This window comes from Mobula birostris, chromosome 21 (assembly GCF_030028105.1).
Source record: "Mobula birostris isolate sMobBir1 chromosome 21, sMobBir1.hap1, whole genome shotgun sequence".
Taxonomy (NCBI): Eukaryota; Metazoa; Chordata; class Chondrichthyes; order Myliobatiformes; family Myliobatidae; genus Mobula; species Mobula birostris.
Window position 1 is genome coordinate 6,471,262 of NC_092390.1, and position 288,358 is coordinate 6,759,619.

The 288,358-nt window shown below is 42.3% G+C and overlaps 2 protein-coding genes across 4 annotated transcripts; one reads left to right on the forward strand and one right to left on the reverse strand.

The window, feature by feature from the left end:
- Window positions 1-2,828: 2,828 nt before the first annotated feature.
- Window positions 2,829-111,413, reverse strand: sfxn3 (sideroflexin 3). Of its 3 annotated transcripts, none has more exons than XM_072238884.1 (12): window positions 111,305-111,413; window positions 84,703-84,810; window positions 82,551-82,720; window positions 75,410-75,580; window positions 57,121-57,219; window positions 51,168-51,243; window positions 37,260-37,345; window positions 30,082-30,209; window positions 25,270-25,319; window positions 21,456-21,505; window positions 14,344-14,391; window positions 2,829-7,553 (listed from the first exon to the last, which is right to left on the reverse strand). In XM_072238884.1, exons 3-12 carry the CDS (start codon window positions 82,712-82,714, stop codon window positions 7,457-7,459), a joined length of 969 nt encoding a protein of 322 aa, XP_072094985.1. In that variant the 5' UTR covers window positions 82,715-82,720; window positions 84,703-84,810; window positions 111,305-111,413; the 3' UTR covers window positions 2,829-7,456. The 3 variants fall into 3 exon arrangements, with proteins under 3 accessions (XP_072094985.1, XP_072094984.1, XP_072094983.1); XM_072238883.1 differs by having other exon boundaries at window positions 84,703-84,813; XM_072238882.1 differs by lacking the exon at window positions 84,703-84,810.
- Window positions 111,414-162,275: 50,862 nt separating this feature from the next.
- Window positions 162,276-278,589, forward strand: pdzd7a (PDZ domain containing 7a). Its single transcript, XM_072239683.1, has 16 exons — window positions 162,276-162,690; window positions 169,958-170,107; window positions 171,135-171,309; window positions 180,167-180,340; window positions 182,591-182,738; window positions 188,927-188,987; window positions 190,392-190,880; window positions 204,431-204,610; window positions 209,197-209,238; window positions 209,703-209,866; window positions 215,354-215,445; window positions 220,711-220,802; window positions 227,640-227,711; window positions 228,356-229,039; window positions 230,940-231,040; window positions 278,256-278,589. The coding sequence occupies exons 1-16, from the start codon at window positions 162,492-162,494 to the stop codon at window positions 278,397-278,399; spliced, it is 2,967 nt and encodes a 988-aa protein (XP_072095784.1). The 5' UTR covers window positions 162,276-162,491; the 3' UTR covers window positions 278,400-278,589.
- The last annotated feature ends 9,769 nt before the right edge of the window (window positions 278,590-288,358 follow it).

The window sequence follows — 288,358 nt, forward strand, 5'->3', positions numbered from 1 at the left end:
GGAAGGAGGGGGAGAGCGTCGAGGGAGAGAGGGGGAGAGCGTGTCGAGGGAAGGAGAGGGAGAGTATATCGAAGGAAGGAGGGGGAGAGCGTCGAGGGAAGGAGGGGGAGAGCGTGTCGAGGGAAGGAGGGGGAGAGTGTCAAGGGAAGGGGGGAGAGCGTGTCGGGGGAAGGAGGGGGAGAGCGTGTCGAGGGAAGGAGGGGGAGAGCGTGTCGAGGGAAGGAGGGGGAGAATGTGCGAGGGAAGGAGGGGGAGAATGTGCGAGGGAAGGAGGGGGAGAGTGTGCAAGGGAAGGAGGGGGAGAGTGTGTCGAGGGAAGGAGGGGGAGAGCGTGTCGGGGAAGGAGGGGGAGAGCGTGTCGAGGGAAGGAGGGGGAGAGCGTGTCGGGGAAGGAGGGGGAGAGCGTGTCGAGGGAAGGAGGGGGAGAGCGTGTCGGGGGAAGGAGGGGGAGAATGTGCGAGGGAAGGAGGGGAGAGCATCGAGGGAAGGAGGGGGAGAATGTGCAAGGGAAGGAGTGGGAGAGCGTGTCGAGGGAAGGATGGGGAGAATGTGCAAGGGAAGGAGGGGGAGAGCGTGTCGGGAGAAGGAGGGGGAGAGCATGTCGGGGGAAGGAGGGGGAGAGCATGTCGAGGGAAGGAGGGGGAGAATGTGCGAGGGAAGGAGGGGGAGAGCGTGTCGAGGGAAGGAGGGGGAGAGCATGTCGAGGGAAGGAGGGGGAGAGCATGTCGAGGGAAGGAGGGGAGAATGTGCGAGGGAAGGAAGGGAAGGGCGTGTCGAGGGAAGGAGGGGAAGAATGTGTGAGGGAAGGAGGGGGAGGGCGTGTCGAGGGAAGGAGGGGGAGAGCATGTCCACGGAAGGAGGGGGAGAATGTGCGAGGGAAGGAGGGGAGGGCGTGTCGACGGAAGGGGAGAATGTGCGAGGGAAGGAGGGGAGGGCGTGTCGAGGGAAGGAGGGGAGGGCGTGTCGAGGGAAGGAGGGGGAGGGCGTGTCGAGGGAAGGAGGGGAGGGGGTGTCGACGGAAGGGGAGAATGTGCGAGGGAAGGAGGGGGAGGGCGTGTCGAGGGAAGGAGGGGGAGGGCGTGTCGAGGGAAGGAGGGGGAGGGCGTGTCGAGGGAAGGAGGGGAGGGGGTGTCGACGGAAGGGGAGAATGTGCGAGGGAAGGAGGGGAGGGCGTGTCGAGGGAAGGAGGGGAGGGCGTGTCGAGGGAAGGAGGGGGAGGGCGTGTCGAGAGAAGGAGGGGGAGAATGTGCGAGGGAAGGAGGGGGAGGGTGTGTTGAGGGAAGGAGGGGGAGAGCGTGTCGAGGGAAGGAGGGGGAGAATGTGCGAGGGAAGGAGGGGAGGGTGTGTCAAGGGAAGGAGGGGGAGAGCGTGTCAAGGGAAGGAGGGGGAGGGCGTGTCGAGGGAAGGAGGGCGAGAATGTGCGAGGGAAGGAGGGGAGGGTGTGTCGAGGGAAGGAGGGGGAGGGCGTGTCGAGGGAAGGAGGGGGAGGGCGTGTCGAGGGAAGGAGGGGGAGGGCGTGTCGAGGGAAGGAGGGGGAGGGCGTGTCGAGGGAAGGAGGGGGAGGGCGTGTCGAGGGAAGGAGGGGAGGGTGTGTCCAGGGAAGGAGGGGGAGGGCGTGTCGAGGGAAGGAGGGGAGGGTGTGTCCAGGGAAGGAGGGGGAGGGTGTGTTCGAAACACTGACTGATCGTTTCCACAGATGCTGCCCGACCTGCTGAGTTCCTGAAGCGTGTTGTGAGCGAAAGAGTGAATCGAGAGAGAGAGAGAGAGAAAAAGAGAGAGTAAGTTGAGAGAGGCAGAAAAAGATAGTGGGTCAAGAGAGAGAGATTGGGTCAAAAGGGGGAGAGGGAGAGAGTGGGACAAGAAAGAGAGAGAGCGCGGAGAGAGAGAGAGTGGGTCAAGAGAGAGCGAGTGGGTTGAGAGAGCGAGAGAGAGAGGATTGAGAGAGAGTGGGTCGAGAGAGAGAGGGAGAGGGGGAGGGTCCAGAGAGAGAAAGAGAAAGAGAGAGAGAGAGAGAGAAAGCACGCATGAGCAGGAGGGTCCGTCGAGAAAGAGAGAGAGGATCAAGAGAGAGTGGGTCGAGGGGGAGAAGGAGAGAGTGGATCCAGAGAGAACGAGAGAGTGTGTTGACAGAGAGAGAGAGAGAGAGAGAGAGAGCGAGAGGGTGGGTCGACAGAGAGAGAGAGAGAGAGGGCGGGGGAGGGTCCAGAGAGAGACCGTGTCAAGCGAGAGCGAGAATGGGAGAAAGAGGGAGGGGGAGAGAAAGGAGAGCAAGGGGTGGGCGAGAGGGCACGCCTCGAGCGGGGGGGGTGGTGAGAGGGTGCGCGTCGAGCGAGAGAGGGAGGCCGGGGGTGAGAAGAAGAGAGGAACAGATGGTGTGAGAGAGGGGGTGAAGAGAGAGGATGTGGGAAGAAGGGTGTGGGAAGACAGGTAAGGGGGAAGGGGGAAGAGGGAGGGTAAAGAGTGGGGAAAGAGGGAGAGAGAGAGAGGAGAGAGCAAGGGGGGAGAGAGAGAGGAGAGCGAGAATGAGAGAGGGTGAGGGAGAGAGAGAGAGTGAGGATAGAACGAGGAGGGAGAGAGCGCGAGAGGAAGCGGGAGAGAGAAAAAGAGAGAGCGAGCGGGAGAGAGCAACAGAGGAGAGTGTGAGTGCCTGTCGAGATCATGAGCGAGTTAGAGAAATGTGCCAAATGAACTTTCTGACAACTTATTCAAATATCTTCAAGCCCGCAGCCTGGAGGTCCACTTAGCACAAGTTGTGGTGCTGCTGCATACAATTTGCAATTCATCATAAATTCAAAATTTCAAGGAATGAAAAGGGACATAACCAAGCACAAACCGGCTTTATTTCACCTCTTTTGGTAACAATATCTCCACACTATCACATACACCAACTGCACAAGTGCACCATAATAGTTGTTACAAATAAATCATGGGAATTCAACATATAAATTAAACACACACATTCAAAACTCATTGGGCAATACGCACATTGTCACTTCTACCTGCTAGTACGTGGCTTGATAAGCAGGAACACACATTTCTTGTTTGGTATTTCTGCCACAGTTCTCTCAAGTCATCTTGTTCTTGACCCAACGAAATTTGGAGTGGAGATCAAGCCCAATCTGGCCGGGAATGAAAAAGCCTGTGGGAGAACCATCCCTGAGACTCTGGCTATTCTGATAGATCGTATTGTGAACCACTCTAACACTGCTTTCAATAATAACCCCAGAGTTAACAGTGTTATTTCCCTTTCAGCCACTGTGCTTTGGTACAACAATTTAAGTAGGAAATGCTCTGCAAAGTGCACTAACAAGTATTGCTCAGTTGTGTTCTTTTTGGTGATCATTGTTGTAGATAATATAATATTTGTGTTTTTCCAATGACAGTTCTGATTGCATGATATGTAGTTCAATAAATATCACCATTGTTGATTAATGATTACCTCCCTTTTGTTGTCTAACTCAGGATAATTAGGGGATCTTGGCAGCAATACTCATAGTCAGATCATAAGTTTTCCAAAACACTATTGTTTCTAACAATTTCTACTTTGTTCCAATAGGGAAGGCATTGAATGTTCCTCCAATTATTGGTTTGTTAGCTTTCTCCAATGGAACATTTGTTTACATTTCACTTTAGGCTTACCAAATAATTAGGAATAAACAGCTTCCTGCCAAGTGTATAAATCAAGAAATCAGGAGAGCACTTGACTTACAGCTCATGATCTTCCTGGTGTGAAGAACTGGGACTTGCAGATGACTTCTGGACAGTTTTATAGAGGTTCATTTGCATTAGTCAGTAACTATATCCCCAACACTTTCAATGATATTTTCAGTATTGCATCCCACCACACATTTTTGATTTTACATCACACGTTGTTTATAGCAGTAGGAAATTTTTACATAGCATTAATATACATGCTAAATAGTTCTAGAAACGAGTTTCCTCTTGGACCCTGAGCTTCAGCAGGTTTGGTGGTTCCTGATCCTCTCTGGTAACCCTTTCCACTGAGTGCTGGGGCGAGGTAAGTGAGGAGGCCAACAGTGCCAAACCAGGAATGGTCAACAGTGGGTGATTCTGACTGGGGGTTGCCCCATAGATCCTACAGGCACGTGTTGTGTGGAGTCCGTAGATTGAAGAGAGGCACCTCTTTTCCAATGGCAATGGCCAAAGCTGGCAATGTCAACTTTGACAATTGTTATACATAGAAGCCCCTTGATCTTCAGTGTAGACCCAGCGTGCATTGGCCTAAACCCACAGGAACCAAGACAGATCCTACATTAGAGAACGCTTTGGTTGAAAATCAATTAACTTAATGATTCTTAATTTTTGTTCCCCTTAAAAGCTTGTAGAATGATGTCATGTTAGACGATTAGACTTCACTGAAAAAAGAAAAACTTTGGAAACACCCTGATACAGAATGTGGAAAGTGTGCAATTCTAGCAACCTAGGGCAAAGAATATATAAATAAGCCAAATCTTTGGATCTTTTCCACATGCTTAACTCTTATCTAGGTGCATTTGTGGAATATGGGCAGTGAGGAAGAGAGTGAAGTCAGGAGATCAGATCAGCCAACTGGCAGAGCAGGCTCAGGAGGCAAGATGGAACAGTCCTGCTTCCATTCCCTAGGCCCATTTGTTCAGAGGTTGGTGCTATATTAGATGCTGCTGTTTTCAGCTGTAGTACTGCTTATTTCATTCAAAGACTTCGAAGCCCAATTGGGGGGGGGGGGTGTTGGTTAACTAAGAAGCATGTGGTTTCAAAGTGACTGGTACCCTTATGATCATCAACTTTTTAATCCCCAAGGAAAATCTGCTTACAATACACCTGACAATTACTGTAAAAATAATAAACTGCTTTTTACTTTTAATTTTACAACTCCCTCACTCATTGACGTATGGAACACCAATAATCAACTACCTGTAATTCACTTATTACACAGTTTTAAACAAAAATATCACAACCTTTCTACTTCTGGCTTTCAAAAGTAGAATGTATTAAAATGTTTTGAGCTACCTCATATAATCTGGACTATGGCCAGGGATTTCAGCAAGAGTTCGAGTGCAGTCCACAAGGTCTTTGTGTACCCTTATTCAAATATGTATGAGGCCACACAGCACTATTATATAATCCGTATTTCAGCATGCTTGGACAGTTGAGATAGCCAGGAAGGACAGATGTCTCCCTCACTGTGACCTTGCAGCACTGTCATGCCAGGCATCTGAGAAACAACAGTAGTAAATTAACCAGCCATGGTGAAATGGTGGAGCAGACTCAATGGGCCAAATGGCCTAATTTGGTTCCCATGTTTTATTGTCCAAATTCCTCCTTGCATCAAGTAGAGTTGATTATCGCACAGATACTCTGTTTGTAATGGGAGAAATCAGTCAGTTTCTTTTTGATGCTTCACACTTGTTGCCACAAGATTTCCATGTACAAAACTTCCCAAGGGCCACTGTTGGATACATGAATCAGCATCACAATCACATGCTGATGTCTGTACCACTACCCATCTCGTCATAAGCATCTTGGAGAAGTTTAGAAAATTGTATGCGGGACACAAACAGGAAGAGACAAAGGATATGAAGGATAAAGTTGAACTGAAAGGTACAGTATATAAAATGTAAGGGCTGGTGGGAAGCCAGAGGAATGGGAAACTTTTAAGATTCATCAATATAAAACTTTATAAGGGACAAAACTGATTTCAAGAGAAAACTATGTATAATGGCAAAACAACAAGATGGACAACTATGGATGTATAAACAGGAAAACGGCAGCTAAGTGTGGGATCTGCAGACAATAAGGCAGGTGAGTTGATAATGACCAGTAAGGAAAAAGCAGATAATGTCCTTTTTTGCGCATTAGTCTTCACTGTGGAGACACTACAAATATCCCCAAGGTAATTTCAGCTAACAGGAAAGAACTGTGGAGATCTCAATGAGAAATGGGATGAGTGAGAATGGACAAAGTCACAGGCAGGCAAAAGGCCAGTTACTTGCTGTACCACTCTGATGGGCCTACCATTAGGCCATTCTGAACCCATACTCCGCTGGGCTGTCCTTGGTGATTTTGCCTTTGAGCAAATAAAATGTGCGTGTATTCTTCATCGGGACGGAGTATCACAAACAAAAGGAGACTAATTTCTTGGGTCTGCACTCCATGAAGTTTAGAAGTATGAGGAGTGAACCTACTTATAATCTTAAGAGAACTTGATGGGGTAGATGCCGAGATACTTTCACTGTTGGGAGAGTCACGAGCAAGGAGGTACATTAACGTAATAAAGAACTGGTCATTCAAAACTCAGATGTGTATAAATTCATTCTCTTGGAGAATCATAAATCTCCTGAATTTTCTGCGCCCAAGGGCAGATTGTAAGATATACTTAAGGAGGAGACAGATAAATACTTGAAGGATTGAGGAATTGAGAGCTGTAGGGATCTGGTTGACAAAGAGGCCATCTTCGATCAAGCATGATCATACTGAATGGTGGGGTAGCCTTAAGGTGCCCTAGTTCTGTTTTCTTCTGCTGTGTTCAACTACACTCTCTGAAGCATCTACTGTAGTAAATCAGAAAATGTAGAATCAATTAAGTTACTGCTTTGACGGAGCAGGAAAAGATCACAACGTCTTGGTTATTCCAAGATTTAAAATCATCAGTAGTGCTGGATGTGAATTTTCCGGTCAAAGTAGAATCTTGTGCAAGTGCAGAATGAAGACTCCTCCCAGAACAGACTGCAAAACTAATTAAATGTAAACGCAATGGGTGCTGTCTAAAATGGAAGCTAGTTCCCTGCTACCCATAGTAAGTAGTCTCAAAGTCTGAAAAGGTGAGAAAGTAAGAAGGGCTGTGAACCAAAGCAAACATACACAGTAATATTTTAAAATGATGAAATCAAACTGACTGCAAATCAGGGGGGTATGCAAGACAACAAAATCAGCAGAGTGCTGATGTATTTGTGATCCTTTTGTTGAATTTGCTGTGGAGAAAATGCATATGGAAGGTTCTAAGTTTAAACTGCACCAGCAGGAAATGGACTGGATGAATTATGGATTCCCTGAGCAGTTGGAGAGTTTGACAGAAGTGTGTTCATATTGTTAATTAGTGCTGTTGGGTACAACTTATTTACTCACACTCCCAGTAATTTAAAAACCTCAGCAATTCCATCTGAAAATTCAGTTTCCCATCAGGAATTCTCATCTCCTGGGAAGTACTAATTTTCAATGTTTAAACATCTACCAGGTCATATACAAAGAGAGTGAAATTTAGAGTAGTCAATGGTACAAGTCACTTGTTTTCCCTTTGTTTAGTATCTTTCTGTGTTGGGCAACGATACTTCCTCCTGTGGTGACTTAGGAGAAGGGCAGGTTGCAGGAAGATCATTTCAGACGTGGAAGGGAAGTTACTGCTGCTGGAAAAGTGAATTGTTGACCATTCTGGCCAGGCTGATAACGTGCCAACAGCCTATAAGCCCTTGTTGAAGTACACAACATTAATAGCAGAACTTCTCGCCTGAATCTGAGCTTGGAGCTCTGGTTCGAGTCTGGAAACCTTCATAGAACTGTGAAATGGAAAATAAAAGATGACACAAGTTAATAATAACAATAAACAATAACAATAATATAATAATAAAAGTTTTCTTTCCCTCTTTCTGTCTCAGATGGATCCTGTGACAAGTAACTAGCTTATCAGGTCGGCATTTAGCAAATTGCTCTGGCTTCAGCCTTGCATGAACAGCCTAAAGCAATTTCGCCAAGTGCCATAGTCATGCTGAGTGATCGCCCCTCTCAATTTCCTGATGTAATGGCAAAGATAAGATTGATGGAGAGATAGTCAGACAGACATTGGACAAAGCTACTGGAAGAGCTATTGAAAGCTAGTGATGACCAAAGCAGGTGTGGGTGGAGTTGGAAAATATCTCAATCAACTTACACAAAATGCCAGAGGAACTCAGCAGGCCAGGTAGTATCTACGGAAAAGAGTACAGTCAACGTTTCGGGCTGAGACCCTTCATCGGGACTGGAAAAAAAGATGAGAGGTTGGAGTAGGAAAGTGGGGGAAGGGGAGGAAGAACCACAAGCTGATAGGTGAAATCGGGGGTGGGGGGTAGTAAAGAGCTGGGAAGTTGATTGGTGAAAGAGATACAGGACTGGAGAAGGGGGAATCTGATAGGAGAGGACAAAAGGCCAAGGGGAAGGAGCACCAGAGGGAAATGATGGGAGACCGCTTTGCCAAACACCTACACTATCCGTCAGAAAAAGCGGGATCTCCCAGTGGCCACCCACTTTAATTCCGCTTCCCCTTCCCATTCTGACATGTCAGTCCACGGCCTCCTCTACTGTCACGATGAGGCCACACTCAGGGTGGAGGAGCAACACCTTATATTCTGTCTGGGTAGCCTCCTACCTAATGGCATGAACATAGGTTTCTCGAACTTCTTGTAATTCTCCCTCCCCCCTTCACCATTCCCCATTCCCATTTCCCTCTCTCACCTTATCTCCTTAACTGCCCATCGCTTCCCTCTGGTGCTCCTTCCCCTTGGCCTTCTGCCCTCTCCCATCAGATTCCCCCTTCTCCAGTCCTGTATCTCTTTCATCAATCAACTTCCCAGCCCTTTACTTCATCCCTCCCCCTCCTGTTTTCACCTCTCACCTTGTGTTTCTTCCTCCCCCGCCCCCCACTCCCCACACTTTCTTACTCTGACTCTTCATTTTTTTTCCTAGTCCTGATGAAGGGTCTCGGTCTGAAACGCTAACTGTATTCTTTTCTGTAGATGCTACCTGGCTTGCTGAGTTCCTTCAGCATTTTGTGCCTGTTGCTTAGATTTCCAGCATCTGCAGAATTTCTTTTGTTTGAAATATCCAAATGAACAAGATTCAGCTCACTAACAAAAATGGCTCATTGATGAGGCTCAAGTCTGAATTTGTTTTTTGGCTCATGTATCCCTGAGGACAAGTTACCTCAGGGTAACTCAGGGAATGGTACTCAGCCAGGAATACAAAAAAGCCATTCGTGCTAATAAAGTCATCACCAATCTGTGAAGTAACTCCTTATATCCACCATTGCACAAATACTTAATATCTTTAGTTGAAAAGCTGTCAAATTTAAGTTAGCAAGTGATCTGGCATCAATTATGCTGACATTCTGAGTTCAACATTGTATGGGAACATAGGTTTAAGTAAGAGAAGAAAATCTAAAAGGGATCAAAGAGGCAACATTTCCACCCAGGAAAAGGTTCTGAACTTAAAGAGGGGTAACTTTGAAGGTATGAGACGAGAATTAGCTAAGATAGACTGGCAAATGACACTTAAAGGATTGATGGTGGATATGCAATGGCAAGCATTTAAAGGTTGCATGGATGAACTACAACAATTGTTCATCCCAGTTTGGCAAAAGAATAAATCAAGGAAGGTAGTGCACCCGTGGCTGAAGAGAAATTAGGGATAGTATCAATTCCAAAGAAGAAGCATACAAATTAGCCAGAGAAAGTGGCTCACCTGACGACTGGGAGAAATTCAGAGTTCAGCAGAGGAGGACAAAGGGCTTAATTAGGAAGGGGAAAAAAGATTATGAGAGAAAACTGGCAGGGAACATAAAAACGGACTGTAAAAGCTTTTATAAATATGTAAAAAGGAAAAGACTGGTAAAGACAAATGTAGGTCCCCTGCAGACAGAAACAGGTGAATTGATTATGGGGAGCAAGGACATGGCAGACCAATTGAATAATTACTTTGGTTCTGTCTTCACTAAGGAGGACATAAATAATCTTCCAGAAATAGTAGGGGACAGAGGGTCCAGTGAGATGGAGGAACTGAGCGAAATACATGTTAGTAGGGAAGTGGTGTTAGGTAAATTGAAGGGATTGAAGGCAGATAAATCCCCAGGGCCAGATGGTCTGCATCCTAGAGTGCTTAAGGAAGCAGCCCAAGAAATAGTGGATGCATTAGTGATAATTTTTCAAAACTCGTTAGATTCTGGACTAGTTCCTGAGGATTGGAGGGTGGCTAATGTAACCCCACTTTTTATAAAAGGAGGGAGAGAGAAACCGGGGAATTATAGACCGGTTAGCCTAACGTCGGTGGTGGGGAAACTGCTGGAGTCAGTTATCAAGGATGTGATAACAGCACATTTGGAAAGCGGTGAAATGATCGGACAAAGTCAGCATGGATTTGTGAAAGGAAAATCATGTCTGACGAATCTCATAGAATTTTTTGAGGATGTAACTAGTAGAGTGGATAGGGGAGAACCAGTGGATGTGGTATATTTGGATTTTCAAAAGGCTTTTGACAAGGTCCCACACAGGAGATTAGTGTGCAAACTTAAAGCACACGATATTGGGGGTAAGGTATTGGTGTGGGTGGAGAATTGGTTAGCAGACAGGAAGCAAAGAGTGGGAATAAACGGGACCTTTTCAGAATGGCAGGCGGTGACTAGCTGTGAGGAGGATGCTAAGAGGATGCAGGGTGACTTGGATAGGTTGGGTGAGTGGGCAAATTCATGGCAGATGCAATTTAATGTGGATAAATGTGAAGTTATCCACTTTGGTGGCAAAAACAGGAAAACAGATTATTATCTGAATGGTGGCCGATTAGGAAAAGGGGAGGTGCAATGAGACCTGGGTGTCATTATACACCAGTCATTGAAAGTGGGCATGCAGGTACAGCAGGCGGTGAAAAAGGCGAATGGTATGCTGGCATTTATAGCGAGAGGATTCGAGTACAGGAGCAGGGAGGTACTACTGCAGTTGTACAAGGCCTTGGTGAGACCACACCTGGAGTATTGTGTGCAGTTTTGGTCCCCTAATCTGAGGAATGACATCCTTGCCATAGAGGGAGTACAGAGAAGGTTCACCAGATTGATTCCTGGGATGGCAGGACTTTCATATGAAGAAAGACTGGATGAACTGGGCTTGTACTCGTTGGAATTTAGAAGATTGAGGGGGGATCTGATTGAAACGTATAAAATCCTAAAGGGATTGGACAGGCTAGATGCAGGAAGATTGTTCCTGATGTTGGGGAAGTCCAGAACGAGGGGTCACAGTTTGAGGATAAAGGGGAAGCCTTTTAGGACCGAGATTAGGAAAAACTTCTTCACACAGAGAGTGGTGAATCTGTGGAATTCTCTGCCACAGGAAACAGTTGAGGCCAGTTCATTGGCTATATTTAAGAGGGAGTTAGATATGGACCTTGTGGCTACGGGGATCGGGGGTATGGAGGGAAGGCTGGGGCGGGGTTCTGAGTTGGATGATCAGCCATGATCATAATAAATGGCGGTGCAGGCTCGAAGGGCCAAATGGCCTAGTCCTGCACCTATTTTCTATGTTTCTATTATTCCTGCCCCCCAGAAGGTGAGGGGAGGGGAGGGAAAGAAGGAGTTGGTAGGGATGGGTACATTTACTAAAAAGACATTTACACAAGCACATGGATAGGAAAGGTTTGGAGGAATTATGAGACAATCATAAGCAAATAGGACTAGCTTGGATAGACAACTTGTTTGGCATGGGTGAGTTGGGGCAAAGGGCTAAACTTTATTTTTGAAATTTATATAAATAAAAAATAAACAGCAATATAACACAAGCAGCTAAAATACCTGGCTAATAAACAGCACCACCTGGTGGCTATGTTGATTGACTGCAGGAAGACCCACTTAGTCATACAGTATGTTCTGTATTGGATAGATCTGTTGCAAAATCAGATCTTGGTTCCAAAAGATCACTCCTACTTTAACCCCTCTGCATGGGAGCTGGCGTGCAGTATTTCTACCATCTTTGTTTAACATCACATTTCTTCAGCATTTTGCTCTCTGGTTTTCTGCTAGTACAGTACTGGCTCTCTGCTAGCGGGAAGCACAGTAGGGTAGCAGTTACAGCTCCAGGAACCCAGGTTCAATTCCCACCACGGTTGGTAAGGAGTTTGTATGTTCTCCCTATGACCATGTGGATTTCAACTGGACGCTCTGCTTTCCTCCCATATTCCAAAGACATACAGGCAAGGGTTGGTATGTTGTAGACGTGCTACACTGGTATTGGTAGCATAGCGGTACTTGCTGGCTTCCCCCAGCACATCCTCAGACTGTCACTGACACAAATTATGCATTTCATTTATGTTTTGATATTTTGATGCACATGTTACAAATAAAGCTAATTGTTAATATTTTTAGCAGGATTGTAACATTTAGAAGGTAATTAGTCCTTTTCTTCACCCCTGGGAGAGATGTTTCGTGATGAGGGCAGAGCTTAGGAGGACAACGGCGCCTAATGGCGACTCCTTTACTTACATCTTCGGGAACAGCTCTATTTCCTTAATATCTTTACTTTTCCCTTTCAGGGTTCTTTTAAAGACCCTGACCTGGAGTTACACGCAGACTTCAGATCTTTGCGGAAACGGGATCTGCTCTCGAGGTCTCACGGTACGCCAAGGACGCGGCCTAGAAGACTAGCATGCCTTCAGGGTTCTGGGATTTCGTGGCTCTGGAGGCGGGCGGACTTGAGGTCAGTGCCGCTACAGAAAACTGGTGCATCACGGGAGACAGAAGATCATAAGCAGCGAGCTGGCTGCGTGCCCAGAGACCCGAGTTCTTTGGGCACAGAGCTCGAAAGGAGCGATGTAACAGACTTTTAACATCATAAATCAGCGAGTTGTCTGTTACGTCTCCCCTCTTGCTGTGAAATGGAGACTTCCCTTTTTCCCTCATTAAGGAGAGACAGCAAGCCTGTGGTATGTTGAATTACTGGGTGAACGAGTAGTCCTTGGGCTACTGCAAGTCTGTGTCTTTATTGATGCTTTGCTGCACGCTTGAGTGCTCGGTAGGGGGGTGCCATTGCTTTTTTTGCTGGTGGGGAGGGGGGGTTCATTGATTTACTGCTGCTTGTGCGTGGGAGGGGGGAGCTGGCGGGGGGTGTTGGGGTTCTAACTTTTAATTGTCATTCATTCTTTGGGGCACTCCTCTATTTTCATGGATGTTTGCGAAGAAGAAGAATTTCAGGATGTACATTGTATACATTTCTCTGACATTAAATGTACCTATTGAAGCCTATTGAATTGAAACCCTTTCCAGACAGAAATTGTTCTACAGGACTCTTCACGCTCAATATTCAGACCCTGACTACAAGAGTTCCCAACAGATGTTACAATGGAATACTACATTTTTGCTCATCACTGTTAATGGTCCAAGGTAAAAAGGTTCATTTATTATCAAAATATACAACTTGAAATTCTTCTTCTCTGGGTAGCCATGAAACCAAAAGAAAGAAAGAAAGGCAGCACAGTCATCAACTCCCCAATCCCTCCTCCCACACAAAAAAACAATGAAACAGAACAGGCACATCAACCCCCGAATCTCCCTCCCCACACAAAAAAACAAATGGAACATGCACATCGAACCCCAAACCCTCCCTGAACAAAAAAAAAACAAACAAAATGGAACAAGCACATCAGCCGAATCATCCTCTGATGTATAAAGGGTAGGGATACTTTGTACTCGAATGGCAAGAAAGTACAATTAGTGAATTTTAAAATGCCTAGGGGAGGGGTGATGAATCCAAGAGAGCATTACGAAAACTTTGTTGGCATGCAGCACCTCCACTCGATTCTTTAAATCCCATCCATAGTAAAAAGATATATAATGATTATCTTTACTGCCAATTGAAGCAGTGATTTTTTTTAACAACCCAAGAGCAGTGAGATATTGGCACAGGAAACGTCTCACACAGGCTTGGCACCAGTTAGATGGTTAGAATATGTGACATTGGATAAGTTTTGAAATATTCACAGAACTAGTGAATCTATCAGTATAATTACAATAATACTATTTAGAAATATTATTGATCAATTGTCTTTATAAAAGATTAATGTTAATTTCAACAAGCTTTCTAGAATGTTTCATTTATTTCAATGTCTCTTATACTTTTATTAATAGTAAACAATGAATATACATCAATAAGCAATAGAACCTAACCTTTTTCCTTTAAAAGTGCATAATTATTGTTACTAATCATTAACCGATGAAATCACTGCTTAAATATGCCATGGCATGTGAGAAAATTTTGTTTGGAAGATCATCACTAGTTTGGGCATACGCTCTGAAAAATATTTGCTTGGGGGCTTGTCTTTATGACCACTTCCCAGGGAGGTACCACACTGCCCGGTGGGGTTGACTAAGACAAAGCCTGGTGTATCTCAGCCAACGTCGAAATGAGCAGTGACACTGGACAACAGTAATGTGACAAACAAGCACAAAAAGAATCAACGCCTATCACAACACAGCAAGTAGAGTCTATATTTAGATTAAACTATAGTTGATGACTACTTACAAATGGAAATGTGATGGGAAACAATGAAAAGGTTACGTACCTTTTTTGTGGAAAAAGTGCACAGCATAGAGGAGTGGCAAAGACCAAGCTAAGGGGTGGGAGAAAGAACACTAGTCAGTAATGTTGTTCTGAATCTACAGTACATGTAAGCCTATCAAAAACAAACAATGGTGAAAATACTCAGAGAAAAGACACAAGAGACGGCAGACGCTGGCAGCTCAGGCACCATCTGTGGAGGGAAATGGACAGTAAATGTTTTGGGTCGACAATTTTCACCTGGATTGGCTGCAAATAAGGGACGGGGACATCAGCTCTCTTTTTCCCTCTACAGATATTGCCCAACTTCCTGAAGATTTCCAGCATTTTCTGGTTTTACATCAGATTTTCATCACCTTCAGTTTAGCTTGTTTTTTTTCATTTTTGTTAACTACTGTATTAATTGATTGATAGTCCACTGAAAATGGGTAGGTTATAGCAATATGACTAAAACAATGGAGAACTAAATTTACTGTGTTATTTACATGGCCTACTATGTAATGCCTATACTTGATTGATCAGAATTTCAGAACGTAAGACAAGGATTCACAAATTCAGCCAACCCACCATCAAGCACATATACAGAGAAAGGTGCTGGGAAAGGACATGATGGGAGGAGGCTATGTAACATCCACGCCAGAACCACCAGACTCAAAAACAGTAGCTTTCACCAAGCAGTAAAGCTGATCAACACCTCCACCCGCTAATCCACCCCTACACAACCCCCAACCACCACTGATTTGTTTCTTGTCAGTCACCTTATATACAGACACTCCTGTGCCTAGTGTCATTTTATAGACGTACAATCAATGTAAGCTATCTTACGTATTTATATTTATTGTGTTTTATTATTATTGTATTTGTTATCTTTCGTGTTTTTTATGCTGCATCGGATCCATAGTACCAATTATTTCGTTCTCCTTTACACTCGTGTACTGGAAATGACATTAAACAATCATAAATCTTGAAGAGTACATAAGCAAAAACAAATGTGTATAATATTTAAGTATAGATTATGATCAGTATTACCTCACTAACTCAATAATTCAATCTCCTCACGCCTGCACCTTATGCAAGTCGTTTGCAGGACAGGTTATTAAGTGAACAGTTAATGTTATGATCACAGGATGCTGTTAATTATAATTATTATTGCTACTGGCTTAGTGCAGTCACTAACTGTTCCTCGAAGCGGCTACAACCATGAAGCACACAAATTCCTTCTCCCTCTGGCCATGTAAGAAATACAGATCTATGCTGCATACAGAGAACTGAAGTGGATAATACCGACAATTCCTGGTGCCTTGATTCAGGATTATTTCTACCAGCTAATATGACGCATGAGCAAACTTTCACAGAATTTATCCAGGAAAAACCAGCACAAGATCTAAAAAGATTATGTTTTTTTTTAAGACTATTAACTTATTTCTGAGTTTTTATTTGCAAATGTTGCCTAAACACTACTGTTAATTGTTAAGTGAATGAAAACAACACTCTAAAGCTCTTTGGCTAATTAGCATATTAATTTGGTACCGCTAAATGCACCCAAGAATTTCTAAGACTGACAACATAGGTTTGCTGGGTACTTGGATAGTAGGGGTATGGTCCAGGTGCAGGTCATTTGGACTAGGTAGAATAATAGTTTGGCATGGACTAGATGGGCCAAAGAGCTTGTTTCTGTGCTTTAATGTTCTGTGACTCTACCTAATAACCATTAAATAGTATAAAAGGCAAATGATGGATTATTGGCAACAAGCCACTTATGATAACTACAGTCTAAATAGCCTTGCAAGTGGAAACAGAGGTCAGCACGAGATCAGTGAGTAGTGGAAACAGAACACTTGCATGTTTTGAAAAGGGACTTGGGAAAAGCAATAATTTGAATGGCGTAAAGGACAAGCAAGTGGAACTAAATGGATACACGAGGAATTCTGCAGATGCTGGAAATTCAAGCAACACACATCAAAGTTGCTGGTGAACACAGCAGGCCAGGCAGCATCTCTAGGAAGAGGTACAGTCAATGTTTCAGGCCAAGACCCATTGTCAGTCCTGATGAAGGGTCTCAGCCTGAAACATCGACTGTACCTCTTCCTAGAGATGTTGCCTGGCCTGCTGCGTTCACCAGCAACTTTGATGTGGAACTAAATGGATAGTTGTTTCAAAGAGCCGAGACAGACATGATCATTGAATAGAAACATAGAACATAGGTGCAGAAGTAGGCCATTTGGCCCTTCGAGCTTGAACCGCCATTTAGTATGATCATGGCTGATCATCCAGTTCAGAACCCTGTACCAGCCTTCCCTCCATACCCCCTGATCCCTTTAGCCACAAGGGCCATATCTAACTCCCTCTTAAATATAGCCAATGAACTGGCCTCAACTGTTTCCTGTGGCAGAGAATTCCACAGATTCACCACTCTCTGTGTGAAGAAGTTTTTCCTAATCTCGGTCCTAAGAGGCTTCCCCTTTATCCTCAAACTGTGACCCCTCGTTCTGGACTTCCCCAGCATCGGGAACAATCTTCCTGCATCTAGCCTGTCCAATCCCTTTAGGATTTTATACGTTTCAGTAAAATCCCCCCTCAATCTTCTAAATTCCAACGAGTATAAGCCTAGTTGATCCAGTCGTTCATCATATGAAAGTCCTGCCATCCCAGGAATCAAACTGGTGAACCTTCTTTGTACTCCCTCAATGGCAAGAATGTCTTTCCTCAGATTAGGGGACCAAAACTGCACACAATAATCCAGGTGTGGTCTCACCAAGGACTTGTACAACTGCAGTAGTACCTCCCTGCTCCTGTACTCGAATCCTCTCGCTATAAATGCCAGCATACCATTCGCCTTTTTCACCGCCTGCTGTACCTGCATGCCCACTTTCAATGACTGGTGTATAATGACACCCAGGTCTCATTGCACCTCCCCTTTTCCTAATCGGCCACCATTCAGATAATAATCTGTTTTCCTATTTTTGCCACCAAAGTGGATAACTTCACATTTATCCACATTAAATTGCATCTGCCATGAATTTGCCCACTCACCCAACCTATCCAAGTCACCCTGCATCCTCTTAGCATCCTCCTCACAGCAAACACTGCCACCCAGCTTCATGTCATCTGCAAACTTGGAGATGCTGCATTTAATTCCCTCATCTAAGTCATTAATATATATTGTAAACAACTGGGGTCCCAGCACTGAGCCTTGCGGTACCCCACTAGTCACTGCCTGCCATTCTGAAAAGGTCCCGTTTATTCCCACTCTTTGCTTCCTGTCTGCTAACCAATTCTCTATCCACATCAATACCTTACCCCCAATACCGTGCGCTTTAAGCTTGCACACTAATCTCCTGTGTGGGACCTTGTCAAAAGCCTTTTGAAAATCCAAATATACCACATCCACTGGTTCTCCCCTATCCACGCTACTAGTTACAACACGAAAAAATTCTATGAGATTCGTCAGACATGATTTTCCTTTCACAAATCCATGCTGCCTTTGTCCGATGATTTCACCGCTTTCCAAACGTGCTGTTATCACATCTTTGATAACTGACTCTAGCATTTTCCCCACCACCAATGTTAGGCTAACCGGTCTATAATTCCCCGGTTTCTCTCTGCCTCCTTTTTTAAAAAGTGGGGTTACATTACCCACCCTCCAATCCTCAGGAACTAGTCCAGAATCTAAAGAGTTTTGAGAAATTATCACTAATGCATCCACTATTTCTTGGGCTACTTCCTTAAGCACTCTGGGGTGCAGACCATCTGGCCCTGGGGATTTATCTGCCTTTAATCCCTTCAATTTACCTAACACCACTTCCCTACTAACATGTATTTCCCTCAGTTCCTCCATCTCACTGGACCCTCTGTCCCCTACTATTTCCGGAAGATTATTTATGTCCGCCTTAGTGAAGACAGAACCAAAGTAGTTATTCAATTAGTCTGCCATGTCCTTGCTCCCCTAATCAATTCACCTGTTTCTGTCTGTAGTGGACCTACATTTGTCTTAACCAATCTTTTTCTTTTCACATATCTATAAAAAATTTTACAGTCAGTTTTTATGTTCCCTGCCAGTTTTCTCTCATAATCTTTTTTTCCCTTCCTAATTAAGCCCTTTGTCCTCCTCTGCTGAACTCTGAATTTCTCCCAGTCCTCAGGTGAGCCACTTTTTCTGGCTAATTTGTATGCTTCTTCTTTGGAATTGATACTATCCCTAATTTCCCTTGTCAGCCACGGGTGCACTACCTTCCTTGATTTATTCTTTTGCCAAACTGGGATGAACAATTGTTGTAGTTCATCCATGCGATCTTTAGATGCTTGCCATTGCATATCCACTGTCAGCCCTTTAAGTGTCATTTGCCAGTCTATCAGCTAATTCACGTCTCATACCTTCAAAGTTACCCCTCTTTAAGTTCAGAACCTTTGTTTCTGAATTAACTATGTCACTCTCCATCTTAATGAAGAATTCCACCATATTATGGTCACTCTTACCCAAGGGGCTTCTCACGACAAGATTGCTAATTAACCCTTCCTCATTGCTCAATACCCAGTCCAGAATAGCCTGCTCTCTAGTTGGTTCCTTGACATGTTGGATCAAAAAACCATCCCTCATACATTCCAAGAAATCCTCTTCCTCAGCACCCTTACCAATTTGGTTCACCCAATCTATATGTAGATTGAAGTCACCCATTATAACTGCTGTTCCTTTATTGCACACATCTCTAATTTCCTGTTTAGTACCATCCCCAACCTCACTACTACCGTTAGGTGGCCTGTACACAACTCCCACCAGTGTTTTCCGCCTCTGATTGTTATGCAGCTCTACCCATATCGATTCCACATCCTCCCGGCTAATGTCCTTCCTTTCTATTGCGTTAATCTCCTCTCTAACCAGCAATGCTACCCTACCTCCTTTTCTTTCATGTCTATCCCTCCTGAATATTGAATATCCCTGAATGTTGAGCTCCCATCCTTGGTCACCCTGGAGCCATGTCTCTGTGATCCCAACTATATCACATTCATTAATAACAATCTGCACTTTTAATTCATCCACCTTGTTACAAATGCTCCTTGCATTGACACACAAAGCCTTCAGGCTCGCTTTTACAACACTCATAGCCCTGATACAATTATGTTGAAAAGTGGCCCTTTTTGATTTTTGCCCTGGATTTGCCGGCCTGCCACTTTTACTTTTCACCTTACTACTTTTTGCTTCTACCCTCATTTTACACCCCTCTGTTTCTCTGCACTGGTTCCCATCCCCCTTTTGTAAACTAACCTCCTCTCTCCTAGACTCTTTAATTTGATTCCCACCCCCCAACCATTCTAGTTTAAAGTCACCTCAGTAGCCCTCGCAAATCTCCCCGCCAGGATATTGGTCCCCCTAGGATTCAAGTGTAACCCGTCCTTTATGTACAAGTCACGCCTGCGCCAAAAGAGGTCCCAATGATCCAAAAACTTGAATCCCTGCCCCCTGCTCCAATCCCCCAGCCACGCATTTATCCTCCACCTCATTGCATTCCTACTCTCACTGTCGCGTGGCACAGGCAGTAATCCCGAGATTACTACCTTTGCGGTCCTTTTTCTCAACTCCCTTCCTAACTCCCTATATTCTCCTTTCAGGACCTCTTCCCTTTTCCTACCTATGTCACTGGTACCTATATGTACCACGACTTCTGGCTCCTCATCCTCCCACTTCAGGATATCTTGGACACGATCAGAAATATCCCGGACCCTGGCACCAGGGAGGCAAACTACCATCTGGGTCTCTGGACTGCATCCACAGATTCGGCTACCTGACCCCCTTACTATCGAGTCCCCTATCACAACTGCCCTCCTCTTCCTTTCCCTACCCTTCTGAGCTACAGGGCCGGACTCTGTGCCGGAGGCACGGCCACTGTTGCTTCCCCCAGGTAAGCTGTCCACCCCAACAGTACTCAAACAGGAGTACCTATTGTCAAGGGGCACAGCCACTGAGGTACTCTCTATTACCTGACTCTACCCCTTCCCCCTCCTAACCGTGACCCACTTGTCTGCCTCCTGTGGCCCCTGTGTGACCACTTGCCTGTAACTCCTCTCTATCAACTCCTCACTCTCCCTGACCAGACGAAGGTCATCGAGCTGCAGCTCCAGTTCCCTAACGCGATCTCTTAGGAGCTGCATCTCGGCGCACCTGGCACAGATGTGGACATCCGGGAGGCTTGGAGACTCCAGGACCTCCCACATCCGGCACCGAGAACAACAAACTGCCCTCACACTCATACTGCCCCTCTCCTCAAATAACAACAAAAAATGAATACCAAACCTTCCTCGACTCGCCCATCTCCACCTAAGCCCGTTGAGCCGAAGCCCTTAAGCCTTCACTCTGCTCCCGGCTCACTCCGCAGCCCGCAAACTACGCTGCCCGCTGTATGAGGCTCTGTTCCTTTTAAATCTTCCACGCTTCACTGCTCGAATGTACGGTAAAAGTCCCTCATTTGCTGTGACTGAGATTTTTCTCTGTCTCTTGCATACACTCAAAAACTGTGCACTGCCTCACTCATTAAATTTCCTTTTGAGATAATCACTGGTTTAATGCAGTGATACATTTCCATGTAATTTATCAGCTTCTTCAGTATCTGATGGGTCACTAACATCCCTTCTTGCATATTCATATGTTATCCAGGCAAATCCCTTGACTGTTTAATCTACTGCTAATGGTAACACTGTTAAATAAATATATGAAGAATACTGTCTGCTTTCTCAAGCAACACTATTAACATTGTTGAACGGTGCTCCAAGCACTCTACCATTCTCTCTTATAATCCTGCGACTATCCTTTCAGCATGGCAGACTTCAAGTTACTACTCGGACAGCATGTCTTTGCTAGATTGAAAATAGAATATAACAACAAAAGTAATCTTCTGGGGTAAAGCATACAGGCTTACCCGTGATTAACTGTATGGCAAACACTGCAGAGTAACAACCCAACAAAGAATTGCATCCAGTAATAGATGCAATAAGCGCAACCTTGGATATTAGGATTCAAGTATCAGATAAAGCAATAAAGTGTTTATGAAATTAGTGGGGCATGTTATTTAAGAGGAATAATCAAGTTTATACCTGGAAATATTAAACAGAAATGTGACTCACCAAAGGCCCACTAGCCCAACCTGAATCGGGGCACTGAACACTGGGAAACGCTGGAACAAAATAAAATAAAGTTAATATGAACGTTCCCTATTATAGTATTTATAAAATGAATATGCATAATATATTCCAGTGATCACAGCGCAGTGGAAAGAATGCTCCATTGATCTTAGTGCTGTTATAGTTATTTAAATACAAGAGGTTCTACAGATGCTGGAAGTCTTGAGCAACATGCAAAACTTGGGCTCCATAAACTCCTTGCTTGGTCCATGGCATGAAAAAGGTTGGGAACCCCTGAGCTACAGGAACTCAGCATCTAGAAAGGTGAATAAACCTTTATTGCAGGCCAACAGCTTTCATCAGGACTGGAAAAAAAAGAGGGCAGAAACCAAGAAAAGAAGTTAGACGGAGGGGAAGGAATAAAGGACAAGAAGTTAGACGGAGGGGAAGGAATAAAGGACAAGAAGTTAGATGGAGGGGAAGGAATAAAGGACAAGAAGTTAGAGGGAGGGGAAGGAATAAAGGACGAGAAGTCAGAGGGAGGGGAAGGAATAAAGGACAAGAAGTTAGAGGGAGGGGAAGGACTAAAGGACGAGAAGTTAGACGGAGGGGAAGGAATAAAGGACGAGAAGTTAGACGGAGGGGAAGGAATTTCCATAGATGCTGCTAAACCTGCTGAGTTCCTCCAGCATTTTGTGTTTGTCACTTCAAAACATGCTTGCCAGCACTTCACAACAAAACAGTGATGGTTTGTTTACTTCATACAACATTTCATTGCTAAATCTGTAAAGCACCATACAATTGGAGAAGAACTGATTCTGCCAGAAGTAAGGGAGGTTCTGAGTATGGTCTTGCATAAGTGACCAGACCAAATAGAGCAATGTTGCTCAGCAACAAATCCGTTGCGTTGTCTGAGAACGTGCAAGATGCATTGTGCAACATAGGACAAAAGAATTTGCTCTGCAGTTGGATGAGTCAACTTTACCAGACTTTGCTCCTTGGTTATGCTTAATAAAAGATGAAAGCATTGTTCAAGAGGTGTTACTTGCAAGGGGACTAGAAACAGATATGAAGGGGAAAATCAATATTTCAGGCCGTTGAGCATTTTTTCCAAATGAGAAGGACATTCCACTCACTAACATTCTTAATTGTGCAACAGATAGGGCACCATCAATGACAGGACACCGCCGTGGGGTTATTACTCTACAAAAATGCTACATCTAATGTCTTTACCATTCACTGTATAATTCACAGACAATATCTTGTGACAAAAAACCTCACAAATCATTAAATACTGTTATCACAGCGGTAAATAAAACCAAGTCCCATGCTACAAATTTTCAACTATTTCTGGAGCTTTGTATTGCAACATACAAAATTCAGAAGGTTCTCTAAAGGAAACTGCCTGAGATGCTTTTATGCACTCTTTGCAACTGTGATAAAATTTGCTGAAGACTCAAATGCTTCATTCAGTAATTAACTCAGAATATTGTAGGCATATAATATTCCTATAATTTTTAGGCATATTACTTATTTGTCAGAATTACTCAGCAACTTTAATGAAATCAATCTTCAACTGAAAGGAAATTATGTGAATCTCATCAAAGTCAAATCAGCCATCTCCACATTTCTGTCCAAGTTAACCCTATTTACGTGCAACTTTGGCAGTCACAACCTTTTCCATTTTTGGAGCCTCTGAGTTGGAAGAGAAAGGAAGAATACCAGGCGATCTTCAAGTATACTGTGCCCACCTGGGTGAGCTGCATAAAGACATGTCAGAGAGATTTCAGGATCTTCTCTCGATCCAAATTCCAGATTGGGTAATAATTTTCTTCTTGAACACTTGTAATGAAAAGTTAACAGGAAGGATGCTGGAAGAACTGATCTCACTACAAAGTGACTTTGAGCTGAAGCCCAGGTTCAGAAAAAAAATCATACAGAAGACTTCTGGCTGCAGAAATAAATCTTTGAACACTATCCTGCAGTGTGAAAAAGGTCAAAATGTTCTTAACTGCCTTTCTAACATCATATATAGTGGAGGGCAGTTTGAGTGCTGTCCCCCAATTTCTTTCAAAGCAACAAAACAGACTGCAAGTTACTGAATGTGGGGATCTGGGACTCCTTCTGACTGACAGTCAGCCTGATGTTGAGAAGCTGGTATCACTGTACCAAGCCCATCCATCTCATTGAAAGGTGAAAAAGCAATTAAGTCGTGAATAGTTGGAATCCTAATATACACCCTAAAATAGTGACAAAATTTGTTTTTACTCTAATTAAATAAAGACATAATTTTATTTGTGGTTTTAAATAGATTTGAATAATTTTTGCAACTATGTCACTGCTTTGAATTTACAATTCCTATTTTCTTTCATAGTGTTTCGTGAATCAAAACTCTTTATAGTTTTAATGTAGTGGTCAGAAAAGGAGGGGGGACACTGGGGGTATGGTCTGAGAGCCAAGGGGGTGGTAACATGAAACAGTTTGGGAACCACTGTTCTAAATAAATAAGACCAAATAAATGAATAGATCTCCTCTGCAGCCTCTCCAAAGCATTCACATTCTTCCTATAATGAATCCGTAACAAAACTATAAGCTATATTCTACCAGTGAGTGAGACAGCATCTGTGGAGGAAATTGGACAATGCTTCAGGCTGAGATCTTTCATCTGGACTGAAAGAGAACGGAGATAAGCATCGAGGGGCACGATCTCGCAAATGATATGTGGATCCAGGGTAAGAGAAGGATTGGCAGATGGAGTCCGGTAGGGGAGAGGAGAGGAGATTGGAGATTGGAGATTGGAGATGGGTGCAGGCAGCAAACGGCTGCAGATTATGGAATCTGATTAGGTAGGAAGGTAATGAGTGGACTGGATGGGAGAGGGGAGCAAGAACCCAGTGAAAGGAGTGTGCAGTTGATGAGCAGAGGGAGTAGGTGGGAATGCAGAAGGAACCTGGGTCCTATCAGACTATTTCTACAGAAAAGATATTTGTGTCCATGGAGAGTTAAAAAAAATTCAACCATGTCATTTTAAACCAGGGCTTTCCAACCCTATTTATGCTATCGACCCCTTCCATTAACTGAGGAATTCGTGGAACTTCTGCCTTAAATACAGAGCAAAACAGAGGCCAGGATTTATGGTCCTTCCGCATGTTGTGCTTTAGACCAATCTTTGTGATGCTGCAGGGTCACAAGAAGATAAATAAATCTGTAAGGAATACTGCAGGTGAAGTGTCTACTGCATATACTGAGAGCAGATGTCCCCAGAGCAAAACATTCTGTCGGTACACTATAAAACCTTCTCACTTTGAAGCAAAAGCTCAAAGTAAATTTATTATCAAAGCACATATATATCACCACACACAATACTGAGATGCATTTTCTTGCAGGCATACTCAATAAATCCATAATAGAATAATAACTATAATAGAACCAGTGAAAGACCATAGACCATAAAGACCAACTCCCCAGATATTGACCTTCATATGAGTTGCCCTTGCATTCTCGGCTAATCCATGGGAAAGGAACCTGAACAATGTTTTGAGATACTATTGCAAATTTTTAGATTGCCAGAACTTCAACTATAAGCGAGTGAAACAGCAGGAATTAAACCTGACAAAAGCCTTTAAGAACAATGTGGACTGGCAACTTCTTTCACAACCGATGTCAGGATCTCGGGTATATCCCTGCAGTCATAGGACAATAGGACTATGGGACGTTCCCCCCCCCCCTCCACCATAGGGCAATTTCTAAATCAGCCCTTTCTTCAAAACAATATTCGATTCAGCACTTACACCTGCATACATAAGAAATAAATTACCTTTAAAAATGCCTTCTTTTCCAAAGCATTCATGATAATGGGGGGTATTGCTGGAGATGAGAAATAAAAAGATCAGTTATTAGTGACTCGGGAAAAACTGAAAGTTCATTTTAAACAAATGTCAATGTAATTATTAATAAGCTATAGCTTTTTTTCTGGGGCAGTTAACATTTAGAACCAACGTCATTAATCCAAATAAGCGGAGGCTGATTTGGAAGCAGGAACTTCAAAGCAGCCACTTTCATTTTCTTCAAGTAAAAACATAATGTCGGAATCCCAAGACAAAAGGCAAAATGATCACAACACTGCAGCGGGTCACCCAGTGGTAGCAGGAACTGGGAATCTTGTAATGTAATTTTGGTCCATTAATGGGACTTTCAACCCATCACCCTTTGAGACTTCCACACTGCAGTCCATTCTCTTGTCCCCAGAGTTACTCAGGCTTCACATAAAAGAAAAGGTGGCCAAAAGAAATTTACTACTTGCCCAATTGTTCCAATTATTTATTTTTTTTATTTATTGAGATACAGTGTGAGATAGACCCTTCCGGCCCTTTGAGCCGCGCCACCCAGCATTCCCCCAATTTAATCCTAGCCTAATCACAGGACAACTTACAGTGACCAAATAACCTGCTAACTGGGGAAGGACACAAGAGCACCCAGAGGAAATCTATGTGGTCATGGGGAGAAAGTACAAACTCCTTACAGACGCAGGCAGGAATTGGAACCTGGGTTGCTGGTACTATAAGGCACTGTGCTAACCATTACGCTACCGTACTGTCCCAATTTAGTATCAGTAAAATGCAGCAAAACATGTTTAAAATCTTTGTCTTTTTCATAAAATAGAGCAGTAGAACATAGAGCAGTACAGCACAGGACAGGCGCTTCAGCCCACAATGTTGTGCCAAACCAATCAAATAGCTGACTAAAATAATCCCCTCTGCCTACACAAAGTCCATATCCTTCTATTCGCCTCACACCCATGTGACCATCCAAACACCTCTTAAAGGTCTCTAATGTACGTGCCTCTACCACCACTCCAGGAAGTGCATTTCACGCACCCACTCCTCTGTGTAAAAAAACCTGGACCTAACATCTCCTTTGAACTTACACCCTCTAACCTCAAGTGCATGGTTTTGGAACGTCTGAAGTAAAACACTGTCTGTCTACTCTATCATTGCCACTCGGTCTTAAATCTCTCTCAGATCTCCCCCTCAGGTTGTTCTCTCTGGTGGCAGAAGCTAAGTTTGTCCAATCTCTCCTAATGGTATCTGCCCTCTATTCCAGGAAGCACCCGAGTAAATCTCTTCTGCACCCTCTCCAAAGCTTTGCCATCCTTCCTATAATGCAATTCTCCAGAAGCAGCTAACTAGAGTTCTATAAAGCTGTAACATAATTTCCTAACTTTTGAACTCATACCTTGACTAATAAAGACAAGATTGCCATATACCTTCTTGAACTTGAACACCAAGATCCCTCTGCTCATTAACACTATTAAGGATCTTGCCTCTACACTTCATGTTTGGCTAGGTTACATCCATCTCCCATTTCTCTGTTGATATCTGTAACTGATCTCTATCTCACTGTATTCTTTGCCAATCTTCTCTGCTATCCACAACACCAATCTTCAAAATTCAAAGTTCAAAATTCAAAGTAAAATTTATTGTCAGAGTACATACATGCTACCACACACAACTCTGAGATTCTTTTTCTGTAGGCATACTGAGCAAATCTATAGAACAGTAACTGTAAACAGGATCAATGAACAACAAACTGTGCAAATGCAGATATAACAGCAATAAAGAGCATGAAATATTCAGATAGAGTCCCTAAAGTGAGACCATTGGTTATGGGAATTCCATAAGTAGAAAGAGTGCCCCCCCCCCCAAGAGCCTGATGGTTGAGGGGTAGTAATTGTTCTTGAACCTGGTAGTGCAAGTCCTGAGGCACTTGTACTTTCTACTTGATGACAGAAGTGAGAAAAAAAAAGCGTGGCCTGGATGGTGAGGATCTTTGATGATGGATGCAACTTTTCTACGGCAATGTTTCATGTAGATGTGTTCAATGGTTGGGAGGGTTCTACCCATGATGTACCGGGCCGAATCCATTACCTTTTGTAGGATTTTCCACTCAAAAAAGGTATTGGTGTTCCCATACCAGGCCATAATGCAGCCAGTCAGCAACCTTTATATCAGATATAAGCTTATTAACCCATCTATCTACATTTTCATTTAGATCATTTATTACAAACAGCAGAGATCCCAGTACAGGTCACTGCAGAACCCCAGTGATCAGCCAGAATAAGTCCCTTTGGCCACTACCCTCTGTCACGATTGGGCAAGCCAGTTCGGAACCCAAACAGCCAATTCTCAATGGTTCCCATCATCTTAATCTTCTGGATGATCCTCCCACGAGTGTTCCTTGTCAAACACCAGACAACATCCACAACTCGGCCTTTATCAATTACCCTCATCCCCTTGTCAAAAATTCAATCAAGTTAGTAAGACATCACTTGTCCCACAGAAAGCTAAGTTGGCTCTCCCTAACCGGGGTATGGTTTTCCAAATGCTCATAAACCCTATCCCTCAAAATTCTCTCCAGTAACTTCCCTACCACATAGGTGAGACTTAGTGGTCAATAATTTCCAGAATTATTCCAGGTTCCCTTCTTAAATAATGGAACAACATTAGCTACTCAACTGCGCCTAGAAAGTGCACAAAGATATTGATCAAGGCCCAGACAATCTTATCTCTTGCCCCTCTCAGTAACCTGGAGTATATCTGATCAGGCTTCAGGAACTTAACCACCTTAATGTTCTTTAAAAGACCCAACACTCCCTCCTCCTTTACCATAAAATGCTCTAGGATATTAAAACCTTTGCCACTAATCTCCCTTTCCACCACATCCTTCTTCTTGGTAAATAGTGATGTAAAGTACTCATTAAGGACCTCAACCACATCCAAGCATATATTTCCCCCTTCACCCTTGAGTGGTCCTACCCTCTCCCAAGTTATCTTCGTGCTCTTGAATGCTTTGGGATTCTCTTTAGTCCTATTTGCCAAGAACTTTTCATGAGCGTTTCTGACTTTCCCAATTCCCTTTGAGTTCTCTTCTGGCTTCTTTATAATCCTGTTTGATTCTAGCTTTCTTTTTCCTTGACTGAATTCATCACTTGCCTTTGACATCCAAGGTTCTCTTACCTTAACACCCTTGTCCTTCCTTCTGACTGGAACATACCTGCCCTTTATGCTGTTCAGTTGTCTTTAAAAACCCTCCACATATCAATTATTGACTTGCACAGAAACAGCAGCTCCCAATTAACTCTCCTTAATTCCTGACTAATACTCTCGCAGTTTGCCCTGTCCCAATTTAATACTCTTCTGCAAGATCCATATTTATCCTTATCTATAGCTTAAGAAGCTGTGGGCACTGCTCACCCACTGAATGGTTAGTCCGCTGGCCAGGCTCATTACCCAACACCAGGTCCGGTACGGCCCCTCCTCTTGTTGAACTATCTACAGATTGATTTAGGAAACCCACTTGGACGCACCTATCAAATTCTGCCCTAGCTAAAGCTCTTACATTAATAAGGTCCCAGTTTATATTAGAGAAGTTGAAGCCCTCAACGACTACAACCTTGTTTTTACACCTTTCCTTAATCCGCCTGCTATCTGTTCCTCAATGTCCCGGTGGCTTTCTGTAGAACAATCCCATCAGAGTGATTGTACCTTTCCTATTTTTCAGTTCTACCCACATAGACTCAATGCACGAGCCCTCCATAATGTATCCTATGAGTACAGCTGTGATATTGTCCCTGATTAGTAGTCAATTCCCCTCTTCCCTTTTATATCCCTATCTTTTTTAAAACATCAACACCCTGGAACAGTAAACACCCATTCTTGTCCCTCTCTCAGTCATGCCTTTGTAACGGCCACAACACTATCAAAATTCCACGCTTCAAAAGTCAAAAACAACTGATTGGCAAATGTTAACCAAGTCAAAGGGAAACAACAGTGTTCATGGAAGAATGGAGAAGAAGAAAGGCTCAGCACCATCTAAGTTCTTCACCTCCATTTTAAGGATAAAGCACAAGCACTGACAGATGAAATATAGTATATAACTTGCTTAGGTCTACTCCATTTCCAAAAGAACTCGGTGTGCCAAAGTAATGAGGATACCCAGAGTTTAAGCAAGGAAGGCTTGAGACGAATAGTAATCCCATCTCCAACGCAAGGACTGAGACAAATACTACTTTAAAGTCACTATCCTAACTGACTGCAACTAATCATTGTGTGTGACATACACACTGTGATCCATTTTCTAGGCTAGAAAAAAACCCTCCTGACACCTCAACAAACAAAACACCTTTGTTCCCAATATTGTCCTCCTTCTTCAGGTGCCCAAACTTCACCAGAGGTCAGACACACAGTTGGTAACTGGTTTATTATTGTCACATGTACCAATGCACAGTTAAAAGCTTTTGTTTGCATGCCATCCAGGTAGATCATTCCAAACACAAGTTGTTCGAGGTAGCATAAAAGGAAAACAATAACAGAACGTGGACTATAATGTCACAGCTACAGAGGAAGCTCAGTGCACATAGACGAACACATGGCAAGGTAAGCAGAGAGATCAAAGTTCACCTTCATTGCCCTTTCCAAAGGCTTATAACAGCAGATAGAAGCTGTCCTAACCCTGTTCCTGTGTGTTCTCAAGATTTTGTACCTTCTGCCTGATGGAAGTACAGGAACAAGAGAACGACTATTGGCTAAACAACTAAAGCAACCTTCCATGTAACCAAGTCCTGACTTACCCATGGCAGGTACCGCCATACCAATCCGAGACACTATAACCTGGACAATGGCTTGCTGGGCTGCCTTGACTGACTCCCCAAGTCGATTTCCGTTGGCGTCTGTGACTGGTATCCCATACTTAAGTTCTCTGCAAAACAAAATGGACTTATTGAGAGCTAACGGTTTACTTATGGTTTTACAAGCCAGTGATAAGGCCACATATGAAGCACTGTGCACTGTTCTGGTTACAGTGCTTTTGGAAACACGTCAATAAACAATACAGTACAGGGTGCAAAAAGAAATATTTAAGAAAATGTTCCTTGGACTGGAGAGTTTGAGTTACCAGGAGAGACTGCTTAGGCTCGGATGGTTTTCACTGGAACTTAGGAGGCTGATAAACATTTATAAAATTATACTGACAACAAAATTTACTTCCTGAATACTTTCGGGTGCATTTTATGAATTTTGGGGTGCTGATCATGAAAATCATGTAATTTCATGCAATTTCCCAATCATGCAACTTTTTTTGAAATCACCTACATTTGTTATTTCAATTCATGATTCAAGTCAATTAATATGTTGCGCATACTGTAAGCTGGAAAGTTTTCTATCTTGTCCAGCCATGTTGGGCATGCTTAGGTAAGGCGAATGCTACATGGAAGGACCAGTTTTAGAGAGACTATAAATTTCCATAATGAAGGGTTTTGATATTTGAGATGGATGGTTCCTAGAATAACTAATGTCAAGCTTAAGGAAGGAAATTTTGTTGGTCCACAAATCAATGACAGGCAATTCAAAGAACGTCCAGTGGGACCGGAGAAAATTGCATGGAAGGCATTCAAGGTTGCTGCTGAACGTTTTCTTGGCAACTACTGAGCACCAAACTACGTGCAGCTGCTTGAAAACACGCTTCAAGCACACAATACCATGAAATGCAACTTGTCACTAAACAGTCACTGTCTACACTTCCATTTGGACTTCTACCCTCTAATCTTGGCACTGTCAGTGATGAGCATGGTGAAAGGTTTCACGAGGACATTGTGGTCATGGAGAAACAGTATCAGGGCAACTGGAATTCACCAATGGTGACTTATGGTGGACATGGTGGAAATCTGCAGATGCTGGAAATTCAAGCAACACACACAAAATGCTGGAGGAACGCAGCAGGCTAGGCAGCATCTATAGGACGTTTCGGGCCGAGACCCTTCATCAGGACTAACTGAAAGAAGAGATAGTAAGAGATTTGAAAGTGGGAGAGGGAGGGGGAGATCCGAGATGATAGGAGAAGATGGGGGGGGGGGGTGGGATGAAGCTGAGAGCTGGGAAGTTGATTGGCAAAAGGGATACAAGGTCGGAGAAGGGAGAGGATCATGGGATGGGAGGCCTAGGGAGAAAGAAAGTGGGAGGAGAGCACCAGAGGAAGATGGAGAGCTGGCAAGGAGTTATTGTGTGAGGGATGGGAGGGGGGGGGGGGGGGGCGCGCGCGCGCGCGCAATAATAAATAAATAAATAAAGGATGGGGTAAGAATATGACCCTTGTGGCTAAGGGGCTCAGGGGTATGGAGGGAAGGCAGGTACAGGGTTCTGAGTTGGATGATCAACTATGATCATACTGAATGGCGATGCAAGTTCGAAGGGCTGAATGGCTTACTCCTGCACCTATTTCCTATGTTTCTAAGAAGGGGAGGAGGGGTATTAATGGAAGTTAGAGGTTAATGTTCATGCCATCAGGTTGGAGGCTACCCAGGCAGAATATAAGGTGTTGTTCCTCTAACCTGAGTGTGGCTTCATCTCGACAGTAGAGGAGGCCATGAATAGACATGTCATAGACATGGAATTAAAATGTGTGGCCACTGGGAGATCCTGCTTTCTCTGGCGGACAGAGCGTAGGTGTTCAATGAAGCGGTCTCCCAGTCTGCGTCATGTCTCACTGGTACTTCCTCCCTCACCATCATTCAGGGCCCCAGACAGTCCTTCCAGGTGAGGCAACACCACCTGTGAGTCGGCTGGGGTGATATACTGCGTCCGGTGCTCCTGATGTGGCCTTCTATATATTGGCGAGACCCAACGCGGACTGGGAGAACATTTCGCTGAACACCTGCGCTCTGTCCACCAGAGAAGGACCTCCCAGGGGCCACATATTTTAATTCCACATCCCATTCCCATTCCGATATGTCCATCCATGGCCTCCTCTATGAAGCCACACTCAAATTGGAGGAACAACACCTTATATTCCGTCTGGGTAGCCTCCAACCTGATGGCATGAACATTGACTTCTCTAACTTCCATTAATGCCTCTTCTCCCCTTCTTACTCCATCCCTTATTTATTTATTATTCTCTCCCTCTCCCCCGCTTCTCTCTGTTCCTCTCACAATAACTCCTTGCCTGCTCTCCATCTTCCTCTGGTGCTCACCTCCCCTTTTCTTTCTCCCTAGGCCTCCCGTCCCATGATCCTCTCCCTTCTCCAGTCTTGTATCCCTTTTGCCAATCATCTTTCCAGCTCTTAGCTTCACCCCTCCCCCTCCTGTCTTCTCCTATCATTTCATGTCTCCCCCTCCCACTTCCACTTTCAAATCTCTTACTATCTCTTCTTTCAGTTAGTCCTGACGAAGGGTCTCAGCCCGAAACATCGACTGTGCATCTTCCTATAAATGCTACCTGACCTGCTGCATTCCACCAGCATTTTGTGTGTGTTGCTTGCAATTATACAGTTCCTTTGCAACTACAGGACATTCCAGACAAGGACTTCCCTTTAGAACAGAGATGAGGAGGAATTTTATTTTTAGTCAAAGAGTGGTGAATCTGTGGCATTCATTGTCACAGATGGCTGTGGAGACCAAGACATTGGGTATATTTAAAGCAGAAGTTGAAAGTTTCTTGATTAGTAAGGGTGTCAAAGGTTATGGGGAGAAAGCAGGAGTTCGGAGTTGAAAGGGTTAATATATCAGCCACGCTGGAATAGCAGGGCAGACTCGATGGGCGGGGTAACCTAATTCTGCTCCAGTCTTATGGTATTTACAAGCCAAAGATGTGTATTTGAAGTGTTGCCATTTATGCAAGGGCAGTTAAACAATAGAAACATATGTAAGGGGGTTTCGATTTTTATGTTACTGCGGAGGCTAATTAAAATGGCGTCTTTGTTATGTTAATCTGGGGAATGCGGCTTTGTTGTGCTTTAACGCTGAGAAAGTTTGCGCTAGCAGCTTATTGTGGTTTAGAGGGTGATAAGAGGGTGCTATTAACCAATTGGGATAGTTGTTATGGTTTTGGTGTATTTGAAGATACTGTATGCGCGGGGTTTTGGGGCAGAAGGCGGGAGAGCGAGACAGAGGATGGACCAGGTGCTGTGAGTCCGCTAACGGGGTCGGACCCCGAGCGGGACGTTCGGCGAGGAGACGGAGACGGACTTATGTGGAGCGTCTGGTCGACCACCGTTGTTGGTCCCAGGCGGCCGGTCGAGGTGGTCCGAGGGGTCGCAGGGTGAAGAAGGAGGGTCCTGAGCTCCAACTGTTTGTGCACGAAGAGATTGAACTTTGATAAGTGTGGCGCCTTTTATATTTTATTCTTTTTTAATTATATAGTTCCAGTAATATCTATAAACTGTAAATCATTTAATTGCATCTGCTGTAATGTCTGTTATTTGGGCGGGGTGGGGTACCTCACACAGCATCCACACAAACGAATTACCCAGTTTGGCGGGGCCGAGGCTGTTTCCCTAGACGACAGCGAGCCGAGCGACCCTGAGGGTGGCCAGGGGGGCTGCACATAGAAAACCTACAGCACAATACAGGCCCTTCGGCCCACAAAGCTGTACCAAACACATCCTTACATTAGAACTACCTAGGCTTACCCATAGCCCTCTATTTTTCTAAACTCCATGTACCTATCCAGGAGTCTCTTAAAAGACCTTATCGTTTCCACCTCCATCGCCGGCAGCCCATTCCACGCACTCACCATTCTCTGCATAAAAAACTTACCCCTGACATCTCCTCTGTACCTACTTCCAAGCACCTTAAAACTATGCCCTCTCATGCTAGCCATTTCAGCCCTGGGGAAAAGCCTCAGACTATCCACACGATCAATGCCTCTCATTATCTTGTACACCTCTATCAAGTCACCTCTCATCCTCCGTCGCTCCAAGGAGAAAAGGCCGAGTTCACTCAACCTATTCTCATAAGGCATGCTCCCCAATCCAAGCAACATCCTTGTAAATCTCATCTGCACCCTTTCTATGGTTTCCATGTCTTTCCTGTAGTGAGGTGACCAGAATTGAGCACAGTACTCCAAGTGGGGTCTGACCAGGTTACTATATAGCTACTATATAATCAGCTCTTAAACTCAATCCCATGATTAATGAAGGCCAATGCACCGAATGCTTTCTTTACTACAGAGTCAACCTGCACAGCAGCTTTGGGTATCCTATGGACTCAGACCCCAAGACCCCTCTGATGCTCCACACTGCCAAGAGTCTTGCCATTAATGCTATATTCTGCCATTATATTGGACCTACCAAAATGAACCACTTCACACTTATTTCAATTAACTAATAGAAATAAAAAAGACCAATAAATTATCCATTTAGCTGTGGAATAAAGTGACACACTAGCCAGCAGAGCTAAAATTTACTTAGGTTCTCTTAACAGAGATTGTTACTAAACTTTTACTCAGTTATAGCTGATTTTGAAAAATAATTTAATTCCTTTTCTTAGCATTGATAAAATATGTCAGGAAACAACTGCAAGCCAGTTAGTCCTCTTAAGGTGTGACTAGCAGATTCACTTGCCATAATTTCAAAAGTCAAAGTTCTTTAAGGAAAGACACAAATAGATGTTCCACTGAGCTTTAGAGAAGAAGGCTGGATACCCTCATCAAACTCTAGCCCTTAATTTGAGTTTGGAACAAGGGATCCCAAAATGCTCCCGAATGTTTTACAAATTGATCAAATCTTTTAAGTGTAAACTTCTGCACAAGTTGTTAAAAACAACTTAACGTCTACACCGAAAACTGTGGGATCATATCCCACTTCATGAATTCTGTGTTAACTGCAATTAATTGACAGTCCAGGTCCAGATCAATGTCATTAAGCTAATAAGAACATCTGACAAGTCTTGCAGAAATAAATTAATGGATCACCCTTTTCTTTGCTGCCACTGAGATCCTGCACCTGTGTAAAATGTCTGCACCAACTATTTGTGCTTCAAGGTTGTAAAAATTTTGAGAGATATAACACATAGAATATTATAGCACAGTACAGGCCCTCCAGCCCATGATGGTAACCTTACCTCCCACAGTTTCTATCATTCGTGTGCTTATTGAAGAGCTTCTTAAATGCCTCTAATGTATCTGCCATGACCACTAGCCATGGCAGGGCATTCCACATACCCACTTGTCTTTATGTAAAGAATTTACCTCTGACATCCCTTATACTTCCCTCCAAATTATGCCCCTTGCATTTGCCATTTCCACATTGTGAAAAAATTTATGGCTATCCATTCAATGCATCATATCTTGTAAACTTCTGTCTCCTTTCAATCTCTTTCACTTCTCAGAGAAAAGCCTTAGATTGCTCAGCCCAACTACACAAGATATGCCCTCAAATCCAGGTGGATTGATGGTAAATCTGATCTGCATATGAATAGTATACTGATAAGATAATGTAATGTCCTGGTTAGGATTTCTATTACTATGCTGAGAGGTATTTTATTTTAGCATTTTTCTGTAAAAGCAGTGTGTCCTGCTGGTAGGAGTGTTTTGGCTTCGGCTAAAGATAAGGAGCCATGTTCAATTTAGAAATATTGTGTCAGCCAATTGTAATTTTCTTCCCAGTGGAAGATTCAGGACAGCTGGGTGGGATTTCTGAAGGACATCAGTCTGTTTTGGGGTCTTTTAGCGAGAGCTGCTGAGCGGGCCACAAGGAAAGATTCTGCAGAATGCCATTTGAAGGCTGTTGTAAGAAATGCTTTGCGCAGATGAATAGCTCCAAGGAAAAAGGGGCAATATTCCTGAGAGAGCCAGTACACTTAAAGATGATCTTCCCCCCCGTGAAGTTCAAACTGTGGCTGGTACCCTTTGAGCAGAATGTGAATTCAATGTGTGAGTAAAGCACTACACCCAGCTACTACAGAAATGAGCACATTGGGCCGGTTTAACTGCAATTAGCCCTTTTCTTTTTCTGTAACTGTTAAAGTTGAAAATTTGGTGAACATATTTCCTTTGTAATTTTATGCCGGTGTATGATCTGTTAATTCTCTGGCGAACTCTGCATGGAGCAGTGTTTACACAGCATCCGCTGTAATCAATGTTTCTTGATGGGAACATCCCAACGTTCCTGTTCGGTTGAACCCCAAATCATACCGACCCTAGACATATATTGTTAATGAAAGGTGCCTTCTCACTAGTCTTCATATTAATGTCAGACATCAAAAACAATGTTCGTTTTTAACATCCAAAACAGCATTAGTTTTTGACTTCAGAAATTACTTATCTCGCAATCCTTCAACTACATAAATATCATAGTCATTGCTCTCCATTTTTAACCAAATAATTAACTATTAAACCACATGATTGTGAACAGCTGCTGGCATTTTGGAACCCCAATTTATGCCCTTCTCTTTACTGCCTTTCAATAGTACAGGCTGTCTTTTTCTTAAGCACCATCTAATTTTTCTGGAGATACTGACAGACCATTGGGAAGGTCTCAGGTCCCACACCAACAGGTTCAGGAACAGTAATTACCCTGCAACCAGCATCACTTGCCTCAACACTGAACAGATCCTATAACCTACAGACTCACTTTCAAAGACTCTTAACAACTCATGTTCTTAGTATTATTTTAGTATTTTTTAAAATTTGAACAATTTGTTCTCTTTTGCACATTGGTTGTTAGTCTTAGCTTACGTACAGCTTTTCATAAATATTATTGCATTTCTTTATTTTCCTGTAAACACCTGCAAGAAAATAAAAGGGTTCAATTGACCTTAGAGAGGGTTAAAAGGTTGCCATGAAGGGCTTGTACTGTGCGAATTGTTTTGTGTTCTTTGTCGTAACAATTAATCTCAAGGTAGTATATGGTAACATGCATGTGCATTAATAATAAATTTTACTTTGACTAGTTCCAACCATTTTTGTAACAGATAGGCAACATTTGCTGCCCACCACTCTTCCTCAACAACTAGGTCCACTTTGCAGTAATCTTACCTCTGTCGCATGAAAGGGATATTGATGCAGTTGGCAGCAGCTACGGCAGCAAAGGGCACAAAACGAGAAAGCAGGGAAGGCAAATGCTTCAGGAAAGAAAGAGAAAAGCATATGATTAACCTTCAATGGTTATGAATAAAATTAATCTCTCTACTGAACAGCCAGTTACCCAAAACAATAGATACATCTTATACAAATACTTTCAAACCTGCTGAGTATTTCTTGCTTTTAGGTATCCCATAGTTTCCTTTGGTATAAACCATAAGACCATGAGGCATAAGGGCAGAATCAGGCCACTCTTCCCATTGAATCTGTGCTGCTATTTTATTATGGCTGATTTATTATCCCTCTCAACCCCATTGTCCTGTCTTCTCTTCGTAACCTTTGACGCCCTGATTAACCAAGAACCTCAACCCCTGATTTAAATATACTCAATCATTTGGCCTGCACAGCCATCTGTAGCAATGGATTCCACAGATTCATCACCCTCTAACTCAAGAAATTCTTTCTCATCACTGTTCTAAATAGACGTCTCTCTATTCTGAGGCTATGCCCTCTGGTCCTAGACTTCCCACTATAGGAAATAGTTTCTCCACATCCAGTCTATCTAAGGCTTTCAATATTCAATAGGTTTCAATGAGATCCCCCACTATTCAGTGAGTACAGGTCCGGAGCCATCAAACGCTTCTCAAGCATTAACCTTTTTATTTTCTGAAACATGCTTGTGAACCTCTTCCAGACCCTCTCCAATGCCAGTACGTCTCTTCTTAGATAAAGGAGCAAAACTGCTCAAAATACTCCAAGTGCAGTCTGGCCAATGCCTGGTACAGCCTCAGCATTACATTCTTGCTCTTATATTCCAGTCCACTTGAAATGAACGCTAACATTGCATTTGCCTTCCTTACCACTGACTTAACCTGAAGTTAATCTTTAGGGAATATGCAGAAAGAATCTCAAGTCCCTCTGAACCTCTGAGTTCTGAATTTTCTCCCTGTTTAGAAAATAGTCTAAGCCTTTACTCCTTCTACCAAAGTGCATGATCATACACTTCCTTACACTATATTCCACCTGCCTCTTCTTTGTCCATTCTACCAATCTGTCCAAGTCCTACTGCAGACTCGCTGGTTCCTCAGCACTACCTGCTTCTCTGCCTACCTTTAAGTTGTCTGCAGATGGCCACAAATCCATCAATTCTGTCATCCAAATCATTGATATTTAACATGAAAAGAAACGGTCCCAACAGTAACCGCTGCAGAACACCACTAGTCACCAGCAGCCAACCACAATAGGTCCCTTTTATCCCCAGTCTTTATCTCCTGCCAATCAGCCAAACTTCTATCCATGCGCACATCTTTCCTGTAATACCATGAGCTCTTATCTTAAGCAGCCTCCTGGGCTGCACCTTATCAAAGGCCTTCTGAAAATCCAAGTACACACATCCACTGACCGTTTGTCTATCCTGCCTGTTATTTCCTCAAAGAATTGCAACAGATTTGTCAGGGAAGATTTCCCTTTAAGGAAACCATACAGATTTTGACCAACTGTATCATGTGCCTTGAAGTACCCTGAAACCTCATCCTTAGCTAATGGACTCCAGCAATTTACCAACCACAGAAGTCACACTAACTGGCCTATAATTTCCTTTCTTCTGCCTCCCTCCCTTCTTAAAGAATGGAGTGACATCTGCAATTTACCAGTTCTCCAGAACTATTCCAGCATCTATTGATTCTTGAAAGATCGCTACCAGTAACTTTTTCAGAACCCTACAGTGTAGTCCATCTGATCAGTGACTTATCTACCTTCAGACCTTTCAGCTTCCAAAGCACCATTCCTTAGTCACAGCAACTACACTCACTTCTGCCCCCCTCACCGACACTCTCAAATTTGTGGCTTACTGCTAGTGTCTTCCACAGTGATGACTGGTGCAAAAAAGTTTGTCTGCCTTTTTATTGTTCCCAATGACTTTCTCTCCAGCATCATTTTCTAGTAGTCTGATATCCACTCTTGCATCTCTTTCACTCTTTATATACCGTAAATTCCGGTGTATAAGCCGAGAATTTGGCCCTAAATTTTGGTCCTAAAATTAGGGGGCTGGCTTATACAGAGGGTGCCAACTTTGGAAAAAGAAATACAGTGTATTTATTGGCTGTTTTTGAGTCAAATACAAAAGAAAATACAAACGCTTATGAAATCAACACAAAAGATCTACAAAACACATTCTGTTTCTCAGTTTACTTGTACACACTGTTGCCATCAAACGTTCAGAGCTTGAAACTCTCACACTCTTCAATGTCTGACCCTCCAAAAATTGCGTCCCATTCTTTGGCAGCCATGAGGCACGGACGTCAAACCACTGGGGATGGCTGATATGTCCGTATTTTCAGCTTTCAGTGCTGCTTTTCTCACTTGACAAGGGCGCTTCAAACATGTCCCAGACAAGTAGCAACTTTTCCTTCCTGAAACCTTCGGGACGTCGACGCCACACCTCTTTAACACACTTCAAGCAACCCGCTTCACCCATCCAGCCGCGTTCTTGAACGTAAACAATAACACCCCATGGGAATTTTTCTTTCTTTGGGAATGTTTTCCTCTTAAAAATCACCATCGGTGGTAGCTTGGTCCCATCAGCCATACACGTTAACATGACAGTAAAATGTTGCTTCTCGTGTCCAGTTGTTTTGACAAGGACCGTTTTCTCCCCCTTCTGATTGACAGTATGGTTGCAGCAAAGTCAAAGAACGTGGGTGTCTCGTCCATGTTACCAATCAGTGAGAGCAGGTAAAAATGTGCCTTTCGGTGCTTGATTACAAACGATTGGAAGGTTGTAATCTTATTCTCAAGGTCGCTTGGCAACTTCTGAGCAATCTTTGTTTTTTTGTCTCAAGACAAGATCACATCTATTCATAAATCGGGTGCACCAACTTCGCTTACCTTTGAAACTTTCGCTGACCTCATTGTGTTTTTCAGCCCATTTCAATGCTTGAACTCGAATCATTTCTCTGGTAACAATGTATCCAGACGATCGCTGGTGATTCACCCACTCTAAAACTTTTTCTTCCAGTTCTGGCCACTGGCATGTTCTCCTGCGGTTTGCACATTTCATCTTTGGCATTTCCCTCAGCGTGTCCTCTGCCTTTCTCCACTCTCTCACTTGTTTCTCGTTTACACTAAACTTCTTAGTAGCTGCGGAATTATTCGTTCCTTTAGCAAAATCAACAACCTTCAGCTTGAAGCCAGCATCATATCGCATTCGTTTTAATCTTTTGTACATGGTGGTCGCAAACTCAATACTGAGTACACGTACTGATCCCGCCACCCCATGTTATGTTTTAACGAGATTACGATGGGCGCTAAATAGTTTCACGGGGGTTACATTTCAGAGGATTCTTTACCATTGGGAACCTAATCCAGAACTTCCCTCCCTGATTTATTTATTAAGAATTCGCTTATAACACTCTATAATGTGTAGGCCTATTCTCTTAGCGGGTACTGGTTCACAAAATTTCCAGGTTCCGGATCTGGCAAAGCTGAGTATGGGCATGTGAGATCTTGTGATCTTTTCTGGTTAAATCAAAAACCTCTACAAAAGGGGTCGGCTTATACAATTGTAACATGAAAAAGTCACTTTTTTAACCTTGAAAATGGAGGGGGGGGTGTCAGCTTATATATCGGAATTTACGGTATCTGAAAAAAACTTTTGCTATCCTCTTTGCTATTACTGGCTAGCTGACCTTCATATATAATTTTTTTAGTTGCCTTATGATGGTATTTGAAAGCTTCCCAATCCTCTAACTTCCCACTATTTTTTGCTATATTATATGCTCTCTCTTTTGCTTTTTTGCTGTCTTTGACTCCCTTGTCAGCCACAGTTACCTCATCCTCCCTATAGAATACTTCCTCTTGGGATGTATCTATACCGTGCTTTCCGAATTGCCACCAGAAACTCCACCATTGCTGTTTTACCATTATCCCTGCTACTGTCCCCTTCCAATCAATGTTAGCCGGCTCCTCTCTCATGCCTCTGTAGTTCCCTTTACTCCACTGTAATACTGATACATCAGCTTTTTCTTCTCCCTCTCAAACTGCAGGATGATTTCTAACATATTATGATCATTGTCTCCTAAGGGTTCCTCTACCTTAAGCTCTCCAGTCAAATCTGATACATTACACAACTATCCAATCTAAAATAGCTGATCACCTAGATGGCTCAACCACAAGCTGCTCTAATATACCACCTTGTAGGCATTCTACAAATTCTCTCTCTTGAGATCTAGCACCAACCTGATTTTCCAAATCTACCTGTATAATGAAATCTCTCATGACTATCATAACACTGCTCTTATTATATTTTCTCTATCTATTTCCTGTTGAAATTTATTTCCCACATCCTGGTTACTCCTTGATAACTCCCATCAGGGTCTTTTTACCTTTGCAGTTTCTTAACTGTACCCACAAGGAATCTACACCTTCTGACCCTGTGATCAGAATAGGCCCCTTTTACACCAACTCCTTGTCTCCTGCCAATTTTCTGTACACAGTAGTTTATTTCCTATGATCCTCTTTCTGAGGATTTGATTTCATTTTTTCTTTATCAACAGAGCCACCCCACCCCCTCTGCCTACCCACCTGTCGTTTTGATACAAGGCAAATCCTTGGATGTTAAGCTCCCAACTATGATCTTCTTTCAGCCATGTCTGAGTGATGCCCACAACACTGTACCTGCCAATCTCTAACTATGCTATAAGATAATCTACCTTATTCTATATACTGTGTACATTCAAATATAACACATTCAGTCCTGTATTCGTTACCCTTTTTGATTTTGCCCCCACGTTACACTTCAGCTCATCCCACTGATTGCAATTTTGCCCGATCATCTGCCTATCCTTCCTGACCGTCTCACTACACACCGCATCTACCTGTAGAACAACTGCCCCATCACTCTGGTTCCCATCCCCTGTCAAATTAGTTTAAATCATTCCCAACAACTCTAGCAAATTTGCTCATAAGGATTTTAATTTCCCCCTCCCCTAAACACAGTTCAAGTATAACCCATCCTTTTTGTACAGATCATACCTTCCCCATAAGAAATCCCAGCGATCCAGAAATCTGAAACCCTGCCCTGCACCAGTTCCTCAGCCTCTCGTTCATCTGTACTATCATCCTGTTCCTGCCCTGACCAGCACGTGGGACTGTGTGTAATGAAGTAAACCTGAACAAATCCTACATGATCTGGGTCAAGACAGACACTTCTCTTCAGTTCTTGAACCCACCTGCAGAACGCTAATCACCATCTCATAACAGGGCAGTGAAGGTGGAGAAAGGTTGTAGCAGTGAAGGGTCTTGCACTCCAGGCCACTGGACCTTGACCCCGACCTGTCAGCGACAGTGTTGTGGCTGTCCGTGCATCAGCCTCCCCATGTTAAACAAAGTCACGCACACGCGTTCTCCATTCAGGGAATCCACCCTAACATCCCGCAGACAACTTCTTAGGAGAGCATTACACTCCACTCAAGTACTTCTACTACTACCACGATCATCTCAGTACAGTAACACTATAACTACTTTGCACTACAGCGGACTTTGATTAGTTTGTTCTAAGTGTGTCCATTCTTGCACAAGCTATAGTTTTCTTGCCAGTGCGTTGTCACTAATGCGATGTGTCTGTAATGCTGCTGGATGCAAGCTTTTCATTGCACCTGCGCGCACAGGTACTTGTGCATGTGACAATAAATTTGACTTGAAGTCTCAGATGTTACATGGTGTCAACTCTTTGAATGAACAACCAGTTCGGGTTGAGTTGAGAACACCCTCAAACTTAAAACACACTCAACTTTCTCAACAAACTCTGTTTCCTTCTCAAATGGCAAGATGCTGAGTGATTCTGCCCTTACTACGATTTCATAATTTTCAACATCTTCCTGTTCCTTTATTTTGTTTCAATCTTCCTGCTTCGTAAGCAAGGGCTGAGCTTCAACTCAATAATTTTCAATTGACCCATGCAGATACAACCGAGATGAATTTCCTCTGAACAGTTCTGTGTTTACTGTTCCATGAACCAACCACATCATTACACAACATAACTAAAATGTCTTTGAGTAATCTCAGGAAATGGAATGTCAGTTTTCTACTCTATTCAGCAACTACAAAATCAAATCTATTCAGGCTGTAAAGCTTCATGGAAGCTCACTGTGGTTTAGATCACTAATTTTAGATAAAAATCATTAGAAGGAGCAAATTTTAGTTTCATGCAGCATAAATAGCAAATGGAAGTACCTAACCCATTTTACTGGAATATTAAGTAACAATATCAAGTGGATATAAAACAAAAATCAATTCATCCTGACCATAAAGGGATTTATTTAAAGATGAAAGCTATGACTGAGCGAATATTTGGTTGGAGGCTGTTATGAGGAAAGATCGAGTAAACTAATTGATCTTGCTGAAGCCTTTCAGATGGATACTGCAGACCCCAAAATGTTATTCTGTCTACCTAGGGAATCTAAAAAATAGGGTCATAGTCTCAGGAAGAGCACTGGGTCATCTAATTTACAGATGAGGATAAATTTCTCAGTGCAGAATGTTGTAAGTTTCCAACTCCTGCAATCTCTTTAGAAGGCACATGAACGGACAGAGATGGAGGGATCAGAACCACGTGCATGCAGAAGGGTTTGGATGGGCAGCAAGATCAGCTCAAACCCGGTGGACGAGGGCTGTACGGTTTTATTATCTGCTCTTATGCACTCACAAGGAAATGGAAATGCAAAATACATTTACAGATTGGCATGTGTGACGTTGTGGGCATCACTGAATCATGGTTGAATAGGTGGGAGCTTAACATCCGAGGATACACACTGTATTGAAAGGACAGGCTGGAAGGCAAAGGGCGTGGCATGGCTCTGTGGGTAAAAAATGAAGTCAACTCATTAGGAAGAGGTGACATAGGGTCGGAAAGTGTTGAACCATTGTCGATAAAGCTAAGGAACTGCAGGGGTAAAAAAGACCCTGATGGGAGTTACGTATAGACCCCAAACACTAGTAAGGATATGGCCTACAAATTACAATGGGAGGTAGAAAATGCATACCAAAAGGGCAATGTTACAATAGTCCTGGAGGATTTCAATATGCAGGTAGATTGGGAAAATCAGCTTGGTGCTGGATCCCCAGAGGAGGAACTTCTAGAATCGCTTTTTAGAGCAGTTCGTGATTGAGCCCACTGAAGGATCAGTTATTCTGGATTGGGTATTCTGCAATGAACTGGAGTTGATCAGAGAGTTTAAGATTTAAAATAAACCCTTTGGGGCAAGTGATCGTAATATGATCAAATTCTCCCTCCTATTTGAGAAGGAGAAGCTAAAGTCAGATGTATCAGTATTAGTGGAGTGAAGTGCTTTACAGAGGCATGAAAAGAGTTGGAAAAAATTGACTGGAAAAGAACACTGGCAGGGATGAGAGCAGAGGAATAACGGTTGGAATTTCTGGAAGCAATTCGGAAAGCACAGGATATATACATCCCAAAGAGGAAGTAGTATTCTAAAAGCAAAATGACACAACCGTGGCTGACAAGTGAAATCAAAGCCAACATAAAAGCCAAAGAGAGGGCACATAATAGAGCAAAAATTAGTGGGAAGTTAGAGGATTGGGAAGCTTTTAAAAACCAATAGAAGGGAACTAAAAATGTCATTAAGGAAAAGATGGCTTATGAAAATAAGCTAGCCAGTAATATTAAAGAGGCTATCAAAAGTTTCTTTGGATACATAAAATGTTAAGGAGAGGCAAGAATGGATATCAGACTGCTGCAAAATTATACCTGAAAGGTAGTAATGGGGGACAAGGAAAAGGTGGATGAACTGAATAAGTTCTTTTCAGCAGTCTTCATTGTGGAAAGACACGAGCCATATGTTGAAAGTTCTAGAATGTCTGGGGTCAGAAATGTGTGAAGTTGCCATTACTAGGAAGAATGTTCTTGGAAAACTGAAAAGACTGAAAGTAGGGAAGTCACCTGGATCAGATGGTGTGCACCTCAGGCTTCTGAAAGAGGTGGCTAAAGAGATTTGAGGCATTAGCAATGATTTTTCAAGAATCACGATCATTCTGGAGTAGTTCCTGAAGACTGGAAAATTGCAAATGTCACTCCACTCCAAGAAGGAAGAGAGGCAGAAGAGAGGAAATTACAGGCAAGTTAGCCTGAACTCACCGCTTGGGAAGATGTTGGAGTCGATTGTGAAGTATGTAGTTTCAGGGCACTTGGGGACATATGCTATAGTCAGCATGGTTTCCTCAAAAGAAAATCTTGTCAGACAAATCTACTTGAATTCTTTGAGGAAAACAAGCAGGATAGGCAAAGGTGAATAGGTTGATGTTGAGTACCTGGATTTTCAGAAGGCCTTTGACAACGAGGATGCTTAACAAAATAAGAGCCCATGGTAGTACAGGAAAGATACTTGCATGGATAAAGCAGTGGCTGATTGGCAGGAGACAAAGAGTGGGAATAAAGAGAGCCTTTTCTGGTTAGCTTCTAGTGACTAACCATGTTCCACAGGGGTCTGTGTTGGGACCGATTATTTTTACGTTGTACGTCAAAGATTTGGATGGTGGAATTGATGGCTTTGTTGCAAAGTTTGCAGGTGATAAAAAGATAGGTGGAGGGGTAGATAGTTTTGAGAAAGTAGAGGCTATGGAAGGGCTTCGACAGATTAGGAGATTGGGCAAAGGAGTGGCAGATGGAATACAATGGTCAGAAAGTGTATGGTCATGCACTTAGGTAAAATAAATAAAAGGGTTGACTACTTTCTAAATGGAGAGAAAATCCAAAAATCTGAGGCACAAAGGGACTGGGAAGTCTTTGTATAGGATTCCCTAAAAGTTAATTTGCAGGCTGAGTCTATGATGCGGAATGCAAATGCGATGTTAACATTCATTTCAAGAGGACTGGAATATAAAAGCAAGGATGTAATGTAGAGGATTTATAAAGCATTGTTGAGGCCTCACATGGAGTATTGTGAGCAGTTTTGGGCCGCTTATCTTGGAAAGAATATACTGACACTAGAAAGGGTTCAAAAGAGCTTCACAAAAATGATTCCGGGATTGAACGGCTTGTCACATGAAGAGTGTTTGAAGGCTCTGGGCCTGTATTCACCAGAATTCAGAAAAATGAATCTGACCGAATTGAAACCTATGGAATGGTGAAAGGCCTCGATAGAGTGGATGTGGCAAGATAATTCCTCAGAAAAGAGGGGTGTCCTTTTAGAAAGGAAATGAGGAGGAATGTCTTTAGCCAGAGAGTAGTGAATCTGTGGAATTTGTTGCCACAGGTGGCTGTGGAGGCCAAGTCTTCACATATATTTAAGGCAGAGGTTGATAGATTCTTGATTGATCAGGACATGAAGGGATACGGGGAGAAGGCAGGAGATTGGGGCTGAGGGGAAGAATGGATCAGCCATGATCAAATGGTGGCAGAGACACGATGGGCCAAATGGCCTAATTCTGCTCCTATATCTTATGGTCTAAGACAGCAACCAAGAACATTGATCAACAAGAACATTTAAATAAATATTCAGAAAATGCTGGAAGTATAGAACAGGTCAGGTCACACCTGTGGGAAGAAAAACAGGAGTTAACATTTCAGACTGAAGACATTTCGTCAAAATGAGAAGGAGATCAGCCCTGATGAAAGAGATTGTACCTGATAGCTTCATTTTTAGGTTTCCAGCTCGTGTTGATTAGATTTTCAAAAAGAATCACTTGTTACTTTTACACAAGTGGTTTTATGAAACAATCATACATGCAAATCCAAAATAAAATCCTCTTGATCACCAATAATAGATCCTACTAAATCAATTTATGAACTTCTAAACATTAAATTCTCTTATCGCTACCAAATAAACTTGCAGCAAATTAACATCTATCATAATTATTGTCTTGTTGCTTTCAAAGTTCATAAGAGCAGTATTAACTTGCAGGATCTGTGCAATGTTTGCCAACATTAACCATCCTCAGTAAACCCAGTTGTGATGCCATTTAACTCAAAGATCAAGAACGCCGACAATAAGTAATAAACGTAAAAGTAATAATTTTGACTGTGTGGCTGTTTTGCAAACTTTCTCCAAAGATGAAAATAATTTTGTTTTTTGGCTGAATCTGTTAATACTAAGGTAAGCAAATAACATTTACTAATATTAAACTCTAATGAACTTCCACAGTGGAAAGCACTGATCGGTTGCATCACAGTCTGGTATGGGAACGTCAATGGCCAGGGGGCTGCAGCCAGTTCCATCAAAACGACAGCCACCTTCAAGAGCATCAGGCAAAAGTGATGTCTCGGTAAGGTGACATCCATCATTAAGGGCCCCCATTATCCAGGCCATGCCCATTTCTCAATGCTGCCACCAGGCAGAAGGCATAGGAGCCCGCAGACACACACCTCAAGATCCAACAACAGTTTCTTCCCCACTGCTATCCAGTTCTTGAACTGACTTGAAAAACCCCAACACTATTATTTCCTCTTTTTCCCTCTCTCTCTCTTTCAATTTGCACTAATGTTATGTTTATTTTATTCATTTCTGTGGTGCAATTTATGTAAATTTCAGTTTGTGTGAACTTACATTTGTAATATACTGGGCTGCTGCTGCAAAAAGCTTATTTTCATGGCATTTACACCCTGGGTGTAAAAGGGCGGTGTGGTAGCATAGCAGTAATTGCAATCCCATAGCATTTGTAACAAGGTGGATGAATTGAAAGTGCAGATTGTTATTAATGATTATGATATAGTTGGGATCACAGAGACATGGCTCCAGGGTGACCAAGGATGGGAGCTCAACGTTCAGGGATATTCAATATTCAGGAGGGATAGACATGAAGGAAGGGGAGGTGGGGTGGCGTTGCTGGTTAAAGATGAGATTAACACAATAGAAAGGAAGGACATAAGCCGGGAAGATGTGGAATCGATATGGGTAGAGCTGCGTAACACTAAGGGGCAGAAGACACTGGTGGGAGTTGTGTACAGGCCACCTAACAGTAGTAGTGAGGTCGGAGATGGTATTAAACAGGAAATTAGAAATGTGTGCAATAAAGGAACAGCGGTTATAATGGGTGACTTCAATCTACATGTAGATTGGGTGAACCAAATTGGTAAAGGTGCTGAGGAAGAGGATTTCTTGGAATGTATGCGGGATGGTTTTTTGAACCAACATGTCGAGAAGCCAACTAGAGAGCAGGCTATTCTAGACTGGGTTTTGAGCAATGAGGAAGGGTTAATTAGCAATCTTGTCGTGAGAGGCCCCTTGGGTAAGAGTGACCATAATATGGTGGAATTCTTCATTAAAATGGAGAGTGACATAGTTAATTCAGAAACAAAGGTTCTGAACTTAAAGAGGGGTAACTTTGAAGGTATGAGACGTGAATTAGCTAAGATAGACTGGCAAATGACACTTAAAGGGTTGACGGTGGATATGCAATGGCAAGCATTTAAGGATTGCATGGATGAACTACAACAATTGTTCATCCCAGTTTGGCAAAAGAATAAATCAAGGAAGGTAGTGCACCTGTGGCTGACAAGAGAAATTAGGGATAGTATCAATTCCAAAGAAGAAGCATACAAATTAGCCAGAAAAAGTGGCTCACCTGAGGACTGGGAGAAATTCAGAGTTCAGCAGAGGAGGGCAAAGGGCTTAATTAGGAAGGGGAAAAAAAGATTATGAGAGAAAACTGGCAGGGAACATAAAAACTGACTGTAAAAGCTTTTATAGATATGTAAAAAGGAAAAGACTGGTAAAGACAAATGTAGGTCCCCTACAGACAGAAACAGGTGAATTGATTATGGGGAGCAAGGACATGGCAGACCAATTGAATAATTACTTTGGTTCTGTCTTCACTAAGGAGGACATAAATAATCCTCCAGAAATAGTAGGGGACAGAGGGTCCAGTGAGATGGAGGAACTGAGCGAAATACATGTTAGTAGGGAAGTGGTGTTGGGTAAATTGAAGGGATTAAAGGCAGATAAATCCCCAGGGCCAGATGGTCTGCATCCCAGAGTGCTTAAGGAAGTAGCCCAAGAAATAGTGGATGCATTAGTGATAATTTTTCAAAACTCGTTAGATTCTGGACTAGTTCCTGAGGATTGGAGGGTGGCTAATGTAACCCCACTTTTTAAAGGAGGAGGGAGAGAGAAATCGGGGAATTATAGACCGGTTAGCCTAATGTCGGTGATGGGGAAACTGCTGAAGTCAGTTATCAAAGATGTGATAACAGCACATTTGGAAAGTAGTGAAATCATTGGACAAAGTCAGCATGGATTTGTGAAAGGAAAATCATGTCTGATGAATCTCATTGAATTTTTTGAGGATGTAACTAGTAGAGTGGATAGGGGAGAACCAGTGGATGTGGTATATTTGGATTTTCAAAAGGCTTTTGACAAGGTCCCACACAGGAGATTAGTGTGCAAACTTAAAGCACACGGTATTGGGGGTAAGGTATTGATGTGGATAGAGAATTGGTTAGCAGACAGGAAGCAAAGAGTGGGAATAAACGGGACCTTTTCAGAATGGCAGGCAGTGACTAGTGGGGTACCGCAAGGCTCAGTGCTGGGACCCCAGTTGTTTACAATATATATTAATGACTTGGATGAGGGAATTAAATGCAGCATCTCCAAGTTTGCGGATGACACGAAGCTGGGCGGCAGTGTTAGCTGTGAGGAGGATGCTAAGAGGATGCAGGGTGACTTGGATAGGTTGGGTGAGTGGGCAAATTCATGGCAGATGCAATTTAATGTGGATAAATGTGAAGTTATCCACTTTGGTGGCAAAAACAGGAAAACAGATTATTATCTGAATGGTGGCCAATTAGGAAAAGGGGAGGTGCAACGAGACCTGGGTGTCATTATACACCAGTCATTGAAAGTGGGCATGCAGGTACAGCAGGTGGTGAAAAAGGCGAATGGTATGCTGGCACTCATAGCAAGAGGATTCGAGTACAGGAGCAGGGAGGTACTACTGCAGTTGTACAAAGCCTTGGTGAGACCACACCCAGAGTATTGTGTGCAGTTTTGGTTCCCTAATCTGAGGAAGGACATCCTTGCCATAGAGGGAGTACAAAGAAGGTTCACCAGATTGATTCCTGGGATGGCAGGACTTTCATATGAAGAAAGACTGGATGAACTGGGCTTGTACTCGTTGGAATTTAGAAGATTGAGGGGGGATCTGATTGAAACGTATAAGATCCCAAAGGGATTGGACAGGCTAGATGCAGGAAGATTGTTCCCGATGTTGGGGAAGTCCAGAACGAGGGGTCACAGTTTGAGGATAAAGGGGAAGCCTTTTAGGACCGAGATTAGGAAAAACTTCTTCACACAGAGAGTAGTGAATCTGTGGAATTCTCTGCCACAGGAAACAGTTGAGGCCAGTTCATTGGCTACATTTAAGAGGGAGTTAGATATGGCCCTTGTGGCTACGGGGGTCAGGGGGTATGGAGGGAAGGCTGGTGCAGGGTTCTGAGTTGGATGATCAGCCATGATCATAATAAATGGCGGTGCAGGCTCGAAGGGCCGAATGGCCTACTCCTGCACCTATTTTCTATGTTTCTAACTGTGCCAGCTATAAGTTCAGAGTTCAATTCCAGCCCCTGCCTGTAAGGATTCTGATGTTCTAACCATGAACATGTGAGGTGCTCTAGTTTCATTCCACATTTCTAAAACGTACGGGTAAGGGTTACTGAGTTGTGGGCATGTTCTGCTGGCACCAGAAGCATGGCGACACTTACAGACTGCCTCCAGCACATCCTCGCACTGTGCTGGTTGTTGATGCATGTCACTATACGTTCTGACGTACCTGTGACAAATAAAGGTAATCTTTCTTTTTTCTTTCTAACTTTTCTATGGATGCCTATGACAAAAGACATGAACTTAATGTTACCTTCATAAGAGACTTCAGTCCAAGAGCTGTGACCACTGCCCCTGTAGTTGCACTGACGTATGCAGTGCCCAGTTGGCTATATCAGATAAAAAAAAAGACATTTAGTGTGAACACAAGCATCATGTTTTTTAAAGTAATAAGCTCCCTAGCCAAGATTTATCTCAAATTAGGCTTCCAAATCTTAGAACCTGGGTTTTAATTTACATCAAAATAAGACAGTTGTTAGGCTTTTCTTTCTTGTTTCTTTATATAAAAGGAGCCAACATAAAATGAATATGGAAGTTCTAAATCCAGTCCAGAAAGGGTTCACAATCAGCACTAGCTGGCCCTTTCAGAATGAGTGTAATGCACTGAACTGTACTTTGGAGACAAGTGCATTGTATTTAACTCTATATAATCACGTAATGAACCAATGAACCACATATTGACTCAAGCCCACGATGACCACATGCTTCTTTCCAAATGCAGTACATCCTCTTTTCTGGCCTAAAGTTGCGTGGCTTAAAAAGCAAAAGTGCATCCAACACCACACTGAAGGAGCCCAAACCTCCAGAAAGCTTTAATAGCCAGCAAACACCTGACCAGGAAAACTGTAAAGACTCAGAAGAATTTTAAAGTGTTTTTTTAATGTTACTAGCATTCAGAGACATTTAAAAACTATTGATAGTGCAATAATCTTTAAATTTTTTTGAATAATTGAGTACATATCAATAAATTATTAACAGCAGAAAAATTTATCTTCCGCTTCAGTTCACTCTGCCACGAAGACTATTGAGATCAATGGGGGTTACAGGCCCTGCACAGAGTCCAACCCAGCACAGGATCGCAGAGGACATTCCCCTGTGCAAACACCCAGCATGTCCATTAAACTCTTACGCAGAGTCCAGGCCAGGGATGGAGCACACTGATAGACATTGCAGTGCTGTTCAGCAAGTATAAGTTTTACACATTTAGAACTACTAGCATCTGCCAGTGAGATCAGTTAGTAGCAAACAATACTCACTATGAGTCACAAAAAAACGTAACCTTTCCTTCTGTGGAAGTCTCAATAGCAGCATATAATAGACAAGTCATCCACTCAGACACTTCTGAACTCAAATGCTGTAGCTCTCTAAAACTCTGGTTAGAGCACACTTGGAGCATTATGTTATGCTCGGATTGCATAATAGGAAGGATGTGGAAACTTTAGAGAGGGTCCAGCAAAGATTTACCAGAGTGCTGCTGGACTGAAGAACATGTCTTAGGAGGAAAGGTTGAGCAATCTAAAGCTTTTCTCTTTGGAGTGAAGGATTGTGAGAGCTGACTTGATAGAGGTGTACAAGACGATAAGAGGCAGAGAGAGAGTGACACACACAAAATGCTGGAGGAACTAAGCAGGCCAGGCAGCATCTGTGGAAAAGAGTGAACAGTCGGCAATTTGGGCTGAGACCCTTCATCCGGACTGAAAGAGAGAGGTTAGAGGGTCAGAGTTAGAAGGTGGGGGGGGGGGGGGCAGGAGAGAAAGAAGTACAAGATTGTAGGTGACAGTATCAAGCAGCAAGGGTCTCGGCCTGAAACGTTGACTGCACTTCCTAGAGATGCTGCCTGGCCTGCTGCATTCACCAGCAACTTTTATGTGTGTTGCTTGAATTTCCAGCATCTGCAGAATTCCTGTTGTTTGCGTAAATCAAGGCTTGCTGTGTTGTCTAGAAGGCATTTCACCACGCATCGCCGAGGCTTCCTCAGTTCTGATCCATGGTGGGTAGTTTTCCAGCTTATAAACTCTGAAGGCTGCATCCACACTAGACTGGATAATTCCGTAACCGAAGCTTTTTCTCTTCGTTTTGATCCTCCGTCCACACTAAAACGGCGTTTTCCTCCCCCAAAAACGGAGATTTTTAGAAACGCTCTCCAGAGTGTTTAAATCTGAAAACGCCGGTTGGGCGTTGTAGTGTGTGTGGGGTAACCGGCTAATTTTAAAACCGCTGTCATGACGTGCCGGAACAAATGGTGGCGGCAGCGCGGCCTTTCATTGTTTTCTTGAACGCAAACTCCAACACCACAACAACAATATCTGACAATAGATGTGTCACAGCCTAATGTAACATTGTATGGAAATACAAGATAACACTGATGCAGACATGTTTTATACATTTAACAAGGTGCTTTATTAATGTATTGCTTGTGCAAACATTCAATAGATGCAATTGTCACTTTTGCCCAGTAACTCGTTTTATTGCAGATGTTAAATACAGCAAAATAATACACAAAGACATGGCAAAAGTAAAGGCAAACAAACGAGGTAACAGCAAATTTCACTTTTGCCCAGTAACAAGCCTTATTGCATTTAGTTGTAGCTGTTGTCCCTTTCATCGGTGAAGAGACTATGGCTGTAGGAAATGTTCCTGGACAAACGTGCACCAAGTCTTTCATTTGGCAATTTCCTTTTAAGTTCTTCTAGTCTGTAAATGGACAAATGCGCTACAAGTATACCATTTCCTCTTTGCTTGTTTTCTGTGTGTCCTGCGCACGCCCAGTAGGAGGAGATTCGCCAAGTACCCCTTTTAGTGTGGACGGAAGTATTTTCAAAAACGCCTGCTGTGGACGCCTATCGTTTTTACGCAAGACCGGCGTTTTCAAAGTTATCCGGTCTAGTGTGGACGTAGCCTGAGTTGTTTAAAGGTATAGAAATCATGCGAATGTCTTTAACAGTCATAGTGGTAAAGAGAGGGACATTAATCTCATTTTTGCATGAATGGAGGCGTGAACTATTGTGGAGACGCTGGGGTAGAGATGTTAGGACTGCACTGTAGGTACCTGATAAATGGTGTCGTACCCCACCAGCTCTGTTCAGGGATGGGTTTTCCAGTCTGACAAAGATAGTTAACCCCTTGTTCAAACCACCTGTCCTCCCTGTCCAAAATGTGCACATTGTTATCAAAGGAGTGTCCCTTGTCCTCTAGGTGTAGATATACAGCCGAGTCCTGGCCTGAGGTGTTAGCCCTCCTATGTTGGGCCATCTGTTTATGAAGTGGTTGTTTTGTCTCACTGATATACAGATCTGTGTTGTTCTCATTGCACTGGTTAGCATATACAATATTGCTCCGGTAGTTTCTGTCTGAGTGTGTTTGTAGGTTTGAAAAACACAAGGATTTGGTGTTTGTTGAAAATAGTTCTCAATTTCTCTGAAACTTCAGCTGCATATGGGATGACTATGTTTCTCCGTCTGCTTTGCCCCTGACCTCTGTCAACTGGGCTGATGTGCTTGCTGGTACGACACCGCCTATCAGCTACCTACAACGCAGTCCTAACATCTCCACCCCCGTGTCTCCACAACAATTCACACCTCCATTCATACAAAGATAAGACCAACAAACCTCTCATTACCTCTACGACTCTTAGGCTATGTCCACACTACGCCAGATAATTTTGAAAACACCGGTTTCGAGTAAAAATGACAGGCGTCCACACTAAGCGTTTTCCAAATATCTCTGTCCACATTAGACGAATATTTGGGCGAATCTCCTCCTACTGGGCACGCGCAGAACACACAGAAAACAAGCGAAGAGGAAACGATATATTTGGTGCGTATTTGTCCAGTTACAGAGTAGAAAAACTTAAAAGGAATTGCTCTTGGCTCTCGCGCAGGAGGGCTTAAAACAAAAAAAAACAAATACTGGAGCGTGTGGAGGCAACCGACGGGAGTTCACGAGCAGTATGACCCGGCTGACGACGAACATTGAAAAACTGACCAACTCTGTTGCATTAATAAAGCACCTTGTTAAATGTATAAAACATATCTGCATCAGTGTTATCTTGTATTTCCATACAATGTTACGTTAGGCTGTTACACATCTATTGTCAGAGAAGTACTTGCATAAAGAGGTAAACCACCTTCATACAAGCAAGGACAGAAAACAGGGCAAAGTGAGTATACTTATTTATCCAGTAAGCTATGGGTCAAAGTATTTCCAACTCTCCTGGCTTCAGTCTCGTTGCCATCTATTCTGAAATTGTTAGGTTCTGCGAAGCGCAGAATCAAATATCGCTGTGATGATTGTACGCTCTAGTATCAATTCTTTGGCGACAATAAAGTAGTAATAATAATAATAAGAAGAAGAAAACACTGAAATGCCGGGCTGTTGCCATCTGTTGCGGCACGTCATGACAGCGGTTTTAAAAAGCTCCGGTTGCCCCGTACACACTGCAACGGATATTAGGCGTTTTCAGATTTATTCACTCTGGAGACTGTTTCTGAAAATTTCTGTTTTCGGGGGCTGAAAACGCCGTTTCAGTGTGGACGGAAGGTCAAAACGAAGAGAAAAGGTTTTGTTTTCAAAATTATCCAGCGTAGTGTGGACGTAGCCTTAATGACCCTCACATGATTGCTATACCTTTAAACAACTCAGAGTTTATAAGCTGGAAAACTACCCAGCATGGATCTGAACTGAAGAAGCCTCTATGAGTGGCTTCTAGACAACACAGTAGTCCAGATGCCTTGATTTACAACTGCTTGATATATAATGAGCTGGATGACTGGGAACCTTCATAGACATAGTAGGTTGTGGGGAAACCAAGAGGGGGAAAGGGTGAAGTAAGGAGCTGGGAAGTTGATTGGGGAAAGAGATAAAGGGCTAGAGAAGGACAGGACAGGACAGAAGGCCATGGAAGAAAGGGAAGGGAGAGGTGCACCAGAGGGAAGTGATGGGCGGGGAAGGAGATAAGGTGAGAGAGGGAAATGGGAATGGTGAAGGAGAAGGGGTGAGGTGGGAAAGAGGCAATTACCAGAAGTTTGAGAAATCGATGTTCAAATCAGCTAGTGCCTTTCTTCCCCCAACACAACAATGACTAACACCAAATGACGTCCTTTTAAGGTGAATGGAGGAAACTTTACGGGAGACATCAGAGGTCGGATTGTTATTTACACAGAGTGTGGCAAGTGCCCTGCCAGAGGGTGGTGGTAGAGGCAGCTACTTTGGGACATTTAAGAAACTACTAAACAGGCACATGGATGAAAGAAAACATGGAGGGTTATGTTCTGTGTAGATTGAGCATGGAGTGGGTTTGTACAAGTTGCCACAACATTGTGGGCTGAACAGCCTGAACTGTACTGCAGTGTTCTATGTTCAAACTGATTATGCATTATTTTAGAAGTCATTTCCACTGACTCTTAATTCCTGGTGTTTTACGTAGGACTGAATGACTTTTGAGGTGTGGATTATAAATGACCCCAAGCAGCACATGATCACCAGTGTCATTTCTGGCATGCATCTAAATTGCATGCCATCTTGGTCAATGTCTCCCATCCACTACATAATGTACTGGGTGGGCACAGGAGTACATTCAGCCAGAGACTCATTCCTCTGAGATGCAACACAGAGCGTCATAGGAAGTCATTCCTGCCTGTGGACATCAAACTTTACAACTCCTCCCTTGGAGGGTCAGACACCCTGAGCCGATAGGCTGGTCCTGGACTTATTTCATAATTTACTGGCATAATTTGCATATTACTATTTAACTATTTATCGTTCTATTACTATTTATTATTTATGGTGCAACTGTAACGAAAACCAGTTTCCCCCGGGATCAATAAAGTATGACTATGACTATGTATTTGCCATTCTGTTTGCAATATCATTGAATCTAAAGAACCACATAGTTTTGTTCCCTATTATAGCAACCCACAAGTATTTACAAAACAAAGAAAAGCTTCAATTTATTACTGAAACAGAATAGCAAGAATGCAGATGGAAATAACACAAATGAATTATGAGCTTTTCCTTTCGAGGTAAAATTGACTCACATGTGCAACTTTAACTTCTTCAGTCCATCAGTTAATTTCAATGTACTAAATATTCCATTAAGTTATTATGCAAAAGATATTTATACAAAACATGCACATTGGCACAGAGATTATATTATTTCATGAAAATATTTCAAGTACTTTCACTGGAGTTATTCCAGAGTTGCTTACCCCACTGTCAGTGGTGCGTCTCCACTCCTGTTGGTGTAGTTAACGATTGCATTGAAGGACTGGTTAGCCCATTGCCAAAAGACTACTGCCGGTGTTGTCCTGGAAACGATGATTACAAGAATTACACCCTGAGCACAATAGTTTGTCGTCATTTATAAATATGTTCAGAAAGCCAGTATTATCAGCTCCATGAACTACGTTCAGATTGCTGCAATAAGTTTTTACTTCTATTACCTTAATAAAGTTCAAAGTAGATTTAATATCAAAGTACATACAGTGGCGTGCATAAGTTTGGGCATCCCTGGTCAAAATTTCTGTTACTGTGAATAGCTAAGTGAGTAAAAGGTGACCTGATTTCTTTCTTTTAAATCTTTTTATTGAACAAGTATAACAAAAAGGTAAGCCATATAGGCACTAATACACTGCTAGAATATAATAAAATTACAGGAGATATTAATACAGAAAAAAAAAAGTGATACAAACAATGTAATTTAAACATAACATACTAAGGTAACATAATAGTATACTAATTTTTATATATATATATCAATAGAGAAAAGGAAAAAAAACCCCAAAACCCACCGTGCAACTAACTAAAGGCAAAGCAAAGCAATGGGCTAACTTGGAACCAAGTAGAGTTAAAGAACTTAAAATCACGTCCTCAAACCTGACCTCCATTAAAAACAGTAAAAAAAAACAAGAAGGGTATATAAATATGGAGTAAAAAAGAGAAGAAAAAAAAATTACATTAAATGAAAATATTGAATAAAAGATCTCCAGGTCTGTTCAAATTTAAGTGAGGAATCATAAAGATTGCTTCTAATTTTCTCCAAATTCAAGCATAATATCGTCTGAGAAAACCAAAAAAAGGTGGTTGGAGCATTAAGCTCTTTCCAATGTTGTAAGATACATCTTTTCGCCATTAAAGTAAGAAATGCAATCATTCTACGGGCTGAAGGAGAAAGATTACTGGAAATTTTAGGTAGTCCAAAGATAGCAGTAATAGGATGAGGAGAGATATCTATATTCAATACCTTTGAGATAATATTAAAAATGTCTCTCCAAAAAGTTTCCAGAGTAGGACAAGACCAAAACATACGAGTTAAAGAGGCTATCTGCCCCGGACATCTATCACAAGAAGGATTAATATGAGAATAAAAGCGAGCTACTTTATCTTTGGACATATGTGCTCTAGGAACAACTTTAAATTGAATTAGGGAATGTTTAGCACAGATAGAGGAAGTATTGACTAATTGTAAAATCTGCCCCCAATCATCCACGGAAATGATAGACCCCAATTCCTGTTCCCAATCTACCCTAATCTTATCAAATGGAGCTTTCCTAAGTTTCATAATAATATTATAAATCATAGCCGATGCACCTTTCTGACATGGATTAAGGTTAATTATAGTATCTAAAATGTATGTAGGAGGAAGCATTGGAAAAGAAGAAAGTATAGTACTTAGGAAATTTCTAACTTGTGGATATCTAAAAAAATGTATTCTTGATAAATTATATTTATTAGATAATTGCTCAAAAGACATAAGGGAACCATCTAAAAAAAATCCAAAAACCGTGAAATACGCTTAGTCTTCCAAATTTGAAAAGCACGATCTGTAAGAGAGGGACGAAAAAAATATGTTACCTAAAATAGGAATCTCTAGCCCAAATTGGTTTAGATCAAAAAATTTTCTGAATTGAAACCAAATACGTAAGGTATATTTAACTATTGGGTTAGATACCTGTTTGAGGCGTTTCAAATCAAAAGGAAGAGAGGAACCTAAAATAGAGCCAAGTGTATAGCCCTGAACAGATTGTAATTCCAATGCTACCCATTTAGGAATGGATAGTATACCCTGGTCAAGTAACCACAATTTCATATGTCGAATATTAATTGCCCAATAATAGAATCTAAAGTTAGGTAATGCTAAACCTCCATCTCTCTTCGCTTTCTGTAAATGCATTTTACCCAGTCTCGGGTTTTTATTTTGCCAAATAAATGAAGAAATTTTTGAGTCAACTTTATCAAAAAAAGATTTTGGAACAAAAATCGGTAATGCCTGAAATATATAAAGAAATTTTGGCAGAAAAAACATCTTAACTGCATTAATACGACCAATCAAAGTTAAATATAAAGGAAACCATTTAGATGAAAGTTGAATAATATGGTCAATTAAAGGTAAAAAGTTAATCTTAAATAAATCTTTGTATTTACAAGTAATTTTAATCCCAAGATATAAAAAATAATTATTAATCAATTTAAACGGAAAGTTATGATATAAGGGAAGTTGTTTATTAATCGGGAAAAGTTCACTCTTACTAAGATTTAATTTATAACCTGAAAAGAGACTAAATTGTGCTAATAACTCTAAAACAGCAGGGATGGATTTTTGAGGATTAGACATATATAAAAGTAAGTCATCAGCATAGAGTGAAATTTTATGGGACTTTAAGCCCCGAGTTATCCCAGTAATATTTGGAGATTCTCGAATGGCAATTGCAAGAGGTTCTAATGCAATATCAAATAATAAAGGACTAAGAGGACAACCTTGTCGAGTACCTCGAAAAAGAGGAAAAAAAGGTGAGCTTAGAGAGTTAGTACGGACCGAGGCCACAGGAGAATGATATAACAGTTTAATCCAGGATATAAATTTCAAGCTAAAATTAAACATTTCAAGCACCTTAAATAAGTAAGGCCATTCTACTCTATCAAAAGCTTTCTCAGCATCTAAAGAGATAACACACTCAGGAACATTTTGTGAGGGGGTATAAACAATATTTAACAGTGTGCAAATGTTATAAAAAGAGTAATGACCTTTAATAAAACCCGTTTGGTCTTCCAAAATAATAAAAGGAAGTACTTTTTCTAATCTGTTTGCTAATAACTTAGAAAAAATTTTAGAATCAACATTTAATAAAGATATTGGTCTATAAGATGCACATTGAGCAGGATCTTTATCCTTCTTTAATATTAGAGAGATTGACGCTCTATTGAAAGATTCGGGAAGCTTACCAAGTTTTAATGAAGCCTCGAAAACCCTACAGAACCAAGGGATTAATGAAGGTGCAAAACATTTATAAAATTCTACGGTAAACCCATCAGGGCCAGGAGCTTTCCCCGAGTTCATAGAGGAAATAACATTCTTAATCTCATCAGTGGTAATGGGAGTATCTAGCATAGAAGACATATCCTGTGAAATCACAGGGAAGTCTAGGTTATCTAAAAAATCATTCATATACTTAAGAGTCTCGAGGAGACTCTGATTGATATAAGGAAGAATAAAAATCAAAGAAGGTTTGATTAATCCCGGCATGATCAAGTATCAGTCGGTCATTTTGATTATAAATCTGATTAATTTGAGATTTAGCATAATTAGACTTCAATTGGTTAGCCAAAAGTTTGCCAATTTTGTCACTGTGACCTGATTTCTAAAAGGCATAAAGTTAAAGATGACACATTTCTTTAATGTTTTAAGCAAGATTACTTTTTTTATTTCCATCTTTTACAGTTTCAAAATAACAAAAAAAGGAAAAGGGCCCGAAGCAAAAGTTTGGGCACCCTGCATGGCAGTACTTAGTAACACCCTCTTTGGCAAGTATCACGGGCTGTAAACGCTTTTTGTAGCCAGCTAAGAGTCTTTCAATTCTTGTTTGGAGGATTTTCGCCCATTCTTCCTTGCAAAAGGCTTCTAGTTCTGTGAGATTCTTGGGCCGTCTTGCATGCACTGCTCTTTTGAGGTCTATCCACAGATTTCTGATGATGTTTAGGTCGAGGGACTGTGAGGGCCATGGCAAAACCTTCAGCTTGTGCCTCCTGAGGTAGTCCATTGTGGATTTTGAAGTGTGTTTAGGATCATTATCCTGTTGTAGAAGCCATCCTCTTTTCAACTTCAGCTTTTTTACAGACGGTGTGAAGTTTGCTTCCAGAATTTGCTGGTATTTAATTGAATTCATTCTTCCCTCGACCAGTGAAATGTTCCCCGTGCCACTGGCTGCAGCACAAGCCCAAAGCATGATCGATCCACCCCCCGTGCTTAACAGTTGGAGAGGGGTTCTTTTCATGAAATTCTGCACCCTTTTTTTCTCCAAACATACCTTTGGTCATTGCGGCCAAAATTCAGCGTCAGAAGTTTGCAAAGGAACATATAAACAAGCCTGATGCATTTTGGAAACAAATCCTGTGGATTAATGAAGTTAAAGTAGAACTTTTTGGCCACAATGAGCAAAGGTATGTTTGGAGAAAAAAAGGTGCAGAATTTCATTGAGGGACTCTTAGCTGGCTACAAAAAGAGTTTACAAGCTGTGATACTTGCCAAAGGGGGTGTTACTAAGTACTGACCATGCAGGGTGCCCAAACTTTTGCTTCGGGCCCTTTTCCTTTTTTGTTATTTTGAAACTGTAAAAGATGGAAATAAAAAAGTAAGCTTGCTTAAAACATTAAATAAATTTGTCATCTTTAACTTTATGCCTTTTGGAAATCAGGTCATCTTTTACTCATTTAGCTATTCACAGTAACAGAAATTTTGACCGGGGTGCCCAAACTTTTGTATGCCACTGTATATGTTGCTATATACTACCTTAAGATTCATTTCCTTGCAGGCATTTGCAGGAAACAAAAGAATACAATAGAATTGTGTGAAAAATATACAATAACGGACAAAGACTGACAAACAACCAATGTGAAAAATAAGTCAAACTGTGCAAATAAAAACAATAGACGAATTGTAGAAAGTCTGAGCGTAAGCTTGTTGGTTATGGAATCAGTTCAGAGTTACGGTGAGTGAAGTTATCCCCACCAGTTCAGGAGTCTGATGGTTGTACTGTACTGAACTAGGTGGCGTGGGATACGGGCTCCTGTGCCTCCTGTCAATAGACAATAGGTGCAGGAGTAGGCCATTCAGCCCTTCGAGCCAGCACCGCCATTCACTATGATCATGGCTGATCATCCACAATCAGTACCCTGTTCCTGCCTTCTCCCCCTATCCCTTGACTCCACTATTTTTAAGAGCTCTATCTAACTCTTTCTTGAAAGAATCCGGAGAATTGGCCTCCACTGCCTTCTGAGGCAGAGCATTCCACAGAACCACAACCCTCTGTGTGAAAAAGTTTTTCCTCAACTCTGTTCTGAATGGTCTACCTCTACTGTCCAATGGTAGTAACAAGAAGAGGGCACAGCCTGGATGGTGGGTTTGTTTGTTGTGATCTGAAATGCACTAAAAATTATCTTGTTTAAGAGATCACAGCAGGGTACTACAAAATACCCAAAAGCTGTGAGACTGTCCAATTTGATGCTGATGACAAAATCAGAGCATTTTGTTAAGTATTGCTGGTCGAAGAGATTCAAGTGATTCATAATTCTTAAGGGCTTGACAGACTGGATGCTGGGAAGGTGCTTCCCTCGTGGAGAAACCCAGGATCAGGAGGCACAACTTCATTATCAGGATGGACTATTTAGATCAGAGATGAGGAGAAATTTCCACATTCAGAGTTGTCTACCTAAATAAAGGGATATGGAACCTCAGTCATTGGGTAGATTCACTGATGAAAGGTCTTGGCCCAAAACGTTGAAACGTAGATGCTGCCTTGCCTGCTGACTGATTCCAGCACTTTGTGTGTCGAGAGGTTCAGTTGTTGTCAGACCAAACATTAGAATGGGGAAGAAATATTATCTAAATGACTTTGACCATGATATGACTGTTGGTGCCAGGCAGGGTGGTTTGAGTATCTCAGAGCATCCTGGGATTTTCACACACAACAGCCTCCAGCGTTTACAGTGAATGATGCGAGAAACAAAAAGCATCTAGTGGATGGCAGTTGTGTGGGTGAAAATGTCTTGTTAATGAGGTCAGAAGGGAACAGCCAGATTGCTTCAGGCTGCCAGGAAGGTGACAGTAAACCTAATAACCACGCATCGCAATAGTGGTTTACAGAAGAGCCATTTCTGAACACACAACACAGCACAGCTTGAAATGGATGAACAACAACAGCAGACGACCACAAACGTACACACTTAGTGCAACACACATAAAAGTTGCTGGTGAACGCAGCAGGCCAGGCAGCATCTCTAGGAAGAGGTACAGTCGACGTTTCAAGCTGAGACCCTTCGTCAGGACTAACTGAAGGAAGAGTTAGTAAGAGATTTGAAAGTGGGAGGTGGAGGGGGAGGGGGAGATCCAAAATGATAGGAGAAGATAGGAGGGGGAGGGATGGAGCCAAGAGCTGGATAGGTCATTGGCAAAAGGGATATGAGAGGATCATGGGACAGGAGGCCCAGGAAGAAGGAAAAGTGGTGGGGGGGGGGAACCCAGAGGATGGGCAAGGGGTATAGTCAAAGGGACAGAGGGAGAAAAAGCAGAGTGAGAGGAAGAATGTGTGTATATAAATAAATAACGGACGGGATACGAGGGGGAGGTGGGGCATTAGCCGAAGTTAGAGAAATCAATGCCATCAGGTTGGAGGCTACCCAGACGGGATATAAGGTGTTGTTCCTCCAACCTGAGTGTGGTTTCATCTTTACAGTAGAGGAGGTCGTGGATAGACATGTCAGAATGGGAATGGGATGTGGATTTAAAATGTGTGGCCACTGGGAGATCCCGCTTTCTCTGTCCTCTGTCCTCCCACTCCCCCTCCCCCTCCCACTTTCAAATCTCTTACTAACTCTTCCTTCAGTTAGTCCTGACGAAGGGTCTTGGCCTGAAACGTCGACTGTACCTCTTCCTAGAGATGCTGCCTGGTCTGCTGTGTTCACCAGCAACTTTGATGTGTGTTGCTTGAATTTCCAGCATCTGCAGAATTCCTTGTGTTTGCGTACACAGTTAATGGCCAGTTTATTAAGTTACCCCTATACCTACGAGTGTCATTCAATGGATTTCTGGTCAGTGGGGAAATCAGCAGTTAGGGATTGTGCTGGAAAATAGCCCTGAGGATGACGATCAGTCCCGATTTTGATGATTTGTGCACCAGACGACAGGTTGCATAGCTTACTCCTGATCATTCCCAAAAAGTCCACTGTTTATTTCCCTCCATGGATTGTCTGGTCTGATGAGATCCCTCAGTATTTTGTGTGTGTGTGTGTGTTGCAACGCCGGATCATTTTCCTCCTGAAAGTATCCTTCCTGACTTTTCACATCAAGGATAAAGGATGAACATAGCTCTGAATGCTTGCCCAGCGGAACTGAGCAATCACCAGCTTATAATGCATCATGCACCTTGTTCTACCTGTCCAAACACAGTCCAACTTTTTACTAGATAATAATAGGTTGACTTTTAACCATAAGGAAAATAACTCTGTTCCATCAAGGTATGACACAAGCAGCAACTTTTAATTAACGTGATACAAGCTTCATCTATCTACATCAGTGGGATACATAAGGGAAAATACATTTTCCCTTCCTATTCCGAGCAGTAATGAGGAATGCTGTATACTGAGGCTATCATCTTTGAAAGAACACATTAAACTGAGATACTAGCAGCCTTTATACTTCATGGTATTTGCATATTTTCTTCTGACATTCTACGTGCCACAGTCCCCGAGGAGATGTCGGATTGAGCAGCAGGAGAGACAGATTAAAAGCAGCAAACAAGGCCAGCTGGGATATTTGCTGCACCACAGTTCCCAAGGAGGTGGATTGTGCACAATTAACAGTTGGCAAAAGCCAATAAATAGAAGTTAGGTTTAAGTGGAGCAACCATTGTGGAACTGGGCCAGTGTTAGATTGGGGAGTTCAGGCTTTGGTTCACAGAGGATTCAACAAGGAGAAACATAGGTTGTAGGCTATGTTCCCTCTAAGCTGTGCACGTGCACACACATTTTTCAACCAGCGCACAAAGGAAATTAATGTGCGCACAAAAGGTTAGTTACCTAAAATAAATAATGTAGTAATTAATAATTATACTTATTGAAAATAATCTTTTAGCTTAATGTTTCTGTTAACCAGTTAGTCCGTTTTTCAAATACCGCAATGTACGTCACCAATTTACGTCACCTCACCTTTGTTATTCCAGTTTGTACAGCTGCATCACGGCGGCAGCCACCTATGGCGGACAGTGTTCATATCGTAAAGTTTACAGAGATCTGTTTCAAATCCTGTAGATAGCTTACTAAGTTTTTACTTAAAAAAATATTGATTCGCTATGTCGAATTCAAAAGAAGCGAAGGGAGTGAAGCGCAAAAGAACTGCAAATTTTTTAAAAGTTGAATGGCTTAACAAAATAGTAGAAACTCCAACACAAAAAGCTCATGAGGTCATGAACGTTCAGCTACGAGAAATATTTATGTATGATTCGGAAACTGGAGTTACCTGTTTGTATTGTCGTGATGCGAAAGTTGCTGGGGAATTTGCTGGTGGAAAAAAGTGGGATGATATTTGGAAACCTGACTTTTTGAAGTGTTATTTGGCAAGTAAATCGCATTTGGATGGTGTACAAAAGCTCAGGCAACAGAACCCATCATTACCCGTTACAGGTTTCCTGAAGACGAGGTACAAGAATGGTCAGCTTTTGATTTCTCCGCGATTACAGATTGTGACTTCACATTTGGCGATGAAAAAGTTAATGCCTTATGTCTAAAATATCATGATTTTCTAGCTGAAAATACTGTAATAGTTAGACAGTTTAATGATTTTCCGTGCAAGAAAAAATTAAATCCAAACTGATTTCAAACTTTGTTCAAATGGTGGCATTTGTACTTCAAAATGAACAGTTTTGTGACCTTGCACAGTTGATGGACACTGGGGGAACCTTTCCCACGTCTAGTGCGGACTGTGAGCGAGGTTTTAGCCTAATGAATCAACTCAAAAGCAAGCTGAGAAGCCGTTTAGGTGAATGTCATTTGGATACATTAATGAGAATCAAAAGCTTTCAATTGGATGGAAGTTCTATTAGTCTAGAAAGAGTATACAAAGAATGGGTAAATGCCAAAGAAAGGAGAGAGAAAAAATAACTGAGTGACTTAAGTGTGTATGTTATTTTGTTGTTATTCCGTGCAGTTTTATGTCAAATATTTTGTAAACCTACATAAACTGTGCCATGTGTGCATTCAGTGCGCACATACTTTTGTCACAGGAAAAAAAAATGCACAACGTAAGATTTTTGCACCCACTGACTACTAAAAATTAGAGGGAACATTGGTTGTAGGTACATTCTTTTTGTTTAATTTTTCTTTCTTTCTTTCTCATTGCACAGCTAGAGCAGTCGGGATGTTGGGCAGGATAGTGGAATGCTCCTCTTGCAGGATGTGGGAGGGCAGGGAGACCACCTGTGTCCCTCACTACTACTCCTGCAAGAAGTGCACCTAGCTGCATCTTCTAACACTCCGTGTTGAGGAGTTGGGGCTGGAACAGGACAAACTCTGGATCGTTCAGGGAGGCAGAGGGGATCACAGACAGGACATACGGTGGTGGTGGGGGGGGGGGTAGTTACACCCAAGGTGCTGGACACAAGTGTCTGAGTGAAGTTCAGGAGGGGGAAAAGGGATACTCCTGTGGCCATTCCCCTCAGTAACAGGTATATCACTTGGATAGTATTGGGGAGGGGGAGTATGACATAACAGAGGAAGGCCATGGCAGTCAATGTTCTGGCACTGAGTGTGACTCTGTGGCTCAGAAGGGAAGGAGGGAGAACAGGCAAGCTGTGGTGATAGGGGATTCATTGGTTAGGAGAACAGACAGGAGGTTCCTGGATGGTATGTTGGCTCCTAGTGTCAGGGCCAGGGACATCTCAGATGGAGTCCACAGCAACCTTAAGTGAGAGGGTGAGCAGTCACAGGCCATGGTCCACGTCAGTACCAGTGACATGGGCAGGAAGGGGGACAAGGTCCTAAGTGAGTTTAGGGAGTTAGACGCTTGTCCTGTGGGGATGTGCCTTTTTCTGATTGTCGAAAGTCACTTCCATTGTGATTGGTTAGTTTAGAAGCTGCAGCTGCTTTTCGCATTGGATCGATGCCTGGTGTCCAGCATCAAATATCCTTTGTATATAAAATAGCACGTGGAAGGGGCTTGCTCTCTTCTTCCTTTAAGGCAAGGATGCAAATGATAATTGCAGAGACGTGTTCTGTGCACACTTTTAACCATGTTTATTGAATGGACGTATGTTTGTTAAATATTCAGTTTTGTAGTATCTATAACCTGGGGAATATGAATGTTTGGTTGAATTTTTACTGTTTTAAATAAATTATTAATATACCCATTTGAAGTCAGTGCATTTTCTGTCTCACTTGCTAGACCAGCGAACCTGATTCAACATTACATTTGGCGCTGCTTTGAGCAGGGTCTGGCTTTTTGAGCAGAAATGCATTTCTTTAAGAGGTTATTTAAAAGAGAGGACCCTCAGTATGAGCAATGCAGAGTCCCAGGATGGACAGATAATACTGCAGGTTTTGGAAGTTTCACTAACTTACCGATGGATTACGGGATGCCGGTGAATTGGTCAGACCCGTTAGATTTCACCGGGGTTGAAATGGGACATCACATTGCTTATATACTTAAATCATTGGGTTTTCCCAGAAGAAAGGATAGCTGGCAGGATGCTTTCTGGCTTTTTGCAGCAATTGTAAGACATCATTAAAAAAGATAGCGAGTCATTGAATGAATTGGAAGATCTCAGTCAGCACTGTATTATTCTGAGGGAATCACCATTGACAGCTCAGAGTAGAGCTATAAAGCTAGAAGATATGAAGTTACATATTGCCTGTCGGCTAATGAAAGTACAGAACTTAGAGACGGCTAAAGGGGCTAGTTGGGAACCTGATCCCATTAAGGTTCGAGCCATGTTGAGACGGGGCTTTGATCCTACTGTGGGGCTGGGAGATGGGGATATCTGGCTGGATGATGAAAATGAGGGATAGAGAGTAGAGTGGACCCCTCAGTTTAATCCTCGAAATGATCGCTGTCTCCCTTGTATGTCCAAAACCGTACGGTCCAAGCTAGTGATGATCTGTTCCCACACACGCCATGGGGGGGGGGGGGGGCATCGGTCTGCAGCTTCTTCCTCTCAAGAGGAAGAGGGGACGAGGCTCAGGAATGTGTGGGGTATGGTGTAATGGACACCTTCAACACAACAGAGCTCAGAGAATTCTCCGATAAGGAGTGAGCAAGTTCAGGGGATAGGTACAGACAAGGCTGGGGAGTCTTTGGCCGGATGGTTATTGAGGATATGGTATTGGGGGGGGGGGGGGTACTGGAGTGACCCTATCTAACAGAGAGGTGGATGCTTTAGTGAGCCTGTCATCCCAACACGTGATCAATAACGCCCTGAGATCACTTCTTGCTTCCCCTGAGCTTAATGCATCACTATAGATTCGGGTAATGGCAGCAGTTAAATTTGGGTATACCACTTTTGTTGAATGTAATTTAAAACCCCAAGTGGAATGGAGCAGAGTAGAGGAGGGTACTAAAGTTCTTCGCCACTGGGCTCTTATCAATATCATGATAGTGATATCCCACCAGAGGATATTGAATTAACTTCTGGAATAGTGGGACACGTGGTTACGGAAGCAGTTTTCCCAATAAAGGAGGTAGTGCTGTCTTTAAATCCACCACTGAGAGGAACGGAGTCGTCAACACTAAGGTTTTCTTTTCTTCCATTTTTACGTTATTAAAATTGCCCAAGTCTTTTTAGTTTAGTTGACTAATTCTGTTTAGATTAGTTTTTTTTGGGGTGGGGTTTGTTTTTTTTAAATTTTTTTTCTTTTTCATGATTTTTCTCCTTTTTTTTTTGTCCTGTATTATTCATTGCTATCCTACATGATTGGGAGTTTTGTCAATTTATACCATTTGGTTTTATAATTACTCATCTTAAGTATAACAATGTATTTCCAACAATTTTGTATTATTGCTATGTTATGTTTATATTTTATGAAACTAAGAAAAAGAAAGAAAGTAAATCCACCACTGCTGGTCATCCTACAAGTACAGCGATTTCAGTTATGACAAAGTTTAGAGTATGTAGAAGAGGATGTGTGCAGCCAGATAAGGAAGTTGGATAGGCAGATGGAAGGTGTGGGATCCTGAAAATCCCATAACAAAATGCTTTTGAAGCTGCTTAAAGCTGAGATTCTGAAGGAGCAGGTAAATGGGGTTCCTACCCCACCCTCGATGCAATGTAGAAATACTGTCAGAGGGGCAAAAACAGGAGACTGTTGAGGAGGAAAGGTCGTTCTTCAAGTCCTCTGGAGATAAGGATTCCTTTTGTCCTCTGCCAGAGTCCTTGCATTTCATTCAGGGCTCCCTGCAAAGGACACCGGCCAGCAATGGGAATCGGAGGGTGGTTAGTGCCTCATTGTTGTAGTGAGTGGGACATTCAACCTGCATCCCTCTTCCTATAAATAGTGTGAATGATTTGAATGTGGAGAAACGAGGTGTGTGTGTGTGTGTGTGTGTGTGTGTGTGTGTGTGTGTGTGTGTGTGTCCTTTAAGAGACTGTGAACGCACTGGGCTCCACCCAGTTGCTTTTTCCTTCTCAGTTGTTCTCTGATAATTTCTCACAGAGAAACAGCACTCAACCATCTGTTTTAAGTTTTTGCAGTTCCATCGGAAGTTTTAATGAAGAGGAGTACAGTCCAGGCTTTGTGATTTGTGTTTAATCTGTAACTTTGTTTCTTGTTTTCTAAGTATGTGTTTATTGTGTCTTAATGTGTTACTTTGTTACTGCTTCCCCATATAATTGTTTTAGGGATGACTTATTTCATACCGTCTATATGAAATTTGAAAAAAATTGGGCAGTTTTATTCTGGATATGAGATGCCCACATCTCAGAGGGTATTGAGCATTTGGGGAGCAATTCTGGTAGTTCTATTATTTTTGTGTTTTCTAAATATCCAGTGACTAATCAGGAAGAGTGGTGGATGCTAATTTGTGGTGAGAGATCCTGTGATACATTCCTGGAGATGGTGTTCAAATCTGCACACTGGGCCAACGGATCAGATCATTGAATTTGTATGAAGACTCCTTACTGCATCACAGAAGGGATGCCACTGATATTGATCCCTTTCACAAGGAAAAGACTGGGGGGAGGGGGGAATTATCTGGCCTTTTATGTTTTGGCTTTCTGTTTTGGGGGAGTTGGGAGAAGATAGTCTTCCAGCCAAAACCTGACCCAGAGTAAGGTAACAGCCTTAAGGGACTTGAGCCTTAATATCCCTGGTGGAGTGGAGTGAGTGCTGTAAGGACCGCTATTTCCCTGCATACCATTTGTATAATTGGAAAGTCCTGACTCTTAGTGTTGGTGTAGGTGGCATGTTGAGTACAGGTACAAGACGCAAGGTCGATGGGGAGTATGAGCAGGAACAGCATGCTGGGACAGCTGTGTCTATGCCAAATGGTGTTGTGAAGCTGGGCACTTGTTGGCTGCTGAAAGGCACTTAATGGATATGGAATTCCTAGCCTACCCGTGATTCCCACAGGGTGGTGTGGTTGATACGTGGTGACGTATGTACGCCACCCCAGTGCCCTGGATGAGCATCGTGCCCATGCTGGTTGGTAAGAGGACTATTACAGAGGAAGGATGTTTTGAATTACAGCCTTTCTCAGCATGGTATGACCAGACTGTCCTGGGAACTGACTTCGATGGCCTTGGATTGCCTGCTCACAAAGGAAGGTGATGCTTTGTACAGTTATCGGTGAAGAATGCTGCACCTACATTCCTGACGGGTCGGGTAACATCACTCACCTGGTTGATCATACCTCAGAGTCAGTGTGTAAGATCATGTGGGGGACCAGCTCATTGGCTGGGTGGGGCTGGTGGCCTTTTGGGGCGAAGGGAAGCTGGTGGATTACTGTAGTATAGTGGGAGGTGACTACAGTCAGCCCTCCTTATCCGCGGGTTCCGCATGCGCGGATTCAACCAACTACGGATCGGGAAAACCCCGAAGTTCTCTCTCCATCACTCGTTGTTTGAGCATGTACAGACTTCTTCTTCTTCTTCTCATTATTCCCTAAACAATACAGTATAACAACTATTTACATAGTATTTACACTGTATTAGGTGCTATAAGTAATCTAGAGATGATTTAAAGTACAGGCAGTCTTTAAGTCGGATTTGCACGTAAGTCGGAACAGGTACATCTGGTATTATTTAGCGTCAGTTAGTCAAACGTTTGTCTTTGTATATAGTATATATTTTACCTTTCTATGCATATAAAACACTTAAGAAACGTATGTAATTCAATAATTAAACCACTGCGTTGCTTAGTAATAATTGTAGCTTTCATCGGGGCAGGGCCTTTCACATGCTCCAATATTCTCACTTTATCCTTTAAAATTGTTCCGATCGTTGACTGACTGTAGCCTAACACTTTTCCAAAGACCGATGGCGTTTCACCTCTTTCCAATCACTTTATTATTTCCACTTTACTTACAATCGTGATTGTTTTCTGTCAACGGAACAGAAACACTGCGGATTCAGCAGCAGCCACGGGCAGCAGGTCTGGAGCTCCCCCAGGTCCTAAAGTCCACCCACACTGATACAGGTTAAATAAGGGACTTGAGCATCTGCGTTTTTTGGTATCCGCTGGGGGTCCCAGAACCAATCTCCCACGGTTAAGGAGGGCCGACTGTATTGGGTTTACAGTACTCGGTATTTTACTCTTGTGTTTTATGTGCTACTTAGTTGGAAGTTCGCGAGAGTCACACTAGTCTAAGGGTTCAATGATCACATTTGCAACTTTGGAGGGGTGGGGTGTCATGTGGGGGCGCAGCTTATTCTGATTGTCGAAAGTCGCTTCCGTTGTGATTGGTTAGTTTAGAAGCTGCAGCTGCTTTTCCCATTGGATCGATGCCTGGTGTCCAGCATCAAATATCCTTTGTATATAAAATAGCACGTGAAAGGGGCTTGCTCTCTTCTTCCTTTTTTTTAAGGCAAGGATGCAAATGATGATTGAGAAGGTATTCTCTATGTAAACTTTTAACATTTAACTTTTAACATTTAAGCCAACAGCATTGTGAAGGATCCCACACACCCCTCACACAAACTCTTCTCCCTCCTGCCATCTGGCAAAAGGCACCGAAGCATTCGGGCTCTCACGACCAGACTGTGTAACAGTTTCTTCCCCCAGGCCGTCAGACTCCTTAATACCCAGAGTCTAGACTGACATCTACGTCATTTATTATTATATTGTAATTTGTCCTCTACTGTGCCTATTGTCTTGTTAATTATTTATTGTACTGCCCTGCACTGTTTTGTGCACTTTATGTAGTCCTGTGTAGGTCTGTAGTCTAGTGTAGTTTTAGTGTTGTTTTACATAGTCTAGTGTAGCCTTGTGTTGTCTCACTTAGTCTAGTGTAGTTTTGTGCTGTTTCATGTAGCACCTGGAGGAACGTTGTTTTGTTTTTACTGTGTACTGTACCAGCAGTTTATGGTCAAAAGGTGACTTGACTTGAAACTATGTTTGTTAAACGTACGTATGTTTGTTAAGTATTCAGCTTTGTAGATCTGTAACAGGGAACATTAATGTTTGGTCAAACTTTTACTGTTTATAAATAAATCAATAAGATACCCATTTGAAGTCAGTGCATTTCCTGTCTCCCATGCCAGACTCACAAACCAGATTCAACATTACAGTACTGAGTGAAAGGACAGGACTTCCAGGGTTATGACCTCAAGACTGCTACCTGTGAGGGCAGAAATAGGAAGATCATAGAGTTTAATACGTAGCTAAGGAAATAATACAAGAGGGAGGGCTTCAGGTTCTTGGATCATTGGGCTGTCTTCCAGGGAAGGTGGGACCTGTACAGAAGGAGTTATTTGCACCTGAACTGGAGGGAGTCTAATACCTTAGCAGGAAGGTTTGCTAGTGCTCCTGGGGAGTTGGCAGGTTTAAACTAGAGTTGCGGGGCGGGGGGGTAGGAACCAGAGCTGCAAACAGACAGTGGAGAGGTTGTAGGGGAAGATGTTGTTAAGCATGCATACAAAGTCAGGAACTGAAAGGTTGAACATGGTGGGAATAATGTTCTGAGTTGTGCATATTTCATTGCAAGAAGTATTGTAGGAAAGGCAGTTAAGCTTAGAGCATGCATCAGCATGTGGCATTATGAGATATTTGGTTGCAGAAGGACCAGGACTGGCAGCTCAATGTTCCAGGGTTCATTGCTTTAGATATGATAGATTTGATAACTAGTCAGGGAAAATGTCACAGCAGTGCTCAGCCAGGACAGACTGGAGAGCTCATCGAGTGAGGCTATACAGGTGAAACTGAGGAATAACAAAAGGGATGACCACGTTAGTGGGATTATATTGTAGATCATCCAACTGTCTGTGGGATTCAGTGGAGCAAATTTGTAGAGAGATCACACACTGTTGCAAGAAACACAAAGTTGTGATGGTAGGTGATTTTAACTTTCCACATATTGACTGGGACTCCCAGAGTGTAAAAGGGCTGGATGGGATAGAGTTTGTTAATCATTAAATGGAGGTCCCAACAAGATAAGAGTGCAATACTAGAACTCCTATTAAGGAATGGGGCAGGGCAGGAGACAGAATAGGGAGCACTTTTCATCTAGTGTCATTAATTTCAGGATAATTATGGAAAATTATTGCATTTATGGACTGTAGAACTTTTCCAGACATATGTTTTTTTTGTGTTTTTTTTAAATCGCCCATTCTTTTTCCATTTTCATGTTTGATGGTTGAAGTTTTGTGGTGTTCAGTTAATTTTATTTATGCAGAAGAGGGTTTTTTTTTCGGTGGCTGATGTTCTTGTTCTGTTTTTGGGGGGGGAGAGAGTGGGGTGGGGGGGTTGATGATCGGGATACCATTCTTTTTTGTGTGGGAGGGGGCAGGTTTGATGATTCTCTCTGAACAACTTTCATGTTCTTTCACTGTTTTGTGTCTATCTGGAGAAGGCAAATTTCAGAGTTGCATAATTCATGTTTTGATAATAAACGAACCTTTGAACTTTTGAGAAGGACAGGCCTAGTCCTTGGGGTGAGATTTTAAATTAGAGAAGGACCAATTTTGATGGTATCAGAAAGGATCTGGCAAGTGTGGATTGGAACATGCTATTTTCTGGCAAAGACGTACTTGGTAAATGGGAGGCTTTCGAAAGTGAAATTTTAAGAGAATAGAGTTTGTATGTTCCTGTCAGAATAAAAGGCAAAAATAACAGGTTTAGGGAACCTTGGTTTGAGGGATATTCAGATCCTGGTTAAGAAAAAAAAAGAAGAGGGGCATAGCAGGAATAGGCAGGCCTTTCATGGTCAGGGAGAAGGAAACTCCATCCTTATAAACAAGGTCTTTCAAGACCACAGAGGTAGTTCAGCAGTAACTATCTTAGCAGTGGTTGAAAACATTGTTGTAAATCCTTCAAAAAACTCCACAATGTTTTTGCAGTGAGAATAGTGTACAACAATTAAGTTCAGATCACTGATTATGTGTGAATCAGCTTTGTGAAGACTATAACTGTGCACTCTGTGGAGAACCATTGTTACCGATTGGTTTCTACGTTTAGCAATGCATGTGCTGAAGCTCCTATTAACCTTACAGCAATCATGAGTATCGATGTGTTGCAGTCATTACATCAGCAAATGTCAAATTACTTCAAATCAGATTTACACAACAAGGAACAGAGGACCTTCAGCTCACTCTACTGTGCCAGCCAAGTTGCCTGCATTTGGCCCACATCTCTCTCTTAGCCTTTCTTGTCCAAGTAGCTGAATAAATGTCTTTTAAACATAATTGTCCTCTCTCTTCCACTTCCTCAGGCAACTCATCCCACATACCCAACACTCTCCATGTCAAAAGCTTCACCCTCAGTTCTTCTTTAAATTCTTCCCATCACACCTTAAATCTATGGTCTCTTTGTCTTAGATTCACTTCTGTGTGGACTAAGACTGCGAATGTTCACCCCACCTCTGTACCTAACAGACCAGTGAAAGTACAAAGGTATAACAAGTCATTTGTGACTTATTTGTCCGAACAAGCTGGATCATAAAGCAGTCCAATTGGCAGAACAGTTTGATGTCCCCAAGGTGCACATTGTAGCAATAAGGTCAGAGTGGAAATAAATTCCCCATTCTCCAATATTAAGTTTGAAGTCAATTTATTATTAAAATACATATGTAACCATATACAGCCCTGAGATTCATTTACTTGTGGGTATACTCATTAAATAAATCCATTGTTTCTAGTGCTAAGTCTTCAATGAATGGACACCCAGCTCTAGCACTGAAATCAAAGAATAACATCCTACAAATCAGAGAAGGCAATATCTGCAGAATGAGAGGCAAAGTTACAGCTTCAGTTCAAAGGCCCTTCATCAGAACTGGCAAGGAGCGAAATCGTTACTTTTGAAATTTACCTGTAAAAGGTCAGCATGCAACCAGTTATGGACATATTCATTGGAACCTGCGCAGACATCCGTCCAATCAGAATCATCTTCTCCCCCGTGTCTGGGTGGAAGGCGGAGTCATAGAGGTACTTAGCTTGCCAGAGCTTATCTTCTGTCAGTTCTGGTCGGCTCTTGCCATGCCTAAGAAAAATAAAAAGAAAAGCTAGAACTGTATGCATGGAGTACTGAAAAACAGGCACAGATATTATATCAAAGATGATTTTCTTCATGATTAAATGTTAGTGAAGTAATTGTAAACAATTTAATTTTAGTGTTAGCCTCAATGTCTAAATAAATCACTTTCTGACAACTAATACCACTTCGACATTTTGGTTAGATTTCAAAAGCTCTGAACAGGAGCAAAAGGATGGTAGTTCTGAGAGTGATGGGTGTGGGCAATTGTCTTTTATCATGGGGCAAGGAGGAGCAATAGAGCCTTTACTATGATCATTTTGCACTACAGTAGACTTCTCTGTGATATGTTTATGTCCTTCTTGTGAATGCTGCTAATCTGATGCTACGAGCCTGTAATGCTGCTGTCAGCAGTTTTCCATTGTGCCTGTGCTTACACGTACTTGTGCATTGACGGTAAATTCAACTTTGAACTTCACAGCTCAAAATTCCATGCTCAGCATGGAGATGTGAGACTACAGATGCTGGAACCTGGAACAACAAGCAATCGGCTGGAGGAACACGGAGTCAAGCAGCATCTGTGGGGTGGGGGGTGAGTGAAAGGAACTGTCAATGTTTTGTGTACACCTAATGCAGGGTTTCTAACCAAAACATCACAAATTCTTTTCCTCCCACAGAAGCTGCTTGGCCCATAGAGATCTCTCAGTTGGCCGTTGCTCCATGTTGATTCAATCTACAGCATTCCCTTTCTAGATCATCCGCAGGCTTGTTTACCTGGACCCTGATACTTGTCGGCTGGCCATGGACCCTGTAGCATCTTGCATTCAAGCCACTTGTTGTGTAGCAAACAATGCAATATCTATAATTGAGGTGGACTCTGGATCCAGATCAGGAGAAAGACCAAATGGTGGTCAAGGCACTTCTGGCTTGAAATAACGTGGGCTCTGCATCCACCATATTGGAAGAAGGTGCCTCTTTTGTACCTGAAAACCAGGCACTGAGATTTTAAACACAAGGGATTCTGCAGATACTGTAAAACCAGAGTAACACACACAGAAGACAATGGGACTCAACATGTCTGTATGGAGAGGAATAAACAGTCAACATTGTGGGCCAAGATCCTTCATCAGAATTTGATGAAGGGTTCCATCAAGTCCTGATGAAGGGTCTTGGCCTGAAACATTGACTGTTTATTCCTCTCCATTGATGCTACCTGATCTACTGAGTTCCTCCAGCATTTTGTGTGAGGAACTGAGATTTCAAATTTTTGCATCCATATCTTCAAATAGATGCCCTAGTCCTTCGATATATGGGCTGAGCCAAGCTCAGAAGTTGTGAAAGGTTAACCATGTTTAGAAATTCACAGGAGACACATCCTGGACAAATGCACCCCCATTTCATGCCTGGGATGTAAAGAGCGGCAGATGCCAGAAAACCTGTAGCACCACTCCAAAAGGAGTCCAAGTGCTGGAATTCCCCAGGATTACGTTGGCAAATCTGCCTGTGCAAATTTGTACCGACCAAATCTGACAAAGTAGTGACTATTCTTTCAATTTGACTGGGGGTTCTGGGTAGGGTTGACTAGAAGCAAAAAAAAAGGAAGCAAGTTGCTATAGCAACAAACAATCTGCTGATTTGTTCTACAGACAAGCAACATCTGTAGAGGAAAAGGATTTGTCCAGAAATTGCATCAGGACTAGGACTGCCAGTATAAAGAAGAGGGTGGGGTGCTAACAGAGGGGCCAGGGGTGTATCTTTCCCATTATCTAATGTACTATATGTTCATGTTTTTTTTTTGTAATTCGTGTTTTAGTGCACTTTAATTACTTTCATTTTCTTAAACCATTGAAAGCAACTTTAACAGTTGAGGAGATCTCTGAATGACTGGCTCCATCCTCAATAACCACAAAAGGCTATCACAGCAGAGTCCAGACCCTATACTATGAAACCCGAGGACCGTTCATTATCAAGGCCTGAGGCCCACTGGACTCCATAGTAGGGACACAAATCTGAGAAAATCTGTAGATGCTGGAAATACAAAGCAACACACATAGAATACTGGAGGAACTGGCAGCATCTATGGAATAGAGTAAACAGTCGACGTTTCAGGCAGAGACCCTTCCTCAGGACAGAGGAAACGGAGGAGATACCTGAATAAAAGGTGGAGAGGGGCATTGGGGAAAGGTCATGGGCTGGAGAAGGCAGAATCTGACAGGAGAGGAGAGTGGGCAATAGGAGAAATGGAAGGATTAAGGGACCTATGGGAAGGGAAAGACAGGTGAGAAGTAGTAAAAAGTCAGAGTGGAAAGATTGGGGGGTGGAAAATTTTGTTCACCGGAAAGAGAAATCAATATTCATAACATCAGTTTGGAGGGTACCCAGGCAGAATACAAGGTGCTGCTCTTCCACCCTGAGGGTGGCCTATTAGTACGGAACCTGAAGGCCACTCATTACCAGAGCCTCAAATTAAACAGCTGAGAAGATTGTCTCTGAATGTCCAACCTTAGCCTTATTCTTCAGCAAAGGCCATCATGGCAAAGACGTGGAATGAATGAAACCTCAAATGAAATGCAAAGCTCACTCCCAAGCTCTCAGCTGTTGTTTAGCCTGCTCTCTCCTTCAGGATGCAAGATGATGAGGATATACTATTGCAAGTGGAATAAACAAAGACAGTGATTGCTTCTCTTACAACAAAACAAAATAATTATCCCTTAATATTATAATCACATTACACGATTAGGTGGTACTTTTATTTTTTCATTTGGCAGCATGATTGAGTGCAGAGAGAAAGTGCCTGTATGTTTTATAGTAACTACAATTTCAAACCACCTATCACACCACGCCAAAATTAAATCTATCAAAGAATCTGATTACTGAAACTGAGCCAAGTGACAATTATTGTTTAAAAACTACATGGCTTATGACTACTGCTGCTACAACATACACCACTATACGCAGGCTTTCAGATCATGAGAAATTTGTGGCAAATGTTTTAAATTTCCCCTGAAAATAATAAATGTCAAACCATGGCTTCCATGAAGAATGGAAAGTTTCCAGAAACTTCATTTATTTATACTGCTCTATCACAAGAAAAAATATGACTAACAGATAGGTTCAAAATTTTTAATCCATTTGATTGCTTTAAAAAGTAACAAAGGATAAAATTCCTCTTAAACTAATGGGCAGATGTTAAAATTTTTAGCTACAGAAAGGGGGCAATTAACAAACTGATGAATAGTCACTGTCAAATTTCCTGCTGTGAGCCAACCAACACTAAATAATGGAACGTCAATGTACAATCAAATATATGGGTCTATATTTTCCAAGAAACATTCAAGTCATCTGATATTATAGTAACATTAGACCAGGGGGCATATTGCATCATTTTACCAGAGAAAAATTATCAGCTTTCAGTGAACCTGTTTCAAAACCTGTGTTAGCAAGTACATCTTCAGGACAACAGATAGTCATATCCACAAGAAACATTAATGAGTATTAGTTGCCCTTTGACTCTAAACCAAAGTATATATACAAGTCTACATCTTGCTGGCAATCACTTTGGATATGGGAAATAAAAGCTCTGAATTCAATTATTCAGTACAAATCTTTAAACAACCAACAGAAAGAGGAACTCTGCTTTTTTTTTTCCTAAATGGATAATGGAGAACGACGGTCATTTAGGCCATGTCCATAAGAGATGGAAGCAGAATTAGGCCATTTGGCCCATTGAGCCTGCTCTGCTGTTTCATCATGGCTGATCCATTTTTTTCTCTCAGCCCCAATATCCTACCTTCTCCCCGTACTCCTTCATGCCCTGACCAATCAAGAATCTATCAACCTTTGCCTTAAATACAAGTAAAGACTTGGACTCCACAACCACCTGTGGCAACAAATCCCACAGATTCACCACTCTCTGGCTAAAGAAATCCCTCCTCATCTCCGTTCTAATAGGATGCCCCTCTATTCTGAGGCTGTATCCTCTGGTTCTATGCTCTCCCACCACAGGAAACATGTTTTCCAAATCCACTACCAAGGCCTTTAACCATTCGATTGGTTTCAATGAGGTCACCCCTCATTCTTTTGAATTCCAGTGAATACAGGCCCAGAGACATCATGCTCTTCATTTAACAAGCCATTCAATCTTGGAATCATTTTCGTGAACCTGCTTCGAACCCTCTCCAGTGTCAGCATATCGTTTCTAAGACAAAGGGCCCAAAACTCCTCACAATACTTGAAGCAAGGCCTTGTCAGTGCTTTACAAAGCCTGGACATCACAACTTTGCATTTATATTTGAGTTCTCTTCAAATGACTGTTAATATCGTATTTGCTTTCCTCACCACTGACTCAACCTGTAAATTAACCTTTAAGGAATCTTGCACAAGGACTCCTGAGTCCCTTTGCACCTCCAATTTTCGGATTTTCCCTCCATTTAGAAAGTAGTCAACACTTTCATTTCTTCTTTGGTAGAAGAAATAAAAGGCTAGACTATTTTCTAAATGGAGGGAAAATCCAAAAATCGGCGGTGTAAAGTGAATGACCATACACTTCCTGATGCTGTATTCCATCTGCCACTTCTTTGCCCAATCTTCTACTCAGTCTAAGTCCCTCTGTAGCCTCTCTACTTTCTCAAACTTCCTGCTCCACCATCTATCTTCATATAGTCTGTGAACTTTTCTCAGAAATCCCATTATAATAGTGACCCCCCTGCTTGCCGGAGAAATTGTGGAAATCAAAATGCAAACCATTATCATATTTTCTGGGAATCCTGTATGCAACTCCCAGCATGGTCCTTTTACCCTTGCAGTTCCTTAGCTCTACCCACAACGATTCAACACTTTCTAACCCTATGTCACCTCTTTCCAATGATTTGATTTAATTTCTTACCGCAGAGCCACCCAGCCTGGGTACCTGCCTGCCCTTTCAAAACAATGCGTATCCTTGAATGTTAAGCTCCCTCCCAGCTACAATCATCTTTCAGCCATGATTCAGTGATGCCTACAATATCATACATGCCCAACAAATACAACACCTTCAGTCCTGTATACACCCTTTTTGATTTTGACCACCTTTTACACTGCAGCTCATCCTGTTGACTGCAATTTTGCCCTATCACCAGCCTCTCCTTGCCAGGAGTCTCACTACACATTGCTTTTGATTGTAAACCAACTAACTCATCCTCAGCACCTTCACTCTGGTTCCCATTCCTCTGCCAATTAGTTTAAACCCTCCCGAAAAACTCTAGCAAACCTTAAGACGTAGGAACAGAATTAGGTCATTTGGCCCATCTAGTCTGCTCTGCTATTTCATAATGGCTGATCCATTTCCCTCAACTCCATTTCCTGCTTCCTCCCCATAACCATTCACACCCTGACACATCAAGAACCTATCAAATCACCACCTTAAAATGCACCTAGTGACCTGGCCTCCACAGCCACCTGTGGCAACAAATTCTACAGATTCACCACCTTCCAACTCAAGAAATTCATCCCTTTCTCTGCCCACTGTTTGAAACAATGACCTCTGGTCCTAGACTCCAAAAGAAACATCCTCTTCACATCCTTAAGGAAACCATGCTGACTTGGGCATACTTTGTCACGTGCCTGCAAGTATCCAGAAACCACATCCTTAATAATCCACTCGAACATCTTCCCAACCACTGGGGTCAGGCTAACTGGCCTATAATTTCCTTTCTTCTGCCTCTCTCCATCTTGAAGAGTGGAGTGACATTTGCAAATTTGCAGTCTTCTGGAACCATGCCAGACTCCATTCTCTTGAAAGATCATTACTAATGATTCCACAATCCCTTGAGCTACCTCGTTAAGAACTCTGGGGTGTAGTCCATTAGGTCCAGGAGACTTATCTACCTTCAGACCTTTCAGCTTCTCAAGCACCTTCTCCTTAGTAATAGCAACTGCACTCACTTCTGCCCCCTGACACTCCTGAACATCTGGCATACTGCTAGTGTCTTTCACAGTAGAGACTGATGCAAAATACTTTTTCATTTCATCCACCCTTTCCTTGTCTCCCATTACTATCTCTCCAGTGTCATTTTCCAATGGTCCAAGCTAGAAAGTGATCGGTGAAGTCAGATGGGGGGGTGGGGGGGGGGAAATGGGGAGAGAGGGGGATTAGGTAAAAAGCAGGGAGGTGATAGGTGGAGGGCTAGACAAGGAATCCAACAAGAGCAGACAGTGGATCATGGGAGAACGGGGAGGAGGAGGGACATCTTGAGGAGGTTATAGACTGGGGAAGAGGGGACAAAAAAAATACCAGAAGCTGGAGTAATTAATGTTTGTGCCATCAGGTTGGAGGCTACCTAGACAGAGTATGAGGTGTTGTGCCTCCAGCCTGAGAATGCCCTTATCAGGAAGAAGAGCAAGCCATCGACTGACATGCAAGTATGGGAATTGGGTTTGGAATTACAATGGTTGGCCACTGGGAAATCCTGACTTTTTGCAGATGGAGCGAAGGTGCTCAACAAAGCGATTCCTTCAATCTACGTCGGGTTTCTCCAATGTAGAGGAGGCCTCATTGGGAGTGATGGATACAGTGGAGGACCCTAACAGGACACAGGCAAATTGTTGTCTCACCTGGAAAGACTGTTTGGGGTCCTGAATGGAGATGAGGGAGGAGATGAACAGGGTGAATGGACAGATGTAGCACTTCTTCTGCTTCCAGGGATAAGAGCTAGGAGGGACGAACTGACAAGGGAATCACAGAGAGGGCAATCCTTGCAAAAAGCGGAGAGTGAGGGAAGGCAAAGATGTGTTTGGTGGTAGTATCCTGCTGAAGAGGACAGAAGTTATGGAGAACGATGTGTTGGATGTAGAGTCTCATGGGGTGGTAGGTGAGGAGAAGAGGAATTCTATTACTGTTAGGGCAGCAGGAAGACAGGATGAATGCGGATGCTCGGGAAGTGGAGGAGATGGGGGTAAAGGCAGCATCAAGTTATTACGTTTACATTGGCAGCAAGCTTACCTGTAGTCCTCAATAATATTCTTTGCTGTCTCCAGTTCTGCACTTGAGGCCAGAACGTTGCGAGGGTCAGTCACCATGAAGAAGTGCTTGGCTCTTCCTATGAAGGTCCCCTGGTCCCATCGCGGCTCTTTTAAATTGATGTCAGATCTCAACAGTCCAGACATTTTACACTAAAGAAAGGAAATAGATTTTAAAACAGGACTAATGGTGAATTGCCCCAAGAACAAAGAATGTAAAATTGCCTTCTCGCAAGATGCTTAGAAATTTGAATGGTTTTGCTCTTGTGTATTTATTGTTTATTATTATTCTGTATTTATTATTTATTACATAATAAATGAATTAATTTAAAAGTATTTAAATTTTGGTCATATTTTCAAACAGGACAATTATTAATTAGAAATGAAAGATTAAGTCTTTTTACACCCAGATCGTGCCTTTTCCCATTGCTCCCATCAGGGAGGAGGCATTCACTCAACAATTCAGGAACAGCTTCTTCCCCTCCGCCACAAAGTTAAATTTCACAACATATGCCAGTATATTAAACTTGATTCTATTAATAAACTCGCGTTTTCAAAAATATTATGCAATCTGTGTATCCACCCATCAATCTCTCGCCTTCCCTCTCCCATTGAGTAGGAGAGCACAAACTGCCAGTCTCAAAGGCAACTGTAATTGTGCTGTAACCAGACACCTCACACCTTAAGAGATGAACTTCAGATCTCCCAGTCTACCTTGTAATGGCTCCTGCACTTTACTTGTCTCCCTGCGCTGCACTTTCTCTGGAACTGCAATACTATCTAAGGCTTCTCTTTATACAGGTTTCCCCCGCCCTCTGAAGGTAAAGCGTTCCTATGAAATGGTTCGTAAGCCGAAATGTCGTAAAACGAAGAAGCAATTACCATTTATTTATATGGGAAAACTTTGTGAGCGTTCGCAGACCCAAAAAATAACACATAAAACCTAAAATAACAGTAACATATAGTAAAAGCAGGACTGATATGATAAATATGCAGCCTATATAAAGTAGAAATACTTCTCTACAACGATTGCCTGCACAGATCTCCGTAGCGAAAATCTCACACAAGCGCTCTCGGCAGAAAATCTCACGCAAGCGCTGTTGGCTCTCCAGTAACCTTTAAACTCTGAAGCTGCCAAATCTACCAAATAACACGTAAAAATACACAGCCGATATAAAGTAGAAATAATGTATGTACAGTGTAGTATCACTTACTGGAATTGGGAAAACGCAGAGCACACTGATGATGGTGTGTTAGACTGAGTCGTCGCAGTCTGGGCGGTGCAGTAGCCCCCACCCTCTGGGCCGCCGACCCGATTCATTGCCGCGAAGAACGCAGCGGTAGCCGGGACGTATCCAGCACATCTTTAAGAAAAATGCCGAAATAAACATGCTAATTAATTAGGTGCTGCCCAGCACGTAAATGTCGGCGCAGATCATAGGCGATTGCCGATTGCATTGCCTTTGATCTGGGCCGACAATTACGTGCTAGGCGGCGCCTAATTAATTAGCATGTTTATTTTGGCTTTTTTTCTTAAAGATGTGCTGTGTGCCTCCCAGCTCCGCTGCATTCTCTGCGAATCGGTTCAGTATCTGTCCAGGGCCCAGGTGTTGGGGTGGTGGGACACGAGGGTGTCATCTCATCATCAATCAGGGCAGGCAGCTCATCTTCTCCTATGACTGCCCACCTCGATGTCGAAGGTCGAGGTTCGTCGTCTGCTGTGGAAGGCTTGAAAAATGACAGTATGCTTGACTGCTGAGCCTCGCGCATTTTTCTATCATACAGTTGTTTGTAAGGACTCAAACCATCTTGCAAATATGCTCTAAACCGACGTATCCTTTCAAAATTAAAGTCGTACTTTATCATTACAGCGAAAATTTCACACAGTTGCTTCACGTTCTGCATTCGGTTTCGATTGTTATCCTTTCCTCTTCCAATTGCATCAGCTCTTCATCTGTCAGTTCTTGGTGATGGGATGCCAAAATCTCTTCAACATCATCTTTGTCAGCTTCCACAAGCCAAACTCATTTTGTCCTTGCTTCATTCACCACGATCAAAACGCTTAATTATGTATAGTTTTACGCTAAGTGTAACACCCTTACTCTTTCAGGCTTTTCCAACACCTTAGAACTCACCTTGCTAATGGCTGCTCAATGCAACGTGTTAAAGCAATGCCGTTCCGAATCTGGGGCAGAGCGGCTGCTCGGGGCGTGCGCTGCCTTTCTTCGTAACAGTGAAAACACCTTCTGAAAGCGAAAACAGGGTACTAATGTAGGTCTTTCGTAACAGTGAGGTTTCGTAAAGCAAATGTTCGAAAAGCGGGGGACACCTGTATTACATAGATGCAATTATGGATGGCATGATCTGTCAGGACGGCACACTAGCAAAAGTCTTTCACTATATCTTGATACATGTGACAATAATAAACAAATAGCAATAAACTTGTCAAAAATGCAATCATCATATGCCTTCTGTGTTCAGCATTTCAACGTCTGTCTTTATCATCTGAACGATAGAGCAAGGTCAAAGACTCAACAGAAAAGGCATTTTACTAGTTAAAACATACATTGTTTACTTTATTAGATACCTCCAGTACCTAATAAAGGGCCAGTGGGTGCATGTTTGTGATCTTCTGTTGCTGTAGCCCATCCATCTCAAGGTTCGAAGTGCTGTGCGTTCAGAGATGCCCTTCTGACCACCACTGTTGTAACGTGTGGTTATTTCAGTTACTGGCCACTCTCCTCTGACCTCTCTCATTAACAAGGCATTTTCGCCCACAGAATTGCTGCTCACCAGATTTTTTTTCTCTTCTTTTTCACACAATTCTCTGCAGACTGTTATGCATGAAAACCCCAGGAGATCAGCAGCAGTTTCTGAGCTACTCAAACCACCCTGTCTGGCACCAAACAAACATTCCAGTCAAAGTCACTTAGATCACATTTCTTCTCCATTCTGATGTTTGGTCTGAATAACAACTGAACCTCTTGACCATGCCTGCAGGTTTTTACGCATTGAGTTGCTGCCATATGGTTGGGTGATTAGATATTTGAATTAACAAGGTGTACAGGTATACCTAATAAAGTGGCCACCCTGTATATCTTTTCTTCTTCTTAGACAATAGACAATAGGTGCAGGAGTAGGCCATTCGGCCCTTCGAGCCAGCACCACCATTCACTGTGATCATGGCTGATCATCCACAATCAGTATCCAGTTCCTGCCTTATCCCCATAACCTTTGATTCTGCTATCTTTAAGAGCTCTATCCATCTCTTTCTTGAAAGCATCCAGAGACTTGGCCTCCACAGCCTTCTGGGGCAGAGCATTCCATATTATCCACCACTCTCTGGGTGAAAAAGTTTTTCCTCAACTCCGTTCTAAATGGCCTACCCCTTAAACTGTGGCCTCTGGTTCTGGACTCACCCATCAGCGGGAACATGCTTCCTGCCTCCAGAGTGTCCAATCCCTTAATAATCTTATATGTTTCAATAAGATCCCCTCTCAGCCTTCTAAATTCCAGAGTATACAAGCCCAGTCGCTCCAATCTTTCGACATATGACAGTCCCGTCATCCTGGGAATTAACCTTGTGAACTTACGCTGCACTCCCTCAATAGCAAGAACATCTTTCCTCAAATTTGGAGACCAAAACGACACACAGTACTCCAGGTGTGGTCTCACCAGGGCCCTGTACAGCTGCAGAAGGACCTCTTTGCTCTTATACTCAATTCCCCTTGCTATGAAGGCCAGCATGCCATTAGCTTTACCATTCCAGTTCTATGGGTCGGAGGAGTTAAGCTCAGATGGCTATAGATCAAGAGGTGTGACCCATGGACCAATACTGCTGGGACACACTGATGTGTCTCAGCACATCCTAGGATGTATCTCAATATCAGTTACTGTCATCTTCATGTCAGCTTGGACCAGTCTGACCATCCTCCTCTGACCTCTCTCATTAACGAGGCATTTTTACCCTCAAAACTGCTACTCACTGGTTGTTTGTCGCATCGTTCTCTGTAAACTCTAGAGACTGTTATGCATGAAAATCCCAGGAGATCAGCCGTTTCTGAGATATCAAACCACCCTGTCTTGCACCAACAATCATTTCACAGTCAGTCACAGTTCTTCCCCATTCTGATGTTTGGTCTGAACAACTGAACCTCTTGACCATGTCTGCATGCTCTTACGCATTGATTTGCTACCACATGATTGGCCGAATCTATATTTGCATTAATGAGCAGGTGTATAAGCGTACCTAATAAAGTGGCCACTGAGTGCTTCCTCACGTGGAGTTTCCAATACTTTTGAAAGCAATAAGACAAATATCATCAAATCAGGAAGTGGACTATGTTCTATGGTGCAGGTTATTACGAAAAACAAGTAGCAACAAAACCAAAGTAGATCTACAGTAGCATATCTAATGTAAATATTGCCTCTCCAATACAGAGATTAATAGATAGTACTATCCAAACACGGAAATGCAATCAAGATACAATTTGATAATAACAGCTGCGAGTGCTCAGAGATATGGCCTTAGAATTTTGATCAGGAAATCAAAAACACTGCTCTGAAAACCTGATACAACAGACAAATAGAAAGAAAGATTAGCTTTATTTGTCACATGTGCATCAGAGTGTACAGAAAAATGCATTATTTGTGTCAGTGACCAACACAGTATGAGGATTGTGCTGGGGGCAGCCCACCAGAGTCACCACGCTTCCAGTTCCATCATAGCGTGCCTCCAATTTACTAATCCTAATGCACGTCTGTGGAATATGGGAGCACCTGCAGGGAGCCCCCGCAGTCACAAGAACATACGACCTCCTTACAGACACCTGGAGGGAGCCCCCACAGTCACAAGAACATACGACCTCCTTACAGACACCTGGAGGGAGCCCCTGCAGTCACAAGAACATACAGACAGAACCTCCTTACAGACAGCTGCGGAAATTGAACCCCGATTGCTGCCACTGTAAACCATAACACTAACCACGACACCTCCAGGAAAAAGTATTTTAATATGTGAAATAGCTCTAGCACATTACATATGTTATCAGAGACAGCATGTCAGGATATATCCAGGTTTGTGAAGAGCATTTTAAATGGCTCGATTAACTTCCATTCATATATTGCCTTTCAATGTATCAAAAAAAAACTGTTACTACAAATATTAATTGATATCAAATGACATAACCAGGCAAAGGACTAGGCAAGCAGTTAAATATTTAAAGAAGTGGGTGGTAGAATGGACACTGTCAAAAATTCCACTGTTTTGGGGCGAGGAAACTGAAGGCGTAACTCCCAAAGGAGGAGCGATTAAATTCTAAGATGCTTAAGAGATCACAGCTAGGGAACTACAGAGAACTAAGATGATTACAGAGCTTGAGAAGATTAGCAAAAAAGGGAGGACGTGAACAAGCAGTTACTACATTTGCAAGATGAATTGCTAAGCTGAGCCAGTGACCAAAATTTTAAGTGACAATCTGATGGCTAGATATCAAATTAAACAAAATTAAAATACAACATGGCTGACAGAGTCTGAAAAAGAAAAAAAAAATCTAATAAATCAGACATTTATTTATTGCTAATGTAGCGGAGCGGCTAATGTAGATGAACTGAACACACTGATGAGGGAGAGGGAGAAGTAGAGAGTCCGTCATCGTGCCCGACGCCGGCCCCCTAAGCCTGAGTTGACATAGTAGTAGTAGAATTTATTGCCTACATATCAAAACAAACGGTGAAATGGGTCATTTGTACGAACAACCAACAAACCCAAGGACGTGCTGGGATCAGCCAGCAAGTCTCACACATTCCAGTATGCCCATAATGTTCAGCAGAACAACAGCTATGCAAGACAAGAACAACAAACGGAGCCTCTTTCCTACCCCTCACACAGACCATCTTCCAATCCCAGGACAGGCCGCCTCTGGGCCTCTCCTTTCGGATTTTAGGATTAACCGTTGTAAGTCAAAATACATCGATTTAGGATCAAAACTACTTCTTAATGAAGTGCAGAAGCACAGTGCTTATTTTACTGGATTAGCAATCCACTGACATGGATCAATAATCTGAAAGACAAAATCAGCAGCTACAGTATTTAAAATGAATTAAGTAAATATGAATAAAAAAGTGAACACCATTAATGGTGGCCCTGATGCAACTGGATTATTTGTTTTACATCTGTTTCACTCATGTCGTTCAGGAAAGGAATTCTGGTGACTTCCTGGTCTGATTGTCCATCTCGCTTCGGAGTATGGTTCAAAGATGATCAGAATCAGAATCGAGTTTATTATCACTGACATACGCATGTTATTAAACTTGTTAGATTGCAGCAGCAGTACTGTGTATGGTGGTTGTCCATCATGTCTGACAATGACAGGAAACCCGTGTGGGAGAGTCTTTATAGTGGAAAAGCTGTTGCACTCGGGCAGTTCCATTTTCTTGACCTCAGAAGTCCAAGTCCAGAGGTACAAGAGTGTCACAAACTGGGCTCTTCTTTGTTTGCAGTGGCTGACCATGACGTCTTCTGTGTCTTGTCATGCCCCTCGCTCTCCATAGAGTGTTACAGGCTTGCCTAGCCGTTGGATATCACTGCAGATCTCATCCACTGGGACAGGCATGTACCTAACCCACTAGGGATTTTGATTGTGGTTTCCCTTCTGCCGTCATCAACGATGCCCTCACCCGCATCTCCTCCATTTCCCGCACTTTGGCCCTCACCCCATCCTCCCGCCACGACAACAGGGACAGAGTTCCCCTTGTCCTCACCTACCATCCCACCAGCCTCCAGATCCAACACATTATCCTCCGCAACTTCCGCTACCTTCAACAGGACCCCACCACTAAGCACATCTTTCCCTCTCCACCCCTCTCCGCAGGGATCGGTCCCTCCACGACTCCCTGATCCACACGTCCCTCCCCACGGATCTCCCACCAGGCACTTATCCCTGTAAGCGTAAGTGCTACACCTGTCCCTACACCTCCTCTCTTGCCTACATTCAGGGCCCCAAACAGTCCTTCCAGGTGAGGCAACACTTCACTTGTGAGTCTGTTGGGGTCATCTGTTGCAGGGGTTCCCAACCTTTTTTGCAACACGGACCAGTTTACTATTGATAATACTCTTGCGGACCGGCCGACCCGGGGGGGGGGGGGGGGGTGGTAGGGTTGCCAACGGACAAGAGTAGCAGTCAAATACATTGTGTTTACCCTGAGAAAGACTACAATGACCATGAAGCCTGTGTGGGCACCAGTGAGCATGCATGACCTGCGTATGCGTGTATGTAAACATAGGAACATAGAAAGTAGGTGCAGGGGTAGGTCATTCGGCCCTTCGAGCCTGCACCGCCATTCAGTATGATCATGGCTGATCATCCAACTCAGAACCCTGTACCAGCCTTCCCTCCATACCCCCTGATCCCTTTAGCCACAAGGGCCATATCTAACTCCCTCGTGTCGATTTTTTTCTACAAATCGTTTTTGGCGATTCTGTTCGGGGGTGGGGAGGTGTTAATCATGACTGGAATATAGGTGATAAGTGGCTAATACACTCAATTTTGTTTCTAAAAGGGTTTATCTAACAAATTTAATATTAAACACACAGCGATAGGGGAGCTTGAAGTAAGTGTTGAATGAACTTCCAGTAGAAGTGGTAGAGGCAGGTTCAATATTATCATTTAAAGAAAAATTGGATAGCTATATGGACAGGAAAGGAATGGAGGGTTATGGGCTGAGAGTAGGTCAGTGGGACTAGGTGAGAGTAGCGTTCGGCACGGATTAGAAGGGCCGAGATTGCTTGTTTCCGTGCTGTAATTGTTATATGGTTATATAAGTCACTTATAAGTCAATAGCATCATAACATTTTAAGTAACGTTTGGATATTAAACACACAGCACATACTTTCCCTGTATGAACATATAAAACCATTGCAACACACCAATATCGCTGAACCAGTGGGAGCCCTGGGCTTGTTTCCCTGCAACAAGACGGTGCCAGCAAGGGGTGATGGGAGACAGCGATACTCGAAGGGGGTTCCTTATATCCAGTTTATTCTGCAATTTAATTTTCGTTGCATTCATTGCAGAGATATGTTGGAAGGAAGCAACGCTTTCAGTGCTTTCGTGGCTACCTCAGGATATTTAGCCTTGACTTTGAACCAGAATGCCGGCAGAGCTGTTATGTCAAACATACTTTTCAGCCCGTTGTCATTTGCAAGCTCGAGGATTTTATCTCCTTCCCGCGCTGACATGGATGACCCGTGCGTAATGACCTTATGTGCATTCAAGCTCAACGGTGCGTGACACGCAGCTGACTCATATCGCCAAATCATATAGTTTCCTTGTGGCCCGGTAGCACATGCTTTGCAGCCCGGTACTGGTCCGCAGCCCGGTGGTTGGGGACCGTTGATCTATTGCATTCGGTGCTCCCGATGCGGCCTCCTCTACATCGGTGAAACCCGACGCAGATTGGGGGACCGCTTCATCGAGCACCTCCGCTCCATCCGCCACAACAGACAGGATCTCCCGGTAGCCACCCACTTCAACTCTGCTTCACATTCCCATTCAGATATGTCCATACATGGCCTCCTCTACTGACATGATGAGGCTAAACTCAGGTTGGAGGAGCAACACTTCATATACCGTCTAGGTAGTCTCCAGCCCCTTGGTATGAACATTGAATTCTCCAACTTCCGGTAATTCCCTCCCCCTCCCTTCCCCTATCCCTATGTCACTCTGCCCCCTACCCCAGCTGCCTATCACCTCCTTCATGGTTCCTCCTCCTTCTACTACCCATTGTGTTTTCCTCTATTCTTTCTTCACCTTTACTGCCTATCCCCTCCCTGCTTCTGCTCCCCCACCCCTTTATCTTTCCCCTTACTGGTTTTTCACCTGGAACCTACCAGACTTCTCCTTCCCACCCTCTTTATAGGGCCTCTGCCCCTTCCCTCTTCAGCCCTGACGAAGGGTTCCGGCCCGAAACGTTGACTGATCGTTTCCACGGATGCTGAGTTCCCCCAGCGTGTTGTGAGTGCTGCTTTGACCCCAGCATCTGCAGAGCATTTTGTGTTTACCACTAGGGGTTAAGGCCCGCCAGCTACCCTCACCTGGTTTAGACTACTTGTTGAAGTGTCGTACCAGGTGTGGCCACTGTCACATGTAAACAGCTACTTACAGCCACAGGCAAGAGCTGAGTGTCCGGTGGAGACCAAAGGTGAGTGAGCTGCCCCAGGATGGACGTGATAAGCCTCTTCAGGGTTCTAAACCTCCCTGACACCCCCTACACCACAGTACACTGCAGACGTACAAAGTATTATTAGAGAAAGAAATATTAAAATAAATCGGCAAAAAAGTGAGTTCGTTTGTCGGCTCATGGACTAGTCAGAATTCTGAGGTGAGAGGTAAGAAACTGTTCTTAAAATACAGAGTGTTGCAAAAACATTAAAGATGGACTGTGAATTCTGGCCTTGCCTTCAGAGACCAACTCTTAAGAAAGGATAATAAAAAAAAGTCACACCAGCATTCATTAATGCAATACCTTAAATTTATGATCACTAAAGTAGAGAATTTTTTAACATCTTTCAAAACGTTTTTTTTTTAAAAAGTATTGTCCACTTTTCACTCCCTGCAAAGTTCCCTTGCAAGTTCCCAATCCTCTCCACCAGTTTCACAGAGTACCTTCCTTTATGGTCATGCATTCTGATCAGCCAATTTGAACCTTGAACAACAACAACACTCTTCAGCATCAGCTCGTCTGACATCATTTAACATTGTGTCACCTCTAGTCTGTTACAAGAGAGGATCACAATAACACAAACGCCACACCTCAGTGTCATTAACACCAAGGTCTTGTCCATTAGGTCAATAAAGCTAGATTAACTGAAATCTGAAATACTGGCTGACTGCTGCATCTGCAGTATTACAAGTATACACATAGGACAGAAAAGACTGTAATCTTCATGTACAGTGAAAATAAGAGACCTGAAGTCTTGGACTGAAGGAGGCAATGTGTCCAGACCAACAGCAATGAAAATACGAAAGCTGACGGACAGGTGCTGACTCATGGTGGCAATTTCATGTCAGATATATACTGTTGTGCTTTCATTTGTCCTACTCTTCTATTGGGAGGCTCCAATGCACAGGTTCGACAGAGGCTGGTAAACTTGGCCAGCTCCATCACAGGCACAACCATCCCCTCCATCGAGGACATCTTGAAAAGGTGGTGCCTCAAGAAAGTGGCATTCACCATTAATGCCCCCCACCATCTGAGAGATGCCCTTTTCTCATTGCTACCATCAGAAAGGAGGTACGAGAGCCTGAAGACTCACACTCAGCATTTTAGAAACAGCTTTTCCCCCTCTGTGCACGACACGTCAGTAATTACAATCTGATTCACTCTTTAATTGTAAATGCTGGTGATGAATCAGCATACTGAAAATCTGGCTGAGTGGTGTCATAGCAACAACCTCTTACTCAATGTCAGCAAGACCAAGGAGCTGATTGTAGATTTCAGGAGAGGGAAATCAGACGTCCACGAGCCAGTCCTCACTGGAAGATCAGAGGTGGAGAGGGTTAGCAACTTTAAATTCTTAAGTGTTATTATTTTGGAGGACTTGTCCTAGGCCCATTATGCAAATGCAAGTACAAAGAAAGCATGGCAGTGCCTCTACTTCCTTAGGAACTTACAGATATCTAAAACCTTGACAAACATCTATAGATATGTAGTGGAGAGTATATCGACTGGCTGAATCAGCCTGGAATGGAAACACCAATGTCCTCAACGGAAAATCCTACAAAAAGTAGTGAATACAGCCCAGTCCATCATGGGTAAAGTTCTCCTAACCATTCCGTATATCTACATGAAATGCTGTTGCAGGAAAGAAGCATCTATCATCAGGGACCCCCACCACCTCGGACAAGATCTCTTCTCGCTGCTACCATCAGGTTTCAATTCCTGCCGCCGTCTGTAAGGAACTTGTATGCTCTCCCCGTGAGCACACGAGTTTCCTGTGGGTGCTCCAGCTTCCTCCTATATTCCAGAGACATGCGGTCAGGGCAGGATGTGGGCACACTGTGTTGGCACCAGAAGTGTGGTGACACCTGCAAGCTGTCCAGCACCACTGTTACTAATTTGAAGGTAAAGGAGCCTCAGAACTCACGTCACCAGCTTCAGGAGCAGGTACTAATCCTCAACTATCAGGCTCTTGAACTAAAGGGGATAACTTCACTCGCCCCATCACTGAAATACTCCCATAATTGAAGGACGCACTTTTAATGATTCTTCATCTCTTGTTTAATACTTAATATAATTATTCCTTCTTTTTGTATTTGCACAGTTTGCCATCATCTGCACTACGGTTGAACGACCTGATTGGATGGTCTTTCACTTATTCTGTTATAGTTATTATTCTATAGATTTATTGAGAATGCCTGCAAGAAAATAATCTCAGGACTGTATATGGTGATATATACTGGATGTATTTGGATAATAAAATTGACTTTAAACTTAGAATTAAGCAAATGCTAGCATGGCATATGTAATTATTTATAGGAACATCCTCCTAATTCTTCCACGTTAAGAAGTGACATCTTTGCTTCTCCTATTAATGTCCTGAATCAAATTAAATTTTTATGTCTTAAGGTTTCATTACACAATGACAGCTAATTATAATGTTACTATTCTTAATCCCAATGAACTTTCAACTTGTTTAAAGATGTGTCTACTGAGACCTCTTCCCAAAGCAAACTCTGGGACATTACCAGAGAAATGCTGCATGAATTCTCCTTTGAACATCCTCAGCATGTCCAGAGGGAACTTATCGTGTTGATAGCAGAAGAGAGTGAGCAATTTAATTGACCACACTTTAAAGGAACTTATGATGTTCTGTGAGACCAGGGCTTCAATTTTAACACCCTTTTAGAAGCAGAAAAGGACCGTCTTACTCCTATCCACTGGCAGAAGTTCTGTAGTATGGACTTGAGCCAAATGAGATAAAATGCCAGTAAGTGGAACCAGGACCAGAAAAGGAATGGAACAGCATCACTAGGGACCAATACGATGCTGTACTCACTCCAAAGTAATATGATATGAGGCAACGCGGTTGGCATGACACTATTACAGTGCCAGCAAGAAGATCAGGTTTCAATTCCTGCCACCGTCTGTAAGGAACTTGTATGCTCTTCCCGTGACCACACGAGTTTCCTGAGGGTGCTCCAGCTTCCTCCTATATTCCAGAGACATGTGGTTAGGGCAGGATGTGGACATCTTATGTTGTAGACATCCCACCTCTCCCGGAAGTTCCGGGAGTCTCCCGCATATTGATAGCGGCTCCCTGATGCCCGGAAATTATATACAATATTCCAGAAATCGATCTTTTTGAGAGGGAGAGTGAGAGCGTGCATCCTCATAGGTCTCTCTTCCTGCTAAGTAGACCTATCAGTTTTCTCTGTGGGCGGGCTTTACAGTCGACCTCAAAAATAATGACAGTGTTGACTTCTCTATTTCCCATGGTGGGTTAAAATGTAAACAACATGTTGAGGTGAGTTTAACAGGTGTCATTCGTTCATTAGCATAGCTAACGTGGCTGGCCAGCTGCTAAGGAGCTATTCTATTGATGTCCTACGTGATGAGGCCAAACTCCCTGTAGACTTGCTTAAAGTTGTAATAGAATAAACATGATAATATAAGTACATATTTTCGCATCACATTTTCTGCATATACCCAACTTGGTTTACAGATTAGACAAAAATCACTAAACAAAGTATTACATACACCCTTGGAGGTCGACCGGGGCGGGGGTGGGGGGAGATAAGGGGTTGCGGGGGGCAGGGCTGCTACCTCCCTGAAATGAGTTTTTGCAGGGTGGCATGTCTGGTGTTGGTACCAGAAGTGTGGTGACATTTGCAGGCTGCCCAGCACGGTTGTTGCTAATCTGATTTGACACGAACAATACATTTCACTGTATGTTTCGATGGTATACGTAACAAACAAAGCTTACACTGATCTTTGATATTCAATGCTAAAAAGTGAATGATACCCAGAAAGGATCAGACTATGACTCTGAATAAAAAGAGTATTACATCCTTACTGTTGCATTTCAAACAGCTTGATAAATGCTAAAATACTTTACTTGATCATGCACCAATTTTAAATGTCTTTATAGCTACTGGAATCCATCTCAACCAAACTGACTGAGATCATACTTGCATCTAAACTCCATCTGCAGGTCCAGGCCTCCTTCTGAACACCCCCATCACCAAGAATTTGCTGTTTACCATTCGGAACACTATTTGAGGGTAGCAAATGTAACATTGTCCTCTGGCAGACTTCAAATCTCTGCAAGTGCAAGATATGATCACGAACGAGGTCAACAAACTCGACTTGACGCAGAAGTTAAGAGTAGTAAATGCATAGGTAATATTATCGAGATGAACTTTATTTCTCAATGCAGTATTGAGCTGAGAACACAAATGTCAACATCAAGATGAAATGAGCAAGTGTTGGGTGGAACTGGCCACAACTGCTTCTCCCCGGGACCAATGAAGGTTTAGGCCAATGCTACATCAACCAGTAACAGGTTGCTCTTTTGTTCTCAACTAACAAGTTTGATATCTTTACAGTAAATATGTATTTTAAACATTATTTATTTAAAGATAGAGCACGGTAACAGGTCCTTGTGGCCCAACAAACCCATGCCACCCAACTACACCCATGTGATCAATTAATCTATTAACCCATACATCTTTGGAAGGTGGGAGGAAACCAGAGCACCCAGAGGAAATACATGCGATCACTGAAGAGAACTTACACAGTGCCGCAATTGTACCCAGGATGCTGACACTGTATTACTGTTATGGTAACCACAATGCTGACCAAGGAAAGAAGAGCTGATATTCGAGCTAGATTGTAATCAACGAACTAAGAGTGACCACATTTCCCCTACGGTCCTCCACTCTGCCAAGTCTTTGTTCTAAACTCTCACTGCAAAATAGATACACAAGTTGAAAAGTTAGCTCCTCTAAGCTAGCGGTCCCCAACCACCAGGCCGCAAGGCAAGCGCTACCGGGTCGCGAGGAAACGATATAATTTGGCGATATGAGTCAGCTGCACCCTTCCTCATTCCCTGTCACGCCCACTGCTGAGCCTGAACGCACGCAAGATCATTACACGCGCGTCATCCATGTCAGCGTGGGAAGGAGATCAACTCCTCAAGCTTGCAAATGACGGCAGGCTGAAAAGTATGTTTGACATAACATCTCTGCCAGCATTCTGGATCAAAGTCAAGGGTGAATATCCTGAGATAGCCACAGAAGCACTGAAAACGTTGCTTCCATTTCCAACATATCTCTGCGATGAATGCAATGAAAACTAAATTGCGGAATAGACTGGACATAAGGAACCCCCTTCGGGTATCGCTGTCTCCAATCACCCCTCGATGAGACCGTCTTGTTGCAGGGAAACAAGCCCAGGGCTCCCACTGATTCAGCGATATTGGTGTGTTGCAATGATTTTATATGTTCATACGGGGAAAATATGTGCTGTGTGTTTAATATCCAAACGTTACTTAAAATGTTATGATGCTATTGACTTACTTATATAAGCATATAACAATTACAGCACAGAAACAGGCGATCTCGGCCCTTCTAGTCCGTGCTGAACGCTACTCTCACCTACTCCCACCGACCTGCACTCAGCCCATACCCCTCTATTCCTTTCCTGTCCATATACCTATTCAATTTAACTTTAAATGATAATATCGAACCTGCTTCTGCCACTTCTACTGGAAGTTCATTCAACACTTACTTCAAGCTCTCCTGTCCTCCCCTGATAACTGACTTATCACTATATTCATGCGAGGAAAATATGCGCTGTGTGTTTAATATTAAATTCGTTAGATAAACCCTTTTAGAAACAAAATTGAGTGTAGTAGCCACTTATCACCGATATTCCAGTCATGATTAACTACCCCACCCTGCACGAACAGAATCGCCAAAAACAATTTGTAAAAAAAATCATCACGTGCAAGTCACGCATGCGCACTAGTGCCCGCGCAAGGCTTCATGGTCATTATAGTCTTTTTGGGGTAAACGCAATGTATTTGACTGCTACTCTTGTCCACTGGCACCACCCCTCCCACCCACCCCACCCCCCCTCACCCCAGTCGGCCGGTCCGCCCGCAAGAATATTGTCAATATGAAACCAATCCGCAATGCAAACAAGGTTGGGGATCCCTGCTCTAAGCCAACAGATACTCCTGACAGCAGGACAAAAAGGGAGAAGCAGTAGTAGTGGGAAGCAAAAGGCATATAGTTTAATCACCTCAGCGGCCAACGAGCACAACACTGCAGGAGTAAGAAAGGAGTTTTGTTATCCTGTGCATCTAACGCAGATATTAGATTAGGTTTACAAAGCTGGCTATTGACTAAAGCTCCTTGTAGAATGTTCAAGTGATTTGAGTTCATCTGGCAACGAAGGATGAATGTTATCAACCTGAAATTGCATCAGTCGACTCTTTATTCCTCCCCATAGATGCTGTCTGACCTGCTGAATTCCTCAGGCATTTTGTGTGCGATTTTGAAAATGGTTGTTACTATGTTTTATTGTCAAAAAAAAAAAAAAAAATTGTATTATGCAGTTTCTAGACACAGGACATACATCACTAAACCACATGGGTGCCACATTAGATTTTCATTTATTCTCGCTAATCTACTGTCATGTGTACACTTGTATATGATACATGCTCAAAGGATCAACCAGCATAGAATCCTGTTAGTGGCTAAAGTTCATTTTTCACAATTCAATGCTGACTCTATGACCTACAGACACATTTTCAAAGACTCCACAGCTGATGTTCTCAGCATTATTTATTGACTTTATTATTTGCATGTTGTATGTTTGTAGTCTTTGCTATGTATAGTTTTTCATAAATTTATTTATTAAGATCATCATCATCATGGGCCATGCCCAGTTTGCGCTTTGACTGCCATGGCCCACACACTCCTGTTTCGGGTCAAGTGGATCAATTCATTGGTATTCATTTCCAGTTCTCTGGCTGCTGTCTCCATCATCATTTGTCTTTGTATTCCTCTTGCTTTCTTCCCTTCAATCTACAGCATAGAATAGGCTGTTCCAGCTCTTAAACCATGCCGCCTAGCAAACCCCTGATTTAATCTAAGCCAAATCACATGCCAATTTAGAATCAGAATCACCAGCATGTGTTGCGAAATTTGTTAACTTAGCAGCAGTAGTTCAATGCAATACATAATACAGAAGAAGTAAAAAAGAACTTATAAGTAAATCAATTACAGCATACATATATTGAACAGATTAAAAATCGTGCAAAAAACAGAAATAATATATATTAAAAAGTGAGGTAGTGTTCACGGGTTCAATGTCTTTTCAATGAATCAGATGGCAGAGAGGAAGAAGCTGTTCCTGAATCAGACTTCTGTACCTCCTTCCTGATGACCAATGACCAGTTAGTCATAGTCATACTTTATTGATCCCGGGGGAAATTGGTTTTCGTTACAGTTGCACCATAAATAATAAATAGTAATAGAACCATAAATAGTTAGATAGTAATATGTAAATTATGCCAGTAAATTATGAAATATCCAGGACCAGCCTATTGGCTCAGGGTGTCTGACCCTCCAAGGGAGGAGTTGTAAAGTTTGATGGCCGCAGGCAGGAATGACTTCCTATGACGCTCTGTGCTGCATCTCGGTGGAATGAGTCTCTGGCTGAATGTACTCCTGTGCCCACCCAGTACATTATGTAGTGGATGGGAGACATTGACCAAGATGGCATGAAACTTAGACAGCATCCTCTTTTCAGACACCACCATGAGAGAGTCCATTTCCATCTCCACAACATCATTGGCCTTACGAATGAGTTTGTTGATTCTGTTGGTGTCTGCTACCCTCAGCCTGCTGCCCCAGCACACAACAGCAAACATGATCGCACTGGCCATCACAATTAACCAGTACACCTTTGGAAATCGGAACATCCGGAGGAATTCCACCGATCATGGGAAGAACGTACAGACTCCTTGCAAAATAGAACCTGGGTTGCTGTACCGTAAAGCGTTCTGCTTTATTTCCCTGTAACTGCCTGCAAAGATAGGAATCTCACGGGAGTATATGGTGACACAGTATACGTACTTCAATAGTAAATTTACTGTGAACTTTGAAGCTTGTGGCAGGACACTTCTTGTGGCATGGCCCAGGGCACTTCTCGTTCCTCTTTCATCACTCCGCTGAATGGCCAGAGCTCATTGCAGGAGGGTAGAAGTAAATCCAAACTGCATCCAAGGTCAGTGAGGCTACAGTGTGGACAGGACTGCATACATGTATGTCAGCCGACTGATAGATAATAAATTGATCCCAATATAGGGTCTCAACCCAAAACACCGACAGTCCATTTCCTCCACAAAAGCAATTCTCCAGCACCTTTTTTGTGTTGCTGCAGATATTCATCATTGGAAATCCCTTGGTCTTCAAGACTGTAAATAATTCTCATAATCCATCGTATTGGATCAATATTCATCAAATCCTGCCACGGCCCATCGGGCCTGGGAGATAATCAAGCAATTAACAGGAAGAGGTGTCTTTCAATATCTACATCCTCCACTGCAGCTGAGGCCAGGAGGTTGAAAAACAGCAGGACTGAGTGGTTTTCAGTCATCTTATTCCAGAAATGTTCCACTTAAGCAGTTATTAGAGGTCACCAGTACAGATGCTGACCTTCACCCACATTGATTCAGTCCACACGACATCATCAAGCCCAAGTACACCAGGCAAAACAAAACTTAACTGCCCAGCTACGTGATGACATTATTCGCTGGCAGCCTCTTGCTCGCTGCCGCTGGAGAAACGTCTGCATACAGTGGTCTCTCGCTCTCTGCTCCTACAGGAAGGTCCTTGCGTTCCAGTGATCTCTCTCACCTTCCACACCGTCGACAGATTGGGGCCAAAGTGAGATCTAATCGATGTGGATTGCAGATTTGGACTCCCGGGTTTATGGTGTGTTCCAGTTCCGGGAGGTCTTTTTTGTGACTGCTTTTGGGCTAGTTTTGAATTGGGGCATCCTGCAGATAATAAACACTGAGCTGAAATATGTCCTTTGATTCTGTGCTTTTTTTATTCCATGTTTCACTCATTTTTTTTTTGTTGCCATTTTTACAAGGGGGCTGTGAGGTTTGAATTTTTTCTTTGAACGGGTTGCTTTGTTTTGTGACTGCCTGTGGGGAAGGCGAAGCTCAGGGTTGTATACTGCACACATACGGTGATAATAAATGTACTATGAATCTTTGAACTGGCCCATTCTCCATCCAAACTGCATCAAATATGCTGTAACAATTGTTTATATGCAGACTCAAAATAATGTGGTGGTAAGATTCTGCTCACGAAAATGAAGATAAATCCACCCAACAACATAAAATGCTGGAGGAACTCAGCAGGCCAGGCAGCATCTATGGAAAAGAATAAACTGTCCATGTTTCGGGCCAAGACCCTTCGTCACGGCCTGAAACATCGACTGTTTACTCTTTTCCATAGATGCTGCCTGGCCTGCTGAGTTCCTCCAGCATTTTGTGTGTGTTGCTCTGGATTTCCAGCATCTGCAGATTTTCTCATTTTTGAAAAATATACTTGGCTGGGTACCACTCTTTGGACACAAATCTCCGCAAAGTAATGGAAGGTAAGGTTAGCAGAGCCGCTGAGCTCTTGTAAAAACTATTCACACCAATGGGTACAGGAACAGCTATTACCATCATGTTCCTGAACCGGTGTGGATAACTTCAGTCACCTCAACACTGAACTGATTCCACAACCTACAGGCTCGCTTCCAAGTACAGAGGATTCCATTTAATTAGGACACATCATGTTGGTCCAATTAAGCAGCTGCCCCACTTAACCAAAGTTTCATGGAAATAGTTAAAATTGTATCAAAAAAAGATAAATTACCATTTAAGTGAATAACAAATTATGTATTAAATGAAATACAGGAACAAAACACTACCAATACTATAATACTGGACTGGTCAAAGAACACTGAGGCTGTCTACAAGAAGGGTCAGAGCCGTCTCTATTTCCTGAGGAGACTGAGGTCCTTTAACATCTGCCGGACGATGCTGAGGATGTTCTACGAGTCTGTGGTGGCCAGTGCTATCATGTTTGCTGTTGTGTGCTGGGGCAGCAGGCTGAGGGTAGCAGACACCAACAGAATCAACAAACTCATTCATAAGGCCAGTGATGTTGTGGGGATGGAAATGGACTCTCTCACGGTGGTGTCTGAAAAGAGGATGCTGTCCAAGTTGCATGCCATCTTGGTCAATGTCTCCCATCCACTACATAATGTACTGGGTGGGCGCCAGAGTACATTCAGCCAGAGACTCATTCCACCGAGATGCAACACAGAGAGTCATAGGAAGTCATTCCTGCCTGTGGCCATCAAATTTTACAACTCCTCCCTTGGAGGGCCAGACACCCTGAGCCAATAGGCTGGTCCTGGACTTATTTCCTGGCATAATTTACATATTACTATTTAACTATTTATGGTTTTATTACTATTTGTTATTTATGGTGCAACTGTAACGAAAACCAATTTCCCCCAGGATCAATAAGGTATGACTATGACTATGACTATTATGACAAAAGAACCAGTTATCAGAAGATTGATGCCGATAAGGGGACAATGGGGGAACATTCAAAGTGCTAATAAGAGAGAGACGAGAGAGATTACCGAAAGGAGACACAGTTCCGAGTATTGTCAGAGACCGGTTGCTTTGAACTGTTTGAAGTTTGATGGACAGGCAATACCCCAGCAGGGGGATAAGGAACAGGTTCGTTAAGGCAACAGACACCACAACAGCACGAGGTAACGAGACCCTGGAAGCGGTGTGCCCCCACAAGTTGGTGGGAGTTTTGGAGGTCTGGTCGTGGGACCAGCCATAGACGCACAGGGTGGAAAGATACGATCGGGCGGGAACCCGGTGTGTGTGTCCGCCCTTGCCTGGGTGCCAGGTTCACCGCAGAAGAATGATCGTATCTGGAACGGAGGGGTCACAGTTTAGTGACCTCAGAAGACATTACAAAGGGCTCGCCCGAAAGCTAACTGCGAGGAATATCAAAGGTCTGTTTGGAATCTGATTTGCATATTCATTCATTCTCTCTCTCTCTCCAACGGCACGACGGCGATTACTGCGAACTGAACTAAACTGAACTCTTTGTCACTTGTGACTGATCATTTTACCCCTAGTCTGCGATAGAGTTTGATTGATCCTATTATCCTAGTTCCATGTACATGCGTGTTTATTCATTGCTAACCTGTTGCATTTATATCCTTACTATTAGAGTACTGTGTTGCTTATTTTTTTAATAAAACTTTCTTAGTTCCAGTAATCCAGACTCCAACTAAGTGGTCCATTTCTGCTGGTTTGGCAACCCAGTTACAGGGTACGTAATACTATGAATACTGTGGATTAGTTCCTAATAGTTATCGGAGGAAATTATCCAGTGTATGCTGTCATGTTCTTTTGATTTTTGACTCTAAATAAACAAAATCAGTGTAGACAGCTATATAGATATATTATGTTAAATTAAATAGTGCAAAAAAAATAAGAAATTTAAAAAAAAGTAGTGAGGTAGTGTTCGTGGGTTCAATGTCCATTCAGAAATCAGATGTCAGAGGGGAAGAAGCTGTTCCTGAATCATTGAGTGTGTACCTCCTTCCCAATTGTAGCAGTGAGAAGAGCATATTATCCCAAATAAACAAAGGGAATCCTATTTGTTGATTAGATTTTGTACTTAAATAGTTGCCCAAACTAAACAGCAACTCTAATTCACTGATAGCCCAATTAACTGGATTCTACTGCACTCTACAACTCATGTCTCAGTATTACTTAGCTATTTGTACAATCTTTTTTCTTTTACACATTGGCTATTTGTCAGTCTTCGTGCATGTATAGTTTTCTTTTTGTAAATTCTATTGCATTTCTTTATTTTCCTGTAAAAGCCTACAAGTAAATGAATCTCAGGGTAGTAAATAATAAATAAAGGCATCTGTTAGTCTTGCGAGACCATGGATCTGCGCCTGGAAAGTCTTCACTCTCCAGGGCGCAGGCCTGGGCAAGGTTGTATGGAAGGCCAGCAGTTGCCCATGCTGCAAGTCTCCCCTCTCCACGACATCAACGTTGTCCAAGGGAAGGGCATTAGGACCCATACAGCTTGGCACCAGTGTTGTCGCAGAGCAATGTGTGATTAAGTGCCTTGCTCAAGGACACAACACGTTGCCTCGGCTGGGGCTCGAACTCACGACCTTCAGGTCGCTAGTCCAATGCCTTAACCACTTGGCCACGTGCCCACACACAGGGTAGTAATGGTAACATATAGTTGAGTTAAGCTGAGGCCTCTGCTGGTCAGAGTTGACGGTGTCCAGCTGTCTAGATACACAAGCCTGGGCAGTACGAAATGGAGAGCAAACTGTTGTGATGTAGGAAGCTCCCCCTCCTCATGCATCTGATGAACCCAAAGGAACAGCAGAAACCAATACAGGTTGGCACCAGTAGCATGGCAGGAACTGCCAGTCAAAATTGAACTCAACATAAGACTGTCTTAGCGATTCCAGCTTCAGATTTTTCACTTGGGGTTTATTCCCAAAGCCTTCCCCATGAGTGGGTATAGCCGCAAGCCAGCAGAGGTTTGAGACTAGAGCTTTCTTTCTCCTAGATGAGCTGCCAACCGTGGCTGACAAGCCCCATCTGTCCAAAGCGACTGGTATTAAGGCGCCAGTAACCCGCCTTTGCCCCTTCTCCTGTCAGTAGAAACAGTTCCGCCGGGCTTACTAGCTAAGCCACATGTGAAGGCCAGGAGCTGGACTTGGTTGTCAGAGGCTATTTGGCGCACGACATTGGGAGCATTTAATAGGTAGTGGGAGCTTGTCCCCATTACCACCCTCGGCTGTAACAAACTTAAGGAGCGTATCATCATCATCAGGTGCCGTGCCCAGTTTGAGCTTTGACTGCCATGGCCCACACACTCCTGTTTCGGGTCAAGTGGATCAATTCATTGGTGTTCATTTCCAATTCTCTGGCTGCTGTCTCCATCATCATTTGTCTTTGTCTTCCTCTTGCTTTCTTCCCTTCAATCTTTCCCATAATTACCATGCATTCTAACTCCTCTTTCCCAATCACATGTCCAATAAAGTTACGTTGCCTTTTCGTGATCTCATACATTATTTCTCTTGTGTTTTCTGTTCATGACATCCTCGTTAGATATTCGTTTCATCCTTGATATTCTTTGCATCCTCCTCAAAATCCACATTTCTGCTGCTACAATTCGTTTCCTCATGTTACTAGATATTGTCCAACGTTCTGAGCCATATAACATAACTGGATAAACTTAACATTTCAGTACTCTGAGGCGGGTTGTCATGCCTAGTTTAGTATTGGTCAGTATAGACCTCATTCTCGTAAAGGTGTCTTTTGCTATCCCTATTCTTCTTTTGATGTCCAAGTCGCACCTGCCACCTGATGTCACCCAGCTTCCTAAGTAGCAAAAGTTCTTTACTTGTTTAATGTCTTCCCCATTTATTCTCAGCCTGCAGATAGGATTCTCCTTCTTTTTGGATATCACCATACATTCTGTCTTTTTGAAATTGATAGATAGACCCATTTTTGCACTTTCTTCAACAATTATATCAATTAAATTTTGTAGTTCTTCCTCCGTACTTGCAATTAACACAGTGTCATCTGCATATCTGAAATTATTGATGTTTTCACTGCCAACTTTGATTCCCAAGATGTCTCTTATTTTTTGTAATATTGTTTCACTGTACACATTAAATAAATCAGGGGAGAAAACGCACCCTTGTCTAACGCCTCTCTTGATTTTCATAAACTGACTCACTTCTCCATCTATTCTTACAGCGGCAGTTTGTTCCCAGTACAGATTTCTGATTAGGCGGAGGTCTTTCGAATCTAGATCTAGAGTTTCCTCTAATATTTCAAATAGCTTATTGTGCTTCACTTTATCAAATGCTTTTGTGTAGTCGATAAAACAAACAAATCTTTTTGCACTTGAATAGCTCGTTCTGTTAGTATCCTTAACATCAATTTCACATTTCTTGTACCTTTGTCTTTCACAAAACCACATTGTTCTTTGCCTATTTCAGCTTGTATCTTACTTTTAGCTCCTGTCATCAAAATTCTTAGAAGTATCTTGGTGATATGACTCATTAAACTTATGGTTCTATGTAATTCACATTCTATTGCTCCAGGTTTCTTAGGAAGAGTGATAAATACTGATTTTTTCCACCTCTTCTGGTATTATTGCAGTCTCATAAATGTCATTGATTAAATCAGTAAGTTTTTCAATTCCATAATCTTCAAGGACAATAATTTGTTCTATTACGAATTCATCAGGACCTGCTAATTTTCCTTTCTTCATCTTATTTATTGCATTACGAACTTCAGATTTTAAAATACTTGGACCTTCAATGTTTTTCTTAAATTCAGGTTTCTCGCCTCGATCGTCTTCAAACAATTCCTGAATATACTCAGTACATCCGTACAGAGTTTGTAAAATGTGCGCAGGGTAGTTTTTTTGCAGCAATACATAGAGGTACCAACTAGAGAAGGGGCAGTGTTGGATCTCCTGTCAGGGAATGAGATAGGTCAGGTGACGGAGGTTTGTGTGGGGGAGCACTTTGGGTCCAGTGATCACAATGCCATTAGTTTCAATATAATTATGGAGAGTGATAGGTCTGGACCCCGGTTGAGATTTTTGATTGGAGAAAGGCTAACTTTGAGGAGATGCGAAAGGACTTAGAAGGAGTGGATTGGGACAATTTGTTTTATGGGAAGAATATAATAGAGAAATTGAGGTCATTTAAAGGTGAAATGTTGAGAGTACAGAATCTTTATGTTCCTGTTAGGTTGAAAGGAAAGGTTAAAAGTTTGAGAGAGCCATGGTTTTCAAGGGATATTGGAAACTTGGTTCGGAAAAAGAGAGCTATCTACAATAAATATAGGCAGCATGGAGTAAATAAGGTGCTTGAGGAATGTAAAGAATGTAAAAAGAATCTTAAGAAAGAAATTAGAAAAGCTAAAAAAAAGATACGAGGTTGCTTTGGCAAGTAAGGTGAAAATAAATCCCAAGGGTTTCTACCATTATATTAATAGCAAAAGGATATAACCATATAACAATTACAGCACGGAAACACGCCATCTCGGCCCTTCTAGTCCATGCCGAATGCTTACACTCACCTAGTCCCACCGGCCTGCACTCATCCCATAACCCTCCATTCCTTTCCTGTCCATATAGCTATCCAATTTAACTTTAAATGACAACATAGAACCTGCCTCAACCACTTCTACTGGAAGCTCATTCCACACAGCTACAACTCTCTGAGTAAAGAAGTTCTCCCTCATGTTACCCCTAAACTTTTGTCCTCTAATTCTCAACCCATGTCCTCTTGTTTGAATCTTCCCCACTCTCAATGGAAAAAGTCTAACCACGTCAACTCTATCAATCCCCCTCATAATTTTAAACACCTCTAACAAGTCCCCACTCAACCTACTATGCTCCAAAGAATAAAGACCTAATCGATTCAACCTTTCTCTGTAACTTAGCAGATGAAACCCGGGCAACATTTTAGTAAACCTCCTCTGTACTCTCTCAATTTTATTGACATCTTTAGTGAGGGAGGGATTTTAGATATTTTAGATAGTGAGGGATAAAATTGGTCCCTTAGAAAATCAGAGTGGATAGCTATGTGTGGAGCCAAAAGAGGTGGGGGAGATTCTGAACAATTTCTTTTCTTCAGTATTCACTAAGGAGAAGGATATTGAATTGTGTAAGATAAGGGAAACAGGCAGGGAAGTTATGGAAACTATGACGATTAAAGAGGAAGTACTAGAGCTCTTAAGGAAGGAATATAAAGGTGGATAAGTCTCCGGGTCCTGACAGGATATTCCCCAGGACATTGAGGGAAGTTAGTGTGGAAATAGCAGGGGTTCTGACAGAAATATTTCAAATGTCATTAGGAACGGGGATGGTGCCAGAGGATTGGCATATTGCTCATGTTGTTCCATTGTTTAAAAAGGATTCTAAGAGTATACCTAACAATTATCGACCTGTGAGTTTGACGTCAGTGATGGGTAAATTGATGGAAAGTATTCTTAGAGATGGTAAATATAATTATCTGGATAGACAGGGTCTGATTAGGAACAATCAACATGGATTTGTGTGTGGAAGGTCATGTTTGACAAACCTTATTGAATTCTTTTAAGAGGTTACCAGGAAAGTTGACGAGGGTAAAGCGGTGGATGTTGTCTATATGGACTTCAGTAAGGCCTTTGACAAGGTCCCACATGGAAGGTTGGTTAGGAAGGTTCAATTGTTAGGTATTAATATTGAAGTAGTAAAATGGATTCAGCAGTGGCTGGATGGGAGATGCCAGAGAGTGGTGATGGATAACTGTTTGTCAAATTGGAGGCCGGTGACTAGTGGCGTGGCTCAGGGATCTGTATTGGGTCCAATGTTATTTGTCATATACCTTAATGATCTGGATGATGGGGTGGTAAATTGGATGAGTAAGTATGCAGATGATACTAAGATAGGTGGAGTTGTGGATAATGAAGTAAGTTTTCAAAGCTTGCAGAGAGATTTAGGCCAGTTGGAAGAGTGGGCTGAAAGATGGCAGATGGAGTTTAATGCTGATAAATGTGAGGTGCTACATTTTGGTAGGGCTAATCAAAATAGGACATACATGGTAAATGGTAGGGCATTGAAGAATGCAGTAGAACAGAGAGATCTATGAATAATGGTGCATAGTTCCCTGAAGGTGGAATCTCATGTGGATAGGGTGGTGAAGAAAGCTTTTGGTATGCTGGCCTTTATAAATCAGAGCATTGAGTATAGGAGTTGGGATGTAATGTTGAAATTGTACAAGGCATTGGTGAGGCCAGATTTGGAGTATTGTGCACAGTTTTGGTCACCGAATTATAGGAAAGATGTCAACAAATTAGAGACAGTACAGAGAAGATTTACTAGAATGTTACTTGGGTTTCATCACCTAAGTTACAGAGAAAGATTGAACAAGTTGGGTCTTTATTCTTTGCAGAGTAGAAGGTTGAGGGGGAACTTGATAGAGGTATTTAAAATTATGAGGGGGATAGATAGAGTTGACATGGTTAGGCTTTTTCCATTGACAGTGGGGGAGGTTAAATCAAGAGGACATGAGTTGAGAGTTAGAGGTCAAAAGTTTAGGGGTAACATGAGGGGGAACTTCTCTACTCAGAGAGTTGTAGCTGTGTGGAACGAGCTTCCAGCAGAAGTGGTTGAGGCAGGTTCGATGTTGTCATTTAAAGTTAAATTGGATAGATATATGGACAGGAAAGGAATGGAGGGTTATGGGCTGGGTGCAGGTCGGTGGGACTAGGTGAGAGTAAGAGTTCGGCACGGACTAGAAGAGCCGAGATGGCCTGTTTCCGTGCTGTAATTGTTATATGTTTATATGGTTATTTATCCGTTCATAATCTCATCTTTTTTCATGATAATGGTACCATCCTTTCCTTTCAAACATCCATGAACGAAGGAGCTTTTCACTAGTGATAAGAGTGTATACATACATTAATAATAAACGTACTTTGACTTTGCGCTGCCCTTTTTCATCAGTAAGATGCTCACCACCATTCATGAGCCCCGATGACAATCTTGGCTCGAAACGTGGACTGTTTATTCCCATCCATAGATGCCTCCTGACCTGCCTCACCACCATTTAATAGTCTTGATAGCAATGGTCTTATTGCTGATACAACTATTTAGCTCCAAAAATAGGCAGAAGAAGAGCGCTAAATTACCAAGAGAAGAATGACTGTCTTCATCTTCATGAGGCACCAAGTTTCCCCCCCAACCCCAAAAAAAATTCAATTAGTATCAGTGTCAAAAGTGGCTAAAGTCAAACCTGGCAAAAAAAAAAAGATTGTAAGTGTTGAAACAAGTCAGCATTGTGGAAGTTGCCAAGTACAATACGAAGGCCCTTTCTGAATGCCTTTTCCTCGAACTGACCAGTGAGCAGCTTTATGTTCCTGAGCATCAACATCTCAGAAGACCTATCCTGGGTCGAACACATCGAGGCATCTCCAGCGGCTCTACCTCGTTAGGAGGCTCTGGAGATTTGGTCTGTCACTAAAGACACTTGCAAGGTTCTACAGGAGTACAGTGGAGAACATTCAGACTGGTGGCATCACATGATATGGAGGCTCCATAGCACAGGATCAAAAGAGAATGACAGATTCAGCCAGTTCCATCACGGGCACAGCTCCTCCCCACCATCCAGGACGTCCTCAAGAGATGTTGCCTCAAGAAAGTGGCATCCATCATTAAGGACCCTCACCATCTGGGCCGTGCCCTTTTTGCATTACTACCATTGGGTCAGAGGTAACGAAAACCTGAAGACCCACACTTAACATTTTAGTTACCTCCGCCATCAGATCTCCAAAGGTTCTGTGAACCCAGAAACACCGTGTTGTTATTCGTCTTTTGTACATTTACTTATTTTTGTAACATTATTTCTTGTAATTATTTACAAAGTAATTATTATTTCCTGCACTGTACTGCTGCCACAAAATAACGAACTTCATGACACGACAGATGATAATAAACCTGTTTCTGATTCATCTAAGAACAGAAGTTTTTCTGTTGACAGCTGTAGTGTTTACCTGCACCATTAATTCTTCAGACAATAAGGAAGCATGCATGATCATGCAACAAGACCTGGAATGCAGATTTAGGAAGAACCGCAAGCATCATCTGCTTCTGGTAAAAGCCATTCAGTACCCATTCCCCACAAAGGTGGCCATGGATCTTTCCTAACTTGCATTCATATTCAGAATCAGATTTCCCAGCACCAGTATAATGCCATACATTGAAACCACCAAGTTACAACAGGAAATATAAAACATAAATACACACACATACACACACACACACACAGTGCTGGAGGGACTCAGCAGGTCAGGCAGCATCTACGTAGAGGAATAAACAGTCGACGTTTCAGGCTGAGACCCTTCATCAGTGAGGTAGTGTTCGTAGGTTCATCGACGATTCAGACATCTGATGGCGGAGAGGAAGAAGCTGTCCCTAAGAGGTTGACTGTACCTCTTCCCTGATGGAAGATGTCCACCAACGAAAAAAATCCAAGTGTGCAAGCTTCAAGAAACACCAACGAGCTAAGCTAGAACCAACATCAGACAGGTGCTAGCCCATGAACGATGGCTGTGGTGGGAGATGGTTGTTTCTTAATTTTATTGACACCACTATTTAGTGATGCTCCTTTTTAAATAGACACATAAGAAACCCAACATTCCATAATTAAATACGCTTTGAAATGTTAAATAAGATAATCAGACAAAAAGCAATTAGGGGCATGGATACATTGTCCATTGCCGAGGCTCACTTGCCTCCAGCAATGCGTGAGCCGTTGTGACAATATATATGACCTTGAACTTCCAGAGAGAAGCAAGCCGGATTTACGTTCCGCTTGTAACAAAACCATTCAATGAAAAGAAAAAGTTGCGAGCGGACCGTAGCCGAGATCATGCTAGTTCGAAAGTTTGGGGTGGATGCACATTTCCTGATAGTGCAATCAAAAGACGGCATGAGCTCAGCACAACCCCACACGGTTAAAGGGACTCCTGTTGTAGTTCTACTGCGGAGCACCCCGGTGCCGGGGTAATTTATGACTTACCTGAGCTGCCTATTGAACACTCTGATGATGGACACGCCGCTGAGCCTCCGGCTTCACCCGCACCAGAACCGAAACCCCGGTTCCTCCAGACCCGGCAACTATCTGACTGGCAGGCCGCTGCACTACTTGGCGTGCGGAGGGCGTGGCAGAACTAGCCAATCGGCGTGCGGTGAGAGGGCGGGTCCAGAGCGCACCCATTCAGGCAGGGCGGCTGAGCCGAGAGCCGGGAGGCGTCGCCCAGGGTAACGAAGAGCCTGCGCATTGGTTGGCTGCCGGTTCATGACCTAGGAGGTGGGGAAGATCAAAGAAGTTAATTTGGATCCGTAGCGGTGTGGGCTGCTGGAGAGAGTTAGGTTTTACTGGCAGCAGCATTCACAAAAAAACATTAACTTATACAAAGTTTTACATAATTAGAACCTTGGTGTCCAGAAAGTGCTTCGGAAGTGTTTCAGCGTTGTGAGCATGGCATAGACTACCTCACTGAAGCACCTTCAATTACTCCAAAAGACTGAGGTTTGGTAAAATACTGAAAGGCTTTTATTCACTGTACGATACGACCTCCACAGTGAGTGTCTGCCCCCGAACTGAGGGGGAGGGGCAAGGTGAACACCTTCATACAGGACTCTGTGGGAGGAGCCACAGGGGCAGTCAGCAGAGGGGTGTGTCCAGACAGGTAACCCAGTTACAACATACATACATGGTTTACCACACTGACAAACTACCCGACAGAGGGTGATGGTACTTTTTGTTGACTGAATACCTGTGATTGGTGGTTTATATGAATGATTTGTATGTAGTTGCGGGAGATATTATCGGTAAATTTGTAGAAACAAAATTTTACAGATGTGCTTCCTGGCTGGATTATGGCAATTTAAATGTAGGAAGCTGCAGAGAGTAGTGCACTCCGCCAGATACAACAGCGGTACACCCCTATCATCAGAGATCACTACCGTCTGAGCAATGCTGTCTTCTCGCAGGAGGTGTAGAAGCCTGAAGTCCAAGCAGGCTCAAGAACAGCTGGGCCCGATGAAGGATCTCCGTCTGAAACATCAACTGTTTGTTCCGCTCTATAGATGTTGCCTGACTTGCTAAGTTCCCGCAGTACTTTGCGTGTGTTGCTCAAGAATAGCTACTTCCCTTCAATCATTTGATTCCTGAGCCAACTGGCAAAGGCCAGATCACTACGCTTTAACAACATTGTGACCACTTTGACCATCTTGCACTAAAATGAACTTTGTCTTCTTCATTTTCTTGTAAAGATGTGCATAAATTATGATTAGTTAATGGTTTTCATGTGAATGTTGCTTTTTCACGTCTGTGTCCGTGATGTTGATCGTTTTTAATTGCACATTATGTTTATTTACTGACATCCGGCACGGAACAGGCCCTTCTGACCCTTCGAGCCACACCACCCAGCAACCCCCGATTTAACCCTCGCCTAATCATGGGACAACTTACAATCACCAATTAACCTATCAACAGGTACGTCTTTGGACTGCAGGAGGAAACCGGGGCACCCGGAGTAGACCCGCACAGTCACAGGGAGAACATAAATACTCCTGAGTCCAGGTCAGCTGTATCATAAAATGTTGTGCTGACCACTGCGCTACCATGCCATGCCAATGTGCATATAACAATAACTTGACTTAGACTTTCACACAAGGACTAGTGGAGTTATTGACAGTGTGCAGAGTAATGTTAGGATGCAGGGTGAAACCTAGTGAGAAATAAAAGCTGGAGTTTTATTCTGGAAAACTTTTGGAGTACAGACAAGGCTGGGACATACATCATGAATGGTAGGGTCTTAGAAAGTATTAACAATAGAGGTACCATACATCCTTGAAGGTAGCAGCACAGGGGTTGGCAATGGTAAGAAGGTATTTTGGATACTAGTCAGGGCACTGAGTACAAGAGCTTCATTGTTATAGCACACAGGTTGGGCTTTAACTGTTCAAGTCTCCACACAAAAGGAGGGTGTGATAGCGTTGGATAGAGCACAGAGGAGATCCACTAGGCTGTTGCTTGGGCAGAGTGTTTCAGTTACAAGGAGAATTGGAAGAGGCTGGATCTGTTTTTTTCTGGCATGAGGGAGGTTAGGAGGGGGCATGACTGAACTACATAAACGAATAAGGGGTATAGATAGCTTAGATTACAGAGAAGATTCCCCTATATCAGAGGTAGATAAAGCTAGAGAGCATAGATTTAGGTCAGGAGGCAAGAGATTATGAGGGAATCTAAGGGAATGGACATTTTCACCTCGAGTGGCGAGTACACTGCCTGAGAGACTGGTGGAAGCAGAGCTGCTGACAGCACTTAAGCAGGGTCTAGATGAGTACTCAAATCACTAAGGTATACAGTTCAAAGTAAATTATAATCATAGGAGGCTACCGGCAGGAAGGTGTGATTAATACGGATGGGTGCCTAGGTATGCCATGGACGTAGTGGGCCCAAATGGCCTGTTTCTATGCCACATGACTCCATGAGTATAGTGAATCCAGAGTTTGAGTCTCATCATCTATACCAAAGATCAAAGCACAAAGTCTTGGAATTGAAGCTCAATGACCGAAGGCCCTGGATCTGTGAAACTGCAATCCATTGGGAAGTTGGAGGCCCATTATCCATGAGACAACTGGAGGCCCAAAGGCCTGTACTGGGTTCAAGGAGTGTGTGTGTGTGTGTGTGTATAAAAGGGCTTGTTTTGCTGGTGTTTTGTTGCTTGTTGTGTTGTGTGTTGTTCTGCCAAGCATTGTGGGCATGTTATGTTTGCACCGGAATATGTGGCAACACTTCAATGTCACAAAGTCCTTAAGAAGTACTGATTGTTAAAGCAATGATGCATTTCACTGTATGTTTCAATAAACATTCCCCAACAACCTCTCCCTGGAACAGGCTGTGCTTCCCAGATCAGCCGCCTCAGAACACACAGAAGCAGGGTAATCCCCAGCATCTGAGTAAAAAGAAGAAAAGCTTGAAAGTTCTAGAGTTCAGAATTAATTTATTATCAAAGCATGTATTTGTCACCATATAGTATCCTGAGAATCATTTTGTTGAAGGTGTTCATCATATCTACAAAGGAATACAATGGAATTAATGAAAAACAACACACACAGACAGACAAACAACCAAAGAATGCAAACTCTGCAATTACAAAAATAAATAAATAAATATTACAAACGTGCATTGCAGAGTCCTTAAAGTGAGTCCATATGTAGTAGAATCAGTTCAGTGTTGAGATGAGTGAAGTTATCCGTAGTGGTTCAGTACCCTGATGGTTGAAGGGTAATAACTGTTCCTAATGGTAAGGCTCCTCTGCTTCCTTGATGACAGCAGTGAGGAGAAAGCATGCCTTGATAGTGGATGCCGCTTTCCTGTGGGACTGCTCCTTGTAAATGTTTTCAACGGTGGTGGGGGCTTTTCCCGTGATGGACAGGTCTGTATTCACTACTCTTTTGTTGGCTCTTCCATTCATGGACACTGGTGTTTCCATACCAGGTCCTGAGCAAAGCTCATTTGGACTGGTTTGGTTGGAGTATTTAAACTTCTAAACAAACTGTATTCTTTTCTACCTATTACATTGAGCAAAACTGGCACTCATTTCGCATCAGCTATTCCATTTGCTTTAAAATACTGCTCAATGTGTTCTCCACACATGATCCAGTTATCTATTGTGCAAACAAACACATCTATCTTTTCAATATAGCCAGCCATTTTTGCTTTTTTAATTTACTAACATCATCATCACCTGGTACTCACTGTTTATGAACCCGTGAATTTCAGCCATCTTCTGTCTTTTTTTAACTCAACCATCTTTCTCCCCTTGCAAAGAAAAAAAACATGCAGCACTTTTGTTTAACTCGAACATCTTGTTGCACTTCAACAGGAAGGTAGATGTCCGGATTTGTCTTCAAACCTCCTCGTCACGACTGTTATGATTTGTAACTCCAAAAACTAATCAAAAGAAAAACACGGGAGCCCGGAAGAATATGAACACTTAGTTTTTATTTTAGTGAGTCGCCTTCATGTCAGAATCAGAATCAGGTTTATTATCACCTGTGAAATTCGTTAACTTAGCAGTTCAATGCAATACATAATATAGAAGAACAAGGGGAAAAAAAGTAAATCAATTACAGTATATGTATATTGAACAGATTAAGAATCGCGCAAAAACAGAAATATATTAAAAAAAAGTAAGGTAGTATTCAACGGTTCAATGTACATTTAGGAATCAGATGGCAGAAGGGAAGAAGCTGTTCCTGAATCACTGAGTGTGTGCCTTCAGGCTTCTGTACCTCCTACCTGATGGCAACAGTGAGAAAAGGGCATGCCCTGGGTGCCGGAGGTCCTTAATAATGGACACTGCCTTTCTGAGACACTGCTCCTTGAAGATGTCCTGGGTATTTTGTAGGCTAGTACCCAAGATGGAGCCAACTAAATTTACAACCCTCTGCAGCTTCTTTTGGTCCTGTGCAGTAGCCCTCCTATACTAGACAGTGATGCAGCCTGTCAGAATGCTCTCCACGGTACATCTATAGAAGTTTTTGAGTGTTTTTCTTGACATACCAAATCCCTTCAAACTCCTAATACAGTCTCTGTCTTGCCTTCTTTCTGACTACATCGATATGTTGGGACCAGCTTAGATCCTCAAAGATCTTGACACCCAGGAACTTGAAACTGCTCACTCTCTCCACTTCTGGCCCCTCTATGAGGATTGGTATGTGTTCCTTCATCTTACCCTTCCTGAAGTCCACAATCAGCTCTTTCATCTTACTGACATTGAGTGCAAGGGTTTTGCTGCGACACCACTCCACTAGTTGGCATATCTCGATCCTGTACGCCCTCTCATCACCACCTGAGATTCTACCAACAATGGTTGTATCATCAGCAAATTTATAGATGGTATTTAAGCTATGCCTAGCCACACAGTCATGAGTATATAGAGAGTAAAGCAGTGGGCTAAGCGCACATGCCTGAGATGCACCAGTGTTGAGCGTCAGCAAGGAGGATATGTTATCACCAATCCGCACAGATTGTGGTCTTCCAGTTAAGAAGTCGAGGATCCAATTGCAGATGGAGACACGGAGGCCCAGGTTCTGTAACTTCTCAATCAGGATTGTGGGAATGACGGTGTTAAATGCTGAGCTATAGTCGATGAACAGCAACCTGACATAAGTGTTTGCATTGTCCAGGTAGTCAAAGGCTGTGTGAAGAGCCATCGAGATCACATCTGCCGTTGACCTATTGTGGCAACAGGCAAATTGCAGTGGGTCCAGGTCCTTGCTGAGGCAGGAGTTCAGTCTAATCATGACCAACCTCTCAAAGCATTTCATCACTGTCAATATGAGTGCTACCGGGTGACAATCATTAAGGCAGCTCACTTTATTCTCCTTAGGCACTGGTATAATTGTTGCCTTTTTGAAGCAAGTGGGACCTTCCATCCATAGCAGTCAGAGATCGAAAATATCCTTGAATACTCCTACAACAGGAATTCTGCAGATGTGTTGTTGCAGATTTGTGTTGCTTGAATTCTCCTGCTAGTTGGTTGGCACAAGTCTTGAAAGCCTTACCAGGTACTCCATCAGGACCTGCCACCTTGCGAGGGTTCACCCTCTTTAAAGACAGCCTAACATCAGCCTCCGAGACAGAGATCACAGGGTCACTGGGTGCAGAAGGGATTTTCATAGCTGTAGTTATATGCTGTCTTTCAAAGCGGGCACTGAATTCATCTGGTAGTGAAGCATTGCTGCCATTCATGCTATTGGGTTTTGCTTTGTAGGAAGTAATGTCTTGCAAACCTTGCCAGAGTTGTCGTACATCCAGTGTTGCCTCCAACCTGGCTTTCAAAATTGTCTCTTCACCCTTTAAATAGCCCTCCACAAGTCATACCTGGCTTTCTGGTACAGAACTGGGTCGCCAGCCTTGAATGCCACAGATCTAGCCTTCAGCACATGACGTACCTCCTGGTTCATCCTTGGCTTTTAGTTTGAGAATGTACGGCAAGTCTTTGCAGGCACACACTCATCTATACAACTCGGTAATAACTGCAGCATCCTCATCCAGATGCGAAGATGAATCCCTGAATACAGTCCATTCCACCGATTCAAAGCAGTCCTGTAAGCGCTCCTGTGCTTCCCTTGTGTCCTCACGACTGGTGCTGCAGTCTTCAGTCTCTGCCTATACATGGAGTAGAAGTACAGACAGGTGATCGGACTTCCCAAAGTGAGGGCGTGGAATAGCACGGTAGGCATTCTTGATGGTAGTGTAACAATGGTCCAGTGTGTTGTTTTCTCTGCTATTGCAAGTAATCTGTTGATGGTAATTGCTTAGTGATTTTTTTTCAGACTGGCCAGGTTAAAATCTCCCAAAACGATGGTGAAAGTGTGGTGGCGTAATGATGTATACTATTCAAGTACTTTTACATATAATTCATTGTGGGTTATGTAAACAACAAAGAATGCTTAAACAAAATGTATTTACAATATTACTCCAATATTACAGAAATACTAAATACACTACATCCACAACTGTGAATTATGGTGTGTGTGTGGAGTTAGGTCACTCGCCTGAGTGCTACTGGTACCATGTAACCCAGTACTACCTGTCACATGTTTGGGTGGTTGGCGACTAAACCAGCTCCCCCACCAGGCTTGCCTGGTGAGGAGGGTGGCTAGACACCCTGCAGGATGAAAAACAAGACCTGTCAAAGGGCGGATGAACCCTCTTGTAGGGTCAACGGCCATCTAGCAAATACGTGCCATGAAGCGCGGAAAGGGCATCCCTTGCATTGAAGCTTGGTCTGGCCATTCACTGCAACAGAACTTCCCCCAGCCGTCTTGGACCCCACCATGCCGCTGGATCCGGGAGGGGATGTCGAGAGGGTGGATCTGGACCTGTGCAACCCCCTACTCACCTAAAACCCACTCACGCACACGCTGTTCCTTTCTAAGGAGTGGGGTACCACCCCACTGACTGACTGAAAGGAACTATCATCATCCTGTGTGTGTGTGTGTGTGTATATATGTATATACATGTACAGTGTATGTATAGAAGAGGGCATGTCCTCAGTGGTGGGGCTCCTTATTGATGGATGCCGCCTTTTTGTGATGCCGCTCATTGAAGGTATCTTGGATTCCACTACCCATAGCCCCCTGACACTGATACTGCTCCCTGTATCAGCTTCCCTCAACACTCAGTTTCTCTTCTCTAAATGCCACCTAAAGCCATCCTTACTCTCAACCATCTCCTGTCCCTCTCAGCCCCACCCCCTCGAGCTGAACCTATTCTTTGTTTGACTGGAAGTCCCTTTCCATTATAACTATATAACCATATAACAATTACAGCACGGAAACAGACCATCTCAGCCTTTCTAGTCAGTGCCGAACTCTTACCCTCACCTAGTCCCACCGACCTGCACTCAGCCCATTGCTGTCCATTCCTTTCCTGTCCATATAGCTGTGCAGTTTAACTTTAACTGACATCGAACCTGCCTCAACCACTTCTGCTGGAAGCTCGTTCCACACAGCCACCAATCTCTGAGTAAAGAAGTTCCCCCTCATGTTACCCCTAAACTTTTGCCCCTTAACTCTCAACTCATGTCCTCTTGTTTGAATCTCCCCCACTGTCAATGGAAAAAGCCTATCCACGTTAACTCTATCTATCCCTCTCATAATTTAAAATACCTCTACCAAGACCCCCCTCAACCTTCTACGTTCCAAAGAATAAAGACCTAACTTGTTCAACCTTTCTCTGTAACTTAGGTGATGAAATCCTGGTAACATTCTAGTAAACGTTCTCTGTACTCTCTCTATTTTGTTGACATCTTTCCTATAATTTGGTGACCAAAACTGTACACAATACTCCAAATTTGGCCTCACTAATGCCTTGTACAATTTCAACATTACATCCCAACTCCTATACTCAATGCTCTGATTTATAAAGGCCAGCACACCAAAAGCTTTCTTCACCACCCTATCCACATGAGATTCCACCTTCAGGGAACTATGCACCATTATTCCTAGATCCCTCTGTTCTATTGCATTCTTCAATGCCCTACCATTTACCATGTATGTCCTATTTTGATTAGTCCTACCAAAGTGTAGCACCTCACATTTATCAGCATTAAACTCCATCTGCCATCTTTCAGCCCACTCTTCTAAAGGGCCTAAATCTCTCTGCAGGCTTTGAAAACCTACTTCATTATCCACAACTCCACCTATCTTAGTATCATCTGCATATATACTCATCCAATTTACCACCCCATCATCCAGATCATTAATGTATATGACAAATAACATTGGACCCAGTACAGATCCCTGAGGTACACCACTAGTCACTGGCCTCCAATCTGACAAACAGTTATCCATCACCACTCTCTGGCGTCTCCCAACCAGCCACTGCTGAATCCATTTTACTACTTCAATATTAATACCTAACGATTGATCCTTCCTAATCAACCTTCCATGTGGGACCTTGTCAAAGGCCTTACTGAAGTCCATACAGACAACATCCACCGCTTTACCTTCATCAACATCTAGTAACCTCTCCAAAAAATTCAATAAGATTTGTCAAACATGACCTTCCACGCACAAATCCATGTTGACTGTTCCTAATCAGACCCTGTCTATCCAGATAATTATATATACCATCTCTAAGAATACTTTCCATCAATTTACCCACCACTGACATCAAACTCACAGGCCGATAATTGCTAGGTATTCTCTTAGAACCCTTTTTAAACAATGGAACAACATGAGCAATATGCCAATCCTCCGGCACCATCCCTGTTTCTAATGACATTTGAAATATTTCTGTCAGAGCCCCTGCTATTTCCACATTAACTTCCGTCAATGTCCTAGGGAATATCCTGTCAGGACTCAGAGACTTATCCACTTTTATATTCCTTAAAAGCTCCAGTACTACTATGTTTTTAATCATCATAGTTTCCATAACTTTCCTACCCATTTCCCTTATCTTACACAATTCAATATCCTTCTCCTTAGTGAATACTGAAGAAAAGAAATTGTTAAGAATCTCCCCCATCTCTTTTGGCTCCACACATAGCCATCCACTCTAATTTTCTAAGGGACCAATTTTATCCCTCACTATCCTTTTGCTATTTATATAACGGTAGAAACTCTTGGGATTTATTTTCACCTTACTTGCCAAAGCAACCTCATATCTCCTTTCAGCTTTTCTAATTTCTTTCTTAAGATTCTTTTTACATTCTTTATATTCCTCGAGCACCTCATTCACTCCATGCTGTCTACATTTATTGTAGATCTCTCTTTTTTTCAGAACCAAGTTTCCAATATCCCTTGAAAACCATGGCTCTCTCAAACTTTTAACCTTTCCTTTCAACCTAACAGGAACATAAAGATTCTGTACTCTCAAAATTTCACCTTTAAATGACCTCCATTTCTCTATTACATCCTTCCCATGAAACAAATTGAATGTGTTGAGGGTACAGGAAAAGCATAGTCATCCAGCCCTCATCAAGTTTAACGGGTTCTGCATAAACAAAAACAAATGAATATTGACACGCTCTCATCATTGTCCCAGGTAGACCAATGGGCTCCTTCAACAATTCGGGTATCGTGGTGGTGTAGCTGTTAGAGTAACGCTATTACAGCAACAGGGACCCAGGTTCAATTTCCACCACAGAGTTTGTGCATTTGCCCCGTGACCACATGGGTTTCCTCTGGGTGCTCAGATTTCCTCCACATTCCAAGGATTTACCGTTTAGTTAGTTAATTGGTTATATGCGTATAATTGGGTGTTGCAGGCTCATTTGGCTGCAAAAGTCTAGTACTATCTAAATTTTTTAAAAATTTCCTGCTGCTGAGATGCTGATTACTGCAGACTGCTGGTTGGGAAAGACTTAGATATCCAAATTTTTACTGTACATCATTCCAGAGTTCTTGGGTCTGCTTCTGTGAGGCAGCAAACTTAAAAAAAAATCTTGACATACATATCTCCTGTTGGTATTTAATTTTCCCTTCACTAAAAGGTGATCTTCCTTTGTAACAAACCTTGGATATGCTCATTGATTAAGAAGAGCTTGATATTTGATGGAAGTAAGTGGAATCTGGTTGTTTAATGGCACCCTTACTTTGTTTTAATGAACATCTTGGAGTTAGACCTGTTGTTCAACGATTACTTGAAAAGTTCACCATATGCACAAAGGCTTAGTGAAGTTTATCCTTGTGACACAGCTCTTGAAATACATGATGGAAAATTGAGAGGCTCCAAGATAGCTCACTATGGCACAAATCAGATGACATGTGTCCAAAAGTTCAAAATAAATTTATTATCAAAGCACATGTATATCACCATCTACAACCCTGAGATTCATTTTCTTGTAGATATATACAGTAAGTCCAAGAAACATAATAGAATCAATCAAAGACCACACCCAACAGGATGGAGACACGACCAAAGTGCAAACACAAATAAATAAATAAATAAATGCATACATACATACATACATAATGGAGAACACGAGATGAAGAGTCCTTGAAAATGAGTCTATAGGCTCTGGGAACAGTTCAGTGATAGGGTGAGTGAAGTTATCCCCTTTGGTTCAAGAGTCTATTGGTTGAGGGGTAATAACTGTTCCTAAACCTGGCACTGTGGGTTCTGAGGCTCCTGTACCTGCTCCCTGATGTCTGCAGCAAGAAGAGACCATAACCTGTGTGTGGGGATCCTTGATGATGGAGCTCCTTTCCAATGACAGCGCTCCACGTAGATGTACGCAATGCGATTCGCATTCACTATGACAGGGTTAGAAACACATGAAGCTGTTTTTGGAAAGAAGTTGGCCATAAACGAGGTTAAGTACAATACAGTGCCTGTGTTTTTAAAAATATTCCCCAGACTTTCCTTAAGAGGCATAAATTTAACCAGAGAAAGTAGGAGACTGGTAAATCATACTACACTTGGAGTAGCATTCCAAGAGAGTGTGACTTTCATTTAATTATGCTGAAGGAAATACTTAAAGGTAGACTTGTGTTTGGAATTTCCATTGTTTCAAGGACTTTGTTTTATTGTAACACACAATCTTCCATCAGGAAACTTCAAAGCTAAAAACCTATGACCTAAGATGTCAGCAATACTTTTCTACCCACAGGTGCTTCTCCACTCACTGAGTTTCTCAAGCAGCACAGTGGTGTGACGCTTTGGTGCTGTAAATTGCTGACACCGCCTGTAAGGAATTTGTGTGTTCCCCCCCACGATCACGCAGGTTTCCTATGGATGCTCCGGTTTCCACCTGCATTCCAAAGACATGCGGGTTTGGGTTAGTAAATTGTGGGCATGCTACGTTGGCACCAGAAGTGTGGTGGCACTTGGGGCGCTGCCTAGCACATCATTGGACTGTGTTGGTCATTGACCCAAATGATGCATTTCACTGTTTGTTTCAATGTACCCGTGACAAATAAAGCTAATCTTTCTTTTAGTTTGGTTATTGATCCAGGTTTTAGCATCTGCAGTCTTTTATTCAAAGTTCAAAGTACATTTATTATCAAAGTATGTATATATTATACAACCTTGAGATTCAACTCCTTACAGGCAGCCACAAAAGCAGAAACCCAAAAGAATCCAATAAAAAAGGAGCAACAAACACCTAGTTTGGAGGAAGAGAGAGAGTGAGAAAAACACCAATCATGCAAGCAACAAAAGCAAGAAACAGCCTTCAGAAATGGTGTCTTCTTTCATTTATAGTGCTTGTTCCAATTGTGCACTTTAATTAAAAAGTGATTTTTATTTAAAAGGGGAAGATATAACAGAATGGCTGACATCACTGAAGTAGTGGTCTTTGTGATAATTGTCCAGTTGTGGCGGACAGACTGTTCCAAATTATGCCAAGTCATGTTCTCCTGAGGCAACAAACAGGCGTATAATCAAAGCTGTGTGCCTTCTGAGTGTCATGGTCCGCTGCTGTCGTAATGGACCTTGTTAAAATGCAGTAATTAGAGGTAGTTCTATACACCCTCCTTCCTTGTCGGCCCGCCCCTCTCTGTTTACAACAGCAGTACATTGACAGCTGATTATGCCACATGTCCAAATGGGATACCTTTTCTTTCCCAACATGGGATTCTCTTTTGTCTATTCTGCCTGTTATTCCTCAAAGAGGAAAAAGTACCACATACCAACCTTGTACATGAAGTAACGTAAAGGATTTACAAGTAACTCCACATGCTTGCATTACAACCAGTTTATAGACAGCTAGAATGACCATTTTTCCATTGTCTTATGCGAGACATTGACTTGTCATATCGAGGAGTTATACTGCAACTGAAAACCCAATCGTACCTCCAACAACAGTGAAATAGATACAAAGCACAGTATTGAAACAGAGAAGGTACAAATACCTAAAAGCACATACCATCAGGCTCAAGGACATCTTCTATTCCATATGAGATCATTAAAAGGACCTCCTGTATGATAAGATGGACTTGTGGTGTCAAGGAAAAAACCTCTCCCTCAATGTCGCAAAAACAAAGGAACTGGTTGTGGACTGCAGGAGGAATGGAGACAGGCTAACCCCTATTGACATCAATGGATCTGGGGTTGAGAGGGCAAACAGCTTCAAGTTCCTCGGCATCCACATCAGCGAAGACCTCACGTGGTCTGTACACATCCAGCCGTATGGTGAAAAAGGCACAACAGCGGCTCTTTCACCTCAGATAGTTGAGGAAGTTTGGTATGAGCCCCCAGATCCTAAGAACTTTCTACAGGGGCACAACTGAGAGCATCTTGACTGGCTGCATCACTGCCTGGTATGGGAACTGTACTTCCCTTAATCGTAGGACTCTGCAGAGAGTGGTACGGACAGCCCAGCACATCTGTAGTTATGAACTTCCCATGATTCAGGACATTTACAAAGATGGGTGTGATAAAAGAGCCCGTAGGATCATTGGGGACCCAAGTCATCCCAACCACAATCTATTTCATCTGCTACCATCCGGAAAGTGGTACCGCAACATAAAAGCCAGGACCAACAGGCTCTGGGGCAGCTTCTTCCACCAGGCCATCAGACTGATGAACTCACGTTGACTTGAGTGTACTCTATATTACATTGACTGTTCTATTTATTATAAATTATTATTATTGCACATTTAGATGGAGACGTAACGTAAAGATTTCTACTCCCTATGTATGTGAAGGACGTAAGAAATGAAGTCAATTCAGTTTTGTCACCACCAACCTCCTGACCCTTGCACATTATTTTGTGCCTGCAGTACACTTTCTTTGTAATTGTAACATTGCTCTCAGGGCCACTTTATTGGGTACTTCCTGTGCCTCATCAAGTGGCCACTGGGTGTACGTTTGTGATCTTCTACTGCTGTGGCCCATTCACATCAAGGTTCAATGTTCCTCTGCACACCACTGTTGTAACATGTGGTTATTTGAGTTACTGTCACCTTCCTATCAGGTTGAACCAGCCTTGCCATTCTCCTCTGACCTCTCTCATTAACAAGGTGTTTTCACCCACAGAACTGCTGCTCACTGGATGTGTGTGTTTTTTTTATTTTATGCACCATTCTCTGAAATTCCAGAGACTGTTGTGCATGAAAAGCTCAGGAGATCATCAGTTTCTGATATACTCTTAGATTTTTTTTTAGATTATGAGGACATTCAGTCCTCGTTTATTGTCATTTAGAAATGCATGCATTAAAAATGATGCAATGTTCCTCCAGAAAGATATCACAGAAACACAGGACAAACCAAGACTGAAACTGACAAAACCACATAATTATAACATACTAGACAACGGGGTAACCCATTGGGGCACCCTCTGAGAGAAAGGTAGAGCAGTCTGATGTGACCAGAATGAACATTAAATTTTCCTGAATGCTATTGCTATCTCTTTTATTTGGAAATTAAAGAAGAAAACCTCAGCTTATTAAAGAAGAAAGACACATAGCAAGACAAATATGTGACCAGAATGAACATTAAGTATCCATGAAGTAAATTTGAAGGAATAGGGCTTGCTGGGTCGGGTCTGGAATTAAATGTCCGATGTAATGATGCATTTGGCCTTGAACAATCACAGAAGGATTCCATCGATTCCTAGTTGGAATGACTTTTTTGGCACCAAAGGATGTCATTTGGAAGAGGCAATTGTATTGTCTGATGTTCTTCCTGAACTCGTTTGCAATAGGTTCATCATTGCTGTATAAATTGAGGGGTTCATTAGGTAGAGGCTGCAAATTGCCTATCCTGACCTTTCCCTTCATACAGCAGAAATGTGCGGTTTCTCCAGTGAATAGGAAGACACGACAGTGAGGGCATACTCTGGTCATCGAACCAACATCAGCAGAAATGTGACGGCATGCGAGTCGTGCATTTTGCCTTGCTCTTTCTCTGTCAAGGTATTGTCGTCGAAAACGGCCATTGTCGTCTTCAGCAACTCTCGCAATAATTACTCTGTGCCGCATATTCTCGAGTTGACCTTTCCTTTTCTCCTCTGTCTCTTCCTCTCTCCTCCTTCTCTGCCTGTTTTTGTCATTCTGGAGACACGCAGCCCTTTCATCCTTCGTCTCTTCATCTCTTCTACCATTTGTTCTTTCTTTCTGATCCTGTAGTCGTGTGGCCCTGGCCTGATTGGATTCTTGTTCTCTCCTCCGTCTGTGCCTATTGTTGTCATTTTGGAGACGTGCTTGCCTGTCCTCCTCTGTCTTGTCTTCTCTCATCTTTTTTGTCCTGACTCTTTGATCCTGGAGTCGTGCGGCCCTGGCCTAATCCGTTTGTTGTTCTCTCCTTCTCCTCACCGCTTCCCGACGACGTTTGGCGTCATTTCTTGACCATAGTGAACCCCTTCTCTTTCCACGTGGCATAATTAGGCTATCCATATATTTTTACCCTAATGCTTGATAGAAGATAGGAAGCGGTAACACCAAAGCCTCCAAGCTGCTGAGGCTGGCCATGCGCATGCATCGGGCTGTGGCGTCGCAGTCTCCATGGAAGGTGGAGCCCGCTCTGTGAGCATCGTGAGGTGCTGCTGAGGCTGGCCATGCGTATGCGTCGGGCTGTGGCATCCCGATTTCCATGATGGCCGATCGGGTCTCACGTGAAAGGCAGCCTGTTGATCTTTGGTGAATGAGCAATTTTATACGAATATATAACACTGAACTTTGCCTGCATTCTGTAAGTTGGCGCATTTTAATTCGATTTAGCCAAAAGAAGTGCCGCTCTAATGCACTGTTTGCACTAATTGGAGGTCACAAACATACAAACAGACAGATAGAGCATGAGAGTTTTACAGTATATAGTTACAACAGTGCAAAGCAATACCGTAATTTGATAAAGAGCAGGCCATGGGCACGGTAAAAAAAAAGTCTCAAGTCCCGATAGCCCCATCATCTCACACAGACGGTAGAAGGGAGAAACTCTCCCTGCCATGAACCCCCAAGTACCGCAAACTTGCCGATGCATTGGAAGCACCCGACTGCAGTCGACTCTGAGTCCGTCCGAAAACTTCGAGCCTCCGACACCGAGCATCGAGCACCATCTCTGCCGAGCGCTTCAACCCTGCCCCGGCCGCCGAGCAACAAGCAAAGCCGAGGACTCGGGGCCTTCCCTCTGGAGATTCTGGATCATACAGTAGCAGCGGCAGCGAAACAGGCGTTTCAGAAGTTTCACCAGATGTTCCTCCGTGCTCTCATGTCTGTCTCCATCAAATCGGTATTGTGCACGGCACCCTACTTGACAGATAACAGATATCATTCACCAGAGTGGCCGCTGCAAGCTGCGTCATGCCACCATCTTCTCCTCCTCAACTTAAACCACCCCTATGGCATTGACAATCACTCCATGGTCAAAATCACTTAGATGACATTTCTTCCCCATTCTGGTGTTTGGTCTGAACAACAACTGAACCTCTTGACCACGACAGCATGCTTGCATGCATTGACTTGCTGCCACATGATTGACTAATATTTGCATTAATGAGCAGATATACAGGTGCACTTAATAAAGTGACCACTAAGTGTATATACTGTATGACATAGAACATGGAACAGTACAGCATACGTATTTTCGGGCTTTTTGGCCTGTCCATATCCCTCCATCATCCTTGCGTTCATGTGCCATCTCTTAAGCGCCTCTAATGTATTTGCCTTTACCACCAAACCAGGCAGCACATTCCAGGCATCTACCACTCTCTGAGTAAATAATTTGCCCCTCACATTCCCCTTCAATGTATACCCTCTGGTATTAGATATTTCAACCCTGGGAAACAGATACCCCCCCCCCATTCACTCTATCTATGCCCCTCATAATCTTATAAACCTCTATCAGCTCTCACCTCAGCCTCCACTGCTCCAAAGAAAACAACTCAAGTTTAAGTTATTGTTTTTCCCTCGTATGACCTCAATATTCTGATTCTGTGAAATGATCTGCATAAATGACAGACAAAGCAAAGTTTCTCGTTGTACTACGGTATATGTGACAATTATAAACCAATCACTGATTACCAAACCCTCCATGTAACCTTTCCTTTCTTCTTGTTACACTCTTCCCCAAAGTAGATGTGTTTTTGATGTTGACGTAGAGAGCTTGTTAACAAGTAAGAGAATGAAATGTTACTCTGGGTGGACAGGAATGCACAGATGAGGTTACTTTCAGGCTCAGTAGTGTGGGGAGGGGGTGCTGAGTTACCTACTTTTGCTCCTAATTCATATGTTTGCACGTTGTTCAATATCATCAAAACAAAAAAAAAACACTACAACTTATTACAAAATTAACAACAAGTAAAATAGACAGAGCAATACTGACAATTAAGCAGCTATTTTGCTTTGGAAGGGCTTATCTTCTCATTGACATGATATCTGCACCGCAGCTTCCAGTATGTAATGTCCATTTGTGTGTCAATAGTTTATTATAGAAGGCCACGGGGGGGGGGGGGGGGGGGCAGCGGTAGCATGAAAGCATGGCAATTAACGTAACACTTTACAGTGCCACTGATTGAAAGATTAGAGTTCAATTTTCCCCCTGCTGTCTGTAAGAAGTTTGTAGTTGTCTCTGTGGGCATACCGGTTTCCTCTGGGTGCTCTAGTTTCCTCCCACATTCTAAAGATGCACGGGTTAGGGTTAGTAAATTGTGGGCATGCTATGTTGGCGCCAGAAGCCTGGCAATGCTCTGGGGCTGTCCCTAACACATCATCGAACTGTGTCGGCTGTTGATGCAAATAATGCATTTCACTGTCTGTTTTGATGTACATGTGATCAATAAATTTAATTTTCAATAAAGCTAATCTTTAGAATGCTGTGAAGTCAAGGTCACAAACTGAATAGCTTTCATTACCAAGACACACATATGACTTTTCGTGTTATTCTGATGTATGTGCTGCCAAGTGATCACAATATGAACTTAATGGCTTTTGCCAAATCTGATACTGTAATACTCCATGCTTCTACCCATCTGAAAAATACTGCGCCACCTTCTGGAAAGCTTCTGTGCATTCTAATTGGATCTCATTCAGGACATTATTGGTTATGTAGCTACTCGTTCATCAAAAAGACAATACTCACCTGTTAATAGTCATACTTTATTGATCCCAGGGGAAATTGTTTTTTGTTACAGTTGCACCATAAATAATAAATAGTAATAGAACCATAAATAGTTAAATAGTAATATGTAAATTATGCCAGTAAATTATGAAATATCCAGGACCAGCCTATCGGCTCAGGGTGTCTGACCCTCCAAGGAAGGAGTTGTAAAGTTTGACGGCCACAGGCAGGAATGACTTCCTATGACACTCTGTGTTGCATCTCGGTGGAATGAGTCTCTGGCTGAATGTACTCCTGTGCCCAACCAGTCCATTATGTAGTGGATGGGAGACATTGACCAAGATGGCATGCAACTTAGACAGCATCCTCTTTTCAGACACCACCACGAGAGAGTCCAGTTCCATCCCCACAACATCACTGGCCTTACGAATGAGTTTGTTGATTCTGTTGGTGTCTGCTACCCTCAGCCTACTGCCCCAGCACACAGCAGCAAACACGATAGCACTGGCCACCACAGACTTGTAGAACATCCTCAGCATCGTCCGGCAGATGTTAAAGGACCTCAGTCTCCTCAGGAGATAGAGACGTCTCTGACCCTTCTTGTAGACAGCCTCAGTGTTCTTTGACCAGTCCAGTTTATTGTCAATTCGTATCCCTAGGTATCTGTAATCCTCCACCATGTCTACACTGGTGTGGTTAACATTAGTCTGGTTATTTTTGTTAGCAAGTGGAAGCCTGTGTTGTACAAAATGTTTCTCAGCAAGGCCCACAAGCTGTTCTGAGCACTCAAAGGCCAGTTGTGGAGCACTTTAGTGGCATCGCAGTTGATCTGAATCATCTGGGCAGAAGGGTCTGTTTCTGCACTTCACAGCTCCACATCCCTATGACTTGGTTGAGAAAATAAATTCTCGATTATATTATAGAATTTACTTATTTCCTCCTCTTCAAACAAATACTGTGAACATATACTCAGTGGCCACTGCATTAAGTACCTCGTGTTCCTAGTAGTGTCCACTGAGTGTACATTTGTGATCTTCTGCTGCTGTAGCCCATCCACTTCAAGGTTCTGCACACCACTACTGTAACACATGGTTATTTAAGTTACGGTCGCTTTCCTGTCAGCTTCAACCAGTCTGGCCATTCTTCTCTGAACTCCTTCATTAATAAGGCTTGTTTGTGTATTATCTTTTTCTTTGCACTTTTCTCTGTGAACTCTGGAAAGTTATGCATGAAAATCCCGGATCAGCAGTTTCTGAGATACTCAAACGACCCTGCCTCACACCAACAATCATTCCATGGTCGAAGTCATCTAGTCCACATTCCTTCCCAACTCTTCTGCTTGGTCTGAACAACAACTGAACCTTTTGACCATGTCTGCATGCTTTCAAGAACTGACTTGCTGCCACATATTTGGGTGATTAAATACTTGCATTAATGAGCAGGTGCATAGGTGTTCCTAATAAAGTGGCCATAGAGTGTATATTTTAACATTTAGATCACATTTCAGGGTTCATAATGAGAGAAGACTTAATAGAGGTGTATAAGATAAGAGGCACAGATAGAGTGGAGAGCCAGCACCATTTTTCCAGGGCAGGAATAGCTAATACTTTCACAGAGAGTGGTGAGTGTGTGGAACATACTGCTGGGGGTGGTCGTAGAGGCAGATACATTAGGGACATTTAAGAGACTCAGGTAGGCACATGGATGGTTATGGGCTATGTAGGAAGGATTGATCATTGGGCAGATTTATATAGGTTGGTACAACATTGTGGGCTAAGGGACCCGTACTGTGCTCTACTGTTCTAAAACTATCCCTTATTTATGTTCTTTCAGCCTGTTTTCATCTTTCTTCATCATGTGTCAGATTCTTCTTGACAGTATTTTGTTCCATCTTGCCTGGAAAACTTTGATGATTAATGTTTGACTCCAACTTCAAATAGCAAAATTTGGTTGACTTCCCGTATAAATTAAAACTGTGGAGGGAAGTCTTGTAGTCTGCTAGCTGACTGAACCAGCTCACTCCCATAATGCTAGTTGAGGGAAGTAATACATTGTACTCTTATCTTTATTAAAAATTCCATTATGTTCTGGAGATTAATGATTATGGATGCTGCAAATTAATTGCTTCTACTTGCCAAATTGCGCAATGTGTGAACAATGTTTTTTAGGGTAGGAAATAGAGCATAAATGTATATTCTAATGTGCAAGATGTTGCATTCTGCTTCCAAAAATTGACTTGATTATAAATTTTAGAAGCAGGATAAATATTCAGTCATTGATATATATTCTACACATAGTACAATGAAAGTCAAAGATGATTTATCTTCTCCCTCATAACCTTCATAAGACTATTTGCTTTAAGAATGTTTACATCGAAAAATTATTAAAATATATTCAAGGATCTGCTATTACTGTTTTGTGATATGTACAGTGGATTCCAGTTAATTGGGCTATCAGCCCCTGATTTGGGACAACTCTTAAAGAACAAAAACCAATCAAGAAAATAGAAGGGATTTCCTTTGTTTATTTGGACACTATACCACTTAATTGGAACAGAAGACTGTTGCCGAAGTTTCTAATTAGCATAATTCATGTGAACTTGTGTGGCTGTTAAGACACTACACTGTGCTTAGAGCAAACAGTTTTTTAATTGCGTTGTTTGTGCTCATAAAGCAGTGATTTTTTATCACAGATAGTTGGTAAGAAATAGCAGTAAGACCAGTTAGAACTGTTTTGTTCTCTGCAGTTTCAACTATTTAGGTTTGGAGATGCCAGAAATAGCCAGAAGTGGAAATGAAATGGTTTTACTACTTCAGTAACTGTGACTGTATCACAGTTTAGTTTCCTGCCATGTCCTCTCTCTCCAAGTCTAGGTTGCAGTTAGTAGTCCACTCAGTGGAGAAGGTTATTGGCTGTCAGCTACTCTCATTAAAAAAAACCTGCTCATAGCCAGAAAGTGCTGAAAAAATTACTGCGGACTCCTCCCACCCCAGCAGTCACCTATTCACCAAATTGCCATTAGGGAGATACTACAAGTCCATCACCACCAGGACCACACGTCATCTCTGAAGCTATCCAGCTTTTCAACAAGACTCACTCAGGTGTAATACCCTAACTGTTCCTGCACAACATCTGTTAAATGGTCTTTCCTACTCTCCTTGTTCACATTCATCAAAGTTTGATTACTGACATGTGTGCATATGGCCATTCTGCTAATTGTTGATTGCTCATGGCTATTTGCACTATTGTCTTGTAAATTGTTGATTGCTATTGTGTTATCTGTTATGGTATTGTGCTGTGTTTTATGCTTGGCACCAAACCACAGTTAATTCTGGTATGTTTCACACACTGGCAATAAAGTGATTCCGGTTCTAATTCTGATGAAGACCGTCCATTATCTGCATTAGGTGTCTGTGCTGATTTTGTTAATTTACTGTCAGTCACAGGAGTGTACACTGGATGAATTCCTCCGACAATAACTATGAGGAACTAATACACAGTTTTATAGGACTATTTCATTGAAATGCATAATTTGCTAACTCAGTTAAATGGTAGTTTGTCTTTTTTATACATTTTTAACTGTTTCCATGAAACTTTGGTTAATTGGGGCAGCTGGTTAATTGGGCCAAAATATACTTGTCCTGGTGTGTCCCAATTAACTGAAATCCACTGTGTGTGTGTGTGTGTACATAATTCCATTTTACTATATCAATATTCAAATATTTGTAATTAATAGAATCAGAATCAGATTTATTATCACTGATATACGTCAGGAAATCTGTAGTTTTACAGCAGCATAGTGCAATACCTAAAACAATTGCTATGTTACAATAAGGACTATTTTAAATAAATAAGTGTAAAAAGAGAATAATTTATAATATTAAATACTGTCTCAATTTCCATTCCTTAAGTATATAGCTGCATTCATTCACAGCACAAGTCTAGCTCCTCCCACAGTAACTCAACAGATCATGTGTCACCCAGGGGCTTAAAATAATTTCCAGATTTATATTACAAAAGAACCGATTATACAGCTGTCTGGATCAATGTCACAAAGCTGAACAATTCTGAACTATTCAAGGCTATACTGGAGGATCTGCTTCTGTGAGCTCTTTTGCTGGAAATGATCAAGGACTGTACAATGTCTGACCATGGAGACATTGGGAACTGGAGAAACAAACAGACTGTTGCAGGAAATCAGAAGTTTGAGCAGCATCTGTGGGAATTTTGATGGAAGGTTTCGAAAAATATTTCCAATTCCTTCCCTCTGGCAGATGCTGCTGGACCTGCTGATATATTGTTTGTTTTCATGACTGACCATACTGTCATACTAAAACTCCACTGGAGCACAAAGTCTCCTCAAATTACCACTTACACGTTCTTCCTTCCTATCCACCACTATTCAATGCTATATCTACACTTCTCAAAATTCAATGTCCAACGGGTTCTTCCTCCCAACCTCTCACTATTCAATGATTTTGGTCTTTATTGTCCCAGACGGCTGTGGAGGACAAGTCGATTAAAGTGGAGATTGATAGTTCTTGATTAGTAAGGATGTCAAGGGTTCTGGGCAGAAGGCAGGAGAATGGGGTTGAGAGGGATAATAAATCAGCCATGATGGAATGGCAGAGCAGACTTGATGGGCTGAATGGCCTAATTCTGCTCCTACATCTTATGGATAAATGGTTATTGGGCACTTGCTGTGCCTTCTGCTCTGCATGTAGAAGGCAGTTTAATCACCAGGCCTCCCTTTAAAACAAGAAGGGATTTCATAGGCAGTAATTGGAAGGATCTAAAGGGATTTCAGTAAGTATGACCTTCATTTTATCGATCACAAGGTGCAGATTAGCAAAGAATTTCCATGTCCATGAAAATACTGGAATATCATACAGTACAGGTGTATTCAAAGGCATTTTCAACCTCTCACTGCTACAGTCGGAAGTTCCCATCTGCTTCAAAAGGGCAACAATACTAGTGCCCAAGAAGAGTAGTGTGAGCTGCCTTAACGACTATCATCCAGTAGCACTCACATCTATGGTGATGAAATGCTTTGAGAGGTTGGTCATGGATAGAATCATCTCCTACTTCAGTAAGGACCTGCACCCACTGCAATTTGCCTATCACCACAATAGGTCTACGGTGGATGCAATCTCAATGGCTGTTCACACGGCCTTACATCTCCTGGACAATACAGACTATAGCTCAGCGTTTAACACCATCATTCCCACACTCCTGATCAAAAAGTTCTAGAACCTGGGCCTCTGTACTTCCCTCTGTAATTGGATACTCAACTTCCTAATTGGAAGACCACAATCGGTGCAAGTTGGTAATAACATCTCCTTGCTGATTATCAACAGGCGCTCTCAGGGTGTGTGCTTAGCCCATTGCTCTACTCTCTCTACACCCGTGACTGTGTGGCTATGTTTAGCTCAAGTGCCATCTATAAATTTGCTGATGATACAACCATTGTTGGCAGAATCTCAGAGGGAAGTGAGAAGGCATACAGGAGTGAGACATACAGTGGCATGCAAAAGTTTGGGCACCCCTGGTCAAAATTTCTGTTACTGTGAATAGCTAAGCGAGTAAAAGACGACCTGATTTCTAAAAGGCATAAAGTTAAAGATGACACATTTCTTTAATGTTTTAAGCAAGATTACTTTTTTATTTCCATCTTTTACAGCAGTGGTCCCCAACCTCCAGGCCGCAAAGCATGCAGCGGTGCAGCAGTAGCAGGGATGCACCCAGCACATCTTTAAGAAAAAAGCCGAAATGAACAAGCTAATTAATTAGGTGTCGCCCAGCACGTAAGTGTCAGCTCAGATCAGAGGTGACGCAACCTCAGACACTGAGTACAAATGAAAATTATCAACAATACAATTTTATAGTTAAACTATTGTAAAGCATTAGCATCATTATGCGATTAAATACATTATATTCAATAAAAGTTAATTTCTTGTTATTCCAAATTCCTACGTGATACAAGTAGTCTGAAATTATACTGGTATTCAACTCCAAGTGATCTATATAACCACAAAAGATTCCTGAGGAAACAAAGCTTGCAAAAAAGTTGGTGTCCAGTAGAATAGTATACTATTTCTACTGATGTTGGAGATATCTTGTATTTTCCTCAAGTGGCTTCGTAATATCTGAAATTTTGGTAGATTGGTTTATTATTGTCACATATACCGAGGTACAGTGACAAAACTTTGTTTGCATATCATCCATACTTTTCCTTTTTTCCTTGATTTCCCTTTTTCATATTTCATATGCTTTGAAAGATTAAATTTCCAAACTTTCTCTTAGCGTTAGCAAGACATAGCAAAGGACTACAGACACTGGAAATGTGAAAAAAACTAATACTGTATTCAATCAGCTGGTCAGGCAGTAGCTGTGGAAAGGAAATTAGAGTTAACCTCTCAAATCAGTTATCATTTAGCAGAACTTCCGGTATTATTGAAGGGAAAGTGGCAAAGAAAATTGAAGCCGGTAGAGAATAAAAGGGAATGTTGTTGATGGAGTGGAGGTCCGGAGTGTTTGATGATGTATAAATCTAAAAGGAGTGACTCTAGGAAACAAAAGATGAGTTTAGCTGAGATGTAGGGAGACCACACTCAGTGCAGATCAGAAATAACATCTCCTCCTCACTGAGAACCAACACTGGTGCACCTCAGGGATGTGTGCTTAGCCTACTGTTCTGCTCTCTCTACACCCACGACTATGTGGCTAGGCACAGTTCAAATGCCATTATTAATTTGCTGATGATACAACTATTGTTGGCAGAATTTCAGATGGTGATGAGGAGGCGTATGGAAGTGCAATAGATCACCTGGTTGAGCGGTGGAAAAACAACAACCTTGTACTCAAGGAACACACACAAAATGCTGCAGGAACTCAGCAGACTAGGCAGTATCTATGGAAAAGAGTAAACAGTCGCCCTTTTGGGCTGAGACCCTTCATCGGGATGTCAGTAAGACCAAAGGATTGATCATGAAGGGGAACTCAAGGGAACACACACCAATCCTTATCAAGGGATCAGCAGTACAAAAGATGATCAGTTTCAAGTTCCTGGGTCTCAACGTTCTTGAGGATCTATACAGGGTCTGACGTATTGATGCAATTACAAAGAAGGCATAACAGCAGCTACAGCTCATTAGGAGTTTGAGGAGATTTGGTATGTCATCAAAGACTCCAGCAAATTTCTACAGCTGTACAGTGAAGAGCATTCTAACGGTTGCATCACCGTCTGGTATGGAGCCACCTCTGCACAGAATTAGGAAAAGCCGCAGAAGGTTGTAAACTCAGTCAGCTCTATCATGAGCACTAGTCTCCCCAGCATCAAGGACGTCTTCAAAAAGACAATGCCTCAAAAAGGTGGCGTCCGTCATTAAAGACCCCCATCACCCAGGACATGCCCTCTTCATATCGCTCCATCAAGGAGAAAGTACAGGAGCCTGAAGACACACAATCAACGTTTTAGCAACAGCTTCTTCCCCACCACCATCAGATTTCTGTATGGACAATGAATCCATGTACACTATCTCACTAATTATTTTTCTTTTATTTTGGTCTCATTTTGCACTACTAATTTAATTCAAATTATGTATTTAATTATCTATTAAAAAGGTATATAAAAGACAAACTACCATTTAACTGAATCAAAATTCTGAATTTAAATGCAATAAAGAACAAACTAGAATATTATTACTACTACTACAGGATGGAAAATCTGTTTATTAGTCCCTAATAATTACTGACGTTTGAATTAATCTAGTATATGCTGCTGTGTTCCTTTGACTGATTGTAAATGAACAAAATCAGCTCATTCACCTAGTGCAGATAATGCATTGCCTTCATACAATCCTTTTGATCAATGCATCCTCCAAATCTTCATTTCTATTGTAACATTCAAGGTGATTGTTGATACCTTCAAATCTTTGTATTGCCTAACTTGTTGAAGTAGTGAAATCATTTCATTTTCACTCCCAGCTGTTTCTGGCATCTCTGAGCCTGAATGCTTAAAAACACAGTGAGCAAAACAGTTCAGAATTGTCTTAATGCTTATTTCTCATCAAGCATCAGTGACAAAAATCACTGCTTTTTGATTAGAAAATATATGCAACAGACACTATTTAAAACTCTGTTTTCTCTAAGCACAGTGTAGTGTCTAACTGCCAAACAAGTGCACATGACTGACGCTAGTTAGTAACTGTTTGGCAACAGTCTCTTGCTCCAATTAAGCAGCATATTTTCGCAAATAAACAAAGGGGATCTCGGCTATTTTCTCAATTTGTTTTTGTTCTTTAAGAGTTGGCCAAAATAAGCGGCTGCTCCAACTAGCCAATGGCCCAATTACCAGGGATCCATTGTGTGTGTGTGTGTGTGTGTCTGTCTGTCTGTCTGTACAGTGTACACAGTGTATGTAAGTACTGTGTTGAGTTTGTAAATCAAGTGGGAACAAAAGATGTTGGGAATGGTGAGGATGGAATGCCACGGGAGGCATATGGGACAGGTGACGGAGAAAGAGTGCCAGGGGCGGGGGGTGGTGCAGGTCCAGACACACCCATCCGTGAGACACCAAGCGAGGTCATTTATCCAAACAATTGGTTTATTGATCATTATAGAATGTCTCTCTGATGCTTCCCACTCCCTCCCCTCTTCTTTCCCCTTTTCCCAGCTATGATTCCCCTCTTCCTGCATTCTTCCCACTCTCAGTCCACATAGACACCCATATCAAAATCAGGTTTATCATCATTCACATAAGTCATGATTTTTTTTGGTGGCAACAGTACAGTGCAATCCATAAAATTACAACAGTACTGTGCAAAAGTCTTAGGCACCCTAGCTCTATAGATGTGCCTAGGACTTCAGCACAGTACTGTATGTGTATTTATTATTGTAATTTTTATTTTTTAAAATTATGAATTGCAATGTACTGCTGCCGCATAACAACAAATTTCACAACATATGCCAGTGATACTAAGCCTGATTCTGAAAGGTTAACATGTGGAAAAGCATTTTGGGAGGAAAGCAGTAAAAATCTAGTAGCGAGGATGAAATTCCTATGAGTCTGCTAACATAGATTGAGAAATTGAATTCAGCAGGTCTGTTTCTAATTAGCAATACATGTCATAAATGAGTCAGAATTTCAGTTGCAAATGGGATTACAGCATTATACCCTGCGTGCATTTTAGAATCTCGTAGTTCTAAATAACTTGCGTAGCTAGTGACACCCTTCCTCATTCAATTGTGTTCTGAAGGCAGCTCAGGTAAATGTACTACATATACACTACCAAAGCACAAGAGTTCACATCTGATCAGATAAATGGACCACTCCAATTTACCCTTACACATAGGGTCATGAGTACAGATATCCTAAGAAATGACGACCAATTCATATTTCACAGAACAGCTGCCATTCCATAAGGCTGGCATCCGCAACTCCAGTCTATGTTGAAAATAGATTGACGGATACCAGGACACACTTTGAACACTAGAAAGCAAAGGCAGAAACCTAAGCTTTCATTCATGCCTTTGATAGATTCTGCCCATGTTGAAATGATGGCAGAGACCTCCACCATGGCAGGATTACCACCATGTGAGGTGATGGAGCTGGCCGTCACTTCAGTTCTCGGAAGGATGGTTTCCAACTTCCACTTACAGCACTGTGCAGGGTTGCAGTCCTCGTTCATATCTAATCCAGGCTTTCAGGCAACCTGGAAATACCTAGGTATCACAATGCTCATACATTTCTGCTTTCTCCTGTAGAACTCCCCATCAGAACATATCACACAGGAGCAGGAGGAGGTTGGCTAGCCCCTCGAGCCTGATTAGCTGATTGGCCTTGGACTCAGCTCAACATCGCCCAAGGCTGCCTTATGCAAAAATGTATCTAATTGTGTCTTAAATACATTTAATGAGGTAGCTTCTATTGCTTCCCTGGACAGAGAATTCCATAGATTTTGCACTGTCTGTGAAATGCAATTTTTCTTCATCTCTGTCCTAAATCTATTCCCCCAAATTTTGTGGCCATGACCTTTAGCTTTAGTCTCACTTACTTCCTGCCTCTCTGTTACATATGACTTTAATAATTTTATATGGTTCTTTAAGATCCCTTGTCATTCTAATGAATTCCAGTGAGTATGGTCGCAAGCAACTCAGTCTCTTCTCATAGGTTAATCCCCTCACCTCCGGAATCTGGTGAACAACTTCTGTACCGCCTCCACAGCCTATATATTTTACCTTCACGTCCCATTACAGACCCTCAATGCATCCTGTGCAGCAGAAATCAAATGTAAATTTCTCATGGGGAGCTAGAAAACAAATTACACTTTTTCCTAACTCACCAAATTCAGAACACTTCTCTTAATGACCTTCCATTAAGTGTACCAACTTCACAGGGCTCCGGGAGGTTTGTCTTTGCGATCTGGTTGACAACTTCAGAGTTCCAATCAGTTTGGAGACCTTAGGACCCAGCAGACTTGAGGGGTGTTAAGGGGGGTCCTGCCAAAATAAAGTCCGAGTATATTACTGAATTAGCTAGGAACTGTTATGCACATCAATGAAATTAAATTAATAAATGGTTTATAATTGTCACATTTATGTGTGTGTTTGTTTATTTATTGGGATACAGCACAGAATAGGCCCTTTGAGCTGCACCGCTCAGCGATCCCTAATTTAATCATCGCCTAATCACAGGACAATTTACAATGGCCAATTAACCCACCAATTGGCATGCCTTTGGACTGTGGGAGGAAACCAGAGCACCTGGAGGAAACCCATGCGGTCACAGGGAGAACATACAAACTCGATACAGGCAGTGGTGGGAATTGAACCTGGGTCACCTGCACTGTAAAGGGCTGTGCTAACCACTGCGCTACCATGCTGCCCCTGTACTAAGGTACTGTGAAGAACCTGACTTGCAAAAACGGTCCAAGCAAATCATTTCACTAAAACTGTGCACTGAGGTTGTACAAAGTAAAACAATAACAAAATAAGGTTTCACACCCTACTGATATCATCGATAAAATTTTAGGTTTAAATCCCTTTCAGAAGGGATTAATAGCAACTATTTATGATATAATTATGAAATTACAGCCAGGTATATCTGATAAAATTAAAAATGAATGGGAAAGGGAACTTCAACTTTGCCTACCTATAGAGAAGTGGGATAAAAATTTTCAATTAGTTAGTTCTTCCTCTATATGTGCCAAACATACGTTAATACAATTTAAAGTAGTGCATAGGGCCCATATGTCTAAAGATAAACTAGCTTGTTTTTATTCCCATATAAACCCTATCTGTGACAGATGTCACTCTGAGGTGGCTTCCTTGACTCATATATTTTGGTCCTGCCCTCTCTTGGAAAAATTCTGGAAAGATATTTTTGATATTATTTCAACGGTTTTGCGTTTTGACTTACAACCCCATCCTATTACGGCAATTTTTGGTTTGCCAATGATGGAACATAGATTTTTATCCTCGTCAGGATGATCGCATTTGTTACTTTAATGGCCAGAAGATCTATTTTATTGAACTGGAAGGAGACCAACCCTCCTACCACATTTCAATGGTTTTCCCAAACTATATCATGTTTCAATTTAGAAAAAATTAGAAGTGACATTTTTGATCCTTCGATTAAATTTGAAGAGACTTGGAAACCATTTATTCAACATTTTCATATGATGTAATTTGACCTTTTCCAAATCCTTCTTATTAACTTAAAATATATGAATAGAGGAGCGGAGTTGACGACATTATTGAATGTATTCGATTTAAGATATTGGTCTAGCCTTGTTTTGTTCCGTTTGCTTTCTTTTTGGGTTTAGTATTCAGTTTTTTTTGTTTTTTTTGGGGTTTCTTTGTATTTTTTTTTCTTTTTATTTCTTTTTTCTCTATGATTAATTATATTAAGAGTTTGGAAGTCTATTACACCTGTTCTATTTGAAGTCTTTTTTGTACATGTTTATCAACAATAAGATTATTCCAATCTCTCTCTATCAATACTGTTATTCTGTTTATAATTTTGGAAAATTAATAAAGAGATTTAAAAAGAAAAAGAAAATAAGGTGTTATAGTTACAGAAAAAATGCAGTGGAGGTGGACAATAAGGTGCGAGATCGTAACGAGATAAATTGTGTAGTCAAGAGTCCACCTTACTATACTAGAGGATTGTTCAATAGTCTTAAGGTAGGATAGAAGCTGTTAAAGCCTGGTGGTATGGGCTTCCAGGCTTTTGTATCTTCAGAACGATGGGAGCAAGGAGGAGAGAATGTCTGGGGTGAATGGAGCTTTTGATAATGGCTGCTTTATTGAGGCAGTGAGAAATGTGCCCAGAGTTCATGGGGAGGAGGCTCACTTCTGTGATGTGCTCAGCTGTGTCCACAATGTCACATTTCACTAACAACAAAGATGTTATGAAGTCACTTTTCTACATGAGTGGCTAGGGCATTCTGTTTCAATGAATAAAAATCACAGAAGCAGCATTGAGCGTCCTGTGCCCAACTCCACTAAGGTGCCCAGGCACATCTGTGCAACAGAACATGATATAAGGCATGCAGGGAAGAGAAAAAACAATCCCAGACTTTGCAATCCATAAGGCAAGGCTTGATTTTCTTTTTTAAAAATATCAATGAAAATTCAGTCATGTATTTCACATTAACATTATGCTTCCGGGTAAAATTTCTGGGGATGAGTTTTATTGAGCAAATTTCTCTGGGTAGAAATAAATGGCAGAACTGAAACCATATTCATTTGACCAAGCTCCAATTTTAATGGCCAGAATATAAACAAAAGGCAGAATATTTCATAACTAGAATAGAAAAATAACAGATTTTTAAACAGTTCATTAGCTTCAAAGCTGATCAGAAAGCTAAAGTCAAAGTGCTTCTTGGGAAGAAACTTTGGAATAGTTGTTTACGTAAAGAGATTTACTTTAGAAACTGTGGAACAGGCTATCACATTAAATCGTACTTGTGATAAATGGCAGCAAATGATTGTATGTAAAGTAGCATTTGTCAGAGAAAGCTGCACTCTGCATGGAACGAGAATCAGAATGATCAGCAAACTGGATGTCAGAAGAATCTGGCCATTTACATCACCAGTGAGTACACTGTGTTTCCCTGAGGCACACCCTTGTGCATCTCTCTTCCCCCTCACTCCCCCACCCACCCACCTACCTTCCCTCTCACCTAGCTTCACCTAACACGTGGTACACACACAAAATGCTGGAGGAACTCAGCAGACCAGGCAGCCTCAACAAAAGAGAGAAAACAGCTGATGTTTCAGGCTGCGACACTTCATGAGGACTGGAAAAGAAGGGGAGAAGTTGAAGTAAGAAGGTGGGGGGAGGGCAAGGAGAAGTACAAGGCAGCAGGTGAGAGGTGAAACGATGAGGCCACACTCAGGTTATATTCCGTCTGGGTAGCCTCCATGCTGAAGGCATGAACATCGATTTCTCAGATTCTGGTAATTGCCCCGCTTGACTATTCCCCATTCTTGTTTCCCTCTCAGATCTTCTCTTCTTAACTGCCCATCACCTCCCTCTGGTGCTCCTCTCCCTTTCCTCTCTTCCATGGTCCTCTATTCTCTCCTATCAGATCCCCCTTTTCCAGCCCTTTATCTCCTTCACCCCTTGCCTCTCCCAGTTTCACCTCTCACCTGCCACTTTTTACTTCCTACTCCCCTCCCCCACCTTCTTATTCTGACTCCTCCCCCTTCCCTTCCAGTCCTCATAAAGGGTCTTGGCCCAAACTGTCGACTGATTCCTCTTTTCCATAGATGCTGCATGGCTTTCAGAGTTCCCCCACCGTTTTAGATAGATAAACACTTTATTGATCCCAAAGGAAATTACAGTAGCATTACAAGTACACAGGTATAAATATTAGAAGTAGAAAGAATAAAGAATAAATTACCCCAAGCAGTCTAACAGGAGGGGGTCATCATTTCCCCAGCTATCAGTTGATCCATAATAGAGCCTAATGGCTGAGGGTAAGAATGAACTCCTATAGCGCTCTTTGGAGCAGTGCAGTTGTCATAGTCTATCACTAAAGGTGCTCCTCTGTTCAGCCAAGTTGGCACGTAGAGGGTGAGAAACATTGTCCAGGATTGCCAGGATTTTCTGTAGGATCCTTTGTTCTACCACAGCCTCCAGTGTGTCCAGTTAAACTCTTATAACAGAGCCAGCCTTTCCAGTCAGTTTATTGGCCCATGTTGATGCCATTGCCCCAGCACACCACCACATAGAGGATTGTACTGGTGACAACAGACTGATAGAACATGTGAAGGAGAAGCCTGCATACTCCAAATGACCTCAGTCTCCTCAGGAAGTAGAGGCGACTACGTGTGTTGCTTGAGTTTCCAGCATCTGCAGATTTTCTCATCTTCACCTGTCACCTTCTCCTCCCCCCACCTTCTTACTCTGGATTCTTCCCCCTTCCTTTCCAGTTCCGACACTGGGTCTCAGTCTGAAACATTGACTCTTTATTCCTACCCATAGATGCTGCCCGACCTGCTGAGTTTCTCCAGCATTTTGTGTGTGTAACACCTTTTTGAACCATTGAAGGAACAAGGTGAAATGTCAACAAGCTAGCTGGCTGCAGTTCAGATAAAAATTTTCATGATTCACTCATTGTTGCTAAGAAATCTGAGTTGGAAATAATCAAAAGACGATAATAAAACAACAAGGAGACACTGGAGGTCAGCACAGAATTCCACGAAGGACTTGAACATTTACATCAACTGAAATCAAGGAGAATCATCAAGTTACAGCAATATCCAAATTAACCAGTGACGAGATTGATTTTCATTACACAGTATATTCCCAGTAATACTTTGACTTAAGCTACATTTTTATTCAAAGGCTAAGGAACAAACAGCCAGACTAATTTTCAGTGAAAATATATCTTATTTTCTATGATACCAAGAAAGGTGAAGATATTTTATGTTTGTTGATAGACACTGGTGTGTCTTTCACTCAAACGTTCTGGTAAGTTCATGTAACCGCACAAGGTATTCTGACTGCATGTGTTTGATGGCTGGAAAAACTAACTTAAAGGAAATCTATAAAAACAAATGAATAGGCCTAATCAAGACTTTCTATTTTAACTAAGTAAATATGTTTTCATCCTCCAAGAGGACCACAACAAGAGGGCAGAAATTTAAGTAGATTAGAGGAAAGTAGCCTCCAAGAAGACCCAATCTTGTCATAGAGTTTGGAGACTTGTGTGCCTCAATGACCAGGAGAGATATGTTGGCTGGAGTCAACGCCTTATGCTTTCACTCTTGGTAGGCTCACCCATACCAAACAGGTCAATGGGTAGAGGCCAGACTAAGGTCCACTCGTCCTCCAGGTTCATGAATTCAGCTCAGGGCTAACAACCCTGACAGTTCAAAAAAAATTGTTATGGAAAGAACAATAAAGAATACTTCTAAACCTGAGTGCAACGGTATTCCTGAGTCTCCACCCGGAATTTGCATGGTTTGTAGTAGTGAAAACCAAGAGGAAGCTACTGGCATAATAAATGAAGCCCTGAACACTACCAAGACCAAGACCAACTTGGTTTCAGCAGAGATGGAGGACCTTCATTGCTACCCTAAACACCAGTGATGTAACGGGCAGTCAGTAAGTAAATATGTTTTCATGGATTCAAAACTTCCTCACTTTGAGCAATTATTTTTCCACTTTGGAAAGCCTTCATTTATTTGGCAATGTCATTCCAGGGTTCTAAGTTTCCAAACTATTCCATGCACTAATTCATCAAGAACTTGTATTTTCACTCTGTAGCAGTAAAAGCTCTCCCAGTACTTCATAGTAACTATTAAACTGACTGAGGATAACTTTCCTTACCTTTGTCAAGGTTTTACATTTTGGCGCACATTGTAAGTGCTATTGCTGTTGCAACTGGGCAGCTCAGTAGCACAACAGTTGGTGCTATTGCAGCTCCAGTGACCTGCGTTCAATTCTGTCGCTGTCTGTAAGGAGTTCAAACCTTCTCTAGGTGACCAGGTGGTTTCCACCAGGGCTCCAGTTTCCTCCCACATTCCAAGGATGTATAGGTCAGTGTGTTAATTGGTCATATGGTGTATTGGGCAGCACAGACTCACTGGGCTAGAAAGACCCGTTACCATGCTGTATCTCTAAATAAGATACTGGGACCCTCTTGTAGTGTAACATCTCTCCAATCCCAGGCAGATATAATGAGAATTAGGCGGCTACTGGGAGGGAGGTGGGGGAGAAGGAAGAAATTACTTGTGGCAGACCTGTTCTGTCAGATCAACAATCGGAACCTCCCACAATTCATGTACCTCAAATTACACCTGGGCTGGGTTACCAAAGTTTTGACGGCCTGGAACTAGCTGAATCAAAATCAGATTTATTGTTACTGATGGAAAGCATGAATGTTGTTGTTTTGTGGCAGCAGTAGTGCAGGCATATCAAATTACTTAGAGTTATGATAAAAACAAAACAAATAGGATAGTACAAAAGATGAACTTTAAAATAAATAAAATAGTGTCGAAAGATAAATAGCAAGGCAGTGTTCATGGACCATTCAGAAGCGTGATGGCAGAGGTCTCTCCGCACATTTGCTATACTTGTTGTAAACAAAGTAACCACTGTCACTAGAAATGAGTAAGAATTGATCATTTATGCCATACATCATTAAATTTATTATATTAAAAGTAACTGCTGTCACTTGAAATAAGTGAGAACTGCTCGGTCTGAAGTTACAGATATAAAAAAAACATACATCAGACATCAGATCTGGGCTTCTAAATGAGGTTCACTCGGGATCTGTCCACTCAGGTACCTGTTATCCTTTGAAATGAGGCTTGAAATGGCTCAGTGCTATTGCCACACATCATCTTGTGTCTGTGACAGCAGCTCATGGTAGAACGGTTGCAAGCTGCGTGAAGGCTGACACATCAGTGCACTCAGTCTTGACAAGAGGACTGAAGGTGTTCGTTGATGAGGAATTGGCGCACCTTTTTGATATTGTGGATTTTGCAGCTAATGGTATATTTTTTTCTGTCTCTACAATGATGAGAAGTGACTATTCGTGCAAAATATTCATCTTAAATAAATCTTAAACATGCCAACATACCCTGGCATTGATTGGGGTACATGGATATTTCAGGTGACATTGAGACAACTAATTATTACCAGTTGTACTGAGCCCAAAGCAGGTACAAACTACAATTTATATAGACTGATGAAGGGTCTTGACTTGAAACATTGGCTAGTAATTCCTCTCCATAGATGCTGCCTGACCTACTGAGTTCCTCTAACATTTTGTGTGTGTTGCTTTAGATTTCCAGCATCTGCATTATCCCATGTGGTTAAGACTATATCTTATATACAGTAGGTATAGGCATTAACTGCACTGGTGCATTTATTTTGAAGGAATTCCACATCTTTCAGTTTTTTTAAAAGAGTATATCATGTAATTTTCCCTGTAATTCTGGTAAAAATTAAAGACTGGCTCTATTTGTCATGTGTAGATCAAAACATTGTAACACACAGTGAAAAGCGTAATATGCGTCAACAACCAACACAATCCGAATATGTGCTGGGTGGCAGCCCACAAGTAGCACCAGTATAGCATACCCACAATCTACTAACCCTAACTCGTACATCTTTAGAATACGTGAGGAAACTAAAGCATCCAGAGAAATCCCACATGGTCACAGGGAGAATGAACAATCTTCTTTCAGATGCCAGCAGGAATTGAACCCTGATCAGTGATCACTGTTGCTGTAACAGCATTACGCCAACCACTACCATACCATGTTATGTTATGGCGCGCGCACGCGCGCACACACACACACACACACACACACACACACACACACACACACACACAAACTATATCACAGATGTAAGAAGGTGAAAATTGAGGCCAATCCCATGCTGAACCAACTGGCAGGTCAGAGAGGTGATAATACCACACTGGTCTAATCTATCATTTTACATTCTTTAAAGTTAACAGATAAAAGTATTTGGATGGGAATATGTACATTTTAATCCATGTTTTTTTACTTCTCAAAGTTCAAAGTAACTTTATATGTTACAATAGACTACGCTGAGATTCATTTTCTTGCAGGCATTCACAGTAGAACAAAGAAGTATAATTGAATCATTGCAAAACCACACACCCTCTCTCAGGGGTTCTTAACCTGAGGATTCCAGGGTGTCTGTGAACTTGGGTGGGAATATTTACATCTTTATTTTTTACTGTCGGTTCCTTAAGGTTGTTATAGCCGGGGGGGGGGGCGGGGGGGGGGGGGAGGTAAAACTCCCACTACCTATTAAATGCTCCCAATGGCATGTGCCTCAAATAGCCTCTGACAACCAAGTCCAGCTCCTGGCCTTCACTGGTGGCTTGGGTAAGAAGCCCAACAGGAAAGGCGGGTTAATGGTGCCTTAAAACAAGTCGCTTTAGGCAGATGGGGCTCGTCAGCCATGGTTGGCAGCTCATCTAGGAGAAGGAAAACTCTTATCTCAAACCTCAGCTACCATGCAGCTATACCCACTCATGAGGAAGGCTTCAGGAGTAAACTCAGAGGGAAAATCCAGAGCTGGAGTCCCGAAGGCAGTCTTACGTTGAGTTCGACGCTGACTGGTAACTCCTGCAACACTGCTGGTGCCAAACTGTATCGGTCTCTGCCGTTCCTTTGGGTTCTCCAGATGCGTGGAGAGGGGGAGCTTGCTACATGGGCAACCACTTGCTCTCCATATCATAGTGACCAGGCTTGCGTTTCTAGACAGTAGGACACAACATCCATGGTTGACCCTAATTGACAATATGGGACAATATACAATAAACAATTAACCTACCAAGTGGTACATTTTGGACTGTGGAAGGAAGTGGACCACCCAGAGGAAATCCATGCGGTCACGGAGAGAATGTACAAACTCCTTACAGGCAGCAACAGGAATTGAACCTGGGTCGCTGGTACTGTAAAGCGTTGTGCTTATCACTACACTACCAGACCATGATTTGAAAGAGAGTTTATTTTCCCTGTAGCAAACATGGGATGTTAGAGTGTTGGAGTCTATTATTAAGGATGAGGTTTCAAGGTACTTTGAGACTAATGATAAAATAAGTTAAAGTCAGCATGGTTTCTGTAAAGGGAAAACTTGCCTGACAAATCTGTTAGAGTTGTTTCAGGAAGTAACAAGCAGGGTGGACAAAGGTGAAGCAGCGGATGCCAGTTACTTGGATTTTCAGAAGGCATTTGATAAGGTGCCACACATGAGGCTGCTTAACAAGATGAAATCCTATGATGTTTCAGGGAAGGTACTGGCATGGATAGTGGAATGGCTGACAGATAGGAGGCAGCAAGTGGGAATAAAAAGGGTTCTAGGGTTCTGCCCTTTCTGGTTGGCTGCCGGTGACCAGTGGTATTCCTCAGGGTCAGTATTGGGACTGTTACTTTTCACATTGTCAGTGATTTAGATAACGGAATTGATGGCTTTATGGCAAAGTTTGCAGATGATACGAAGATAGGTGGAGGGGTAGACACTGCTGAGGAAGCAATGCAATTGCATATCTCAGAAAGGATGTGTTGTCATTGGCAAAGGTCCAGAGGAAGCTCACGAGAATGATTCTGGGAACGAAGGGGTTAACATATGAGGGGTGTTTGGCAGCTTTGAGCCCGTGCTCATTGGAATTTAGAAGAATGCGGGGGTGGGGGGGGGTTCTCATTGAAACCTACCAAATGTTGAAAGGACTAGATAGGATGGATGTGAGAGGATGGTTCCTGTGATGGGGGTATCCAGAACTAGAGGGCACAGCCTCAAAATTGGAGGATGACCCTTTAGAACTGAGGTAGGAAGTAATTTTTTTTAGTCAGAGAGGAGTAAATTTGTGGAGTGCTCTGCCACAGACTGTGGTGGAGACCAGGTCCGTGTGTATATTTAAGGTGGAAGTTGACTGTTTCCTGATTGATCAGGGCATCAAAAGATATGGCGAGAAGGCAGGTGTATGAGATTGAGTGGGATCCGGGATCAGCCATGATGAAATTGCAGAGCAGACTCGATGGGCTGAATGGCCTAATTCTGCTCCTATGTCTTATGATCTTAAATAGTGATAAAATTTAATCAGTCGAGAGCTTTCCAACAGCAATGTGGAAAGCTACTGTATTAATGTGCCTGAACTCAGGAAAAAGGGTGGTCAAATGTAGCAAGTTGTATCAATCACTTAGTTGGTGACTGAAACGATACCACTATACCACTTCTATTTGTGACAAGCTGTCCACAGTTCTTTAACTAGCAGAATCATCCATCACAAGCAGTAAATTTCCTCCTTAAACAACAATTTAACTCTGAAGGTTTTTCCGGTCTATCTTTATCTCAGCTTGACACAATAACCAAATAGTAGAAAATAGCCACTATAATTCAGCCTACATTGTAAATTGACTAATTTAATATGTCTTCAGGCATATTTGAACAGTTACACAAAATAATCAATACTTAACCTATAAAACAGTGAGAAAATGCATCACTATATAAGCAATGATAGGCAATGGCTTTGTGAAAATGTGTTACTAGTATTGAAATTCACATCTTTTTAATTCCGAAGCATATCCGCTTGCATGAGCCCTCAAAAGTGGTCAGCATGGTGAGGGGAAAGGTCACTTTAAATGCAACGTTTTTGACAAGAACTGTATTCTTTGCCACTTAACTTATTTCTCAAGTCCAGAGGAAATGAAAATCTCTTATCTACCTTCAAAAGAATTACTCTTAATTTCAATTCAAAATGGTTACTGCAAAAGTAATTTTATCTAGAAACTATTCATTCATGGATTATTTTGAACTCTTTCTCACAAAATTGTATTGTACAATTTTATAGGATCCCTTGCGGTCCAAGGCTTTTTCAGCTGCGGTAATAATTAATCTATCATACAAATGCAGATTAAGTGTATTGTGTATTGAAATCACTATAACCTGCACTGCTTCTACATTGTGATGACTATCGGTTGATTAGTTCTGCAAATTAATACAAGTAGTGCATCTAAAATGATTTTCATACTTTGTTATTTTTACTTTCACACAGTATGCAGCTAAATCTCAAGGACCCTTAAATTCAAAGTTTTATTAAGATAATAGGGCATATAAAGTTATAAACTCAGCTCCATCATAGGCACTAGCCTCCCCAGCATCCAGGACACCTTCAAAAGGCAATGTCTCAAAAAAAGGAGGCATCCATCATTAAGAGCAGCCGTTACCCAGTGCATGGTGTCTTCTCATTGCTACCGTTAAAGAGGAGGTGCAAGAGCCTGAAGACACACACCCAATGTTTCAGGAACAACTTCTTCCCCTCCGCCATCTGATTTTCGAATGGACAATAAAAGCATATACAGTACCTCTGTCACGAGTGCAGAGCATGGGTGGACCCAAATGCAGGACACAAACATGTTTTGTGGCATTAACAAAAATAGAGTTTATTAATAGTTACTAGGAAAGCAGGGAAGCAAGGATTGTACAGAGAGACATCAAGGAGTGAATGAAGTGGAAGCAGGAATATGCGTGGCTGAAGTTGGGCTCGGACCCTGGATTTAGACTGGGACTCAGGGTCTGGGCTTGGCCTGGGAACTTGGGACCCAGACATGGACTTGGGCTTGGCCTGGGAACTTGGGAGCCAGACTTGGACTTGGGCTTGGCCCAGGACCTAGACTTGGACTTGGATTGGGACTTGGAACTCGGAACATCGGAGCCTGGTCTTGGAACATCGGAGCCTGGTCTTGGAACATCGGAGTCTGGACTTGGAACTCGAAACATTGGAGCGGGGACTCTGCCCTGGACGCAGGGCACAGAGCCGGGGACTCTGCCCTGGACGCAGGGCACAGGACACAGAACCGGGACTCTTCCTTGGACACAGGACACAGAGCCGGGACTCTTCCTTGGACACAGGACACAGAGCCAGGACTCTTCTTCACAGGATACAGAACACAGAACATGAAAGACAGTTCCCCACTCCAGGTAGCGGCAAACGGCCGGACCTACCCAGCGGAGAAGGCACGGAGAGACAAAACCACACAACGATAGACAGTTCTTTATCTTGACACGAAATGGCTCCAAGTAGCGGCAAGTCCTTGACGCGGCCCACGAACTACAGACAGCGGCTCTAGCCTCACTCCAGCGGGTTAACTTGACAGACCCACTCTGGTGAGGTAACTTAGCACAGGGGTCCCCAACCTTTTTTGCACCGCGGACCTGTTTAATATTAACAATATTCTTGCGGACCGGCCAACCTGTGGGGGGGGGGGGTGTGGGAGGGAGGGGAGGGTTGCTAACAGAGAAGAGTAGCTGTCAAATACGTGAGTTTACCCCAAGAAAGACTACGATGACCATGAAGCCTTGCATGGGCACCTATATGCGCATGTGTGTACATGCCAATTTTTTTCTACAAATCGTTTTTCGCGATTCTGTTCAGCGAAACTACACTGTACATACATTATTTCTACTTTATATAGGCTGTGTATTTATCAGATCATTCCTGTTTTTACTATATGTTAGTGTTATTTTAGGTTTCATGTAACACAGCACATTAATATAGTCAATTATGAGTCACTTATAAGTCAATAGCATCATAACATTTTAAGTAACGTTTGGATATTAAACACAGAGCACATATTCGTATGAACATATAAAATCATTGCAACACACCAATATTGCTGAATCAGTGTGAGCCCTGGGCTTGTTTTCGGGCAACAAAACAGTCCCATCGAGGGGTGATACTCGAAGGGGGTTCCTTATGTCCAGTCTGTTCTGCAATTTAGTCTTCGTTGCATTCATTGCAGAAAAGCCTGCTTTGCAGATATGTTGGAAATGGAAGCAATGTTTTTAGTGCTTTCGTGGCTACCTCAGGATATTTAGCCTTGATTTTGATCCAGAATGCCAGCAGAGATGTTATGTCAAACATACTCCTCAGCCCGCCGTCAGTTGCAAGCTCGAGGAGTTGATCTTCTTCCCGCGCTGACACAGATGACGCGTGCGTTCAAGTTCAACAGTGCGTGACAAGGAATGAGGAAAGGTATATTGGACTCATATCGCCAAATCATATCATTTCCTCGTGGCCCGGTAGCACATGCTTTGTGGCCCGGTGGTTGGGGACCACTGGCTTAACGGCTCGCTCAGGCGAGGTAACTTAACAGGCTGGCTCCGGTGAGGAGAGGTGACTTACTGGCACTCACTTCAGGGAGAAGACTTGACTTGCTCCGGTGATGTGACTTGGCCCACTCCAGCAAGGTGGCTTGCTTGCACTTGCTTCGGTGACGTAAAGTGACGTCCGGTAACGGTCTAGCCCCGAGCAGCTGTAAGCCCGACACTATATACTGACCATTTAGCTGAGAATCAAGTGCCTTTAATTACAGAGCCCAAGAAACCTGGGAAAACAATGAATTAAAGGAAAACAAGGAGTCAACGGTCCTGATCGTGACACAAAGGAAATTTAAAGGGAACCAGGGAATAACCGATCAGGACTGTGACAACCTCATTAATTTTAAAATGTTTTGTATACTCTATATTTGTTATTGTAATTAATAGTTTTTAATTATTTATTGCACACAAAATAACAAATTTCAGGACATATGCCAATGATATTAAACTTGCTTCTGATTCTGAACAGTACAGCACAGTACAGGCCCTTCAGCCCATGATGTTGTGCCGACCTTTTAACCTACCCAAAGATCAGTCTAATCCTTTCAACCAACATAGCCCTCCATTTTTCTATCATCAATGTGCTCATCTAGGAGTTTCTTAAATACCCCTATGTGCCTCCACATACCCACCACTGCCTGTGTAAAGAACTTACCTCTAACGTCCCCCTGTATTTTCCTCCAGTCATCATAAAATTATGTCCCCTCATATTAGCTATTTCTGCTCTGGGAAACAGACTCTGGTTATCCACTCGATATCTGCTTATCCATATGGTGTTCATCACCATGTACACTTCTATCAAGTCACCTCTCCTCCTCAATCACTCCAAAGGGAAAAGGGTGGTAATGAAGGCATATGGCACGCTAGTCGTCATTATACAGCCATATAAGACTTTGGTTAGGCCGCACTTGGAGAATTATATGCAGTTCTGGTCACCTCATTATAGGAAGGATGTGGAGGCATTGAGGAGAACACCAAAGAGGCTTACCAGGATGATACCTGGATTAGAGGATATGAACTATAAGTGAAGCCTGCCAAATAGGGGAGAAGCACAGACGAGTTTGTCTCAAGTCAAGTCACTTTTATTGTCATTTCAACCATAACTGCTGGTACAGTACACAGTAAAAACAAGACAACGTTTTTCAGGACCATGCTGCTACATGAAACAATACAAAAACTACACTGAACTGTGTAAAACAACACAAGACTACACTAGACTACAGATCTGCAAGTTGTGTCTGAAACAACTGCAACTAAATGGGTATCTATTTAGATGTATGACAAGTACCTATCTCAACCTTTTAAAAATACAATTGATACTCCCAGGGAAATGGAACTAGGTCAAGCAGACAACTAGGCTGCCATGGACAGGTTGGGCCAAAGGGGCTGTTTTGTGAGCTTTATAACTCTGCATGCAAGGAGCAGTAAAACCTCTGGTGAAGGGGCTTGCCATGTCCGTTCTGGAACTGCTCACTCACCTTTAGTCCCCAGTGGACACTCAGCTCTCACCTGTGGCTCCAGGTAGCTGTTTGCATGTGACAGCAGCCACACCCTGGTACCTGTTTTGACTGCCAGGCCAAACCAGATGACGGTAGCCAGTGGGCCTCAAACTCTAGTGAGATAGGGACATGCCTTTCCTAGTAAGTGAAGTCAGCTGCAGCGGACTGGGTGAGTGAGATCTACAGTGAAATCTAACAGCCAGGAAGGTGGTTCTGTACCACACCATTGAGAGCAAAAGGCATGATGAAGCACAGAAGGAGTGATAAAGCTGATGCACGAAGAAGTCGTGGTCAATCACTGCAACTGAACAAGACCTCAGTTGTGCAACCAGTTGCACCACTGGACCCAGACTTCTGAGATGGAGAGACTGGAACTGCCTCAGTGCAACAACTTTTCCACTTGTAGTAGTTCTCCCATGTTAACTGCTAAGGTTAATAGAATGGCTTCTCTGTAATGTAAAGTAACATGGGGTCTCTGCTGTTCTCGCCAGCAGCTTGTTTTGGTTATAATTACTGATAACAGGTTTACTGTCCAATGGGAGAAGTGTTGTTCTTTCTTATGTCTGGGACCCTGAGTTTTGGGGGTTTTTCAGGGAGGCGAGTGAAAAGGACAGACGTGGCGGGAGCGGACGGCGTCCCAGGACAGCGGATACCGGAGATCGGCAGTTCGGAGGTCGTCGGAGGCCCGGAGGTCATTGTGGAGGGATCTGGAGGCGTGAGCTCCAACACATTTAAAATTTCTTGTGCACAGAACTGATAAATTTACTGATTTGGCGCCTTTATTTTATTTGTTTCTACTAACCCATCATTAAGAAATACTTATAAAGTGTAATCATTTACTTGCATATCATGTACTGTCTGATATTTTAAGTCATTGGCTTGTACCGGGGTGCAATCACACAGTATCCACCACAAATATGATTACAGAGTTGGCGGGGTCAATGCCAGCTTACCCTAGACAAATGGGAGTCGCTACACACTTTATAAAATCTCCTGCACAGGTTTCCTGTCATCATTGGATATGATGGACAACCAGCACCATAACTCTATACTCCTAAAAGGGTCAAAATGTGATAAATAACCTTTGTGCTGCTCCAGTGCTGGGTAATAACCATCGACATCAAGAGCCTTACTACCCCTCTTGACTTTCAATTACTTTATCTACCACTATCAATGTAGGCTACAAATTTAACTGGGCACATCACATAAACACTGAGGCTACCAAGCAATTGGATACCAGTCATTCAATTCAGATATACTGCCTGATTCCTCAAAACAATTGCACTAAATATAATGTAACCACCAGGAATGCAATGTTGAGACTAGCACAGCTTTAGCAACATAAGAAGCTCAATGCCACCTGTTAAGATCCCATCCAGCCACCTTAAAACTTCACTGCATCACTTGAACTATGTGGCTGCTTTGTATATCCAAAACCAGGAACTTCTAGCATGTAAAAAAAAATGAAGAAAGCACTTGGAAAGACCACCGTTTTCAAATTTCTCCCGAAGACATTCATAGTCTTTCCATCATTGCCAAGTCAAAAATGCATAACTGACACACTTGTGCATGCTATACCTTCACCATATGGACTGCAGGTGTTCAAGAGAGAGTGCCACCAAATGTAACGAGGAATGGGCAATAACCATGTCATTCAAACCCACTGTCGGTGAATCAATAAAATAAATACACTCCTGTTTCAAGAAGAGATCAGAACAATACATTCCAATAACGACATTTGGTTATCCACTCTTTGCATATATGATCCCCAAGTGTCAATTCATTTTCGAGTCAATTTTGCGCCCTCTGTTTGGTCAGGGTCGACCATGGTGGATGTTGTGTGCCAACAGTCTCTACGTGATATGCAAGCCAGCGCAGTAGGATATGGAGAGCAAGCTGTTGCCTGTGCAGCAGGCTTCCTCTCTGCACGCAGGTGATTAGTCCAAAGGACCGGCAAAGACATACAGTTTGGCACCAGCGGCACCGCAGGATTTGCCAGTCATCGTTGAACGCAACTTGAATGCAGTTCGGAGTTTACTCTTGAAGCCTTCCCCATGAGTGGGCATAGCAGCAAGGCAGCGGAGGTTTGAGATCAGAGATTTCCTTCTCCTGGAGGAGCTGCCAACAACGGCTGACTGGCCCCATCTGCCCGAAGCGACCGATTTTAAGGCGCCAGCAATTCGTCTTTACCCGTTCTCCTATCAGTAGAGACGGTTCCGCTGGGCCTCGTAGCGAAGCCACACGTGAAGGCCAGGAGTTAGACTTGTTGTCAGAGGCTATTTGAGGCGCACGCCATTGGAAGCATTTAATGGATAATGTGGGACTTATCCTCACTACCTCCCCGGCTATGAGAATTTAAGGAATCTGGGTCAATCTATGTCACCAATTTTCAATGCATTTTTTCTTGCAACTTATAATCACGTTTATTTTCTCTCCTGATAATTTCTCCAATATTCTTGCATAGAATAACTGAGTTCTGCTAACTTCCCCTTCTATCATGACATACCCAAAACATCTTCCGAGCGCTGGGGAATTTGATCTGGGTTTCCTCCTCCTACGCGCGGCCAAAGCAATCCGAATGCCTGGCCTCTCGCAATGACGCATTAAGTTCTCATATGACTCGTTGCACATTTCTATTTTTGTAAAGTGACGCATCTAGACACTGATTTATTCGCAGGAACTTGGCTCAATGCTCACAGTTCACAATGAGATATGTCAGGGTGCACTAAACTAATTTTCATGCTGTCTTATTTATTGGTCGCTGTCCCGTTTATTTTCTCTTACAAAATCCGTCGCAGTCCTGCGATCGCCGAGCTTGAAAGCTGTCCATGGTGCTGATCTCGCTTTATTTTAAAGTGCCCAGTTCGCGCATTTCACTGATCGCATATCACCGAGCACAGCATTTACTTTGGAGCGCGGCTCGCATTTGTAGAATCATAACACGACAGGAGCTGGCCTTCGGCCGACTGGGTCAATGTCAGCACTCTGAAGAGAACTCCTGGCAGTCCCATTCGTAGTGCTCTTTTCCTGTACAAAAAGTCAGAGTCAGAGTTATACAGCAGGGAAAAAAGGCCGTTCTGCCCAATTGGTCTATACTAATCGAGATGCCTTCCCAAGCTTGTATTCCTTCCCCTCCCCACCTTCCTATTCTTGCTTCTTCCCCATTTTCTCCCACTCCTGATGAAGGTTCTCAGCTCGAAATTGCTATTCATTTCTCTCCGTAGATGCTGCCTAACTTGCTGAGTTCCTCCGGCATTTTGTGCTTGTTGCCTTTACAGCTGGCAAATGAGCCCAAATTCGGCCCAGATTCCTCTGAGTACTTCCTATCAATGCATTTATCCAAATGTCCTGAACATTGTAAACACAGTGGCCTGTACTGTGCTGCACTGTAATTGTACCTACCTCAACAACTTACTCCGGTAACTTATTCCACTTACCCATCAGCGTCTGTGTGAAAAGGATGTTTTCAGGTCCCTGTACGGTCTTTTCTTCTAACCTGAAACCATTGTCTACTAGTTTCAGACTCTCCTAACCCGGGGAATACACTGTGACCATCCACCTTATCAACGATCTTTATTCTTTTATAGGCTTGTACAAGGTCCTCCTTTCCAGCCTATCCAGTTTCTCCCTATAACTCAAACAGCCCAGTTCCAGCAACAGGTACCTGCCCAATTTCCAGTGGAAATCCCTGACGACTCCCCTTCCACCACCTTCCCAGACAGCAAATTCCATGTCACCAACTTAAGCACTTCCTTTCTTTAGACAGAAACCAAGGATTATCACTCTCTTTAATGTGGCTCATATCAGAGCCACGCGGTTTGTACAAACCATCTTGAGTGAGCATTGACAAGAACTCATTTGGTCACCCAAAGGCTCTACAATAATATGCAGAGTTTACTCACATGTTGCGAAGTCTAGGTGCCTTATCCCCCAAAGGAACCAAACTCATGTAAGAAAGTCAACAGTTTCTATGAATTTTAAACAAAATCTACCCAAGTTGTACTTACAACTCTAGTGCAATTTTGCATTATAACAATAGTTCGATAAAGAATAGCTTTAAGATACAGATGCACGTTATGTGCACAATAGCTTCAATAATTGCAATTCTATATCCCCAGTTACCAAATAAACAGATTTATCAAATGAAAAAAAATGCAATTAGTCATTAGCATTAGATTACCAATCATTATTGATTGTGCCTCAGAATCAAAAGAGACTTCAGATACTGGAATCTGGAGTTTCTCCAGCAGATTGTTTACCAACAATACAGTTGGTATTATTATTATATTATTATACAGCGCCTTTTCAAATGAAAGAAATATAGTTTCCTGAGGAATAACCACTACTGGGGTATATTATGCGCATTTAATGTCGCCCTTCATTAGAATGCGTAAAATCTTTTCCCTTCGCAGTAAAATAGACTTTGTTACTTTGCTCTAATTGTGTTTTATTAATCTGGGTGGGTTTAATTTATATTTTGTTTGTGAATGCTACATATATGATACTATGCCTGTGATATTGTTGCAAGTATGTTCTTCATTGCATCTGTGTTCGCAGTACTTGTGTATGTACAAACTGGGCTTTGACCTTTTTTCACGTGTTTAGTGTGACGGCCACCAAGTTACTATGCCACATTATTTTTTAGAAGAGACTTCATCGCTAGGACCTAGCGCGAATCAACTTAAATACTCGGACGGAAATGCTCAACTCCAGCTGGTACTTACCCGGGTGAAAGAGGTGGGAGGAGTTGTGTGATTGGCGGGTGGTTGACCAATAGTCAGTAGCCGTCGGTCGGCGATACGCTCCAATGAAGAGAGGAGGGCGGGCTCGGCTGAGGCCGCCGACGGCAGCGTTTGAGGTTGAGCAACCGGTCTCTTCCCTTCAACAGGTAGGTAAAGGTCTGAAAGTGCTTGGCAGCGGCTGGTGAGTTGACAGGCGCGGTGCGAGTCGGAAAATTGTTTGAAACCCCCCCCCACCACGAATTTGGCGGATGGGGGTGGGGGGAATCGCCTGGATCCTTTTAGGGCCCAGTGAGCTGTCCGAGGTGGCGAAGAGAAGACTCCAGAAAATGGTCTGGCGAGGGATGCATTTTACCTCGTTGTTGACGAATTCCGACGAGCTCCAGAAGTTGTCGTACTTAGCCCCGGTGTGTGTATTGGGGGGTATTTATCCTCTAACATCCCTCCGCCTGCAACTACCGGCAGCTGCAGGCTGTCGCCGTCTGCCCCGCGACGCATGCGCAGTGGTGGTGTCCTGGTGGGATGCCAGAACGGTTACCCTATCGTGGAATGGGATGGACGCGCATTGCATTGGCACTGAAACGATGGAATGCCACAGATTTGCCATTTGAGGAGGGATGAAGATGAATCATTGTTAAAGGTGAAGTTAAGGGAGTAGTTAGTGACACAGGACAAGATAGGACAAAGTCAGCATGGTTTCCTTAAGGAAAAATCTTGTCTAATGAACTTATTGGAATTCTTTGAGGAGATTACAAGTAGGATAGATAAAGGGGATGCAGTGGATGTTGTATATTTGGACTTTCAGATGGCCTTTCACAAGGTGCCACACATGAGACTGCTTACCAAGTAAAGACCCCATGGTATTACAGAAAAGTTGCTGGTATGGTTAGCACATTGGCTGATTGGTAGGAGGCAGTGAGTGGGAATGAAAGGATACTTTTCCAGTTGGCTGCCAGTGACTAGTGTTCCGCAGGTGCTGGGTCTGCTTTTTATGCTGTGTATCAAATGATTTTGATGATAGAATAGGTGGTTTTGTAGCCAAGTTTGCAGATGATGCGGAGATTGGTGGTGGGGCAGGTAGTGTTGAGGAAACAGGTTGGCTACCGAAGGCCTTAGACAGATTAGGAAATTGGGCAAGAAGATGGCAAATGAATACAATGTTAGAAAATGCATAGTCAAGCATTTTGGTAGAAGAAATAAACATGCAAACTATTTTCTAAATGGGCAGAAAATCCAAAAATCTGTGATGCAAAAGGACTTGGGAGTCCTTGAGCAGAACACCCTAAAGGTTAACTTGCAGGTTGAGTCAGTGGTGAGGAAGGGAAATGCAATGTTAGCATTAATTTCAAGAGGTCTAGAATACGAGAGCAGGGATGTGATACTGAAGCTTTATAAGGCACTGTTGAGGCCTCACCTTGAATATTGTGAACAGTTTTAGGCTCCTCATCTAAGAAAAGATGTGCTGGCATTGGAGAAGATTCAGAGGTGGTTCACAAGGATGATTCCGGGAATGAAAAGGTTATCGTAGGAGGAACATTTGATGGCTCTGGGCCTGTACTCACTGGAATTTAGAAGGATGAGGGCGGATCTCATTGAAAGCTTTTGAATGTTGAAAGACCTAGACAGAGTAGATGTGGAAAGGATGTTTCCTATGAAGGGGGCAAGAGGGCCCAGTCTCAGGATAGATGGGCGTCAATTTAAAACAGCGATGTGGTGACATTTCTTAAGCCAGAGAGTGGTGAATTTGTGGAATTTATTACCACAGGCAGCTGTGGAGGCCAGGTCATTGGGTGTATTTAAGGCACAGCTCGATATGTTCTTGATTGGACACAACATCAAAGGTCATGGGGAAAAGGCCGGGGAGTGAGGCTGAGGAGAGAATAGAAAGGATCAGCCATGATTGAATGGCAGAGCAGACTTGATGGATCAAATGGCCTAATTCTACTCCTATGTCTTAAGGTCTATATTGGTGCCACACTGATGGGATACCATAGACGGGTTGCTAGCACTAGGATGGGGTAAAGAAGAATCACATTAGTGCTGCAATGATGGGATGTCAAGCAGGTTTGCCCAGCACTCAGAAAGGGTAAAGGTGAATAGACCTCTCAAATGCTGAAGATGGACTCTTGATCTCCAATTCCATCTCATTGTGGCTCTCACACTTTCTTTGTTTACCTGATCTGGACTTTCTCCATAGCTGCAACACTATACTCTGCATTCTCTTTTCTTTGTACCTCGATGTATTTGTGTATGGATAATCTGCCTGGACAGCATACAAACAAAATCTTTTCAGTGTATCTTGGTACACCTGAAAACAATTAACTAATGCCAGTGGGGTATCACAGAAGGGTTACCAGCACTAGAAGGATGAAGATGAATATTGGAGGTTCTGAAAATCTTAGACCCACCCCTTGTGACCTGATTCCAGTATGCAACTGTCTTGAACTTAGTAATGGAGGCAAAAACCTTTCACCACATTCATTCACTTAAGAGGTGCAGGAATGTCAGCCACTGGTCAGCTCACTGGTACACAGTTAGTTCCACTGAGTTCAAACTATTATCCATTCTAAGTACTACCTTCTGGGGAGGCGGGGAGGAACAAATGTTTGGGCTGGTTGTATGACTTTATGCCTGCAAATGATCAAATCCAGACAGTTGCCAGGTATGGTCCTGATTTTAACGCTATTCTCCCACCAACTCCTCCCCTACTCCCAGGATGAGCAATCCTAGTAGGAAAACCTACCTGGTAAACAATAAGTTATTAATATGATGAAGGGTACAAAAGTTAAACATGAATGTCAGTTCTTTCCCAAATTTAATTTCAGATTATTTTACACTATATAAAGTTGCAGTTACAATCCACAGTATAATTTTAAAAAACTACTAGAGGATCTCAGGTAAATGCACAGTCAATATTTTGGGTTGAGACTGGGTCTTAAACCAAAACAATTACTGTCCATTTCTATCCACAGCTGCTGCCTGACTAGTGGTAGTGTTTTTGTTGCTGCAGATTCTAGTATCTGCAGTAGCTTGTGTCTCCTCAGTGTAATCTCATGTCTATCACAGAGCAGTCTGTGCCTGAGCTTTCCAATATTTCTCCATTTATTAAACAAGTTTGTAGTCAATGTTATCCCATTAGAACCTCTGCTTCCACTTCAGGTAGATTTTTTTTCATTGGAGAAGACATTTCCCATTTAGGTACAGCATCAAATATTGTTTTTTTCAAAAAAAAATTAGCTTCAGTGTGTGAAATCTGAAATTACGTACATAATAAATGCATAAACTCTTTGGGCTTCCAGCTGGGAACAGGTGTTGATTTTAACTAACATTTTGATGACAAACTCTGCTGTCTTCATTAGGAATGATGCCTAGGCACATCTAGTCCAGTGGTATATATACTCAACTCCTGTCGTCCATCCCTCATGATTGGTTAGTCCTCAACCAATCAGGTTTCAGTGGTCCACCTTGTTTAAAATCATTTAAAACTTGGAGCAAGACCTTCTTCTTTGTTAATATCCTTATTCTCTTGGTAAAAACTGGGACATGATTTTAAACACAGTATAACAGCAGAAACCTGATCAGTTGAGGACTAACCAATCAGGAGGGATGGACAACAGGAGCTGAGTATATATACCACCAAACTAGACATGCCTAGGCGTCATCGCTGATGAAGATGGTGGAATTCCTTGTTGAAACAGTGGTTAAAATCGACACTTGTACCCAGCTGGAGGTCCAAGAGGAGTTTATAGGTCATATACGCCGGAAAAGCACGAGATCCTTTTTAACATAATAAATGTTAACTTTACCCTTTTGAGTATTGTCAGAATCAGATCAGGCTTATTATCACAAGCATGTGTCATAAAATTGTCATTTTGCAGCAGCATATAGTGTAATACATAAAAAAACTATAACCTACAGTGAGAAATATTTTTAAGATGTGCACTGCACGTAACACCTTTGCCCTTCTTTTATCTAGGCTGGTATCATTAATACATTGTTTAACTTGATTTACAGGAATTCTTGAATTTATTTCCAAATATTTTTCTACTGATCATTGATCATTGAAATGGCAGACAGTTTGGCAAGTCTTTGTCATGAGAATGCACCAGTTTCTGACTTCTATATTTTACATGGAGCTAATACCAGTTCCTTGGGGGAAAAGGATGTAAGGTAAAGATTCCTTTGTACTGTTTCAAACATCAGAATGAAAGAAGTTGCCTGAGAGCATAACATGAATTTGTCCAGCCCTGATTATTGATGAATTGTTGGTGGACTACATCAGCATGGCACATTCATTTGACTCAGCAAGAAGAGAGATGACAAATACAATACACCCCAGCAGTCATGCTGGCAGTGCAAACACAGCAGCAAAGCACCTGCTGAAGAAACAGTACAAGCAAATGAATGGACAGCCTAGAGCAACCCGATCTAGTTCACCCATGGGCAGAGTGATCCTTATCACTGGTACTTCTCCAATTGAAGGTAAGAGTCTATGTGAATAATAACATTACAGTCATGTTCACTTTACATTATGTTTTAACTTGGATCTGGTTACACTGTTAATTAGTATCTTAGCTGGTGTAACCCCTTTTAACACCAACCCAATGGATTGGAACTATCTTTTGAAATTGAAGTACATTTCAGTACAGGAGAGGATTCAGAACTTCTTTCCATGTCCTGCGAAAAAGAGCTTTTGAAACTATTTTCTTTTCCTCATTCTCAGCCTGTGTCCTTTATTTATAGCTACATGATGAATTGAGCTGAAAATACTGATGTGGAGAGGTATTCCTCCTTGAAGGGTGAGTCTCATTTCTTAGTGGAGAAAATTATAAGGTTATCTGACATCTGAATCAGAATCAGGTTTAATATCACTGCCATATTGTTGTAACATGAACAAAGTTACTGGAGAGACACTGAAGCTAGTGGATACAGAAGTGTTTTATCCAGCAAAATCAGACATTCTCAGAGGCCTGTTCGAACACCAGTAAGTTTGTAGAGTACTGTGCTGCTACAAAAATAAATTTAATAGCATTTATATCCTGTGTATGTATGCCTATGGTAATAAACAAACTTAGAACTTAGTCCACACATGTAAACCTGAGCTTCCATTTGTCTGCCACATTAATTCATTATCCTACACCAATTTTGACCCATCAGTGGTCCCCTGCATTGTTACACAAGGGTCTATATATGCTTGAGGAACAACCCTTCATTTTCTGTACGTACACGTTGAAGCTTTCTGAACTTGCTATCAAACTCCCAACATTAGGTTACTCATTTTGTATCAGAGCTTGGTATTCCCACTTATCATCGTTTTGGCTCAGTTTTCTTTTTTGATTGGTATAGTTTGGCTGAAAGACGTACCCCACAGTCTCTTTTAACAACACATTACACAAAAAAGCTGAAAGTTCTTGTAATTGGACCCTATTAACCCATTTTGTCTCACTCCATTTGAGATAATTCCTTTTGTTCTACTCCCCCTTGCCCACCTCCGCAACTGAACCTAGATTTTCCTTCTCTACAGTTCTGATAACAGTTCTTACACCTTAAACCTTTCCTATTTATCCTCTTGCAGGTGCTGCCTGACCTGCTGAGTATTTGTGTTTATTATTTTCATTTTAGGGTTTCAGCATCTGCAATTTTTGCTCATCTTTCATTTTTCTTATGAGAATGAGAATGGAAGCAGGAGCAACACAGGTACAGTTAGGAGGGCAAGTACCTCACATGTGTGTTTGATCCTGATCATTCTGCTGTCTCTGTGGAGGACGTGCCTTCTCCCCATCATTAGAGAAACCTTCAAAAGCTGATGCCTTAGAAGCTCAGCATCCATTATTAAGGACCCCCACCACACAGGACATGTGCTGTTCTCATTAACACCATCAGGGAGGAGGAATAGGAGCTTGAAGATGCACACGCAATATTTTAGGAACATCTTCCTGCCCACAATAAATTTCTGAATGAGCCGTGAACCCATGAGCATTAACTCTACTAGTTTTTGCTCTCTTTGTACTACTAATTTATTTTTATAGATTTCTTATTATAACAGAATAATTTTATGCATTACACTGTACTGTGCTACAAAACAACAAATTTCATAACATACGTCAGTGATAATAAACCAGATTCTGATTCTGGTTCGTGGTGTAGGTTTTCCCTGGAGCTCCAGTTTCTTCCCACATTCCAAATTTATACAGATTGGTAGGTTAAATTAGATTAGATTATTTAGATTAGATTATGAGGACACTCAGTCCTCGTTTATTGTCATTTAGAAATGCATGCATGCATGCATGCATGCATTAAGAAATGATACAATGTTCCTCCAGAGTGAAATCACAAAAAAAAGGACAACCCAAAGACTAACACTGACAAGACCACATAATTATAACATATAGTTACAGCAGTGCAAAGCAATACCATAATTTGACAAAGAGCAGACCATGGGAACGGTAAAAAAAAGAGTCGCAAAGTTCCAATCGACTCCCGATAGTCCCCGATAGCAGGCGGCAGAAGGGAGAAACTCTCTCTGCCATAAACCTCCAGGCACTGACAACTGTTGATGCATTGGAAGCACCCGACCACAGCCGACCCTGAGTCCGTCCGAAAACTTCGAGCCTCCGACCAGCCCTTCGACATCGAGCACCGAGCTCTATCTCTACCAAGCGTCTCGACCCCGTCCCGGCCGCCAAGCAACAAGCAAAGCTTCCCCTCCGGAGATTCTGGATCACACAGTAACAGCGGCAGCGAAAACGGCATTTCAGAAGTTTCTCCAGATGTTCCTCTGTTCCCTCATGTCTGTCTCCATCAAATCAGGATTGTGCATGGCACCCTACTTGACAGATTACAGGTATCATTCACCAGGGTGGCCGTGCAAGATGCGTCGCGCCGCCATCTTCTCCTCCTCCTATAATTACCACTATAAATTGCCCCTAATAAATAGACAAGTGGATGAACTTGGGGGCAGTTGATGGGACGATGAGGAGGATAAATAAGGAATTATTATAGGCTTAATGTAAGTGGGTGCTTGATGGTTGGTGCAGACACTGGGGCTGAAGGTCCTGTTGCAATGCTGTATGAGACCATGACTTGGAAAGCAGCAAAACCATCTCTAAGCTCTCTCACTCTTATTTTTGAGCTAATAGAAAATGAAGAAGATCACCCTGCATTCATACTGGAAATATTTGCAATGACATTAGCAGTGATGAATAATAGTAGACTGCTCCAATTGACAAAACCGTTATGCACGTGTCATATGATGTGGGCGATCATGGTCTAATCCATGACCATGATTGCTCTTCACAAATTTTTCTACAGAAGTGATTTGCCATTGCCTTCTTCTGGACAGTGACTTTTACAAGATGGGTGACTGCAGCCATTTTCAATACTCTGCAGAGATTGCCTGGCGTCAGTGGTCACATAACCAGGAATTGTGATATGCACCGGCTGCTCATACGGCCATCCACCACCTGCTCCCACGGCTTCATGTGACCCTGAATGGGGGAGGAAATGGGGTGGTGGTGGTGGTGGTGCAGCTAAGCAGGTGCTACACCTTTCCCAAGGGTGACCTGCAGGCTAACAGAGGGCAGCGGCACCTTAGACCTCCATTGGTAAAGATGTATCTCCATCCTGCCACCCAGATTGACAAAAGCCACTATAAAATATATGCATAATTTATCCACATGCGCTTTTAAGTTAAGGCTCAGATAATACACTGTATTAATTGAGGCTTAGGTGCTCAGTGTGTCCACGGATGATGATAATCCTTTCTTGACATCAATCATAATATGAATCAGACAAAGAACGTTATACATTCACACCAGCTATGGGCATTACCAACAACATTAAAAAAAAATACTGGTTCATTCTGGCTACTGTGCATGTCTTACAGGATACAAGCACTGTAGCATGCAGAGCTGATTAGTACGCATTCCATGAACAAGTTCTGCAGCGTCACTAGATATAGGCAAAACAGTTGAAGATTAAACCATATTTAAGACTGATATTTAATGCAGGGAAAGGCCTCATTAGGAGCCCAGGTTTCTGTGCTCTGAGCATAGTCTTGTAAAAGTTATTTCCGGGGTAGGAAGAAGAGTAACTAGTAGTTTATATTTAAAATAAGAACTTGGACCTGAAATAGTCATAGCTTTCCAGATTATCCTTTTGTTTTTGCATTTTCTTACAAAATAGAAGACCATTAGTCCCTTTCAGTCGATGCTAGCTCTTAGAGCATTCCTATTAATCCAATTGCCTCAACATCTTTCCCTTTAAACTAGTCTCGTCTATATGCTGACCATCAACACCCTTTAATAAGCCCACATTTTATTCTCCTTCTACCCACTAACATTTGGGTTACTTTTTGAAGTGTCCAGAACATTTGTAAATGTGGCTAAAGACAGGAAATTGCATACATATGTACTCTCATTACAAGCCTTAAAGTACACTTCTCATGCTTTTTCTCTGTACTTTTCAATATAAATAAGAACTTTAAGCATGGTTTCCCATGTATCACAGGCTTTCATCAAGTTAATAATATTTTATTGCATCTCTCTCGAAATGATTGGAATGCATTTTATGAAACTACAAAACCCTCTGGCAAATACTCATTGTAAGGTTAGTGTGCCTGTGGCAGAGTTTTCACTGTTGTGTGAAACAGTTCTCTGAGTAGTCCACTGACTTATTATGATGTGGCTCTGAATGCTCCATTGCTTTGAAACTTCCTGACATTGCTCTAGTCTGGAGTCCTGAGCCAATGCAGCTTGAAGTTTAGACTTATATGTGCAAAGCACTGCATATGTGCAAAATACAACTAATGCTTCTTCCAGAAACCAGGGACATTAGAATTCTGTAGTACCCTAATACATATTACAAATCCCCATATCATGAGAAATTGTAGGAAAGCCCTTACTGGAGCTTCTTTCCAAAGTTCAAACATTTATTATTGGATTATGTACGTGTCACCACATACAACCGTGAGATGATTTTTTTTTGTGTGGGCATACTTAGTAAATCTATAGAACAGTAACTGTAAATGCAAATATAAATAAAAAGCAATAAATAAAGAAAAGAGACCTTAAAGTGAGACCATTGATTGTGGGAACATCAGAAGTAGAGTGAGTATAGTTATTCCCCTTTAGTTCAGCAGTCTGATGGTTGAGGGATGGTCGTGGTTCCTTTGTAACAAAACATTCCTATTCTACCCGCAATTTCCTTCTGCAATGGAATTTTATATCAAGGAATTGACTGGATTGTCTTTCCATTTCTGTATTCACAGAATAGTTCTAGATTCTTAAGTTACTTCTACAAAATATCAGTTTTCTTTAATATAATGACCATTTTGTATTTTTATAAAGTTCAAAGTAACATTTATTATCAGAGTACATACAAGTCACCATATACAACCCCAACTTTTCTCTTTCTGTAAATCCCTAGAACAGTAACTGTAAACAGGATCTGTAAACTGTAAACATCAGGAACTGTAAATTGTCAACAAACTGTGCATATACAGATAATAAATAATAATAAATAACGAGCATGAAATAACATAAGAGTCCTTAAATTAGTGTAGTTATCCCTTTTTGTTCAAGAGCCTGATGGTTGAGAGGTAATAACTGTTCTTGAACCTGGTGGTGCAAGTCCTGAGAAATCTGTACGTTCTACCTGATGGCAGCAGCGAGAAAAGAACATGACCTGGGTGGTGGGGATCTTTGATGTTGGATGCTGCTTTTCTACGGCAACATTTCATGGAGATGTGCTCAATGGTTGGGAGGGTTTTACCTGTGATGTACTGGGCCAAATCCACTACCTTTTATAGGATTTTCCATTCAAAGGCATTGGTGTTCCCATACCAGACTATAATGTAGCCAGTTAGTACACTTTCCACCGCACAGCTATAGAAGTTTGCCAAGGTTTTTGATGATGTGCCGAATCTCTACAGGTTCCTGAAGAGGTAAATGTGCTGTAGTGCTTTCTTCACAATTATAATTATATGATGGGTCCAGGACAGGTCCTCAGAGATAGTGACACCCAGGAATTTAAACTTAATGAACCTCACCTCTGATCATTACTAGCTCATGGACCTCTGGTTCCCCCTCCTGTCGTCCACTACCAGTTTCTTGGTCTTATTGATATTGAGTGAGAGGTTGTTGTTTTTATACCACTCAGCCAAATTTTCAATCTTCTTCCTCTATGCTGATTCACTTTATGCCACATTTTCACCCAGACTTTTATGCTTCATCTCCTCTTGGGCATCATGACTGACTGGAACATCCCAGAATCAATGGGCTTGGTTGGTCTACATGCAGTACATACAATCTGCATTTTTAACTTGTGCATGTGGAACATATGAAACAAAAAATTAAAATGTAATTTCTGCATGACTTTGCTGTTGTTCCTGGCATGAAGATGTTGCACACAGTGGATATGTACTGTCCTCCCTCAATGCCACAGAACCAAGGTGGTAATTAAGTCCCAACCACATTGCCAGACCAGCTCGAGTAGTTTAATCCATACACAATTCAAACATAATACTTTATTATTGAATTAAAACAGTACTACTAATCCTGGGAATTCACCTTAGAGCCAGTAAATGCTCAGGTGGAGTGCTGCGGGAAGGGTGTGGGACAGGTGGCAACGAAGGAGTGCCGGGTTGGGTGGCACGTGTGCAGGGATACCCAGCCCTGAGACTCGGGCAAGGTAATCTGATTCCAAACAAATGGTTTCGTAATTATTACAGAATGTCTCACTGGTGCTTCCCAATCTGACCCCTCGCCCTTCCCCTTTTCCCAAACATGATTCCCTCTCCCTGCCCCTTCCCACTCTCAGTCTGCAATTCACAAATGCACACGTTTCAATGTTATTTGTTCTATGAATTAACCTCAATCGTGAAATCAAAGTAAAAGTAATAGATGTAGGTTTATTTAGATCACTGAGCTACTGTACATGTGGAAATCCACAACAAATTTTGATGAGTGAATTGCATTGCCCAGTGTATCAATGGACAGACTCAGCCTTGATTAAACAACATGTTGCTCTCACAATCATCTCAGAAATTTACTTCTCCTCTATGATACCATTTGAATAATATTACTGGTTTATTGCTAATCAATATCAAATATCTTTGTTACCATCAGAAAGGAGGTACAGAAATCTGAAGAGAGACACTCAGTGATTCAGGAACTGTCTCTTCCCCTGTGCCATCAGATTTCTGAATGGACATTTAATCCAGAAACATTACCACACTACTTATTTTTCCTCTTTTTTTAAATTTAAAATAACTATAATAAATATACACTTACTGTAATTTACAGTTATCGTAAATTTACTGTAATTTACATTTGTTAGGGTGTATTCTGGATTTAGAATACATAACGAATATTAAGTTTAACAACAGCCATTCTTCAGACATGAGCATGGATTGTAGATTAAATTTTAAATGCAGCCCTGAACAATAGTTTTCCTGGAGCTGTGGACGCCAGTTGATTGAAAACATTTATTTTGGGTGTTCGGAGTATGGGTGCAAAGAGGAGGTATGTGAAAATTATAATATTTCAAAGTAAGCATTGTCGATACATTGTCCTGCTGTTACCTTTGCTCTTTAGCATATAAAATATTATGTGACATTGGATCAAACAGGCTGCACAGTGATATCCTCACCTACGTTCAGTAAGGAGGTATTAGTCCTTCACCTGTTTTTTGGGATCCAGGCCAAGTTCAGGTTTTTGCAGTGAAGTCAATATGGCTATTTTTTCTACAGCTGGTACTGAAGACTGTGATTCAGCTGAGGCAATCCACAACATCACCGTGGAGAAAAACATTGATGGGAAGCTGGGATTCAGTGTCCGCGGAGGCTCTGAGCATGGTCTTGGAATATTTGTCAGCAAAGTAGAAAATGGAAGTGCAGCTGGTAGGTTATGACTTAGTAAATTATATCTTAATGTTAATAATTTACTTGCGTGAATTTATATGTACTGATTGATTTTGGCTTGGGCTGAAGTTGTCCTTACTAGGAATTGTGTTATCTTGTACCTTAAAAACTCAGAACAATTTCTTTCCCCTCCCGCTTCTCTCTTTTCCCATCCCCAATTCTGATTCCCCTCTCACCCCTCCTTCTCATCTGCCCATCACCTCTCTCTGGTGGATATCCTTCTTCCCTTTGTTCCATGGTCCACCGTCTTTTCCTATCAGATTCATTCTTCTTCAGCCCTTTTACCTCTTCCACTTATCCCCCCCCCCCCAGTTTCTTACTTCATCCCATCACCTGGTCTTACCAATCAGCTGCCAGCTTGTACTACTCTTCCCCCCCCCCCCCACCCTGCCACCTTCTTATTCTGGCTTCTGTCCCTTTCTTTTACATTCATGGCCCAAGATTTCGACTGTTTATTCTCCCTCTGTAGATGCTGCCTGACTGGCTGAGTTCCTCCAGTATTTTGTGTGCATTCCTTAAAAATTGTATTTGTTACTACCCTCGTCCCACTCCATGATATTGGCTGCAAGAGATAAGGGAATGAATAAGGGGTTTGTGACCACATAGATTTCTACAAGGTACTTCAGCTTCCCCCACAGTCCAAAGACATACCATTTAGATGGTGATTGGTCATTGTAAATCATCCTGTGATTAGGCTAGTGTTAGGTTGCTTGTTTGATGGTGCGGCTCATAGGGCCAGAGGGGGCCGTTCCGCACTGTATCTCTAAATAAGACCATACGATATAGGAGCAGAATTGGGCCATTTGGCCCATTGAGTCTACTCCACCATTTCACCATAGCTGAGCCATTTTCCAGCTCAGCCCCGATCTCCTGCCTCCTCCCCTTGAAACTGAAAATAAAGATACCAGGCTTGCATGTTCAGGAGTGAACCTATTACTAAGAGGCAACAATCTAATATAAATGTAGAACTACGAGACATTCATTTTTGCTTTGTTGTTCTGCTTAGATCATAGTGGCATCTGCTTAGGTGATAAAATTATGGAGGTTAACGGGATCAGCTTCGAGAACATCACTATGGGAAGTGCTGTCACTGTACTCACTGGGAGTCACCGCTTACGTTTGGTAGTCAGACGCTTGGGAAAAGTGCCAGGAATCAAATATTCCAAAGAGCTTACCACATGGTAAGTCAGCAGTATATTTTAACAACTGGAAACAGTGTAATTTGTTATGCTTTTGACTTGACACAGGCAAGTTTTTGAGTAAAAGCTTTAAGTAACTTAACTGGAAATTCTAGATTGCACAGGGGATTTATGTTATTAAATTGTTAAACATCCTGTGTTTAAACATCATGGTTGTTATGCAATATTCATCAAGAGATCAAACATGATGTTATATTCTGCAATGGTTTGGTCTCAAAGTTGTGAATGGAAGGAATGTCATGCACCAGGAGTGACTTGGAAAGGCTCTGAGCAGTTCAACATCATTTTTCATATGGTATCTCATTTCTGTGGATTATTTCAACATCCTTTCAAAATGCAAAGGAGACCATTTCTTTCTTTCATTTCATTTCCAAATGATATTTCCTCTTCCTATTACTACCATCGGGGAGGAGGAACAGGAGCCTGACAATACACACTAAACATTTTAGGAACAGCTTCTTCCCCTCTGCCATCAAATTTCTGAACAATCCATGAACGCTATTCATTGTATTTACTATGTTCTCTTTTTGCACTACTTACTTATCTGCTTTATATTCCTTATTGTAACCTATAGTCATTTTTCATGTATTGCACTGACACAAAACAACAAGTTTCACAACACATGGAACTGATCATTAACCTGATCCTGATAACCTAATCAGAAGGATTCCCTCTGCCAAAAGCTAAATACTGCAGAAGCTGGGATTCTGAGAGGAAAACAGAAGATGTTGCAAATACTCTGCAGGCAGGCAGCATCCATGGAGAGAGGAAATGAGTTAGTGTTTTGGACTGCTATAATTTTGTTAGATCTTTTCATTTGGTAACCATCTGAAGCACAAATTTAACCTACTTCTGAATATGTTATTAACACCAGTTCTGACAGGTGCTACCAGAGTTTTTGTGTGGAACTCCATGCAATGTTGTCTATTTAACAGTAAAGCATAAAATGCATCACCCTTTCAGTATATTCAAAGGTAGTTTTTTATGCATGGTGGTGAAGAATGAACAGAAGGGCTGTACAGACATTAGACATTTGACATTTGATGAAGGTTTTCATGACATTCTTAAGGTTTCCAAGATTGATCTCAGGAATGAATGGGTTAACAAATGAGGAGCATTGATGACTCTGTGCTTGTACTTGCTGTGGTATAGAATGAGGGGGAACCTCACTGAAACTTAATATTGAAAGCCCTATATTGACTGGACATGGAGAGGATGTTTCCTTTGTGGGAGAGTCTAAGACCTGAGGGCACAGCCTCAGACCAGAAGGATCTCCCTTTAGAACGGAGATGAGGAGGAATTTCTTTTGCCAGAGGGTAACGAATTTGCGGAAATCACCAAACAACTTTGGAGACCAAGTCACTGAGTATACTTAAAGTGGAGGTTGATAGATTAGTAAAGGTATCAAAGGATTTGAGAAAAAGGCAGGAGAGTGGGGTTGAGGGGGTGGTATGGTAACGCAGTGGTTAGCATAATGCTTTACAGTACCAGTGACCTGGGTTCAATTCCCACTGCTGCCTGTAAGGAGTATGTATGTTCTCCCCATGATGGTGTGGGTTGCTTCCAGATCCTCCAGTTTCCTCCCACAGTCCAAAGACGTACTGGTTGGTAGGTTAATTGGTCATTGTACATTGTCCTGTGATTAGGCTAGGATTAAATCAGGGGATCGCTGGGCGCACAGCTATAAGAACCGAAAGGGCCTATTCTGCACTGCATCTCAATAAAAATAAATAAGCCGTGATTGAATGGCAGAGAAAACCCAATGGGCCGAATGGCCTAAGTTTGCTCCCATATCTTATTGCCTTATTATAAAGTTGTTCTGAATCTCTCACATAGCAAAGGGAAAAGCATATGTGGAGGCAAATTTAATATTGGTGACAATGAGTGGAAGGTGTGGTTAAATTAAGAGAAATTTAACATATGTTGGGAGTTACAAACTAATTAACTTAATGGGATTTTCCAAAAGTAGGGCAATAATGCACAGCCAGTCTGCTTCTGGGAGTCAGATTGTCATTTTAAAAATGTTAGTGACTGGATGCATCTCATTTACAAGCTTTACTATGGCCAGTCAGGTTTCCCAGGCCTTGGGGAAACCTAGCAGCTGAAGGGGGATGAGAAAAGGATCAGGGAGAAACCAGACAAGTGAAAGTAGCATCTGTCCTAGTCCTGGAGGAGCAGGAATGCTCCTTCCTGAGTTCCTGAGCTTCTTGTCAGAGCCCCCTGTGTCCTACAAAACACTGCCAGTTAAGAAGTGGAACTCAATTGAGATTAAAATAGGATTCCCTATATAGCTGGAAGACAGGCCTGTCAGTTAGCAATCACAGGAGACTGCAGATGCTGTAATCTGGAGCAACACCTACTGTTAAATATTAGAAGAACTCTGTGGGTCAGGCAGCATCTATGGAGAGAAATGATCTTTTGGAATCCTTCATTTTGACCCAAAGTGTCAGCTGTCCATTTTCCTTCACAGATACTGCCTGACCCACTGAACTTAACCACCATTTTGTGGATTTTAGGACACTGCCAAGGTGAAAGGGCGCATATTACAGAGATAAATTTAGACTCCCAAGTTTCCCCTTCTGCTCTTTAGGAATGAGACTGACTGCTGGTAGACACCTTTTTCCTCTGGTTTCTACCTTAAACTGTGGTATGGTGGTGCAATAGTTAATGCTGCTGCCTCACAGTTGCAGAAAACTGGGTTTCATCCTGCCTTGGGCTACTGTCTCCATGCTGGTTGCATGTCTCTCTGCGACCATGTGAATTTCTGTCAGGTAATTCAGATTCCTGCCACGTTCCATAAGATGGGAAACACTCTACCTTTTACAGACTCGTTGTGTCTCATTGAGTGCAGTGCCTGCAGTTCTCAAGATTCTTAAAAACAAAACAGTTCAGGCCCTTCAGCCCACAAGTTTGTGCCAACCGTTTACCCTACTCCAAGATCAATCTAACCCTACGCGCCCACATAGTCCTCCATTTTCTATCATTGATGTGTCTGTCTAATAATCTCTTAAGTGTTTCAAATGTGTTTCCCTCCATCACCACCCTGACACCACGTTCCACCCACCTATCACTTCACTGTGTTTTTTTTTAGATGTCTCTGACACCCCCTATACTTCTCTCCAAACACCTTAAACTATGCCCTTTTGTACTAGCCATTTCCACCCTGGGAAAAAGTCTCCAGCTGTTCACACATCTATGCCTCTTAACATCTGATACAAGTCACTTCTCGTCCCCCTTTTCTACAAAGAGGAAAGCCTAACTCTCTTAACCTATCCTAACGTACATCACCTAATAGATTAGTTTGGAACAACTTGCCAGCATTCCAACACGATGGGTAACCACCAGTCACTCTGAGCATTCGTGCTGTCTGCTTTGGCATACAGTTGCTTTAGTGTGTACCATTTACAAAATGCACTGCGGTTTGTTGTTCCATCTATTCAGACACCACCTCCAATGCTGTGACCTCTCCCTCCAGGAGGGGCAAGGTAGCATGTTCAGAAGAGCAGAATTGCAATCTGACCATTGTGTGCTGCAGATTCCTCTTCAAGCTGTGCACCATTCTGACATGGACATAAAGTATACATTGCTTGTCCTTCATTATTACTGGGTCTAGGCTCATTGAACATTAAATGAAAAATGGTGTGCATGTAGAAATTCTTTGCTCTGAGCTTAACTAATTGGCTTTCTCTGGGCACTTAACTCAGCCTCCACCTCTCTGTCCCTCTAGGAATCTAAGTTACCTGACAGAAATTCACATGTCACAGAGGGAACATACAACTAGCATAGAGACAGCAGCTGAGTGGATGTTATGCGCTCTCTCTCACAGGGAGATATCACTGTTGGATTTTGTTGAATAGCTACCAGAGTTGATATCAGTGCTTATCAATTAATATCATTTTAAGCAGGAGCTGGAGGGATGTCCACCATGCAGTTAATCTGTTCAGCAAAGAATAGAAGGGGAGAAAATTAGAGAAAGAGAATCAATTAGGAAATAATAAGAAATGAGCAAATGGGTGCATCCTTTTGTTGTCATGGAGAGGAATCTTGTGTGCTTTATCACTTCTCAGTTGATTCTTTCCTCTGGGTTTATTATTTTCCCTCAAGATGGAACCAATTGTTTAGTGTATTTCCATTGCTAATGGTTTTAAAAGTTACTCCACACAAATAAAATCTTCACATAAGATTTTATGTGAGAAGTGGGGGTCTGCTTGGTTACAAACTTATCTGCAGAATTTGGCCAATCTCACTGTCTGCAATTTCTTTATGATGACTTCCCAGTTTCAACGTAGACTTCTGCATAGGGTGCAGAAGATAACAGAGAGAGAAATTTATATCAATTTTATGACCAAAAGTGAAAATTGACCAGTTTGGAACATTAGTTGGCTGCTCTAAGGTTTGATGGGAACAGAAAATTAGACTTAACCCCTTTATCTGAAAAAGTTGGAGATCATTGAATAAGAAAATTATTTTCAGAATCACACTGCCGTAGAAGTGATATCATCATGAATATTCAATAAGGAGAATTAATTTTCTAGTGATTCATATTAAGATTATTTGCATGAGTTAATATCATGTAATGTATCATTTTGAAACCACATGCCAGTAATTCAGTCCATAAATTACTTGATGCCAGGTTGATATGTTTTCATCACAACCTATTAACCGTAAAATAATTTTGGAAAGTTGACATTTTTGTTTATACCTGGATTAATGATTTTATCTGAATTCTATAAGCAACAAATTTTCATCCTTTTAGAATCAAATGCAAATGAAACAATTAACTTAAATATGTTTACCCAATTTTCTGCTTCATTGCATAATTCTGTAATTAAATTCAATTTATATATGCTAATTATTTTTTTTAACCAAGCTGAGCATTTGCATTAATAGCACTTTTGCCATAGTAAAGCAAACTTCACAAGAACTAATACTTTAGTTCTTAATCCTTGGGTGTAAAAGATGAAATTATTTTACTGATACTCCACCGAAACCTCTTGGGTCCTTGGAGCCTCCATTTTCTTTCCACCCCACATTTACTGAACACTCTAAGCTTCCCCTCTCCTCTGGTGCCACCAACTCTCTACTTCCTCTCTCATCCCGGCTCTAATCCTTGTTATGTCTTCATCATTCCCTCTGACCTTACCTTCTCTGAGGCACGTTGTTCTGTCCTCAGCAAAGGCCTTGCCTTTGACTTGCTTCACCGGCACCTCTGCGTTCTGCACCCACCAGGACGTTGAGCTCTTCTACCATATCCTCTGTCTCCAAGCCCACTTCTTTGGCTAGAATTCCATACGTGCACTGATGATTCTTTCTCCTATCTTCAGCCCTCCTCCCCTTGTACAATCCACTCTGGTTCTCTGCGAGCTCTGGATCTTTTCATCGTGAATTACCCATGAGACATCAACCGACTCGACTTCTCTTTCGCTCCTCTTCGAACCTCACCCCCTCTGGATGCACTCTCCTCCACACTCTCTGCACTAATCCCAAACTCACCTTCAAACCCGCAGACAAAAGGGGTGCTGTTGTAGTGTGGACTGACCTCTATCTTGCTGAGGCCAGCAGCAACTCTGTGATATATCATCATATCTACTCCTTGAAGAGTATCCAGCTCTGGACCATCAAAAAACTGTCTCCGTCCCCATCACTGACCTCATCAACTCCGGAGAACTCCCATCCATTGCCACCAATCTTATAGTTCCCTTACCCTACACAGCTCCTTCTACCTGCTATCCAAGATCCACAAATCTGACTGTCCGGGTAGGTCTATTGTCTTTGTTTCCTCCTGCCCCACTGAACTCATGTACTTGTACCTCAACTCCATTCTATCCCCCTTGGTTCAGTCCCTTCCCACTTACATCTGCGACTCTTCTCATGCTCTCGATCTCCTCAATAATTTTCAGTTCCCTGGCACTGACCACCTCATTTTCACCATGGATGTTTATTCCCTGTACATTTTTATCTCCCATCAGGAAAGCCTCAAAGCTCTCCACTTTTTTCTCAATAAAAGAACCAATCAGTTCCCCTCCACCACCACCCTCCTTTGTCTGGCAGAAATGGTCCTCATCCTCAACAATTTTTTCTTCATCTCTGACTTTCTCCAAACACGAAGGATAGACATGGGCACCAGCTATACCTGCCTTTTTGTTGGCTACGTAGAACAGTCCATGTTTTAAGCATTCCCTGGTAATGCTCCCCAACTCTTCCTGCGCTATAGTGATAACTGTGTTGGTGCTACTTCATGCACCATGCTGAGCTTGTCAATTTTATCAACTTTGTCTGTAACTTCCACCCTGCCCTTAAATTTACTTGGTCCATTTCTGACATCTCCCACCCTTTGCTCCTGCCTCTATCTCTGGAGACAAACTGTCAACTGACATATTTATAAACCTACTAATTACCGCAGTTACAGTATCTTGACTATACCTCTTCCCAACCTGTTTTCTATAAAAAATGTTATTCCCTTTTCTCAGTTCCTTTGTCTCTGATGCATCTGTTTCCAGAATTTGGCTGTCCTTTCCAAGACATCAGTTATGTCCTCCTTTTTCTTCCTCTATTGATGCTGCCCTCACCCGCATCTCCTTCATTTCCAGAACATCTGCGGTCATCCCATCTTCCTGCTGCCTTAACAGTGACAGAGTTCCTCTTGACCTTACCTCTCCCCATGAGCCTCTGCATCCAACACATCATCCTCCGCAACACCACCATCTCCAAAGGGATTCTACCGCTAAACACAACTTTACCTCAATTCCCCCTCCCCCCACTTTCCACAGAGATTGCTCTGTCTGTAATTCCAATTGTCCCTCCCTACTAATCTCCCTCCTAGCCAAAGTGCTACCTAGACCTGTCCATTCACCTCCTCCCTCTTCTCCATTCAGGGCCCCAAACAGTTCTTCCAGGTGAGGCAACACTTAACCTGCATATCTGCTGAGGTATTCTGTTGTGACCGGTTCTCCCCAAGTGACCTCCTGTACATTGAAGAGACCCATCCTAAGTTGAGGGACCACTTTGCTGAGCACCTCCACTCCATTCACCGATTCTGATTCCCATTCCCATTCCAACATGTTGGCTTATGGTCCCCTCTTTTGACAAGATGAGGCCACCCTTGGAGTGGAGGATCAACACCTATATTCCATCTGAGTAGCCTCCAACCCGATGGCATGGGTATCGATTTCCCCTCCCAGTAACAAAAAATTGTCCCTTCCTCTCCACTCTTCTTCTATTCCCCACTCTTGCCTTTTACCTCTTCTCACCTGCCTACCATCTCCCCTGGGTTCCCTCCTCCCCTTTCTCCCATGCTGTACTCTCCTCTCCAGTCAGATTCCTTCTTCTCCAGCCCTTTACCTTTCCCATCAACCTGGCTTCACCTATCACCTATATGGTCCTCCTCCTCCCTCTCCCTCCCCCCACCTTTTTATTCTGATGCCTTCCCCTTCCTTCTCAAACCTGAGGAAAGCTCTTGGCCTGAAATGTCGACTGTTTGTTCATATCCATAGATTCTGCCTAACCTGCTGAGTTCTTCCAGCATTTTGTGTGTGTTGAAATGGGTTTCTAGTATTTGCAGATATTCTTGTGTTTATGGCTCACTGATACTCTTATGATGTTTTCATTCTGAAGTCTAATTCTTTCTGAACGTTTTTCTGTTGGCATAAAAATGAAACCAAAGTAGTAAAAACTAGGAACATTTGTATTTCTGCCAAAACACATTAAGTTTGGCTCTATTTTAACTTATTCAAAATTTCTGTACTGTGAGGGAAACAATTCAGATTTTAAAAAATCACATAAATAAATTGAACCATCACAGATGTTCTTGAGAGCTGTACAAACACTTAAAAATTGCAGCTTGTTAGCTGGTTGACCAAGTTGGGTCATTTACTGTAAGGAATATAGCCCAGAATGGGTGTGGGTGTGTGAAAGACTTTAGTAAGGACTTAACCATATGGAGCAGGGCTTTTTTTAAGACCTGTGATGACAGGAGGAGGAGAGACTGGAAGTAGCAAAACTGATTTTCAGGTTATTTATAAATGTTGCTTGATTGTCCATATCAACTTTGTTATGTCACACATTTACATCTTTTAGAAACAGTAGCACAATCTCAGGATTGCAAGTGTTCATTCAGTTACACAGTAGTCCCTGACATCTCTGTGGTACTGCAATCCTGCTCTGAGGTCTTCAGTTTTATTTTCCAGAGACTGCACATTCATTAGAAGAATAGTAGAGAGTGGGGCCTCAGGGCCCCGCATTTCAATCTAATTTGCAGACCAACATGCTTTCCGTGTTTCCTTTTTCATAAAGGGAAACTGCAGTCGTGATCTGATTCTGCAGTCTAGCTGATTTTGAGGAACGATAGATTTTTTAATAAAACAATGTTGCTTACTGAAATAACCATGGCTCAACTAGGATTTCAGCTGCAGTAGTTGTAAACAGGAATACTTGATGATCCCATTTGCAGCTGCCAACACCTACTTGGGAAAAAAAAACAATGAATTTCACAACATATCTCAGTAAAATTAAACATGATTCTGAATTTTTAATAAGGGTTAGAAGCTGCATGTTAAAGATTGATTTGAGGCAATAAGGCATGATGCTTGAAATAAGATGAGTGTTCGTGAAGACATTAGGTAAAGGTTTTGAGAATATTCCTACGATAGGAAAGCAGCTGGTATGGCAGATAATTGTCATCAAGAAATACTTAGACAGGAATGTGTGTTCCTTTGTAATTTCCAAGTGATTTCTGTTAGAGTTATGATGCTTATTACCACAAGTTGGTTCATCTCACATACTGCTTATAAGGTGTTGTCAGTTGTTCATTGAGAAATCCTTCTGTGCTTTAAACCATTAGGGTTGATACAGCAACAAGGAGGATAATAGCAGAGAAAAGTCAAAGTTCTTCAGACACTGTATCTGAGGATGGAGCCAGAAGGATTATCCATCTTTACACCAGTTCAGATGATGAGTGCCTTGGTTTTAATATTAGAGGTGGAAAGGAATTTGGCTTGGGAATATACGTATCCAGGTAAGGTACAGCTTCTTTCCAAGTTGTATATAAAGTTAATTGCCATGCTAATTTTGCTGGGTATGTATGTTTAAAAAAAAAATTACCTGATCCCTTTCTTTTAGTTGAATAACATCAAGCAAAATATTGATAAATACTAGGTTGACAAGGTTACAGTCTATCTTTATTTAATTACCAAAAAATTCTATTGATACACAGTGATTTCAACAGATGATTCTGGTGCCTCAAAGCTCAGGTGACTGGGATTCTATCCCAACCTTGCAAAGAACCTGCACATTCTTCCTGTGAATACCTGAGTTTTCCCCTACATCAGGGGTTCACAACCTGGTGTCCATGGACCCCTGGATTAATGGTAGAGGTCCATGACGTTAAGAGATTGGGAACCCCTGCCCCAGATACTGGAGTCTCCTCGTGTGTTCCAAAGTTGTGCCAGTTTGTTGATCAGCTGTTTACTGTACATTACCTGCAGCACAGGTAGGTGGCAGCAAAATTAGGGATGAGAGAGCAGAGATTACAGAGAAATAATTGGGGAATGGAACTTTTGGGAATACTGTGACAGTTTCTATGGGTTGAATGGCCTTTTATGTCTTAAACATTTGTTAAAAAAATTAGTATTGTATTAATGCTGATAACTAGGAAAAGTTAACGTAACATAAATTCATTCCGGAATGTTGAATTGGGGTTGCTGGGCGGCACAGTTTGAAGAGGCAGAAGGGCCAATCTGCACTGTATCTCAATAAATTTTAAAAAAACGTAAAATGTTGACTTCCTCAAAAAAAATACTTTAAATATATTTAATCAGCCTTAAAATCCTTTAGAATAATGTCCTTTTGAAAAATACCATGGCCATGAAAGGTGTTGAATAAGTGCATCTTTTTAAAACTATACTGTTTTCAGACAGTATTCATACAGAGACACAAGCAATTGTATTTTGAATAGAATCATTTTCATTCATGTTACCTGAAATACCTGATTTTTTTTTTGTACCTAGTCATGTTAAAATTATAATTTAAGAGATGCACATGAAATTCTTGTTTCGAGTGGATGATGTAAATATGATCATTCGCTTGGCTGTTCAAAAGAAGAGAGATTTGTGCCTGGTTTTGTACATACTGTTTACAGTGAAGCTTGCTTGTCAAAAAAATGGTGTTACTTTATGCTTCTAGGCAGATTTTATCACTATATTCATAACAAAATTCTTTCAGTTTCAATGTTCTGTAGATGCTATTGGGATTAAGTTGGCCCTGAGCCATGGTGCAAAGTGGGCTACACAAATTCATTTCATTTGTACTCATTGGGAAACAAATCATGTGGGAGTTGTCCTCACTCTATGTTGGTTGCCAGTTTCAACCCTGTCCTATATTTTTTTTCTTCGTTATGACTTTAAAAAGTCAAGAGATGTTTACACTTTTAAAGCATCACTTTTTTTTTAACAAAAGCACATAATTTTATTTAGCACTAATTTTAGTCTATTCCTTTCCTTGGATAATAACTTCTTAATAGAGCGTGTTACGTGAGAACCAGGTGGCTTTTCAGTAGCTTGGCCAAGGAGTCATTTATGCATGAGCTGAGCAAGCAAGGAGTATAGTAGTAGTAGTATAATCACTCGAGATGCGTACGATGTTCTTCCAAGGGTAATTCCCTAATGGAGAACACCTGTGTGTGACTTTGTTTAATACGGGGAGTCCAATGCGCAGACAGCCTCCACATGGTCCTTGCTAGATCGGGGTCAGGCATGGCATGCAAGACAACTGGGGATCCTTCATTGCTGCAGCCTTCCTCCCTCACTGCCATTGTGATTAACAGCTCCACTGTTGAGATCTTGGTTGGATCGCTCTTTGTCTGAACCCTCCCCATTAATCTTAGTGCTTTGGGTGAACCTGCCAGGAGCTAAGTTTTAGACAGCATTGCTCTCAGGAGCTGTGGAACTTGCAAACCTCTCCACCACAACAAGGTGATGATCTACAGAGAAGTGCAAGGAAAATAGATCATGGAGTACAGAACTAAAGTTGTTGGTCCACACCTGATGCCCCTTGTATGTGGAAACAACTAAAGGATCACTGTCACAATCCTGACATTTTGCTTGATGATACTTGATGATGATTCATTACTGCTTTCCTGACACAGATTTCATACAGCCACCCTACCTCATCAGGAGTTTGGGAAACAAAACTAGCATCAGAGTTGTTCTAATTGCTTGTGTTTGTTTCACTGAAACCCTTTTGATTAAATATAATTATTTAATGGCAGAATTGATCCTGATGGACTAGCCGAGCAGAATGGCATTAAAGTTGGAGACCAAATCCTAGCAGCCAATGGAATAAGCTTTGAGAGAATCACCCATAGCAAAGCAGTAGAGATCCTGAAGAGTTACACACACATTATGTTAACAATAAAGGTAAGTAAAATCTTTCACTATAATATCTTCAGGTAAAATTGGATTTTACCTTTCTAAAATATATACTTTATAGTAATCTTCATCTTAGGTTTACTATTACTGTTTTAAAAAATATATTGTAAGTAGATTCACATGAAAAATAATCCATTGTCATAAAATTATTGGAATCTGGCAAATGGCAAACACATTGGCTAAATGCCAGTATTTAGCAGATAATGAGGCATTAAACTGATTTGTTTGTACACAAGTTGATAATTAGCTGTTTTTAAAAAAGATATTGATAATCTCCTGTTTAAGGGCATGATTTGTACTGAAATGATAATTGTTATATGTATTGCACTGTGAATGCCTTGACATTATATGCCAAATAACTAAATGAATACATTCTTTCACGAATCAAAACAGCTATATCATTTTGCTGTTACTGTATTGCTGAAGGTAATTATACCCTTGAAAACAGAGCAATTGACAGTACTTTCATCTGATGATGTTTCAGTGAGAATAACAGATGGTAAATTAAATACAAAAAGTCTGGAAACTGTTGAAAGTCTGTATTGAATTTCTTCCAAATGGAATGATAATGTTGGCCCTCACATTCACAGGAAGTTGGATCGAGAGAGAATGAGGACTTCTGAACAGGGAACAAGGAAGTTTGGGTTTTTTGAATGTCTTATGGAACTTAACAACAGGATGCTTTTTAATTTCTTTTAAATTTTCCGTCTGGCACTTGTTGAACAAACTACTGACAAATTGGATAGCCAACTGAGACAAGACAGGGATACAGTAAAGAAAAAGAAATCTGAGGGAGGTATAATTGTGATGGATGAAGATCTTTTACTTAGGAGAAGACAATTGTTAAGCTTGTGGTTGGGGGAGGAAGGGAATATCATTTTAGGAGAGAAATCGTCCCCACCAGATGGAGGAGAGGAGGGACTAAGGATCAAGTTCTAGGTTGATACCCAGGTCAGAGGATGATAAGCTTATAGCAAGGGAGCAGTCATCAAGATAGTGATTATGGTGGGGAGGATTAAGATTAGAGCACATATGGAAGTAGTTGGAAATCATATTTGGAGGTGATCACATAGCCAGAGGTTAGAGGTTTTACTCAAAACAATTGTGATCAGAGAGGTTCGAGGGAAACTTGAGGTCGGAATCAGAGTAAAATTAAATAAGTAGTGCAAAAAGAGAGCAAAAAATAATGAGGTAGGGTTCATGGTTGGTACATTCAGGATCCCATTCGAAGACAACATGCTCTCTTCTCATTGCCACTATCAAGAGGAAGTACAAGAAGATGATGACACACACTAAATGTTTCAGGAACAGCTTTTTCCCCTCTGCTGTCAGATTTCTGAATGAACAATGAACCCATGTACACTACCTACATATTTTTCTTTTTTAACACTACTTATTTAATTTATATATTTAATATCTTATTGTAGTTTTTGTTATGTATGGCTGCCACATTGGAACAAATTTCACAACCTATGCCAGTGATATTAAACCTGATTCTGATTCATTGTCCATTTAGAAATCTGATGGTGGAGGGGAAGAAGCTATTCCTGAAATGCTGGATGTTTGTCTTCAGGCTGGTGTACCTCCTTTCTGATGGTATTAGTAAGAGGGGAGCATGTCCTGCTCCTTAATGATGGATGCTGCTTTTTGAAGCGGCACCTTTTGAAGATGCCCTCAATGTCGGGGAGCAATGCTGACAGTGATCAGAGATTATAAGCATCATAAACACAAGAAATCCTGCCGATGCTGGAAATCCAAAGCAACACGCACGGTGCTGGAAGAACTCAGCAAGTCAGGCAGCATCCATTGAAGTAAATAAACACACAGGATTTCAGGCCAAATCCCTTCTTTAGAACTGGAAAGGAAGGGGGAAGACAAGGCCACCCTCAGGGTGGAGGAGCAACACTTTATATTCGATCTGGGTAGCCTCCAATTTGATGGCATGAACATTGATTCCTCTTTATGGTTTTAAAAAAAAAAATCCCTCTCACTCCCCTTTTCTTTTACTCCCCACTCTGGCCTCTTAGCTCTTCTCACCAGCATTCACCTTCCCCAGGATACCCTCCTTCTTCCCTTTCTCCTAAGGTCACTCTCCTCTCCTATCAGATTCCTTCCTCTCCCACCCTTTATCTTTCCTACCCACCTGGTTTCACCTATCACCTTCTTGCTATCCTCCTCCCCCTGACTTTCTGCTCTGATGTCTTCGCCCTTCCTTTCCAGCTCTAACGAAGGCTCTCAGCCCGAGTCGTCAGCTGTTTATTAATTTCCATAGGAGCTATCTGTCATAAGTATCATATATGGCTGGAGAAGATGAAGATAAAGATGAGCTTTTTTGTCACATGTACATTGAGACATACAGTAAAATGCATTGTTGTATCAAATCAATAAGGATTATATTGGGCAGCTTGCAATTGTCACCATGCTTCTGGCGCCAACGTAACACGCCTACAACTCACTAACTCTAACTATACGTCTTTGGAATGTGGGAGGAAATCAGATTACCTGGAGGAGCCCTGTGCAGTCAAGGGGAGAAGGTACAAACTCCTTACAGGCAGCAGTGGGAATTGAACCCTGGTCAGTGATTGCTGATACTGTTAAAGGTCCTTATTGTCCCATGTCTGGGATGGATATCTGGGGAAAATTGGTGGGGTTTTAGATGGATGAATTTGATCTGGCGTGGGTCAGCAGTTTTACTGGCTCGGCAATCTTGGTTGGCTGGAGTGACCCTCCTCTGGAGGAAACATTCTCATCCTGCACAACAAATTCTACTGTACAATGTAGATAAAGGTCTTCTTCTCTTACTCGCTGGGAAATTTGTAAAACATGAAAAGCTTGTAAATATACTCAGTTGTGATCTACTGAGAGTAGATTATTCCCTTGCCATTATTAAAGATAGAAGTAGGAGGATTGTGGTTAGTATTCTTGGAGATTCTTATGGCCATCGGTTTCACTCAAAACCAGAATCTGTACAGCCTCTTAAACTCTACTAAAATCATGAAAACTTCATTGCATCACATGCAGAGCTTGACAGTATTGTTTTTACCAATATCGAAACTGTTCATATCATTGCTTTGCGTATTTTAATTTAGTTTTTATAATGTACAAATATCAATATAGTGGAGTGAAAATATACTGGTTCTGGGTCAGTCAGATTCTCTATTAATGCCAATAAACTATAATCAGTAACCACTACCGACATCATAGTTTATAGATGGAATATTATAATTTAGAAACTTTCATTATGAACTATGAAATCATAAACGTTACTGTGAAATTTGTATGTTTGCATATTGTTTTTCTTGATCACCATCGAAAACAAAAGTTACACTTCAGATTCAGGATGCTTGATTAAATTTACTTAGATTCATGAAGAGTCACCATTCATGAAGAATCAGCAAAGATATGGCTGGAGGTGAAAGGGCAGGAGATAGCTTTTCTGAGGAAAACTGGGTGATTAAATGAGATGGGATTAAAGCAGAAGGGAATGGATAGGTGGTTGATGATTACAGGAGTGAGAAAGCCTTGTTGTATTGAATTCTTTGGAACTATAGGAACCATACCCCTATTGGGGTATAGGTTGCCGACAGCAGCTCGCCAGTGTCCTTTGTCCTGCGCCGAAGGTTAATCAGCCCTGTGGCTTCCGCTTCCACCACACAACTTCTTACATCTAGGCAAAGGTCCTTCACCTCCCAGGGATGAGGTCTTTGGAGCTTCTGTTGGCATTTCTAGCCCCATGCACAGCTCTGCTCCTTTTGTAACTTGGGCTTGGGACTGTCCATGGAGGAGTTGAGGCCACACCTGTTCTCTTTTAAAACAGAATTCCCATCTGCTTGATCCATTTGCCCTGTCTTCATTTTTCTGCTATGTTTTTCAAAAATCACTATTAAACCTAAATCAAGTTCCCAAGTGCTGTGAATATCTGATCTAATGCTGAAAAGTGATGCATCTCCCAAGAACAGCACCTAGGAATATCATGCAGTCTGTTGCTGTTAATACTGGAACAAGTATCACATGGTACATTCAAGTTACATTTTGCAATTTAATTTTTAGAGACATATTTCCCGCTTCCTGGCCCACTCACTTGCCTGTTTGGAATAGGGAGGGGTAGTAGGGGTGGGAGTAGTAGTTGGGAGTTATGGGTTTACTATCTGTCCTAAAGACTCTGAATGTTATAAACACGAGAAAGTCTGCAGATGCTGGAAATCCAGAATAGCACACACAAAATGCCGAAGGAATCAGCAGGTCAGGCAACATCAATGGAAATGAATAAACAGTTTCAGGCCGAGACCCTTCTTCAGTACTGAGAAGGAAGGAGGAAGAAGAATATTTGCTTGAAGTATCTCAAAAATCATGTGATGTGCAGCTATACCACAAAAAGAACCTGCTGGAGCAACTCAGTGGGTGAAACAGCATCGGAGGGAGAAGGTAGTGGTGGGGAGGCTTGGTAGATGGAATTTTCAACATTTTGGGCGGAGACCTTACATCAGGACTGATTGGAGTTAGCCGATGTAAAGAGAAGAAGGGAAGTGTTGAGACAGGCCAGTAGGTGATTGGTAGATTGGTGGGGGGTGGGGGGAGGTGAACGATAATGAGAAAATGAAGCCAGGTAATGATGAGGGCAGAGCTAGGAGACGAAGTGAGGTGGAAGCAGGGGATAAAAGGGGAAGGTGGAGACAGGTAGACAGGTGATCAGCAGTAACACAAATGGTACCAATGGTGGAATCTGATAAATAAGAAAGGTGATAATGATAAGCCATTTGAGGAGAGGTGAAGAGCAAGTGAAATCAGATGGAGGAGTTTGGAGGGTGGTGTTAATCTGATGGGTAAGATGTGTGGGTGTTTATCTGTTAGGTAAAATGAGGAGCGAGAGGGGAATGAAAATGGGTGTCTAATGGGGGCTAATGAGAGGGTATGGAAAAGGGGACAAAATGGGATTACAACAATTGATCAAATCAGATAGGTGGCTGAAGGGAAGAGTTGGGGTTGTAGAAATACAGGAGGTAAGAGCTACCTGAAACTGGAAAATTCAGTGCTTACACTATTGAATAATAGATTACCCAGGTGGAGTGTGAGGTGTTGTTCCTCCAGTTTGTATTGGACATCACGCTGGTAGTGAGTAAAGCTGAGAATGAACAGGTCATTGTTGGAATGGGAAGGGAATTTGAAATGGTGTGCAACCAGGAGGTCAGGATGGTCATTGACTACAGAGCACAGGTACACTCCAATTTGGATGCCTCGACTGTGCTTGGTCTCGCTGATGTAGAGGAGGCCACATCAGGAGCACGGAATGCTGTATTCAAAGTTGGAAGATATGCACATGAACTTGGCCTCATCCAGAAGGGTTATTTAGATCCCTGGTCATCAGAGAGTTTTTTTCTGTAACAAGGTGACCAAGAATGTATGCAAAACTCGTAACAAAACTCATAATAAAATCTTACAATATGGAATTATGCCCTTTGGCCCAGCTCATCCACATCAACTGGGATGCTCAGTGGGCATCCCATCTGCCATAATTTGGCCCAAGTGGTCTGGACAGTGGATGCAGTTCCAGCATGACTTGCCTGTTCACATATTTCACACCTTTATTGATTGATCAATAAAGGAAATCATCCTGACTATCGCCTATTGACCTAACTTGATTTATCTCCAGGGATCTATGAACATGCATTCCAAGAACACTTATTCCTCTACACATTCACATACTCTCAACATCCTCCTATTAAATTGTATTCCTTTGGCTTGCTGCATCTCCATTACTATCTCACATTTTCTCTGGATTAAGTTCCATCTGCCACCTCTCTGCTCATCCATATCAGACTGGATCTTCCTGCTATTTAAAGTATTCTTTATCAATATAAGCTACAATCTTTGGAACATGCTCCTGCTTCTTTATTATACCCCGTATATTTAAGACCAAATCATTAATAAATCCTACAAAGTGACTGTAATGACAGCAAGAATGATCTTGGATGTTCTGCACAATTAAAAATTCTGAAATAATAGGTTGTTGGTAATTCTAATGCGTCAATATGTGCTGTTGTCATGTAATGTGCCCTATTTAGCTTTTCACCTGTGAAGAGTGCTTCAGGGAATCTATTATTTAGCAGCTTCTCAGATTAAGTTCTCTTCTAAATACAGTTGGTGAAATGATTGATGCATTTCATGTCTTCAATCAGGAGGTTGGCAGATATCCTGCATACAAGGAAATGCTGGCAGAATACAGCTGGCTGACCAAATGTAAGTACCATGCAGAATAAGCATTACTGTCCAATTTTCTCATGTGTAGAACTAGACTATTTTTTTGGTTTCACAACATTTCTTCACCATATGGAGTAAAATTTTGAAATACCGTATTTTCTCCCCGGAATAAAGTATTAAAGGAAAAATTGTTACTAGTTTTGCACTGTAAATGATCGGCATCTAATTAAATTTCCCTGCTCCAAAATGTTAGACCTTTTTCCATAATTTAAAAAGCATTTAACTTTTTTAAGGAATTAAATTTTCCCAGAGTCTATTTCCTTTCCCACCTGGGACTGGAAGGACCTGGATCACCTACTTAATTTGTTCCGATGTAGTCAGTAATTAGGAAGACCATGGATAAACTTGCTTTTTTTTCTCTGTCACTGGGTATTAACTTGAGTTGGATGGTCATTACACCTCTCCATCCAACAGGTTCAGTTGCCCAGATGAAGTACAGTTGGCATACAATATGCCAACTCTCCACTTCCTTCCATTGATATTGCCTGATGCATGGAGTTCCATCTGTGCTTAACATGTTGCTCCCATGTCCCCCAGCCCTTTTAGCTGCTTTATTTGAGATACTGGTTCCCACTTACAGGTTCATGATGATGGACAGGAGTGATGAAGCAATTGAAATTTGTTGAGTCTATATCACTGGCCTGACACTGCAATTATATCCTGTGTCGAGATGACTAAAAAAGAATTGTAATTTGTTTGGCTAAACAGCAAAGCATTTTTATCCTGATCCTCGTTGACCTTAATTTTGCTAGGATTTCTTAATGCCTCTATCAGTCAAATGCTGCCTTTGTGTCAAGACAAAGCAGCTGTTAGGATATCAACTGTCTGAATTGAAGTTATGAAATAGTTCACTTAAATTTCCTTTCATAGAAAGGCATCATAATCTTTGGCTACTTAATTACACTTTGTTTCACCATGAAGCCAGAACTGGGACCCAGTCACACAAATACTGTAGCAGCAAGAGCTGGTAGGAAAGCTCTGCAGTCTCCCAATGTCTCATGCCTTTTCCATCACTTACAAGTGTCAAATTAATCGTGTGATGAACAGTTCTCTATTTGTATGTGTCATTCTCCTCCGCCCCCCCCCCCCCGACTTGCACGATCCTCTTCTATATCCTTGCCTTCATTTTCTGGCCAATCAAAATGGTCCTTCAGTCAGATTCTAGACAAGTCGTACATTTATCTTCATTAAATTTATATGCTTTTGTTGTGAACTGGCTGATCATGTAGATAGTTAAATATGTTGCTAGCATTGTGAGGAAGAAGCCTTGAAGATAAGTCATTAAAACTTTCCTTCAGATTCATCGTTGTGTTATATACGACCTTGAGTCTTCCAGATAACTATTCCTAATCCTAAATTGTAGTGCCATTTTGTTTTTTTCAGTGACAAATAATCATTCCCAGCGTTTTGGCTCAGACACAAATTCTTCCACTTCATCTCATTCATCTGGGACACCTTTGAGCTCCATGAGTGATTCTTTACGGGTCTTCCTCCCAATGACCCACAGCTCAACTGACATGGTAGATGTATGTATTTCCACAGAGGACTCCAAATCTCTACAATATAATCGTCTGGAAACTATAGAGTCTGCTATACAGACAGACCTCCAGCTGTCTCCCTCCTCAAATATTGATGTTTCAGATGAACAAAGGACTGTCAGGGAAAGAAGCATGACACTTGGCCACACAGTACTCTTGAAGGAAACAGCCATTAGGTCAGATAATTTTAAGGAAACTCATATCAGATCAAGAACTTACTCCACAGGAGATTCCGCTGATGAATTTTTGGACTCCCCTAAAACTGCTGTGCTGATGGCTCTCAGCAAGCCAAGGAAACCAATCAGCCGATCACAGAGTTATATGACTATTGGAGGTGAGTCTTCCAATGCAATGAATAGCCAGCTTCTTTGTTTTGGCTTCCACATCTTTGTTTGTCCTGTTAATATATATTTTGAAAGTTATTTTGAATATGTATCTGTATTTAAAAACAAAGTTAAACTGGTTTAATTTTTCATAATGTTCATATTTATCTAGGTGTAATCCATATTAATAGACTTGAAAAACTGGAAAGGATAATGGGTTGATGATTTAAAAGTGAAGTGCATAAGAATTCATGCTCACTGATGTTGGTGAAACTCTGGACACTTTAAAGAGGAGGTAGAGTCTGTGGACTTCATTGCTGCAGGCAGTTGTGGACACCAAGTCATTCGGTGTATTTAAGGCAGAGGTTGATAGATCCTTGATTAGTGAGGGCGTGAAAGAATACTGGGAGAAAGCAGGAGATTGGGGCTGAGAGAGCAATGGATCAGCCATGGTGACATGGCAGAGTAGACTCAATAGGCCAAATGGTCTAATTCTGCTCCTATGTCTTTTGAATAATTGGGAAATGAGGAATTGGTGGAAACAGACGCAGACGAGAAGTTGAGGCCAGCATAAATCAGCCATGATCATATTGAGTGGTAGAGCAGGGCATGATCTAGACAATGAATGATTTAGTTTCAAAATGACCTAAAATATAGTAGTTTGGAGAAAGAGTCAAGGTTTTCTTTCATAATGATTATACTTAAACAAGTAATGCAACTGTTATAGTTATTAACCAGTGAATCAATTCTTACAAACTTGAGCACATTTAGAATATATTTTGTAAACAGCAAATAAAGCTGTTATTTTATCTAAATTTATTTTTTCTAAAGTTAAATGTATCTAAATAGATAAATTTCTTGTCAACATGTAATTTTTCTTTCTGCAGATACTGATTGGTAGGTTTGTAGTTTTCAATTGATCATTTTATAAATTAAATTGTATTTGTAGTTTCTTTTTGTATTAAAACTATTGAGCTGTTTAATGCTCATTGAATGACTGTAATAAAACCACGTTCAACCTGAAAATCACAAATGAAGTATTATAGATCAAGACTGATAGTTAAATTTTATGTCCTTGAAATGGTCATGGTATTTGCATAGGATAATGAGGGAGAGTGAATAGATATGAAATGATGAATGTTGATTAAAATGTGTTCATTCTATTATTTTAATAGTTTAATGAAGTAATCAGTTTTTAATCATGTGACTTCAAAGTCAAATCTAGCGCAGATATCTTATTGGTCAAGTGATATTGAATTTATGAGATTGACCCAAAACCATTGCATATGAATCCATTATAAGATAGAAGTTTAAAAGAACTGTATTTTACTTTACAGTTCAATGTCTAGTGGGTTTCCCATGGAATCAGTTTCACAAATGATAATACAGGTGTAGTAGCTGACCTTGAAAAGGGAGATTAGACAGAAAATATGTAAAATTGCACAGAATGCGTAATTATGTAGTTGAAGGCATTGCATCAGCAATGTAATTGAATAATTAGCAAAGACAAAGGAATAAAATCAGCGTAAAGGAGTACTAAGAGTACTAAGTACTAAGGAGTACTAATACTACTAACAATAATTTATATTAATATAACACTTCCATCAGAAACAAAAGTATCTAGGTGCATGACCACCTCACCTCCCAGCTTCTCTCTTTAGTCTCTCCCTCCCCTCCCCCACTCAACCACCTTCCTCCTTACATGGTATCATCTGTCACCTGCCAGTTTGTACTCCTTCCCCCCCCCCCCCCACCACCACCATCACCACTTCACCACCTGCTTATTCTGGCTTCTTCTCCCTTCCTTCTCAGTCCTGATGAAGAGTATTGTAACATTTTGGCTGTTTATTCCCCTCCATAGACGTTGCCTGACCTGCTGAGTTCTTCCAGCATTTTTGATGTGTTGCACTGGATTTTCAACACCTACAGACTTTTGGTGTGTGATCATACAAAACAAAATGCCAATGTCAAAGCAAGTGATATTAGAAAGAGAGGACTGAAGCTTGATCAGTTAGAAATGCTTTAAAGAAAGCCGTAGAGTTTGGTAGAGGGATTTAATGAAGTAATTAAGAGCATGGTGTTGAGGTGATTGAAGATGTGACTAGAACAAGGAATCATCGGAGATGCCAGGGTTAGAGAAATTGTTGTATATATGTAAGAGGTTATAACTAGAAGGTGGACTGAGATCATGAAAGAATGTAAACATAGGAATGAAAATCCAAGCCAATGGAAAGCCAAGAGCAGTATCATTCAACAAGGATAGAAGTAATAGATCAGTGAATATTAATTTAGTAGTTGCACAATCACTTGAGTTGAGTTGATGATGTCTTTTGGTGGTTGTATAGTCTGATTCAGCATCAACATATTCCGCCTCTTGCTGATCACCACAGGATTTAATCTGCGATGTTGAGGTTGAGTCCTTACTGGAGAATGCCTGTATGTGACTTTATTTAATCTGGGGAGGCTGATGCACAGTACTTGACAGTTTAGAGTCTGGATCCAGTGGTTTGGAATACAAGGTGTCACTGCTACAGCCTTCCTTCACCTTCACTGTCTTTATGATATGTCATTATCTTCTCCAAGCCCCACTGTTGAGGTCTTGGTTAAATTGCTCTTTGTCTGGAACTTCCCCCTTGACCTTACCTCAGTGGTCACCCTGTGGAGCTATATTCCAGACAGCATCATTCTCAGGATCTCAGAAACTCACAAGCCTCTCCACCATGACAAATTGATGATCCTTGGAGAAGAATGTTAATGACCAGATGGAGATGGAAGATTTAGAATGAGCTCATTATATGGACAACCAAGAGAATAAACTACATTAGAGCTGAAAAATACTTGAACGTAAAGACCACAAGACATAGGAGCAGAATTAGACCCATTCTGCCCACCGAGTCTGCTCCATTATTCAATATTGGCTGATTCATTATCCCTATAAACAGTGGTTATATTGAAGTAGTGGCAAGTGAAATGGAGATGCAAATAGATGGATCATTGTGATGGAAAGTACATGGAGTAGTGGGATTAGAATTCTGATTCAGCACTCAATGAGATGCTGAAGTATTGAATATTCAAAAATGAGAATGAAGGAGTGACAGGATTAAGATTGGATAGGCAAATGTGGAACAGATTAAGGTTAGTTCCAGAGAGTTTAGTGTAAGGACATTTTAGAGGAGGAGTTGTTGCTAATCATATCAAGCACTGCAAAGTGGAGGCAAAATGTATAATCGAATATCACAAATAATTTTATATGTAAGTGTTAAACACACAAAATGCTGGACGGGCTCAGCAGGTTAGGTAGCATCTATTGACAGGAATAAAGAGTCAATGTTTCAGGCCAAGACCCTTCATTAGGACTGGAGGGGCTCACAACAAGAGTGTCTAGAGGTGTTTGTTAGCTGTGGTCAGGGATGGGAACCTTGTAGGAAAGATTACATACAGAGTGTGAGGAAGATAATACAGATTTGGAAGTCAAAAATAAAGTCAGGGACTTTAGGGAGGAAAAGGTTAGGCAAAGGGTGAGGGTTCACAAGGACAGAGGGATGGATGTGGTGAATGAGGAACAGCTTAGGATGTTGATACTGAACAGGTGGTAGGGGGTAAGTGTCTGAGCAGAAAAAATTAATTTAAGGTTAATTCAAAATTTAATCCTGTAGGTTGTAATGTGCTCAGGCTGAAGGTGAGATTTTGTTCCTCAAGCTTGTGTTGGGTCTCACTGTAACAGTGTAGGAGACTACAGACAGAGGTCAGAGTGGGAGTGGGGTGGGGCGATGAATTAAAATGGTAGGTTACTGGGAGCTCCAGGGCACTCAGATTTAGATTCACTTATTTATCACAAGTGCTTCGAAATATACAGTGAAATGTGTCATTTGTGTTAACAACCATCACAATCTAACAATGTGATGGGGGCATTACTAAGGACTGAACATGTGCTCACCCACTTTATGTTGGGTTTCGCCAATGCAGAATCAATATGCAGTGCTCCAATTTTAGATAACTCTCCCGTTCTTTCTGTTTAAATGAGAAACAGCTATTTTTGCCTGCCTTGCTTTTTTATTTTTCTTTTTTCACAGATTTAGTCTATCCAATGTAAAATAGACTATACAACATCAACAACACATTACACTGACCAAGAAGTTGAAACTTTCCTCATCCACCCTGTTCAAAGTTCTAAATAAAATTTATTATCAGAGTACATACATGTCACCACATACAACCTTGAAATTCTATTTCCTGCAGGCATACTTAGTAAATCTATAGAATAGTAACTGTAAACAGGACCAATGACCAATAAACTGTGCAAATGCAAATATAAATAAATAGCAATAAATAACAAGTATGAAATAATAAGATAGAGTCCTTAAAGTGAGACCATCGGTTGTGGGAACATCAGAAATAGAGTGAGTGTAGTTATCCTGTTTTGTTCAAGAGCCTGACAGTTGAGGGGAATAACTGTTCTTGAACCCAGTGGTGCGAGTTCTGATGCACTTGTACCTTTTACCTGATGGGCCTGGGTGGTGAGGATCTTTGATGATGGATGCTGCTTTTCTACGGTAATGTTTCATGTAGACATGCTCAGTGGTTGGGAGGATTTTGCCCATGATATGCTGGGCTGAATCCACTACCTTTTGAGGACTTGGCCACCATAGCTATCCATGACAATGAATTTCAGAGATTCACCATCCTCGGGCCAAAGGAATTCCTTCTCCTCAGATCAAGCAGAGGAAAGCCATAGCAGTCAGGTTTTTGTGGCTCAGAAGAGAAGGGGGAGAAGAGACGAGCTGTAGTGAAAGGGGATTCATTGGTTAGGGGAACAGGCAGGAGGTTCTGTGTCCAAGACAAGATTCCCAGACGGTTGCCTCCTGGGTGCCAGTGTTGGGGACATCTCGGATCGAGTCCACAGCATTCTTAAGTGGGAGGGGCTGTGGTCCACAACGGTACCGATGTCATGGGTTGGAAGAATAACAAAGTACTGCCAAGAGATTTTAGGGAGTTAGGTCAGGACTTCCAAGGTTACAATATCAGGATTGATGAGAAGGCCTTGGCAGATAGGATTAAGGAAAACCCCAAGGCATTCTACAAGTATGTGAAGAGCAAGAGGATAAGATGTGAGAGAATAGGACCAATCAAGTGTGACAGTGGAAAAGTGTGTATGGAACTGGAGGAGATAGAGGTACTTAATGAATACTTTGCTTCAGTATTCACTATGGAAAAGGATCTTGATGATTGTAGGGATGACCTACAGTGGACTGAAAAGCTTGAGTATGTAGATATTAAGGAAGAGAATGGCCTGGAGCTTTTGGAAAGCATCAAGTTGGATAAGTCACCAGGACCGAACGGGATGTACCCCAGGCTACTGTGGGAAGCGAGGGAGGAGATCGCTGAGCCTCTAGTGATGATCTTTGCATCATCAGTGAGGACGGGAGAGGTTCTGGAGGATTGTGGGGTTATGGATGTTGCTCCCCTATTCAAGAAAGGGAGTAGAGATAGCCCAGGAAATTATAGGCGAGTGAGTCTTACTTCAGTCGTTGGTGAGTTGATGGAGAAGATCCTGAGAGGCAGGATTTATGAACATTTGGAGAGGCACAATATGATTAGGAATAGTCAGCATGGCTTTGTCAAAGGCAGGTTGTGCCTTTCAAGCCTGATTGAATTTTTTGAGGATGTGACTAAACACATTGATGAAGGTAGAGCTGTAGATGTAGTGTATATGGATTTTAACAAGGCATTTGATAAGGTACCCCATGCAAGGCTTATTGAGAAAGTAAGGAGGCATGGGATCCAAGGGGACATTGCTTTGTGGATCCAGAACTGGCTTGCCCACAGAAGGCAAAGAGCACTTGTAGATGGGTCATATTCTGCATGAGGTCGGTGACCAGTGGTATGCCTCAGGGATCTGTTCTGGGACCCTTACTCTTCGTGATTTTTATAAATGACCTGGATGAGGAAGTGGAGGGATTGGTTAGTAAATTTGCTGATGGCACAAAGGTTGGGGGTGTTGTGGATAGTGTGGAGGGCTGTCAGAGGTTAAACGGGACATTGATAGGATGCAAACTGGGCTGAGAAGTGGCAGATGGAGTTCAACCCAGATAAATGTGAGGTGGTTCATTTTGGTAGGTCAAATATGATGGCAGAATATAGCATTAATGGTAAGACTCTTGGCAGTGTAGAGGATCAGAGGGATCTTGGGGTCTGAGTCCATAGGACACTCAAAGCTGCTGTGCGGTTGACTCTGTGGTTAAGAAGGCATACAGTGCATCGGCCTTCATCAATCATGGGACTGAGTTTAAGAGCCGAGAGGTAGTGTTGCAGCTATATAGGACCCTGGTCAGACCCCACTTGGAGTATTGTGCTCAGTTCTGGTCACCTCATTACAGGAAGGACGTGGAAACCATAGAAAGGGTGCAGAGGAGATTTACAAGGATGTTGCCTGGATTGGGGAGCATGCCTTATGAGAATAGGTTGAGTGAACTCGGCCTTTTCTCCTTGGAGTGACGGAGGATGAGAGGTGACCTGATAGAGGTGTATAAGATAATGAGAGGCATCGATCGTGTGGATAGTCAGAGGCTTCTTCCCAGGGCTGAAATGGCTAGCGCGAGAGGGTATATTTTTAAGGTGCTTGGAAGTAGGTACAGAGGAGATGTCAGGGGTAAGTTTTTTACGCAGAGAGTGGTGAGTGAGTGGAATAGGCTGCCAGTGGTGGTAGTGGAGGCAGAAACGATAAGGTCTTTTAAGAGATTCCTGGACAGGTACATGGAGCTCAGAAAAATAGAGGACTATGGGTAAGCCTAGATAGTTCTAAGGTAAGGAGATGTTCGGCACAGCTTTGTGGGCTGAAGGACCTGCATTGTGCTGTAGGTTTTCTAGGAAGATCATACAGTTAACATATGGCTAAGGAGTTGGTTCAGATTTTTGGATCATTAGACTGTCTTCCAGGAAAGGTGGGACCTGTCCGGATGGGACAGTTTCTGCCTGAATTGGAGAGAAACTAATATCCTGAAGAAGGGTCTGGGCACAAAATGTCTACTGCTCATTTCCATAGATGCTGCCTGACCTGCTGAGTTCCTCCAGCATTTGGTGTGTGTTGCTTTGGATTTTCAGCATTAGCAGACTTTCTCATGTTTATAATATCCTTGCGTGAAGGTTCCCTAGTGCTGCACGAGGTGGGGGGTTTAAACTAGTATTGCAGGGGGATGGGAACCAGAGCAACTGAGCAGATAGTGAAATGGCTATGAGGAAAGGTATTGTAAAGTCTGCATACAAAGTCAGGAATCGAAAGGTTGAGCATGGAGGGTCTAATGTTCTGAGTTATGTACAGTATATTTCAGTACAAATTCGGGAAAAGAGGATGAGGATTAGGGCATGGTCAGCATGTGGAATTACCACAATGTAGCCATTGGTGAGACGTTTAGGCTACGTCCACACTACGCCGGATAATTTTGAAAGCGCCGGTTTCAAGTAAAAACGACAGGCGTCCACAGTAAGCGTTTTTCAAAATATCTCCATCCACATTAGACGGATATTTGGGCGAATCTCCTCTACTGGGCATGCGCAGGACACACAGAAACCAAGCGAAGAGGAATCGGTATACTTAGTGCGCGTTTGTCCAGTTACAGAGTAGAAAAATTTAAAAGGAATTGCTCTTGGCTCTCGCGCAGGAGGACTTAAAACTTAAAAAAAAACAAATACTGGGGCGTATGGAGGCAACTGACAGGGAGTTCACGGACAGTATGACCCGGCTGACGACAAACATTGAAAAACTGACTAACTCTGTTGCATTAATAAAGCACCTTGTGAAGTGTATAAAACGTCTGCATCAGCATTATCTTGTATTGCCATACAATGTTACATTAGAATGTTACACATCTATTGTCAGAGAAGTACTTGCATAAATAGGTAAACTACCTTCATACAAGCAAGGACAGAAAACAGGGCGAAGTGAGTATACTTATTTATTCAGTAAGCTATGGGTCAAAGTATTTGGTGAGTACATTTCTAACCCTTCTGGCTTCAGTCTAGTCCGTCTGTTCTGAAATTGTTAGGTGGTGGCGTTCAAGAAAACAACGAACATCTGTTCCGGCACGTCATGACAGCGTTTTTAAATAGTCAAAAAAGCTCACTTTACAATTTAACTCTCACGCCGTTCACACTGTGCGCGTTATAACAGCTTGCGCAGTACCAAGCAGAAGCAGAAAAAAAGCATTGTTGTTGTGGTGTTGTCATGACAACGTTTTTAAATCTCTCCGGTTACCCCGTACACACTACGCCGGATATTAAGCGTTTTCGGATTTATTCACTCTGGAGAGTGTTTTCGAAAATCTCCGTTTTCGGGGGCTGAAAACGCCGTTTCAGTGTGGACGGGAGGGCAAAACGAAGAGAAAAAGCTTCGTTTTCAAAATTATCCAGCGTAGTGTGGACATGCCCTTAGTTGCAGGAAGGATAGCACTGGCAGCTTAGTGTTCCAGGGTTCCATTGTTTTAGACCTCGTAGAGCAGGAGGGATTAAAGGGGTGGCATTTCCAGTCAGGGAAAACGTCATGGCATGCTCGGACAAGACAGCCTGGAGAGCTTGTCTACTGCGGCTATATGGGTGCAACTGAGGAATAAGAAAGGAACCACCATATTAATGGGATTATATTATATACACCACCCAACAGTCTGCAGGATTTAAAGGAGCAAATTTGTCGAGAAATTGGAAACTATAGCAAGAAACGTAAGGTTTGATAATGGGTGATTTTAACTTTCTATATATTGACTGGGATTCCCATACTATAAAAGGGCTGAGTGGAATAGAGTTTGTCAAATGTGTTCAGAAAAATTTCTTTAATCAGAACATGAAGGTCCCAACTAGAGAGAGTGCGATATTAGGCCTCCTATTAGGAATAAAATAGGGCAGGTGACTGAAGTTTGTGTAAGGGAACACTTCACATCCAGTGATTATAATACCAATAGTTTCAGGGTAATTATGGAATGAGATAGGTCTGGTCCTCGGAATGAGATTCTAAATTGGAGAAAGGACAATTTTGATGGTATCAGAAAGGATCTGGCAAGTGTGGATTAAGACCAGTTGTTTTTTGGCAAAGGCGTACATCATAATTTGGAGCCCTTCAAAAGTGAAATTTTGAGAGTACAGAGTTTATATGTTCCTGTCAGAGTAAAAGTTCAGGGTAACAGGTTTAGGGAACTTTTGCCTTTCACACAGGAAAGAACAAATGAGGTACTTGAGTATAAGAAATGCAAGAGAACACTTAAAGAAATCAGGAGGGCTAAAAGACATAAGGTTTCTCTAGCAGATAAGGTGAAGGAGAATCCTGGGAGCTTCTACAGATATATTAAGAACAAAAAATATCAAGAGACTAAATTAGTACTCTGGTGATCAAAGTGGTCATCTATGCATGGAGCTGAAAGAGATGTTTTATGTGTGTATTTACTCTGTAAGTGGACACAGGGTCTATAGAAGTGATGCAAAACAGTAGTGAGGTCATGGACTGTACAGGTACAGAGGAAGAGGTTTCTGCTGTCTTGAAGCAAATTAAAGTGGATAAATCCCCAAGGCCTGGCAAGGTATTGCCTTGGACCCTGTGAGAGACAAATGCAGAAATTGCAGAGGCCTGAGCAGAGATATTTAAAATATATTTAACAATGGATGGGTGGTATCTAATGTTCCATTGTTTGAGAAAAGCTCTAAGAATAAGCCAGGAAATTATAAGCCAGTGAGCCTGAAATCAGTAGTGGGTAAGTTATTGGAAAGTGCTCTAAAGGACTAGATATACTAGTATTTGAATAGACAGGACTGATTAGTAATAGCTGGCATGGCTTTGTGTGTGGTACATTGTGTCTAACTAATTTTACAGTGCTTTTCGAGAAAGTTGCCAGGAATGATGATGAAGGCAAGGCAGTGGATATTGTCTACATGGACTTTAGCAAGGCCATTAACAAGATCTCACATGAGAAGCTGGTCAAGAAGGTTCAGACACTAGGCATTCAAGATGAGGTAGCAAGTTGGATTAGACATTGGATTTGCAGGAGAAGCCAAGGAGGGGGGAGTAGATGGTTGCCTCTCTGATTGGAGGCCTGTAACTAGTGGTGTGCTGTCGGGATCAGTGCTCAGTGTGTTGTCATTTGCCATCTATATCAGCAATCTGGGTCAGCTGATTTGCAGATGACACCAAGCTTGGGGTGTAGTGGCCAGCGAATAAGACTATTAAAGCTTGCAGTGGGATCTGGACCAGTTGAAAAAATAGGCTGATAAATGGCAGATGGAAGTTAGTGTAGACTAGTGTGAGGTGTTGCACTTTGAGAGGTCCAACCAGGGTAGGTCTTGCTTGGTGAGTGATAGGGCACTGAGGGGTGAAGTCGAACAGAGGGTTCTGTGAATGTGATTCCTTGAAAGTGACATCACAGGAGGATAGGGTCATGAAGAAAGCTTTTAGCACATTTTCTCCATAAAATGAAATGTTGTGTACAGGAGTTGTTACTGTTTTTTATCGCACCGAGTTGGGATGTTATGTTGAAGATGTTGTTGTTGTTCCTTTCCATGTTTTGTGGCACATTGGGTGGCATTTTTTTGCCAGTTCCTTAGTATTTGACTTTTTTATGAGGCTGAGTTGCTAGCTCGATGCTCATCCCAGCACTGATGGAAAGTGTGTTAGGAGTTGGCCGGATTTGAACTTGAGACCGTTCACCTTGAAGTCCGATGCTGATGCCACTACACCACTGACTGGCAAGTATAACACATTGGTGGGGTCTAATTTGGAATATTGTGCACCGTTTTGGTCACCTGCCTACAAGAAAGATGGCAATAAGATTGAAGGAGTGCAGAGAGAAGTTACAACTTTTTTCTATATGTCTACTATAAGCGTACTGACTCTCACAGCTATCTGGACTATTCCTCTTTTCACCCTGTCTCTTGCAAAAATGCCATCCCCTTCTCGCAGTTCCAACGTCTCCGCCGCATCTGCTCTCAGGATGAGGCTTTTCATTTCAGGATGAGGCAGATGTCCTCCTTTTTTAAAGAATGGGGCTTCCCCTCCTCCACCATCAATTCTGCTCTCAAATGCTTCTCTCCCATTTCACGCACATCTGCTCTCACTCCATCCTCCTGCCACCCCACTAGGAACACTAGGAAAAGGGTTCCCCTGGTCCTCACCTACCACCCCACCAGCCTCCGGGTCCAACATATTATTCTCCGTAACTTCCGCCACCTCCAACGGGATCCCACCACTAAGCACATCTTTCCCTCCCCACCCCCCCCCCCCACTTTCCGCAGGGATCGCTCCCTACGCGACTCCCTTGTCCGTTCGTCCTCCCCATCCCTCCCCACTGATCTCCCTTCTGGCACATATCCTTGTAAGTGGAACAAGTGCTACACATGCCTTTACGCTTCCTCCCTTACCACCACTCAGGGCCCCAGACAGTCCTTCCAGGTGAGGTGACACTTCACCTGTGAGTCGGCTGGGGTGATATACTGCGTCCGGTGCTCCCGATGTGGCCTTCTATATATTGGCGAGACCCGACGCAGATTGGGAGATCATTTCGCTGAACACCTACGCTCTGTCCGCCAGAGGAAGCAGGATCTCCCAGTGGCCACACATTTTAATTCCACGTCCCATTCCCATTCTGATATGTCTATCCACGGCCTCCTCTACTGTCAAGATGAAACCACACTCAGGTTGGAGGAACAACACTTTATATTCCGTCTGGGTAGCCTCCAACCTGATGGCATGAACATCGACTTCTCAAACTTCTGCTAATGCCCCACTTCCCCCCGTACCCCATCTGTTATTTATTTATATACACACATTCTCTTTCTTTCTCTCTCTCTCCTTTTTCTCCCTCTGTCCCTCTGACTATACCCCTTGCCCATCCTCTGGGTTTTTTTTTTAACCCCTCCTCCTTTTCCTTCTCCCTGGGCCTCCTGTCCCACGATCCTCTCATATCCCTTTTGCCAATCACCTGTCCAGCTCTTGGCTCCATCCCTCCCCCTCCTGTCTTCTCCTATCACTTTGGATCTCCCCCTCCCACTTTCAAATCTCTTACTAGCTCTTCCTTCAGTTAGTCCTGATGAAGGGTCTCGGCCCGAAATGTTGACTGTACCTCTTCCTAGAGATGCTGCCTGGCCTGTTGCATTCACCAGCAACTTTGATGTGTGTTGCTTACAGCTTTTTGCTAGAATTTGAGGACCTGAGTTATAGGAAATGGTGAATAGGTTAAGACTCTATTCCCTAGAGCCCAGAAGAATGAGGGGAGGTTTGATAAGAGCAAAACAAAATTATGAAGGACATAGATACAGTGAATGCAAGCAGCCTTTTTCTACTGAGATTGGGTGAGACTAGAACTAGAGGTCATGAGTTGAGGGTGAAATGTTTAAGGGGAACATGAGGAGGAACCTCTTTGCTCAGAAGGTGGTGGAAGTGTGCAATGAGCTGCCAGTGGAAGTGGTGGATACAGGTTTGATTTAAACATTTAAGAGAACTTTGAATAGGTGAATGAATGGAAAGGATATGGAGGGCTGCAGTCCAGGTGCAGGTCAATGGGACTAGCCAGATTACTAAATGGGCTGAAGGGCCTGTTTATGCTGTAGTAGTCTATGACCATCTCTGTTCTAAAGGGTTGTCCTTTTGTTCTCACAGTTGGAAACATCTTCTCCACGTCCACTCTACTTAGACCTTCCAACATTTCTGTTTTTGTAATTTACCTGTATATCTCTCTCTCTTCCTCTTTGTTATAATGAAGAATTTCACAACTAAAGTGTTGTTTCTCTTTCCACGGAAGATGTGTGAATATTCCCTCCTCAGCTTTTCTGCCTCTCCCCACTTGATTCTGGCACTTTTGGTCCCCTAATCTGAGGAAAGACATCCTTGCCATAGAGGGAGTACAAAGAAGGTTCACCAGATTGATTCCTGGGATGGCAGGACTTTCATATGAAGAAAGACTGGATGAACTGGGCTTGTACTCGTTGGAATTTAGAAGATTGAGGGGGGATCTGATTGAAACGTATAAAATCCTAAAGGGATTGAACAGGCTAGATGCAGGAAGATTGTTCCCGATGTTGGGGAAGTCCAGAACAAGGGGTCACAGTTTGAGGATAAAGGGGAAGCCTTTTAGGACCGAGATTAGGAAAAACTTCTTCACTCAGAGAGTGGTGAATCTGTGGAATTCTCTGCCACAGGATGCAGTTGAGGCCAGTACATTGGCTATATTTAAGAGGGAGTTAGATATGGCCCTTGTGGCTACGGGGATCAGAGGGTATGGAGGGAAGGCTGGGGCGGTGTTCTGAGTTGGATGATCAGCCATGATCATAATAAATGGCGGTGCAGGCTCGAAGGGCCGAATGGCCTACTCCTGCACCTATTTTCTATGTTTCTATGTTTCTATACTGGAGTATTGGAAGTCCCAGCTCTCCCTTTACTGACTCTAAACTGTCCAGCACCGAAAATCACACTCACGGCAAATTTATATCCACTGACAAACACTGCATGCAAAGGATAACTGCAATTTCAGCTGCAGCTAGTCCTAGGTCTCAACTCTCTTTTTGCTTTAAATCATGTTCATTTTGCTAGAGGACAAGAAGAAAAAGAAAAAGGAACAAAAGACCCCTGAGAAAGGAACACAGCTAGAGCGGTCCAAGACATTTATGAACATCTTTTTTAGAAGTGGTCGAGCTGGAAAGCAGTCAAGTGAGCAAAGTCCAAAAGAGAAAGACAGATTGAAATCGCCATCTCACTCAGAATCAGACAAAGGTATGGCAAATGATAATGAATCCTCACCAGGATGCTGAAGAGTGTCTTTGTTTTGTGAATTTGGTTACCAAAACAAATGTCTGAAATATTCTCTTAAATTTAGTGAAAATTTGAGTGTAAATATGATGTGCAATCTTATTACTTTATACTTTGCTGGTCCATACTATAATCATGTAGCATTGATCAATGATCACCCTCTGTTTGGGGACCCTTGCCATCCAGGACATGACCTCTTCTCGTTACTGACATCAGGGAGAAGGTACAAGAGCCTGAAGACCCACACTCAACTTCTTAGGAACAGCTTCTTCCCCTCTGCTATCAGATTTTGGAACGGACCATGAACTTTGCCTCTCTATTTTGTTCTCTTTTTGCACTATTTATTTATTTTGTATATATTTTTATTGTAACTTAAAAGTAATTTTTATGTATTCCACTAAACTGCTGCCAAACAACAAATTTCACAACATAACTAAGTCAGTGATGATAAATCTGATTTGGTTCCCTATCCCCTAACAGCATTGGTGATGTTATCTATAGTCATCTTGCTTAACATTTTAATTTCACAGCTGCATGACATCCTCCATTGTATTCATTATATGATTTCACTTCTAAATATCTTTGCATCACCACACATTCTCTAAATTCTTTCTATTTCTTTAGATATTTTGTTTGTTTTTGTTTTGCCTTCCCTAGCTGAATGTCTTTTGCTGTAGGCTTTGCACATTGTTTTGGGGCATATTTCTATGTTTAAAGGCTAACTGCAGGTGGTTGTTCTGTAATGTCAGCAGCTCCTCTTAGAATTTTCAAATGAAAGAGTTTATGTTCTGTGGAGTGCTTTGGCACTGGAAAAATGTAGAGCTTTTAAAATGCATTGAAATGTCCAGATACAGTTATGTGATTTCGTTGGAGATCTGACTAGAAGATGGTGTCTATAAATCCATAAGTTTCCTTTGAGGTTGTTGTTATGTCTGGTGCATGGCCACCAGACATACATAGATGTGTGATGGCAAAAAAAACATGCCAGGATTCACCTCCATAAATAAATACTGGCTTAGGATACATGTGGGAAACCACACCTGTAGAAACAAGGCTTCACAAGGTTTTGGGCATATGCTTCAATACAACTTCATGGGTCTTTCCTTTGAACTAAGTTTCTGGGAACTGGACTCAAGTAGGAATATTTGAAATAAAAAGTGTTATTTCTGATGACAGCTCCATCCTCACCCTGCTTCTCACTGGCCTTCTTCCAGAATCCAGCCTCACCACCTTCCTGTTTCATTCCACAGTGGCGCTGTAAGAGGAAAGGCCTCTGAGTTTGCTAAACCAGCAAGGTTGTTCTACTGCAGGGTATTACGATTTTATGCACAATAACAAAGTCTTGCCAGAAATCTACTTGGCCCAACGTGTATTGAGCTGTTAATGTAGCAATTCAAGTGTCTCTCTATTTTTCTACTATTGTTCATTTAAGTATTTTATTTAAATAATCATAAAACTTTTGGTTTAAGATGGTGCTACTGAAGTTGAGCAACAACTCGCTGGTAGTTCAGATGGCAAGAAGTATGACTAAAAACATTGCTAATAACACCTTTTCTGAAGTAAATTGTGATCAACTGTTACTGCAATCAATAAAGAAGCAAGTGGAAACAAAGCTGATTTGAAGGATCGGCCGTGCAGGTGCATCACAAAGCCGAGGGGAAACATGTTCAGGATGGGGTTGCAGACTGAGTTTGTATTGCTGTTGGAGTGAACGTTTGGAGAGGAGTCATTGCGGACGCTCCAAGTGCCAAGCCGATTTAGTGAGGTTGCGAACGGCTTCGGCCTGTGCAGCCCAACGGTATTGCCTCACCAGGACCCTAGAGCAAGGCACTACCCTGTGCTTGGACAATTTAAACGCCAGTCCTGATAAACTGGAAAGCCCGAGTGAGGGTCAGGCTGATTTCGCTCACTCTCCGATGATGTTCATTCCTTTCTCCGGCGGCTTTGTCTTTGTGAGTTTCGCGACATCTTTGTCCTGCTGATATGATTAACTGAAATGGCTAACATGAGTAGGCTACTCCAGCTGTTCAGGGAACCAGATCTAACGCCTTAATCTGGTTCGGAATGCTGTCGTTTACTTCTATTGTTTGCATGATGTGTGTGTTTTTTTTTCATTTTTTATGTTCTTTTTAATTGGGTTCTTCAGGTTTTGTGCTTTGTGGCTGCCTGTAAGCAAACAAATCTCAAGGTGCATAATTTATACATTCTTTGATAGTAAGTGTAATTGAATTCTTGAATGGTCCTTGATCCATGAATGTAATTAACTATGAAATGTATCATATGAGGCAGAATAGCAGAAAAGTGCATGAAAACCTTCATCTCTAAAGCTTGGTGTCAGAATTGAGTTTGCTGGTTTTTTTTAATATTTTGAACTTACCGTTGTTTGAAGTACTATTGATGGTAATTATGTGGGCTTAGTAAGCATGCTGATGGGAGTGTGCTAGAATGAAATGCACACCCATCAGAATACCTTGGTGTTGACTCAGAGAAATGAGCTATTTGTACAGTAGGGTAGGGCTTTGTGCCGTTTAAAAAAAGACCATGTGATTGTCAGATCTGTTGATAGTAGAAAGAGAATTTGGGCCACTCTTAATAGCTGCTTTACAGTAAATTTTCCTCTACTAACCAAACTTTGATCACTAGCAGAATATTCAAAGATATCCATTTGGTGGGTTTGAACATCACCAAATAGGGCATACTATGGAACTGGTAAAAGCAATAGTAGTTCTTCCTTCTTCTAAGCACTTTCAAAGATAGAGGAAATTTAGTGTCAATTCCATGTCCAATATGTTGCCTGAATTACTAGGTGATTTGACTCGGTATTAGCAACGTTAGCCAGCATGCAACTATAATCTGCAAGCTTTGGTTTTATCATAAGTTATTGACTAGTGTTTCATGGAAGTGGCCAAAGGCAGCTTATATAACATGTTGGAAAGATTTTGAGTTTCAATGTAGGGCTCTTGCTTACTTAATAAATACTTAATAAAAATAACAGTATTTGTTGCATTTCAGAACTATTGTAGCAAAATTTAGAGAAGGTAAGGGATATAGATGGAGTAAATGCAATGAGGTTTGGGAGTTCAAGGTAAATTTATTATCAAAGTGCGTATTTGTTGCTATTTGTCCCTGAGATTCATTTTCTTGCAGGCATTCACAGTAGGTACAAAGGGGAAGGGAACGTCGACTCAGACCATGGGAGGCCTGCGTCAGGCATTCTTATGCCTTACAAGGTGCAGATTGGAAGTCTGTGTGGAGCGCCACTCCTCGCACAGATGTTTGAGCAATGTGTGATTAAGTGCCTTGCTTAAGGACACAAACATGCTGCCACAGCCGAGGCTCGAACCAGCGACCTTGAGATCACTAGACGAATGCCTTAACCACTTGGCCACGTGCCCAACACAAAGAAACACAATAGAATCAATGAAATACTACACACTAGCAACAATGTGCAAAAGATGACGACTGTGCAAGTACAGAAAGAAAATAAACAGTTAGATTAATAAATAATATTGAAATCATGAGTTGTAAAATCCTTGAAAATGAGTCCATAAGTTATGGAGTCAATGTTGAGGTGAGTGAAGTTATCCACTCTGGTTCAGGAGTCTGATTGTAGAAAGATAATAACTGTTCCTGAACCTTCTGGACCTCTTGCCCGATGGTAGTAGCGAGTAGATAGCATGGCCTGAAAAGTGTTTAATTCATTCTGCACAACATTGTGGGCTGACTGGCCTATTCCTGTGTTGCACTGTTGTATGTTTTACATTCCAGGGCCAGAACTAGAGATGTCTAAGTACAGGGGCTAGACAAGGTTACACGAATAATAATGTGGTGCAGACTTAAAGCAAAGACTCACATTTGTTGAAATAACCTACTTAATAAACTGCATAATTCCACTGCAAAAAAAAGTCCTGATCTCTTCTCAGGTTGATGAGGATAAAGGATCAAGGATGTTGCTCGGACAAGGACCTGAGTTTCAGGGAAAAGTTGAACAGGACTTTATTTTCTGAAAGGAGATCTTATAGAGGTATACAAAATTATGATGGGTATAGATAAGGTGAGTGCTTGCGGGTGTTTTCTCCTCAGGTTGGGTGGGATTAGAACTAGAGGTCGTAAGTTAAGGGTGAACGGTAACATATTGAAGGGGAAACCTGAGGGGGATCCTCTTCATTCAGAGGGCAGTGGGAGTGTGGAATGGCCTGCCAGCTGAAGTGGTGGATGTGGTTTCTACTGCAATGTTTAAGAAAAGTTTAGATAAGTAGATGGTAGCGCTATGGAGGGCTAAGGTCTAGGTGTGGGTGGATTGGACTAGGCAAATAATAGTGGGCTTGGACTAGATGGGTTGAAGGGCCTGTCTCTATGCTGTAGTGTTCTATAACTCTTAAGATCATTTTCAAATTTGCTCATATACTCCAAAAGTAATTGCTCCTCTTTTGCATTACTGTAAATTAAATTCTTCAAAACTGACTAATCCCCGTGAATGTCCTTACCGTTCTTGTAATTGTTATAGTACAAAGTGACAATTATTTTACTTGCCTTTCTTTCCATTTCAGTAACTGCTGTTGAAAAATTCGTCATCAGAAGTCTGAAGCGAGGTAAATGTTTGTAGTATGCTTGGTAATTAATAATTTTGAACTGTTTCTACACTCCTTCAAAATATAATTTTTATAATCCAAAAGATAATGTTTTTATAATCATTAGCATTCCTGAGACATCTTTTATTTTGTCATTATTCTTTTTCTTAAGGAATGTAAAAGCTCTTGTGGTTCCATTAAGTAAAGAGCACATTAGGTGTATAATAACTTTTGAAAATATTGTGTGTGGAGCAATTATATTCTTATTGCATTTTCCATTAATTTGCTTCACATTAAATGAGCAATCTTTGCTCAATAAAGGGTTTTGTGTATACTTTTCACAGACAGCATGTCAAAATCTATGTTGATTAAATTTGAGCATGGATCACTTTGAGTAGTCATTGAGTAATTTTAATCAGCTTGTTTCATATGTGATTGCTTTCTTCATGAATATGATTGGATTTTGGTGTTATCTCTCATTTCAGATAAAGATAGAGGCCTTCGCTTGAAAACGTTTGGCCCTCAGACAGACAAAAATGGTCTCTCCACAGCAGACACATACAGTCACTGTTTAACTGTGATTGAAGACATTGCCAGGAAGCTCCTGAGTCAAGATGAAGTAAATGCCATTTTGCGTCACTGTAAGCAGGTAATTCCCTTAAATATCACAATCATGATCTAAGCTATAATTCCACTCCTGTCCAATACCAAGACTTATTTGCATTTCCTGCTCTGCCCTACTGAGCTCCTACCCTTTTATTACTCATCTGATTCTACCCTATTCTTCTCTTTTCCTCCCATTTTCATGCTCCATAAATTCCAAATGTTCAGAATGCAGCTACCCACATTCTATTCAGTATTAAATTTCAATCTTACATTACATTGTATCTCCCCATCTTCCATCATAAATGAATAGTTAGTAACATCTTTTAGTTTCTTCCTGCCACAGTGAGTGAAGCTGATAGAGCTACTGTCTTGTGCCCTCAGAGACCAAGGTGCACTCCTGAACTCCAGTGTTACCTGTATGGAGTATACGTAATTCTGCCTGTATCTGTCTCAGTTTCCCTGGGAGCTCTAGTCTCCTCTCAAATCCCAAAGACATGCAGGTTGGCAGGTTACTTGGCCACTGACAATTGCCCCTAGTGTGTAGATGAATGGGAGAATTAGACCATAAGACAGGGTTTCCCAATTAGTTTTCCACAAGGGCCAAATTACGTCAAGCATGCCAAGCCAAGGGCCAAAGCGTCTAGGGTTTTTTTTCATTGCACCAGTAAGTTGTTTTATGGGCAGATGTTGTTGTTGCTGCTATTACCATTACCATTATTATTAGTAGTAGTAGTAGTAATAATTTAGGCCTGGGATTCTCAAAGCCTGTGTTTTGTGGGTCACACAAGAAAAAAAAATGCACTCTTGAAACAGAATAAGTCCAAAACCAACCATTTAATTATGACTGTAGCTATCACAATTGTCAGCTGTCACATTGAGAACTCATCTGGGACTTAAAATCTCTCTCTCTCTCTCTCTCTCACACACACACACACACACACACACACACACACACACACACACACACACACACACACACACACACACACACACACACACACACAGTAAATATGGTAGTCTTCATCACTTCTCTTCCACACAGTTTTAGTAGTACTGTCTTTTCCACTGTTTCTGTTCTCTCATTTAATTTATTTGTTCTTTTTAATTAAGCTATGTAGCATTGGAAGTATGAAGTGTAGCTATAAATGAAATTATCAGTATTATTGTTGTCGTAATATTATTATACCACAATAAGATTGACAAATGGACAAAAATAAATTGATTCACTCACCAATCAGTGAGAGAAGTGACAGCGACGGGATGAGGCAATCCTTCTGATGTTGGGCCTGTATTCTGTTGTGGCAACAGAATTGGAAAAACGCTCCTCCGCTAAAACTTCTACTCTTCTTGTTGCCGTGTTAGCCGACAATGGCACCGTCTTTAATAGCTCCACAACCGTTTTCTTGGTTTTCTCATCATGACTTAAAACTTCGCCAACCATATCAATTGCACACGTTTTAATCAACCCAGCATCAGCGAATGGCTTCTTAGCTTTGGCAAGATTCCATGACACATGCAATGATGCAGCTGTTGCGCTCTCTTGTGCAGATGTTGGCTTACAGATAGTAGAAACAGAGTGCTTGTATGATGTTATCATACTTGCAATTTTTTGTTTGCATTGATCTGATTTTGCAGGGTAGTTGGCATTAAAACTGGCAGCATGCATAGTGTTGAAGTGCTGCTTTAGATTTTCTGATTTGCAGACACCTACGGACTGCATGCATATTAAGCATGTTGGTTTAGCATTGGCATGGTCCGGTAAAGTAAAACAAAATTGATCAGTCCAGTCAGATTTGAACTGATGGTTTTCCTGGTCAACTTTGCGCTTTTTCGCGCAGGCCATGTTGTTCTTGGTTTAGGGTCCATGACTTACTACTGGTAACAATTCACTTAGAAGGCAGATTCACGCGCTCTAGGAGGGCGTAGATCAAGTGTACAATGTGGGATGAGGTTAAAATAAATCAGAGCAGCGTGCGCTTTATTTACATGTTATGACGGGTGCGTTCACCTAAGTGCCAATGGGTTGGCGCGGTCCAGACATTTGGTTCTCGCAGTCTGCCTATTGGGTTGTCTGCCATAAGACATAGGAACAGAATTAGGCCATTCTGCCCATTAACCCTACTCTGCCATTTCCATCATAGCTGATTTATTAACTCTTGCAACCCCATTCTCCCGCCTTCTCCCCGTAAGCTTTGACATCCTTACTAATTATGAACCTAACAAATTTCATCTTAAATATACCCAATGACTTGCCCCCACAGTGGTTTGTGGCAATGAATCCCACAGATTCACTACCCTCTGGTTACAGAAGTTCCTCCGCATCTCTATTCTAAAGGGATATCCTGCTAAGCTGAAGTTGTGTGCTGCAGTCATAGATCACCCAACCCATAAAAAAAAACATCCTCTTCCTGTCCTCTCTATCTAGGTCTTCCAATATCACTAGACCGCAGATTTTTTCGGAAGTGTTGCTTCCTCAGTAATTTTTGTGGTTATGATGGACCACTTGAAGCTGAACACAAATATAATTTCAGACTACTTGTATTACACAGGAATCTGGAGAAACGAGAAATCAACATTTATTGAATATGATGTGTTTATTTGTGACACTTTGCAATAGTTCAATTAAGTAAAAACTGTTTTCTTGACTTTCATTTGTACTCAGTGTCTGAGGCTTCTCACTTGGGTGTCCAACAATAATTAGCCAGCATTGATGGATCTCACTTGCCCTGGTACCTTTTCTCCACGACCTCAATGTCCTGGTGAAACCTTTCACCATGCTCATCATTGACAGTGCCAAGATTTGCAAGGAGGAAATCTAAATGGGAATGCAGGAAATGATTCTTTATTGACATGTTGCAGTTCATGGTTTTGTATGCTTGATGCATGTTTTCAACCATCTACACATAGTTTGGTGCTCTGTAGTTGCCAAGTATATTTTCAACAGCATCCTTGAATGCCTTCCATGTGATTTTCTCCAGTCTCACTAGAAGTTCTTTGAATTGCCTGTCATTGATGACCTGTTTGATTTGTGGACCAACAAAAATGCCTTCCTTAATGTTGCCACTAGTCACTCTGGGAAACATCTGTCTCAAATATCAAATCCTTCAAAAATTTTCATGTCTGGTGACAATAGATTTCATCCTTGCAGTCTTTAACCCAGTTATTCTACTTTTGCCTTTGACAAAACCAAGTTTCTGACCAGGTGACTTTACTCAGATTGAGTTTTCAGATGAGGCTCAATTGGCATAAAGGGTTCAAAATCTGTTTCAATATTAGTGTCATTTTCCATTTCTGGCTTGTGCATCATGACGTCATCATCTGCCTCCTCTAGACTCCATGTGTCTGGTGGCTTCGGTACTGGAAGACTATCGTCATGCAGCACAGATCTCATGGCTGAAGGGAGATTGGCGTATTCAATGGATTTCTTGTTATTAGCAGAGAAACCAGACACACTGGTCAGACAGAAGTAGCAGTCTGTCACATGATCCTTCTGCTCTCACCGTATCATCCGGACAGTGAACGGCATTGAGTTCTGAGTACCTTTGAGCCAAGCTCTAAGATTGACAGCACATGTGCAACAAATGTGAGGAGCTCAAGCTTTGTCTTGGTCACCAGTTTTGTACCCAAAGTAGAACATTTGGCTTTCTTAATAAGAGGAGTCATGCTCTGTCTTTTGAGATTTAAGCATATACTCGCCACAAATGTAACAAAGTATCACGGCTGTTGCAACATTGGTGAGACATTTTGCTATCACAACTACTGAAGACACAATGACTTTATTATGAGTACACACGACATGCTACGATGCATGCATATCAACGTGATTGCAGACCGATATACATGTAAAGGCAATGCACAGAACGATGTGTGTGTGATGCTTCTTAAGCCTTTTTAAAACCTGTTCTGCCATGCAGCATCCACCCTCCCTAAGCATGACCAGGCATGCCTGGACAAGATAGAAAACTTTTCAGCTTACATCATGGGCGAATTCTCACTGATGAATTATGAATTGGAATAACAAATACATGTGATTTCAAAGAAATGGTGCGTGATAGGGAAGTTTCATGATCAACAGCCCAAAATCCATAAGCTACATCCAAACGTATTCAGGAAGCAAAATCTTTGTTGCCCAATATTCGATAAGTTTCAATGAGATCTCCCCTCATTCTTTCAATCTGGGAAGAATTGACAGGACTATGGAGAGAATAAAATGGGATTAGCGTAGGATTTGCGTAAATGGGTGTTTGATAGATTAGTGGGCTGAAGGGATTGTTTTTTTGCTCTCACATTCTAAATACTGCAACAACAAACTATTTTTGTTTACTCACAAATTAATATTGTAGCATCACACTATTGAATAAATTACTAAAACAATTAGAAATACTTTTACTGAAATGTTAGACTCTTACAATGATTCAGTTTGCTGCAAAATGTACTTTGGTAGCAATCTGGATATCCATCTGAAGGTCAAAACAATTATTTTAACATGATTTCCTTCCAAAGTGTAGTATATGTCAGTTCCATTGATGGATGTGTTGAGAGTTGTGCTATCATTAAATAGAAGAACTCATTGAAAAAATGTGCATAATGCTATAATTAAAAAACTGGCAGAATTTATTAATATCTAATCATCCACTAGATGGCATTAAATAATATTCTTTGGATTTCTACACAGCATTAAGAAACTGTAAAATAGAATAGACTATTTGGGCCAAAGAGACCATGCTGGGAATTAGCCTGAATTCAGTCTCGTAATTTTCTAAGTTCCAACACCTTTAAACACCATTTCCTTAAACCACATGTCAAACCTGCTTGTGGTTGTTGACAAATTGCTTCCTTTTCAGCGACCAAACTTAGTTGGATGTGGAGTGCAAAACAAAATTTAAACTGCACTTGCAGTAAATATACTTTCTATCTTAATGCATTACTCTGTTGGTGTTTTCCACAATGCACAGTGCAAAGCATCTCCTCATCACTGTACTTAATCAAATGTTTTAATATTTATTGCCTAAATTGTAGCTATTTTAATCTGTGTCGTGTCTGACGCCATGGGCATTTTGGACAACACATCTTCAAATTGATTTGCTCAACCATCAATGCCTGTGCTTTCAACTGTTCAGAACATGAAGTCTAGAATTTCTGTCCTGAATACCTTCTCCATTAGGATGCTGTTTCAAACCTCCCTCCGTATGTAAGCATCTGCCCTGATATGTTTTAAAGTGGCTGGATAATTAAATATGGGATGCTCTAATGTGTTAAAATTGGTATATAAATAAGAGAGAGAAAAGAGACTGATGATGCTGAAGTAATAAACAATCTGCTGGAGGAACATGTGTAGGGGAAGAGGAATTATTGAGATTTTGGGTTTGAAACCCAGCATCAGGACAGAGTGGAGAAGTGAGAAGGTAAGTAGTGAGAAAGGAGCCTAAGCAGATTCTTTGTTGCTTATTATAAAATACTTGTAGCCGATGCAATGTTACTTACATTTTCTTTACAATAATTTGTACTTTAGAATCAATTCTGTGTGTAGTATGTTTCAGGTAGTGGGGTGGAAGATCTGGTGCGGCCTCTACTTCACATATTAGATAAACCAGAGAAGCTGCTGATATTGAGAGAAATCAGGTAAGAGGAAGAGTGCAATTCAAGATCTAATTCGATAAATAATATAACAATTTTACTGCTCCATGTATGTTTAATAAAGGATCAAAGTGTAAAACATTATTTACTTGAGAAGAGGACAACCTATCATACTGAATGCTAACAAATGTCTCTGCATTAAATTGCATAAATCTTTGTCAATTAATCATCATAAATGGTTGCATAAAATATCAGAATACTGATCTATTGAAGTTATTTCTGGCCGCCTCATTATAGGAAGGTGATGTGTCAGTATAATGGAGAGCGCGTCTTATGAGGATAGGTTGAGTGAGCTGGAGCAAAGGAGGATGAGCGGTGACTTAATAGAGATGTACAAGATGATAAGAGGCATAGATCAAATGGACGGCCAGAGACTTTCTCTCAGGTCGAAAGTGGATAATGCCGGGGGACATAATTTTAAGGTGATTGGAGGAAAGTCTAGCTGGGATATCAGAGTTAACTTTTTTTTACACAGAATGTGATGGGTGTGTGGAACACGATAGCTGGGGGTGGGGTGGTTGAGGCAGATACACTAGGGACATTTAAGAGAGTTGGATAGGCACTTGGATGACAGAAAAATGGAGGGCTATGTGGGAGGAAGGGATAGATTTATCTTAGAGTAGATTAAAAGATCAGCACGACATCGTGGGCTGCAAAGCCTATACTGTGCTATAATGTTCTGTGTCAAATGTTGTGATTGAGCACTGCACCAGGCAGGATAAAGGTATGAGCAGATTTATACGCTAACTCCCCATGTGATGAATTCTTGATCATTTTAATAGATTTTGTTTGGATGTGGTTTGATTTTTTTCTTGTGCATGTGCAGGTAACTCAGAAATAGATTGAAATAATGGTAATCCTGCTGAGAAAAAGAACAGTGGCTTGTACAGACTGATATACAAGGAAGAAGGCAACTTGCATTCGTATTTCTTTAAAGCTTAAGGATTTTCCAAGATCCTTTCAAAGTAATTAATTACAATGAAAACAACAGGAATTCTGCAGATGCTGGAAATTCAAGCAACACACATCAAAGTTGCTGGTGAACGCAGCAGGCCAAGCAGCATCTGTAGGAAGAGGTGCAGTCGACGTTTCAGGCCGAGACCCTTCATCAGGACTAACTGAAGGAAGAGTGAGTAAGGGATTTGAAAGTTGGAGGGGGAGGGGGAGATCCAAAATGATAGGAGAAGACAGGAGGGGGAGGGATAGAGCCAAGAGCTGGACAGGTGATAGGCAAAAGGGGATACGAGAGGATCATGGGACAGGAGGTCGGGGAAGAAAAACAAGGGGGGGGGACCCAGAGGATGGGCAAGAGGTATATTCAGAGGGACAGAGGGAGAAAAAGGAGAGGGAGAGAAAGAATGTGTGCATAAAAATAAGTAACAGATGGGGAACAAGGGGGAGGTGGGGCCTAGCGGAAGTTAGAGAAGTCGATGTTCATGCCATCAGGTTGGAGGCTACCCAGACGGAATATAAGGTGTTGTTCCTCCAACCTGAGTGTGGCTTCATCTTTACAGTAGAGAAGGCCGTGGATAGACATGTCAGAATGGGAATGGGATGTGGAATTAAAATGTGTGGCCACTGGGAGATCCTGCTTTCTCTGGCGGACAGAGCGTAGATGTTCAGCAAAGCAGTCTCCCAGTCTGCGTCGGGTCTCGCCAATATATAAAAGGCCACATCGGGAGCACCGGACGCAGTATATCACCCCAGTCGACTCACAGGTGAAGTGTTGCCTCACCTGGAAGGACTGTTTGGGGCCCTGAATGGTGGTAAGGGAGGAAGTGTAAGGGCATGTGTAGCACTTGTTCCGCTTACACGGTTAAGTGCCAGGAGGGAGATCAGTGGGGAGGGATGGGGGGGACGAATGGACAAGGGAGTTGTGTAGGGAGCAATCCCTGCGGATGTCTTCCTTTTTTAAAGAAAGGGGCTTCCCTTCCTCCACTATCAACTCTGCTCTTAAACGCATCTCCCCTATTTCACGCACATCTGCTCTCACTCCATCCTCCCACCACCCCACTAGGAATAGGGTTCCCCTGGTCCTCACCTACCACCCCACCAGCCTCCGGGTCCAACATATTATTCTCCGTAACTTCCGCCACCTCCAACGGGATCCCACCACTAAGCACATCTTTCCCTCCCCCCCCCCCCGCATTCCGCAGGGATCGCTCCCTACACGACTCCCTTGTCCATTCGTTCCCCCCCATCCCTCCCCACTGATCTCCCTCCTGGCACTTATCCGTGTAAGCGGAACAAGTGCTACACATGCCCTTACACTTCCTCCCTTACCACCATTCAGGGCCCCAAACAGTCCTTCCAGGTGAGGCAACACTTCACCTGTGAGTCGACTGGGGTGATATACTGCGTCCGGTGCTCCCGATGTGGCCTTTTATATATTGGCGAGACCCGACGCAGACTGGGAGACCGCTTTGCTGAACATCTACGCTCTGTCCGCCAGAGAAAGCAGGATCTCCCAGTGGCCACACATTTTAATTCCTCATCCCATTCCCATTCTGACATGTCTATCCACGGCCTCCTCTACTGTAAAGATGAAGCCACACTCAGGTTGGAGGAACAACACCTTATATTCCGTCTGGGTAGCCTCCAACCTGATGGCATGAACATCGACTTCTCTAACTTCCGCTAGGCCCCACCTCCCCCTCGTACCCCATCTGTTACTTATTTTTATGCACACATTCTTTCTCTCCCTCTCCTTTTTCTCCCTCTGTCCCTCTGAATATACCTCTTGCCCATCCTCTGGGTCCCCCCCCCTTGTTTTTCTTCCCCGACCTCCTGTCCCATGATCCTCTCGTATCCCCTTTTGCCAATCACCAGTCCAGCTCTTGGCTCTATCCCTCCCCCTCCTGTCTTCTCCCATCATTTTGGATCTCCCCCTCCCCCTCCAACTTTCAAATCCCTTACTCACTCTTCCTTCAGTTAGTCCTGACGAAGGGTCTCGGCCTGAAACGTCGACTGCACCTCTTCCTACAGATGCTGCTTGGCCTGCTGCGTTCACCAGCAACTTTGATGTGTGTTGCGTTAATTACAATGAAATATGGCTACTTTAATGTGAGGAAACTTGACAGCCTATTTCTTTTAATCAGGTTGAGAAAGCAGCTCATGAAAAAGAAAATAGCATTAATCTATTTAACCAGGTATCTCAAATGTTTCATCTAAACGATTCTGTACCTCTGATAGTGCAGCAGTCCTTCAGAATTGTTGGTGCAGATTATATGCATATCATCAGACCCTTCTTACAAAATTATAATCTGCAGAGGTCAATATTATAATCAGTGAGATTATTGAATAATGTACTACATTATGTAAATATTCAGGCAATTCATATAGCAGCATGTTTCACCCAATGGCTTATTTAAATTTCTTGCATTTACATAAATGTGAAAATTATTGGTCTTGAATTTTTTGATGGTGTAATTAGTGGGAAATAATAAACTCTGAACTTTCATTGATGAAAGAAACACAAGACCAATTCATCATTACAATACTGTATAGTTTCCAAGAGACAAGCTGTACAAAAAGCTAATTTTTAATTCCATAAATCTTTTGTTGAAACTTCCTGATTATTAAATAAAATACTTAACTTTGATTTCAAATAACTTTATTTATAAGAGTGTACTATGAATTATTTATTTCGACAATTTACAATGACCAATTAACCTACTAACTGGTATGTCTTTGGGCTGTGGGAGGAAACCGGAGCACCAAGAGAAAACCCATGTATTCCACAGAGAGGATGTACAGACTCCTTACAGATGACATCGGAACTGAACTCCAAACTCTGAAGCCCCGAGCTGTAATAGCATCCCGCTAACTGCTACACTACCATGGCGCACAATTATTACCCCAAATAAAAAAAAGTGAAAAATAAAATTAACGATTTATACTTTTAAAATAGTTTCATGATTTTGATGGCTTCTGCTTCCTAAACTTGCTTCAGATAATAAAGACACCACTTTTTGGAGCGCTGGTTGATTCATTGTGTCTAAAGGATGTGTGCCACCCAAACCTGTCAAGCTTAGTTGAAATTAATTCAGTGAGGAAAATAGGTATGTTACCTTTTTTTCAGTACGATATATTCTCTCCACTAGAAAACTGATGCAGTGTGAAATTGCTCCAATTTAAACCACCACTCATTGGGTAAATGATCAATGGCATTGTCAATGAAATGATAGTGAATTGAATAGCTCAAACATTTTCTTCAGTCATTTCAAGAATCTCTGAGAGATTTGAGAGGAGTTAAATAAAGTTTTAAGTTAAGTTTGCCTATCTTCATCTTTGTAATGTGTTTGTTTGGGAAAGACATTTAGCAGAGTAATTGGTAACCTGGAAAAATTATACATGACAAATATCATCCTAAAATTCAGACCTCTATGGAAATCAGAACTAGGGTTATTTTCATTGAAATATGTCATGAAATTTGTTGTTTTGCAGCGGCAGTACAGCGTAATACAAACATTGCTATAATTAAAAATAATTAATATAAAAATAAATAAATAATGCAAAGAAAGAGCAAAGTAGTGTAATCACAAACAAGAGAAAATCTGCAGGTGCTCGAAATCCAAGCAACACACATAAAATGATGGAGGAACTCAGCAGGCCAGACAGCATCTTTGGAAAAGAGAACAGTCAATTTTTCGGGCTGAAACCCTTCATCGGGTCTGGAGAAAAATAGTGTAATGTTCAGGGGTACAGGGACTATTCATACATCTAATGACAGAGGGGAAGAAGCTGTTCCTCAATGCTCCTAAAACGTATATAATTATTGCCTGAATCTGTTATAAATGTGAATGAATATATTTAAATATTATTCAAAGCTTTTGCTGTAGGCGGTAGCATGGTGGTTAGCACAACACTTTATAGTACCCAGCAACCCGGATTCAATTCCTGCCACTGCCTATAAGGAGCTTGTACCTTCTCCCCGTGACCGCATGTGTTTCCTCTGGGTGTTCTGGTTCCCTCCGACCATTCCCAGCTGTACTGATTGGTAGGTGAATTGGTCATTGTAAATTATCCCATGATTAGACTAGGATAAAATGAGGGGATTGCTGGGCGGTGTGGCTCAAAGGGCCAGAACTGGAAACATACGATATTCCGAAGATCAGAACAGCAGTATGTCAATAAATAAATAAATATGTTATTAAACAATGCTCCTTCACACTTCTGTAAATTTCTGGTATTTACCTGATGGATATCATTGTTTCTGATTGGCTTGTTGTATCTTTCTTGACTTTGAAGGACCATCATTGGACCAACTGACCTAGGAAGGTTTGACAGTATGGTGATGCCTTATGAACTGGAAGCATATGATATTCTGAAGATCAGAGCAGGTGGGATTGTTGTACAAGAATAGTGACAAGTTATGAGAGAAAGATCACTTACAGTCAACAAAGCAGTTGGAGTATTTTTTGTTTTTGACTTAGAAATTCTGTGGTGTTGTACATGCATTGTACATTAGTTTTGTTTGATGCTTGTGGGTGGCTGAAAATATTTTGAATCATCTATGCACGTGAAGGTGTACATCTATGAGGAGGATTTAACACATCTTTTGTTGGCTAGAATTATTTCCAGGTTTTTGTGTGTTATATTTGGATGGATAATATCAGCTTCATATAGGTTCTTCTGTGTCATCATCAACAGCCTTCCTGTTCAGATCTGTAGCAAATAGTTTAAGTTTGGGGTGTTAATTGTGTGTATTATTGCCTGAAGACTGATTTATACTTGTGCGTCAAATGTACGCAATAGGTACGGCGTAGCTGCAAACCCTATGCCGTAGCCTAACGCACACCTCTCCCAAAATGTAACTATGCGTCGTGGCATCGCAGACCGCAACAACTGTGATTGGTCCGCTTGGCAGCATCACATTTCCTCCTACGCTGCAATAGCTTCCCATTGGGTGACTGAAGGGCAGGGAAGGAACTCTGGCTGCAATGCTTTCCATAAAGCTTTACAGACCTCCAAAACTATGGAGGGCCCTGTGCTTGATGCCAGTTTGTAGCTAGCTGCTACAGCCTGTTGACTTCTACCTGAAGCTAAAACTCGAATGGTAATTGCCAGTCTCTGAGTATACTGTGCGTACACTGATGTGAAATAAATGGTTGGAGACGATGAACCAAATCGTCAAATCTACCTGCCGACATCCGAAAATATTTGAAATGAATTTCCTTGTCCATGTCTCTCAGTGGCCGGAGATAGGCACAGAAAATTCACCCTCCTTCAGTTTCAGTCGCCATTGTTTGACGTTTGAGTTTCTTCGTGTTGAGTTTCAACATGAAGAAACTCAACACAGTGGCATAGAAACCCCATCGCCAACTAGCATTTTGGCGGTGAATTGCAGAGCGACGCAGACACACCAATGCACAAGAATAAATGCTCACAACGGCATAGCCCACTTGCGTAGGCTGCGGCATAAGCTAGTACGTACAAGTATAAATCAACCTTAATTGGGCAGTGAAGTATGCAACCATCATGAAAATGGCAGATTTTAACTCAAAAGACCTCATTTACAAGAACTGTTCCCAGGTCCCAAATGAAGTAAGGAAGAGTCTCAACCCAAAACTGTTTATTCCCATCAATAGATGCTGCCTGACGTGCTGAGCTCCTCCAGCATTTTGTGTGTATTGCTCCAGATGCCCAGCATCTGCAGTATCTCATGTGTCTATAATTATCTTATTGTTTCTGTTGCAGTTATATAGGATATTGATAAGGTTATACTTGTAGTATTGTGTACAGTTTTGGTCATCCTATTATAAGAAAGATGTTACTAAGCTAGGAGTGCAAGAAAGATTTACCACGATGTTGCTTGGACTTGGGGGCCTGAGTTACATGGGGAAGTTGTGTAGATTAGGACTTCATTCTCTAGAGTGTAAGAGATTGAGGGGTGAACTGATGGAAGCATATAAGATCATTCGAGGTATAGACAAGATGACAGACTTTTTCTCATGGGTGGGAGTTACTAAAAGCAAGAGGGCATAGGTCTAAGGGGTGGTAAGAGATTTAAGAGGTACATTGGGGCAGCTTCTTCTCGCAAAAGGATGGAGCATATTTGGATTTTGCTGCCAGAAATAGTGGTTGAGCTAGGCATGTTAGCAACAGTTAAAAACCACAGCATAGTACATGGACAGGATAGATGCTTAGAGGTCTCTGGGCTAAACACGGGGCAGATAGGATTAGCTTGCTGGGCAACACAGTCAGCATGGATAAATATGATAAAAGGTCTGTTTCCCTGCTGTATGACTCTATGCATGTGAGTGGTGAACAAAATCTTTGGGTCTTTCATCTTTGGAACAGTTCCTTGACAGGTCATAGATTTAGAGACTGGAAAGTCTTGCGGGTGGGAGATGCAGATGACGCCTCTTTTTAATATTTGTTAGCAGGGTCTGGAGCAGAAGAGTTCTCAGCCTGTCTCCTCCGTTATTGTTTTAGATCTTAGCAAGGCCCAAGTCATTGATGTCTTCACCTACGGCCTGGAGAGGTATAATGAGTGATGGCATCTCTGACCTGGTATATCGAAGGAGCCCAAGGACAATTTTCAATTAAACTTTGTGGGTACTGCTGAAAATAAGCCCAGGTTCTGCTTTGGGTCACAGTTTATATTAACATGAATATAAAAGAATAAAGAATACTTGGATGGCAGGGTGGAGGTGCATCTCTACCAAAAGAAGTGTGAGGAGCTCCTTCTCTCCGCTAGCCTGCAGATCACCCTTAGGCAAGTTGCAGAACCTGCTTAGCCTCCAACCAGGGTCATATGAAGCCATGGGAGCTGGTGGTGGATGGTCGTATGAGCAGTTGGTGCATAATACAAGACCTGGTTATGTGACCATTGACGCCAGGCAGACAACCTCTGATAATGGCTGGAGTCACCCATCTTGTAAAGACACTGCCCAAAAGAAGGCAACAGCAAACCAGTTCTGTAATTTGCCAAGAACAATTGCGGTCATGGAAACCTATGTCATACGATACAGTATGTAATGATGATGGGGAAAGAATATTACCTATTAATCACAAAAGCATTTTTCTACACACAAACAACACACATCAAAGTTGCCGGTGAATGCAGCAGGCCAGGCAGCATCTCTTGGAAGAGGTGCAGTCGACGTTTCAGGCCGAGTTTCTACACACAAACTTCTGTTTTATTATCAATGAGTCTGTGTGGATTATTTCTCATGTTCATTATGATAATGCATGAATTTTGTAAATTGTGTGATATTTTCTTCTCAGCTGCTGAAACAGCATGAGATTTTGCGACTATTTCAGAAATAGTGCCTTAAATTTATTTGTAATTTAAACAAGCAAAAAGAAATTAACATGTCATCAAGATCACAGTTTTTCATAAATTACAGGCTAATGGAAACATGCAGTGAAACTACATTTTCTCTTTTAGATCATTCTTCCTTTTACATTCTCCTCTCTGATGTTCAACATAAATCAGATCAACTCCAAAATAATTGATCAAGAAGCAGGTTCAGCTCAAAGAGAACTCAGTTTCAGAGTCTGATAGGATGAATTTAAAGACCCTGAAGAGAACAGGCGACAGTTTTGAAATCCTTGACATTGTGCTTGGGAGCTTTATTTGGTACGTCTGTGTACCAGATTCTTGACAGCAGATCAAGTAATACTCATTTTCAAAAAGAAAATTAAAGCTACATTGACACATTAGATTAACATCTATGGAGGGGAAACAGTTTATAACATTTAATTAATGATGAACATATTAACTATCTAAATAAGGAGAAACTAATCAAAGAGGGCAAGGCAGATTTCACAAAAGAAAAGCTATGATTCAAGATCATTAAAATGTCATTTCCAGGTCTCAAGTGTAAAGCAGGACGAAATAATTTTGCTTAACAAATATTATGGAAATGTTCCATAATAGAGCAATTAATTTGTTAATTGGAGATGTGCAGTAAAAACTGAACATATTAGACTCTGTAGATGCTGGAAATCCAGAGTAACACACGCAAAATTACTGTAGGGACACCACAGTAGCATAGTGGTTAGTGCGGCACTGTTGTAGCTGGGGGCATTGCAGTTTGGGATTCAGCTGCAACACTATCTGTAGGGAGTTTGTACATTCTTCCTCATGAATACGTGGGATTCCTCCAGGATCTCTGATCTCCTCCCACAGTCCAAAGATGTACCAGTTAGTAAGTTAATTGGGCATTGTAAGTTGTTCTGTGATTAGGCTAGGCCAAGATAGGTGGACTGCTGGGCAGTTCATTGTGTCGGAAGGGGCTGTCCCACTTTAAATCTCTAAATAAACAAATAAATCCACATAGACAGCACTGGAGGTTGGGACTGAAGCTAGGACCCTGGTGATGTGAGGCGGCACTCTACCAGCTGTGCTCCTGCCCTGCCCAGTGGAGTGCTTATCTTCTGAAACTCATGTTTTACTGCACATAGCACTCACAAAATGCTGGAAGAACTGAGCAGATCAGGCAGCATCTGTGGAAATGAATAAAGAATCGACATTTCGGGCCTTCATCAAGACTGATGTTGCCTGATCTGCTAAGTTCCTTCTGCATTTTGTGTGTGTTGTGTAAGGTAAGGTAAAATAAAACTTTATTTATCCCGAAGGAAATTATTGACATTATTGTGAACTAAAAGGTGACTTTCAGAAGATGTTGAGCTGGAAATTCTCTCCTATTGTGCTATCTTTTGATACCCATGAGAATTTTAGCTAAGCTCTTCTGTTAAATATTATCACATGCTTTATTTATATTCAATGTCCTCTTGGAAGTTTGGTCCCTGTTAGCAAAAGAAAGGCCTTGGCCTTCTTACTGTGAGTACAATATCTTGTCTATTGTGCATGAGGGCTTAGGGGCTTGGTATGATAGAATTTTTCTGCCAGGTGACATTGTACAAAGCCTGTATTCCTCTCAGTTCTGAAGAAAGGTCTTGGCCCAAATCGTTGACTATTTACTCATTTCCATAGGTGCTGCCTGACCTGCTGAGTTCCTCCAGCATTTTGTGTGTTGCTTTGGATTTCCAGCATCTGCAGATTTTCTTGTTCGTGATTCATTACTTGGAGCTAGATGCCTAGTAATTTATACTCAATAAGTGAAGTCAATGAGATTGAATTTCTGAAACCACCACTGATCTGATGCCAGTGACTGAGGCAAATTTCAACCCCAGTCTGTTCTATGGATGTTGATTGAGGGATAAATATTGGCTCAGCCACTGGGGCTAACATCCCTGTGTGAAATAATGAAATTGAACCTTTCACATTGTAGATTAGATCTCTCCTGAAAGGTGACATCAGTGTCGAGGCAGCCCAGATATTTATGATAGTGTTTGTTGTGGGATTTGGATTCACAACCTTCAGACTCGGGAGCACTCCATCTAAAACCTTGCACAATTATTCACAGTAGTTGAAAGGGATTAAGAGTGTTGCACAGTATTCTGTACCAGGTTTATACATAATTCAAAGTTAACAGGCATAGTAAATCATTCAGAGGGCCAAAGGAAGCTCCAAATAGCTCTCAGACAAAGTAACCAGGAGAATAGCAGGTGAAAAGAATTAGTAATACTCTGAATAGGAGAAGTTTAAATAATGTGAAAAAGCAAAAGGCTTTACAAGATCAGCTTTTGAGAATTAACCGGGAAAAGCAGGAGCACAGCTAGTCGAGTACTGCCCCGCATCACTAGAGTTCCAGCTTCAGTCCTGATCTCCGGTGCTGCCTATGTGGTATTCACTTGTTCTCCCTGTGACCATGTGGGGTTTTTTTCCAGGTACTCTGGCTTCCTCTTGTATCCCAAAAATTGCAGACTGGTAGGTTAGTTGTCAACTTCAAATTGCCCTAACGTGTAGGTGAGTGGTAAATCTGTGTGGGAGCTGATCGGAATATGAAAAAAAAATAGGATCCATTCCTCTGGATTGTACTAAAATGCTAAAAAAAATCCAGCAAAGTGTACTTCCTCAGGATGAAGGTCTAGTATGCTACCCGGAAACATGGTATCCACTGTGGGGATCCACATATTAAAGAAATGGAAAATGTTTCTGTTCATTAAGAGGCCTGTTTTATTAATTTGAGCCAAATGAGTGTATAGTGCAGTTGGTGGCTACTTTCATTTATGTCTTAGATGATGCTTTTGCTGTGTTCAAATGAGGTGAAATCATTTCTTCATGATTTTAATGCCTAGGTGACCTCTTTGATGAGGTAGTGAGCAACTAATTTAGAGACATGGCATAGATCTGCTATGGTCACTTGGAAGGATCCTTTGGGAGAAGTTCAGAATCAATGTCAGTGTAGGCGTGAGAGCGTCTGGCATTTCTCAGTGATAACTCTTGTAGAAAACCTGGGCTTCAATAGGTACATCCCTTAAGGCTGTGTGGAGTAGGCTCTTGGCTGGACACATGTCCTTGCCTTACTGGGACAAAATGACACAGACAGACTGAGGCCCAACAAAATGAAACAAAGGTGCAGCCACAGGTGAAGAAGAAGTGTGCCTGGTCTGCTTTCATTTCCAGCGGGGACTACATGGGAATGAATCACCAGCATGATGTAATCCTAGTACAGTTTCGATTAAACCACATGGTGCATAAATAATAGGAGCTGATGCAAACTACCTTTCCAGCTCCCATGTTTAATTCTGGCCCAAGGTAGGAAGGGAGAGGGTAAACGAATGGTGAAAGCAAATCTTGTATCAATTCAGAATCAGGTTTACTATTACTGACGTGTTGTGAAATTTGTTGGTTTACAGCAGTGCAGCACATTATAGAAAATATACTATAAATTATAATAATATATATATATATATATATGAAAGTGCATAAATTAGAACAAAATTGTAAGGTCGGGTTTATGGGTTCATTTGGGGAAATATAAAAACAAATTATGAGCAGGAAGTGGATTTTGTAATGATGTTATTTATATTCTTGAATATGTTTCCTCCAATTCAGTGTGAATATTAAAAGTGAAATTTGCTGAGTCTCCATTTTAAAGTGTTCTGCTATATTTTCCATGTTTACTATAATAAACAGGATTAGAGAAAGAGTTGAAATGCTGAAAGTAAGCTTCTCGTGACAATTACCGTATTATTGCAGGAGTTTCAGCAGTGTACAATCTTAATAGCCATTAAATTACTTTTACAGTTAATGAAAAGACATCACTGATATTTAAACAGTAATGTTGATTAATTTATTGTCAATAAAATATTTCTTACAGGGAGATCTCCGGTGCTTAGGCAGGGCAACTATAGATTGACACCAAAGAGACACCTGATTACACCAATTCCAGGTTAGTAGCATGTGAGGTGTGGCTTTGATTTCTGGTTAATTAATGTCCAATCTGTGGTGTCAACGTATAAATACATCAGTAATGTCAGCTGCTCAATTGAAAACTTCTGCACAGTTCTAAAAATTTAGGCTGCTTTTGACAGTTCTGATACTGAAACCCTATGCGGCACTACCCCTGATTTTTTTTGTTCCCCTTTGAGTTTAAAAAAACAAAATTACATGTTATTTTGATTATAACGTCTTTTTCAGACACCTGTCATATCTCAATAGTACAGGTCCAATGCCTGCTCCTCAGCGATGCCTAGTTTCTCAGGTGGGTTCTTAAGTGATATAATGGGGCCCATTACTATATACAGTGGGCATAAACTTGCTTTAAGTAGCTGCCCTTGGATATCTAAAAATTAACCCAGATCAAAATAGTGCCAGACATTTTACAGGGTATCCTTGGAGTACAGAAAACCTCTATAAAATAAATCAATTCCTTCCCATTCCCATTCCCAACCCAATCCATCCATTTCCTTGCTGAGCAATGGTTGAGCAGTAGCCATCTACTGTCCCATATTCATCAAATTTTATGGTATTTCGGTTTCTCATTGGTTGTTCTGTTTAAAACTTATTTATCTGAATTTTTTCTCCCCTCTACAGATTATAGAGGGGGCTTCCAACTGAAACCACTTAAGGATTATGAAAAGGAAAGGATGATGATGGAGGAAATCGAGAGGTTAAAGATTTCACATTCACTTCAAGCGAATCATGCTAAACCATTCAAGTCTTTGAAAGATGTACATGTAGATAATCATGACATAGATAGTACTTCATTTAAAAGTGCTTCCCACAGTCCAGTAAGGTCGAACTGGTTGCTGACAGATTCTAACAGGTCTGCAGAATTACCATCTGCTGCAAAGCAAGATGCCAATGTAAACCAGTCAGAAATGTTGGACAAACAGTCCAGCAATGGCAAAACAGGAAGAAGAACAGCAAGGCCAAACCATAACAAAGTTGAAAAAGAGAAAACTGAGACAAGTTATGACTTGCCATTATATTCAGCGGTGAACAAATCTAAAAAAGCAAGACCTGTTTTAGATCAGGTGTTCGGAGAAGCATTGCCCAGTAGAACCTTACATGGGGTAAACACAACTGTAGGTGGTCAAGGTGAGCTCAAGGAAAAGCCAATTTATGCAGAGACTAAGGAAATCTTGGAAAATGGCCAAGAAGAAAGAAAAGTCATGAATGATGGAATTAGAACAAGAATCGGGAAAAGCGCCGAAAATAAAGTACAAGAATATGAGCTGGTGACAGTCAAAGTGTCCAAGATGAAGCAATCATTAGGTATGGACTTCACCTTGCATCATCCAAAAACTGATAAAATAATTCTTTGTTTATTTTCTCCCATGTTTTGTATTTTTTTAATAATGTTTCCACTGTGCATACTTGACAAGTTGTCATTCCGCATGCACTGATGTACCCCATTGTACACGCTTCGAACATACCTTTACAATCAGTTGTGCAGTGCAGGGCAGAATTCAGTGGCACCTAATGTATGCATACACTTGCATTGCACTCAGTACACAGTGTACCTGGCTCACTAATATCGTACACCCAAATCCATCGACATGCACCACACAATTTTATTTGTTTTTCCTGATGTAAGATCCAAATTTAACGCACCAAACGTTATCATAAAGAAATTTCAGTCAGGAATAAATTCTGAGAATTTAGCCTTTTAAGCCACATGATATAGGCTCATTTCTGGCTGCTCTGAAGCCCACTGGTCTCATTCCTGTCGATTAAAGGGAGTTTTCTGACAAAAGTAAGCACCAACTTGAACAGCTGTCCATTTTTGCCCAGTGATTATTTTTGTCTTTACCCAATATTTCCACTTAACTTTCAGCTCCTGTTTGACAAATACCATATCTGGCAATAATCTTTGACCTTGGCTAAATATAAAGGACAAGACTGAACTGCGACAGGTTCCTTTGCTCCATGATACTTAAACGTACTAAACTGTAAATTAATAGATTAAGTTTTGACAGAGAGGCAATGATCATCCTAATCCTTCCTTTGTGAAAGCACTTGTCTGTGATACAGCTAGTTCTAAAAACTACTAACTGCCCATTACGCTGTTGGCATTTAGGGCAGCAATGAAGGTCCTCCATTTCTGGTAATGTTCAGCACTTCCTTCTTCATGTCAGTAGCTTCCTCTGGCTTTTCACTGCTGTCAGCCATGCATTCCCGGGTGGAGACTCAGGAATACTGTCACACTCAGATGTAGAAGGATGCTTCATTGCTGTTTCTGTAACAGTTTGAGCTGAACCCCTGAACCTGGAGGACCAGTGGACCACTCTTAGTCTGGTCTCTACTCTTTGACCTGTTTGGCATGGGTGACCCTGCCAAGAGCCAAAGCATAAAGCCCTAACTCCGGCCAGTGTATCTCTCTGGGTCATTGAGACATGCAGGCCTCCAAAGTCATGTTCCTCTTGGAGGTCTAAAACCCAATAGTAGTTCTACCAATTTCTGTACTGCAATGCATTGTACTTTGAGTAGTTAACATATTTCATAAATTATTAGAAGATTTAATTATTTACCAAATGAATTCTGAGATGTGTAACAAGTAGCAGTATCTCAGCTCCATGAACTATTTCTTTCAAGGAAGTTAAAAGCACAACCTCATTAGATATCTTTAAAAGAAGGTATGACCGAACATCATCAAGTATGGCCAATCCCCTCATGCACTGTTAAAGAATTTTGGTGTAGCTCCTGTGATCCAAAAGACAGCCTGCCCTACAGTCCTTGGTGCCTTTTGCATCTAGAATTATAACTAACTCCTTTAAAAATGTTTTTTACAACTTTGCCTGGTTATCTGTTCCATTATTTCACCACCCTCTGAGTGAAGAAATTTCATTTCAGTTCAGTCATAGATCTCCTGCTCTGTAATCTGATTACTCTTGACATACCAGACTGGGGAAACGCCCTTTTAGAATGTTGACAGAATAACTTTATTTCACGTTTAGTTTTTGAGCCTTGGAAAACTTTTGTTTGTCTTTCCATTTCTCTGGAAAAGTTCTGGTTGGGACTTTAGAGAATAAAACTAGGTTATAACAGTTCACATTTGTTTGTGATCGAGTTGGCCCATTTTAAAAAAAGTAGAGCATTATGCAGTTTTGCTCATTTTCATGAATGCAACATTTGTGATTTAAGACAGGTTTTTTGCTTTGAATTTTAATTTTAGGAATCAGCATTTCGGGTGGCATTGAGTCTAAAGTTCAACCCATGGTGAAAATTGAGAAGATTTTCCCAGGAGGGGCAGCATCAGTCAGTGAAACCCTTAAGGTAATACAATCATTGAACAGTTCTGCTTCTCTGCACAGAGATAAGCTAAATCTGTGTGTCTGTTGGACTGTTCTTTAAAAGATTGATGATGCCTGTCTGCAATTCCAGTGATAAAACAGATTACAAAATGTTCACAGAATCTATAGTCCCATAGTAGAAACACATATTGCTTGTTTCACTCATGCATTAAAGGATGAATAACTCGATGTAAAATATTAACCTTGATTGTAGCATCCTCATTTGATCGGTAAAACATGATATAGCTCTTCCTTTCTAAACCTTGTCCCCATTTGAATTTGAATTTTAAAACACTTCAATTTTGATTCCCATTCCTGCTTCAACATGTCAGTCTATGGCCTCCTCATGCCTCCTTCTCCAGCCATGGACCTTTCCCACCCACCTAGATTCACCTATCACCTTCTAGCTAGCCTCCTTCCTCTTCCCCCACCTTCTTATACTGGTACCTTCACCCTTCTTTTCCAGTCTTGAAGAAGGGTCTTGGCCGGAAACATTGACTATTTGTTCATCTGCACAGACGCTGCCTGGCCTGCTGAGTTCCTCCAGCACTTTGTGTGTGTGCTGCCACTTGGGTTGTTCGTTGTCTTTTGCAATTTATTTTTCATCAAAAGATGTCATCAATGGTAAATTTGATTTTTTTCCACCTGAGTCTGATAGAAGTAAAACTCTGAAGTAACGTAAGTAACACAGACAAAATGCAGGGCAAGCTCAGCAGGTCAGGCAACATCTATGGAGAGGAATAAAAAGTTGACATTTGAGGCTGAGGCCCTTTACCAGAATCTAGCAAGGATCTCAACTCAAAATGTCGACTCTTTATTCCTCTCCATGGATGCCAGCCTCCTGGGTAAGAGTGGACAACAATGGACAGCAATTTTTTTTCGAAAGTGTTGCGTCCTCAGAATTGTTTTGTTTATGATAGAACACTTGAATCTGAACACAAATATAATTTCAGCCTACTTGTATTACACAGGAATCTGGAGAAACGAGAAATCAACATTTATTGAATATGATGCGTTTACTTGCATAACAATGCTGACGTTCAATTAAGTAAAAAATGTTTTGTTGAAGCCTTTCATTTGTACTCAGTGTCTGAGGCTTCTCACTTAAGTGTCCAACAATAAAAAGCCAGCATTGATGGGCTCCAGTTTCCCAGATATTATTTCTCCATGACAGCAATGTCCTGGTGAAACCTTTCACCATGCTCATCACTGACAGCGCCAAGATTTGCAGGGAAGAAGTCTAAATGGGAATGCAGACAAAGAATGTTTAGTGACATGCATGGTTTTGTGTGCTTGAAGCATGTCATCAACCAGCTGCATGTGGCTTGGTGCTCTGTATTGTTGCCAAGAAAATTTTCAACAATACCCTTGAATGCTTTGCATGCAATTTTCTCTGGTCGCACTAGAAGTTCTTTGAATTGCCCGACATTGATGATCTGTTTGATTAGAGAACCAATAAAAACGCCTTCCTTCATCTTGCCATCAGTTATTTCTGAAAAACGTGTCTCAAATATCAAAATCCTTCTCAAAAATTTTTGTGCCCAGTGACAGCAGATTTCATCCTTGCAGTCCTGAACCCAGTAATTCTGCTTTTACCTTTGGCAAACCCAAGTTTCTGACCAGGTCATTTAACTCAGATTGAGTAATCAGATGCGGCTCACTCGACATAAAGGGTTCAAAATCTGTATCTATATCACTGTTGTTTTCCATTCCTGGCTCGTGCATCGTGGCATCTTCATCTGCCTTCTCTAGACTCCATGTTTCTGGTGGCATTGGTACTGGAAGACTATCGTCATGGGGCTCAGGTCTCATGGCTAAAGGGAGATTGGGGTATTCAATGGATTTATTTTTAGCAGAGAAACCAGACACACTGATCAGGCAGAAGTAGCAGTCTATCACATGATCCTTCTCTCACTGTATCAAAAGGACAACGAATAGCATTGACTCCTGAGTACCTTTGAACCAAGCTCTAAGATCAATAGCACATGTTGTACAACAAATGTGAGGAGCCCAGGCTTTCTCTTAGTCATCAATTTTACACCCAAAGTAGAACTTGTAGGCTTTCTTAATCTCTGTCTTTGAGATTTAAGTGTATACTCGTCACAAATGTAACAAAGTATCACGGCTGCTGCAACATTGATGAAACATTTTGCTATCACAAATACTTCTGAAAATACAGTTACTTTATTATAATGAGTACACACAGTATGCTGTGCACGTAGAGCATGCACATCAACATGATCGCAAACCAATATACATGTAAACGCGATGCACAGAACGGTGTGCACGTGTTTATTATATAGCCTTTCTAAAACCTGTCCTTCCCTACCTAAGCATGCCCAGGCGTGCCTGGACAAGATAGAAAACTTTTCAGCTTACACTGTGGGCAACATTTTAATTGACTTAAATTGTAGATTGAAATAACAAATATAGGCAATTTTAAAAAATGGTGCATGTTAGAGAAGTTAAGGTGATTTTCATGATCAGCAGCCCAAAATCCATAAGATATACCCAAAAGTATTCAGGAAGCAAAATCTTTGATGTCCAGTGCAATTGGCATACTTGGGTGGCTTGCCAGTCAGCTGAAAATCAATGCCACTAGGAAGCAATAAAATTAGCAGCTCAAACAGCATCAGTGGAGAGATTTCAGGTCATTGTTTTGGGCTGATACCCTCCATCAGATTCAAGTGCAAGCTGAAGTTTAATTGTTGTTTCACCATACATTTGAATACAACCAAATTAAATGGCATTCCTCTGAAGCCAAGCTGCAAAACACAGAACCAACGGTCACACACAGCATATATAGCACATTAATTTGATAACAGAAACACGTACGGTTACAAAGATAATATAGTCCAAGTTTCTGAGTCTCACGGCTTGTAGATTGATGGTTTGATGGTGCATGTTTGTTGTTCTGGAGCCTCGTTTCTGCGAGAACAAGCCCACAGTTGTTCTTCATATCACACAAATGCATCCGTAGACAAAGACAATCCAGCTTGCCTCCCGCCAAGCGAACATTGGAGGGCAGCACCGATGGGAGGGGCCAGTCTCCAACCCAGCACAGATTCCAGCTCCAGCTCCAGTGTTTCCTAACGCGGTGGCCGCATGAATGAGGCCTGACCCACACAGCTCCCCCGCCATCCGTCTTGCCAATGAACCAGTGAATCAGACTCACAATAGTCTACATTACCAACGTCCAGCAGGGTCTTGAGATCACAATAAAAACGTTGTGAACTGTCTTTTGGATCACACTGTGCACACCACCACCTTCTGTGAGCGGCTGAAGCAGGGTGTAACACGGTGCACAACATGTACAGCTCCGTCGCTATCGAGCAACTCACTGGTGGGACAGACCTGCGCTACTCGTTGTTCTTGACAATCAGTAGTGCCTTGCGATGGTGAAAATGAAATAAAGGACAAACAATCAGGCCTTCTGTTGCACCCTGAGAGGCCGTTGCATCTGAGCCACCACCATCTTACTGGAAGATCAACTCCTGCTGAGTTCCTCTACCATTTTAAGCATCTGCAGAATCTGTTGTGTGGCAATGAAATTATCCACCTTTGAATGAAGTGTTGAGTTTTGTTGTTCATGAGACAGAATTAAAATAAACAGAATAAACTATCATCCAGCATTTAGGGTAAGTTAGTTTGGAACTCTGATTTGTTACTCGTTAATTTTGCTCCTGCTTGGTATTTGTACATTTGTACAAGAAAACATGAAGTGGAATAAGTTATTACAAATTGTCCTAGATTGAATGGAGTTATTTTTTAATGACCAAGATCTCCTTTGCAAAGTAGGTCGGGAAACCGGTGTTTAGAACCAGCCAGACTGTGACCTACTTTGCAAAGGAGAATTTTGGTTCAGTTCAAGTTTTGTTTATTATCAATCAACTGTCCACATGTATACCACCAAGGTGCACAACGCATGAGGTAATATTAACAAATAATAAGGTGCATTAACAATGCAAGTTAAAAAATAAACACTGTAATTCTACTGGCGCTTCATATGTGATGAGACCTGGGTGGTGGCAAGGAGCTTAGTAGTCTCATGGTCCGGGGGAGGAAGATGTTTGCCTTCATAACAGCCTTTGTCTTAATGCTACAGTAACTCCTACCTGATGGTAGGGGGCTAAAGAGATTGTTGGACAGATTGGAGGGAACATTAACAATGCTAAAGGCCATGCATATGCATATCTCCTGTTAAGTATCTCTGATGGGTGGAAGCGAGATCCTAATGATCCTCTCAGCAGTCTTCACAGCCCTTTGAAGGGACTTGTGGTCAGATGCCTTGCAATTCCCGTACACTCACTCAAAATATTCAAGCAATAAATAAACCTATGCCTAGGAATGTCCTGGTGTAATTTATTCTTGTGTGCTACATGGATAGATTTCATTGTAAAACCATTGCCTCCCTGTACATCAACTACTTATTGTGCCCAATCTGCACTGCTGAAAACTTACTCCACAAGCTCCAGGTATTTCATGTGCAGTGACATCGATGTTTGGTCATTGAGCATTTTAACATTGCCTGTGCAAAATTCTTTTATGCATATCCTTTTTGACCTGCAAATGGTGGAGAGCGAGAGCCTCGATACTGGTACTACTTAGAATTTTGAGCCCTGATATGGCGTTAACTAAAGATGGCCATATTTTAAATGATCCCCTTGCAGTCATAAGACCATAAGACATAGGAGCTGAATTAGGCCATCTGGCTCATCGAGTCTGCTCTGCCATTCAATCATAGCTGATCATTTCTTTTTTCTCCTCCTCAACCCCAGTTCCCGGCCTTCTCCCTATAACCTTTGATGCCATGTCCAGTCAAGAACCTCTCAATCTCTGCCTTAAATATACCCAACGACCTGGCCTCCACAGCTGCATGTGGCAACAAATATCACAAATTCACCAGCCTTCGACTAAAGAAATTTCTCCGCATCTCTGTTTTGAAAGGGCGCCCATCTACCTTGAGGCTGTTCCCTCGTGTCCTAGACTCTCCCACAATGGGAAATATCCTTTCCACATCTACTCTGTCTAGGCCTTTCAACATTCAAAAGGTTTCAATGAGATCCCCCCCATCCTAAATTCCAGCGAGTATAGATCCAGAGCCATCAAACATTCCTCGTATGATAACCCTTTCATTTCTGGAATCATCCTTGTGAACCTTCTCTGGACCCCCTTCAATGTCAGCATCTTTTCTAAGATGAGGGGCCCAAAACTGTTCACGATACTGGAGGTGAGGCCCCACCAGTGCCTTATAAAGCCTCAGCATTACATCCTTGCTCTTGTATTCTAGACCTCTTGAAATGAATGCTAACATGGCATTTGCCTTCCTCACCACCGACTCAACCTGCAAGTTAACCTTTATGGTGTTCTGCAGAAGGACTCCCAAGTCCCTTTGCATCTCAGATTTTCTCCCCATTTAGAAAATAGTCTGCACATTTATTTCTACTACTAAAGTGCGTGACCATGCATTTTCCAACATTGTATTTCATTTGCCACTTTCTTGCCTATTCTCCTAATCTAAGTCCTTTTGAAGTTTGAAACATGCACCATTTCTTTGTGTTATCTCCAATCCATCACCTCACTGTCATTTCCTCAAAAGTCTTGATCTTTGCCAAACCATCCCTTGACTAGTTTGTCCCCATTTCTTTCTTCTTAGATCATTACCAGTCTGATCACCAAGCTCATGCCTCCTTCAACCAATTCCGACCTGTTCCTCCCTCCAGTCTACCCCAGCTTTCTCAACTCCCCTAACTCCAGTGTGATCCTCTCTACCAACCCACTACAGATAAAGCAATCACTGCTCCTCTCCTCAACCACTCAGCCTTCCTCCCTCACACCCTTCCCAGGCATAACAGTTGTAATAGAATTCTGCTGCCAAGGGTAACTTGCCTGAGGTCCTTTGGCAGCAAAACTTCAATACAACTTTTCACATAAATTACTATCTCTAGATCCTGGACTTGTTTGGAATATTGGTCACTGGTATGTTGTTTCTTTTTAAGTGGCTGCACTCCTTATTCCACCTCTTATTTTTGTATTCCTGTGAACAACTAAAAGACATTGATCTTGTGAGGTTTAAATTAATATTGAATTTCAGTCTTTAATTTTAATTATGGGGAGAAGGCAGGAGAATGGAGTTGAGAGGATAATAAATGAGCCATGATGGATTAGCAGAGCAGACTTGATCAGCCAAATGGCCTAATTCTGCTCCAATGTCTTATGGAATTACATCTTTTCAAAGGACGTGAAAAATAACTCTCAATTAAAAGATAAGAACACTCTACCATCCTGCCACGGTACATTAACGTAATGTGAGTTTGAAAGCAGAAAAGTCACAGGGGGAAGATTGAATAGCATACGTTTCAGTTTCTGTTTCTCCTTTAATATTCCGGAGCAAATTTCAGCCACTTTGCAGAGAGCCCACATGGAAGATGATAGAAACTGGCAGGTCGGAAGCTTCCTGATTAAACTGATAATTGTACTGAATTGAATGTTTTACCTCCAATCTACATTGCATCTATTGGTAATATCGACTCATGGCCCAGCCCACCACTTACTACAATACAACTAATGACACCACTGTCTTGTGACTCCAACTGTCTCACTTTGTATAGACAAATGAAAACAGCCTAGTTCAATCATTGCAGTATTCCAGCAACAATGGATAGTCCACGTTCTCTAACAATTCTAACTACAGCTTTTTGAATGGCAATCTCCATCGAGGAGCCAACACTAAGTCCTTTTGACCAGCTCTCGAGTTTGTGTCAGGTCTTGTCTCAGTGTTTCCATGAAACTAGTGTTCCTCTCGCAACCTGTGATGCCGCTGATTGACCATTTGCTGCAGTATCAATGATCTGTTTAGCTGATGCACCATTGCCGTTGAGCGCTTCATTTGATTTCTTTGTGAAGAAGTATTTGTGGCACACCCAACTCCTACCATAGTGATTCTTACCCTACATTACTCTACTCACTTACATCAGTCCACTGGGATAACCCAACCCTATTGTTTCTATAAAATTCTTGGAGAACTGTTGGGAATTGAAAGTACAATGGGAATTATGCAGAACCTTTCTGTTGGAGCAGGGAATTCTATTTACGAAGTCTGAACAGTATCTCAATGAGGGCCGGGGTGGCAGGAAATAAGATTTACATATTGAGAATCTTACAATTATATTTTATTAAAATAATGATTGCATTGTCTCAGTCTTATAAATAGCATTTTGAAGAGTGCAGATCAAAGTTCTATCTGTGAAATACAAAGAATATTTTTAATTTAGAAAATAAATTATTGAATATTCAAGTATTTCTTTACCTCTGAACCCAACAACAAAGTGTATTTTATGGCTTTCCAGTGACATTTTGTGGAATCAATAAATCTTGTCATTTGTAAGAGTGTATTTTAAATAAAAATGTAATGAAAACTAGACTGGAAATGGTAAAACATTTCATATTCATACTAAAATATTGCTGCGCACATGGGTCCAGTTTTCTTTAGGAAGTAGAAGGTATTGGGTATAATGGAGCCATCTTCTGCATGAAGGAATTCGTAGAGAATTCATTTGAGAATGTCTGATGTAGAAGCTGCATTTTATTTATTTATTGAGATACAGTGTGGGATTGGCCCTTCGAGCCATGTCTCCTGGCATTTCCCCGATTTAATCCTAGTCTAATCTCAAGACAATTTACAATGAGCAATTGACCTGCCAACCGGTAAGTTTTAGGAATGTGGGAGGAAGCCAGAGCATCCCAAGGAAGCCCACACAGTTAAAGATAGAACGTATGCACTCCTTACAGGCAGCATGGGAATTGAACCCCGGTCGCTGGCACTGTAAAGCATTGTACTAACTATGCCACTCTAATAACAATGTGAAATTATGTAAACATGGAATTCATTGGGTATATTTAAAGTGGAGGTTCGTAGGTTCTTGATTAGTCAGGGTATCAGAGGTCAGGGTATCAGAGGTTTTAGGGAGGAGGCAGGAGAATGAGGTTGAGAAGGTAAATAAATCAGTTGTGATGGAATGGTGAAGCAGACTCAATGGGTGGGCAAAATGGCCTAATTCTGCTCCTATGTCTTATGGTTGTATGGGCTTAAGTTAGGATTGCATATGTAAGCATTTCTTTGATTGATGATTTGGTTCATGATGGTGCTAAAACATTTGTTTAGGATTCTATTTAAGTTTTGTTTTCTACCCTTTGTGATAAGATAAGAAGCAAGTCTTTGGAAAGAAACTGTTCTATTTTTCACTTGGTTTTAAAGTTCAATATCAATAGTTCAGAATCAGAATTAGGATTAATATCACTGACGTGTTGTGAAGTTTATTGTTGCAGCAGCAGTACTGTGCAATACAAAATGTTATAAACTGTAATTTTAAAAAAAAATATATATATATATATATATATATATATAAAAGATACAGTGGCATGCAGAAGTTTGGGCACCCGGGTCAAAACTTCTGTTACAGTGAATAGTTAAATGAGTAGAAGATGAACTAATCTCCAAAAGTCATAAAGTTAAAAATGAAACATTCTTTTCAACATTTTAAACAAGATTAGTGTATTATTTTTGTTTTGTACAATTTTAGACTGGGGGAAAAAAGGAAAGGAGCACCATGCAAAGGTTTGAGCACCCCAAGAGATTTGAGCTCTCAGATAACTTTTACCAAGGTCTCAGAGCTTAATTAGCTTGTTAGGTCAATGGCTTGTTCACAGTCATCGTTAGGAAAGGCCAGGTGATGCAAATTCCAAAGCTTTATAAATACCCTGACTCCTTAAACCTTGTCCCAACAATCAGCAGCCATGGGCTCCTCTAAACAGCTGGCCAGCACTCTGAAAATTAAAATAAATGATGCCCACAAAGCAGAAGAAGACTATAAGAAGATAGCAAAGTGTTTTCAGGTAACCGTTTCCTCAGTTCGTAATGTAATTAAGAAGTGGCAGTTAACAGGAATGGTGGAACTCAAGTTGAGGTCTGGAAGACCAAGAAAACTTTCCAAGAGAACTGCTCATAGGATTGCTAGAAAGGCAAATCAAAACCCCCGTTTGACTGCAAAAGACCTTCAGGAAGATTTAGCAGACTCTGGAGTGATGGTGCACTGTTCTACAGTGCAGCGACACCTGCACAAGTATGACCTTCATGAAAGAGTCATCAGAAGAAAACCTTTCCTGCGTCCTCACCTCAAAATTCAGCGTCAGAAGTTTACAAAGGAACATCTAAACAAATCTGACGCATTTTGGAAACAAGTCCTGTGGACTGATGAAGTTAAAATAGAACTTTTTGGTTGCAATGAGCAAAGGTATGTTTGGAGAAAAAAGGGTGCAGAATTTCATGAAAAGAACACCTCTCCAACTGTTAAGCACAGGGGTGGATCGACCATGCTTTGGGCTTGTGTTGTAGCCAGTGGCACAGGGAACGTAGAACCATAGAAACTACAGCACAGAAACAGGCCTTTTGGCCCTTCTTGGCTGTGCCGAACCATTTTCTGCCTGGTCCCACTGACCTGCACACGGACCATATCCCTCCATGCACCTCCCATCCATGTATCTGTCCAATTTATTTTTAAATGTTAAAAAAGAACCCGCATTTACCACCTCATCTGGCAGCTGGTAGAGGGAAGAATGAATTCAATTAAATACCAGCAAATTCTGGAAGCAAACATAACACCACCTGTAAAAAAAAAGCTGAAGATGTAAAGAGGATGGCTTCTACAACAGAATAATGATCCTAAACACACCTCAAAATCCACAATGGACTACCTCAAGAGGTGCCAGCTGAAGGTTTTGCCATGGCCCTCACAGTCCGCCGACCTAAACATCATGGAGAATCTGTGGATAGACCTCAAAAGAGCAGTGCATGCAAGACGCCCCAAGAATCTCACAGAACTAGAAGCCTTTTGCAAGGAAGAATGGGTGAAAATCCCCCAAACAAGGATTGAAAGATAGCTGGCTACAGAAAATGTTTGCAAGCTGTGACACTTGCCAAAGGGGGTGTTACTAAGTACTAAACTTTTAAGTACTAAGTACTAAAGCTTTTGCTTCGGGCCCTTTTCCTTTTTTGTTATTTTGAAACTGTAAAAGATGGAAATAAAAAAAGTAAAGGCTTGGCTTCGTGGACGAAGATTTAGGAAGGGGGCTGCCCACATCTGCTGTAGGCTCGCTGGTGGCTGACGAGGCCAATACGGGACAGGCAGGTCTGGCAACAGCAGCTGCAAGGAAAATTCTGTTCTGGGTTTGGTGCTGCTGCGTCACGGTTCTTCCTCCTTCGCCTTTTGTCCTCTATGCCAGCCCTGCGTGTGTTCTCGAAGGAGGAGACAGACTGGTGAATGGTGTGTCGCCAGGCCTTGCGATCGGAGGCAAGATTAGACCACTGGCGATGGTCAATGTGACAGGCACCAAGGGATTTCCTCAGAGAGTCCTTGTACCTCTTCTTTGGTGCCCCTCTGTCATGGTGGCCAGTGGAGAGTTCGCCATACAGCACAATCTTGGGCAGGTGATGATCCTCCATCCTGGAGACGTGCCCTGCCCAGCGCAGCTGCGTCTTCAACAGCATGGCCTCAATGCTGGTGACCTCCGCCTGTTCGAAGACTTCGATGTTGGTGACAAAGTCACTCCAGTGGATGTTGAGGATGGTGCAGAGGCAGCGTTGGTGGAAACACTCAAGGAGTCATAGGTGGTGATGGTAGGTGACCCACGACTCGGAACCGTACAGGAGGGTGGAGGGTGGTCAGTACAGCGACTCTGTACAAGCTGATCTTTGTGCCTTTCTTCAAATGCTTGTTGTTTCAGACTCTTTTGTACAGCCTGCTGAATGCGCTGTTTGCCTTTGCCGGTCTGTTGTCAATCTCTTTGTTGATCTTGGCATCTGAGGAGATGGTACCACCGGTGCAATATCAGATGTAGATACCATCCTCGTCATCAAGGTCTTCTGTGGCCCTTTCGAGCATCATGCTGAAGAAGATGGTGAAGAGAGTCGGCATGAGGACGCAGCCGTGCTTTACTCCGTTGCCTATTGGGAAGGATTCTGAGAGGTCGTTGTTGTGTCTGACTTGGCCATGCTGATCTTCATGTAGCTGGATGACCACGCTGAGGAACTTTGGAGGGCATCCCAGTCGTTCCATGATTTGCCACAGACCTTCCCTGCTCACAGTGTCGAACGCTTTGATAAGGTTGACAAACATCACATACAATCCCTTGCTGTGTTCCCTACATTTCTCTTGGAGCTGCCTGAGAACAAATGCCATGTTGGTGGTGCTCCTGTTGGCTCTGAAGCCACACTGGCTCTCTGGGAGGCGTTCTTCTGCAATGCTGGGTACCAATCTGTTCAGGAGTACTCTTGTGAGGATTTTTCCTGTGATAGAGAGCAGAGTTATCCCCCGGTAGTTGGAGCAGTCGGACTTTTCCCCCTTGTTCTTATACAGGGCGATGATGACTGCATCACGGAGGTCCTATGGTAGCTTACCTTGTTCCCAGCAGCAGACAAAGAACTCATGGAGTTTGGTGTGTAACGCTGGGCCTGCATGCTTCCAAATCTCAGGTGGGATTCCATCAACTCCCGCTGCCTTGCCACTTTTCAGCTGCTCTATGGCCTTGACTGTCTCTCCTAGGGTTGGAATCTTGTCCAGTTCTGGTTTCTCTGGCTGTTGTGGGATGCGATGAATTGCTGAGTCTTGGACCATGCGGTTGGCGATGAAGAAAGTCTGGAAATGTTCCGACCACCGGTTCAGGATGGATGCCTTGTCTGTGAAGAGCGCCTGACCATCTGCACTGCGCAAGGGGCTCTGGACCTGTTGCGAAGGCCGTACACCGCTCTCAGGGCTTCATAAAACCCTCTGTAGTCACCGGAGTCTGCGCAAAGCTGAGTTCTCTTTGCGAGGCTGGTCCACCACACGTTCTGAATCTCTCGAAACTTGCACTGGAGGTTGCTGCATACAAGGCGGAAGGCTGCTTTCTTATCAGGACAAGGCGGCTGAGCAAGGTGTGTCTGGTGGGCGGATCTCTTTCTCGCCAGCAATTCTTGGATCTCCTGGTTGTTTTCCGAACCAGTCCTTGTTCTTCTTTGTGGAAAACCCTAGGACTTCTTCAGAGATTTGCAGGATGGTGGTTTTTAGGTTTTCCCAAAGCACTTCTGGAGAGGAGTCTGTAGGGAAACTGGGATCCTGAAGCCTCAACAAGATTCATCTGAAAGTAAGCTTTCACTTCAGCTGACTGGAGGTTGCCAACCTGAAACTTCTTCCTTGGAGCGCCTCCTCTCTTTGGCTTGGGTTGGAAATGGAGACTGAGTTTGCAGCGGAAAAGACGATGGTCCATATGACACTCTGCGCTGGGCATCACTCGGTTGAGTAAGATGTCCCGAAGGTCTCTCTGGCACACCAGGATGTAGTCTATGAGATGCCATTGCTTGGACCAAGGATGCATCCAGGTTGTCTTCAGACAACCTTTCTGCTGGAAGATGGTGTTAGTAATGGTGAGCTGCTGCTCCGTGCAAAACTCTAACAGAAGGTGCCCGTTGTTGCAGTTTCCAAAACCATGTTTGCCAAGCACTCCTTTCCAGGCTTCTGAATCTTGGCCTACTCTGCCATTGAAGTCGCCAAGGATGAAGACCTTGTCGTCTGCAGGGGCGTTCCGTACGAGGTTGTGCAGATCAGTGTAAAACTTGTCCTTTTCTGCAGGATCCGCTTGAAGAGTGGGGGTGTACACGCTGAAGAATGTGGCATGCTGCTTGATTCGAAGTGGGAGGCGCATGGAGATGATGCGGTCGGAGTGACCTGTTGGCAATTTTTCAAGTTTGGAGGTAATTAAGTTCCTGACCATAAAGCCAACGCCAGAAAGGCATCTCTCAGTCTCTCTCTTGCCTGACCAGTAGAGGGTGTAGCTGGCGCCATGTTCTTGAAGATTGCGCGACCACTGTGTGCTGTACCGAGCATGGTTCTGATGTTCCAGCATGTGAGCTTTAGTCCTTGCACTCCTTGTGAGGCAGGTGTGCACCTTTTCTTTTTTGTTGTTGGACTGCATTCGAGGATGCCCGTTGACAGCGGGTAGTCAACGGGGGGGGGGGGGGAATGGAAACGAGCTTTGGTTAGGCCACCTTTTCTAGGCCCCCCTCCATGTGGAGCAAGCAGTGCTATCCCTAGAGAAGGCTGCTTGGTCGTTTAGGGTGCTGCTGCATGATATCGTCATCTCCGGGGTCAATATCAGACGGCCCATACCCCTGAACCGCCTGCCTGCAGGATCAGAACTGCAGCTTCCAGTGTCATCTTCCTCCTGCTGTTTTCAACCCTTTCCCTTCGCTGCAGGGCTTGATGAATGGTCGGGGAGGATGGTCGTAGATGTGGGCGTGTCCTTCAGCCTGCGCAATGGTATTTTAGGTGGAGTGCAGTGTGCATGGTACTGGCCCCACCCTTTGCACCCGGGGTTCATCTGCCATAGCTTAGCAAGCTGGGACGGTGACAGCGAGGTCCTCGGGTCGTAGGAGTTACGTTGGAGTGTCCTTCTCCTGGGTAGATGGCCTGACAAGGCTAACGAGCCCCACCTGCCCGGGTCTGGATTCAGAGTTGTCCTTCTGTTAGGCTGGCTGCCAACCAAGGCCTGCGAGCCCAGCCTACCCATCCAGTTATACTGCCAGACACTCGGTCGCGCCATGACGTAGCAAGCTCAGTGGAAACGGCGGGCACCAGTGAGAAGGTATTGCTACGGACGCAGTAATATAGGAGAGGCCATTTGCAGTGGCCTCCTGCCTAGCAGGCTAGACAGTGACCACGCGGCAATCACTACACCAGGAAAGGAGAGGCGATGTATTGCACGTTCACTTTCCCTGGGTGAACGGGACGTCAGGCCCAGACCTCACCCGCCCCTCAAATAAAAAAAAGTTAAAAAGTCAACTTGCTTAAAGTATTAAAGAAATGTGTCATCTTTAACTTTATGCCTTTTGGAAATCAGGTAATCTTTTAGCTATTCACAGTAACAGAAATTTTGACTAATTTATATATACATAAATTAGATTTGTGCAAAAAGAAAGCAAAACACCATAAATCAGTGACTTGTTATGTCTCTCTTGCTGTGAAAGGGGACAGCTTATTTTCCATTTATTAAGGAGAGAGAGGCTGTAGCGTGCTGAATTGTTGGGTGGACAATTAAATTTTGTTTTGCTGATCCTGGTCATTATTAAGGACCTTGCTTTGCAGTCTTGGTGGGTGGGGGGTGCTGATGCTTTTTTTTGCGGAAGTGGATGGGCTGGGGGAGGGTCGTTGCTTTGCTGCTGCTTGTGCGTGGGAGTGGGGGATTTGCTTGTGTGTGGGAGTGGGGAGTGGGGGCTTTGCTGCTTGTGCGTGGGAGTGGGGGATTTGCTACTTGTGTGTGGGAGTGGGGAGTGGGGGATTTGCTGCTTGTGTGTGGGAGTGGGGAGTGGGGGATTTGCTGCTTGTGTGTGGGAGTGGGGAGTGGGGGATTTGCTGCTTGTGTGTGGGAGTGGGGGATTTGCTACTTGTGTGTGGGAGTGGGGAGTGGGGGATTTGGGGTTCTAACATTTTAACTGTCTCATTCTTTGGGGCACTCTTCTGTTTTCAGGATGTATATTGTGTACATTTCACTGATATTAAGTAGAACTATTGAAACTATTCAAAAAGTTTAAAAAATAGAACGGGAGTGTACATGCATTCATTGTCTATTCCGAAATCTGATGGCAGAGGGAAGAAGTTGTTCCCAAAACATTGATTATGTGGCCCCAAACTCCACAACCTCATCGCTGTTGGTGCTAATAAGAAGAGCACTCCCAGGGTGATGAGTGTTGTTAATGATGGATGTTGTGTTTTTGAGGCCTTTTGCTGGGGAGGCTTAGTGCCCGTGATGGAGTTGACTGTGTTTGTAATCCTCTGCAGCTTTTTCCGATGCTGTGCATTACCCCCTCCTCCTCATACATCCAGTTAGATTGCTCTCCTCTCCATGTAGAAATTTGCTAGAATCTTTGGTGACATACCAAAGCTCCTCAAACTCCTAATGAAATATTGCTTCTGGAGTTCATTCTTTGTGATTGCATCAAAATATTCGGCCCAAGGTAGTTCTTCATATATGGAACTTGAAACTGCTCACCCTTTCTACTGCTAAAATAATATTGGTGGAAGTTATTTTGAAGTAATGTCTTGAATGAAATCTGAGATTTGAGATTGCTGTGACGGTGTCTTAGAAAGTCAAGTGACTGCCATGAGTGAAGGAGTAAACCACAAACTGTTGAAAGAACTCAACTTGGGGCTGATTTGAATCAAAGTCACAGAGGACTACAGTACAGAAGCAGTCCCTTCAGCCCATCTAGTCTGTGCAGAATTGTTATTCTGCCTACTCACATCAATGCACACCAGGACCATGGCCCTCATCCATTGGAGAGATTGACCATACCTTTGATTCTACCATATGCTGTTTCACTAACTGAGTTTCTCTAGCAGTTTTAGCCCCATCTTCCAGCATGCACAATCTCTTGTGTGTCCATGCATGAAGGAATGCATGCAGGTACAATTTAGTTATTGTCACTTTTTGCAGGCTTCAGTTTTCTTTCAATAACTGCGGAAGAATCAGTGTGACTAATAATTGTTCCGTAAAGAGCCCTTTGTTCAAATTTTGTACAACATAATTAGTTTCCAACTGGCTGTCCTGAGACAGTGAATAGTTACTTAATTAAAAATGCAATAGAGGTAATTCACAGTCATTCTGAGAGCTCAGTAAAATGTGAATTGGCAATGAGGATGGATTGAATATCATTGTGCATGCAAATTTAATAAGAAAACTCCAATTTAGCATACTGTTTCAGCTAATTGAAATATATAACTTTACCAAAGAAAGATTCACAACAGATTGGCATTTAAAATAAATACTTAGTTAATTAGAACATGCTGACATTAGTAATTGTTTTACTGCTGTGCTAATCAAATGACACAGAGCTTTCGTTTAAGTTGTATGCTGATAGGAAGTTTTTGACAGAATTCTAACTACTCTTTAAATAGATGTAGAGTAACACATTGCAGGAATTCAACAGGTCAGGAAGGATCTATAGAAAGGAATTAAGTTGATGTTTTGGGCCAAGACCCTTCTTTAGGATCGGAAAGGAAAAGGGAAGCCAGGAACTTCAAAGTAATGCATTTCAATTAAGAAACTAATGCAAAACAGGGGATCCCAAGATAAGAAAATTCAAGGACATTCAGAAGTTTAATAACACAGTTCCTTAGAAAAGTAGGAAAGGCTCAGAGTGTAGATATTTCACAATTACTATAGCACCCATCACTCAAAGCTTTGTCAGTTGGCCAGTGATCAGCATTAGACATTTTATTTACAGCAAATAGGAAGAATGATAGCAAATTTCTTGAACCCAACTGATCATATGACTTGCTGCATGCTTCCATGAGATTGTTTGTTGTCCCACAATTTTTATGAGTAACATTTCTAGCTTTCATCATTTCTGATTACGTGCCCAGATGCTCTAAACATTCACATGAATAAAATTGAACCAAGTTGTGCATTTACTATGTTGCTTTAAAAGTGTATATTTAAAGAAAAGCATGAAATGTATTTTAATTGTTTGTGGTTTTTGTATTGCTATATTTATTCTCTTGGTGCAGCTGTAATGAAACCCAATTTCCCTCGGGATCAATAAAGTATGTCTATCTATCTATCTATTTAACTATAATTTGAATGAAATATTTCCAATGTTTATTTTTCCTTAATACTTTTCTAGCCAGTTTACCAATAACACTACCTATCGTTACAGTTGCAAGACAAAGTTTGTGAACCCTTTGTAATTACCTGGTTTCTGCATTAATTACTCATAAAATGTGGTCTGATCTTCATTTAAGTCACAATAATAGATAAACACAATCTACCTAAACTAATAACACACAAACAATTGTACTTCTTGTCAATACTGAGTACACCATTTAAAAAAACACAGTCTAGGTTCAAAAACAGTGTGTACCTCTAGGGTAATGCCTTTTACAAAAGCTATGTGGAGTCAGGTGTTCCAGTCAATGAGATGGGATTGGAGATGTGGATTGTAGAAGTGCCCTGGCCCATAAAAAAAAGACGCACAAAGTCAGGTTACTGACCGAGCCTGCTCTTCTCAAGAAAGATCTATTTAGGTGCACCATGCCTCAATCAAAACAACTTTCTGAGGACCTTAGAAAAGAATTGTAGAGATGCGTGAAGCTGGAAAAGGTGACAAAAGCATTTCTAAAAACATCAGTGTTCATCATAGAAAGAAAAATTGTCTACAAGTGGAGGAAACTCAGTACTGTTGCTACTCTCCCTAGGAGTGGTCATCCTACAAAGGTCACACCAAGAGCACAATGTGAAATGCTGAAGGAGGTGAAAAAGAACCCAAAGGTAACAGCAAAAGACCTGCAGAAATCTCTAGAACTTGCTGAAGTCTCTGTTCAGGTGTCCACTGTAAGAAAAACACTGAACAAGAGTGGTGTTCATGGAAGGACACCACCGAGGAAACCACTGCTTTCCAAAACAAAAATCATTGCTGCATGTCTCAAGTTTGCAAAAGACCACCTGGATGTTCCACAATGCTCTTGGAAATGTTCTGTGAACAGATGAGACAAAAGTTGAACTTCTTGGCAGACATGCACACCTCAATGTTTGGAGGAAAAACGACACTGCACACCAACACCAATATCAATAAGGTGCCACACATGAGGCTGCCTAACAAGATAAAATCCTATAGTGTTACAGAAAAGATACTGACATGGATAGAGGAATGGCTGACAGGCAGGAGGCAAGAAGTGGGAATAAAGGAGGCTTTTTCTGCTTTGCTGCCAGTGACTAGTGGTGTTCCTTAAGGGTCAGTATTGAAACCACTATTTTTCATATTGTTTGTCAGAGATTTAGATAATGGAATTGATGGCTTTGTGCAAAGTTTGCAGATGATATGAAGATAGGTGGAGGGCTAGGTAGTGCCGAGGAAGCAATGCAGTAGCAGCAGGACTTAGACAAATTGTAAGAATGAATAAGAAGTGGCAGATGGAATACAGTGTTGGGAAATGTATTTTGGTAATGCATTTTGGTAAAAGGAACAATAGTGTGGACTATTATGTAAATGGGGAGAAGGTTCAAACATCAGAGGTGCAGAGGGATTTAGGAGTCCTCGTGCTAGACTCCCAGAAGGTTTATTCACAGGTTGAGTCTGTGGTAAAGAAGGCAAATACAGTGTTGGCATTTATTTCAAGGGGACTGGAATATAAAAGCAAGGAGACAATGCTGAGCACTTATAAGACACTAGTCAGGCTGCAGTTGGAATATTGTCAACAGTTTTGGGCCCCATATCTCAGAAAGGATGTGCTGTCATTGGAGAGAGGCCAGTGGAGGTTCACGAGGATCATTCTGGTAATGAAGGGGTTAACGTATGAGGAGTGTTTACCAACTTTGGACCTGTACTCACTGGAATTTGCATTCCAGAAGAATGCATGGGGATCTCATTGAAACCTACCGAATGTTGAAAGGACTAGATAGGGTAGATGTAGAGAGGATGTTTCCTATGGTGGGGGTATCCAGAACTAGAGGGCACAACCTCAAAATTGAGCGGCGACCTTTTAGAACAGAAGGAATTTTTTTTAGCCAGAGAGTAGTAAATCTGTAGAATGCTCTGCTGCAGACTGTGGTAGAGACCAAGTCCATGGGTATATTTAAGGTGGAAGTTGATAATTTCCTGATCAGTCAGGGGATCAAAGGGTATGGCGAGAAGGCAGGTGTATGGGGTTGAGTGGGGTCTGGGATCAGCCATGATGGAATGGCAGAGCAGACTTGATGGGTTGAATGGCCTAATTCTACTCCTATGTTTTATGGTCTTATGGTCTTAAAACCTCATCCCAACAGTGAAGCATGGTGGAAGGAGCATCGTGGTTTCGGGCTGCTTTGCTGCCTCAGGGCCTGGACGGTTTGCAATTGCTGAGGGAACAATGAATTCAAAATTGTGTCAAGGCATTTTACGCAGGAGAATGTTAGGGTAGTGGTCCATCACCTGAAACTTAATAGAAGTTGGATGATGCAACAACGAAACCAAATTTCCCTTGGGATTAATAAAGTATATCTATCTATCTATCAGAAACACAAGGGTAAGTCAACAACTGAATTGTTTAAAAAGAAAAATCTTTGTGTTTTGGAATAGCCAAGTCAGAGTGCAGAACTTTAACCTAATTGAGATGCTGTGACGTGACCTGAAGAGGGCTGTTTATGCAAGGTATCCCAGTATTGATGAACTGAAACAATTTGTATGGAGGAATGGTCTAAGATTCCTCCTTGCCATTGTGCAAGTCTGATCAGCAGCTACAAGAAACGTTTGGAGGTTATTGCTGCAAAAGGAGGTTCTAGCAGTTATTAAATATAAGGGTTCACATACTTTTTCCAGTTGGGGCTGTGAATGATTAAATATTGTGTTCAACAAGGACATGAAAAGTACAATTATTTGTGTGTTATTAGTTTAGGCAGATTGTGTTTATCTGTTATTTTGACTTAGATGAAGATCAGACCACATTTTATGAGAAATTAATGTAGAAAACCAGGTCATTGCAAAGGGTTCACAAACATTTTCTTGTAACCATACATCTTCCTTCCACCCTAACAGTGATAGAGTTCATCTTCCCGCTACCTTAACAGTGATAGAGTCCCATTTCTGACATCTCCCTCCACTTTCTCGATCTCTCTCTGTCTCCATCTCTGGAGACAAACTGTCAACCTACCGATCCCCATGGTTACCTTCCCACCTTATCTCATGTAAAAGTGCTATTCCCTTTATCAGTTCCTTCACCTCTTCATTGTCTATTCCCAGGGTGCAGCTTTCCTTTCCAAGACATCAGAGATGTCCTCTTTCTTCAAAGAACAGGTTTCCCTGCCTCCACTATTGATGCTGCCCCCACCTACATCTCCTGTATTTCCCGAACATCTGCGCTCACCCCATCTTCCCACCACTTTAAGTGATAGAGTTCCTCATGTCCTTGCCTACCACCCCATGAGCCTTCTGCCATCTCACTACTAACCGTGTCTTTATCATCGCCACCACCCCATTCCCCCCCCCCACTTTCCACAGGAATTGTTCCCTCCATGATTCTCCTGTCCATTTATCCCTACCCACTGATCTCCCTCCAACCCGATGGCACGGATATCAATTTGTCCTTCCAGTTTAAAAAAAAGTGTCCCTCCCCCCTCCCCTCTTCTCCTGTTTTGCACTCTTCTCACCCGCAAATCACCTCCCGCTGGGTCCCCTCGTCCTTCCCTTTCTTCTATGGTTTACTCTCCTCTCCTATCAGTTTCCTCCTTCTCCAACCCTTTATCTTTCCAACCCACTTGGCTTCACCTATCACATTCCAGCTATCTCTGTTGCCCTTCCCCCACCTTTGTATTCACTCTTCTTTTTCAGTCCTGAAGAAGGGTCTTGGCCCAAAATGTCGACTGTTTATTAATTTCCATAGATGCTGCCTGATGCACTGAATTCCTCTAACATTTTATGTGTGTTACCTTTATCAATGAAGTTTTGTTTTTCAGTTCAAAATCCAGTTGATATTTACTATTCAACCTCATCTTGATTTAAAAAAGCTGAATTAAGATATCCTGCAAAACACATAAAAGTTGATGGTGAACGCAGCAGGCCAGGCAGCATCTCTAGGAAGAGGTACAATCGATGTTTCGGGCCGAGACCCTTCGTCAGCAACTTTTATGTGTTTTGCTTGAAATTCCAGCATCTGCAGATTTCCTCATATTTACATTTAAGATGTCTTGTTATTTTCCAAGTTAGAATTAGTTTCATGGAGCTGCGTTGTTATTTATTTACAAGTAAATAAAAATTGGTAAATTAAAGAAGGAAAAGAGTCTATGAGGACTCCAGCAACCCTATGTAAAACTGGAAAGGAACTTAAAGGTAAAAACAACAATTCACAGCAGATTGGCTTGTAAAATTCAGTTAATAGAAACCTTTTACATCAGTTATAATTTACATATGATGTAAGAACTGCCAAGTGTAGGGTTTCCATCTCACAGCTAAGCATCAATCAACAGCTTCTTGAAGAAAATGTAGAATTTTCTTCCTATATTACAATAGTCCAAGCCAAAGAGGCAAAAGTCTTTACTTGATTAGATGCAGAAGAGTACTGGTTCTTATTTATAACTAGCAGCTGCAGTAACAAAGATATCTATAAAGAAATGTAATGCACAATTAAAAATGGGCTTAAAGAGCTTTTCCTACACCTGAACTACCTTTATCTCTATGCTTTACTAGCAGATAAAATAAAAGCTCTGATATCTAAAATGCACAACAAATATACAGTAGCATGCAAAAGTTTGGGTGCCCCTGGTCAAAATTTCTGTTACTGTGAATAGTTAAGTGAGTAGAAGATGAACTGATCTCCAAAAGTCATAAAGTTAAAGATGAAACATTCTTTTCAACATTTTAAGCAAGATTAGTGTATTATTGTTGTTTTGTACAATTTTAGAGTGGAAAAAAAGGAAAGGAGCACCATGCAAAAGTTTGGGCACCCCAAGAGATTTGAGCTCTCAAATGAATTTTACCAAGGTCTCAGACCTTAATTAGCTTGTTAGGGCTATGGCTTGTTCACAATCATTGTTAGGAAAGGCCAGGTGATGCAAATTTCAAAGCTTTATAAATACCCTGACCCCTCAGCGGCCATGGGCTCCTCTAAGCAACTGCCTAGCACTCTGAAAATTTAATGATGCCCACAAAGCAGAAGAAGGCTATAAGAAGATAACAAAGTGTTTTCAGATAGCTGTTTCCTCAGTTCTTAATGAAATTAAGAAATGGCAGTTAACAGGAATGGTGGAGGTCAAGTTGAGGTCTGCAAGATCAAGAAAACTTTCTGAGAGAACTGCTCATAGGATTGCTAGAAAGGCAAATCAAAACCCCCGTTTGACTGCAAAAGACCTTCAGGAAGATTTAGCAGACTCTGGAGTGGTGGTGCACTGTTCTACTGTGCAGCGACACCTGCACAAATATGACCTTCATGGAAGAGTCATCAGAAGAAAACCTTTCCTGCGTCCTCACCACAAAATTCAGCGTCAGAAGTTTACAAAGGAACATCTAAACAAGCCTGACGCATTTTGGAAACAAGTCCTGTGGACTGATGAAGTTAAAATAGAACTTTTTGGTCGCAATGAGCAAAGGTATGTTTGGAGAAAAAAGGGTGCAGAATTTCATGAAAAGAGCACCTCTCCAGCTGTTAAGCACAGGGGTGGATCAATCATGCTTTGGGCTTGTGTTGCAGCCACTGGAAGAGAGAAGACTGAATTCAACTAAATACCAGCAAATTCTGGAAGCAAACATCACACCGTCTGTGTAAAAAAAAAAGCTGAAGATGAAAAGAGGATGGCTTCTACAACAGGATAATGATCCTAAACACACCTCAAAATCCACAATGGACCACCTCAAGAGGCTCAAGCTGAAGGTTTTGCCATGGCCCTCACAGTCCCCTGACCTAAACATCATCGAGAATCTGAGGATAGACCTCAAAAGAGCAGTGCATGCAAGATGGCCCAAGAATCTCACAGAACCAGAAGCCTCTTGCAAGGAAGATTGAGTGAAAATCCCCCAAACAAGAATTGAAAGACTCTTAGCTGGCTACAGAAAGCACTTAAAAGCTGTGATACTTACCAAAGGGGGTGTTACTAAGTCCCCACCATGCAGGGTGCCCAAACTTTTGTTTCAGGTCCTTTTCCTTTGTTGTTATTTTGAAACTGTAGAAGATGGAAATAAAAAAGTAATCTTGCTTAAAATATTAAAGAAATGTGTCATCTTTAACTTCATGCCTTTTGGAAATCAGGTCATCTTTTACTCGCTTAGCTATTCACAGTAACAGAAATTTTGACCAAACTTTTGCATGCCACTGTATTGTCTGGAAGAAGTAATGGTTAATGTTGGTGCTGTTGTGGCAGTTTGATGTTCCAATGAAATTAAAATTACTGTGTGGGAGGTTATTTTACATGACACAAGTAAATAGGAGTAGGAGTAGGCCACATTCAATGTGATTATGGCTGATCTATATTGATCTCAACAGCTTTTCAATAGGTACATTCAATGTCAGAGAAGAGTATACAATATACATCCAGAAATTCTGTACCGGTTTCCCATAACCCTCAATCTTTCAAATATTTATCTACTGTATCTCCAAATGGACTATGTCTGATGATCTGGTCACCACCACCCTGTAAGGGCAGAGAAATCTAGAAATTCACTACCTCGGAGAGATAAAAAATCACTGCACTTCAGTTTTAAATGACCAGCGCCTTATATTGAGGCTATGTTCCCTTATTCATGACTAGTCCACCACTGAGAACATCTCAACGTTTATCCTGCCAGGTCCCCTTATCTCTTTGAATAAGGTCATGCATCATTCTTCTGAACACGAAAATGTCTAGCTTCTCCTGATAGAACAAACTTCTCATTCCTGATGTTAGCCTGGTGAATCTTCTTTGGTCTCTCACAGTACCCGAAGAGATGTTGGATTGTGCATAATTAAGGACTTGGCAAGGACTAATAAAAAAAAGTTACATATTTAAGTGGAGAGGCCAATGTGGGATTGGGTCAGTGTTAGAGTGTGGAGTTCAAACTTTAGCTGTTCTGAGAGCTGTTTTGTCTCCAGACTTGAAGGCAGCATTCTAGGCTTTTAGTAGGGGGCGCTCTTCTGCATTCAGCCGGTGCTTTTGGTTGGGCTGTGAGATGAGTTGGGCAGTTGGTTTGCTAGGGTTAACATTATGGAGATGTGATCAGAGAGGCCAAGATGAGGGCATGGGGTGGTTTTGTAAGTACTGCAGATTTAAGAACATAAAAAATAAGATCTGGAATATGCCATGCATCTCTCCCTGCCATTCTCCCCAACCCCTCTCTGCCACTCTCCCCAACTTGTTCTGACATTAATCAAAAACCTGCTTTTATGCATTGAGTTGTTGCCACATGATTGGCTAATTAGATATTTGCATTAACGAACAGTTGTATGCGTGTATCTAGTAAAGTCGCCACTGAGTGTATGTACTTAGATCATAAGTTTACTTTGAACTTTGATGTTATAAAGATGGGAAAAAGTCAATTCCAGTAATGGAATGAATGAGGTGAAAAACCTGCAATTGTCATTCCTGATTGGTAGGGATTATCTGCCAAATTGTCATCATCAGTCCTGGAGTTGGAAGCTGATATAAGCCACAGCCAGACATGTCCTTATTTCTGCAAGTAATGTTAGTAGGTTGAATCACTTGGCTTCTAATGAACTCTGCATGTGAGTATGACAGATTATCATTTATTCACAAAGAAGAATGATTAAATATTTTTCAATTATTCATGAAGGTAATTTTAGGCAGTGTAATTTTAAAGGTTTGGAGTTGAAGATATATTGCTTAATTACTGTGAACCCATTTGCTTGCAGGTGTGGAGTTATTATTCCCTAAAGGAAAATGAATTGTGTCAACATCAGAGTGTGCATGACTAAGGTTTCTTGAAGGACAGGGATAAATCCACAGGCATTTGTGTTTGATAAAGAAGCTAAATGACTACAGAATTAAACTTGACAGCAACTATATCTAAATGTTTAGTATGCCTGAAATGCTATGCTCAGGTACAGTAGTGAAAAGGACATTAGACGAATGAGAAATAACACTTTGGTATCTGCATTGTATAAACGGGCTCAAAGCCACATGCAGTAATTTAAACAAATTGAGAGCCATTCAATCAGGTAAATTTACCTCACTGCTTACAATTAAAAGATTAGATTAAAATGATAATGTCAGTGGATGTTAGCTAATTATAACTATAGGGAAAGGAAGATAACTACCCTATGGATCCCAAGGGGATGTATGGCTGTCAGGAAGCCTGAACTCTCTTTGAAGACTCATTATACTGTATGTATTTGTCTGAAAGCAGAAAATTACATTGCGCTGTTTGATGTTCAGGGCTGTTACTTAGTTAATTTGATAATCTTACCACAGCTGCCTGAAATAGCTGTAGTTAAAACTGACCAGAGATTCATGACTTAAATTGTCAAAATCTTAAAGCAGGATAAAAACTGCAGTTAATAGCTGTGTACAGTTAATTTTGTTAATATTAGAGACTGCCTGACCAAGGTTTCTTGAAGGACAAGTCCAGAAGCATTAGTGTTGGGTAAAGAAGCCTGTTAAATTAATCCTGTCACCATATTTAAATTAATATGTCCAAGAAGAGTAGTTTTCCATAATTTTGCATTGTTATATTGCAATTCCATCTGCAATGTTCTACCTTAGGATCTTTGTTGGGAAAAAATTAGCTGAGAACATATGCACTAGCTTACCACTTCAATTTTTTTCAAGTCCTTATCTGCTATTAATCGATTTACCTCAGTATTGCATTTGCTATTGCAAAGCCAAATTAATCTTGCATCTTTCTTGAGGCTTTCTTTGGAGGGAAGGTGCTGCTAAATAGGTTTTGCTCAGCCAAAAGCTGATAACATTTCATAAGATGGTTCTGGTTTGATATTAATTGTTGATACAACATCTGCCACACCACTTGTATAAAAAGATTACAGGGGTGCCAAGAGTATTGATTGGGGATGGAAGAATTAATTCAGCAACCTGTGTAAGATGTTTTTTCGGTCCTGGTCAGGAAGTGATGCACTGGAAAGTCAAAGAGTCATAATGTCATTTTGAAAAGAAGCAAGCCTTGGTTCCATTACCCAGTAAATTGTGTACCCATTTACACAAACCCTATATTAATCACAAACTCTGCAGATTCTGTAAATTATATTGCTCTAAACTCAGAAACACAAGAAGTTGGCCCAAAACATCAACTCGTTATTCCTTTCCATTGATGTTCCCTGACCTGCTGAGTTAGTCCATCATTTTGTGTGTGTCACTCTATACTCATCCCATTTTAATTCCAAACATTCCAGTCAATTCTCACCAGATTCTACCACCCACCAAGCAGTAAGGGCAATTTATCAATCCCCAAGTGTTTGGGGTGTGGAAGCAATCTAGAACCCCTGGGGAAAAACACAGTCAAAGAGAGAATGTGAAAACTCAACACACAGAGTGGCTGAGGTCAGGATTGAGCCTGAGTCACTGGAGCCAAAAGGCAGCTGTTTTGCTCACTGCCCTTTGTGTAGAAATAAATAGGTTAAAGGGCAAGCACAGATCACAGGCACACCACTACATCAAAAAGGTGGAATTTGCTTCCCCACGTGGCAGTGGGAGCACGGCCACAATCATCTCAAATAAATTAGGTCTTGGCGGTGACTCATTTAATTATGGCATTTATTTAAAAGGTTGTTATAACTTGGATTTTAAGGTAGAAGTGGCCACAGTAAGCTTCATGTAAAGTTGTTACATGAAACATCTCTGATGTATGTTATTTGGGATGGCACAGTGGCATAGTGGTTAGCACAATGCTTTACAGTACCAGTGACACGGGTTCCCCGTATGAAGTTTGTATGTTCCACCCGTGGCCGCGTGGGTTTCCTCTGGGTGCTCCAATTTCCTCTGGTTGGTAGGTTAATTGGTCATTGTAAATTGTCCTGTGATTAGGCTAGGATTAAATCAAGGGGTTGCTGGGCAGTGTGGCTTGAGGACCCAGAAGGGCCTATTCTGCACTGTATCTCAATAAATAATGTTCTCTCCTTCGAGATGGTCTGGAGGAGGTTCACAGTAAAGATCCAGGGAGTGAAAGGCTTAACATTTGAGGAGCACTTGCTATCTCTGGGCCTAGGCTCAATGGAGTTATATAGTCATACAATCATAGCACACTACAGCACAGAAAATGGCCCTTCAGCCCAGCTGGTACATGCCTGGTCCTATTTACCTGCACACGGACCGTAGCCCCCCCTTACCCCCCCCCCCCATCCATGTACCTATCCAAACTTCTGTAAAAAGTGTTGCAAATGAATTCTCATCCACCACCTCCGCCGGCAGCTCGTTCCACACTTGCACCACCCTCAGTGAAGAAGTTCCCCCTAAATATTTCACTCTTTACCCTTCAATTCAGAAGAATGAGGTGGCGTGCATCTTAATTAAACTTACCAAGCACTGAAAGGCCTGGATAGTGTAGATATGGGGAGGGTGCTTCCCTAAGTAGGAGAGTCTAGGATCCAAGGATCCACAGAATAAAGAGACCCCTATTTAGAACTGAGATGAGGAGGAAATTCTTCAGCCAGAGGTGGCGAACCATTGCCATAGATGGTTGTGGAGGCTAAATCATTGTGTGTACTTAAAGCAGAGAAAGATAGGTTCTTGAATGGTGAGGGGTTAAGGGAAGAGTGGGTTGAGAAAAGAAACTAGCCTTGATTATATGGCGGAAGAGACTAGACGGGCCAGATAGCTAAACCTGCTCTTGTATTTTATGGTCTAATTTTGGCCGTATATCTTCCATGTACATCATGCTCATTTTGGTCCCATAGTGTAGCTTCACAACCATCACATGCCCTTAAGTGCACAGGGGAGGCAGCGGGAACACTCAGATGGATGATGCAGACACACCATGACAGCAAGATGTATTCAGCTGTGATTTGGCTTTGATACATTAAGGTTGATCTTCGGCCAACAGCTGCCCTCTTCTTTGTTGTTTGGGAACCATCACTCAGCAAGTGTTGGAATAATGAGGACCCTGGCTGCGCTGCATAATAATAATCTTTTTTTTTATGGGAGCACTCTGATAATCACAGTATTTTAAATTCTCTTTTATAAAACTTGTATGTAAAAATAACTGGAAAAAAGACTCTGCAGCTTTAAGTCCAAAATATTTCTGGGTAACTGTTAACATGATGAAGATCTGACAATTCCACCACAATTGCCCCTGACAGGACTCCCCACTGAAGTGATAACACTGCACTGAACATATCTTGCTTCCAAATCAGAAATAATTATGGAAATCGGCATCTTCACCCAGCAGTTTTCTTTTGTGCTACATACAGTATAGCCCATCTGTCACCATGCTTACTAATGCAATTTTGCATCCTTTTGCTTTAATGAGTCACTAACAAATAACATTCATGGAAATGAGATTTCTTTTAACTTTGAGAATGCCAATGATTGCTGAGCTAGTGTCTTTTGGAGAAAGAAGCCAATGTGTTAATGGTCTTTGGGCTAAATTCCAAGTTAGGCTTTTGGGTTGCTTTAAGGGCATTCGATAACAGAATTTGAATAATTGCTGTACCTCACTCTGCTTTAAAAGATACCCTGCTGACAAATTCAAATAATTTAAAAAATCCATTCTCTATGCTTTGAAATGCCCAGAGTGTTTTTCTATCAAATTAAGATGTATGTACCATTGTGAGAAATAGTACTTTATAGTAAATACCGAAAAGAAAGTCCAGTGTATGTTATAGAATTTTTTCTAGTCTTCCAGACCAAATGAACTTCTCACAATGAGATTGGGACTCTCTCCCATGAGAAACATAATATATCTTTGCTTTGACCTTCCAGTAACTCAGTATGATGAGTAGAAGTTCATTTTATCCTTCCTTTTAACACATGTTTGCACCTTGCCTCCTACACTTCTATACTATTGAGCCCTGATATCCCTGGATACCCTCTCCAGTACGTGATTTTAAAGTTTATGCCTAGATTGTGAGGATAGTTAAATGTGGCAAATTGTTCCACTCTTTAATTCAGCATCAACAGCCAGTTTCACTGAATAGAATCATTGGCTGTTCCCCAAAATTAATTTGGGAAGCAGAAGGCAGCAAGAGAAGTGTGGGAGTTGGAGGGGGTCCACGGGAGGTTTACGAGAATGATCCGGAAGTGAAAGGGTTAACATGTGAGGAGCGTTTGATGGGTCTGGGTCTGTTTTCACTGGAGTTTAGAGTAATGAGGGGAGATCTCAGTGAAATGTATTGAATATTGAAAGGCCTAGATAGGGTGGATATGGAAAGGATGTTTCCTACAGTGGCAGAGTCTAGGACCAGAGAGTTCAGTCTCAGGACAGAAGGATGTCCTTTTAGAACAGCGATGAGGAGGAATATTTTTAGCCAGAAACTGGTGAATCTGAGGAATTCATTGCCACAGACTGTTGTGGGATTCAAAGTTATTGAGTTATTTAAAGTGGAGATTGATAGATCCTTGATTAGTAAGGGTGTCAAAGGTTATGAGATGAAGGCAGGAGAGTGGGATTGAGACAGGTAATAATTTAACCATGATGGAATGGCAGAGCAGATTCAAAAGGCTGAACGGCCTGTTTCTGCTCCTATGTCTTATGGAAGTGTCAATCCTGATGCACCTGCATGTAATCGCACATTTTCCACTTGCTGTGTAGATCTATGCATCTGTTCCTCAGAGGTCACTGGTGGCGTGTCCTGACCATATGATATAGGAGCAGAATTAGGCCATTTGGCCCATCGAGTCTGCTCACCATTTCATCATGGCTGATCCATTTTCCCCCTCAGCCCCAATCTCCCCGTATCCCTTCATGCCCTGTCCAATCAAAAATCGATCAACTACTGCCCTAAATATACATAAAGACTTGGCTTCCAAAGCTGCCTGTGGCAAATAATTCCACGGATTCACCACTCTTTGGTTCAAGAAATTCCTCCTGATCTCCATGCTAAAAGGATGCCCCTCTATTCTGAGGCTGTATCCTCTGGTCTTAGACTCTCCCACCATAGGAGATGACTTCTCCACATCCGTTATCAAGGCCTTTCACTATTGGATAGGTTTCAATGAGGTCACCCCTCATTCTTCTGAATTCTAGTGAATACAGGTCCAGAGCCATCAAACGCTCTTCATATGACAAACCATTCAATTCTGGAATCATTTTTGAACCCTCTCCAGATGCAGCACATTCTTTCTAGGATAAGAAGCCCAAACCTATTCACAATACTCCATGTGAGGCCTCACCAGTGCTTTATAAAGTTTCAACATCACATCCCTGCTTTTATATTCTAATCCTCTTAAAATGATGCTAAAGTTACATTTGGCTTCCTCACCACAAACTCAACATGCAAATTAACCTTTAGGGAATCCTGCACAAGGACTCCCGTTCCTTCACACCTCCATTTTCTGTATTTTCTCTCCCTTTAGAAAGTAGTCAATCCTTTCATTTCTTCTACCAAAGTGCATGACCATACACTTCCTGACACTGTATTACATCGGCTATTTCTCTGCCCATAGTCCTAATCTGTCTAAGTCCTTCTGTAGCCTCCCTACTTCCTCAAAACTTCCTGCCCCTCCACCTATCTTCATATCATCTGCAAACTGCATCAAAGCCATTAATTCCATCATTCAAAACATTGACGTTAAATATAAAAAGAATCGGTCTCAACATAGAGCCCTGTGGAACACTACTAGTTACCAGCAGCCAGCCAGAAAAGGCTCCCTTTATTCACATTATTTGCCTCCTGCCAATCAGCCATTGCTTTATCCAAGCTAGAATCTTCCCTATAATATCTTGGGCTCAGAGCTTGTTAAGCAGCCTCGTGGGGCACCTTGTCAAAGGCCTTCTGAAAATTCAAGTTCACAACATCAACCGATTCTCCTTTGTCTATCCTGCTTGTTATTTCTTCAAAGAATTCCAACAGGTTTGTCAGGCAAGATTTTCCCTTGAGGAAACCATGCTGACTGTGGCCTATTTTATCATATGCCGCCACGTTCCCGAAACCACATCCTTAACAAGGATACCTCCTTCACTTCATAAAGAGTTGATTGATATTTGCAATTTTGCAGTCCTCGCTTTTCATGCACAACGTTATCTAGAGTTTACAGAGAATATTGCAAAAATGAAAACATCAAGTGAGCAAAAGTTCAGAGAGAGAGAGAGAGGTCAGAGGAGAATGGCTAGATTGCTTCAAGCTGTGGTGTGCAGAAGAGCATCTCTGAATGCAAAACATGTCAAAACTTGAAGAGGATAGGCTACGGCAGCAGAAAACTACACTGGCTACCTAACAAAGTGGCCACTTTATATTGGAACAGTCACAGGAGAGCACGGTGCCTGCAATTGGTTCATTCCAGATTCTGCATGGAATACATAATGCTTGCTGGGCACAGGTATTTCATAGAAGTAAATGCATTGCTTCAGTTTCATTGCTTAAATGCTGACTATTAGCATCAATACAATTTTGCTACACAGTTGTGTCTCTCCTGCTACTTAGGACCTATCAAATGTTAAAAGGCCCCTATAGAGTGGATGTGGAGAGGATGACCTAACAGGAAAGCCACAATGGTTGGCTTTCTGGCACTGAGTCTGCCTCTGTGACTCAGAAGGAAAGGGGGAGAATAGGCACACTCTGGTGATAGGGGATTTGTTAGGGGAATGGACGGGAGGTTCTGTAGGTGAGAACGAGATTCCCAAATGGTATGTTGCCTCCTGGGTCTGGGATATCTTGGATAGACCTCTCAACATTCTTAAGTGGAAGGGTGTACAGCCAGACATTGTGGTCCATGTAGGTACCAATGACGTGAATAGGATGAGTGACAAGGATCTGCACAGGGAGTTCATGGAGTTAGGTACTAAATTAAAGGGCAGGACAACCAGTGTTGTGACCTCAGGACTGCTACCCATGCCATGTGCTAGTGAAGCCAGAACTAGGAAGATTATACAGTTTTATATGTGGCTAAGGACTTGGTGTAGGAGGGAGGGCATAAGATTTTTGGATCATTCGGCTCTCTTCCAGGGGAGTTGGGACATGTACAGAAGGAAAGGTTTGCACCTGAACTGGAAGGGGACTAATATCCAAGTGGGAAGGTTTGTTAATGCTGCACGGTGGGGGATGGGAACCAGAGTGCCAAAACAGTTAGTGGAGAGGTTGTGGAGGCAGATGTTGGTAAGACCTCAGACACGGTTAGGAATCAAAAGGTTGAGCATGATGTGACTAGCGTTCTGAATTGCCGATATTTCAATGCAAGAAGTGTCGTAGGAAAGGCAGATAATAGTGCTGAAGGTGAAGTAGCAGATTTACAAACAGAGGCGATGTGTAGTGAGGAGAGGGTGTTCATAGGGCAAAATTGCAGTCAACAGAATGAGTTGCCATGTAAAAGGTGAATCTGAATGTTTGCGATATATGGAATAAGGTAGATGAATTTGCAGTACAGTTGCAGACTGGCAAGTACGATGGTGTAGGCATCACTGAATCATGGCTGAAAGATTATAGCTGGGAGCTTAATGTCCAAGGGTACACATTGTATCGAACAGATAGGCAGGAAGCCAGAGGGAGCGGCATTGCTCTATTGGTAAAAAAAAATGAAACCAGATCATTAGAAAGAGGTGACATAGGATCAGAAGGCGTTGAATCATTGTGGATAGAGCCAAGGAACTGCAAGGGTAAAAATACCCCGATGGGAGTTGTATATAGACATCCAAACAGTGATATAGCCTACAAATTACAACAGGGGATAGAAAATGTTATTGGAGGGCAATGTTATTGGAGTCATGAGGGACATCAATAGGCAGATTGGGAAAATCAGGTTGATGCTGAATTATAGGAGGAGGAATTTCTAGAGTTCCGATGAGATGGCTTTTTAGAGCAGCTCATGGTTGAGCCCACTAGAGAATCAGCTATTCTGGACTGGGTTGTGCAATGAACCAGAATTGATTTAGAGAGCTTAAGGTAAAAGAACATTTAGGAATGTGATCATAATATGATCAAATTCACCCTAAAATTTGTCAAGGAGGAGCTAATGTCAGATATATCAGTATTACAGTGCAGTAAAGGGAATTACAGAGGTATGAGAGAAGAGCTGGCCAGAATTGTTTGGAAAAGAACACTGGCAGGGATGACGGTAGAACAGCAATGGCTGGAATTTTTGGAAGTAATTCAGAGGGCACAGTTTATATACATACCAGAGGGGAAGAAGTATTCTAAAGGAAAGATGATACAGTTATGGCCAACAAGAGAAGTCCAAGCCAACATAAGCATCAAAGAGGGCATATAATAGAGCAAAATAGTGGAAAGTTAGAGGATTGAGAAGCTTTTAAAAACCAATAGAAAGCAATTTAAGAAGTTATTAAGAAGGTAAAGATAGAATATGAAAGTAAGCTAGCCAATAATTTTAAAGAGGATACCAAAAGTTTCTTCAAATACATAAAGTGTGAAAGAGAGGTGAGAGTGGCTATTGGACCACTGGAAAACGATGCAGGAGAGGTAGTAATGGGGCACGAGGAAATAGCGGATGAACTGAATGAGTGTTTTGCAACAGTCTTCACTGAGGAAGACATTAGCAATATGGTGGAAGTTCCAGGTGTCAGGAATCAAGAAGTGTGTGAAGATACCATAACTAGAGAGAGGGTTCTTGGGAAACTGAAAGGTTTGGACCAGATGGTATACAAACCAGAGTTCTGAAAGAGGTGGCTGATGAGATTGTGAAGGCATTAGTAATGATCTTTCCGGAAAACTGTAAAATTGCAAATATCACTCCACTCTTCAAGAAGGGAGAGAGGTAGAAGAAAGGAAATTACAGGCCAGTTAGTCTGACTTCAGTGGTTGTAATGATGTTGGAGTCGATTATTAAGGATGAGGTTTCAGGGCACTTGAAGGCACATGATAAAATAAGCCAAGGTCAGCATAGTTTCCTAAAGGAGAAATCTTGCCTGACAAATCTGTTGGAATTCTTTGAGGAAATAACAGGAAGGATAGACAAAGGAGAATCAGTGGATGTTGTTTATTTGGATTTTCAGAGGGCCTTTAACAAGGTGCCAAACACAAGGCTGCTTAAAAAAATAAGAGCCCATGCTTTACTTGAAAGATGTTAGCTTGGATAGAAACAGGAGAAAATCTGCAGATGCTGGAAATTCGAAGAACATACACAAAATGCTGAAGGAACTCAGCAGGTCAGGCAGCATCTATGGAAAAAAGTACAGTCAATGTTACAGGCCAAGACCTTTCAGTAGGACATAGAAGCAACACACACAAAATGCTGGAGGAACTCAGCAGGCCAGGCAGCATCTATGGAAAAAAGTACAGTCAACATTTCGGGCTGAGACCCTTCATCAGAACCAGAGAAAAAGGTGAGAAGTCAGAGTCAGGTGGGGGAAGGGGAGGGAGAAATATAAGATAGGTGAAACTAGGAAGCATGAAGTAAAGAGCTGGGAAGTTGATTGGTGAAAGATACAAAGAGCTGAGAAGGAGCAATCTGATAGATGACAGAAGCCATGGAGGAAAGGAAAGGGGAGGAGCACCAGAGGTAGGCAATGGAACGGTAAGGGGATGCGGTGAGAGAGGGAAATAGGAATGGGGACTGGTGAGGAAGAGGATTTGATGGGTGGGCATTACTGGAAGTTCGAAAAATCAATGTTCATATCATCAGGTTGGAGGCTACCCAGACGGTATATAAGCATGTGCTCACCCAGACCCGTTACCACAGCCACATGTCCTTCCTGGGACAATGTCTTCACCACCATCTCATCTGACATGCCAGTCCATGGCCTCCTCTACTGCTGCGATGAGGCCACACTCAGGTTAAGGAACAACACCTTTTATTCAGGGTCCTTCCGAAGGGTCTCAACCCGAAACGTTGACTGTTCGACTGTACTGTTTTCCATAGATGCTGGCTGGCCTGCTGAGTTTCTCCAGGATTTTGTGTGTGTGTTGCTTGGTTAGAAGATTGGCTGACAGGCAGGAAGCAAAGAGTGGAAATTAAAGGGGCCTTTTTTGGTTGGTTGCTGGTGGCTAGTAGTATGCTGCAGGGGTCAATGTTGGGACCACGTTTTCATGTTGTATGTCAGATTCAGATAAAGGAATTGATGGCTTTGTGGCCAAATTTGCAGACGACACAAAGATAGGTGGAAATGTAGGTAAGTGTTGAGGAAGCAAGTTGTCTGCAGAAGGAATATAATGTACATGGCCATGCACTTTGGCAGAAGGAATAAAGGTGTGGACTATTTTATAAATGGGGAGAAAATTCAAAAACCAGAGATGCAGAGGGACTTGGGAGTCCTTATGCAGGATTGCCTAAAGATTAGCTTGCAGGTTGAGTTGGTGGTAAGGAAGGCAAATGCAATGTTAGCATTGATTTTGAGAGGACTAGAGTATAAAAGCAAGGATGTAATGCTGATTCTTTGTAAGGCATTGGTCAGATCGCCCTTGGAGTATTGTAAGCAGATTTGAGCCCCTTACCTAATTAAGGATGTTCTGGCATTAGAGAGAGTCCAGATGACGTTCATGAGAATGATCCCAGGGAAGAAAGGGTTAACATATGAGGAGTATTTGATGGCTCTGGACCTATACTGGCTGGAGTTTAGAAGAAAGAGTAGGGGGACCTCATTGAAATCTATTGATTATTGAAAGATCTGGATAGAATGGATGTAGAAAGGATGCATCCCAGAGTGCGGGTGTCTACATGCACAATCCCAGAATTGAGGAAGGTTCATTTACAACTAAGAAGAGGAATAATTTCTTTAGACCGAGGGTGATTAATCTGTGAAATTCTTTCCCGCAGATGGCTGTGCAGGCAAGTCATTGGGTATATTTAAGGTGGAGCTTGATAGGTTCTTGGTTACTAAGGGTATCAAATGCAACAGGAAGATGGCAGGAGAATGGGGTTGAAAGGGATCATGGGATGGTGGAATAGAATCAATGCGGTGAATCACCTAATTCTTTTCCTAGGTCTTATGATCTAAAATCCAAGGAGATCAGCAGTTTCTGAGATACTCAAACCGCTCCATCTGGCACCAACAATCACTCCACTGTCAAAGTCACTTAGATCACATTTCTTCCCCATTCTAATGTTTAGACAACAACAACTGAACCTCTTGACCATGTCTGCATGTTTTTATGTATTGAGTTACTGCAGCATGATTGGCTGATTAGATATTTGAATTAAAGAGCAAGTATACAGGTGCACTTTATAAAGTGGCCACAGAGTGTATCTGTGAACAGCAAGCTCTACATATTCTGTGCACAATCTGGAATCAACTAAATGCAGGTGTACTTATGCTTCTGGTCCTGCTATGACTATTGCACTATAGTCTTAGTGTGGCACTTTGAGCTCCAATATATGTCAGAAAAGGCTAAAGAATGTATTACATTACTGGAGCAATGGCTGGAGAGCTGGCTGTGAGCCAGTCGAAGTTGGGTGCCGGGGCTTTGCTGGCCATTCATTACAGCGGACTCTAAAACTCCTTGGAGTTAAAGGACTGCAGTGCAGAAGAGCCACCAAGAACATTCTGGAGGCTGCTGAAAAGGCCTCGCCGTGGATTAGTGCGCCACTTGGACCTAAGTCGGGAGCTGATCGAGGTTGTCTGATGATTAAAACCCGAAACACCCTATGACCCCGGGTTCATCACTGAAGACGTGTCCAAGTAGCACCAGAAGGTGAATTCTATACCTACAGTTTACATCAGGCATGTATCTGATGCTGGAACAAAAGTGACACATCAAATGTTGGAAACAGACATCTGTGGAGAGAGAAACAGAACTACCGGTAACTTTCAGGTCAAAAACACCCAGATTTTCATAATCCACAGTTATGTTTAGGATCATATAGCACTGAAGGAAACTCCAAACTCAATGCACGTTATGCACAAGCAAGTAACAAAAGATGGAATAAATTGTTTTCTCTATCTTTGAAACAAAATAAGAGATTGAAGTTTAATAACTCCTGTAAGAGATGTTTTGTTTGTATTTTTGTTAACTATTCCATTATTATTTTATTAATTTACTTGCTAATAGAAACATAGAAAATAGGTGCAGGAGTAGGCCATCCCGCCCTTCGAGCCTGCACTGCCATTCAGTACGATCATGGCTGATCATCCAACTCAGAACCCTGCACCAGCCTTCCCTCCATACCCCCTGATCCCTTTAGCCACAAGGGCCATATCTAACTCCCTCTTAAATATAGCCAATGAACTGGCTTCAACTGTTTCCTGTGGCAGAGAATTCCACAGATTCACCACACTCTGCGTGAAGAAGTTTTTCCTAATCTCGGTCCTGAAAGGCTTCTCCTTTATCCTCAAACTGTGACCCCTCGTTCTGGACTTCCCCAACATCGGGAACAATCTTCCTGGGGGCCAAAACTGCACACAATACTCCAGGTGTGGCCTCATCAAGGCCTTGTACAACTGCAGTAGTACCTCCCTGCTCCTGTACTCGAATCCTCTTGCTATAAATGCCAGCATACCATTCACCTTTTTCACCGCCTGCTGTACCTGCATGCCCACTTTCAATGACTGGTGTATAATGACACCCAGGTCTCGTTGCACCTCCTCTTTTCCTAATCGGCCACCATTCAGATAATAATCTGTTTTCCTGTTTTTGCCACCAAAGTGGATAACTTCACATTTATCCACATTAAATTGCATCTGCCATAAATTTGCCCACTCACCTAACCTATCCAAGTCACCCTGCATCCTCTTAGCATCCTCCTCACAGCTAATACTGCCACCCAGCTTCGTGTCATCCACAAACTTGGAGATGCTGCATTTAATTCCCTCATCCAAGTCATTAATATATATTGTAAACAACTGGGGTCCCAGCACTGAGCCTTGCGGTCACTGCCTGCCATTCTGAAAAGGTCCCGTTTATTCCCACTCTTTGCTTCCTGTCTGCCAACCAATTCTCTATCCACATCAATACCTTATCCCCAATACCGTGTGCTTTAAGTTTGCACACTAATCTCCTGTGTGGGACCTTGTCAAAAGCCTTTTGAAAATCCAAATATACCACATCCACTGGTTCTCCCCTATCCACTCTACTAGTTACATCCTCAAAAAAATCTATGAGATTCGTCAGACATGATTTTCCTTTCACAAATCCATGCTGCCTTTGTCCGATGATTTCACTGCTTTCCAAATGAGCTGTTATCACATCTTTGATAACTGACTCTAGCAGTTTCCCCACCACCGATGTTAGGCTAACCGGTCTATAATTCCCTGGTTTCTCTTTCCCTCCTTTTTTAAAAAGTGGAGTTACATTAGCCACCCTCCAATCCTCAGGAACTAGTCCAGGATCTAAAGAGTTTTGAAAAATTATCACTAATGCATCCACTATTTCTTGGGCTACTTCTTTAAGCACTCTGGGATGCAGACCATCTGGCCCTGGGGATTTATCTGCCTTTAATCCCTTCAATTTACCTAACACCACTTCCCTACTAACATGTATTTCCCTCAGTTCCTCCATCTCACTGGACCCTCTGTCCCCTACTATTTCCGGAAGATTATTTATGTCCTCCTTAGTGAAGACAGAACCAAAGTAATTATTCAATTGGTCTGCCATGTCCTTGCTCCCCATAATCAATTCACCTGTTTCTGTCTGTAGGGGACCTACATTTGTCTTAACCAATCTTTTTCTTTTCACATATCTATAAAAGCTTTTACAGTCAGTTTTTATGTTCCCTGCCAGTTTTCTCTCATAATCTTTTTTTCCCCTTCCTAATTAAGCCCTTTGTCCTCCTCTGCTGAACTCTGAATTTCTCCCAGTCCTCAGGTGAGCCACTTTTTCTGGCTAATTTGTATGCTTCTTCTTTGGAATTGATACTATCCCTAATTTCCCTTGTCAGCCACGGGTGCACTACCTTCCTTGATTTATTCTTTTGCCAAACTGGGATGAACAATTGTTGTAGTTCATCCATGCGATTTTTAAATGCTTGCCATTGCATATCCACCGTCAATCCTTTAAGTGTTATTTGCCAGTCTATCTTAGCTAATTCGCGTCTCATGCCTTCAAAGTTACCCTTCTTTAAGTTCAGAACCTTTGTTTCTGAATTAACTATGTCGCTCTCCATCTTAATGAAGAATTCCACCATATTATGGTCACTCTTACCCAAGGGGCCTCTCACAACAAGATTGCTAATTAACCCTTCCTCATTGTTCAAAACCCAGTCCAGAATAGCCTGCTCTCTAGTTGGTTCCTCAACATGTTGGTTCAAAAAAACCATCCCGCATACATTCCAAGAAATCCTCTTCCTCAGCATCCTTAACAATTTGGTTCACCCAATCTACATGTAGATTGAAGTCACCCATTATAACTGCTGTTCCTTTATTGCACACATTTCTAATTTCCTGTTTAATACCATCCCCAACCTCACTACTACTGTTAGGTGGCCTGTACACAACTCCCACCAGCGTTTTCTACTCCTTAGTGTTATGTAGCTCTACCCATATCGATTCCACATCTTCCCGGCTTACGTCCTTCCTTTCTATTGCGTTAATCTCCTCTCTAACCAGCAACGCCACCCCACCTCCTTTTCTTTCATGTCTATCCCTCCTGAATATTGAACATCCCTGAATGTTGAGCTCCCATCCTTGGTCACCCTGGAGCCATGTCTTTGTGATCCCAACTATATCATATTCATTAATAACAATCTGCACTTTTAATTCATCCACCTTGTTACGAATGCTCCTTGCACTGACACACAAAGCCTTCAGGTGCGCTTTTACAACTCTCTTAGCCCTTATACAATTATGTTGAAAAGTGGCCCTTTTTGATGCTTGCCCTGGATTTATTGGCCTACCACTTTTACTTTTCACCTTACTACTTTTTGCTTCTACCCTCATTTTACACCCCTCTGTCTCTCTGCACTGGTTCCCATCCCCCTGTTGTGAACTAACCTCCTCTTGCCTGGCTTCTTTAATTTGATTCCCACCCCCCAACCATTCTCGTTTTAAGTCACCTCAGCAGCCCTCGCTAATCTCCCTGCCAGGATATTGGTCCCCCTAGGATTCAAGTGTAACCCGTCCTTTTTGTACAGGTCACGCCTGCGCCAAAAGAGGTCCCAATGATCCAAAAACTTGAATCCCTGCCCCCTGCTCCAATCCTTCAGCCACGCATTTATCCTCCACCTCATTGCATTCCTACTCTCACTATCGCGTGGCACAGGCAGTAATCCCGAGATTACTACCTTTGCAGTCCTTTTTCTCAACTCCCTTCCTAACTCCCTATATTCTCCTTTCAGGACCTCTTCCCTTTTCCTACCTATGTCATTGGTACCTATATGTACCACGACCTCTGGCTCCTCACCCTCCCACTTCAGGATATCTTGGACGCGATCAGAAATATCCCGGACCCTGGCACCAGGGAGGCAAACTACCATCCGGGTCTCTGGACTGCGTCCACAGAATCGCCTATCTGACCCCCTTACTATCGAGTCCCCTATTACAACTGCCCTCCTCTTCCTTTCCCTACCCTTCTGAGCTACAGGGCCGGACTCTGTGCCAGAAGCACGGCCACTGTCGCTTCCCCCAGGTAAGCTGTCCACCCCACAGTACTCAAACAGGAGTACCTATTGTCAAGGGGCACAGCCACCAGGGTACTCTCTATTACCTGACTCTTCCCCTTCCCCCTCCTAACCGTGACCCACTTGTCTGCCTCCCGCGGCCCCGGTGTGACCACCTGCCTGTCACTCCTCTCTATCAACTCCTCACTCTCCCTGACCAGACGAAAGTCATCGAGCTGCAGCTCCAGTTCCCTAACGCGGTCTCTTAGGAGCTGCATCTCGGCGCACCTGTCGCAGATGTGGACGTCCGGGAGGCTCGGAGACTCCAGGGCCTCCCACATCTGGCACTGAGAACAACAAACTGCCCTCACACTCATACTGCCTCTCTCCTCAAATAACAACAGAAAATGAATACCAAACCTTCCTTGACTCGCCCATCTCCACCTAAGCCCGTTGAGCCGAAGCCCTTAAGCCTTCACTCTGCTCCCGGCTCACTCCGCAGCCCGCAAACTACACTGCCCGCTGTATAAGGCTCTGTTCCTTTTAAATCTTCCACGCTTCACTGCCCGACGTCACACACCTGCGCAGTCCCGCCTCTCTGAACGCCGATGGAAAAAAAAACGAAAAATTCAAAAATGTCTTCCTCCGCACTCCCGCTCCGACTCTCAGACTTCCTTCTCCGAATTAAACCCGAAGCAGGATTTCTGCCCTTTTAAATCTTCCGCGCTTCACTGCCCGACGTCACACGCCTGCGCAGTCCCGCCTCTCTGAACGCCGATGGAAAAAAAACTGAAAAATTCAAAGATGTCTTCCTTATTTATGACATAAGATGATAATTGGGCCTTTCGGCCCATTGTGTCTCACCCAACCTCTGTGGAAAAAGCCTGCTTGAATTTACCCCATCTATACCCCTCATAATTTTGTATACCTCTATCAAATTTCCCCTCAAGCTTCTATGTTCCAGGGAATAAAGTCCAAACCTATTCAACTTCTCGCTATTACTCAGATCCTCAAGTCCCTGCAAAATCCTTGTAAATGTTCTCTGACCTCTTTCAAAGTGCTCTGGATAAACCAAGCAGACTACTGACTGGACCAAGTTATCCGAGACTTGTGCAGAATGGGAGGTGTAACTGTGATACACATAGCCCTGTGCCTGCTGTCTTTGTTCTTCTTTTTGGTAGGGATGGTATGGACAATGACTGCCCATGCACTGCTGTGTGGTGGAAGGTCCCACCTCACTACTTAAATGGTCTACTGCTAGCATCCCTTATATGTTTCACTGTTCCTTACAGACAGCACCAACAATTTGCATTCAAAGTGGCAGAAGTATCTCGAGGCCCTTCTAAAGCACCATGTGATACCGCAAAACTTTAGTGCAAAGACCATAAGACCACAAGACATAGGAGAGAATTAGGCCATTTGACCCATTGAGTCTGATCCACCATTCTATCATGGCTGATTATTATCCCTCTCAACTCCATTCTCCCACCTTCTCCCGGTAACCTTTGGTGCCCTGACTAATCAATAACTTATCAATCTCCACTTTAATTATACCCAATAACCTGGCCTTCACAGCCATCTGGGGAATTGAGTTCCACAGATTTGCCACTCTGAAAGGTGGTGAATAAGCCTGAAATTAGTTCTAATGGAATCACATTCCATTGCTTTAAGTCATGTCACATTCCAAGATAGAATTAATCAATGAAGTAATGCAAAAAGAGAAGCCCTCTTGTTATGCTGAAAGCACTTATTTGGATAGAAAATGCATTCCTCTGCACTACAGAAGATTAGGATTTGTCCGTGACAGCTTTCTGAAACTTACAGTTAATTTCAGAAAATTTATAAAGTTAATCCAAACAATTCTGATGGTAATTTCCCACTGTCTATTTATTGGCTGATTTCTCCCTGTGGCTCTATCAGACTCAACTTGCATAGGTATAGAGAGCAGCACCTGGAAACACATTATTGAACTTTGGTGAATGCAATTCTCTCTGAATTCCAGTACTTTTTCAACATTAGCGTAGGAGTGTTAATGCTCTTCAGTCAAAGCTGTAGGAGCAGGTGGATGCTGTTAGGGAGTATTCTGGAGTTAGGTTATATAACAAAATATTAACTTCAGCAACCAAATTTTAGAACTGAACGTGGACTGTAGGTGAAATTTAAAATGTAGCCCTGGATGATAGGTTCCTACAGCTATGGGCAGCATGTAACTGAAAAACCAGATAATGCTGTTTAACACACATCAAAGTTGCTGGTGAACACAGCAGGCCAGGCAGCATCTCCAGGAAGAGGTACAGTCGATGTTTCGGGCCGAGACCCTTGGTCAGGACTACCTTTAAAGGAGAAATTATTAAGAGTAAGGACTGATTCTGCTAGATAGAGCATAATGGTGTTAGAGGGGAACTGATTAGGTCTGGAATCCAAAAAGTAGCGGAGAGCTTTGAGACCTTCCTGATGGGGGATGGAAGTATATAGGGACTGGACATCCATGGTGAAAATAAAGCGGTAGGGGCCAGGGAACTTAAAATCATTGAAAGGTTTAAGAGCATGAGAAGTGTCATGAACATAAGTAGGAAGGGATTGAACAAGGGGGTATAAAACCGTGTCGAGGTATGCAGAAACGAGTTCGGTGGGGCAGGAGCAAGCTGAGACAATAGGTCGGCCAGGACAGGCAGGTTTGTGGATCTTGGGTAGGAGGTAGAAAGGGGAAGTGCGAGGTGTGGGAACTATAAGGTTGGTAGCAGTGGATGGGAGATCCCCTGAGCAGATAAAGTCGGTGATGGTGTGGGAGACAATAGCCTGGTGCTCCTTAGTAGGGTCACGATTGAGGGGTAAATAAGAGGAGGTGTCCACGAGTTGTCGCTGTGCCTCAGCAAGGTAGAGGTCAGTACGCCATCGCTGTGCCTCGGCAAGGTAGAGGTCTAGTCCTGACGAAGGGTCTCGGCCTGAAACGTCGACTGTACCTCTTCCTAGAGATGCTGCCTGGCTTGCTACGTTCACCAGCAACTTTTATGTGTGTTGCATGAATTTCCAGCATCTGCAGAATTCCTCGTGTTTACAATGCTGTTTAACATTCATTTTGTGTGGCTGGAGTGTGTGGGTGCAAAGAAAGAGGCATGAAAATTATATGCAATTCAAGGGAAGCATTGTAGATACATTATAAATATAGAATTGACCTTTGATCTTTAGCTTATAAAATGTCATGAAATATTGGGTCAAACAGGGCTCTTCCTTCAGAGATTGGCTCATTTTTTTCGATTAAAGTCTACTTTATATCTACCAACTGTGTCTTTCTGGTGACTTTGTTCACGTAACAACAGTTGCTATTTGACCCTTCAACCTAGTTCACCATTCATCCACATCATGGCAGATCTACCAGTTCAGAACAGGTCCTTCCCAGGCTGTCAGCATAGGGGTCTCTGCAGATGCTGCAAGTCCAGAGCAACACACACAAGATACTGGAGGACCTCAGCAGGTCAGGCAGCATCTACACTGGTGCTATAAAGTTTGTAAACCCTGTAGAATTTTCTTTATTTCTGCATAAATATGACCCAAATGTGATCAGGTCTTCACATAAGTCCTAAAACTAGATAAAGAGAACTGAATTAAATATATAACTCAAAAACATTATATTTGTTCATTTATTTATTGAGAAAAATTATCAAATATTACATGTACTGTATATGTTGGAAAAAGCATGTGAGCATTTGCTTTCAGTAACTGGTCTGACCCCTTTGTACAGCAGTAACTTCGACCAAAGGTAATTGTTGATCAATCTTGCACATCAGCTTGGAGGAATTTTAGGCCATTCCTCCTTACAAAACAGCTTCAACTTGGGGCTGTTGGTGGGCTTCCTTGCATGAACTGCTTGCTTCAGGTCTTTCCACAACTTCTCTATAGGTCTTTGACTCGGCCATTTCAAAACACAGATTTTCTTTTTAAACCATTCTGTTGTTGATTTACCCTTGTCTTTCAGATCATTGTCTTGTTGCATTATCCAACTTCTATTAAGCTTCAGGTGATGACCTGCTATCCTGAAATTCTCCTGTAAAATATTTTGATACAATTTTGAATTCATTGTTCCCTCACAATTGCATGCTGTCCACGCCCTGAGTGATGCTCCTTCCACCATGCTTCACAGTTGGGATGAGGTTTTGGTGTTGGTGTGTAGTGCCCTTTTCCCTTCAAAGATAGCAATGTGTATTTTTACCAAAAAGGTTCAACTTTTGTCTAATTTGTCCACAGAAGATTGTCCCAGAAGTGTTGTAAAACATCTAGGTGGTCCTTGGCAAACTTGAGATGCACAACAATGTTTTTTCTTTTGGAGAGCAGTGGTCTCCTCGGTGGTGTCCTTCCATGAACACCATTCTTGTTCAGTGTTTTCCTTATAGTGGACACATGAACAGAGACTTAAGCAGGTTCTAGAGATTTCTGCAGGTCTTTTGCTGTTGTCGTTAGGTATTTTTTCACCTCCTTCAGCATTGCACGTTGTGCTCTTGGTGTGATCTTTGCAGGATGTCCACTTCTAGGGGGAGTAGCAACAGTACTAAATTTCCTCCATTTGCAGACGATTTCTTTTCCTGTGGACTAATGAACACTCAGATCTTTAGAAATGCTTGTGCAGCCTTTTCCAGCTTGATGCGTCTCTACAATTCGTCTAAGGTCCTCAGAAAGTTGTTTTGATCGAGACATGGTGCGCATAAACAGATCTTTCTTGAGAAGAGCAGGCTCTGTCAGTAACCTGACCGTGTGTCTTTTTTATAGGGCAGGGCACCTCTACAGCCCACACTTCCAATCTCATCTCATTGATTGGAACATCTGACTCCAAATAGGTTTTGTAGAAAGCATTACCCCAGATACATGTAATATTGGGTAATTTTTCTCAATAAATAAATGAACAAGTATAATGTTTTTGTGTTATTTATTTAATTGAGTTCTCTTTATCTAGTTTTAGGACTTGCATGAAGATCTGATCACATTTTAGATCATATTTCTGCAGAAATATAGAAAATTCACAGGGTTCACAAACTTTCTAGCACCACTGTAAAGAGATTCTTCATTCTGGATGAAAAGTCTCAGCCAAAACATTGAATGCTCATTCCCGTCTATAGGTGCTACCTGATTTGCCAATTTCCTCCAGCATTGTGTGTGTGTTGCTGTGCTCCCTAGGCCACAGGGCAAGGTTCCGTTCCCGTGAACTGTTCGTTTCACAGACCCTTTGCAACTCAGATGTGCAGCTGTGAACTGAGTTCCCACATAGCAGAAGATGTCTGCAGTCCCACAGCAGCCGGCAAATCCATCCCATTGGTGTCCAAAGCACCTGATCGTATGTATGGTCTACCAAGTTGTGATACGAATGAACTCAGTCTATGTCTATATGGGGAGAAGGCAAGGGAATGGAGTTGAGTTGAATAATAAATCAGCCATGATTGAATGGCGGAGAAAACTCGATGGGCCAAATAGCCTACTTCTGCCCCAATATCTTATGTCTTATACAGCTCTCCAAAGATTTACCATCCTTTGAAGACATTTTTTGCCATTTCAGTCCACAGTGGTCTACGCTTTGCATTGAGACTGTAACCTCTACTTCGAGATTCCCTAGTCAGGTGAAGCATCCCACTGTGTTGAGCCACGTAAGAATTTTATAAGATCTTTTATTCTTCACACTGGAGAATACAGGCCTAGTCTAATCAATTTCTCCTATAACAAGTCTGCTAACCTTGGAGCCAGTTTAATGAACTTTGCTATACTCCCTCTCAGACAAGTATGAGGTGGCAGAAGGCTGCATGTAATTGTAGTATAGCATCTTTACTCTGATAGTCCAGTCCTTTCATAATAAAAGCAACATAATGGTTGCTAATTCCTTATTGTTTACTCTACCTAAATATTGTCTTCCAGTGATTACAGTTTTGGTCTCAGAATAGAACTTTGACTCTATCCCTCTCTATAGATGCTGCCTGACTGGCTGAGGTTCTCCAGCATTTGTGTGTGTTATTAAGGATATTTGGGTCATTTTCATTGGCATCCTTTCTGGGTTTCTCCCATTAGAAAAATATGCTCTTTAAAAAATACAAAACAAATGGAAGGTCTTTACATTTTTTCAGATTGTACTTTCCTAGCTCACTCACTCAACTTGTCAATATCTTCTTGAAGCCTTTTTACAGCCCCTTTCTGACTTGGAATCCCTTCGGGGGAGAAAAGGTATCTGGTTTTCTTAGCAAATCATTGATTAAAATGATGAATAGCTGGAATCCAAGTGCTGATCTCTGCAATATCCCCTTTTAAATAGATCCTTATGGTAGAGTCACATGCTTCCATTACAGTTCTGGTTCTGCGGGATCTGTCCTGCTTGAATGGAGCTGTTTGTATGATGGGTTGGTGCATGGGTGTGGTGTCCATTGCCCCTGTGTGCTCCTGTCAAGATAACCCGAAATACTCAAGTCCATTCAGGATTCACCTTCTCCTGTTCAGTTATGTCAAAGGTCCTGGAGACCCTCCATCTGGATGGATCTTGACCCAAAACATCATCTGTCCAAAGTTCAAAGTAAATTTATTATCCAAGTACATATAAGTCACCCTATACTACCCTGAGATTCTCGCAGGTATTCACAGTTGAACAAAGAAATATAATAGAATCAATGAAATCAACTACACACCAACAAAGACTGACAAACAATATGCAAGAGAAGACAAAATGTGCAAATACAAAGGGGGAGATAAATAAATAAATAAATAGTGCCGCGGGCATAAGTTATAGTGTCTTGACAGTGAGTCCTAGGTTATAGAATCAGTTCAGTGTTGAGTGAAGTTGATGTGGAACCTCCTATCTGATGGCTGCAGCAAGAAGAGAGCAGGGCTTGGATGGTGGGGGTCCTTGATGATGGACGTTGCTTTCTCGTGGCAGCGCTCCTTGTAGATGTACTCAGTGGTGCGGAGGGCTTTTCCCTCCATTGATCCATTGAGCTCCTCCAGCCCTTTGTGTGATGTTAAAGGTCCTTATTGGTTTTGAACTGATATTTCAGTCTTCAGAGTATTCTTCACTCATTTGTCCCAATGGACAATTGTTGGAAACTAGTTGAATAAATAACATTGAACAGTGACTGTGCTGTGCTGTTACTTTTTTGCAGGCTGGTTATGAATTAATTTCAGTGGATGAAGAAAGCCTACAAAATGTCACCCACCGACAAGCAGTGGATATAATTCGTCGATCCTACAGTAACAAGTCGTTGGACCCGATGGTGTTTGTGGTTAAGGTACCCAAGACCAATTGAAGACTGAACCTGTCAGGATATGATCGACCTACAGAGATGATCTGGGGCATCTGTTCCCAGGATGAGGCTTTCCTTTCCAGGACACCAAAGGTGTCCTCTTTCTTCAAAGAATGGGGTTTCCCTTCTTTCCACCATGTTGCTGCTCTCACCCACAGCTCCTCCATTTCCTGGACATCCACGCCCACCCCATCTGCCCACCACCTTAACAGGGATAGAGTTCCTTTTGTCCTCACCTACCTCACAATGAGCCTCCACATTCAACACATCATTTTCCTCAACCTCTGTCATCTTCAACCAAACACATCTTTACCTCCCCACCCCCCACGCTCCATTTTTTGCAGAGATCACTCCCTTCATGATTCCCTTGTCCATTCGTCCCTCCCCACTAATCTCCCTCCTGACACACACCCCTGAAAGCATCCAAAATGCTACACCTGCTCATTTACCTCCTCCCTCACTTCCATTCAGGGCCCCAAACAGTCCTTTCAGGTGAGGCAACACTTCACCTGCAAATCTGTTTGGGTTATCTATTGTATCTGGTGCCGATGTGGACCACTCTACATTAGTGAGACCTGATGTAAATTGGGGAACTGCTGTGTCGAGCTCCTCTGCTCCATCAGCCAAGAGCCGTATTTCCCAGTGGCCAGCCATTTTAATTTCTGTCCCCATTCCCATTCCGACATGTGGGTCCATGGTCTTCTCAGGGTGGAGGAGCAGCGCCTTATATTCCATCTAGGCAGCTTCCATCCTGATGGCATGAATATTGATTTCCCTCCTCCTTCCCTCTATGTCTTTTTCCAACTCTGGCCTCTTACATCTTCTCCTCACCTGCCTTTCACTTTCCTCCAGTAACCCTCCTCCGTCCCTTACTCTCATGGTCCTCATCTATCAAATTCTTTCTTCTTCACCCAAACCTTCCCACCTACCTGGCTTCACCTATCACCTTCTTGCTCAGGGGTTAAACCTTTTTGTTCCCACCATTAACCAAGGGATCAATGAACACCAATTTGGGAACCTCTGTTCTAGCTAGCCCTCCTTCCCCTCCCTCCACCTTTTTATTCTGGTGTCTTGCCCCTTCCTTTCCGGTCAAGATGAAGGGTTTCGGCCTGAAACCTCAACAGTTTCCGTAGATGCTGCCTGACCTGCTAAGTTCCTCCAGCATTTAGTGTGTGTTGCTCCATAGTTCCTGATTACCGACCACACAGCATGGAAATAAATGATGAAGTGGGAAAGTGAAACATGAATGATGATTTTTTATACATTTGAGATCTGTGAACCATTTCAAACCCCAACTACTTCAATTGAAAAGGACCGCACTGATCTAAATGCAGTTGTCTACATATTCCATACTGTGAGTGGACAGTAATGTCTAAGTGAATGCACCATTACTTTGTAAATACATAATTTCCAAAGCTGTCTCTTATACAGATCCTTTATAAATTAATTTTGTGGAAAGCATATTCATATTGCGATTAAGGGTAAGTTTTGGATGTCTAGTGTATAATGCTATAATAGTGTATAACATCTACCACAGTGCACAAATGTTTAAAAGTTGGACATGAACTATTGATTTTAGTGATTATCATAATACATTTGATTTTTGGGGGCCATTGATCTACGATATGGGATGTAGTTCCTATGCACAGGGTCTACCTGGTAGGCTGTCTCATTCTTTGACCTGATTTTGGCTTTTAAGCATTTAGCAAACAATACATTTCACTGTATGTTTCGATGTACATGTTATAAATAAATAAATCTAAATCTACCTACACTTCGCTGGAGAATAAAGTTAAGATCTCAATTAAATGATAATATCTTTCCATGAGCTCTTTGCATTAACTCTTAAAGAAGGATAATAAACATAAAGTTCATAGCTTGCAAGGAAGCACATGCATATAATTAGTTAGCGGATGTTCCTTTCAGCAGTAAAATGGAAAAGAAATGTTGTTGTTAGCTGAAGCTCCTACTCCGGACATTTACCTTGATAATCACACCGAATCTCAGTGAAGACTTTATGACACCATCAAATTGATCAGTTTACCACCATTACAGAAGAGAAATCCCTTGTGTTAGTCTGTTGGAATTTGCAGAGTTACAAGGCACAGTGCAATGGTTCAGTAGTTCAATTGAATATCAGAGAATGTGCACCTGAAATCCTTACTCTTTGCAGATATCCACACTACAGAAGGAAATCCCAAAGAATGAGTGGCAGAAAATGTTAAAACCCTAAAACCCCCCTCCCCCTCCCACGCACAAGTGGCAGCAAAAGCATCAACCCTCATCCCTCTCCCTCCCCCCACTTGCTCCACAAAAGCATCAACCCCACCACCCACCATGCAAGCAGCAGCAAAGCCCTCCTAAAGACCATGAGCTAGAGTCCATCAGAAACTACTGTCCATTCCCACACTTCAGCATCACAGACAACTCTCCCTCCCATGAGATATCACTCCTACAACAGACAAGAGGGAGGACAACAGCTGGCTGTTTCAGTGTTACAATCTGCAGCATTGCTTTTTTCAACAGCAGCACACACTGCCATCTCAGTGTTTCAATACCCAGTGACGCTTCAGTTGGCGGACACTGACGAGGAATCGAGTCATCCACAGGGCCACAGCGGAAAGGCAGACGTCATCCAGGCCACACCTGGAGATATTGAAAACACCAGGCCGCTCAATGAGCTCCAAGGGCGAGTGCGCACCACCATAAAGGACCGCAGTTTGAATGCAGTTGTAGATCATGGGCTCTGACAGGACCCCAGCCTCCTTGAAAAGACAAAAGAGCCATTAAAAGAGAAGAAATAAACAGTTTCACCGACGAACTGGGAAAAGTCGCTCAGGTTCACAAAAACCTCTAGTGCCACCTTTAGCTCCTCCCACTCCCCATCCCAATTCCAGGACTTTATTCCCTGGAAAGTAAGAGATCGAGGGGTGACCTGATGGAGGTATTTAAGATCAGGAGGGGCATGGACAGGGTGAAAACACAGCATTTGCTTCTCAGGGAGGGTTGTTAAAAACAAGAGGACATAGGTTTAAGATCAGTGCCGAGAGATTTATGAGGGTCATCAGGCCAGTTTATTCATGCAAAGGGTGGAAAGAGCTGCCAGAAATGGGCACATTAGCAACATTTAAAAGCCAACCAGATAAGTAGATGGATAACTGCACTTTGGAATACAATGAGACAAGCATGGGACTAGCTTGCTGGACCACACAGTTGCTATGGACAAGTTGGGCTTAAGGGTCTGCTTTCGTGCTGTGTGACTGTAACACTACTAATGATATTGATCCATTGGTAAGATGGACAAATCAATAACAAATGGAACTTAAACCCGATAGTGTAAGGTGATGCACCTTGGGAGGATTCCTAAGGCTAGGACACAATGAATGGTAGGGCCTTGAGAGTACAGAGGAACAAGGTGACAGCACAGGCTGTAGTTCTGGTTACGCCACAGGAAGCACATGATTATACAGAAGAGAGTGCAAAAAAAAAATCAGCAAAATATATTTCAGTTAAGCAGAGAGACTGGATAGAACCACAGAACAATTACAGCACAGAAACAGGCCATCTTGGCCCTTCTAGTCCGTGCCAGACTCTTACTCTCACCTAGTCCCACCGACCTGCACTCAGCCCATAACCCTCCATTTCTTTCCTGTCCATATAGTTGTCCAATTTAACTTGAAACAACAACATCGAACCTGCCTCAACCACTTCTGCTGGAAGCTCGTTCCACACAGCTACCACTCTCTGAGTAAAGAAGTTCCCCCTCATGTTACCCCTAAACTTTTGCCCTTTAACCCTCAACTGATGTCCTCTTGTTTGAATCTCCCCCACTCTTAATGGAAAAAGCCTATCCACGTCAACTCTATCTATCCCCCTCATAATTTTAAATACCTCTATCAAGTCCCCCCTCAACCTTCTACTTTCCAAAGAATAAAGACCCAACTTGTTCAAGATAGGTTGGGTGTTTTCGCATGGAGTGGAGCAGGTCAATTGGGAGCTGACTGGCACAAATATGAGGAACAAAGAAGGAAACTGGGAGTTGGGGTATAAGTTTAAGGTCAGAGATAGGAGGTGTATAAGTGATCTGGGAACATCTTTTTCATCTAGACTGTGCTGCAATCCAGAACACACTGCCCAAAGGCATGGTGGAGGAAAAGACTTTTGCAACAGTTAAGAGTTATCTGGATAAACACTTAAATGCCAAGGACTGAAGGCTATGGAGTAAGTGCTGGTAAATGGGAACAGGACAAAGTCACCAGAGAGATGCTGAAGTTAGTAGATATAGAAGTGTTTTATTCAACAAAAACAGGCAGCAGACATCATATTGAGACCCTCTTGGAGGAAGAGGCCTCCCGACCCAATATTACATGACATCTTTATATGCCAAAATCAAAGGTAACAGCAGGTCATTCTATATGTATCTATAATGCTGCCTTTGAATTACATAGAGCTTTCACACACCTTCTTTGTACCCACACCCAAAATAAATATAATCAGCTTTGTCTAGTTTGCAATCAGTCCAGTGTACAGCTTCAGGAAAACCATTCTTCGGGGCTGCATTTTACATTCAATCTACAATCCATGCTCAGGTCTGAAGATTGTTTGCTGGTGAAATTAATATTTGCTATATACCCATACTCCAGAATATGCCCTAACAGTAATGATGGAATGAGTGGCCTGTATCTGTCTCTATGTTGCTATCGAATCCAGGTTACCTTCAAAAGTTCAAAGGTTCAGTTTATTATCAAAGTATGTATGCAAAATACAACTTTAAGATTTGTCTTCTCCAGATAGCCATAAAATATAGAAAATCACAGAAGCAGTTGAAAGAAAATCATCAATTCGCTCCCCCCATACAAAAAGAAAAGATATAAAAACTTGCAAACACCTAACCCCCCCAACCCCTCCCTCACACAAAAACTAAAACTAACAGATAGCCCACATGGAAAAACAAGAAGAACATCAAACCCCAAACCCCCAGCCCACCAATCAGCAGCAAGAAAGAACGGGTAAGAACACAAAAAAAGCATAGAACTGAAAGAGGCCAATATGAACAACAGTCCAATCCATAAATCTCAGAATTTTGATAATATCAACATTTCGACTCAAACCCAGCGGCCTCTCCAACGGCAGCAACTCGAACCAGAGGACCCACTGAGGGAAGCAACTCGAACCAGGGGACCCTCTGAGGGAAGCAACTCGAACCAGAGGCCCCTCCGAGGGAAGCGACTCCAACCAGAGGCCCCGCCGAGGGAAGCGACTCGAACCAGAGGCCCCTCCGAGGGAAGCGACTCCAACCAGAGGCCCCGCCGAGGGAAGCGACTCGAACCAGAGGCCCCTCCGAGGGAAGCGACTCCAACCCGAGGCCCCTCCGAGGAAAGCGACTCGAACCAGAGGCCCCGCCGAAGGAAGCGACTCGAACCAGAGGCCCCTCCGAGGGAAGCGACACCAACCAGAGGCCCCTCCGAGGGAAGCGACTCGAACCAGAGGCCCCTCCGAGGGAAGCGACTCCAACCCGAGGCCCCTCCGAGGGAAGCGACTCCAACCCGAGGCCCCTCCGAGGGAAGCGACTCCAACCCGAGGCCCCTCCGAGGGAAGCGACTCGAACCCGAGGCCCCTCCGAGGGAAGCGACTCGAACCCGAGGCCCCTCCGAGGGAAGCGACTCGAACCCGAGGCCCCTCCGAGGGAAGCGACTCCAACCAGAGGCCCCGCCGAGGGAAGCGACTCGAACCAGAGGCCCCTCCGAGGGAAGCGACTCCAACCCGAGGCCCCTCCGAGGAAAGCGACTCGAACCAGAGGCCCCGCCGAAGGAAGCGACTCGAACCAGAGGCCCCTCCGAGGGAAGCGACACCAACCAGAGGCCCCTCCGAGGGAAGCGACTCGAACCAGAGGCCCCTCCGAGGGAAGCGACTCCAACCCGAGGCCCCTCCGAGGGAAGCGACTCCAACCCGAGGCCCCTCCGAGGGAAGCGACTCCAACCCGAGGCCCCTCCGAGGGAAGCGACTCGAACCCGAGGCCCCTCCGAGGGAAGCGACTCGAACCCGAGGCCCCTCCGAGGGAAGCGACTCGAACCCGAGGCCCCTCCGAGGGAAGCGACTCCAACCCGAGGCCCCTCCGAGGGAAGCGACTCCAACCCGAGGCCCCTCCGAGGGAAGCGACTCCAACCCGAAGCCCCTCCGAGGGAAGCGACTCCAACCCGAGGCCCCTCCGAGGGAAGCGACTGCAACCCGAGGCCCCTCCGAGGGAAGCGACTCCAACCCGAGGCCCCTCCGAGGGAAGCGACTGCAACCCGAGGCCCCTCCGAGGGAAGCGACTCCAACCCGAGGCCCCTCCGAGGGAAGCGACTCCAACCCGAGGCCCCTCCGAGGGAAGCGACTCGAACCAGAGGCCCCTCCGAGGGAAGCGACTCCAACCCGAGGCCCCTCCGAGGGAAGCGACTCCAACCCGAGGCCCCTCCGAGGGAAGCGACTCGAACCCGAGGCCCCTCCGAGGGAAGCGACTCCAACCAGAGGCCCCTCCGAGGGAAGCGACTCCAACCCGAGGCCCCTCCGAGGGAAGCGACTCCAACCAGAGGCCCCTCCGAGGGAAGCGACTCGAACCCGAGGCCCCTCCGAGGGAAGCGACTCGAACCCGAGGCCCCTCCGAGGGAAGCGACTCCAATCAGAGGCCCCTCCGAGGGAAGCGACTCGAACCAGAGGCCCCTCCGAGGGAAGCGACTCCAACCAGAGGCCCCTCCTTGAAGTGTCACTTGTGACTTCAATGTTATTTTGAAGTTACTTTGTTCTCATTATAAGATCGGGGATTTTTTTTTCTAATTTATAAAATTAATAACGACAGCTGTCGTCTTCCTGTGAGTGAAAAATTTACGAAGATTAGGACCACAATTGTGAGTGAGCCCTTTATGGCTCGTAGTTTTCTCATCCAAACCTGAGAGAATTCAGTTGTACTTATGCAAGGGTACAAAGTCATTTGGTTGAATCTGAGAATTAATTTTTATTAATGATGTGCCATTGTGCAATCAGCTTCCGTACTTGTATCTTCTGTGAGGATTGAACTGCAAGAATTCACGTGTTTCTTGGTTGACAACTGTAAAACAGCAGTCTTCCTTAAGTGATTTAGAAGAGTGTATTTACCATTTGTGCAGCCATGTCACTGGTCATTGGCCAGGCCAAACATGCACATAATAAATATACTGAAGTAAGCCATTCCCAGGGCTTGATTAACGATCGGTGCAATGGTAATACTGTCAACAGAGGAAAGGAGTAATGGCACTCTGGCCGTTAGTAACACTTTGCTGTGTTAAAGTCGTTGACCTTCTGTTAGGTCATGACATAAATTATTTGAGTCTCTTGAGTTTATGTCCACTTTTCAATGATAACATTTTATTTTGATGAACAGCCCCACAATAAGCAGGAGACAATAAGCGATGTGCCCCTGACCATTGACCCTTTATCACTTGATATTAAACATCGGCGGATGCTGGTACACTGTAAAAGACTTTTGAAGAACTTTTGTATCAGAATCACGTTGATTATCACTGCCATAAGGTACTGTGCACATGAATGTAGCTGGGGTGCACGGTATCGAGCGGAGAGCAGGTTTGTGAACCTGGCGGGAGCAGAGGACGTTGCGGGGAGGGGGGCCAGGGTGGAGTGCCAGGGGTGGGGTGTTTGTGGGGTGGGTGCAGACTCACCTGCTCCTGAGATATCAGGCAAGGTCATTTGCTCCTAAACAATTGGTTTATTGATTGTTACAGAATGTCTCTCTGCTAGTTCCTGCTCACTTCCCTCTCCCTTCCCCCTTTTCCATCCATGACTCCCTCTCCCTGCCCCCTTCCCACTCTCAGCTCGCAGTAGAGACCCATGTTAGATTTATCATCACTCACGTGTTGTGAAATTTGTTCTGCAGCAGCAGCACAGTGCAGTCCATAAAATATACTATAAATTATGTATACATTTAAAAAGTGGTGAAATAGTGTTCATGGGTCTGGTCAGAAATCTAATGGTAGTGGGGAATAAGTTGTTCCTAAAACATTGAGTGTGTGTCTTCAGGCTCCTGTACCTCTTCTCTGATGGTAATAATGAGAAGAGGACATGTCCTGGATGGTGGAAAGTCGGGAATGCAAATTCTACCTAGTGCATTGGAGATTCCTGACTGTATTTGTTAGGATTACTAATAAGCAATGGCAGAATCACCTGGATTTATTTGCAGCTTGATTGTCAACCAAAGAGATTTAGTACTGGCAGCTATACACATCAGTCAGATTGCTAACTTTCTGCTGCTCAATTTATCTGTGATAGTCAAAAAGCACCTTAACTATACATGTGAGCTTCCTTTCCTCTTGAAAACAAAATAGCAAATGTATTTTAATCTAGCTGCCACATTGACTCTGTTAAATAACATGTGTCATTAAAACCCAACAGCTTTGATGTAGTACAGTACATTATTATTGTTCTCATTTCGATAAAACATGTTCAGTACAAAAAGAACCACAGAACGTCTCCATTAAACATCAGAGATTTTGTTAACATTTGACTCCAACTACAGCAACAATGGCTTCTTTCTCTCTTGGGATGTATCTCAAGGTCCTTCCCTGATAAATCTATTCAAGTCATTCAGCTGAGAATAATTCTCTTTTATTAGCAGCTAGCATTAGCTTTTGAACATCAATGGGTTTTGTTCTTCCTTAATGGTCCGGATTTCACACCCACTCCTCCCCAGAAATCCTGAAAGCACGTAGCTTCTGCCCAGCTGGTATAAGATTAGTAAACAGATTGAGCACTACCAAGCTCAAGGATAGATTCTACCCATCATCTCACGTAGACGGTTGAAGGGAGAAACTCTCCATGCCATGAGCCTCCAGCGCCGCAAACTTGCCGATGCAGCATCCTGGAAGCACCCGACCACAGTCCGACTCTGAGTCCATCTGAAAACTTCGAGCCTCCAACCAGCCCTCCGACACCAAACACCGAGCACTTCGACCCCTGGCCCCGGCCGCCAAGCAACAGGCAGAGCTGAGGATTTGGGGCCTTCCCCTCCGGAGATTTCGGATCACACAGTAGCAGTGGCAGCGAAACAGGCATGTCAGAAGTTTCACCAGATGTTCCTCCATGTTCTCACGTCTGCTTCCATCAAATTAGAATTGTGCACGGCCTCCTACTTGACAGATTACAGATATTCATCACCAGAGAGGCTGCGCGCGCTGCGTCGTGCCGCCATTTTCTCCTCCTCCCGACTTTTACCTTGTTCCACCTCAGTGAAAAGTGTGGTGATCTGTGCAATATACAAGATTTTCACTGTAGATCGGCACATATGATAATAATATTCTAATTCCCTGCCAGCCTCCCCCCGTATGGTATGAGGGAAAGGGATGAGGTAATGGACAGAAGCCAGGATACATGTAGTAAATGTATCTATGTTGCTGAAATTTCAGGCCATGTAGCTTACATTATGTATATTCAAATCTGACTCCTGCAAAAGAGTTGGGATCTTGAAAATCGGTGTGGTGGTTAATTATACTCACCCAATGGTGAAATAAATTTTCCTCCACTGCTGGAAGAGGAAATCGTTGGCATGGGACATATCAAAGTACAAAGTTAATTTATTGTCAAAGTACGTATTTGTCACAGTATACTACCCTGAGATTCATTTTCTTGTAGGCATTCACAGTAGATACAATAAAATCACTGATGAATGACACACAGAGACGGACAAACAAACAATGTGCATAAGAAGGCAAACTGCAATTACAAATAAAAAGAAATAAACAAATAAATAAATAGATAATATTGAGAACTTGAGTTGTAAGGTCCTTGAAAGTGAGTTCATAGGTGGTGGGATAGTGTTGAGGTGAGTGAAGTTGTCCAGGATGGGTCTGGAGGCTGATTGTTGAAGTGTAACTGTTCCTGAATCTAGTGATGTGGGACCTAAGGCTTCTGTACCTCCTTCCTGATGGCAGCAA

What these genes read in the sequence shown, in the direction of transcription:
- sfxn3 (XM_072238882.1), bottom strand. Translation starts at nt 82,714, where the DNA reads ATGTCTGGACTGTTGAGATCTGACATCAATTTAAAAGAGCCGCGATGG. An exon ending in GACTGAAGTCTCTTATGAAG is followed by an intron (nt 37,346 to 51,167) that starts GTAACATTAAGT and finishes TCTTTCCTGAAG; the next exon opens with CATTTGCCTTCCCTGCTTTC. An exon ending in AAAAGAAGGCATTTTTAAAG is followed by an intron (nt 21,506 to 25,269) that starts GTAATTTATTTC and finishes ATTTTGTTCCAG; the next exon opens with CGTTTCCCAGTGTTCAGTGC.
- pdzd7a (XM_072239683.1), top strand. Translation starts at nt 162,492, where the DNA reads ATGGCACATTCATTTGACTCAGCAAGAAGAGAGATGACAAATACAATA. An exon ending in AGAAAATGGAAGTGCAGCTG is followed by an intron (nt 170,108 to 171,134) that starts GTAGGTTATGAC and finishes TGTTCTGCTTAG; the next exon opens with ATCATAGTGGCATCTGCTTA. An exon ending in TTTTGCGTCACTGTAAGCAG is followed by an intron (nt 209,867 to 215,353) that starts GTAATTCCCTTA and finishes TTCTGTGTGTAG; the next exon opens with TATGTTTCAGGTAGTGGGGT.